Source organism: Apus apus, chromosome Z, assembly GCF_020740795.1.
Source record: "Apus apus isolate bApuApu2 chromosome Z, bApuApu2.pri.cur, whole genome shotgun sequence".
Classification (NCBI taxonomy): Eukaryota; Metazoa; Chordata; class Aves; order Apodiformes; family Apodidae; genus Apus; species Apus apus.
Window position 1 is genome coordinate 10,074,666 of NC_067312.1, and position 255,265 is coordinate 10,329,930.

At 50.8% G+C, this 255,265-nt stretch overlaps 1 protein-coding gene across 5 annotated transcripts; it reads left to right on the forward strand.

The window, feature by feature from the left end:
• Window positions 1-21,098: 21,098 nt before the first annotated feature.
• Window positions 21,099-231,835, forward strand: CNTFR (ciliary neurotrophic factor receptor). Of its 5 annotated transcripts, none has more exons than XM_051642018.1 (10): window positions 21,099-21,253; window positions 74,840-74,944; window positions 144,771-144,852; window positions 172,599-172,829; window positions 208,102-208,219; window positions 209,012-209,178; window positions 216,742-216,905; window positions 228,678-228,858; window positions 230,739-230,883; window positions 231,747-231,835. In XM_051642018.1, coding segments are annotated over exons 1-10 (1,293 nt in total). In that variant the 5' UTR covers window positions 21,099-21,154; the 3' UTR covers window positions 231,748-231,835. The 5 variants fall into 5 exon arrangements, with proteins under 5 accessions (XP_051497978.1, XP_051497982.1, XP_051497979.1 ...); XM_051642022.1 differs by lacking the exon at window positions 21,099-21,253 and adding an exon at window positions 23,592-23,613; XM_051642019.1 differs by lacking the exon at window positions 21,099-21,253 and adding an exon at window positions 24,230-24,248.
• The last annotated feature ends 23,430 nt before the right edge of the window (window positions 231,836-255,265 follow it).

Consider the following 255,265-nt stretch of genomic DNA (forward strand, 5'->3'; position numbering starts at 1 on the left):
CATGTCCTGGGGAATCTGGGTTTTGCTTTACCACAGGGAGCTACCCATGGTTCCACAAGCAATGCAGACAGGGTGCTCAGATGCACTTCCCAACCACAGGTAACCACATGGTGCTTCCTTCCCTCTCCAGGCACCCCTTCAGTCACAGAGGAGCCCCATCCCCACCCGAAAACCAGCCCTTTTCTCATCTTTGCCAGTATCCTCTAAACCTTTTCCACCTTTACCTTGCTGAAAGACACGGAACAGAGCCGCGCCCCATGCCCCAGGCAGAGGTGTACGTGGCTCTATCCTGCACCATAATGGCATTGGCAGATTTGCTCTCTGATCCTTCCTAATAATTCCTGCCTCTCACTTTGCAGTTTTCATCACCACAGTTCACCAAGCCAAAGTTTTGCAGAGCTGTCTGTGGCTCTCAGATTTTGTTCCTGTGCAGCAACGCCTTGATCAGAGCAAAGGAAATGCTTTGAAAACCTAAGGAAGCCTTTTAAATATTCTTCCAGTAGGCTGATGGGGCAGCGAGAGGGACTCCTGACTAACACCTGCTGTATAATAGACACAAGTACGTGCTGCAGAGCCTGCCCTCTCTCCATTTCCCACAGCCAAGTTTCATATGAGGAGCAGTGCTCTCTATAAACTCGTAACTGCTCCGGGCTGCATGCACAAACCTTCCCAGCAGGACAGAGTTTGAAATCAGCTGATGTTGCTCTGGTGTTTTTCCCTCTCTGAGTCCTCCACATGGGTCAGCGCACGTGTGTGGGTGTGCAGCAAGTCAGCAAAACGGGAATTCTGATGCTCACTGCAGGAAGGTGGCTTCCCAGCAGGGCTGCTTGGAGCAGAGTCTTCTAGGAAGCAAGAGCCTTACAGGGAAGAGGCACCACTCTCCTGCAAGGCAAAGATGGCACTCTTCCCTACAGGGAAGAGAGGGTAAATTCCCCTCACTGCTGTCTCAAATCATCCCTGTGATAGTGTCTCACCATATGTTGTCCAGAGCCTGATTCTGTACCCTTGCTTGCCTGGCTGTACATTGCAATGTTGTGTTTGAGAAGCAAAACTCCACACGTGACCCCTGAAGGGTGAAAGGCAGTGGGATGGTTTGAAACCATGATGCTTAAAAAAAATAAACCTCAATAGAATGGATGGGTGTGGAGGGTGGAGGCAGGGCTGTGGGAAGTGCAACACAACAGGGTAAGCTCAGGCATTTGGTTGCTGAAGGTCAGTGGGGAGCTGACTGTCCAGAAGACTTGTAGTGAAAGGAAGCAAGAGGGCTTGGAGATGAGAGCCAAGGAAGTTTGGATGTGCCCAATGAAGGAATGGCAACTAATAGGTTAATAAGGCAGAGACATAGTCCTGCCTAAATATAACCACTTGTAGAGGGTGGTTAGGCCATGTCCCCAGCAGGTCATTCTGGTCCTGGCCTGACCCAGTCACAGAGACATGAATCTGTGAGTTTTGGTGTGGAAAATATTACTAATTACCATTTTTAAAAAAGGAAAGTAAAACATCTGTACTCTGCAGCATCTGTCATTCTTGCTTCTTCAGGGCATCGTGCTTGGAAACTTTAAAATGAAAGGGTATTTTTAGTTTGAAAAAGAATTAAAAGCATAATTTTAAAATAAAAATAAAAAACCAAACCAAAACCAAACAACAAAACAAAAAACTCTTTTTTTTCCCCCACATTGCTGACTGTGCAGCCACAGAGAAGCTCTCTGAGTGCCTGCTGAGGAGCCAAGCATGGGGAGGGAGTGGGTGTGCGGGGGGAAGGGGTGGCAGTCTCATCTCTCCACATCCAGTCCTGGTTTGCTTGTCCAACAAGCAGGGATGGCTAAGTAGGGGATAATGTCTGGCTCTGAGGCTGCCTCCCCCCTTCCACCAGCTGGCGGTGTCATGTGCACAATGTTCCGTTAATTAGGACAGGGCTGTGTGGAGGCAAATTGGGCAACTTTAAGTAAAGTCTTCCCTGCTCACATATTGGAAGCAAATAAGTAACTAGATGTCCATGGCAAGCGAACGGGAGACAATGCTCATTTTCTTGGCTGAAAAAGAGCAGGGAAGGCAGAGAAGAAAGAGGCTGATGCCATAAGAGGGGCAGGAGTGTCCTGAGCTCCGCAGTGGTCACAGCCCTCATGGCCCCAGCTCAGTCCCTAGGAACTCCCCTCTGGTCTCTCGCTTTGTCTCCCCACCCCAGTGCCACCCCAAAGCCTGGTCCTCAGCAGCCACCCCATCTCAGAGGTACTATGCACTGCCTGCAACCTCCAGAGCTGCAGAAAACAGAAGCGAAGCCAAACTCTTGCCTAAACATCATCCATCCCCAAATGTGCGTGTGTCCTTGCACTCCCCTGTCTTGTGCTATAGTCCTCACTGCCTGCTGACAGAGACCACATCACAGCCAGCACATGCTTTGGGTATGGAGGGTCACCTGCCCCAAAGACAGCCCAGACCCATTCTGCAGATCAATTTAATTCCTGCAGCATCTGAGTTGAGCTAGTTGGGAAATGCTAAGGCTTTTCTAAAGGGCAGAATATTTGTTTTTGGCTTTTGTCATGAATATTTTCTAGGAATTTTTTTTTAGCAGATGGTAACATCACCCTAGGGCTTACGTGGTTGCCTGCTTTAATCTTGGGAATTTTGCAGTTTTTAATTGAGAACTTGAAAGATTATGAGTGAAGCAGAAATCTCTGTCTGGAGGGCTGGGTCTGTGGTAAATGCAGAAAACTTAAGGAGACAGGGCTGGCAGGGGGGTTTGAGTTGCTCAGTTAATACCACTGAGTGGTTCAGAATGCTGGTCAAGGAAGCATGTCTCTGCATTGTCCAGGCTCTCTAGTACCCCATGGATCACTCACTTGCAGGCATCTTATCCCTGGTGGTGGCACTGCCCTTTGAGAGCAGGCTCATTATTTCTTGACTGCTCCCAAGATGAAGGGCAGTTGTCCATCATCGCCACCCAAGGCAAACTAGACCTAAGGAGATCCAGGTGGGAAATGCCAGGTTTTATTCAATGGCCAGGCATGGCATAAGCTTTCCTTCACTCCTGGGCCTTTCTTTGTTAGGTAGGCTCAAAAGAAATAATTTTTAAGAACAACCTTCAAGGTACAACTGGTTTTCATACACGTTTAGGTGTGCACGTGTGTGTTGGAGTCTGACCACTCCTCTGAAGACCCAGAAGAAATGTTCTTTTCCCAGAAGCAGGTGCCTCCATCTGCTGAAGAAACATGGATATCATGGGGACCTGATCAGTTGTCTCCTACCTTGTTGCCCTCTCAGTGGCAGCATGCCTTCCCCGCACATTCTGCCCATCCCCTGTGCCACAGACATTTTTGTAACTGATGGGCAGAGGGGGGATCTGGTAGAGCAACGCGATGTCTTGGGAGTGAATAACTCAACCATTCTTACCCCAAGACATGAACAGAAAAGAGATGTCCCCCACCAGGGCTCTGGGGTGCGGTGCCATCCCTGCCCTGCTGCAAGATGCACTCTGACTTTCTGAATCAGAGGGAAAATGAAGACAATAATTTAAAGCACAGGTAATGGGGGGGGGAGGGGGAGCGTTGTGGGTAGAACACAGGGCAACCTGTGACTCCAGAAGTCTCTGTGCTTCCCAGACAGATGGCACTTGGCAGAGGCTGCTGCTGTCCTGCTCATGCTTGAAGCTTGCTTTTCTGGGGAAGGGTAACCAATGGAGGGGATAGCTGTAAACTCTCCCAGCCCCCAAGTCTCCATGAGACCAACCCAGACCTCTGCCCAGTTCTGGGCAATGCAGGAACCACACTGCATTTTGTGCAGTTACTGTGCAGTTTGTTATTGTAGGGTCACTTGGGAGCACATTGAGCAAAGGCAACGTTCGCAGGGACACAAGGTCCAGTGCCGGAGGGGAAGGGCACGAGTTGTGTTTCTCAACAACTCATGTGGAGGGGAGCTGCTGTTTAGAGAGTCTGGTAATTTTTTTATTATTTTCCAGAGGGTTTCCAGTTCTGCCCGGCCAAGAGGCCAGGATGTGCCAGGCAGGCGTTGGCACACAGGTGTGCCCAAGGAGAGCCCCAGTGCAGATGGAGCTGGGAAGTCTCTGCAGGGACAGGAGCATAGCCCCGCATTGCCTCAGCTGCAGCCCATTAGCTGACCATGCTCTCTGCTCCTAAATCATTTCCTGAAGAGCTTTTTTTTCCAAATAAAATAAATAATTAAATAAATAAAATAAAAAAAAAAATTAAATCCCCCTCAAAAGGGTGGGGTGAAAACAAAATAACGTGGTGAAAAGTTCAAACCCAGTCGGGTGTCCTGGAGCTGCTTTTGTGCCTGGTTCCATCTACCAGGAGCCCTGCCTGGGTGTGTGAAAGGTAACATTGAGCACCAGCAAACGCTCCCCTGCACGGAGGGGGGAGCCCAGAGACCCAGACTGACTGAAGCTTGCTTTTTTTTTTTTTTTTTTTTTTTTTTTTTTTTTTTTTTCCTGCTTGTGACTTTTTAGCAGTCCTTAGGGGACATTCCAAGTATGTGGCCAGGCATGGAGATAGTTTAAAACACATTAAGTTCACGGACAAGGTGTCATTAGGGCTTCTTTGGAGGGGGAGAGAGGGAGGAATTATTTGAAGTTCATTTGCCCAGAGGGAGTGCTCTCTGAAGAGGAATGGTTTCAGGGCACGGCAGGTCTGTTTCAGGGTTTTTGCTCTTCCTGCGACTTCGAGGAGCTGTTTCTTTTGAAGAAGTCAGTTGCTACAGTGCAGGATGGGACGGGGAACAGAAAGCATCAAGGGTGTTTCGCCTGGTCTGCCTTTAAAGCTGCTCTCCCCAGACTGTCTAGGAGTGCGGGTCAGAGCCCCAGTGTCCCATTTCATGGGAAATATTGACCTCTTTGTTGTTGTTGTTCCAAATAGGAATGAAAAATGTAAATTTCTGGTCAGGCAAACATTCCTTAGGGCTGTTCTGGAAAATTGAAGTGACACTTTCTCAGCATTTTTGTTATATTAAAATTCAGCATGCAAATTGGGTTTGTGATATGTATTACGTAATATATTGTGAGTTGCAATAGAATATAAGGTATAAATCTAAATTTCAAATTAAATGGTATCCCCTAACTATGTTACCAAAGTGATACCTTTCTGGTGAAAGGTTTGGATTGTACTGGAACAGCTTCTTCTTCTGTTTTGGAAAATGTGCCTGTTCAAAACAAATCTGCTCTGTCCTCAGGCATCATCCCAAGCCAGGCCAGCCCTGCCTCAGGGCCATCTTTCCATCAGAGCCATCTTGTCTGGGAGAAAAGGGCTCCTTACACTGCTCCCCATTCAGGTTTTGGAAGAGCATCCTTGGCTTAGGGACTGGATTTTTACCTAGTCTGCTGGGTGTTGGGTTCATCTTGATACTTGTTACCCACCTTCTGGAGAAGGCAGGAGAAACTGGCCTGACCTGGAAGAGTTTATCTTTTTTTTCCCTGCAATAAGTCTGCAATAAATCCTCTAATAGAGCTGGCTTTAGGGTCTGTTGGGGTTTTTTTGTTGTTATTGTTTGTTTGTTTGTTTTTCCTTTTCCTTTGGTGCTGTTGTCCATGTGAGGAATGATGCAAGGGAACTTCTAAGCCCTCCCACTAAAGTTAATTCTGGGTGCTGAGACAAGGAAGATGAAGAACGTGGGTAAGCCTGGGCCAGGAGTCACTGGTGGTGCAAGAAAGGCTGTTGGTAGCCTGGTGGACCTGGCAAGAGCTGATTCAGTTTGTTACATGGCCTCATGGCTGCTCTGCAAGCTGGAGGTGTGACCAGCCACACAGCCCTTGCTCTGCCCTGGGAGGCTGGGGCACAAGGCACCAACTCCACTATTTGCCTGGCGGGGGGGGGGGGGGGGGTGTCATTATTAAAATAAATAACAAAGGTTAAAATTGCCCTGCTTCCTTCAAGATGGGATATGGGCTTGTTTGGGCTGTAAGACACAGAGACTGATGAATCCACCTGCAAAAGACCTCACTGGTGCACCTCTCGGGCTGGAGCAATGTAACCCAGCTGCAGCTCGCCGTGCCTTGCCAGTGCTGGAGAGAGATTGTGTCTGGGTACAAGGAGATGGCCTGGAGGAGCTTTGCCAGCCTACCCGGGGAGGATTACACTGGGCTGACACCAGGCTGGGTGGTGTGGTCTTTGATGCACCTGGCTGGGTCTCAGCAGCTTTCTTTCTGTGCCACTGTGTCACAGCATGGCCTGTGGCAGGTCCTGTACCTGGGCCTGCCCTGCTTCTCTGCATCTGAGAGACAGTAGAGGAAAACATGGGCCTGCACACAGCCTCTGGAGAGCTACTGTTGCTAGAGCATCGCTGGAAATTGGTTTCTCCCCAGCCTTGCTCAGGAGTGACTCTGGATTAAGGAGGTCTACAAAGATGCAAGTCTGTATTCAAGTCAAGTTTGGATCAGCAGCGCATGAAAAGGAAAATGCAGGCATGAGGGACACCAATAAGTTATACACCCTCCTGTTTCTGGGCAGAGCTGGTGAGTGGCAGGCACAAGCCCCCAAGGCACAGATTCTGCTGGCCTGCAGCATCACCAGCACCCAGCCTGGCACAACTCTGAGCACAAGGCTGACACTCAACAGCCTGGTGGCACTTACAGATGTGGTCTTTCCCCCATAGCAATGTCCAGAGCTGCAAATAGCCCTGGCAGATGGGAAAATTCAGCAGGAAAAGACTGTTCTGCTTGGGAGATAATCACAAGCAAGAGACACCACACAGGTTTCCACACAGAAGTACTTTCTTCAGCACTTCAAGAAGAGAAAAAGCAGCTTTTGAAGAGATGGCTGACTTTGTATTCATGTTGCACATGAGATCAACCATAACTGCAGCAAATCTGCCCCAGGCTCAGGAGTTAAATAAACCTGAGCGTCCCAGGCTGGTACTGCGTTTCTCCCTGCATCCCTGTGAATATGGGGGGGATGTGGGCTTGGTGCAGTGTGGAGCTGAAGCCTCCTGGTATGGGGTGACTTCAGGGTTTGAGAGGTGCCCCAATGTGGGAAGGAGCCTTCCAGCTTGCCACAAACCTCTCCCCCCCAACCATTACCTCACTGGTGACCCAGACAGCATGTGAGACAGGGCTACAAGTGTTTCTAGCTTTTTTTGCATTCACAACAGAACTTTGGAAAGCAGGGTTACCTATGTGTGTAGTTGCAGGATCATTTGGGGAAGGACATTTTTTTTAACGACAGTCACTCCAGTGAAGATTGTAGGAGAAATTCTTTCCCTAGCCTGTTGGTTTTTTTTTGACCACTCTAAAGAAGCTATCAGATTGGCAGGGTAAATCTGGAACAGAATAAAATGTCCCTAAAAAACTGAAATTAGGTGGGGTGGGACCTAATCCCTGGCTCTGTGGGAAGGAGAGGTGTTCGCACCACTCCAGGAGGACAACAATTTAAAAATTAAAATTTGCAATTTTAAAAATGTTACTGTCTTTGTAACAGTAAAGAAGGAGGTCGGAGGAGTGTGGAGTTTGGGGTCAAACTGGCTATGATCAAAGCCCCATCTAGAAAGCCAATAGCTATGGGATTTTACTTTGATAATGTGCTGCCTGTACAGCAGCAGGCAGAGCTCCCCTGAAGCAGGCATCACCCCCAGTTCTGCAGCACCTGCACTGTAGCAGCATTGTTCTTGCCAGGGCAAACCATGCCATGGAAGAGACTGCTCAACTGCCAGGAGAGTGTCCACAGCGTAGAGACAGACACTGTGCAGCTCCATCAGGTCTCCCTCTCAATGTATCAGACAGACCTAGCAGCTGTGAAGGTACAGACCTCAAACAGGCTATAGGGAGCCCCTGCTAGTCTGCTCTGCTGCAGCCAGCCTAGCTGGAACACAGGCTGTAAGGAGAAATGGAATTGTTAATTAACTCTACCCCTTTGTTAAGAGGGAAGTTTAAAGTTGTTCTCCCCATCTTCACACAGAGCAGCCCAGGGAGGCCATCTGCTCTCAAAACATTGCAGTGAAAACATGGGGTGAAACACAGCAGGTGGAGGCAGAAGACCAACAGGTAGCCAGGAGATAAATGAGAATAATTTGGCTGGCAAATTACCTGCACACGTAGGACGAAGGTGGTGGTTTCATTGCTGTGACAAAGCATCTAGGCAAAACCAGAATTTAACATCTTCTATCAGACCAACTAGCATAGTTGGGAAAAAGCGACTGTTTCGAGGGCACGCCAGACCTTTTCCAGGTCTCAAATACAAGGAGCAAACTTCAAAGAGAAATGCAAATGGGAAGCATGGCTGGAAGTTTAATTGGACTTGTTAATCAGCTAGACTGTTAGAGTGAAGAAGTAGCTGGTACCTGCAGCTCAGGGAAGAGCCTGGCCCCTGCCTCACCAAGCAAATGATGCAGGAGCACGAGCAGCTCACAAGATTGGTTTTAAAAAACTGAATAAAATGAGGCAAGTTACACATTCAACTGCTCTGCTCAGGCAGCATGTCCTCTGGGGACAGGGTCTGCCTGGTTTTGTCAGTGCAGCTCTCATCCCCACTGGAGGCCGGGAACGTGGCTTGGGTTCAGATGAAATGGTTGCACCCCAAGGAGATGCAGAGCTGAGCTGGGCTGTGACGAGCACCCTGATAGGTGGCCTCACTGGGCTTCATGTATATATTGGAGGTGATCAGAGATGGGAGTCTTCCTTTCTACTGAAATCTCAAATTATTCTCCAGAGATCTCATTGCATTGTTGTTTTGGAGAAAATATATTGCAGGAAATCAGGAAAACACTGTATTTCTGCTCACTGAGATACCGTTTTGGTATCACAGCCCCAGGGCTTCTGCCTGGGGGCCAAAGAGAGATCTGTGCCTGGCATTACTGAACAGAAATAGGCATGTCTGCCCCCACGCTGGGAGAACAGGAAGAGGCAGCTGTAAATCCCGGCAACACCTGCTCCCAAGGGGGAATTATGTTCAAAAGCTCCAGTTCTAAAAGGTCTGACAGCCTCATTTTCACATTTTTGGTCACCACAGAAGAAAACTTTCAGCTTTCCCAGCCTGAAACATTCTGCTTTAACTTCCTGCATGCATCCCAAGTGATTTGAGCTGGGTTAACATCCTTGGGGCTAGGTATTACTTTGAAGGTGTTTCCCTTCAGGAACCCAATGCCTGTTGTTCTCACTGAGTCCTTCTCTTGGCTATGGGGCTGCAACTTCCAGTGTCTCCTAGGGTCATTGGGAAGCTTGTCTGGAGCAGTCTGTGCTGCATTGTGAAGAATGAGGCTTTGAGGGGTGGGAACTGTCATAGGAGGTGCTAATTCACCTGCTGTAGGAAATGCAATCCCTTGTTGGACCACACTAGTAGATTTACAATTCTCATCTCTCTTGCAAGAAAAGTTGCAAGCCAACACCTTGCCAACCTTGAGATGCAAATCTCTGGCATTTATGGAGGTAGCAGGGGGCAGAGCTTTGCTCTGGGACTGTGATAGCAGCAGTGGTGTGCGACTGGCAGGAACTGATTTGAATAATTGGGTGTCACGTCTCTATTTTTCTTTCAGTTTAGCTACATGTGCAATTAATTAAAATAATAACCTAAACGGTCTCCTGCTGGGGTTATGTTTGCTGCTCCGCTTCAGTCTGCCATCAGTGCTGCTGTAAGAGTTCTGTCAAGAGCTGTTTCTTGCTGAGAGGAGCTTGAGCAGAGAAAGGCTCTCCCAGCAGAAAGACCTTTCATGCTTGTGCTGCCTGCACTCTTCCCACCCATGTTGTCTGAGTGGATAGTCTATAAATAGGGCATTAATTTATCACCTCCCCCATCCTCTGCTCACCCTGCACTTTGCCTGGCATAAAGAATTGCCTCTCAGTGTCATGGGAAATGTGGCCACTGTCCTGCATCCAAGGCAGCCTGCAGGAGGGTTTGTTGAGGGTGTTTTGATATCAGGACCCCCTAGGTATAAGCACAGTATAGCCCTGCATATGTATGATGACAGAGGCAAGGTACAAAGACATGAGAGCTGTGCTGCTGAGAGGTGTTCCAGGACCACCCCAGAGAGTGTCAGCATGCCCCAGACTCCAGGCACTGAAGTTTTCCTGGAAATGACCTTGAATTACCTATTTTCACCAGCTCACTGCGTGTGCAATGGCCCTCAGACCCCATCTGTACCCTTTCACTTCCTATTTCCAGTTGCATTCCCTTCCTCACCTCTGCACTGCAGACTTAGTCCAGCAGACACCCTCACCAGCCTCTGCAAGACAAGAAAGCTCCAGTCCAGGAAACCATCTTCATTGATAGTCTGGCATTGATGATCATGGCATTGAGGTGAATGAATTATCTTCATTCATTCATAGACCTCCCTAAGCAAAGGCCAAGATTTTGGTGCACACTGTCTTGACCACATCCCTTGCAATGTCATGGTGCAGCTTGTGCTGGCTGCTCCTACACTGCAGATCCCTGTGGAAGAAATTAAATTACTTGGGGAATTGTGCTTCTTCCAAGCACCCTTTATCTTGCAAGCACATGCTGTTACAGCAGTAGCAGGAGCATACTTTAAAAGATCAGGATGCTTACATCCAAAGCCTTTTCCTCTTGCCATGTTCATTGCTGGTACAAGAAATATTGTTCCCCTGCAGCTGAGTGCATTCACATCTCGTCTTGTTCCTTTTTCCAGTTTTTTTCTTGCCTGGCTGATTCCCTGTCAGCAGCCAACACTAATCTATCTCTGGCAGTCCTTTCCCTCCCTGCTTTAGTTTTAAGGATCCTTAGGATACAGAGTATGGACCATGGTTGTGAGCATGGTGCCAACCATCCCTTCACCCCACGATGCCTGCCTGCTTCTGGCAGAGCTGACATAGGGTTTGGGGGCAAGCTGGCAGGTAGAGCTGCCTGCCCTGAAATGGCCCTTTTCATCTGGGTTTGCTTGGAAAAGGCTGAAACAGCCTGAACTAGATGGGCAACAGAAGACAATGTTAGAGATTAAAGCGCCTGGCTGGCAGCAGGAAGGTGATAAATTTGTCCAGAAGAAATTGGATGGGGATTTAGCTGAATGGGAAAGCAATCGAAATTCAAAGGTTTTTTGTTTTTTTCTTTTTTTTTTTTTTTTTCTTAAACCAACTGACTGAAGCAGAGCTCTCAAGCCCTTAAACAGCATTTATAAACTTTAAGGTCAGTGAGGACAATTCCAATCTTCTGGTCTGACTTCATACTTGGTGCAAACCTGGTCCCTCCTGACAGCCTGACAACGTTTTCATCAAGCCCAGGACTTTTGTATCTCTTTTAGTAAAACAGCTTATATTGATACAGAGAGGACAAGAGAGTGGCACATCTCCCATGCTTTTCTGTGGCCCACGAGAGGAGGTTAATCTAATTTCTCAAGTCTTTTAATACAAAGGATGCCTTGTGCTTGCCGCAGAGATAGTGAAGACCCACTTTTGCACCCAATTCTGGGCTCAGGGTACCCAGACCCTGAAGAATGTACTACGGTGAAAAACCAAAACACTGAGCCAGATGAGAAGGAATCCAAGAGCTTGATCTTCACTGCTTGGCAAAACACTCTCCCTGGTCTTCTCTCAGACCACTACCTGAAAATAAGAATTGATGTGCTTTTGTTTCAATCCCTGCTTAAATTAGCACTGTGGGGACAGCCGTTAGTACCCAGAAAAACCTTGTCTAGAGTCCTGACCTCCACAGAGGTCTCTAAGGAGAGCCCTGGTCTGCAGAGGAGGTCACTGCAATTACTTATCACTTGTTACTTACTACAGCAGTGCGTGACATGGCAGGAGGTATTGAACCCCATGTGTAACAGAGTTACAGCACACTCACACCATGGGCTTGAAAAGTTGTAATCAGTGGAGGGTGATGGGGGAGGCATCTTTCCTCTGGCCCCAACAGGATCTAGGTGCTTGGGTGGCACTGAGAGGCAGAGAAAGGCTAGGACCCAAACAGGGATTTGCTCCCTGGTCTGGTCAGCTGAAAGTGGCAGAAGCCGATGGAAGAAACCAGCCCACAGGATCCATGTGAGACATCACTGGCCTGAGCCACTGGTGGGGACAAGCTGGGATCTGGGACATCAAGATCTGGGCCATTCCATCCCCATGAAGAAAGCAGGTTGCTTCTCCATTCCCTGATGTCTTGTTCTCTTGCCTCTGCCTCACTTACATGATCAGTTGCAAATCTTTGTGGGAGCACTGGCCCTAGCAGCTGGCTGAGGAATATCTGATTCCCCACACTTTCTGCCTCCACAGATATCTATCCCAGGGCCGTGCCACATTGTCTTCTAATGTGAAGTGTTATCCCTGAGTATATCCTGCTGCAGCAGGCAGGGTAGATCTCACACAAGAGCCCTCACTCTCCTAAACTCATATACACACACCCAGAAGCAAAAATGGAGCTCAAAACCTGCTTGGAGGGGTGGAAACCGATTCTTGTCAACTCTTCTCCATATCACTGCTGCATTCACAGGAATGCCTGCAGAATCCATGGCCCTCTGCTTGGTACTTTGTAGACACTGGAGAAGGACAAGCCCTTGATTCTGCTGTTCAGCATGGAGAAGGCTTCAGGGTCACTTTATAGCACCTTCCAGTACCTGAAGGGACTACAGGAGAGCTGGGGAGGGATTTTTACAAAGCTACGAGGGCATGTAGAGATAGAAAGAGGGGAATGGCTTCAAACCGACAGAAGGTAGATTTAGATTAGGCATTAGGAATAAATTATTCCCTATGAGGGTGGTGAGCCAGACACTGGCACAGGTTGCCCAGGGGAATTGTGGATGCCTTCTCCCTGGAAGTTGCCAAGGCCCCATTGGATGGGGCTTGGAGCAACCTGATCTAGCGGGAGGAGTCCCTGCCCATGGCAGAGGGACTGGAACTTGATGGTCTCTAAGGTCCCTTCCAACCCAAACCACTCTGTGATTCCCCACATGGCTGCAAGAACCGGCAAAGGCCAAGAGAAGGATGTGGGGACATCCCACACCCACCCTGAGAGCTTGTCAGGGACCTTTACACTTACACCACTCTGCAATGCCCAGCATCACTCTTACCTTCCTGTCCAGGCACCAGATTAGCAAGGGCCTGTGTCACCCCACACTTCAGAGAAGGCTTGTCTCACTTAGACACCCCCGAGCAAGTCACCTCTTACATTAAGGCAGGGAAAGGTCTGGCAAAAGTGATTTTATTTTTTCCTCCCCCGGCAAGCTCAGCCCTTCGGTGCTCAGCCCAGCCCCTGGCAGGCTGGGGGGAACAGCCCAGGCTGAGCATCCCCCTCCCGGGAGAGCGCCCATCCCGGCCCCCGCAGCCGCTCCGCGAACCCAGCGCATCCCGGAGCGGTCCCCGAGCGGGCCCTGCCGGGAGATGGCACTGCAAGCAAGGAGAATTGTCCCGCGGAGCTCCGAGGGCGGCGGGAGGTGCCGAAGCAAGAGAGACGGTCCTTTAACTTGTATTTTCCCCTCTTTCCCCTGAGACCCTGCTGGAAAAATAATCCTCCTGTCACCTGCGGTGGCCGCATCCTGGCCGCTTTCGTGGCATTTCTTTCATGCCGAGAGAAATTTGCTGCTAACGAGGCAGCGGGTGAGCGAGGAATGGTTGGAAATAGCCGGCACGTCTCTATCAGCATCCCAGAAAAGGGGGATGGAGGGGAAAAAGTCTATGTCTGTCCTCAGGGAAGGAAGACGGCCCTGTCCATACAGGTGGTCTGCAGTCTCAGACCGTGCCTCGAACCCTCTGGAGCATCAATATTTCATCTGCAGCTTCCTCCAGCTCCAGAATCACCTCCAAACTTACATGGGAGCTTTTCTTTTTTCTATTTTCTTTTGTTTTGTTGTTTTCCTTTTTTTATTCCTCCCCCCCTCAGTTAAAACAAAGAAGCTGTGCAATTATAACGAATTTCCTCCTAAAATGGCTGTCAGGGAATCAAAATTTACAGCACCTGAACTTTTGCTAACTTGCTGTTTCTCATCGAGGTATCAGGGGAGATGCAGATCTTTTTGTTTCTCGTGAGAGCTTGGATCTCCACCTGGACGAAACTGAGAAATTTCGGCAGCCTTGTGGAATTCCGGCCCAATTTCCCCAGGAAATTTCATGGGCTTTTCCGCACCCTGCCAGATTTTTCAACACCTTTCATGAAGTCACAGCTGAAAAGTTTTGGTTGGGATGTATTTGCGTTTCAGGGAGAATATTTTGACCATTAGGTCTTCTCTGCAGATATTTGTTGAATGCTCCCAGGACCAGTGTTTCTGCTCACCAGTGGTGCATTGTCCCAGGCAGCAAGGTGTTCCCAAAACAGGTGATATCATGCAAACCCAGTGAGAAAACACCCATGGTCTCTCTTGTGAAAACAGATGTGTTTGGGCTCAGATAAAAGACTCTAAGCTGAGGCTGTCTGAGACTTTTTTATATATATGAAAAATATATATATATATATATATATATATTTCAACTGGAAATTCTCAAAACAAGTTTTGAGATCAGGACGTGCCCTTCTTGCTCTGAGGAAATGATAAAAAGCAATTATGCAGTTTTTCTTACTGTCCCATTCTAGCATTCTAAAAAAAAAAAAAAAAAAAAAAAAATAAAATTAAAAAAGGGGGTCTGCTTCTCCATTTTGAGCAGGAGCCAAATGAATTTATACTGAAAAAAAGAGAAGTGTGAAAGGGTCACAACTGAAACATTTCAATATGGAGTAAAAAGGCAGGTATGCTTAACACTCCATGGTTTTGACAGGTTGTGAGAGAGAACAGCAAACATTTGTCCAGTTTTGGTCTTGGCAGTGGTAAGGCTGAAGGAAGGGACGGCTGAGATGTGGATAATAAAGGAGAGGAGATGGAGGATGAGGAAGATGGTGGAGGATGCAGGAACATCAAGAAGAGCAGGTATTATTCTCCTATGCTATATAAAGGCTATATGGTGCATAGCTCTGTCCACATAATCCACCACAGGAGCCACCTGTCCTCATGGTATAGAGGACACAGAAGCACCAAGGAGATATGGGTCGAGGATGGGACTCAGCCCAGGAGGATTTCATTTGCTTGGTTGAGCTTTTGTGCTTACAGGAGTCATCCTCAAGGAGAAACTTAGTGTATCATTGCGAGAAATGCATCTCTGAAAGTCTAATACCCATTGAGAGCCAAATGGGGGAGGGGGAGGGAGGTGGGGCACAGGAATGGATGTGGTGGTGGTGGCATCTCTTTCCAGGCATTATATTTAGGATGGCCATTTTGCACTGTGACCCTTTCCTCCCAAATGCAGCACACAGGAGCTCTTGGGGACTGCCAGCAGTGATGGGGAGCTCTCCCTCCCCTCTTTCCCCTGCTCCCTGCACCCAGCACTGATGTTTCCCAGGTGTTTCTGACCTGCAGAGTATGAAACTGAGTCACGTTCAATTTCTCCTGACATTTCCCAGAATTTTTTAAACCGCAATATTATATTTACCCCAAATGTGTGTTTCTGGGGAAGTCGTGCTCTTTAACTACAGGCAAAAGGAGAGAAAGTGAAACAAAATTAATCTTTCCCCCTCAAAAAACCACAACAAACACACCTTTTGGAAATAGCAGTTTGCAGATTCCTCACCAAAAGACATTATAAAAGCAGCTCTTCCACTTTTTTTTTACTGTTAAACCCAGCCTTTGAATGCTAAAAACTTCAAACCACTATAATCCTTCTTCTCTTCTTTCTGTGTGAGGGAGATGATCAGTGATAGAAGCCAGGCCAGCAACCAGAGCAAGGAGCCATGCTGCAGCAGATGCTGGCCTACCTCAAGGTGTTAATCTGTGGGGAGATCATGGGGGATGAAACAGCTGTGCTGGGAGGGGCTTGGGACGTGCTCACACATGGCTGGCCACTGGCAGGATTTTGTGGCAGGGATTCCTAATCCAGGCAAGACCACAACCATCAGAACATCCTGGCATTCTCCATGGCAATGAGAGCACCTGTATAAAAGACTGCCGGACCTATGGTTGTTTGGGTGCAACCCTGTTACAGGAGGGGCTGGAGGAAAGATGCCTGGGTTCCCTCCCGAAGTTGTGCACAAGCCTGTGTGTGCCTTGTGCCAGCCACATTCCTCTGGTCACCTCTATGGCCTCCAACCCTGACAGTTGGATAGCACCATCCCACACTGTAAGATGTCCTGATCCATGGGAGGAAAACACCCTACCTGGCAAATATAGTGCTGATTTCCCAGCAGCATTGCAACACCTGTCCTGTAATTCAGGATATTAATGAAACAGTAATGGAAAACATGCTCCCTATAAGGTCTTGGTTCTTCCCTAAGAGTCCGTGGGGTTTTGCTTGTGGCACCAAGGGAAAAAAATGCTGGGTGAAACCTTTTCCGGACCTCTCTCTTGTTGTTCTTCACTCAGAAAGGCATATGCAAAAATGCATTTTAAATATGGCTTTGATTCCACGCTGAACCCCTTCTGAGCGAGGAGCTGGCAGCAGTGGGCCATGTGCTGAGTGGGTGATGGGATGGATGTTATTTATAACAGGTGTCAGGAGGTACTTTGTCATCGAAATCTTACCCGGCAGTAGCAGCGAGGGGTCTCGCCATATGCCAATCTCTGTTTTCCAGGAGCGGTTTGGTAACAGCATGCACTGAACCTGACATCCTTGCTGAACACTGAAACTTTACCCACATATTTCAGCTGACCAGTAGGACCTCATTCCCTCTGCAACCCCCTGCATCCCAACTCTTGTTAATCACTTGTGTCTGAGCCACTTGCTGCCCACGATCAGGGTTGCATCCAGGAACAGGATTTTCTCCCACCCAAATGTTTGCATACATATATGGCCATGTGACAACCTGTCCAGGTTCTGGGAAGTCGCCAGGGCCTGTCCTCACTCTCACCTTGCTGTGTGCACGCACACAGATGCTCACCACCATCAGCCTTCCCAGGCAAACAGGTAACAGGCTGGAAAGCTACAGCCAAGTCCTGTACTTACTATCTCCACCTTTGTCTTTCGTATGCACCTCCTGCCGTTCCCTGCTATCTACACAGGACGAAGTTTGGCAAATGTAATAAAGACAAGGTGAGGCTTTACATAAAATAATCTCCCCTGCCATGAGTTCTGAGGAATTTTAATCAGTCCAGGGGTATCGGCAGAATTCCTTTGCCTGCAATCTTTTCATGATCTTGCTTTCCCCTCTTGTTCCTCGTGGGGAGCATTTGCTGAGAAGATGATTAAATCGGGCTGGTAAAAAGCTTGTCGGCTCCGTAGTTCCCATCTTTTCCTGCTTCTTTGCAAGATCATTTGTACTTTTTTCTGGCCTGCAGCATGCCAGGTCAGCTTCTTTTCTTTGCCTACCCTGTCTGTTTCCTCACCATTGTTGTGGGGTTTTTTCCCCCTCCAGAGAAGCTCTTTTGTGCAAAGGCGAGAGACAAGGCTCCTAGCTCAGCCTGCTGTGTTGTTGTTCTCCTGAAGTCCAGCAGGAATTCAAGGAATGGTTCCCCACGTCTCCTATTCACCTTGCTCCTGCCAGTGGCAAGGGGTCAGGCAGGGGGCGGATATTTTGGGGAAGCTCTGAGTAAGGGGTACAGACATAGGGGCTGATGTGAACTCAGGGATTTTGGAGGACTGAAGCTCATCTAAGTTCTGCCTGCAAGTAGTTCAGTGTAGGAATTCGGGCATTTTCCTTTGAACAAATGATTCATCAGTAATCGTTCAATCAACTCTCCTGATGGTTGAATAATCTGTGAGTAATTTAGCCAGATGTTTGCCACAAAGTATCAAACAAATGGTTCAGAAAGATACTGCCTCAGACTCTAACTCTTCATGTACTCCATTCTGGGACACAACCAGGTAGATGCTGTCCCCTGAGGTTTGGCCCTGAGTGTCCAAAGGCTGTGTGTGGCTTTACAACTGGCCAGCCTAAAAGGTTCATGGCTCAGCTCTATCCTACTCTCGCTATGCAGTTTTGAAGCATCAGCCCTTCTGCTTGGGGTACCACCGCTGCTGGAGGGAGATGGGTTGGCACATAACGGGGTAGAGTGACATTTTTGGTGGTAGTCTCCCAGTTGAATATCAGTATACAGGCTTGTAATGAGGCCCTTGCTTTTTCTGAGTGGTTCCCATTGGGATACAGTAGATGGGAAAAGCAGGCCATGGTGATGGCCTGATGCTGGCTCACAAAATAGTGGAGAGTCATTTCCCTGGGTCCAGCTCTCTTAAAGGACCTATTGGTGCTGCAGCATCTTTCCATCCCTGTCATCATGAAACCACCTGCTCACCTGACACATTTCTCAGCAGCATCTGAGAGCTGCTGCCTCCACACAGCTTTTGCTCCTTCTTTTACAGTGCTGATCCTGGCTGACAGCAGCGATGGACAGACAAAGAGGGAGAAAAGGGGTTGGGATTTTCTTCTCTCTTCTATTTCATGACTACTTCAATTTGGTCCAGAGTCTCTGGGCAGGAGGGTCATTCTCCAGCTTCACTGCAACCTGCTGAGCAGCCTTGGACTAATTTCTTCTCTGCTTCTGGATTTCCCACCTGTTTTATCAGAACCTCCTATTACCTACGACAATTTTCCCAAGAGCCTAAACATGCTAGTTATTCTTCATTGATAAAACCAGCAACAACAAATAGATAATTTATTGTGGACCTTTGTCTGAGACAAAATGTAAGTTATTTCCATCCAACTAATAGTGGATTTTAGTAGCATCAGTGAATAACTGGACAAAAACATCTAGTTTTGTAGTGTTCAATGACAGGACAAGGGGCAATGGGCACAAGCTGGGGCACAGGAGGTTCAAGTCAAACATGAGGAAAAACTTCTTTACTGTGAGATTAACAGAGCACTGAAACAGACTGCTCAGAGAGCTTGTGGAGCCTCCTTTTCTGGAGAGTCATTTTCAAAATGCGCTTAGATGTGTTCTTTTGTGATCTACTGTAGGTGATCCTGCTCTAACAGGGAGGTTTGAATTAGACAAGTTTCAGAGGTCCCTTCAAACCCTCATGACTCTATGAAACCTGACTTTCACTCAGCCCTCTGCCTATGTGATGCTGTGTTAGACCAGGACTGCAGAGCAGGGTGGTATCTTTAATTTTATCGACATGTATTTATTCAGAACAAAACAGATCAGCTTTTATAGGTTTGCTCATAGATTACTTTTTCCTTTTCTTTTTTTTTTTTTCTTTTTTTTTTTTTTTCTTTTACAGGAAGATCAGGAAGACAGTTTGGTTGCTGGTGTTACTACTGTTGTTTTCTTCAGCCAAGGAGAAGTCCTGGGATGCCAGGGGAAGTGGGAAGATGCCAATGGGAGTATTTCTCCCAAGTTCTCTCTGCAAAGTTTTCTTGCATGCGTTGTTTCCTGAGTCATGGGGATTTGTGCTGGGAAGGCTCAGATATCTGGAAGCTGAAATGGCCCTTACTGCTGACCTGAATGCTGATGTCCAGGAAGCAGCTCCCCAGCCCTGCCACAGCCCCTGGGACGGGGCCCAGGGCACAGGACGCCCATAATGAGTTGTAGGGCTCTGCAGGGCTCCCCAGAAAGCCCCTGTCAGCACCAGTCTCTGCCCCTCGTAGCTCCTGGCAGTGAGCAGGCTGTTTCTCCATGGGCATTTTTCGTTTCCAGGCTGGGGAAACAGAGGTATTCATCCGCATGCTGGCTGCCAAGCAGGGGATGTGACTGGGAAGCACTACTCCCCCTGGACTCCCTGCCCCACGGCACCTCCCAGCCAGTGCCACCTCGGTGCCAATTAGCCTTTCCCAAACCCCCCTCCAGGTGTTTGCAATTGCCTCTGCGGGTGGCAGGAGTTTGGGGGGAGGTGGGAGCCCTGTCGGGGTGCCTTCTCTTCGGCCTCCTGCCCACCCTGCCCTTCCTTGCCCTGAAGCAGCTCGGCTGTCCTTGCTCACCCTTCCCTTTGGCTCCTGCTCGTTTGGCCTCGCTGCCGCTTTAATTTTAGCAATTCCTTGGAAAGAGTCATTTTCCATAACTCAGCTTGCAGCGAAGCCCTCTGCCTGCCAGCTCTTCCTTCTCACATGTGTTGCTGGCGTGCCCCAGCAGCACACGCCTGCACCTGCCCAGCCAGCCCTGCCTGTCCCAGCCTTTTTGCACACCAAATCCTCACACCCGGCTCCCGTCCCCTCTTGGCATGTTTCATCCTGGCACTCCCGAATTCCTATGTGGCATGGCTGGAGCAAGCACCCTGGTCTGGCAACCCTGGACTGGCTGTGTGGCCACCCCTGTGGCTTCTGCCTCATGGCAAGTCGTTGTGCAATAGCTCAGGAGGACATCTGTCCTCCTTGCCCTCCAGACTTTAGCTGGGCTAGTGGGGTGACCCCGCAAGCCATGGGGGACCCCACAAGCCATGGGAGTGAAATGGATAACCAGGGTGGGTTCCTTTGGCAGGCACCAGCAGGTTGCATTTGAGTGGGAAAGGTGGTGCACACGTGGGTGGGCGGCTGCCTCACTTGTACATCGGTTGTGCAACAGGGGGTGTGGGAGCACAGTCCTGCATGTGTTCAGCGTGCAGTGAGTGCTTGTGTGTGTGAGAGCGGGTGAGTGCAGCGCTGTCGTTTCAGTCTGCATTTGCTCCTGGTGCTTTCGATGTGCTCTCCGAGGGGGTGCTTGTGCAAGGAAGGGGGTGTGGCACTCACAAGTGAACTCTGTGTGAGGATGCGTGCACGGAAATGTTAGTGCAGTGCCTTCATTTGGGTTTGCATCTCTTGATTGGGGGTGGAGGGCTTGGAGTGTGAGGGTACATTGTGCAAGACAGAGTGTGTGTGGCTCCGTGTGTGCGGGGCAGGCGTGAGCGTGCATTTGCACAGAGGGAGGCTGCCAGTGTGCTGCCGTGGCTGGGGTCTGCATCTTTGGAAGGGGGAGGAAGGGTGGAAGGGTGGAACTTGCAGCGTGCCCCCTGCCCACACATGCAGGGGCTGTATTGTGTGGGTGCGGGTGCGTGCACGGTGCTTCCACGGGTGTGCATTTGCACGGCGGGGAGGGAGACGGGGACGGGGACGAGGGCTGAGTGTGTGTCGTACCTCGCTCCTGCTCAGCATCCCCGGGGGACGGTGGGGAGGGGGCGAGGCTGCTTGTCCGCAGGGGCGTGTGCCCGGGAGGGCGTGCAAACTCACGCGTGGGTGCGTGCGTGTGTGTCTGTGTGTAGACGTGTGTGTGTGCCTGTGTGTGCGGCGTGAGGCGGGTGCGCGCAGCGGGGCCGGGAGCGCGTCCCCGGCGCTGTGCCGGGGGGTGCGGGCTGAGCTCATCGCTGGCTCCCCGGCGCTCCTTACCAGTGGCTTCTGCGGTCACATGGGTTATGTGCTGGAGTTTAAAAGAGCTTATAGCCCCCGAGCCGGTGCAGAAGCAGCCGGTGGTTGCATGGGGTAGAGCCGGGAGCGGCGGCAAGGAAGACGCCGTGAGTACCGGGCGGCCGGGGACGGAGGGCGGTGCGGGGTGTCCCCCGCGCCCCGACCCGGGAGAAGGAGGAGGGGGCGGGCGCGGGGGTCAGCGGAGGCGAGACCCAGTGCCCACCGCCGAAGCCTCGCTGCCTTTCAAGGAGGCGAAAAGGCTGGCGGTGGGGGGGGTGGGGGGGTGAGGAAACAGCTTATTCCTCCCACCCCGGGGTGTTCTCTCCCGCACCTTTCTCCAAAGCGCCTACGCGTGTCCGCCCCCCCTCCCCTTCCCCCCCGCAAACCCGCCAGGAAACAATTCGGGCAACTTACTTTCCTGCTCCGCCGTGTCTGTGTGTCCGTCCTCCGGCCCCGTTCCCGGCGGGAGAGGGATGGGGGGCATGGGGTTCTGGGCGTCCCCGCACCCTCCGGGGCCGCGTGTGCGTGGCGGGGGAGGCACGGCAGGACCCCCACTTCCCAGCCGGGTGGGCATCGCTGCCGCTGGGAACGGCATCAGGTTGAACGCTGGGGAAGGGATGAGCCCTCCTGCCTGCTGCATTGCATGAGCAGGGCTGGAGCCGGGGTTGCGGGGTAGCTCTTTGTAAACCGGAGCCCGTGGATTTCCTGGGCGGGAGAGCAGACTTTTTCTTCGTTTCTCCAAAGGTGCAACCTTTCCAGCCCTTTCGTCAGCTGTGGCAGTGCGGATTTTTAAATTTATTTATTTATAATTTTATTTTTTTGAGCGGGGGGAGTGTGATTTTATAAGAAAAGAGCCTGCTTGGCACCTCTGTGGATCTGCCTTCCCGCGGCTAGGCAGTTCATCCCAAGCGCGAGTACGAAGGCTGCCTTCCAGAGTTGCATAATACACACCGATCCCTTTGCTACACAAACTCCCTGACATTTCCAGATCTTGGTGACTTCCCCCTCTGAAATCTTAAAACCGGATTGGGACTCCAAGCAGCGCATGAGCTAATTTGTGCTGCCCTCGCTGGGGACAGAACCTGGTTTGCATGTTTCAGCTTCCCTGGCTTCTCCGGCAGTTGTTTCTTAATCCACTAAACTTTTTTGGTGTGAAGATTGGCACTTCGTGTCTCTCTCTCAAAAAGCTTCTTTCTTCCCTATGCCTTGCCTCTAGACACGTGTAGGGTTTGTACACAGCACAAGTTGCAGACAGTGGATTGACTGCAAAGCCGTTTGATTTCTTTTTCATGTCTCTTTGTGTTCCAATTTATGGGATAGAGCAGGAGGATCCTTTCCTCAGATTGCTTTTTCCTCAGGAACTTGCTGACTTCTGCTAGGGTTTTGCTTATTTAACTCTGACCATGCCCTCTCCCAAGTGTATGCGCGTTGTTTAAATCCGTGAGGGACGGGACCTGCACACTTTGCTGCTGGTCCTGCCGGCTGTGAGTGCAGGCAGCGAGGCAGGGACACTGCCTGCTTCCTGCAAAACGTGCAAATATGCGGGAGCAGCCGTTCTTGCTCCTCTCTCCCTGCCCTGCCCCTCCATGAGAAGTTAGAGGTCTGCTGTGATGGCTGGAGATGTGCAAGGGATGCTCGTGTCTGACCAGGCATCTCAGTGGGATCAAATGCTGGAAATAGAGCTTGCAAGGGCTTTGCTGGGGAGGGTGGACTTTCCTGAGGCTGTGCTTTGGAAATGAGAGCCCCGTGCCTGGCAGACTTCTTTGCAACAGTGCTTTAGAATAACTTCATCAGAGCCTGTTGTCAGAGCAGGCCAAGCCATGATCTGATGATCGTGCACGATCTTTGGTCTGATTTACCCCGAGATGACCCGATTCTGCCAAGGTGCTGGGTCCTCATCCCTATGGAAGGTGCTCAGCACCTCCTGGACTTGGGAGGGAAAATCCTTGGTACCTCTCATAGCCGCAAAGCTTAAGATGCACATACACATACAAATAACTGTGCAGCCAAAGCTCAGCTTTCGGAAACGTGGCCGTCTCTCCGAAGCTGGCAGCAGGAGTTTTGTGGGTGCAAGCGCCTGGTCCCGGCCACTCTCAGTTAAATTCCCGGCAAGCTGGAGGAATGCATCCTGCTCCAGCTCAGGCTGGGGCTGGGTATGCGCCTGGGGAGTCTGTCTCTCGGCTCTGTCGTTTATTACTCCTGCCGCTGCCATTACGCCTGACAAATGGGAGTTGCTGAGTAATGTGCTGTTTGTGTGTAAATATCTGAGTGCTCACAGCTGAGCTCACTCCTGCGACTTCGCAGGCAGCAGTCTCAGCACCTTTTCCCGGTGAAGACCTGGGAGTGCAAAGGCATCCTTCTGTGGGGACCTTCCCACGCCTTCCCAGCAGCTCTGCGTTGCCTCCCTGCAAGCCTGAAGCCTCTGTCCTCTTGGGGTAATTGTGGAGGCCCTGCTGCTTTCCCAAGCGTGAGTCAGGGGTGGGAAAGGGTTCTGTGTGTGTCTGCATGTGTGTGTGTGCACTCACCTTCTTAGGCTCTAAGGCATGGTTGCTCCCAAGGGCCCTTGTGCCAGACAGGAAGAGTTTTGGGGACTTGGTGCGTTTTGATGCAGGCAGTCACACCCAGCTAGGAAAGAAGTTTCAGTTTGTGGGTTGTTTTGTGTTTTTTTTAATCTACCTACTCAGGCCTGAGTTCCCCATGATTTTATCCGTTACTGCTGAAGATGCTAAATTATTCCTTCCCATATTGTTTTCATCCCATTTGCAGATTAGCATCTGACTGCTTCTGTCAGTACTTGCTCAGCTCAGCTAGACTGATCGCAGCTCTTTTAATCTCTCCTTGTAAATCAATCCCTTCTGCCTCCTGATCATTTTTGTCGCTCGTTTTTCTGAAATCCCTCCAATTTGTCCATTTTGTGTTGGTGACGTATGCCTGGCCCTAAACATGATGTATACCAGGCATGGCAGCGTGAGGGAAGGACACCTCCTCCCCTCCCACCCCGCTGGGGCTTGTGATGCTTTGTCAGCACTGAACTGAGTTACTTCCCCATTATTCTAAGCTATAGTCCCTGCTCGGTGTTGCAGAAGAAAGCAGCATACTCAGGTCAGTGCCCTGGGGAGAATTCCTCCAAATTTTGGCGATGAGTTGCTGAGGTTTGCTTGCATGCTGCTAACACACACTGGAAGGGGCTGGTGCTCTAGGTGCTGTATGTGGGGTCCTGATGAGAGCTTAGAGTGGAATAAGGAGGGATGAGCAAGGTAGGAGAGGGCAAGCTGCATCAGGGCTGCTGGACAGATGGGGAAACTGAGGCGTGTGCGCAGGCTCGACACACACTTCCTGTGCTCCTTGTCCAGCACACATTTTGTTCTGGTGTTCCATGTGCAGGGTCCGGTCCCAGTTGCACCCTTTAGTGTTGCAGCCAGAGTGGATATTTTCCTGGGAGACGCTGGGCAGAGCAGGCTGGCAGGGCTAGGATGCTGAGCTGGCTTTGTGCACTGCTTCTCGTCCTAACGGCCGGAGCTCAATGCCACAGGTGCTCCCACAGGGAAGAAAAAGGGACTTTGTGCAAAGGTGGTGGTGTCTTGCCTTCATGTGCTTTGAGGTTTGTCATCCCTAACGCTGAGCTTCTGGCACTGAGCGTTTCCATTAGCTGGAAGGGCCGTGCCCTTCCACGGACCATCTATTTTTAGGAGGAGCTGGATTCTGGACAGTGTCCACCACAGATGCTCTCTGCCTCCTCCTCTTGGCCCCTGGCCAGGGACATCGCTCGGGCTATCTGCTGGTGGGGCAGATCTTGCTGAGGCTGTGCAGGAGTGTAAGGGAGGTGGCACCATGCCAGGCACAGGGACACTTGGTGAGGGCTGTTGCTCCCCCGGGGGGTGCTGGAGAGGGCCGGTGAGCACCTGAACTGTTGGAAATGGCATTTAATAGCGTTGTGGGTACCAGCAGGGCACGGTGCCTGCTTTCCTGTGGGTTAAGTGAGGGCACTGCCCGGGCCAGGTGGTACCCGGTGCCGGTGCCCGGTGCCGGTCCGTTCGCCAGGATGACACTAGGGGGCACGAGATCTGCTGAAATCACTTTGCCGGGGCTGGGGAAGAAGGATGCAAAGCCGCTCTTGACCCTTCAAGCCCGTACAAACACCCCTCTGCGCGTTTTGTAGGAATCCGAGTGTTAGACCCCAAGGGCTGCTCCGGGTTACTCGTCCTGCGGCGAGGGCAGGACGCGGCTCTCCAGATGCTGCTGCGCTGGATCCATGTGTCGACAGCCATGGAAGCAGCCGGAGTAAGGATGGGAGCACTCAGCCAGAAACATCTCCTAAGCAAGGAGGAGATGAATACAGCGGGAGTGCCAGGGAATCTCCGGGGAATTTGGGAAATCCAGGAAAACACCTAGCATGGTTTTAATGCCTCTCCGGAGGCATTGTCCAGAGCAGGGATTAAGTTAGATTTGGGCTTGGCTTTCAAGATGAAGTGTATTATGGGTTTCATTTTCTGCTGGATGTTAAGTTCACGCATGATGTCTCCTCAGGGTCATGTTTTCCCAAAGCAGCAGAAACTTTAGAGACTGATTAATGAATGGTTCTGATCGATCTGAAACGTGGTGGGGTTTTGTGTGTATACATACATTATATGTATGTGTCCAAGTGTATATCTGGGTAGGGTGCAAGGAGCGTGTTTTAGAAGGTATGTTTATGGATTTCTGCATACATTCAGCTGTAATATTGTGTTCTGTCCTTTAAATCTATTATTCCAGCTGTGAATGCATGTATGTATATTAAAACACTGTATACTGGAGTCTCTCCCTCTCTTGTTATAACAAACCTTGTGAAAAGCAAATAAAGAGACATTGTTCCCATACCAGGTTTGGAAGGGCTCAGTATTTATATCCTATGAATCTTGATAGTTTTTGTTCAGCGTGTTTGCAGTTATGATGGTGGTTTCTTTCTTTTTTTTTTTTTTTTCCTTTCTACTTAATATTTTGTGCTAGTGAGAAACTGAAAGCATTCAGATAGTTTCAGTTTATCCATTACTTAATGAAAACAGAGATCAAGTTTCTGAATTGAAATGTTGATGCTTGATAACGTTCTGGCATACTAATTTTTAAATGGTTAGTGTTTTCAATGCCTTCTGTTGCCAGATACCAGGCTCCTTTGCTGGAGCACCACTTCTCTCTCAAGCCCCCAGGCAATATTTTTAGTACGACACTGACGCATCGCGAAACACTCCCGTTCTCCTGGAAAAGGCTGTGCTGACTGTGGTTGAAAGTAGCGCTAGGCTGGTCAAAAACTGAGAGATCAGGGGAGGATGACACGGCTGCATCAGTATGTTTGCTTTGTGCTTTTGATGGAGGTTTTGTGTCCGGCCGTGCGGATGTGTGCCTGTGCAGATGTAATGGCACTTCCCCAACTGGTTTCTGAGCCAGAGCTGAGGACCAGGGGGGTTTGTTTATTCTGAAATGCCTTGTGATGTGGAATGAGGTCCGGGAAGAAGTGCCGAGTCTACTTTAAAGTCAATTATAATATCCGAAGGCGTGACGTGGTTTGAAGAGGGGAGGGTTCTTTGTCTGAAGGTGTTAACTAATTAGAGGGTATAGTCAGGGCTCTAATTAGCCGTGACACCCTAAAGAAGTCATTGAAGCCCTCTTGAGGCACCGCTGTTCCGGCACTGTGGCTGTGAGCTGTCTGGGCAGCATGGCCATGTGAGACTGGGGCTGCCACCCTCTGTCTGGGAGGCAGCCCGGATGCCGGTGCTGGAATAAGCCGTTTTGCTTCAGGTGACTTGCAATGCCTTCCAGGGCTGCTGCCAGCATCAAATGATGTTCATAAAGTCACAGAATGAAAGGAAAGCTGAAGCAGATGGAAGAATTAATACTAGTGCCCATTATGTGGGAAATATCTCTCTTTTCCCTGGGGGGATTGCTTTCTGCTGATCCCTGCTCGGGGGAGGCTGCAGGAGGAAGGCTGAAAGAGTTTGTAATAAATGATGCTGCACTGTAGTAGTGGATGTGCTTGCAGCAGCTGTAGGAAGGGTAGTGATGCCTGTCTTAGCATTGCTTTGCAGAGGGGACCTGGGATCAACTGAAATCTGGCTTGCCTGGACCTGGTTGCATTTAAATACTAGGCAACACACCCTGTGAAGGGGAGAACTGGTGGGGGAAGTGGCACAAAAAAAATGCTGGGTAACGGGGAAAGGCTGCTGGGGAAGCTTCGCCCCCAAGCTAGAACAGACTTGCAGCCTGGACCTCTGATGACCTAAACCTTGGTAGCTGGATGGCTGGTCCCACTCTAAGAGGAGGGACCGGGGCACTACTCCAGGGCTACTCTCATTCCCTGCTTTTTCTGCATCGAGTCAGTTGGTATTTATTGAGTCCTGCAAGGAGAAGACAGTATGAGTTGCCCATTCCCACCAGCAATGCTAAAGCCAGTGGAGCTGGGGAGTTGGCTGGTGGATGAGCATGGAGAGCAAGGCTGGCTATCACTCCCAGTATCAGTAAGCAAAAGCATTCTCTCCCTCTTGAGGGCTAAGGTCCCCACTGCTGTCAGAGTTCTCTGAATTGCCAGGAGGGTTTGACCTTCAGCATTCAAATGTCTCCTAAGTGAGAGGTTCAGCCCTGGGAGTAGCAATGAATGTCTCAAGACCTCCTTGGGAGGAAGGAGCTGCAGATATTCCTGTTTCGATGGGAAGAGCCATGTGGGGCTGACACAGCCAGCTATCCCTGCCCAAATCTTATGCAGGCACAGAAGGCAGTGGATGCTGCATAGGATCATCTGTGAGAGGTGTAAAGTTCCCTTTGCCAGAGCTTTGCAAGCAATGCAGAAGGAGGGATCTGCTGCTGCTGTCAGTTTGCTTGGGGGAGGCAGGCTGAGTCGAGTTCCTTGGGGCCAGGAACAAGTGTTCACTTGTGAAATTAAACAATATTACATATAATAAAGGAAGCTTGTGTCTGCTTGGAATATAGGTACACTCTCTGCACCATGGTCCTTTTGTCCGCGGCCTAAAAAATGCTGGTGATAAAGAGGACACATCCTCTCCTGTGGTTAGAGCGTGGTTTTGGAATGCAAAGGGCAGGCAGCCAATGCCAGACTTTGCCAATGTGTGATTTACCCTCCACTGTGCATCTGAGCTAAGGGCTTGAAAAATAAATACATTAAAAAGAAGGAGAAAGAACAAAACGCTGCTGCTGCTTTGAGATTTGATTAAAAAAAAGCTCAATCCAGTCCTCTGGACTTCTCACTTAGCAAAGAGTTCAAGAAATAACTGTGTTACAGCAAAGGTACACTCACAAATAACTATGGCTGTGGGGAGGGGATAGTTTTGTTCTGGATGAAATAAATTTTTTATTTTTTTGCTCCCCGAAAGGTGTGTGATTCTTGCTCCCTGAATATGAGGCCTTTCAAAGCTGCCTGGGATTGCTCAGCTTTGAAATCTTTGCCTATCCTGTTCTCTTTCCCCAGCACACTGAATGCCTGTTTGGTTTGGGAACCTGGGGAGGGGGAGGTGGGAGATTCACACCGAACAGCAGTCACTGTTTTCCACAGCTCTCCCGTGCAGCAGTTCCGAGCAGTTTCCTCTTGCCCTGTACCCCAGACATGTGCGGGGCGGACGACTCCCCACACGTGTTGCACAGACACATTTCCGCACTGGCTCTTTGTGCCTGCCCACCTATTTGCAGCTGGGGGAGCTGAAGCTGCTCTTTTTTGTGAGTCACCAAAAAAAAAGTGTCTCTCTCTCTCTCTCTCTCTCTCTCTCTCTCTCTCTGGATGGAGTTGTCTATGCTTTTATTGACCTGGTTCCGGGAACGACAGAGGCTTTTCTGTCTCCTGGATGCATGATTTCTACAAGGGCTCTGGAGCAGGGGACGGCTCTTGCTGCTGTGTGTTTCCAGTCCTCCTAACATGATTAGTTTGACAGGCCCATTGGGTATGTTGGCGAGTCTAGTTTTAATTTTGAGTGTGAAAGTAAGTACTGTGACAGGGCACAGAGCACTGGCTAATACTGAAATCTGTGCTGGAGGGAGCGTATTGGGTTGACAGCATCTTTTGGCCCTGCCACAGATGTGCTCTGCCCCCTGGAAGAAACCTCTTGCCCTTTTGATGGGACATTTCTGTACATTCCCACTCCCAGAACATTTTGGAGTCCCTTATTTTGGATACAGCTGGAGTTATTAGCTGCCGTTAACCGTTTCCCATCCACACTCCCTGCTTGCTGGTCTCTGGTTTGGTGCGTGTTGCCTTCTCTCAGCAATGCTGAGACACACCAAGTTCTTGGGGCATGTTTAGATGGGGTGAGGACTGAGAGGGGGATCGTTGACACTGCATAACCCCATTCTGCACAGTGCTTTTTGCCATACAGACACATCAGCTGCCCCCCAGCCCCATTTGCTTTGGATCAGCAACTTCAAATTCATCCTGGCTTGCTCTTCTGCAAAGGACGAAGTGTAACTTCTCCAACAGCCACAGTCGTTTCCAGGCTTCAAAGGCATGTGGTATTTGTGCTTCCCAGTTTTGGCACATCTTTATCTCCAGTCAGGCCAGAAATGCTGGCTTTTTTCCAAGAAGGGTTTCCTGAAGCACAGGGTAGAGCCAGCCATGAACTGACAGGCTTGCTATCTTCCTGGGGCTGGCAAAGGGAGAACATGATGTGAGTTGTCCAAATTGGAGGTGTCAGTGACAAAGGAAGTGCGCTGATTATTTTGACTTTTCCTCTCACAATAAGGAATTGGGATGGTCTGACCTGTGTTTGGAACTCAGACCCAAAGAAGAGGCTCAGGTTATTGCACATCTGCATTTAGGCTTGGAGGGCTCCTCAAGGCTGCTTGCTATTGTACATTACCAGGGTCAGCCTTTAACCTTGCTGTGACCTGGGGCTGCAGGAAAGCATCATTGCCTGCAAGGAGGGGAAACCAAAACCTGGAGTGGCTTTGGGATTTCCTGGAGGTCCCAGAGCAGAGCTGGTGGCAGAAAAACAGATTCCTTGAGTTGCTGACAGCTCATGCCAGCTGCGGGACACATTAGTAAATACTCTGCATAGACCAAAGCAGGGCACCCAGCTCCCTACGCAGTGCTGTGTGCTTGTCTGTCTGTCTGGCAGCCAAACCCCTGAGATGACATTTAAAGGCTTTACATTTATTCTTGCCAGTTCCAGATCAAATTTGCTGAGTTGTCAAGCTAAAGATGCTTTTCTCCTAAGTGCTGGCCCTGCCGCAGCCCACCCTGTTCCATCCTTGCCTTGGAGGAGACCAGCTGGGTTCCTCCTGCCTCTCTTATCACCAGTAGTGAAGTGGGGGTGGAGCAACAGCTCAGCTGGTGGGTGCCTGGAGTGAAACAGATTTCACCTGCCTTTCCCTGTTGCTTAGACCATGCAGGAATCAGCTGGAGGTGGGCTTGCACACCATGACTTGCACTGGAAAAGATGTGCTGGGATGTTCCTGCCCATTGCAGGGGGGTTGGATCTAGATGATCTTTAAGGTCCCTTCCAATGCAAACTATTCTAAGGAGAGGACAATGCAATCTCTCCCTCTTTCTCAAGCTTGCGTCTGACCTAGGTCTTAGTGGCAAGCACATATGCGATAAGCTGGTGGGTTCTGATCAGAGCCCCAGCAGGCTAGGTGTCTGCCTTGAGACAACCAGGAAGAGTGACACTAATCAGTGGTTTGCCTGCTGGTTTTCAGCAAGGAAGATGAGTACTTGTCCATGCATAGTGATGTCCCCAGAGGCTATCACTCTAACGTTTTGCCATGCTCTGCTAGCAGGGAGTGGCACCAGAGGATGCCACTACTGCTGCTGTCCGTCTTGGGGACAAGCACAGACACGTGTCTCCAGCTGCAACTCAGCTTGGGGAGCAGAAAAACCTCCCCAAAACATGCATTTGTAAGCTCTGGGGTGTCGCAGTCCTCCCAGGCAGCTGCAAACTTCTGCCATTGTGTGAGCTGGGAGGAGAGGCTGCTGGGCTCGGCATCTGTTTCCCAGCATGAGAAGGGGATGCTGTCACCTCTGCTCTGGAGCAGCTGGTGCAGAGACACGGGGTGGTGGTAGGTGCTGGAGCTAGAGATGTCCCTTGGTCACAGCACCCTTGGTCACAGCCAGCCCAGCTTTGGTCCTCAGGGTGTTTTTGAGGGCTTTGTGCGATAATGGTTTTAAATCCACTCTTTTCTCTTGTGCAAGCCTCTTCCCAGACCAGGCCTGATGATAAAGTCAGTTCTGAAACAGATGTATTTTAATGGCTTTTGCCAAGCTCTTATGGCTCACTTTATGCCCACCAGACTGTGGCCACCACCACACGGTCTCTTGGGAGCTGCCTGAGCAACATTTTCCAGGAGGGATGGCTGTTCAGAGTGTACCTCATAATTCAGTAGGGTGATACCAGTTTAACCCAGCTGATGGCCCCCTTGCAACCCTGGCACTTGCTGCTGAGCCCATGGAGGACACCAAGCATCTGCTTGACAGTAGAGACACAAACTGACCTGCACCTTGGCTTTTAAGGGCAGAGTCAGCACATGTGGATGGAGTAAGGCTGTGACACAAGCAATTACAACGTTGGCTTCAATGACCAGAAGCCCGAGGTTCCTTCTGTCACCCAGGCTAGGAGATAAAGGAGTTTCATTATCATTCAAACCTTTTTCCAGAAGTAGCTTTAATTGCTTCAGCAGCAGACAACTTTCTAAAACTCAAAGGAGGGAGAAAAACAAAGGACCCCTCCTCTGGCTGAGTCCTGGCCAGTTAACCCTTTAGCCGTACCATGCCCAGATGGTGTGACTGGGCTCCTTGGGGCTCAGGATCATCTCTCTGAAGACACCCTTGTGCAAAGCCGTGTCCACAGAGCAGCAGGGCAACACCTCCTCCCTTTTTCAGAGGTGGGACCTGCCCTACATAGAGCCTCTGCCATGGTGGTGCTTGTTTTCAAAGCCCTGCCTGCTCACGGTCCCCTCACAATTGCTGCTGTAGACATTAATTTTTCCCAGATTTCTTCTTCCCTTTGAATATCTTTGCTATGGATCATTTTTCTTGCATGTGTTAGCGGGTATTTTCCTAAAGCTGAATCTTGTGCTATTTCCTGCCTGTCTTCCTCTGATTTCTCATGCTCCCTCTTCTTTTATGCCTAAACCTACCTTGGCCTTTTTTTCTGCTCACTTTGGAGGAGACTGTTTGCCCCTCTTGTTCTAAAAGTTTGCAAAAGGGAAGGAATTGGCTATTTAGAAAATGAGAAGTCCTGCCCACTTGTGTCTTGCTTAGCATCTCCTGAGCTGAAGAAAAGGAACTCCAATCCCAGGATAGCCAAGATGGGAGGATAAATCAGGTGTTTTGGGGGTGGGGTGAGTTTTGTAGGAAGGAAAGGGCTGCAGGGCAGGTGCAGGCAGCTGGGGCTGGCAGGGTGAAGCTCCTGACTACAGCAGTGACCAGAGGTAAGCTGGGAGCTTCTGTACTGAGGAGGGTCTGAAGGACCAAGAGGCAGTGAGGGTATAAGGCCAGGCTGGATGAGAGGGGTTTCTTCTCTGTGGTGTTGCAACTGGGGTTTCATGTTAGGGAAGGGGGTGGGTGAGAGGCATAAAAGCTAGTCAGCTTGTTCTTTAGCTGTGTTTTTCCACAGTTGTCTATAGCTTCCCAAGTGGAAACTTATTTTAGGCTTGAAGTCACCCCTACGTGATTTATTCTTCTAGCTGTGTGTGCTACTCAAACTGAGGCTGCGTGGGGAGAGTGTGTGTTAACTTTTTTGTGGTTCCTCATTTAGGTCTTGCTTCCTTAATTGCTGGTTGAAGCTTTTATCTCTTCCTGCTGCTGCTCTTGCTGGTAGTCTGTTCTCAAGGAGAGCAGAATACCAATAAGTGGGCCAGGATTACTGCAGACCTCCTGGCCCCCACTGTGTGCCCTGAGCTGGGGACGGAGAATCCCCTGTTGGGTCCTCTTTTCTTTGCCCTAGTTCCCCTGCAGCTGGTTGTGCTGTGCACCTCCAGAGGGGGTGGGCAGCCTTATTTGCAGGAGGAGACAGAAATGGGGATTTCTGAAAAGACAGAGTGGAAGGGGTGACTTTTTCCATCTGGAGCAATGAGCCCCTTGGTACACTGTTTTTTTTTTTTAGACCTTACCTTCCTTGTGCCCTTCATGAAAGGACATGGACAATGCTTTTCTCAAAGCCCACTGCAAGGGGACCACCACCTCATGCTACAACCTCAGGAACCAGACAACAGCTTAAAGAGTAAATACATCTGCTGCTGCAGCTCTTGGCTTCCAGAAGAAGAAATCTTATGGAGCTAACTTTTTGCTGTATAGTTCTCAGGGCTGGCTCTGCTGGGCTTTCCACTGAGATAGCATTTGGCTAACATGAGTGGAGCAAGCCTGGAGCTGTATAGAAAGTGACAAGATAAGGCAAGGTTGTGATTTGCCTGTCTGATCGTGAAGCTGTGTGCATTATTTAGTGTGTGTAGCTGGAGGTCAGCAGCCTCTTGGTAATTTTCATTAGATTAGTTGAGCAGGATAATCACCTGCTTAGAAAAAAACAACTTGACACTGTTCAATAGTTGGGGTTTAACTGAAAATAAATAGTCTAGTAATTATAAGGACATTGTCAAGGTCAAGAGGATCAAAGATTCACTCTCTTTTCTTCCCCCGGTATGTTTACAGAGAACGTGCAACTCTTTGTGAGGGTTTTTGTTTGGCTTTTTTTTTTCTTCTTCTTTCTTTCTCTCTTAAATTCAAACCAAGAGCTTCAGAGCTCTTCAAGGAAATTCAACACTCCCACAGCAGTGGACGTGAGTGGTGTTGCAATATCCAAGTGGTGCTTGTGCCCTGCTGCAGCTGAGTGACCCCATGCTAATGAGGAGGACACTTCCTAGCAAGCTGGGAGTGTGTGCTGCCAGCCTGAGCAGACCTAACCTGGCAGAGATGCTTTTCCCTCCTCATCTGTGCTGATTGTGTGGTGGATCCAGCCCAGTAGATGAGGCTGGATCATCGTTGCTCTCTGCTAATGTGGCAGAGAGTATCCCTGCCTGGTCAGCCCAGCTTGAGTGCCACCCTGTAGAGATAAGAGTGTCTGTTAGCTCCTGGAGGTGACTTTGCTGCCGTGGTTAGCTGCTGCCTTCAGAGACCCTAGGAAGGAAGGAGGTGTGAGGGAAGCTGATGCCCTGAGAGTCCCATGGGCCCTGCAAAAGGGACTCTACTAAGGAAGTATGTAGCATATTAAAGCTGGGATTGGTGCTTGTGCCCTGCAAAAATGTCCACTCCCCCTAGAAGTGGCTGTGCCTGCTATTTATCTTAATCACATGCAAAGATAAAGCCTGGAGAAGTCTTTGTAACCTTCTAATCTGGCTGGCTGCAGGACTGTTACTTACTGGGTGAGATATGGTGGAGAGCTTGCTGTGTCCGTGCTGGGTGCTGTGGTTCCTTGGCAGTGCATTGCAAGGGCAGGTATCCTTGCTTTGAACCAAGCAGTAGTGTGGAATACACGGGGGAACCTCTCAGCTTGCTGTCCTGAGCTTAGCCAGAAGCCAGGGGAACTGCTGGCTGTGCAGGGAGTCTTCAAACCTGGTATGGCAGAAGGGGAAGCATTTGAATGCTTGTGCCAGCTGTGTGTGTAACCTGCCATGGAAAAAGTAAGCTGCTGATGTGGGCAGAAGAGCTAGTGCACTTGAGCCCCTGGGGCTCCTGTTTTTTCTCAGCCTAATGGCCTGTAAGTGTGGCATCTCATCAGGAGAGCTGATGGGGCTCACAGTCAGCCCACCCTCATCAGGAATCCGCTGCCCTGGTTCCGTGCCACCTGCTTTGACAGATGCCCGAGGGAATGCGAGGGCATGGCTAGTCCTGATGTGCCAAGTGACTGATGGTGTGCTCTGATGACTGATGCCACGCGTCCGTGGCAGGCGTGTGGGTGCTCCCTTGCTCTTCCTCTGTAGGAGATGGGAGGAGAAGGGGCTGTCTTGATAGCTTGTTTTGAAAGCAAAATGACTCCAGGGCTAGATTAGTCTTTTTATTTTTTTTCACCCCCTGCATCTTCTTCCCACAGCCCCCCCCCTTTTTCTCTTTTGCTTGACAGAAAAAGCATAACTCGTCTTCATTTAATTGGTGCTTTGTGCCTGTCTCCTGCCAGAACTCAGCAGAGAGGAGGCTGGCTGGCTCAAAAAGGCTCGAAGTTGGGAAGGTGTTACATGTCTGGTGTGCCTGTTTAAAACAAAACAAAACAAAAAAATCAACTTTTATTTTCACACGCCTTGCACCCTTCCTGCCCTCCTGCCTCCCCAGTTTTAAACCAGTTCCTGATGCATGATAAAAGCAAAGTGGTGTGGGTGCTGTTGTAAGCCCTCCTCAGAAGACACGCTGTCAGAGGAGCCTGATAGACACGGGGAGCCCTGGCAAGGCTGCCGCGCGCTTGACCTTCTGCTGAGCATGGGCTAGGGAGCATCTAATTGGCGTGTTCTTGTAAGGCTTCAGACCATTTCATGATCTTACAAATAAGACCTGCTGGTGCCTGAAACACAAAACAAATGCGTGGTAGATTGAGTGGGGCAGCTGTCTGCTCCACAGGCAACGCCGCAGCAGGGTGGGCAGATCTGGCTGTGCTGCCGGTTTGATGGTGCTTCCTACGTGACCAGGGCAAAAGCAGGGTTAGAGCAGTGCCCCCAGCACTCTGGAAGGGTCCCTTCAACCACCCTGACTTGGTTTCCCTCTCATTGAACATCCGTGATGAAATGAGACCAGGTGACTTTTCCTCAGTAGGATGGCATACTTAAGTGTGAGTCCATGCCCTTGGGCTGTCTTCAATCTCTAACTCTGGCAGAAAACAGCACAGGGTTTCCTATCCTATGTGACCTGCTGGAGCCTTTGCAGGCTGGGCTTGTCCTGGTCTTCACAGACCAAATACAGCCAGATAGTTTGCTGTAACCTGTGGCTCATGCCTAGCTGAATGCTCTTCCCTCCAAGGAACTCCAGCTGCTCTCCTGGAGTTCTGGAAGCGGCTGGGTGTCTCCTAGTGCTTCTTGTTCCAGCCCTACTTTTTAGGGTGGTTGGGCCAAGAGCTTTCCTGGGGAATAGGGATCCCCTTCAGGTCCCTTCTAGCTGGGTCTGTCCCTGTGCAAGGAGACAGCAAGAAAGTAAATTGCTCAGATATTTTTGTCACTGTTGTGGAGCTTGCAGGTTCTTCCCCAGGCGGAGGTAGTGGCAAGGCAGCAATTCACAGCTTGCTGTTTTAGGGGCATGGCCTATCCTTGCTGGGCTGTGCTTCTAGCTCTTGGCCTTGCACAAGCCTGTGTAGCTTTTGGTGGAGACCAGCCTTGGTGCATGTTGAGTGGAGAAAATGCAGGTGATTGGAAGTGGCTTCACAGCAGTTGCGTGATCACTTCTGAGGCATCAGAGCAAATCTAGTGGTGGGGTAATGCTTGGGATGATGGAAACAAAGCATAATGTGGTTTGTTTATGAACATTAGGCTGCCCTGTGAGCATCTTGGGGAGCCTTATTATATAGGTGGTGAGCAGTGTTTTCCTTTGGAGGAAGGAGCTTGGAGGAGAATGCAAGAGGGTAGTATTTACAGCTGGAGGTTGGTGGGATCTGAGCAGGGCCCAATTGCCTAAGGAAAGGCAGCTGCAGCAATAGGCATGTAAGAAACTGGGAGCCTGGAAAGCTGCTGTAGCTGGAGGGGTGGAATGGTGTTTTGGTTGATATTATTGTGCCAAAGAAGCACTGTGGTGAGCAGGTGATTTTAAGGATGGGAGTATATTTCTTGTGGAGGCATCTGAGGAGAGAACTGGGAAATTGGCTTGTGCTGGGCTGAACTGTGACAGCCAGGTTTCCATAAAGAGACATCAGAGTGATACCGGTAAGACTTTTTTTTTGCACAGCCAAAGTGCAGCAAGTGGGGTCCACTTAATGTTTGGCAGATGCTTGCTTACAGAGGAGAGGGGAAAGGGCTGGAACAGAGTCTTGGCTGGACTGATGGAAGTCCACAGTCCGTTTAATGTCAGCAGTGAAGGGTGCTGCTACAATGATCTTACCCCACTCTTGAGACAGATAAGGAGGTGAAACACCATATGTGGGAGACCAAAGCCCTGATGGGCTGCCTGCAAGTGTTGTGAGAGATGGGGATGCTTACATTGTGGACAGAGCTGGATGCCCAAAGGAAGAGGTATTTGAGGAAAGCAGACCCTTGGGGCTTGTTCCTTATTATGTTTTATATGGGAGCTTTGGACCCTCTTTATGGGACGGATTAAAAAAAAAACAAATAACATCTCCATCACAGGAAAATCCTAATTTGCCAAATCATCTTGTCCAAAACTTGTCTGCACTCTACATGTAGGTTTTTTCTTCACTTTTTTGGGGACTGCTCCAGACACCTTCCCTCAAGGGTGCTCGTGCCATCTGTCTCCCATCCACAGCCCTTCTTGCAGCCACCCAGAGCCCTTACCAGCTTGTTCTCTGTTCTGGCACAGCAAAGATTGGTACTCTGGATCTGTTTTGCTTCTGAATTTGCACAATTTATTTAGAAAATCAGTATTTCAGTCCCCCAGAATTGTCTGTATTGATTTGCAAGTGTGGGTGAAGCTGGCAGCCAGTTTCATGGGTCACTTTTAATTTTAGTTCCAGGTCTGCAGTCACAGGATTCCAACCCCACCATGCTGTAAGCTGTGGTTCCCCTTCTTGGTGATCTCCAGAAGAGAGCAGGGCAAGGTCCTCTAACCTAGTAGTTTAAGGGATAATGCAGAGTCTTCTCTGCTCTTCCTTCTGACCCCATTTCTGCACATGATTTAGTTACTGTGGTTCTCGCCAGTGGAAAATAATGGGTATATACCTATTCTTAAGTTCCTGAGGAGTCTTAAATGTTCTTTCCAGGTTGGAAGTACCATACTTGATAGGACAGAAATTGAGGGCTGCAGTAATTACACCATTATGCTGAAGCCTCTGGGGAGCAGTTGTCTGCTTGTCTGGGACAGAGGCTTTGCATATCCTTTTTCTTTCTGCAAGATGTTTAGTGGACAGTGGCTCGTCTGCCCTGCGTCTGGGGCTGTGGGAAGTGAGGAAAGTGGGAAGGAGCAGAGGATTCTTTAGGAGCTTTGTGCATGGTAACTTGCCTTGGGGGCCAACTTTCTGCTCCTTCAGGCTAATGATAGCTCAGCGTGCTATAGGCTCTTGCTGTTTGTGCCTTTCCAGGTGGAGAAGGTACAGGGAGCAGAGGAGCGGATGGCCCCTTCCTGCATCCCTCTTCCCCATCAGTGGGATTCTAAGCTGGGGTGGGCCTCCCTCTTGCGGAGGTGAGTGTGCAGCCCTAATTGCTCCTCTTCCCAAGGCTCCTGTGTGTGTTAACGACCTGTAATGGGATGGGTTGTGTTAGCTTATTAAGCCCCAATGGGGTTCCTTGTCGACTTAAAAGTGTGAGGAATTTCACTCAACCATGTTAAAACATTTCCACCCCCTTTAATAGCTTCATGCATTGATTTAACCCTATGGCAGCTGGGATTGGTTGCAGGGAAAAGCCATCTGGCTCTCCTCAGCCTCTTGTCCTGGCTTCATGCAGCTACTTTGGCCAAGATTTGCATTTCTGCAGGATCTTATTAGCAGGAGGGCTGCTCTAGCTCTTGCCTTTGCAGTCCTCCTGGTGGCTGACTCGAAAGAGCTGGTGTGGGAAGCAATTTTCCTTCCATTGGGCTGAGCATGGTCTTGCTTTGCTGCTTTTAATGAGACTAATTTTGCCCTGGCTTGTATCAGCCACAGCCCACCTGTGCTGCCAATTACACTCTTGGATTTGGTGTGACCTGCGGAGCTGGGATCAGGGTGTCCGAAGTTTAAGTGTTTCTGAGCTGCAAGGTGTGAAAAATCTCACCAGTGCTGAAACAGGAGTGGGGGAGAAGCTTTCTGGGTTGTGAAAGACTGAAGGACATGCAAGTATCAGGTGCTGCTGATCTCTGGGGAATTTAGAGCATCAAGGGCTTGCTAATTGCAAGGACGTTGCCAGCATGTTGGGAAATAAATTCCTTAATTACAGGCCCTAATATAATTTTTTTATTATTGAATTTGTTAAATGTGTACTGTAACACATAGGTGCCTGGGTAGGCTACCGTGCAGACCTGAAGTGTGTGCCTGTGTGCAAACACACTGACAGGGCTCTGCTGCAACAAGGTTCTGCTACATAAACATGATGCATCTGTCACACATTTCCCATTTCTGGAGAAGCTGGCATGCTCCTGCTGATCCAGACACCATCCAAGATGAGCTTTCAGTCATGTCCACAGAGCCTTGACTTCCTTCTGGTTGGTGGCTGATTCTCAGATTTGTTCCTGCGTCCTTGTAATAACTGTTGTTATTGTCTAGGTTTCAGTCATTGCAGGGCAGATTTGAAGGAGAATATTGGGTGGACTGGTGTTACCCTCTGTCCTTTGAGGTCCCAGTGGCAGGAGTGTGGAAATTGGGTTGGCTGTGTGATTGCAACACCAGGGAGCCCTATCTTACGGCTTAATGCCTCTGCTGATACCTGCACCAACGAGCAGCTCTGTGTGCAAATACACAGATACTGTTTGAGGCATGCATGTAAAGTTTTGGCTCATTTGAGTTGCTCTGCCAGGGTCAAGCATCTGAGGGTTGGGAGAGGACACAGCATTTTGGAGGCTGGGTGGGCACTGCAGTGACTTGGTGGGTGCTGCATTGATGCAGAGCAGGAGGAGCAGCCTGGGGGGAGAGGGGTCTCTGCCAGTATGGATGCGCACAGGGTAACTTACAGCAGTAACAACTTGTGTTAACTCTCATTTTTTCAAGGCTCTTCGTGTGGGGAGTAGCTTGTCACTAGCAAGCAGTGCTCAGAAGGCTGTGCACAAGGGTGCTTGGTAAATTTTTGGGGCAGAAGCTGTGCTGACTCTTGCCATGTGTAGGTCAGCTGTCTACGTGGCGTGTTGTTCAAAAGTGCTGTGCTTTGTATTAATGCCTCTGCAAGAAAGAGGACACCAAATTTTGAAGGTGGGGAAGCTGGATGGAGAGCTGTAAATGAATAAGGTGGTTTTTGTAGGCTTCATCCTCAAGGCAGCAGCAGAGGAATTGATGCAGTTTTCAGAAATGTGAAGATGCTGTTGACAGAATGAATCATAGAATCGTTAAGGCTGGAAGGGACCTTAAAGATCATCAAGTTCCAAACCCCCTGCCATGAGCAGGGAACCCTACTACTAGATCAGGTTGCACAAAACCTCATCCAACCTGGCCTTAAAAACCTCCAGGGATGAGGCATCAACAACATCCCTGGGCAACCCATTCCAGTTTCTCACCACCCTAAAAGTGAATAATTTCTTCCTAATACCTAACCTAAATCTCCCCTCTCAGTTTAAACCCATTACCCCTTGTATCTTCTCTGATGAAAAACCCCTCCCCAGCTTTCCTGTAGCCCCTTTAAAGTACTGGAAGGTGCTATAAGATCTCCCCGGAGCCTTCTCTTCTCTAGGCTGAACAGCGCCAGCTCTCCCAGCCTGTCTTCATAGCAGAGGTGCTCCAGGCCTTTGATCATCTTGGTTGTCCTTCTCTGGACCCTCTCCAACAGGTCTATATCTTTCTTGTGCTGAGGGCACCAGAGCTGTACACAGTATTCCAGCTGGGGTCTCACCAGAGCAGAGGGGCAGAATCACCTCCCTGGCCCCACTGGCCACACTTCTTTTGATGCAGCCCAGGATGTGTTGCTCTCTGGGCTCCAGCACACACTGGTGGCTCATGTTGAGCTTCTCATCTACTACCACCCCCAAGTCCTTCTCCTCAGGGCTGCTCTCCAGCCATTCTTCCCTCAGCCTGTATTTGTGCCTGGGGTTGCACTGACCCAGGTGCAGGACCTTGCACTTGGCCTTGTTGAACTTAATGAGGTTGGCATTGGCCCACGTCTCCAGCCTGTCAAGGTCCCTCTGGGTGGTGTCCCTTCCCTCTGGGGTGTCAACCACACACCACACACCTTGGTATCATCAGCCATGTTGGCTGTCACCAATCACCTCTTTATATTCTATGTGCCTTAGCAGACTTTCCAGGAGGATCTGCTCCATGATCTTGCCAGGCACAGAGGTGAGACTGACTGGCCTGTAGTTCCCTGGGTCTTCCTTTTTCTCCTTTTTAAAAACAGGGGCTACGTTTCCTTTTTTCCAATCAGCAGGAACCTCACCAGACTGCCATGATCTCTCAAATATGATGGACAGAGGCTTAGCAGTTGCATCCACCAGCTCCCTCAGGACCCGTGGGTGAATCCCATCAGGTCTCATACATCTGTGCACCTTCAGGTTCTTCAAATGGTCATGAACCTGCTCTACTCCTATGGTGTGGGGTAATTCACTCTCCCAGTCCCTGCTTTCACCTTCTGTGGCCTTTGTGTTGAGGCTGGAGCTCTTGCCAGAGAAGACTGGAGCAAAGAAGTCACTGAGGACCTCAGCCTTCCCAATATCCTGTGTTGCTACCTTTCCCGTTTCCTTCAGGAGAGGGCCTAGACTCTCCCTGGATGTCTTTTTCTCCCCAACATACCTAAGAAACTTTTCTTACTGTTCTTAACATCCCTGGCAAGATCTAATTCTAGCAGGGATTTGGCTCTCCTAACCTGATCCCTGGCTGCTCGGACAACCTCTCTGTAATCCTCCCAGGATACCTGCCCTAGCTTCCACTCCCTGTTTGCTTCCTTCTTAAGTTTGAGCTTTTCTAGGAGCTGCTTACTCATCCATGTTGACCTCCTGGAGTTTCTACTTGACTTTCCCTTAGCTGGGTTGCAATGCTTTTGGGCCTGGAGAAGGTGATCCTTAAATACCAGCCAGCTTCCATGGGCCCCTCTACCCTCCAGGATGTTATCCCAAGACACTCACTTGAGCAGATCCCTGAAGAGGCTGAAATCTGAAGTCAAGGGTAGTAAGGTTGCTGTGAGCCCTCCTTGCTGCCCTAAGGATCCTGAACTCCACCATTTCACGGTCACTACAACCTATGCTGCCCTTGAGTTTAACATCCCTCATCCTAGCTCCTGTTTCAAAGGCTTAGATCTTCTCTGGGCACCCTGGTATAGGCTGTCCTGGGTCTATTCTTTCTTGGCAAGGGTATTCTTGCAAATGGAAATGCTGGCCTGGATGACCTTCTGTGTCTGGCTGTTGGAGGAAATGTGCTGAGCCACAAGAAGTGTTTCCAGAGCTGAGCTCTCAGGCTTGGGGTCTGTTGATCTCCCTGCAAAGATGCTGGGATTGGCAGCCAGGCTGCAGTCCTTCTCGAGTGCCTGGGCTTGCTCCCAACCCGGGCCCATAACACCACTTGTGATACGAGCTTGCTTCTGACTCTGAAGGTCAAATGGCTTGCAGCAGGGTGACAAAGCAGCCCTTGATCTGAAAGCGAGATTGTTCTTGTGCCTCACCCCAGGAGGGGTCTTGTGGGCTGGGATGCATGCTGGGTGAAAGGAATGCTTAAAATGTTCTTTCTTTGCTCCCATCAAAAGCCCTTGCAAATGTGAATCAAAATATCTGCCCCAGTGCTTTCCTGCTGCGTGTTTCAGGCTGGCTTGTTCCCTGAGAATGCCTTGATTAGTACAGCCAAATGTCCCAGGGTCCTGTGCCTGACAGTGGACAGTAGTGGACATGCAAGGAAAGGTGTAAAAAGAGGGTGAGTATGTAGTGGTGTAGCTCCAACCTTTGACATCTTGTGGCTCAAATGTTTTTAGCTAGAAGAAAAGAGATTTCTTCTTTTTTTTTTTTTCCCTCTGCTGTGAATTTGTCCAAGTACAGAGGTTCGAGAAAGCAAATCTGGATCACCTGCAGCATCCTCCAGCTGATGGCCCTACAGCTCTGCTACACCTCTTGTGAGGAGCTGGTCCTTTCTGCATTAGGGACCTGCTGCTTGATGCTTTTTTCTGTATCCTGCTGTGGGGGCTTGGATGCTGTCCAGGGATGACTGGGAGACTCGTGTCTCACACTCCACCAGTGTAAAGCCTGTGTTTGTGTACCTCCAGCACTGCAGCTGCAAGGTGTGCTCCAGCGAGGCTTTGTGCTGTGAGGAGACTTTCATGACACTGTGCACCCCAGTCTCATGCTCCATCCCTTCTCTGGCTGGCCATGCCTTGTTGGGGGTCTCCAGGCAGATGTTTCATGCTGTACCACAGATACTTGGTTGCACAACTCGGGTGCTGCTGTGTGACAGCTGAGAGAGAGAAAGAGATCAGCTTGTTCCTGCAGGGAGGCAGTGCTTGCAGCTGGGTATAAATTGCTGCTGGGGTCCCATGTGCATGTGCTGGGCTGTTGTGCTGCAGCCATGAGGTACATCCTGGCCACATCTCATTGAGATTTTCCCCGATTCTTTATCTTCTTGGAGCTTTGTTCTGTTAAATGTTGGCAATAAATGAGCTGAAGGCTGTCATACTAGGCAAATAAAATGCCAGCATCTCAGCCTAAAAAAACCAAGCAAACAAAACTCGTAACTTTCTCTATTCTCTATAACTTTAAAAAACAAAAGATGCAAACTTGGCAGCACCCCTCTGGCTGAGCCTTTGTCAGCATCCTTAGGATGATGAGGAAAAGAGATTGAGATGAGTTCTGCATTACAAGTTGTGCTGTGGCTGAAGGGAGGCTGTGGTCACTGGATTGATTTCCAGTCTTAATCCATTGGTGATGGTGTGTTAATTACTGCCTTCATGTGTTAACATGACACACCAGGGGGACCTGTCATACCCTTAATTTCTTGTAAACTGACCTGATGGTGACTATCATTCCTGTCACATAAGCTGTAAGTAGAAGGCAGGGTGAAGGTCCCTTGCAGGCAATGAGTCTACTTAGGCAGGTCAGAGGGCTTGACAGCTGGAGCAGTGGGGCCATATTGCAATTGTAGCCTGGTTTGCAGGCTTCCTGCTCTGCTCCTGCTGCAACTGTGGCTTTCTACCATCTGCTTGCCCTTGAGCTGCAGGGCATGGCACTTGGCCCAAGCAGTGATGCACAAGGACGTTTGCAGAGCAGGGACGAGCTGTGCTGTGTCCAGGGGAGGAAACACCCTCAGGAGAGATGCTGGGAGCTCCCAGCTGCACCATGTGCCTGTTGTGCTTTGGGGGGAGTGATGATCGGGCAGATGGGAGTATTTTGGTCTTGTTCCCTACCTGCTCTAGGCCTGTACTGCTGAGTTGTAGGCATAATGCTGTTTGGAGTCTCTTGCTTCCTGTCTAGATCACAGCAGGCTTGCTTGGTGGTTTTGGGTTAGGATAATCCTCACCTGGGTCTAGCCTGCAGATGTGGTGTGTTGCAGCCCTGGTAGCAGTTTGCCTATATGCCTGGTTAATCAAAAGCTGAGTGGTTGTAGCTGTTTCCCTAGGAAAAAATCAAGTACCTGCTCTCTCATAAAATCAAGTACCTGCTCTCTCATGCTCCCCTGGGTGAGGCAGGGTCTGAGAAGCCAGACTTCATCTGGTGGAAAGCATGTTCTCTGCATGCCATTAAGTCTCACATGTTGCTATTACAGCTGGCTGTGAAGGGCTTGGGGGATTTCTCTGCTTTCTCCATGCAAGTGTAATGCAAAAATCTCATCTACTTAAGATGCAGGTCTGCATCGACTCCCTCCATCCTGCTGCTCTGGGTCATGGGTGGTCACTTAAAAAAAATCACAGCACTCTGTTTGCCTTGAACTGAAGGAGGCTGTGTGACCCAAAGCCTCTGACAAAGAGATGCTGCACTGGCAGGTGAGGGAGAGGAGACATTCTTTTTATCCTCTTATTCCTTGTACCCTCCTTTTGAAATGCTCTGAGGTATTTAGGGAGTGAATGATCAGGAAGCTGGCAAGGATGGGAAGGCGGGGATGAACTGTCACTTGGTGCTGGTCCAGAGTACTAGAGAGGAGCTTGTGCAGGGCTGTCCAGGTGTTCTTGCTGGTGGAAGGTGAAGTATTTAGGCTGTGAGCAGCTGAGGGACACCCCCGCTGTGTCCCTCTCTGTGAATCTGATGGACCAAGTGCTCTTCCCTGGGGGACAAGGGCTTGCCAAGTTGAAAGCAAAGTGTCCTGTTGTTCCAGAAAGGGCATTCAGATGCAAAGCTGCTAGGTTTCTCCAGCATCTTCCATCTCCTGGGGAACAGGCATGGCTAAGCCAACCCAGCACTACCTGCAGTCCAGCTGGTGGTCACTGGTGTCTCCCCCAAGTCCTGAGGAGCATAGGAAAGAAATAGCACAGATGCAAAGGAGCTGGCTGGTGTGTTTTCCTCTTCTCTTAAGCAGATCATGCAGCTGATCAGAAATACTGGCAGATTACCTGTGCCCAGGACTGAAAGTATGACAATGCAGGGAGCAGAGAATGGCAGGTCAGAAAGGGGAGGTCAAGGTTTGTGTCACCCCGGGCTCTCCCAGGTGACTTGCAGGAGGATATTGCTGTTGTGAGGGCTGTGCAGTGAGGGTTACTGTGGTCCCTTTAACAGGATACTTTCAGAGGCACTTAAGAATTAGGTCTCTGAACCCAGGTAACAGTGCTTAGTGTCCTGCTGTGTCTAGGTTGCCGCTGAAGACAGCAGGGCAAAAGGTTACCTTGTGGCAGAGCACAAGAAGGTTTCTCTGAAATGGTGTGGAAGGAAGGAAATCTGTTTGTTTCCAAATCCTTTTCTAATCGGATGGATTAGGCTGATTGTCAGCATGGCAGCGCTGTGACTGTCCAGACAATGTCAACTTTTTGTCTTGAGCAATGGGAAGTACCAGCAAAAACTCAGTTCACAAGAAATTATTTAAAATAAAAACAACAACAGTTGCCCGATTTTTCTCCAAATTGGGTTGTTTCTCATCTGACCATTGGATGTGCAAGAGCTTAGGCCATCACAGCCTTAGGTGGAACAAGCTCCTGTTTTGTTGTTCAAGTGCATAAGGACACCTTGTCCTGCTGTTAAGGCCAGACTGCATGTACATCATCTGCATTCCTTCTGCATCAGGGAAGCAGTGGGAGTTTGAAAGCCTCTTGGTTATAAGGCTTCTTTCTTTCTTGGTCATGCTGTGGCCATGAAGATCTGAGCTTTCAGGACAGCATTCCTTGACATTTAAGGACCATCTCACCTCTTTTGACAAACATTTGTGGTCTGTTTTGTGAAATGTTGCAACATTTCTCTGCTTGCAAACTCGCTCTCTTCTAGATCTGCTTCAGTGGTCAAGTGCTGCTGTATGGGTGTGATATGGGTGTAGCTGTCCTTGAGCTGCTCTCCGGTGCCTTCAAAGTCTCAGGTAGAGAAGTGCTGGTCTGGGGAGTTCCATGCTGGTGCATATGGTGAGGGAAGGGAAAGCAGCACCTGGAAAGCATCCCCTCTTGGCATGGGTGGCATCTCTTTCTTCTTGTGTCAGTGAGTAATGCCTGACTGAGCTTATCATACCTGAGACAAGTTTGTCCCTGCTTTGCTAGCTTTGAGCCTTTCTCATGTGCTTCCACAGTCATTTATTTCTCTGCTTTCTCCAGAGCTGTCACCAGCTTGGAGCACAAACCGACTTCAGGACTGAATGCTCTTGTGTTATCATTTGGAAATATATGAGGGGAAAAAAACTTTCCTGAGGGATGATAATAGCCTTGTATTTGAGCTGAACGAAACATCAAGCTGCCTCTTCTGGGGTGCCTATGGCTCACTGTGTGTGAAGCTGAAGCATTTATTCCAGGGAAGGATCTCTAGGTTGGTCACATCTTTTAGTGGTACCTGCAGACATCAGCCTCCTGTGATCGTTATCCATCCTGGGAGATTATTCTTTCCCTGATTCAGGCTTTATCATACTAGGGATATTTTCCTAGTAGGGGAAGCTGTGGAGAGAAGAAAAAAAGGACTTTCTTCTGCTCTTCACCTCAGACCCTCGGTGTTCAAGCATCCTGAAGTCTCTAACACCTTGGATGTGCTCATGCTGAGGGCTGCATGCAGTGGCATGGAGGGTCCATGCTTGCCCTCAGCTGCTTCTGGAAGCCAGGGTGTGCCAGAGTCCAACCTCAGACTGGTATCCCACTTGTCCTCTGAGGTGTGCTGCTGGCCAGGAGACACTAAAGCTGGTGGCCCATTAGGGTGCAGTGCAGGAGCTTCTTTTGGCACTTGCTCCCACACACTTGGCTGCGAGCCCTGTGGTGTCTGCCATCTCTGTTTGGAGGGGACAGGCATGCTGAGGGTTTGATCTTGCCAGCTGCTGGCAATAGCTCATTTTAATTTCCGTAATGGACCTGGTTCCTGCAGGGATGGTCCAGAGAGAGATAAATCACAAGACTTGCAGAAGAGCAGTGAGGGTACCAGGTGAAGGAAGAGCCCATCTAGTTCCCATCCAGTTTCTTCCTCTGACTCTTGTCTCTGCCAAGGCAGACCTGCTTCCTGCAGTGCTGGATGCTGTCCAGTATCTTACAGTTTACCAGGCTGGAGATGGCATAAATCACACTTGGAAGATGCTGATCCAGAGTTTCCTGACCCTGATGGGAGTAGGGAGGGAAGAAGAGAAGCAAAAAGGATGGAAGAGGGGAGGGAACTGAGGCTTGAGTGAGTGGGAAATGATTTCTGGGTAACGGTTAATATTAAGAAAACAGGAGTCAGGCTCTGCTTGTGGGGGTCTGTGTCAGAGGAAGGTGGTGTACTGCTATAACATGTTGCTACAGCTTCCTATTTCTTTTTTCCCACCTGTCCCAAATGCTCAGCATTTGGCACAGGGGCTGCAGGAGCTTGCTTGAAGGTGCGTGGTGGTTCCAGATGTGTGCATCCCACCTTCCAGCAGAAGATAACAGTGCTGCTGGGGGAAGTCCCATATGTAGCTACCCTGTGTCCAGGTTGACCAGACCTGCTGCTTTCTTGATTGAGGGTAAAGTTATAAAAAAGTGCTGTCTGGTTTTAGCACATGGGCTGTGTGCCCCAGCTCTTTTGAATCTTCAGGCTTTTCCTGGAAAAAGGGATCTAGAATATACTGCAAAACCAAAAGTTTTCCTGTTAAGTCTTCCTGGCTTTTCTGCATGTCTACAAATGCCTCCTTCTGTACCCAGCTTTCAGCACTGCTGAGCATGGGGACTTTTTGCAGCCAGCTGGTGATATATCTTGAATATCTTTTTGAAGATTCTCTAAGTGAGGGAAAGCTGCGAGATGCCAGGGGTGGGACAGTGAGCTAGCTGGCCACCACATGTCTATGTGGTCACCTCCTGGGGGGTTCTAGCCAGCCATGGCAGCAGGGTAGAACTAGCCAAAGCTTCACAGCAGAGAGGAGTTCCGTTGTGCTCACACAATGGCAAAAAAAGAACCCAAAGTTTAAGGAGGAAAAAAAAAAAATTACAAAAGAGGAAGAAAATCTTTTTCCGTCTTCCAAGTCCTCTTTTTCTCAGACTGATCAGCAATGTACTGTTGCTCAGGTGAGGAGGCATCCTGGAGGATGACAGGACAAAACCCACGCAAGTCAATGGACAGATGGGGATTGAACTCTGCATATACTGCTCCAGCACTGCCCAGGTGAATTCACTGTCCTTCATAAGCTCTAGGAGGCAACTTGAGCTACACACATGACCCTGGGCCTTTGATGTCCTAGCCTGCCTGTCTCTCTGGCTGCAGGTTCTCCAAGAGGAATGAAGTGGCTCAGTTCAGTTTGTAACATTCTCAGCAACTCTTCTGCCCCTGTCCCTGTGTCTTTCCTGTTTGCCTTGAGCTGGTGGAGACCAGAATAAGCCTCACAGCTTGTTATAAGCATGGATAATACACATCAGAAATGCTCTGGGAAATTGTTTTCCTTCAATTATCTGTGCTTGTTACTTATGGCAAGGAGAGGAAGTGCTCTTGAAGGTGAAAGGTGGGTAAAGTTCATGCAAAACCAAAACAGCCTTTTCTTGGCTGGTGCTTCATGTCTGATTTCCTCTGTTCCTACTCACACAGACATTTCTTTGCACTGATGCCTGAAAGCCAGGCTTGTGCAAAGATACTTGAACTGGGTTGCTCCAGCCTCCACTAGTCCTGCAGAAATGGTTGCACATCAGCCAGTGGAGATGGAGCCTGCAGCATGGTCTGCTCTGTGGCCTGCAGCTGGTTGCCTTCCTCTCTCCAGACCTTTTTTTTTCTCCACCTGCTGTGTCTGCATAGGCTGTAAATCTCTCCAGGCTGGACCTCTTGCTGTGCATGTGGTGTTGGAGCTGCTGTCTCAGCTGGAGGCTCTGGGCACACTGCAGAGACAAGAGCACAGGCGAATGGTGTGGACAAGATGGCTTGGCACTGTCCTGGCTGATGCAGCAAGCCTGGGAGGCTGCTGTTGAAAGGATGGCATTGCAAGCAGGCAGAGCTCTGGGAACCAAAGGGTTTCTGTCGGTTCTAGCTGCCTTCAGGAGCAGGCAGTGGGAAGGTTGTGGTCAAGCAGTGAAGAAAGACTGCTGGGGGTTAGAAATTCCCAAGGCAAGATTCTTGCTGGGAAGTTGTGGGCAGCTTCGTATCCCCAGAGTGCTTTTCCCAGCTGTATTTTTAGGACAGCAATTCAGTACCTGGGGAAACTGAAATAGAAAGTCAACTTAAAAGTTACAGGCTCTGGTAGTTGTAGAATGGCCCTGGCAAATTGCATTAGGGAAATAAGCAGGAAAGGAAGAAATTAAGGAGGCAAAATACAGCAGTGAGGGCTATATGTGGAGAAGAACAGAAGTGTACTTATACTTGAATTTCTGGCAGGACTGGAAAGAGTGGTCAAGCTATTTAAAACTTGTAATGTCTGCAGGGATGCTGCTGGTTGCCAGAGAGGAGTATGGAGGGTGGACATGGTTGAATGCAATGGGATGAAACTTTAAGTTATGGTGTGAAGGTGTATGAGGTGTATGATCTCAGCCCTTCCAGATGGCAATGGAAGGAGGAAGAAAGGCTTTTTGACAGTACTGCCAGGGAGAAGTAAATACAGGAGAGACAATAGATCTATTAAATAGAACTGGTTTCTCACCAGTTTCTTTTCCCTTCTCAAATGACTGAGATCCTCACCTCACCTGTTTTTAGCAAGATTAAAAAAGCCTAGAGAGGTGTGGGGGGGGATCAGAACAAAAGGTGACTGTACAAAAATAGCGATTAAGAAAAGCTTTAGGTTACTTTGCAGGCATCTCAAATGCTTGGCTAACCTCGACAAACAGTCTTCAGGACTATTAATGATTCAATGTAAATAACTGTTGTGTCCCTTGGCTTTAAGAACAGGAGGGAAGCTGGTGCCAGGGATGTTGCCAGTCCAGGGTGGGTACTAACCTGGGGGGCAAGATGGGCTCCCAGTCGGTTGTTCCTGTCCCTCCAGGAAACTGTGTGATGTCTCTGCTCTCTGTGCTCACAGCTTGCCTCTCCCGGATGCAGCTCAGTGATGGGATTACAGCCCCAGTCTGGCAGAGCTGATCTGTGCCATTTATTACTCAGCTCAAGTAGGCATCCAGGGCAGCCTTGCTGTAAAGGTGAAGAGAGGAGCACTGTAATTGGAAGGAGTGAAGAGCAGGTTTCAGCGTTGCAGCTGGATTTTAGGGCAGCGTTTGATGCAAAGCTTTCCTAGTGAAAATACTTTCAATATGGAAGAGGGAATGAAAGGACAGTGAGACTTCAAAGTGCTGCAGAAGCACATGGGATACCTGTTCTGACCTCTTAAGGTTGTGGGTCTATCCTAATTGATCCTCCTCTTGATCCTGCGAGGGCAGCTGACTGGCTTTTAAAAACAACATAATCTGCCTTCCCTTTTTCCACATGACCACTGGCCTCACTGTCTCCTTTGGTAAGTTTTGCATATGAAGTGAAGAGCTAAAGGAAGGTGTGGAGGGACATCTCAAGGTTGTTTGTCAGTAGATGCCCTTGGCATTGTTAACGTGGCTTGGCTGCTGGTTCACCTTTGTGGCTGGTCTGGAGGGAGGGGACCAGAGCATGTCCACTGCTCCTCTGCCCTCTGTTACACCTGGGAGTTTTAGAGTGGGGTGGCCTGCAGTGGGAGCTGAGAGTTGCAAATAACACTGCCCAGCCCAGGCTAGTTTGATTGCACTCTTACAATGGTCCACAAGTTCAGCTGTCACTATTGGCCTCTGTTGGGTAGGATCTGAGTCCATGGCCCTTTCTGATCTTGCTTTTTGCCTACCACATGCCCCATGCAGGAGTAGTTTCCCCTTATTCCATCTCAGGAAGTGTACTTAGTGGGAACCTGAGCATGGAGACGACATGACCTGTGCCCCTGAGGCAGCCCTGAAGGCAAGGTCCCTGCTGCCAGTGGATATCTTCTCCCTGCACTGGTACTTTTGCAGGGGGTGATTAAATCCTCTCCTGATCATCTCTTGGCTTAGTTGAACCAATTGAGTGCTTGAGCCTGTGGCTACACAGCAGGCTTTCCACTTCCCAAGTCATTCTCCTAGTTCTTCTTGGAAGCTGTTCTACTTCCACAATCTCTTTTTTTTTTTTTTTTTTTTTTTGCAAGCACAGACATGGGCGCTGAAGGCAGCAGCCAGGAATAGTCTCACTGTGCTCTAGTAAGAACTAATACTAGGCTCATGCTGTTCAGGATGCTCCCTGGTGTATGCAGGGTATTTTTTCCCCCTCAATTATACCACTGTCCTTGAACAATATGACTTGAGCGTAGGAGCCATGGAAGAGATTTGGAACAACATTTTAGGATATATGAGGCTCATTTAGAGCAGTAAGTGGGCTGTGGTACTTGACTATACTGACGTATATGGGGCTGAGACTGGGAGAGGAGCTTCAGCAAAGGGGACACAGCAAGGAGAGTCAGCTGCCCTTGTGACACTGGGCGTGGAGCTGATGCAGCAGAGCGGGGTTTTGCTTATGCCGTGGCCTTGCATCTAAGGGTAGGGATGAAATAGTGATGATTACTTGGGAGGATCAGCTTTCCGCTGAGGAAGTAGGTGGAAAGTCAGGCAACAAAATTAGCTGAATACACAAACAGTCTGGGCTGGAAGAGGTTCACTCCCCAGGGAGAGATTAAGGCATGTGGTGTCTTACGTCGCAGTGATGGCTCTCGCCGTTCCTTGGCACTCCGAGCTGACAGTTGCTGAGCTGTTGGCTTTGTGCTCTGTCCTCATCGCTCCCAGCTCCTTTCCGGTGACCAGCTGGGGCTGAATATCTTGTGACACATGCTCAGTCCTTCTTGCTGGTCTCTTCCCACAGGCAGTTGGGTGCTCTGCCCCAAGCTCTTCCTCCCTGGGACACTTGAGCTCAGCTTTGCATCTTGCCTGGATCCACATGAAACTCCCAAGGCATGCATGGTGCTGGGGGACAAGTCAGGACTCTGCAAGCCCTGGTTTGTGCCAGTTGAGTTTTTAACACCAGAGGCTGCACCCATAAGCATCATACAAGACTTCAGAAACAGTTTTGATTGCACTCAAACAACTGCCCTGAGCTTTTGGGTGCTAATGTCAGCATCTCGGGTCCTGAGCATGAAGCAGCTGGTATCTCCCTCAGCCTCTTCCCTGGCACATAGAATTGCAGAGCAGAGGAGATGGGTGCAGCAGAGCATAGCAATAAAAATCTGCAAGTCCTCAGTTGTTTGGCTCCTAAAAATGTAGAAATCAACATGATGCTGTTGGTGCTGGCAGCAGGCTGGTGTGCAGTGATTTTCCTTGGCTCAGAGTAGCCATGGTCTCTGTGGGAGGCTGTAGCTGGCCAGGGCCCTGCAGGCAGTAGCTGAGTTTCCTGTGCAAGTCTGGTAACATCCTACCTGAATTCCCTGAAAAGAAAAAGAAAATAATTTTCTGCATGTTTTTTCTGCAAGTAGGTTATATCTGCTGTTCAGTGTCAAAAGACCTTAGCAGGTGGAAACTATTTTGCAACCAACTTGATGCAGGAGCCAAAAGCTTTTAGCAAAGTCTCAAGATTGTTATTTCTGAGAAGGATAAGAGCTCTTCCCCCAAATCTACCAACAGGATGTAGATAAACACTTGTTAGGGTCCAGATGTCAAGTCCCTTGGTAGGTTAGCATTCGCAGTACATGGCAAGGTGTTAAGAGTCTTGAACATGTCTCAAGTGGTGTTGCAAATAATCTCTTTAATTCTGCTTTTAATTTGTGTCTCCTAATGAGCAGGGAGGAGCAGCAGAAGTCTTAAATTCAACTCATGTAACTTGAAAAAGAGAATGAAACTTGAAGATCTGCCAAAAAAAAAAAATAAAAAAAATAGCAAGGATGTGAAAAGAGTGCAAGGAAACTATAAGCTGAGAGGATGAGAAATGAAAACTGCAGGCTACTGCAGGAGGGAGGAATTCAGCCCTAAAGTGTAAAAACTTTCGATGTTTCCTGTGCTGAAAGCATCAGGCTTCAAGTGTTTTGCAAAGGAGTACAGAGGCCAGGCTTCCTTGCACAGAGCTTGGTGTGCCCCATGCCAGGTTCCCATCAACTGCCTGGCTCCAGATGTGCAGTTGTCCTGTTCAGGCAGGAGTGGGGATGGGAGGAGAGCTCTCTAGTGGTCTCCTTCTTTGGTATGCAAACCTGGGAACTCCCCCTGCCCTGCTCTGCGGCTGGTGCTGGCTACTTTGGGGGCAGAAGTTAATAGTGTGGATTTTCCAGGAGCTTGAAGAGAGCAGCTGGGCCTGGTTCTCCAGCTGTTTTTGAATAAAAGGGTCACCTAACTACTTGCTACTTACTTGGCAGCATTTAGCACAGGACCATTAATCTGATGCATCACAACACCTTTGCCATTGAGGTGTGGCCACAAAAAAGTAAGAAAGGAGCTAGAATGTGGGAGGAACAGGTCTCAGGTTTCTCTCTCCCTCTGTCCTGCCCCTAACTCAGTTTGGGAAGCTCTTAGGAGGTACCTTGAGGTGGAAATCACATGCTGCAGATAACTGGGACCATATCCTGCAAGGTCTGAAAGTGGCATGTGGCTCTGGCACTGAAGCCAAAAAAACCTGGTTTGTGCAAGTGGGGGGCTTTTGCCTTCCCTCCCCCAGACCCACGAACTGAGGCAGAGCTTTGCAGATGGCAACCTCAGACCAACAATTTGGTCTCTCGTTCCTCATAGCCAGTGATGGAAGAGACAGCTGCTGAGTTGCATCTTCTCACATTCACCTGGAGATCCCTGCATCCTGGGTTAGTAACTGACTACCTAAACTTCTCCATGGCAAACTTCAAGGTGAATAAATATTCTGTTTGAGAAACCACTTTCCCAGTTAAATTGACCCCCTTGGTACTTTCATGCATTTCCAGAAGTCAGAACAGTTCACAATTGAAAACAAGCAGTGTTTAGCTCCTGCTGTGAAGGGAAATAGTCAGGCACCAGAAAGACTGTCATTTTAGCCATGCTCTTACAAAAGAGGGTGTTACAGTAAAACTTGCTTATTTCACTGAAGGAGAATTCAGCAGGCTTGACAGAAACCGGATGAGACAGGCACGGTAAATGGATTTTGCTGGCCGAATTGAAAGCAAAGTGACATGCATGTGTGGTGGTTGGTGAACAATTGACTGTATCTTGCAGAAACTAGGAATTAATTAGGGACAGAGAATTAGCAAGCCCTGAAACAACATCTCTCTAGCTGTATTCAAGGTCCTGTTCACCTGTGGTATGCCTCCAATGGCACTCGAATGCAGCAAGCTCTGTTTAACTGTCTTGCTGCCTTTAGCTCTACAGGAATGCTGGAAGGGATAGTGGTGCCTGCCTGGGGTCAGCTTAAATGGTACTGTTGAGGTTCAGCAAGCTGAGATGCTGGATTATGTCTCAGGCAAGCTGAAGGGGGCCTCCTCTGGATGCAGCATCCCATGTGCTTGGCATCAGCTGCTGGAGGTGGCTAGAAGCCAGGGGGTACTGTTGGGGTAGAGCAAGGGAGAGAATAGATGTCTCCTGGTGATTGATCCCCCAGGGAAGAACTGGTACCCAGCCCTGCTTGGGGGAGTTTCTCCAGTGTTTCACCACACTTTATGGGAGTGGATTTAACTCTGCAATGAGCACGGTGTGGGGATCACAGTATTTCATCCTGTTCTGGCACGAAGTGTTTGCTCCCTGTTCTTGCTGCATCACTGACAAGGAGCCTCCTGATACAGTGGGACCTATCCTGCCTTGCTGACAGCTGTGTGGAGGGCCAGGGAGGTGGACAGGAGAGGTGTAGTTTGTTTTATCTGTGACCTCTTCAGCAACAGCTGGCTGCCAGTAATGCAAGAGCAAGGCTTCTATTTTGATCCTGCAGGCTTTTCTGTCTCTGTCTCTGTCTCTGCTTGTTTCACCATTATAGCTACCAAAAATGAGTGATGCTGCCTTCCCTCCTGGCCTGGAGGGACTCCTTTCCTCCTGGGGGACACAGACTGGACTCTGAGCTTCAGTCCCTGGTGGGGTGACTAGGTGGGAGCCCACAAGAGTGGTGGGCAGCACAGTTGGGTATGCTATGCTACCCCCAACCCAGTGAAGGAGCCTCTGAGCTGCTGGGGGCTCTGGTTAGTATGTGAGGACAGCTACAGCAAAACAGCATTTCTGGTGTTATCCTAAGGTAAACGAGCTTGGCGGGGAAAAATCCAAATGCCAGAATGAAATGTCCTCCTTAATCATACCCATCTAGCAGAGGTTCTTCTCCCAGAAGATGTCACTTTCAGAAGTGAAGTTGGCCAGGTCTAATGCATGAGAGCTTTTGTGTAGCAAATCTGACCCAAAGTATTAGGAGGGTGAACTTGGTTCTTCAGCATTGACTATCCTGCCTCCCTTGTAAGCACTGAGGCAGAAACATGCTCGTTAATAAAAAAAATGCTCTGCCTTTCAGTGGTGACTCTATTTACTTTTCTAAAGATAAGCTATATTCTCTACCAGTATTAATCAGGAATAGTTGCTAGTGCTGTGTCCCTTGGCAGGCTGCTGAACTTCAACTACAGCTGAAGAGCAGAGGGGCTTGAACAGGGGGCTGCAGTAACCAGGGAAAACCTAAAGAAAGAGGCAGGGGCTTTCAAGATCTGGGAGGCTGCTTTGGTACAGGTGGACTGTGAAGTGCTTGTGAAGTGCCTGTTTAACATTAGAGCAATGCATGCTACATGGTAACCTGTAGAGCATTTTGATCTGTGGGCTGATAACCCAGAAATGTCTCTTGGACAGTTGGTTTGCATTTTCTGTGCTTTTGAAGTCAAAACACCTGCAGTCCCTCTGGATCACTGATCTTCTATATGAGGTGCAAACTGGAGATGTGCTTGGAATCAAAGCCTTGGTTACCTGGATCTTACTTGCTGGATTGGAAATGACTGGATGTAGAAGCCTCTTTTTTCTCTGTGGACAGATGCTCACTGTCTTGGTGTGTTGGTTAATGGCACAGACCCATTTAGTGTCATGTCCAGTGCCTTGCTTTCCCCTTCCCTGCCTGGATGCTGTCTGCACACCCCTGCCTGGCAGCAAGCACTTAGTTGCTCTGTGAAGGGAAAGGGAACTTGCTGGCCTAGGGCTCATAGGGGACTTGGAGGCAGACAATGCTTTGGGGAGCTGCTGTCCTGTTGGCACCAGCTTGCCATGGAGCTCCAGCTGCTGTGGGACTGGGGAGAGGCAGAGGGTCTAGCTGGAGGGTTTTGTTTCCTCTCAGCAGCCTCCTCTGCTGGCCCTGGGTTAAAACCTGATGAGGTCTGGGGAAGCAGGACTCCCCTGGGAAGGGTATCTCTTAGCATTGGGCTGTGGCTGGTCATTACAGGGTAGGAGCAGGATTTTTACCTGGTAGCAGCGTGCCTGGGCTCAGCAGCCTGGCAGGAGGCTGCCTGCACCCAGGGCTGTGTTTATCCAGCTGCTCTGGTGGCTTTCACAGCATCTGCCAAGCGTTGTTCAGCTGCCAGTGCCAAGGAGTGCTGCGTGGGCTGGCAGAGCTACAGGTGTGGTGGCGTCTGGCTGACAGCTCCTGTCCTCTCTGAGCGTCTGGCTCCCGGTCTCTTCTCCTGTACCAGAAGAGGGGCAGGGATCTGCCTCCTCCAGACACTGCAGGAGTAGAGCATTTTCACTGCTCCCTCTGTGCCCTTCACTGGTGGAAGAAATGTCCTAATTTTTATGTTAATGCCTTCCACATGCTTCCCGGTTCTCTTCTAGCAGGGTTGAGGCCCTGCTGCCCCACAGCTCCTGATTTATCAGCTCTTTCTCACTGCTCCATCCCTTTTCTTAGATCCCCCACTCCAGCCTGGCTGTTCTGGAAGGAGAAGCATCCATCTGGGAGCAGGTACCAGACAGCAGCAGGGTTAACAGAGACATCACCTTGGTGCACCCCAGGCTGTATCCATACCACCTGCAGATGCCACTTCTCCTGGCAGCCAGATGTCCATGGGTGAGCAGAGGGAGCAGCAGGCATGGGGAAGCCATCAAATGCCTTTTAGCAGGAAGCCAAGGCTGCTTCTCGAAGCAGGGAGGACAATGAAGGTGCTGAAGCAGCCAGAGCACGGCTGGGGGCAGAGGGGGACAGGGAAGCAAGGGGAAGCCATGCAAATGGAGACTTTGATGTGGCTGTGAGGAACGGGGCTGGAGCATTGTTCCTATCACATCACATCAGTTTCACATTCCTCATGCAGGAGTGATCAACGCTTTCAGGGCCAGACAAAAGAGCGGGGAGATGAACAAAAGCGAGGGGGGGGGGGGGGGCTTTACCTACTGCAGAATAGAGGCAGAGGATGAATTGCTCTCTTGGCAAGCTCTAGAGATGAGCTGGCGGTTGATGTGCTTTAAAGCACCAGCTTAAAATTTTTGTCTTTTATTTAGAGGAGGAAGAAAAAGGTAGGAGAAAGGGTTTCCTGTGTGTAGAAGCAGGGATAAATAAGATAAAGTGACAAGTATCTGTGGTCATTTGCATTCCCTTGCCTGGTCTCCCCAAGTGCTGACTCTCAGCTTATGGCAGAGGTGCATTCTATCCTCTTGAGGAGCTGGCAAAAATGGGTTTGACCCAGATTTCATGGTGAGAGGGCTTTTAGGGGAACCTTCTCCCAAAATTAGCAATGTGAGTGGGCTTGAGGGGGGGCTGGTCACAGACAGCTGAAGACTGAGCTCTGCAGACCCATGGACGGTGTTGGCATAAGCCCTGATACAGGGAGAAAAGTTGTGTTGGAGGGAGCCAAGGGTTGTGCCCAGATCTCTTAAGCAGGGGTGTGAGGAGGAGGAGAGTGGGGCAGATGAGGAAGGGGTTCATATTTTCTTCTGGCTGTTCTGGGGATTCTGCCTGTTGCTGCAGGGAGTACGTGGTGATGTCTCTCTCAATGGATTGGGTTTTGCTGGGGCTGGAGAGCAGAGGGGGGGCACAAGGCAGAATATGGCATATGTCCACATGTCCCCATGTGTGTGCTTCCATGCTACCATTTTCAGCCTTTGCTGAAGCCTCAGTGACTGAACCCAGGGTCAAGCACTGGCTTTCCTCTCCTGCTTTTCCATCCCTAATCCCTCCTGCATCCTGCCTGTCACTGACCACTCTCCTCTCTCTGAGCCTGGGGTCCCCCTTCTGCCTTGTCCTCAGGTCCTTACATTCTCTGGTGTGTCCTGTCATCTGCTTACCTTGGGGAAAAAGTACATTAAACCAACACTTCCCCCCCCCCTTGTATGTGCTATCTGCAATTTGGCTTTTGCCAGTATTAAGTGAAACTCCACCTTTCAAGGATGCTCTAGCCTTTCACATCTTTCCCCAGAAACCTTTTTGCCATGGAAGCAGAAACCTTGAGCACTGACCCCACCTCACAGCCTTCCCCAGCTCATCCAGCCTGGTGCATGGCTCTGGCTGTGCCCCCCCACCCCCTTAGCCCTGACCCACTGCTCCCTCCTTCCTCCAAACTCGGGCCTCTCTGCCTGAAAGGCTGTCAATCAGGCTGAATTGTCTGGTGGTTTTGTGATGTGGAAAGACTCCCACCAAGGAGTCAAGGGCCAGGCTGAGACCTTTAAACTCGATCCCATTTGTGTCTTAAATCAAACAGGGATCCAGGTCCTGGGATGGAGGGGGAGGTTTAAGGGGATGCAGATGCTAAAAAGCCTCTGCTGCCCCCCACCCCGAGTTTTCTTGGAGCCCCTTCCCCACCTGCACTGTGTGGAGGGGGTGATGTGCCCTTGTTTCCCTCTGTAGCCCTTTGCTGGGAGCTACCCTGAGAGGGGTGTTGGCAGCAGTGCTTCTTTTAGTACTGGCCCTTTGAGCAAACCCTGCTGCCTGGGGCGCAGGGATTGTGCTCCACACTGAGCTGAAGGGAGGGTCGGGGCATATGCTGGGACATGGAGGATCTGCCCTGGGGAAGGAAGGGGAGGTTTCTGGGATCTGCTGTTGGGAGTAGGTGGGGCTGGGCAGGTGGGTAGAGCTGTGCTCCTGACATTTCTGATCTCACCAATTTCTGGTGGCTGCTGGTGCATGGAAGGGTGCACAGGACAGATCTGATGCCCTGCAGATGGTTGTAAGGTTAAAAGCAATGTTTTAGCTTCCTCCCAAAACAGTGCAAGCAAGCCTGACCTTTTTGGACTGTTTTCACTGCAAAGGTGAGTGTGCCCTGGTCCCTGTGTGATTGTGTCTTGGTGGCTTGACTCACAGTGCCTGGTGCAGCAGATCATTTACTGGTGCCTGGGAGAAGGGAGAGCAAAACAACAAGGCAGCATGTGAAGTATCACAAATTCCCCATCTGCTGCCAGAATAAGGCATCAGGGCAGGTGGGGAGGCTTAAACATTCTCTTGTTCCTGCTGTGTGCTGAGATGGGCTCAGTCTCCTGTCTGCAGAGGGAAGATGATCTTAAATGTCAGGTTGATATTTCTATTCTTTCCTCTATAGGAGGGTTTGACAGCAGCAAAGCTAAGTGCTGCCTAGTTTCTCCTTGGGTTGAGTCCCATCTCGTAGGGGCTGCTGGGAGCCCTTGACCCAGCACTGCTGGAGAAAGGAGGGAGAGCAGGGCTGCGTGGACAACTGGGTTTTGCAACTCAATCATAGTTTTCTCTGCCAGCCTGTGAGCTGAGTTTGGTTGTTTTTTTGTGGTGTTTTTTTTTCCTTTCCAAAGTCCATGTAGGTGAGAGATTTCATTTTGTCTTCCTGAGGGAAAAATTGCAAATCTCTATCCTCCCCTGACTGAGCTGTGTTTTTAGGAGAAGCCTCAAGCTACCTTAAGACAAGTACAAGCTCAGAAATGCAGTGGCTGTGTTTGTTTTTGTGTTCTGGGCAAAGCAAGGGCTGCTGCCAGTGCTAAGTAAATACAGAGCTGCCCTAATGAGTGACTGCAGTAGCCAGGGCCATGCTCGCTGCCTGTGTGAAGCCAGATGAATCTGTCTGGGGACTTGAACATCAGCCTTCCTGTGACTAGCAAAGGCAGAGCCACTGGCGTTTGGATTACCAGCTCTCCTGTGCTTTTAACAGAGTGCCAATGTTTGACAAAACCATTAAGTTAAATTAAGCCCTACACATTTCAAATGGATTTGGAGACTTCTGGCTGACTCACTATTAGCAGAGCTGTCTCTTCTCCCTTTCGTCTCTCTCCTTTTTTTTTCTTTTTTTTTTTTTTTTTTTTTTTTTTTCCCCTCCTCCTCCATTTAATTCCCTCTGATGTGTGGCTGGTTTTATTGCTGACATATAAAAGCAACATGCCGGGACTCAAGGAGAGGCCTGGCACTGGGGATGGCACTGCTGTGAACCCAGGCATGCCTGATCCTGCTGTGGTGGGCAGGGAAGGTGCTTGGGAGGTTTTTGCTCAGGGCAAGCCCTGTGTCCTGCAGAGCCTGGCAGTGGGTTAGCCAGGGATACTCATTTCCTGCAGAGCCCATGGCTGCTCTGCTCTTGCCCATTGCCAGTGTTATTTTTGCACAGGCTGCTGCTTTGCTGAGCCATTTCCAGAGAGTGGAGTAGGATGCTGTCTGCTCCAAGGGGCTGGCAGTGCAAGGGCAAGGGATAGCGGAGAACATCAGTGGGAGCAGGGTCTGCCCCAGTCGCCTTGACTTGCCTCAGGCAAAAGGGAAAGGCTTTAAAGAGAGGCAGGGTGATGACCTTGTAAATGGATGCATGACCCAGCTGCTTCCCTGTGGTGTTGTCTGCTTTGTGGCCCTGATACTGCTCTTCATGGCTGTGGGGAATCAGTGAGACTTTGAGGGGTTGGTGAGGTCTCATTTGCACAGCTGCATCTCAACTGTTTGAGCTCTGCTAGTTACCGTTGTGGGAACTGCTGTGAGCTTCCCCCTGCCCATCTGATAGAGCTTTTCTTCAGGCAGGAGAACCCCTGTGTGGACCTCACTGTGGCTGCTGGTGAAGCTGTTGTTGCCCTGGAGCATATTTGGAGTGGGCTGTGGAGCTGAAGAGTGTGAGCAGAAAGCACTAGGGGGTGGGGGTGGAGTACCAGCCCACCTATGCCACTGGGATGTGGAGGGGTGGATGACCTCTGCTTGGGAACCAGAGGCAGCTGTATTACTGCAGCTGTGCTAGAGTGTGAGTGGGGTCAGGAAACAGGGAAAATGGTGGTATGGATTGGGCTTAAAGGCCAGGGATAGAAAAGCACTGAATACTCCAATATAGGAATTAAGGTTTTCCAAGTAGTCAATGTACTGAGGGGGATCTGATGAAGCTGGTGGATTAGACAGAAGATACAGTAGCTGGATGGTGGACCAAAGCTGGAAATGACCTACTGGTGTCCAAGGCTTGCAGCACTCTGCTGCCCTGTAGTCCTGATATGTGGAAGCATGTTGTAGCAAGTGCTGTCCTGGCAGACAACATCTCATGTAGCAGTTCCTGGTGCTCTTTCTGCAAGCTTCAGACTATTGATTGCAGATGATGTGGAGGCTGCAAGGTTTGGAGAGAGCTGGGCTGCACTGCTGGGGGAGCCCTTCTGCTGAGCAGGTCACTGCTCCTTGCACTCAAATGCCCTCAAGCACCTCTTTTCCTCTGCACCTCTTCTCCTTGGTCTTTGCTGCCTCAGCCCCATGTTTATCAGGTTGCTCTGAGATGTGTTCTCTAGTTGCACATCTTGATGCAGCTCCTGTCTTGCTCTCCCTTGTCACAGCTTGACTGAAGTAGAGCCAGAAGCTGCTGGAGGAGAGACTTCAGCAGAGGATCAATATGGTTGATCTTGGGCACGCAAAGCTGGAGCATTAAACCATGGAAAGGACCTTTGGGTGAAGACCTGGAGGAAGCTCTGCACCATGAAGCCTGCTCCCATTGACACTCAGCACGCAGTGCCCACAGACATTTCTTCTTGCTGGGTGCAGCCCCCCCAGCCACCACTGTCTTGTTCCTCCGGGTGCTGTTGTTGTTTCCGTGTTCATTAATGCTGATATGCTCAATTGCACCAGCTCGTTTCCAGGGACCAACTGCAATCCTGCGCCTTCATTTGCATCCCTGCTGCTTAGCTGTTGCCCAGGCAATGCCAGGTGCTTTGACATCATTACCCAGCTGACTGGCATCCTCCCTGCCCCATGAACCTTGCTGTAATTGACTTCCAATTGAAGGAGCAGATGGGGGAAAGCTGTGTTGAAATGGGAACTGTTTGCATTGCCATTTTGTTTCTTGAAGGGAAAACTGTGACTAGATTTGGGAAGGGTTTCTTGCCCTCTAGGAGGCTGGGCATTCTGGCACTCTGTCTTAGCTTAAAATATTTCCCCACCATCATCTTCTGTGGGAATGTGATGTCTTAAACTCATCAGTGGTTGTCAGCAGGGAAGCTTGGAGGGTTTGTGGAGGAGAAGAATGGTCTTGCAGATGCTGAGAGCTGTGGTCTGGGTAGTCTGGGGAGGGGAAAGAGAAGAACAGCGTTGGGGATAGGTCTTATTGCTATTTTGAGCCTCTTGGTGGGTGAGAAGGGGCAGGAAATGAACTCATTTTTGGAAGCACCCAGGGACAGAGCAGCAGACAGTGGCCCAATTTGGAGCATCTGATTGCTTATCAGGCACTAAGAAGTGTCTTGTCTGCTTGAGTGTGGTGAAACACTGCAGGAGGAGTGAGAGGTGGGAAAGATTAAGCCCTCAAGATCACCAACTTTGACCTGCAGCACCCCCTGTGTGACCTGAGCTGGCTGGTCCTGCTACTCCTGCATAGTATTAGGTTGAGATCTGAGCCAGCCTATATTACTCTATAGGTCTGATCCTAAAACCATCCTGGTAACTAGTAATATTTTCTTTCTTCTTGGTCAAACTACATTTATTTATTTATTTATTTATTTATTTTGTTTGTAACTCAGGTGTAGAAAATAGCATAGACCATCACTGCAGTTTTTCCTATTTAAAAGTAGTTTGACTCCTTTCAGGCCAAAGTCACTCCAACAGATGCTTCGCTACAGGATCTCTATCATTAAATTGGCAACTTCTATTGAGGTTCACTGTGCAGTTTTCTGTCAATTTTATTTATCCACCTTCTGCTTGCACAGCACTGTGGTCGCCAATTCTTCCAGCATTTGCTCGTGACTTGTGCTGGATCTAATTTGTTAGGTTTAACTGAGCTTCCTGAGGAGAAGGGCAATGCAAGACTGGGATGGAGACATCAGCATCAGCTGCTTGATAGCCAAGCCCAGAAGAACTTGTTCTGCTCCAGCAGAACCCCTGCACTTGGCTTATTTGTCCAGCATGGACAATTGCTGTGCTTCCCTGTGCAAGAGAGAAGCTTCCCATGTGCTTTTAAGTTGTGACAAAGAGGTGCTTCAAGCTTTACTGTCCCTTATTAAGGATTTATTGCTCATTATTTATTAATATTACTGTTTAATTACTTAATACCTGTTATCTATTAAGAGAGGACGTAATTCTGCCCTTGTATTCTGAGCTTTCCAAAAGGGGAGCCCTGAGGCTATCACCCTCAGTTGCTGTGCTATAGAAGAAGCCTGGTGGAGGCAGTTGCTGGTGCTTTTGGGTGCTGACTATGGATTTGCATTTGAGTCTCACTGTTGGCTGGAACAGCACTGGAACCTTTAGTAATGACAGTGGTTGGAGGCAGGTCAGGGCTGGAAGAAGTGAAATATTAAGAGATCTCTGTCTGGTGTGTGCAGCTCGAGCTGGAAGCAGTGTGACTGTGTCCCCAGCAGCTTGCCTGGGGAGCTCAGGCTCCTCATATCACAGTTGCAATCAGTGAGCTGAGTTGTGAGGTGTATAGCTCTGCCTCTGTTACCCCTAGAGCTAAGAGATTAGTATCAATTAACAGCTTAATTTGTAATTAAGAATTTGCTCTAATTTTTTGACGTGCCTTACAGAGGCGGCTGACACAAGAGGCTCAGGCAGCATGCAGTGTGCTGTCAGCAACTGCTGGCGAGCAATCTGAGAGCTGGGGTGTGGGTTTGGACATGGAGGTGGTTGGAAAAGAGAGAAACGGCCCTGGCAAGGGCATGTGATGCAGGCTGTCCTGGAGATGGCTCTGGGGACTCAGAAGCCTAATGCTTTTCTGCCTCTGCATCTAGGAGTGCTGGGTGATCACCCTGGGACAATTCTTGTTTTATACTGTAGCATTACAAAGGAGGGATTCAGACTGGGAGGGTTTGGGCTTTGTTTGGATGTCCTGTTAAGCAGAGCATGGAGAGCATTCTGGATGCTCCACTGTCCTCCCACACCTGTGGTCCAGCCAGCCCAGCAGTGCTGGAAATTGTGTATGTGTCTCTCAGGTGCTGCGAGGGGCTGGCAGGGCCATCACTGCCCTCTGTGTGTGGGAGCTCCTCCAGCACCGCAGGTTACTTGGCTGAATGTGTCCTAGAGCTGCAGTCTAGCTCAGGATCTTCCTTTCTGGGGTCAACATATGTCATCTTCCTTCCAGCTTTTAGTGGGTTTCCCTTCTTCCATATGGCTCATTACTTTCCTGGCTGCACTAAGTCCCTTCCATGTGTGGGGACTCCAGCCTGCTGAGTGCCTTTGGAGAGAGAGCAAAGGTCCCTGCAGTGAAGAAACTGGGGCTACCTTGCTGATAAGAGGCAGTCCACAGATGTGACTAGCCCAGCACCAACCATCAGGGATGAACTTGGGCTTCCTCATACCCCAAGGCTATCTCTTAGCAATGCTGCTCTTGAAGTAGGCTGCCTCATGCCACTCTGCAAGGAAGATGTGATGATGATGCCACTTTTTTTTTTTTTTTTTCCCTACTCTCCATTCTGCTCCATTGTCCTCTAGCATGCCCACTCCATGTGAATGGTCCAGAGGACTCCTGCCCTTTGCATTCCTCCCATCACCTGCATGGTCTGTACCTCTCACTTTTCTCAGCACCTCTACTGGTTGTTGTAGGACAGAGAAGAACTGTTGTTCTTTTTCTTAACCTTTTTTTCCTGAGCCACTGGTTGCTGCTTCATTTTCTAGAGAACTGAAAAATGTGACCATGACATGTAGAGGGAGAAAATACTTCAAGGCTTCACCTTGCAAGGAGACAGCACAGAAAACACAAAGTGGATATGTGCAATTGTGGGAACTGTCAGAGAGCAGTGGCTGAATGCCAGTGCTGGAGGATACTGTGCATGTCCCAGGTTGTGTGGGACACGTGTCTTAGGGACAGCTGGTCTTAGGTCACTCCAGCCTTGTCTGCACTGTGTGAGTGATGTAGCTGGGTTTGAGTTGTTGGTTGGTTTGTGGTTTTTTTTCTATTTCAAGGCTTCTCAATTCTTAGCTGTTCAAGCCAAGTGTTCCCTTAGCATTTGGTGCTCTCTGTGCAGGAAGAGATTTGCATCTAAGTTGCTTGGCATTCATTTGCCATTCAATGGAGCTCATGTCTGGAAAGGTCTATACTTGGGGCAAAAGCTGAGTTAATTTGCACTGGAAGGCAGGCATGCTTTGTTTGCATGTTGGTTTCTTCTCTCAGAAATCCTATTTGAGGTATTTGTTCTCTTCTATTATTGAAGCCATGTTAGGGGGCATTGCAGCCTCCCTGCAAGGCTGGGAAAAGAGAGAGCTAGGCTGAAAGGTGCAAATTAAACCTGTGCTCTGCTATCAACAGTTATTGCACTGTTAATGTGGACCTTTCTTCAGAGTTTTTATGCTCTTAGTTTTCAACTGAGGGAGAAATGCTCACCAAGACAGTCCTGTGGGAAGTAACACAAGCTCCAGAGGTCAGTTTGCAGCTAGATTGGATGAAACATTTCTAAATTCAGGGAAGAAGTGCCAGAGGGTCTTTAACTCTCTTTTGAATTAGCTTATGAAATAATAAGCCAGGTCACAGTGTTTCAGTACATCTTGTCTAGGAAGAAAGATGCTTGGGAGGAGAGGCTGGGTGAGGGGTCCCCTGGCACTGCAGAGAGCAAGATGGGAGCATGGGGAGGCAGCTGCAAGCTAGAGGTGTTTTGTTTGGGAGCTCAATGACACAAAAAACTTTTTTCTACCTTATGTGGGTGCCAGGCTTGGAACCTATCCCTTTCCATAGTTGCTTCCTTCTGGGATTGCCCCAGAGCCTGCTGCCAGTTCCCAACAGTGTGCAATGCTACTGGTTCTGTGCATTCTGGGAATCTGTGGCCACTGGCATCCCTGTGACTGTGGGTGCAGCAGAAGGGCTCCCAATGGGCTGAGGCAGAGACACCCCAAAAAGCATCTCTGCAGGGAAGGTGGCTCTAGCTGCAGATCCAGAGGAGATGGAAACCAGGAGAAGCCATAAACCCTGTTTGGTGTTAAGAAGCTGTCAGTGACTCAGTGCTCTTCTGTGCTTTGGAGATGGTGTTCTCACAGTCCCTAAACCATCCCAGCCTGGGGCTACCTCCGAGACCCCAAATGCTCTATTTTCATGCCCTGCAGCAACATTGTCACCACTTTGACAGGCAGAAGGTGATCGCTGCAGACTGGAATCAGCACTTGAGCTTTCCTTCACCTCCTGGTGGTGTATCACGTCCAGCAGCGAGAGGCACCTGTCAGTGCTGCTGGGGCTGTACTGCCCGTGGAGGGGCTGGTGTGAGTGGGGAGCCAGCTGCGGGCTGCACAGGGTTAAGCAGACATTGACAGAAAACAGGAAGAGAGGACAAAAGCAAGTCTGCTGTAATTATGTAGCATTTATTATTAATATGCTGGAATTGCTGGAAGCAGCCTCTGTAATGTGAATACTGATACAGAGGTTCAGAAGACAATTTAGCTCTCATCTGTCTGTTTATTAGCTCCCTCAGCTCTGGCAGGCAACGAACTAAAGCCTCATTTTTTACTGCCTTGTTGCGCGTACACACACACACACACACCCCAAACTCCTTCTATTTCCATAAAGGAACATGTTCTTTGTTCACCCTCCTGCCGGGTGCTGCAGCGATGCACGGCGTGATCCGGGGTGGCAAAGCGAACTTCAGTCCTTGGCCTGAGCCTGCCTGATTGCAAGGCAGGGCCCAAAGCTGGGCTGGGCAGAGCTGTTTACTTTCCAAGAGCAGCACAGATGTGGCTGATGCTGGCTGGGTATGTTCCAGCTTCTGTGGCGCAGAGGTACTTGTCCTTGGGGCAGCAGCTTTAGCAAGATCATACTGCATGGGCTGGCATAGCTTGGGGTCTCCGTAATGGGGTTGTGATGAGTGGAGAGGCTACAAGTTGCTTTAGGAAGCTGGCTAGGAAATAATTAAAGGCTGCTGGGGTGGAGAGAGCAGGAAGTCAAACCAGCTGTCAGGGAGTGTGCAACAGGTTTCCTTTTTGTTCTGTGGCTTGGTAGGATCTGTCATTCTAGCTTCTAAGTTTCTGAGCTTCAGCCTGGATTTTTTTCTGCATATTGCAAGCATATAGGACCTCCTTTCCCTTATGTATTATACAGTAGTTTAAAGAGGATTAAGACAATAGCTAATCTAAATGATGAATGATGTAGATTGCTCAGCCACTGAGCCACTGGGGTTTTTCTTGCACACAGATTAGTCAGCTCAGTAGCTAAATATTGGGGCAAACAGTATAAATCCATGCAGATAAGCCTCTCCAGCTGAAATAGGATGGAGGGATTTTGAAATGGGCTTTGACATTGCTTTGTGTCTTGTCACAGTGTCTGAGGCTGTGTCGCTGACACGACGGATGCACCTGATGGCTGCTGGTGCACAGCTTGGGTGGCTGAGGAAATAAAGCATCCAGTGCTTCTCAGCCAATGTCATTATTGGATACGGATGGTGGCAAGAGAGGGAGGGGATCAATGCCGCTCACTTCTCTGTCACTAGAGCTGACTTTTTGCTTGTTGAGCCAGGGGCAGCCTGATCCAGCCTCAGAGACAGCAGCCTGCAGAGGGATAACACAGGCTGTTGATTTTTGTACTTGAATGAACAGGCTAGTGTGTCTGGTGCCTGCCCTCCCTCCTGGCATCAGCTCCAGGATAGTGCTGGCAGCCCCTGGGCAGCATGACCCGTAGGAGAGAGCTTGTCCTGGTGTGGGACTGGCAGCAGGTTTTCCTTAAGCTCTGAAGCAGAAGGTTTTAAATCTTTTATTTATATGTCTAGTCAGGTCTGTCAGAGTTTTGTCAACTCTTTTTGACAAGCAAAAATGCCATTTGCTTCAGCTTAATGAAAAACGATTTTTTTTTTTTTTTTTCCCCTGGGAACTGAAAGAATTGTAGTTTCAATTGCAAACACAAAAAACTCCTCAGGAAGAAAAACAAACACAAAACCCACCATAAAACAAAATCAGAAAACCTTCCCATAGTTGTGAGAGTTGGCTGTTAAAAGAAAGTCTGAGTTGGTGTTCTGGGTCTCTGTAAAATGAGGGTCTGGAGAGCATTCAATCGTATGGTATCTCCTTTTATGAAGCTTTCTGGGAGTATTATTCTAATTATGTTTAATGGCACTGATTTCTTCATCTTAACTGAGTGTGTCTTCTCCCAGTCTCACATAATTTTAATTCCTTCTTGTGAGAAGCACAGGAGCCAGGACTGGCTTGACTTAGTGCAGATGAAGAGCTGTCCTGCCAGGTGTCTTGTCCTTCCCAGTGGAGATGCAGTCCTCCCAGCATCTGGCTAAGTCTGGGGGTTGTGTTGGGGCTAAACTTGCATCAGGACCGGTATTTGTCAGAATACCTGTTCTCCTTTAATTTTCCCAGCTTCTCTTGAAACCATTTGTTTCCTGCTATTTAGCAAGGAGCTGTGTGGACATCATGGTTTGGCCAACACAGTTGGTCTAGCCTGAGGTCCTGTCTCCTCCTCCTTCTTTCCCCTCTTCCCAAACTGATAAGTCTTGGTGTTTTGTGCCCCTTCTCCTGGACCTCTTGCAGTCTCAGTTTCTGAGTTGTGAGGACCAGAGTAGTGTGTGGTGTCCAAGTGACAGTTGCTTAGTAGACTTGTATGATGACCACACAGTCTGGTTTGGGGCAGAGCGTTGCTGGACCCTGTCACATAGCTCATCTCCTCTGCAGGATACAGGTATACAAGCTCTGCCTAGAAATGCAGGGTGGATATGTGTCTGGATTTTATCTGGACACCTCACTGGGTGAGATTTGGGTTAAAATTAAGCCTGCTTCATGGTTGGCTCTATGGAGAAGGTCTGAGTGCTGCAGTTGGTACTGCACATTGAACCCTTCAGCTGTCTGAAGAGCATGGGGCTGGGACACGGGGTGCTTTTTTTTTTTTTCTTTTGCTTTTTTTTTTTGCTTTTGCTTTTTTTTTTCTTTTTTACTTATTAGATTTAAGCAAGGATGGCTTTACTTGAGCCCTCCTCTTTGGGGCTGGTCTCCTTTCTGCGTAACCTAATCCAGTGCTGAGCAAGCGAGGCCTGTGCTTGGGAGACGGGTAGGGCGGTGAGACAAGCCTGTGAACAGACACCACTCATCCTGCAGCTGAAAGGTTTGTCTGGTGCATCCTGAGTCAGGATCAGGCTGTGTCACAGCCCTGCGTTGTGTCCCCAGGGAGCTGTCAGGAGGCTGCCTGAGCCGTGCGGTAACACGGGTCTCGAGGATGTAAGCAAGGTCAGATGTCTGCTCAGAAATGAGATTGGCAATGATGCCACCAGTGCTGACAAATGGCCTGTCGTTAATCTCTGACTCACGGCAGCGGAGAGGGCAGTGTTGGAAGCAACCCATGAGGTCACCTGCAGCCTCTCTTTCCCAGGGGGCTACACACAGCTTCCACCCTAGACCTCTCTGGAAGGGGTGGGTGCCCATCCCCAGGGATGGTGTGTCTCCTCCTACATGCATGCTCTGGTGTGTTTCTGTGTGTGTGAAGGTGCACGATGTGACTCCAGTCTCACTCTTAGGCATGGTGCAGATGATGGGAGCCCTGCAGCCCCTGTTGGGGAGTGGATTCCTGCCTGTGGCATAGCTCCAGCTCAGCAGTAGTGAAAACAAAGCCCGTGTTTCCAATGTGTTGCAATACCCTTTCAATGCCAGAGGTGCTGCACTGCTGGGACACACTGTAGGGAGCTGGCAGTGACCAAGCCTGGGATGGTCAAAGCCTGGCTGTGCTCCCCCATGCTAGGGCATTGCCTGGGTCCAACAAAGTTGGGTGCTCAGCCCTCTCATGGAGCAGCCTTCCCCTCCTCTCTTGTTTTTTTGAGTCTCTTTCCATGCTTGTTATAGAAATTAGATCTTTCCTTAGTTGCAAAAGACTCCTCGGAGGTTATAGCCAAAAGAGCCAAGACCTCCCATGGTACTGGATGCTGGTGGAGGTGCTGCACTCACTGCTCAGCCATGCTGGCCAGCTGCATAGGGCTGAGCTGTGTTTTGGGGCTGTTGCTGTGTAAGCTTTGCGTGTGCAGGGAGCAGGTCACTTTCTCCTTTGAATTATTTGGGGTTTTGAAATCACTTTCAGGAGGAAAGGAGACACAGTAACAGTTTTTCTCCCTCTGACTCCCTCCAGCCACTTGGGCCTCTTGGCTGCCACTGAGAGGTGATGGACAGCCAGAGACAAGGGCATGTGGGATAGGGTTTCTTTCCTTGGAAGGCTGGAGGAGAAGGGTGTGCAGATGGGATTGAGGAGGTGGAGGAGAAGGGTGTGCAGATGGGGATGAGGAGGTGTTGGTTCCGGGAGTGCGAGGGCTGATGCCAGCCCAGGCTGCTGCTGTGGCACAGCCTGAGCTGTGCCTCCAGGATCCTTCCCCTGTGCCTGTGCTGAGCTACCATTTCATTTATTTCTTTTTTTTTTTTTTCACTTTTCCCCCATCCCCTCTTAACTGGAAGAAGTCCTAAATAAAGTTGCTGTCACTTTTATTTATGGGTGCAGGGGAAGAGCTGGACAAAAAGCCTGTGTGCTCCTGACAGCTTCAAAGCAGCCGGATGTTTTTTCTTTGCTCGCGTTGGTGAGGCGATCAATCGGGGCACAGGCAAGCATCCTCTGTAGATGCATGGGGCTCATGTGTTCCCCTTCTCGGGAGGCTTGGGAAAGATGGATGGGGTGGGCTCTGCATCCTGGCTCCTGGCCATGGGGCTGTTACAGGGCCAGGCTTCTCCAGGAACACCTGTCCTAAAATCCTGGACCTCCAAAAATACAGATGCGAACTTGTCTGCCTTAAAAATCCATCACAGGCTTCTTGTCTCCATCTTGATTGGTTCCAGTGAGGTCAACTTTTTTTAATAACTTCTGGACTTAGGCAGGGAAAACTATTTCCTTCAGGAAATAATATAATTAAGGTTGCCTGACACTTCTGATTATAAGCCCCTGTCTTCAGTTGCTTGAAACTATGCCAGCCTTTAACCATTTGGACTGAAACTTCACATGTCTCTGCCTCCGGCTGAATTTTTTTGGAAAATTTTAGCAAAGAGGGTTTTAAGCTGCTCTCAGAATGCTGTTTGGGGGAGAAAAAGACATTAGTTTATCCACAGCTTAAAAAAAAAAAAAAAGAAGAAAAAGAAAAAATTCTTGCAGTTGTGCTGAAGAAACTCTAGTACTTTTGCGCTGTGAGACCTGGGTCTGATAGTTATGGGGAAGGTTTTCAGCCAGGTGTCGGGGATCTGCTTGTTGCTGACACCATGAAAATCCCCTTTCCCTGTGCCAAGTTGTGAGCCTCAGAACAACGCTGCTGTGTGGGTGTATTAAATATAGTGTGTGTGGGGAGGCAGCGGCCGCGCTGCTCCCACAGCAGGAACCGCGCCGCTTTGAGCACATTTGAGTGCAAAACCTACACCCCAGCTCTAGCAGAGGTTGCCTTGCTGCTGGGAAACCGTGGGCCCCTTCTGTTGGCACAAGTCAAACTCATCGATCCCTGGTCTAAGTAGCACTGGGTTGTTCTGGGGAGAAAGTTCATTTTTGGTTTCTTTAGTTGCCATTTGTTGTTTTTTTTATGCAAATGCTGTGTGTTTGGCTTTTTTGGTTTTGTTGTTTGGTTGGTTTTGTTTTTTTTTTTGCAAGAAGTTGTTCAGTTACCCCTTCACCCTTGCTGTAGCATGCAGGTGGATCATGTGGGACATGCAGCATGCTATGGGTGCTGGGTTTCCTTTAGGGTTTTGCAGGGATCTCTTTAAACAGCGATTTTGCGTTGCAACACTGGCAGGTTCCTCCTAACTCACCCTGTTGATACCAAAATGGCCTAAGTTAGTATTACTGGGCAGCTGCAAAGCCAGGCCCTATAAAGCAGGTGTCTGCTGGGAACTCAAGTCCTGAGTGATGAGGTGAGCTTGGGACTGGTGCAAGCTCTTTGGCAGGGACCTGCCCCATGTGTCATCTCTGCTCTGTGACTGGTGGTATTTGCTCCTTACATGAGCCTGCCTGAGCTGTAGTTGTAGAATCACAGAATGGTTTAGGTTGGAAAGGACCTTAAAGTTAATTTAGTTCCCCTGCTACACCTTCCACTAGACCAGGCTGCTTCATGCCCATCCAACCTGGTGTTGAACACTTCCAGGGGTGTGGCAACCACAACTTCTCTGGGCAACCTGTGGCAGTGTCTCACCATCCCCAAAGGATCCCCAAAGGATAGAATTTCCTCCTAATATCTCATAAAAATCTACCCTGTTTCAGTTTGTAAGTATTCCCTCTCATCCTATTGCTTCATGCCGTTGTAAAAAGCCCTTCCCCAGCTTTCCTGTTGCCCCTTCAGGGACTGGAAGGTGCTATAAGGTCTCTCCAGAGCCTTCTCTTTTCCAGGCTGAACACTACCAACTCTCTCAGCCTGCCTTCACTGCCTTCAGTCAAGGCTGTCCCTGGTTTTGGGGAGTCTAGCTCCCAGATCTTTCCACTTGCTCAGTGGTAGCTCAAGCCCTGAGCCAGGTCCTTCAGCTGGCATCTGCTTTGGGCATGCTGAGCTCCTCCAAAAAAGCCCAATTCAACCTCAAGTTGGAGTTCTTAAAAAGCAAATCCATGCTTTGACTTCCATGGGGAATGCTGGGCTTGTGGCAGGTATGGCTCATCCCATCAGGACAGGACACAGACGTAGTAGGGGATGTCAGTCCTTTCCCTGTCAGCAGGTTCCAGGGACACCTTTCAGCCAAGGCACTAGGATTTTGCACTTTGTACCCAGCATAGTGCAAGGTCCCTGCAAGAGCCATATCCTTATGACTCAAGCAGAAGAGGCGGAAAAAAGCTTCCTGAGGGATGCTCAGTACTAAACCCATCTCTCTTGTCCCTACCCCTGCCAAGCTGGAGTGACAGCCCAGGCAGGTCCCTGCCAGATGGTGACAATCAAGCCTCACTGCTTTGCTGTAGCCTGATCGCCTCTGTTCATCTGCGGGTAAAAAAAGATATTCAGTACAGCTAAAAAGTTGCGTGGGTATTGCAGAGCAAGGTGGGGGGTAGGGCTTGGTGAGGAGGAGGCCTCTCCCCTCCTTGCCAGTCACTTGTCAGCTGGAAGGTGCCAGGCAGAGCGGGTTTTGAGTGATGGGGCGTTGCGGGTGTTGGGCTCGGGGCAGCTGGAGTTAAATTTCTCGGTGGCTGACACCTGACAAGCATGATAAATTGCAGCACACCATGTGCTGCCGGCATGACAAACAGCTTCCCTCCTTTTAAGCTCTGGGAAAACTTTTTAATTATTTCCCAGTGCTTTGCAAATGAAGTTTTTTCTCCACCAGGCACCCCGCAGAGTTTGGGGGGAAGGGGGGGGCAGGGGACGGGGACGGGGGACAGGGGGGGGTTGTTATTTATTTATTTAGGTTTTGTAGGTGAGTGGGGGGTGGGCTGGGGAATTGTACTGTGGGTTTCTGTAGCATACTCCTGCTGAGTCACCCAGGCTTTGGATGGGGACCTGGGGAGGGCTTTGGTGAAGCTCATTGGCTTGGAATCAGCTGCTAATTAAAGCACATGGTGTTCCAGGCTTGGAGTTGCTGTCACCCTTGGGAAAGGGTCTTTGCAAGAGCGACTCCCAGACTTTCCTCTTGCTGGTGGAGTTTGACTTCTATTTTTCATTTTTAATAATGCAGAACCATAAGACTTTTTTTTTTTTTTTTCCCTCTTGAAAGCATTTAGAAAAAAAATAGGGTGGGGGTGGGGCGGGGAAGACAAGCTCAGCCACAAGAGCTAGATAATGAGCGTAGATCTTGACTGATAATTTGTTTGTGTAACCCAAAAAGCTTATTTGCTGGTGAAACTGAAGGCACCACTGGTTACAGTAATGCTTCAGACTCCATCTACACTAGACAGCATGTCAGATGTAGCACAGGAAGTCTCTCTCTTGTTTCCAGTCCTCAGTGCCCGTGCTGCAAAGCTGTATGTGCGTGCTTTCCTCTTCGCACTCCCGGGTTCAGTCGGATTGGCCCCTCCCTGGGCAGTTTAGCACGTGCATGAGGCTTTGCAGGATTAGGGTCTAGGCAGTGCAAGACCTTGTGGGCAAATGCCTTGGTGCCTGCTGATGTTTTAGTGTTGCTATGCTGTTTTGGCTGGGGACCATTGCTGTCTGTCTTTAAAGAGGATCAGAGATGCCCCAAGCTGCTGTATATTTTCCCCCCCCCCTCTTGTCTTTCATGTCTCTAAATCGAAATAATTAAGCAAATGCTTGCTTTGAGGCTGCACTGTGATGCTTGTGAGGGAGGGCTCTTCATCTAAACTAGCTTCCTGTTTACACCAGTCACCCCCAGTTGTCGGGGCTGGGAAACAGATGTCCCCCTCCCTCTGTTGTTTTCTGTACCTAAATAAATGGCAGAGCTCCACCTGGTAACCTGACAGATTGCTTCTTCTGTTCTGTTGAAGAAAATCCTTGATCTGAGCTGCGAGGATTGGTCAAGCTGCCAGAAGAATCCCCCAGACGTTGATGAGAAATTGGGGACGCCCCAAGGACTCCAGACCAGTGGAGAGGTAAGAGGTGGATTAAAGAGGTGGATTACCTGGGTTATCCTCAGTTGGTGTGCTCTGAGCCACCTGGCTGTGGTGGAGCTGCAGCCCATGTGTCTTTTGGCTGAAGTGATGTTTATTGAAAGTGTGGCAAAAGGCTGCACCTCTGGCTTTGGTGTTTGAGCAGCTTCACAGCTGCTGTGCAAAGAAGGTGGATGCTGGCAGTGGTTATTTAGGTTGTAGAGGGCCATGTTTGGATAAACAGCTTGGAAAATGCATGTGTCAGGGACAGCACGTGAGAAGCTTCTCCATAAAGAGTCCACCCACTTGAAAGCACTTCTAGCAGCTTGGGTCTAAATGGGTTAGAAGTCCTGTGGTGGCTGAGATACTTTGGAGCAGGTAGGGGTCCCCCAGCATCACACAGTGATCCAGCATCACAAGAGTGATTAATTTATTTGGCATCTCCTCTGTGTAAAAAGCTGCATCCCCTTTGGAGACCACCACCATCACCAGCCATGGGCAAGGTATTGTCTCACCTCTGAGACTGTTGCTTGTGTGCTTTGTTGTCAGGGTGTGATAACCCCGCATTTCCTGAGGAGAGGTTTGGGGTCATCTTCTTGAAGCCATGGGGACCCTGGTGGAGTAGGGAAGGGGCCTGTGGATGGGGCTGCCCCATATGGTGACACAGACCCTGCCATCCTGGGGAGGCTGGTACTTGCTGGTGCTGTGCTTGAGAAATTAAAATGATGAATTAAAATTTAACAAGTCTCTAAATGCCAGGCAAGGACATCTTAAGTGGGAATTGTTATTGTTTTACTAGCGCAGCCTCCCACTTAGCTAAAACTGCATGGATTTAATTACGTTGATCTTGGAAAAGCCATAACTTACACTGAAGGGGAGAAACTTGGCCAAAATAGCAGAAAGTGTAATGAATTTTCCCTGTGCAGCTCCCTTGTGTTCTCCCCCAGCACTGTGCTTCACAGGGGTTATCTGCAGCCCCTCTCACCCTGAATTAGCAGAGTCCTCTGTCCTCTGAGCTGCAGGCAAGGACAGAAGTATTATCTCTGTGTGAGACTGAAAGAGGGCTCTGAGATTAAAATCTCAAGGTTAAGGGTGCAGGGGTGGAGAGCACCTGGTGGAGCAGTGGGGAGCAGGCTGGGGTCTGGACATGCAGGATGCTCTGCAAGCAGCAAGACCCTGCCCTTAGCAGTGTCTGGGGGTGGTATCTGTGGAGTGGCGTGGAGTAAGGACTCTCTCCCTCCCCATCCTCAGTGTGGACCAACCCACCCACGGGACTCCTTGCAGCTCTGCAAATAGAGCAGGTCGAAGAGGGTACGTCGCTAATAACACCAATTAGTGTTACACACTGGTTACAAGGTATGCTGGCAGTAATGGGATCTGGGGGGATGAAATGAAAGCAGTATAATATGGTGAGATAAATTAGCATTGTAAAATTAGCCATGGGTCTAGTCAGGGATCTGACAAATGTGTCACAGCTTCGGTACAAGCTCTGAGAGCTGCTGAATTGGATTTAGCGGCCCAGAGCAAGGGAGAAAGAGTTTATGAGGGGTCTCCGTACACACATGCTAATGGTTAATGCTGCTTGTTTCTTCCTTGGCTTTGCTGAATGGGGGGTAGCAGGCTTTGGTGCCTGCTTTTGTATGTGGCAGAAGAGGAATAAAACCCCAGTCCAGCTGATGTGCTGCTGGGGAACCTCAAGCATGTCAGAGGGCTGGGAATGGGGTGGAGAGGGGAGCAGCAGTAGGCTGTCCCACCTGCCAGCCTTGGTGACCCAGCTGCTGGTCCTTGCCCTCCGTCATGTCCGTGGGCTTCCTCACCTAGGTTTGCTCCCAGAGGGATCATGTGCTGTGTGTGGCAGGTGTTTGCACATATTTTAGCTTTGTAGGAAGGGCAGAAAGGCAGTTTCTACTTGCCCCATTGCAGCCTGACCTGTTCTGTGCCCAGATGGGCTTTGGGAAAGGAGGGTGGCTGGAGCTGGGAATTCTATATAGCACAGAGGTTTGCCTGCTCATCACAGTCCCATAGACAGCTCCTTCCAGTGCAGATATACATGTTACCCTTTCCCCTTTGAAGCAGAGGGTGGGAGTCAGGAGGTGCTTTTTGTGGGAAATGGATGTGGCAGGTTTCCGTGGGATCTGTTTCCTGGTGGCTTGTTAGTCTAGGCTCCAGTGGAGAGCGGCAAGTGGTCCTCTCTGTGAGCAATGGCTGGCTGGCAAGAGCCTCTGACAGATTTGTAAATGCAGGCTAATTGCATTTTTAATGGCTGACACATTACATGGGATCTAGGGAGGGGCAGACAGACATGATTTAGGTCTGATTTGATAAGGCATGTCATGTGGCTTACTTAGTAGTAATAAAAAAAGAGAGAAAAATTCTGAATATGCTTTGTAGTGCTCTGTGGTGGAGCTGAGAGGGCAGAGAGCTCAGGAGTGTGTCCCTGCCTAATGCTTCTCTGAATAATGCCACAATGGTGCAAGAGGTATGGTGGGTACATGGCAGACATGCTTGCAGGAGGGGAACTGCTTGTCACATCCCTGGGGATGAGTTTGCAGAAGGCAGGCTCCTGCCTTGTGGAGTTCTGCAGTGACACCAGGCTGAGCAATGAATCCCAACAGATTGTCTCAGTGTGGCCTGGAGCATCCCAGGAGACTTTAGTGGTCTTCTGTGCTGAGCCCACATGGATGGAGAGCTGAGGAAATGAGTTTCAGTTTGTGGGAGGTCATCCTGGCTACTGCTAGCAGTCCCTGTGTCCTCTTGCTGCAAGCAAGGCACGAGGTGCAGTGGTGACACTTTGAGGATATTTCAGACCCCAAGCAGGGGTAAGTTGTCCTGGCAAAACCAGTGGGCTGGTGAACTGCAGCAGTGGAAGGAACTCCTTCCCTTGATTTTGCTGCTGGAGAAGTAGGGATGTGGGACCACAGCAGAGAGCAGCAGTAAAATAAATGAACCTGTGGTCAGAGTGCTGGTAGCAGCATAAACAGAAATACAACTTCTTGGGTTCTTGTGCAGCAATGATATATCTTGTTTCTATTGACTTTCTTAAACCTCTAAAATACATTGTAGATTGATCTACAAATCTGCAAAAAGCACCTGATTTTTTTATTATTATTTTTTTTTAAGTCTAAAGCAATTTTCTGCCTGCTTCTCGTGGTTGGCTCTGAACAGGCACATGTTCTCTTGTCCGATTTCAGGCTGGCGTGCTGCCACGGTGGTAGGAAGTTCAGTAATACTTGAGCTGGATTGATCCAGGCCCATTATCTGAGCTGCCTGGGACTCGACAGCGAAGGGGGAAGAAAAATACTCTCCCCAAACGCATCAAAGCCCTGCGATAAGGACACACAGTTGATCTCTATTTATAGATGAACAACAGATGTCTTGCCAAAGCGCTGCTGCTGTCACCCGGTTATGCAGTTTTTGAGCGTTCCACAGTGGAACTGCTTCTAGGGGGGCTTTGTCTTTCCTCTGAGTAGGGACCTGCTTTTTAGATGGGAACACTGAAGTGGCTGATGGGCCTTGTAGGTGCCCACAGAGTCAGTCACCAAGACAAGGTCTGACCAGTGATCTATCATCTTGTTCTTATGTGTTCACAGACCCAGAGGTCTCCAGAACAGAACTGCCACCAACACTACATTAGATCAATGTGGCTTATTTAGCCGAGTGTTCACAGCTTAAGCATGGACAATCCCATCTCCTGGTGTACCTGCTGTACCACCTTCCAGCAAAGAAGTTTTTCCTGCTGTTCACCCTAAACTCTCCCAAGCAGCAAGCTGTGTCCACTGGCATGTTGAGCCTCATGTGCTTTCCTCCTTCATCAAATGCTATCAAGGACATGCAAACTGCATGTTGGAGTGGTTTCTCAGGCAAAGTTAGCACAGTTCTTGCTGTGTATGTGCACATGTATCTTCTGTGAGCATATGATTTTTGAGGGTAAGGTGTAAAGGGTAGGGTGAAGTAGGCAACCAACTTCAGGTTCAGTTCCTGGCGTGAAGGAGTGTCTGTGGTAGAGTTGTGCTGCTTCTCCTTCCGTGCATTGCTCTGTCACAACAGTCATGAAACTGAGAGCGGGAGAAGAGGATTCATTTTGCCTGACTTTGAGTATTGTTGCTAAAGGTGCTGTGCTGGTTTTCCCCCAGTTATGATCCTGGGAAGCAGTGGCCTGATTTAAGATTGCAGCCACAGTGTTTCACAACAGACTTGCAAACCTGTCCAGTTTGGAAGGGACCTTAGAGATGTCAAGTCCAGCAGAAACTCTACACTGAGCAGGAAACTGAAGACTGGATGTAGTTGTTCAGGGCTTTATCCAGCCTGCTCCTGAAAGCCCCTACATATGGAAAGAGCCTGGGCTGTTTGGGACACTGTTCCAGTGCCAGTGGGCTCTTGAGGTTGGGAAAAATTTCTCCTTGCTTCTAGTGGGAACCTTTTCTATCAAGTACTGTGCACTGTCACTCAGCTTCTTGCTATGTGTCCTGCAAAAAGCCTGGTTCAATCTCTTCAACAGCTCTCCTGGCCATCTCAATGGCCACCACTGCATTTTCTCCACACATCAATCACACACACATCTCACACATTAATCAACACACATCTCATATTTGGGCTCCCAAATTCAGGAGCTGTGTCTCCAGGTGGTCTAACAAGTGCTGGCTGTGCTGTTGCTTCTGCAGCCCAGTGTACTGTTGGTCCTTTTGCTGCTGTGGCAGTCAGCTGGCTTGTAAGGGGCTCATGCCTGCCAGGACCCATGCTGGGTGTCCCTGTGCCCAAGCCCTCCACTAAACCATGGCAGTGGGCTGGAGATTTCACAAGAAAGTGCTTTTTTTCCAAGTTTCTGTGGATTGCGGCTGCCAGGAGTAAAGGAGTTGTACATGGGCAGCTTTGGAAAACAAAACCTTACTTTTTAAGGTTTTTAACAGGTCTTCTTGATCAGGTGTAGGATAGTTTCCTGATGGCTTCTGGCTGTGTGCCATTCCAAGCCTGGGAGAAAGGTGATTTCTCTTCCCAAGGGTGTTGATAATGTGTTCATCTGCCTGGCTCCTGCAGAGTGTGCCGAGCATCCCTTGCTCTCCACTTGGCTTTAGTCTGTCTCCAGGGTGCTGCTTAGCTCTGCTCATATATTCCTCTGACGAGTGGGCAAGACAGGAAGCAAATACCTTTGTTACAAAACCACATATGGGCTTTCAGCGGGTGCTGACACTTCCCCAGGCTATCTGTCTAGTGAATGCACTTTCCCCCACTTGTTTATATTCACAGGAGTGTTGCTTAGCTGCTCAGGTGTGCCATAGATGTCAAGAAAGATGTCAGTGTCAGGAGAAAGCTTTAATGTGCAGCTTCCTGCTGTGCTGTGTGGTGGTTGAGACCCCAACGTGCTGCAGACTGTGGGTGTAGGAGACTGGACTTTCTGCTGGGAGCTGTGGCTTGGGAGAGTGGCAGCAGGAGTGCTGGAGGTAGCTTTATACAGCTGGCCTGGGATGCTGAACTGCAGTGTGACTGAGATGATAGTTCAGTAAATGAGGGCTCTAATGAAGGCATGCAGTGTATTCCAGTTAAAAGAAATAGCAGCAAGAGGGGACTGTACTCCTTCCAGAAACATTTTGGATGGGCCCATGGCTGCTGTGGGACTCCTGGCTTCTGGAGGACCACAGTGGTGGATGCCCAATCCTCTGTGCAGTGGAACTGGGGACTGAAGGGACATAAATGGAGTGTGTTTACCTGGGGTGGCAGCTGCTCCACTGGGTCCTGGCTCTGAGCCTGAGGGAACTGCTGTCAGCACAGAGGTGGGCAATATGGCTGTGTAAAGTGGGGACCCACTGGAACAGATGGAGCAGGGGAGAAGTGCAGATCTGCCTCTTTGTGGCTGCCCCTAACACCCAAAGGGTGGGGGTACTGGTGGGGAGCTACTGGAGGTGATGTTCAGCAGCAACTGAGAGGGGCAGGATCCTACATCTGGGTGGTAAGAGGAGTGAGAGGCCCAGCTGCACACACCTATATCACTTCCATGGTCATAGTGCTCCCAGGGTTGTGTTTGCTCAGCCATCAGTGAGGCTGTTCGTAGGGCAAGGAGACTGCAGCACTGATGGCATCACTTAGCAATGTCTGTTGTATTATTTTTCCTTTTAGGATGACTCTTTTTAAGCTCTGGATAGCACAAGGAAGCCTCCACTGAGGCACCATGTCTCTAGGGCAATTTGCAGCACACACCATTTGTTAAAGCCCCTAAGGAGGGTGACTCATCAGTAAGCTGTTTTTTCTTCCTCTGGCCCTAAATTGTTGCACTTTATATTGAAAAAGAGGGGCATGCACATAAGGGCCAGCACAATTAATGGATCAGAGATTTATATGTTGCTGCGATGCTGTATTTTTTCCCCACAGTGACACTTCATCGCCACAAATCACCAAATAGGCAAGGTTATGTGAGTGACAGCAGGCAGAGCTGTAAAAGACAGGAAAAGTACCCAGAGGAATATGACAGGCTGGACACCAGGCAGAAGTAGTAAAGTAAGGTGGGAGGTAGGATATATGTCGGAAATCAGCTTGCCTTCAGAGAGATGCATGGGTGCAAGCTAGGAAGCCATCTCTGCTGCATAGGTATGCTCTGGGGTCAGGAGAGCAACTGGTGGTCTGAGTTTGGATGCTGGAAATCCTTTTTTTTTTTTCTTTCGTCCCCACCTCACAAAGTTTCTAAGTGCTTCTGCAGGTTACCTTTTGTTGGGTAAATTGCAGGGATTTAATTGCTGAAGGTTTTTCCCTGTAGGCTGGGTGGTGTCAGCAGGGAGGAGCATCTTTAGAAAGTGAGGCTTTTTCTTACACTTAAGCACTCTTCATCCCTAGCTATGTTCAGTCCATGGTGGGGCTGTCTGGGGAGGTGGTGATGTCCTTGTGCTTGTCTCCACACTAGCAATCAGTGAAACCCTGAAGTGACCTGTACCATACAGAGCAAACAGATCCAGCTTTCCAGAGATGGGAAGCAGCAGACTCTTGGCTTGGGCTGGCTGAGGTCTTGTTGTCATCCCAACCACAGCACCACAGTGCTGGAGTCAGGGCCACTCTGAGCAAATCCCTGAAGCACCAGGACTCCCATGGGAAAGTTATTTGTAGTCTTGTTTTCTCAGCTTCATTTTGAGTGCTCTGCCTATGTGCTGTGGGGACAGTCAGGTCATCTCCTGGCTTCATTTGGACGTTAGTCTTGGATCTGGAGGCTGAAGGCTAGTGGTATCAATTTTTCTACCTCCTTGGTAGAGGGAGGGAGATGCTGGGGTGGGAGAGCAGCATTCATAGGGTTAATAAGAGGTTTTCTGCCTTGCAAATTGCTGCTGTATTTCCTTGCTTTATGGTTGTCGAGGGGGAGGAAGTGTCCCAGGCTTGTCCTTTGGGCTGACAGGGTGGTCATTTACGTCCATCTATGTTAATACATTCACTATAGATGGTGGTGGGTGAGGGACACACTCTGGTCCCTGAGTGCAGGAGCATCTGCTTCTCTGCCCGACGTCTGCAGCAGCCCAGCTGTGACATGCCTTGGCTTTGGTTGAGCGACTCCGTCTGCGCCCACTCACCCAAGCTGGATCAGCTTAACTTCAAACGAATGTAAAAACTGAAAGGCTCGAGATTGGCGGAGGTATTAAGGCTGCCTTTGAGCTGGGGATGCTACTCGATGCTGCCAGGGAGCTGTCACTCTATTGTTCTTGCAACAAAGCGCTACCAGAGGAGCTGAGAGCTGTGGAGGCTCTGGAGTCACAGCCAAAATTGCATTTAACTAGCAGAAATGTGCTAGAGCCGTGGGGCTTGCTACACTAGCCCAAGGGAGAATCAGCATGGCCATGTGCCACCTCCCCTGGCAGCAAGATGGAGGGGGTTCAGGTCACCCTTGCACCACGATGGACTGTTTCACAAGGCAATCTGACTTGTCTCTTCCTGTGCTTATGAAAGATAATTTCCCTTGAATCTCAATGCCATAAGCCAGGTATTTAATCTTGCTTGAAGGGAGCATATCTAACGCATGCAAGGCATCACAAACAATAGTAAGCAATCAATAGGCTAAATCCTGAGGTCTCTTACCCAGACTTTGCTGGAGTAAAGGTTGACAAAGTGCTGAGTAGTTACTTGAGACTTCAGCCTTATGCTGAGGGCAGAAGTGATTGACTGATTTATTGATGGTGCATTTCACTATGAATCTAGCCTGTCTGTTAGTCACAAATGCTCATATGAGCATAAATCCTGGGCTGCCATGAGCAGGTAGCTTCTCGTGCAGCAGGACTGGGCAAAAAGATTTCACATGAAGGGCTTATCGGGTGAAAAATAGTTCTGGATCAACGGGAATAGCTTGTGTTTCTGTGTTGTGCTTGGCAAATAGCCTCCGCAGAAGAGAGCGAAAGCCCACTTGTGAGAAAGATCAAGCACTGGGTTTTGACACGATGTTTAGATCTCCTTTCAAACCTGTTTTAGGTTTTCTTCCCAAATCAAAAAGCCAGATCCCTCTGAAACCCTTCTCCTCACCCTCTGTGCCTGGCTTCTGCAGTGGAGCAGCCAAATGTGGCACTTAAACCCGGCACTGACTGGCTGCAAACCTGTACTTCATTTATTTTTAGTTCACCCGGCATTGTGAAGGGTTGGCCACAGGTGAGGAGACCTTCCACACTGCTGAGATGAGGGCTGGGACATGTAAGGCTACAGAGGGGCAGCTTTCACACCTCTGTGTTTGTTGCCAGACCGTGAGACTGGGCTTATCCTGCCTTAAAGGACACATGCAAGGCTTGGGGGGAGGGCATTGTGGGCAACAACAGCTCATCCCCCCATGCAGGGTTTGCTAAAGCATTAGCTGTTTCTGCAGCAAAAGAGTGTGCAAGCCCTTTGGAGGTGTTCTATGGAGTAACTTTCTCTCCAAAGCTTCAGCAGCTGGGACATGGCCTGCTTGTCCCCCGTTCTTGAATAATCACCACTTTTTTGATCCCTTAAACTGAGCCACTTTGTAGTAATTCAGGAATAAAACCATGCTACTGTGTCACCTCCAAGGTTGGTTTGTTTGGTTTGGGGTTATTTTTTGGTTTGGGTTTTGTGTTTTTTTTCCTCTGTAGTATGGATTCTTCTTGGTTTTGAGCCTGGCTGCTGCTTGCTACCTCTGCTGTGGCTCCCAGAGCCTGCGCTCCCTGTTGCAGCACGTGGATATGACCATGGTAGATGTCATAGGAAACTGCTCAGACAGATTTGTGCCTGTGTATATTCCTCTCTAAGTATTTCCCATTAATTAGTGGACACTGGAGTTGTTTGTAACGAGCACTCACTGGTGGGTGATAAATTGCTTGTATGACAAGATGGCAGTGAAAGCTGGTCGAGCCACTGCTGTCTGTGCTGGGTTTGGGAGTGAGGGGTGAACATCAGTCAATATCTGGATGGGAAGAGGGGTGGTGAAAAGCCCAGCAGCCAAATGCAAGATCCCCAAGGTATCCTGCCTATTCACACTGAAGGAATCCTTACTGTGGCCTACAACACATGAGCACTGATCCTGGGCTGGATCCCATGATTGCCTAGCAAATCCCAGCCCCATTACTGCTTTTTTTGTGGGGGGCGAAGAGGAGGAAGGGGCTTCTGCCATCATGGTCACGTGTGCTCCGTGGGGCTGCTGGCTGAAACTTGAGTGGATGCACTCAAAACAAACCATCCCAACCCCGCTGGGTTTTGCTGCTTTCTGCATCCCAAAGAGAGGACTATGTGCCTGGACCAGGGATCTGAGCTCCAACAGTGCCACAGGGCAGAAAAGTCCCTTGCAGCATTGCCAGCATTGGACATCCCTGTTGTGCCTTGCCAGCTGACACCACCCTGCCAGCAGTGGCATGGGCACTTCTGTGCAAAACTAATCATTTTGGTAGCCCCGCTGTGCAGTATTCATGGAAGGAACTGGGTATTTACCGCCAACAACTGGGTCTCAAACCACCAGCAAATGGTGGTTGTTGAGGTGCCCTGTTGCAGAGAAATATGAGGCTGGACCTTAGGGATGTGCTGGAGCACAGGGCTGTGGGTGTTTGTAGCCTCTTCAGTCATAGTCCTGTACTGAGCCTGAAGTCTGTGCCCCCCATGCAGTGCAGATCCATCTCAGGGAAGCAATGCCAGCACAAAATCTGTAACTTCCAGGGGAGCAGGCATGGACTGAGACTGATCCCTGCTGCATCCCTCTGGAGCACACCATGCAAGCTGTGTGCTGCAGATCCATCTCCGTTTTGGCTGGCACTCTGAAGCTGCGGTTCAATCACCCGTTGTGCTCATTAGGACTCCAGCAGTCAGAGTAGGGATCCCACTTTGAAGGCCAGTGTGGGTGCTGGCATCCTGCAGGATCCCCTCCGTGTCTCTGCTTTCATCACTCTTGTCACCATGCAGGGGGAGCACTCTGTGTTTACTGGGGTACCAAATTATCTACTTCCTCGAGTTGGGGAAAATAATAATAAAAAAAGTGCCTTATACTAGGTCGTGAGCCATTACCTCGAGGGGCCCTTCATCAGCTGATGAATTCTACTTAATAAAATAAATACTGAGAGAAAATGTAATTGGATTTCATTTATTACCCAGTTCCGCCTAGCAGCCCCAGATTATACAAAAGCAATTAGAGAAAGCTCTCCATTAATAGCTATCTTCAAGCTGCCCAATGGGCTCATTCCATCAAACCTTCTGGCTCGTGTAATTTCCTTTCTTGGAGCTTGTTCCTGACTGGGGGAGGATGCAGGGTGCACAGCACCGCTGCCAGCGGCCTGTGAACAAAAGCAGCCCTGTTTCTAACACTTGCACAGGCCATCGTCTTCCCAAGTGTGTGGCTCTGCCAAAGGGTCTCCTGGCTTGGCGTGAGAAGCCAGAGCACCTGGGCAGTTTGGCTGCAGAATAGGGCTTGGTTGTGCCTTTTCTGGGCTGGGAGCATCCTTCCTCTGCTTGGCATCGTCATGCAGGGAATGTGTCTGTGCTGCTGGGCAGTGGGTATGTTCAGGCATCAGGTGTAATGCTGTCCCCCTCAGAAAGCAGCTGCACCTCTGCTGCTCTTTCCCCTGGTTTCATAGCAGCTTCTGTCTCTGCCAGCTTCCAGAGGCACAGCAGAATACTTCCACCTCCTTGCTTTTTACTAGGAGCTCGAGGAGGACCTGGGACAGCTTGCTAAGGTTGGGCAGAGGTTGTCTCATAGCATCTCTCTGAAAGTCTTACAGCAACACAGGAAGCATGCTTGAGGCCTGTTACTGGGCGAGGACAGATACCTGGCACTTGTGTTGTTACTGAGGGCCATCTGCAGTTTAATCTGCAGCGAAGGCTTAGCCTGGTATCTTTACTCCCATGTTACAGTGGTGGATGAGGGGGACAATTATGGTGAAGGTGGTTTGCCAGGGAGAGGTGATGATTGATCCTGGTGTATGGTCAGTGAGGAGTGGTCCAGCCTGGGGGGTGGGAATAGGAAGGGAGAGTGTGTGGTGGGGGGGGGTGCAGCCCTCTGCCTCTGTCTTCAAGCCTCTGCACTCGCAGCCCTGGAGGAAGCTTCTCCAGCCACGCTGCCTGCTTTTGGGTCAGTCTCATTTTTGGGGGGTGCCCTGTAAGGACTGTCTCAGCAGATGGATGGAGAGGAAGGGTCTTGAAGGTTGGTCCCTCTGCATGATGGACATGAAAGGAAAGGCTTTGGCAGCCCGGGGACTCTAGGTTTCTGTCCGGGGGTTGACTCTTCATTCCTATCCTAGTTGTTGTCACCTCAGGAAGAAGCCAGTGCTCTTTCTTGGCTCAGGCAACTGACTGTTCCAGCTGATAGTTTGATGGAGCCAGAGCAGCTCAGCAGGGATGCATCAGCCCCACTCCTGCATGGGAACCTGTGCTTGGCTCCAGTATCTTTGAACTCCCTGGCCATGAATGCACTCCCTCCACTGCTACCTCTTGCTGTCACCTTTCCTGGCTCATTTCTTGTGCCCTCCCTTTTGTGCTTCCACTGGCCTCTTTGTCCCTAGGGCAGCATCTGGGTGACGGGAACAGCACGGCTGGGAAGGATCTGATGTTTAGCTTCAGAGACCAGAAGCAACACAAGGCATAATGGAGCCGGAAAGGCGCGGGCAGATGGAGAGGGGTGGCAGGAATATGTGGCTCTTTATCTTCATTACAAGGCTTGTGTCTGTGGTGTTGTTTCTCTGCTGCTTGCCGGCAAGGGAGGGATGGCTAGTGAGCAGAAATGTGCAGGGATGGTTTTGTTTGCAGGCAGCAAAGGTTGTTTCTGCCAAGTGATGAGGCAGAGAAAAGCAAAAGGGAATTTCTCAGGGGAAGCAAGCATAGGAGCAGGGGAATACAGGAAGGTGATGTGATGGAGGACCCAAAATGTACAAAGACAGATGGTCTTCTTGATGGACCACTGGGAAGTGCATGCTGTCAGTTAACCCTGGGTGCTCTGGAGAAAGGAGAAGTGAAGTAGGGTGCTTGAGAGCATGAGAGTGAGCATGATTGATGCTGGTGTAGCTGAAGAGGCAGGGGATTTGTCTGGGCTGGTGATATGGAAGTCGGTGAGGGTCCACCTTGCTCAGAGAGGGAAGAAATAGAGCGTGAGATGGTGAAATGTGAGTCTGAGAAGAGGGCTTTGGTGTGGAAGAAGGTGGAGACCTTTTTAGGTGGAGTTAAGGATGTGGAAAGATTAAATACAGCTATTGGGCTGATACCAGCTTTCTCTGCCCCCCAAAGCAGCAGGTTGTCTTTAGTCCAGCAGAGAGGATGGTCTGGGGAGTAACCATGGGGTCAGCTCTGAGAGGACAGCACAAGTTTGGAAAGAAGTAAACCAGTCTTCCAAAAGAGAGAGAAGATCTCAAATATGTTTTTTTTCCAAGCCAGACAAATGCAGTGACCACATGAAATCTTCCTTTTTCATCTTCTGGATTATTTTTCACAGGGGGCTTCTATTTATACCCCCTTAACATCCATGCCGTTAAAGCAGCCTTATTGGGATGCTGCCCTTCACCAAGGAACTCTGCTCTTGAAAAAGAGCATTAAAGATTCAACAAATAGCTGAGAATTGGGATTGATCCTAACCTCCCATAAATGGGAGTACATTCCCCCATTAATCAGCCTTGGTTTTCACTTACAGGATGATGGCCTCAGTGCTACACTTCTTCAGGACTAAAAGCACGTTAAATATTTATCACAGCTGAGTATTCACTTCCCCCTCTATTGCCAGCTAAGATCCACTGCTTAGGCCCACATCAGCTTGACAGGTTGTGTAGTGAGGTGGTGTGCCATTAGGAAACCTCTTGTGCCAACGTGCTTCACTCATTTGCTGTGCTAAGCACAGAGAGGTGGTGGCATCTCTCATCTTGAAGCATGGTCAGCGTGGGACTGTATCATAAAGTCTCTCTGCTGGCATTTGCACTAGTAAATTAAACATGGTTGGGTTTGCTCTCTAGCAAGGCTGGAGCATCCACACTACTCCACATTTTCATTAATGTCCAAAAGAGGATAATTTCATCCAAACCATTCCATGGGAGCAGCCAGGGGTCTGTGCTTTGCCCCATGCCAGGGACTGTGTTAGCAGTTCCACGTGTGGCTGTTTGCATTGCAGCACCTAGAAACGTCCCCCTGATTACAGCCGTGCGTGTGGCTTTCCTGTCATCCTCCTGTGCAGAAAGGATGCTTGCAGTGCTCTGCATTTCCCTGGCGTGCTGTGAGAGAGCTTTTTTTTGCCTTACGAGGCTTGAAATGACTGTAGAGTGTTTAGTGGTCCAGTTGGTCTAAACATATGCAAGTACGTCCTTAATAATTGTGCCAGGTGTGCCGTAACATTTGGGAGCAACTATTTTAGGAGCACCTCGGAAAGCTGTCTTTCTTTTTTGCTCTCCGGTCATGTACCAGCATTTCTAAACAAATGGCATTGACTTTGAGAGTTGCTGTTAAACCTCAGGGGCTGGAAAAGGTGTGGGCTGCTCTACACCTGTGGTGCTGCTGTGAGCAAGCCGTGGTGCTCCTGCCCTGTTTAGCTGATAAGGAAAAGCTCCCGATGATGTTGGAGGGAATTTTGCTTGCAGATTCCACTTGGCCAACTGCAGCAGCTGAGATTGAGCTGTTGTTGCTGGATAAGTGCTCATTTTTAAAATGTATTTAACTCTTTGGCATCACAATGATGCATCTCCCTCTCTTTGTGTCCCCCTCACCACCCCCAGTTTGAGTTACTGATGTGCCATCCTTGTTACAGCGTTTACACGTACAGGCGCACAATGTGTTTCATTGTCCTTGTATCAAACTTGTTTTGCTGCTGTCACGCACCAGAAAAGTTAAACACGTCTGATCAAAGGCATGTAAACACAGCTTCAAAACAAATGCCCTCGAGTCCTGCCAAAAGCACAGAGCTGTCTCCCAGCAAACCCCATCTCGTATTCCCCCGCCTGCGCCTCCCTCTCCTTCTCTGAGCGGGTGTGCGATGCCGCCTGATCTCGGAGAGCCCTGTGGGCTGCCGTTTGCCATGGGGATGGGTTACCCACTGGCTGAGCAGACCAGTGGTTTTTGCACCAAGTGAGGAGGCTGGGGAGGAGGAGAGCAGAGCCTGGGCTGCAGGGCAGGAGAGAAAAAACTTGCTGCATCTTTGCATGTGCATGATGGCAAACCTGAATAGGCTGTGCTTTGCAATGTGCCACAGCTCCAAGTGGGTGAAGAGAGAGGAAAGCATGATGTGAGTTAGTTGGAAATAAAGGTGCTGAGTGTGTTTTTTCCAGATCTCCCTTGACACTTGGCTGGTGTGTTACCTTGATAGGGAAGCTGCAGGACCAGGAGCACGCTCCGAGGCTGCTGGTGCCTGCACTCCTGGGAGATTGCTCTGGGGCTGAGGCTTGGCTGGAAGAGAAGGCAGCTGGTTGCACCCTTTCACCCCATAGTAAGTGGGATGAGAGTGACTGGGAAGAGGGACTGAGGGTGGTCCTGGACCAGGAGCTGCTTCTGCTCCTCCCAGTTTCCATCTCTGGATGGGCAGGGAAAGGTGAGTGAGACTTGCATCCCTGGCTCAGGGGCCCTCAATGTCACTTGATCTCCCATGAGATTGCTAAGAAGGTGGGGGGGTGCCTTAGTAGCTGTAATTGCAGACAAAACTAGTTTTCATCTTATTCCCACCTCTGGGAGAACTAGATATGCATCTTAAACAGGAATGGAAATATACAGGCTTTTGCAGCCTCCGAAGGCAGGTGTTTTCGGAAAACACTAGCTCCTTTCAAATCGGCCAAAAACCTATTCACAGCTTGGCTACAGGCATGACCAGTGAATAGTTTGGGAATTCATGAGCTTGTGAACTGACCCAGACTCTGCAAATGAGTTGACCAAGGTCTTTGCCAAATGCCTTTGAATAATGGACATGTCAGAACCAGATGGGGTTGCAAACAGCAAGTTATTAATGCCTGTCTCCTGTGCCAAGCGGTGCTGTGCGTGTGTGCAGGCACATGGTGCCTACAGGGCTCATCCCAGAAGTGAGGGCGGGTGAAATGGCCAGGTGGCTGCAGGTAAGATGATCCAATGGATCTCCTTCAAAGCACCTAATTGTGCTAACAGGGGAGATAAAAACTCAATCATACGCACACACACATTTCTGCTGGACTGTCCCAGGCAGACTGTGAAATGCCCTGCAGGCAGTGGGGACATGGTCAGAGGTTAACCACGGTGTCAGCCTTCATAAATCATCCCTAATGAGACTTGGGAAAATGTTAGGTTGCAGCCTCTGACGCATGGCAGCACTGGGTTGTCTTCCCTTCAGTTTTCTCTTGGTTGTTTTGTTTGTTTGTTTCCCTTTTGGTTTTTAGGGTTATTTGGGTGAAACTGTTGCATGGCTTAAAGTGGTGGAGGCTCTCCGACTGCTTTGGGTGGTGAGGGGTCCTGGGCTCTGCCTGGCCCCCATTTTTGCAAGGGCTGGCTGATGTGCTTCAGACTGACTACATTTTCTCCCTGTTTTTTGTTTCCGAGGAAGTAGTTCATGCATCCCCAATTGCCAGAAATCGTAGGCTGGAGGGTATTGCCCAGGTCCTGGTGTGGAGGAGCAGCACACCACATGCTTGCTGGTATTGCTCGGTGATGCTGGGGTTGGGATGATCTGGATAGAGCCCGAGTCACAAAGCCTGGCTGAACCAGTGATGCCTGTGTCTTGCCCAGCCGCTGGACAGCCAAAGGGCTACAGGTGTTCTCCCCTGCCCTTCTCACCAGCATGGGAACCACATCATGGGGATGCCATCAAGCCTAAATTTCTGGAGGAGGCCCATCTGGGAAGCAGGACCCCAACTAAGAGGCTCGCAAGGTGGGAAGAAGCATCAGAAAGAATATTATTGAGGTCCCCACCAAAGGCCACCTCTGGGGCTGGTGGTGGTGGGCTGCTCTAGACCGTGTGTGGTCCTTGTGAAAGCTGCCAGCCACCAACCGGGACACTGGGAGGAGCGAAGTAGAGTACAGTGAATATTCACTCTGTCTTATTATTTATAAAGTACTGTCACAGCCCTGGAAGTGTTGGGACTCTCAGAAAAGCTGTAGGAATGTACTAATTAAAGAACACAATGGGAATGTAAATTGGGAAAGCTCCCCAGGGGAAGCAGCCCTGGGGGGAGCTAATTTGCCAGTCCCCACTCCTCCCCTGCAAGCTGGCTGAGACACTGGAGCAATTAAGGAGGAATTTGAGTGTTAAATATAATCTGGAATTGTGTTTTTGGTTTTTTCTTGTTATTGGTTTATTTTTCTCTTGGGTAACTGTGTTTCCAATTCTGTAATTGGGACTTTAACCCTCTGTTCTGCTACAATAAGGGATATTTTTTGTGCTTGTTTGGTGTTGAAAACAGATTCGGGTGACTTTGCTAGCCCCAAGATGGTGGGTCGCCTCCTTGGAAGTGGTAGAGCTGGATGGGGTGGTCCCAAGATGGCACTATGGGATATTTGTCCTGTGGGCTCAGGACAAATTTGGGAGGCTCCCAGAGGATTGCTTTGGGGGCTGCTATAGCTCAAACTGGTGCAATGCAATAGATGTGGCACCAGGGCAGGACTATCCCGAGCTGACTCGATAAGAGACAATCCTTGGCGTTGAAATAAAATATCAGTTGTCAAAGCCATCTCATGAAGCACATCCTAAGAGAATGGCTGTTTTGGTTGGTCTTTTTGTCTGCTCATTTCTCTTCTTCATGGTCTGACTTACACTTTTGTGCTGTTTTGACTCTTCTTGCCCTGCTCGGGAAAGATCTGTATTTGGCATAATTTGAACTGTGGTCAGTAGAGCAGGCTCAGGGTGGTGACTGTGATGTGTTTGTCTTTTTCTGTAAACTTCTTTTGTACAGTCCAGGGTGAGAAGACAAAGAGACTCCATCATGGCTGCAAGGTGAAGTAAAGACATGCTGAGTCTATAGTGTACAGTGAGCATGACCATCAGCTCATGTGTTGCTGTTTAGGTTTTGTGGGTCAGCTATGTCCTTCTGGCCAGGGTTTCAGTTGAGGAAAGGGTTTATATTCTTGGGTTGTTTGGTTTTTTTTTCTGTTGTTGTTTCCATCATCTTAAGCAGATCCTTTTGTGTGACTCTTATTGGAAGATGTGCTTAAGCCTTGCAGAATGACACTGAGAAGAGAAGCTGGTGTGGTGAACCACACCAGAAGCTGAGGAACTGGAATGGTTTGCCCAGGGAGGTTGTTGATGCCTATCCCTCAAGGTTTTTAAGACTAGGTTGGACGAGGTTTTGTGCAACCTCATCTAGTGGTGGGGATCCCTGCTCATGGCTGGGGGGTTGGAACTTGGTGATCTTTAAGGTCCAACCTGAATGATTCTATAATTCTATGGTTGCAGCTGGCGGTTTGTGTGATGGCTGGGCTATGTTGGATTGTTTTAAGATGGTGCTTCCAGTGGCAGAAAGGAGCTAGTGTGTTGCAGGGTCCTCCTACCACTCTCATTTTTATTTTTCTGATTAACTTCAATATTTACTCTGTTTTTTTGTTTGGCATTAGTTGCCTGAGATTCTCAGGCCCTACTAGCTCCTGCTAGCAGAGGTTAGAGGGCTCTCAAAGGTAACACATAGGAAAATATGACAGGCATACTTGCTTGGTAAGAGTACCCTCAGAGCAGCAGGATTTAGCATGGCTATAGGTGCGAACTTTTGCTGGATTAAGTAGTGCTTTGTCAACAGCATCTCTGGTGCTGACCCTGGTAAGCCTGAACTCAGCCTGGACTGTTGCTCAGCACAGCATCTCTCCCTGCTCCTAGGAATGTTGGGAAGGAAAGCCCATCTACCCAACCTGCTGCTGATGGTGGTTTCTGCTGCCACCAGATCAGGCTCCATCCCCAGTGTCAATCCATGATACCCTGTGGCCTTGTTGCTGCAGCTGCTCTACACCAGCCCAGCAGCTCTTCATCTCCTGTCCCTGATATAATAGCTGCATGTGCTGAAAAGTCACCCCAAGCCAGTGAGCTTGAGGAGAGCCCCTTCCTGGCTATAGCTGGGTGAGCTGTTCCCTGGCCAGGGCAGAAAGGTCACCAAACAGGGCTGCCAACACCTTCCACATCTCCCACCATAGTCCATGTCTCCTACCACAGTCCACATCTCCCACCACCATCTGTGTCTCCCATCACAATCTGCATCTCCCATTGGGGAGAAATGGGCTCTGGGGTTTCAGTGGTGTCAGAAGATCCCCACCAGGATCCAGAGCTCTCCCAGCAGTTTTCCTCTAAGCCTGCCTGTATTTATTGCCATTTGTTCTGGTTTATTTTTCCAAAAATAAAAATTTGAAGTAGCACAAAAGACTAGGAGGAAACAGGCTGACGGAGCCTGGGGAAACAAAGATTTAGAGATCGCACTGGGTGTCCCCTCCTCCTCCTCATCCCCATCTCTAGAAAATGCGTGCAATTAAAATCCCTTCTATCTTTATTTATTGTAGAGATAAAGACTTCATCTATTGCCTGGTGGGTAGTCTGGGTGGGCAAAATAGGAGAAAACTAGTATTTTCCCTATGTTTGGATGTGGGGAGCACTTTCACCCTTCCTGGGCTCTGCATCTCTGGAGTGAGTCTGGGAAGCTGCTGTGGAGCCAGGAACACGGCCTGGGCATCCTGAATCACTGGCTAATCCTTTCTCTTCCTCTCCTGCCTGCAGCACCAGAGGTAGTCTTTTGGGGAGCAGGTTGGGACCTGCCAACACCTGGGGCCGTGTCCAGGCTCCGACATGGCTTTTTCCCATGTAACATCCACCCAGCTCACCTCCAGGCATCCGATTCCCCCTGGATCTCCAGAGATCTTTCTCCTTTCCTCCCTCTCTCACCATTTGAAGTTAGTTTCCTATAGGTGACAGGGGTCAGGAGTACTCAAGTGCTGACGGAGCAGCATGTGCTTTCCTGGATCGGGGCCTCACATTCCTCCTCCCTGTCCAAACTAGATGCGGGATCCCTCCTGGGTAGCAGTGCTGGGGGGATGCTGTGGTGAGGGATGAGCCCCGAGCAGCACAGCAAGCCTCTTGCCTGCAGCCACTGTCATGGCTTTTCTGCTGGCAGAGAAACTCGCCTCAGTTGCAAAAATAAATTAAAACAGGGGAGCAACTGCTATTTGTTGGGCTGGGTCAGGCTGACAGAGGCTATCGGCGCTGGGTCCTAACCCAAGCCAGCTCGTTTAACGCCCCGTCCGTGAGACGGCAGCTTCCCGCTGGGAAACAGCCCTGGGCTTGCTCGTCCCGTCTTCGGGCAAGGGAAGAGGCTTCCTGGAGGCGGGAGGTCTGCGATCTCGGCCGGGGGCCAAGGTAAGTCACCTTCTCGGCAGGATTGTTTGCACAGCTGCGGGTGGCCGTGCCCGCTCCAAGAACTCCACATTCTTCCTTGCACCGAATATCCGGGACAGGCATCCCTCCGCGCTCAGCGCGCTTTCATTTCCGTCGGCGAGCTTGGGAAGCTCCGCCGAGCATCCGAGCAGCGGGGCTGACCCTCCGCATCCCACCGCTGCTGATGGCAGCGTGATTCCACCAGCTCCGGGCTGGGCGAGACCACCGGCGCTCCGTGCCTGCAGGAGAGCAGCCCCGCACGCTTCCGAGCCCACATGCAGTTGCTTCCCCTCCCGCTCGCACGCCCCGGCGGGGCTTGCTGGAGGCCGGGCTGTCAGAGCAGAAGGTTCCCCGCCACCTCCGGGCGCTGACAGCCTCCCCGCACGGAGCCTCTGCTGTCACCCGGCACATTGTTTTCTTTTCTCGCCAGCCCTCCCGCCGACCAGCAAGCCCTTTGCTGTGTGCAGATTTTATGGCAGTGCCTCCGAGACACTTGACAACCTGCTGACATCCGTGGGTTGTGGGTTTTTTCGGGGTTGGTTGTCAGGTTTTTTGTTTTGTTTTGTTTTTTTTCATTTGCTCGGCTGCCTCCATCACCCCAAAACCTCCGCGCTGAGCCCAGCTCCCTGCTGGTGGTTGCTGTGAGGTTTTAATGGCTTCTCCTGGTTTTTTTTCTTCTGCTTTGCCAAGAGTTTTAACACCGACCTATTTGTGCTGAGAGTCTGCAAAGTGGCAAGCCTTGCACAGGCAGCACGCTGGGGCAGCTGCCCATGCTGGCCCTGGGATTTACTACAGGCAGTTTCTTTTCCCAAGGAAGTTAGTTTCCAAGATAGCATCTGGTTTTTATGAGGTCTGATCAAATAAGGTGGTATGTGTATGAGCAGGGGGAGGTGGTGTTTTTATGTTTGTACATGTATTTTTAAAGTTTTATAAATAGCGGAGTAATGAGTTGCTTGCTTCTTCCAAAACTGCATCTCTTGTGACTGTGAAACGATTACTGAATCCAGAAAGCAAGTTGTTTTTTTCTGAAATGAGGAAAGGGCAGTGTAGATGCTTACACCTTGCAACACATAAATATTAGCAGTATGTGCTGTTATTTTCCACACCAGCGCAGAATTGTTCTTGAGGTACCTCATCCACAGCATGAAAGGCAGTCAGTCACAGAGGTTATGGGTGAAAACTTCTGCAAGCAACTTGCTAGCCCATTGAAGTTCTTCAGCAAATAGTAAGAGAGACATACTCCGTTCTAGGGCGCAAATAATTTGCCTGGAATAAAAAAGATTAGAGGTTCCAATGTGTTTTGGGGGCAGAGCAGGAGAGAGAATCTACACGTTTCCAAAGGGTATCTGGGCTCTCATCAGTGTGCAGCAGTTCCTTTGTGGAAAAGAACTAGATGGAAACTTGCTGTAGAGCTGCTTCTGCTTGTGTTTGTTTCTTTTAAAGCTTTGGTGGAAAGAAAGAAAAAGATAAATGAAAGTACAGCTCACCAGTGTTAGCTTTTGGAGGATTTTCTAGGAATAAAATTGGAGAGGGAAGGAGGAATGGCTGAAAAATATTGTAGTAGTAGAAGATGAGACTCTGCTATCTGCAGCCCTTTTATTAGTGGGTGATTAATAAGTGATGGGCTAATGGTGTGTGTGGACCTGGTTACTTGTGGCTTCCCATCTGGCTACGTTTAAAAGTACCTATGCTGCCATCTCGTCTCATTTATATTTTAATGCTATCATCTCACCTCTTCCTTTTCCCTCAACTCCTCCATGTGCATCCCTGTTGCTCTTCCTAGGCTGGCTGCACCAGACCAGGTGGGCATCACCCCACGGCACGATGTTGTGTCTTCCATGGGGAGCCTGGTCGGCAGAGTCCAGCCAGGGAGACCACCATCATCTCCAGCTCCTACCAGTGCTTTGGTCAACCACGTAACCCCTAGGGTAGAACCATACCAGTAAGACATGCTCTCCAGCTCTCAGAGCAGCTTCCTTTTCCCCCCTCTTCACGGAGGCATGTCCGCTCCACTGGATGTGAGCACTTAATCCCACCTCCTGCAGTGACTCCCGCGGAGCCCGCTCTGCCGACAGAGATAGCACAGCACCGCAGCCACCCTTCTGCACATCCCTGGCTCTGGGATTTGTTTTTCATTTCCTCTTTCTCTCCCCCTGTGAGACATAAGGGTTTGGCTGCAGATCCTGATGCCCTGTTTGCTTTCCTGCAGAGAGTAATTTCTTTTGGGTGTTGTGTTAGCGGCGACAGGGGTCTGAGCCAAAGCCACTGGATGTCTTCTCAGAGAAGACATGAAAAGCAAGTCTGTGCAGTGCAGCTTAACTTCCTACCTCTTCACCAGTCCCTTGAGGACCACCACCCAACTCCTTCCTTTTTTTCTTCTCTGTGCACTTCAGTTTTTCTTGAATAATTTTTAACCTATTCCTAGAAAAGGGAGACAAATGGTCACGCCTGTGAGACAGATTGGCAACACAGCTGGTATTTCCTGAACCTTAGAGCAAGCCACCATCAGCTGCAACCAAGACTCAAGATTTTCTTTCCAGTATCAGAAAAGCATTGCCTAGTTAAAAAAAAAAAGGCAAACAAACCCCACCCCACCTTTCTGCTGAGATGCTAGATATCAGAGTTCCAGCTGAGTTAGCATCTGCACCCAGGCTTTGTTGCTCAGCTAAACCTGTGTCCTGGTGTCACTGCAGTGATTTCCAGTTTGGTACCAGCTGTCCTGCAGCCATCTCTGAAACATTTCCCACGTTATGAGACTATGATGCTGCTTTCAGGCACTGGCTTTTATGAAGATCGGAGCTGTCGGTCAGGAGCAGCTGGTGTTTCATTTGATGAATTTCTCCCATTTCTGTGCCAGGAATTGCCAGCAAGCAGTTCATGTAGAGGGGAGGATTTTGAGGACCAGGAGCTCCTGCATATATATGTGTGCGTTTATAAGAGAGATGGTGTTTCCCACAGATGGGAAAGGTCAAGCCGGTTGATAGGTCAGTAACAGGCCTAAGAAAATACAACCCTGAGCTTTGATTGGAAGCCTAGGTGCTGCTTTACCAAGAAAATGCTACTTTGTTGTTTGCACTACTGCAAGTTATTTTACCCAGTGCCTTCTGCCTGGAAGCGTTTACATTGCTCAGGAGGAGCTCACCCAGAGTTTTCAGCAGCATGAGCCTGCCTTGCATTGCAGTTTCTGACTGCCAGCGAGGCACCTGGCCATGGCTTCTGAGGATGAGGATGCTGGGATGAAAGCACGGGGCTCCCTGCCATTTCAGGGAGGGCAGCTAATAAACTAGTGGCTCCTGCTTTAGCTTTTTCTGGGGGCACAGCATTCTCCCCAAAGCCCTTTCAAAATCCTTCTGGGGCACAGTGCAAGCAGGAGAAAAAGTCCTCCTCCTTTTTGTCCTTTTGCTCTGCCTCCACCTTGGATCACTCAGCTGTGGTCCTGCTCTTGGCAGAGAACAGCTCTGGTGTCATGGATGAGTAGCACTGGGGTGAGGACTGTCTGTCTGGACCCAATCTGCCAAATGTATGTTCATATCTGGGTTCAAAGCTGCCTTCTGTGAGCATTTTGTAAGCTGTGCTACTCCCATGCACATTTCTTACCTTTAGCTGAAGTATTTCTGGAAAACAGATGCAAACTTTTCATGGGAAATTATTGCAAGGCATTTGCTCCGTTCTGGCCATGCATTGCAGAGGAGCAAGCAGTGTGTCGCTTTGACCCAGGAGCCTCTGCTCAATCATCTGCCCATGCAGAGCCACAGAGCAGATAAGAGATAGCTGCCTTATGTTGCACACTTGTTTTTTTTCCCAGCCTCTCATTTGGGATGAGTTGAGCATAAGCAGGGATTAGTTTGTTAAGCTGTGGCAGTTCATTAAACTTCTTGGACTTTTTCTCTGCATTTCCTCTCCAGACACCACTGATGGTTGAGCTGGGGGCTGTGTGCAGATACTGTGGGACAAGACAGACAGTGGAAATTCTCATGATTTTAATTTCCAAATGTCTGTGTCTATTTGTGAAACCTGCTGAATGCCTGCAAGAACTGTTGCATTTCAGATACTTCTATTTTGAAAAGCCTGTGGAATCAAAGTTAATTTTTCTTGGCTATTTTTTGCCTTAAAGTGAGCCTTTTTTTTTTTTTTTTTTTTTTTTTTTTTTTTTTTTTTTTTGTCAGAAACTGATGGCTGAGGCTTAGATATGTAAAACTTGGTGAAATTAATGGGACCCATGCCCCAAATTTCCTGCACAGCTTTTAAATCCTCTGACTTGTAAACAAGGAGTCTAGTTTGCAGCTGTTTTTAAAGTCTACCAAGGAAAACCCATGGTCTTGAAGGTAAAATGAGAGGGATGCTCACAGGGAAGGGTGCAGAGCACTGTTCCTTGGTTAATGCCTCATTGCATTAATTGCTGCACAATGAACAGGGTCGGAGCTTGCAGGCTCCCTTGGGTGAGGTATGTCAGGACACAGCAGGGCTGTGCTAGTTGGTATCACTGTTACACCAGTCCCTCTTGGCTTTGAAACCTGTACAACCCTGTTGTTTGAGCTTTGCAAGGTGATCCCTGCTTGCAGAACTGGCCTGGGCTCTTGCAAAAGGTTTGGGTACTCCGTTGGGTAACTGTGCATGGGAACATGCTCCTGGTTGTGTTTTTGCCATTGCGAAAAAGTCATAATTGAAGAGAAGTTATTTGCATGCAAAGCTGTATCGCCTCATGGAGGGTTTCACCCTGCGAGGAGCACAGAAGGGGCAGCTGAGGGGAAGTTGTGTGAGCATCTCTGTGTAGCTACAGAAATCTCATTTGATCCTCAGTGGTGGGAAAGGAAATGGAGCAGTAACCCAGGACAGTTTAATGGAGTTTGGGTGAAATATGATTGTTTTTCTAAGCTGGTCGCTGTTCAGTGAGGGCTCTTTAGCCCGTTTGTTGTGCTTGGCTCTGCTCTGGATGTTGGCACCAGCTGCTCTGCAGGTGCACGTGTGTTTGGCAGGAAGGAGCTGGGATTTGGGGATTCGCCTTGGTTGGGGGGGTGGGTGGGAGGTGGGAAGATGAAAAAAGCCATGAGAGATGATGTTTGTGTCTTGCAAGTGAGGAAGACACATTAGGGAGGGGGAAGGACACAGCCCGGGCTTCAGTCCCATCTCAGAGAACTGGTTGGAGGGCATGGTCCTCTCCTGGTGGCTCCTTCCCAGGAACAAAGCAGGCTCTGGCTGCAGAGCCTAGACAAGGCCAAGCTCTTGTGAACAAAGTTTGCACCAGAGCTGAGAGCAATTGAAACAAGGAGCATTGCCTGTAATATCCACAAAATAATGAAAATTGGGGTGGGGGGCCATTTCCAGAGCTTAACCCGTAAGGTCTATGTAGAAAAAAAAAAATGTTGGGGGTGCTAGCCCTGCACGTCCCTGTCATTGTCACCACCACCTTTGCTTCCTCCTTCCCATCTTGTGTTGTGGCAGACCAGCACCCCGAAGGCACGGAGCCGAAAGCCCAGGTGCCATAGAGGAGGCAGTGATGCCAAGCAGTCTTGGCTGTTTCATCCTCCCAGCCAGCAGTGGTGCAGCATTCCTGGGGTAGTGTTCCAAGGGCAGCTGGTCCTGGTGGTCCTCCAGTGTGGTTTGTGGGCAGAATCGCTGCTCTGAGCACCCCTGTGCTTGCCCACCACTGGCCAGTTTTGGAGCAGAGGGACTGGTGAGAGTGGACTGGGATCCCTGCAGTCCTTGGGCAGGGGCTGTTTGGTCCAGCAGGCAGAGGAGGGGAAGAGGCCTATGTTTCCCCTAGAGAAGCCCTGTGGTTGAGCCAGAAGCAGCAGACCTCTGCACGCTGGCACGGGCCCAAGGCGTCCTTGCTTCCTGCCACCCTTTCAAATTAAGCAAACGATTCATTTTATTTCTTTAATTTTCCAAATGGAAGTGAATTGGCCACACTGGCAGGTGCCTGATTGACGTTCCAGAGAGGATAGGAGCTGAGGGCAAGAGGGGGGGGGCTCGTCACTCCACGCCTCCCACTACCCTCCTGGCAGCACTGGTGGGGACACAGCTCTGCTGCTTGGGGCATCAGGGCCACTTTGTCCTCCCAGGAATAGGCAAGAGATGCCCTGGTTTCAGGCAATGAATAAAATGATGGCAACACTGAGCTCGTCAGGATAGAGAAGCAAGCCATGGCAGCCGGTGCCCCGTGTTAACTCAGTGTTTTATGAGTGTGGCTTTTCCTCTTGCCTTTATTATGCTTTGCAGAGCATTTCTCATGCATCTGCATAGTCCCCTGCTTTCCTCAAGGGGACACTATCAATAAATTACACTGGCTTCACTGGTAAGAGGACCAAGCCCTCCCTTCCAGGGAGGCTTCAGGATGACATTCTCCTGCAATGGGACCCAAAGGGATGGCCAAGCACCCTGCCCAGCCCAGCTCCACCACAGTGCACCCTTGTAGCAGAGCTGAGCATCCATCTAGGTGCACCCATCTACTCCCCTAAATCCTCCCAGCTCTGCTCACAGGTGCAGAGCATTCTGCAGAGCTGGCTGCAACTCTCCGTGCAGCAAAATAAGTGCCAGGAGATGGCAAAGAGAAGATTATCCCCAGTACATGGCAGTGATTGTCAAATCTATACTCTGCATCGGTGAAATGAACAGCAGCCAGTGGCTCGCTGCCGGAGTACATGCCGTGTAATTAAGTCTAGCTCCCCAATCTCTGTTAAATCTCAAAGATCCCTTCCTAATCTTTGGCAATGCAGTCTCTCTTGTGGCTTGTTCCCTCTGCTGCTGTTTTTCTCAGTGCTGTCTTTCCCCTTTGTTCCTCTGTCTCCTGGTGCATGGCAGAATGGGGGAAATCATCACACCAAGCTGGGCCGGGGTGCTGGAAATGCAAAACCTCAGGATTTTCAGGCACTGTTGCCTGTTCTGGAGCAGAATCCCACTGCATTGTGCTACTGTGCATGCCCAGGTCTTTTTCACCTTCGCTCCATCTCCCCTTGGCTTTTCTGTGGTGGTCTGGGGGGCACAGGAGCCCTGCCTGAGCTTACAAGCCTCTGAACTAGTCTGCTGGGGATGCTGCCAGACCTTGTACAGGGAGCACAAGAGCATGGTTACACCATAGTGCCAATCCCAGCCTGGCTATTAAAAACAGCAGCTTAATTGGCCTCTTGAGGGGTAAAACAGCAATTTTCATACTCACTTCACCTGCTCTCAGGAAAGCAAGCCACCCCCCCACACTTGCAAACACACCATGTTCTTTGGGCCCATGCTGCTGTCTCTGCTTTGCAAAGGCATCACCAGCTCACAGCCTGTTTGTGGCAATGAGGAAACTGAGGCACAGCATGCTGATGTCATGCATTCAGGGCCACTCAATCTGTGTCCCAGGCCAGTGCAACTCCCAGCAGGGCAGGGATGGCACATGGGACAGGAGAACCCATGGCATATTTGTGCCAACCCCTCCGGGTGATTTGGTGCCACCAGCTGCTGCTCCCCCCTCTCTACAGCACTCCCCAGCAGCCAGGAATCAGCTCTGCAACAGCTAGAACATTTTCATCAGCAGGAGACAAGCCCCCCAGTATGAATCTTTGCTCCCCCAAGTGCCCTGCCCATGGAGAGCATGATGCCCCTGGCTACTGAGCAAAACCATCAGCAGTTTGGAAAAGAACAAGCAAAACATCAGGTGTCTGCAAGCTGCATGGTAGCCAAAGGTCTGCAGATATATCTTCTGCTGTCTACCACTAAAAAACTTTCATCTCTGGGGTAATGCAGACGTAAATAGGAAAGTCCCCAGCTAGATTTTGTAATCTTACGAAGGCAAGGTTTTCTGGGAGACACTGGGGCTGGGTCATTTTTATATGGGCATTAGGGATGTGACAACTTAATTGCAGAGATTTCTCCAGAGGGGGAGCAGGAATCAATAAGTGTTGGGTAAGGAGCTCGTTTTAAGATAAAGTCTATTTGTTAAATTATAGTAATTTGTCTCCTTGCAGCCTCAAAAGCAGTTAATTGGGAGCAGCCCAGAGGGATGCCGTGCTCTGCCCCAGCTTGAAGCCCAAACGCTGGCCGTGCCCTTTTGGATGCTTGGGATGGAGATGCCGGCGGTGCTGCCGGCTAGTGGTGCCGCTGCCGCAGTTCAGGCGCGAAGAACCCGAGCTCCAGGGGAGGCTGAAGGTTATGAATTCAAGCCCTTAAGCGTGTCTTGTAATCCTTTTTCTGGCCCGGAGGAGAGGCAGCCTCTTCAATTACCAGGGCATGGAGGGCTGCAGGGTATGTGTTTCCCAAAGGCCAGCCCAAGGCTGCATGGAGAGAAGCCAAAAATACTCAGCTTATTTGGGCGCTGTGGGGACTTGCCTTACAAGGCTGGAGACTAGTTTGTAAAACAAACAAAAAAAAACAACCCACCTCAGGATCAGAGGCTAAGTTTTGCATGCTGGGATGATGGGAAAGCCTCTGCAGGGTCCTCAGTGCTGGTTCTGCCCCAAATGTGGATGCTCATGTTCTGGTCCTGCTGGGATTGAGCTCTCCTGGAGCAGCTGCTATTAAGTCTTTGCTCCTGGATAGGTTTTGAGGGGCGGTGACACACTTTTCTGGTTGAACAGACAGTTTCCCTAGGCTGGTGCATGTTGCAGACTTGCTGTTTGCACACAGCAGTGCCTGGCTCCACAGGTCTTAGGGACACTTTGATAAGAAGTGGATTCAGTAGGCCACCCTGCAGAGCCATACAGGAAGCTGCCACAGGAAGATGGGACAGCTAGAGGGGATGGGGACCACCTGCAGGAACAGTGTCCACCAGCCCTGTATAAGCCTTTTCCCTCCCTGCCCCTGAAATACCTTCATTATGTGTTTGTTTTTGCAGGAGGTAGGAAGCTCTGGATCAGTGCTGTGTGTTTTCAACTCAACACTTTGCATCCTTTATTTTTGTTCATTCTCCCTGCCTTCTCCAGCCTTTCCTTTGCCCCCCAGCTGTGTCAGCACAACCTGCTGCAACTACACCTGCCTCATGCTGACCATGCCTCTGGGCTGGGAGACTTCCAAAGCTGCCTTCCTCCTTACCTGGCTTTGCCCTGCCTGCCTCCTCACAACTGTGTTCACACAGGCATCCTTAGCACTGGTACCTGCAAGCAGCAAGGGCCTGGGGGAGAACAACATCAAGATAAGGAAATTTAGCAGGAGAGGCTCTTCATGGAGCACAGGGTGGGATATTCTCCCCATCTTTCACTGGGGATATCTGCTGCATTGTGATCAGATGAATGGTGCTCAGGGCATCCTACAAAGCTCTTGGGAAGTAGCACATGAAGCTGGTTCAGTGCTTTGCCGTAGGTCCATGCTTTGATGATCTAGCTAGAGGGCAGAACCAGTTAGGTCCTGGACTTCCTTTTATATCCAAAATGGGGCTCAAAACCCCATGGAAAAAATCTCAAGGATGATTCTTCCTGCAGGTGAGCCCTTCAGTGCTGCACAGGGTGAGGGCATTACATCCATGGAGCACAGGCAAGCAGCAGCCTCTCAGGGATGCCTTGGGGAACAGGTTGTGTTTCTCCTGAGGCAAGGAGGCAGGGGCAAGGGGGGAGGCAAGGAGTTCTAATCCATGCAACCACACCAGCATCCTTCCCTCAGCACCTTGGAGATGGCTGAGAAGCTCTTTGGGGAGGGTAGTATACAGGGAAGGATGAGAGATGAGCTGCTGAAGCTTCCTGTCAGTAGGGAGTGAGGGTCTCCTCTCTGCAGGGGCCTCAAGGCAGTTTCCTTTGCAGGCCTGGCAGCTGGCAGACTAGCACTGCTCACCTGGGCTGCTGCACTGGCTGCACCGTACTCCCCTGTTTGCCTTCATGTTCCACTTACCTGCCCAAGCACTGGCCCCTGGATGTGATACTTGAAGGTTAATCATTAAAGTTTGCTTCTAGCAAACCAGCTGGGCTTTGGGGGCTGGTGCTGGCGGCATCAACATCAGGACTTCCCACTCCTGTGGTCTCACACCTGCTCTGTAACCATCAGCAATCCTGGCGAGAAGGGCTCAGCCACTGTTCCCAGCCTGGGAGCAGCATCCAGGCCTGCCTCAGGGCAGGCAGCTCTGGCAGAGCCAAGTGTGGAGCAAGGTGGGCGAGGAAAATGTGCTGTAGCCTTGGACATTTTTCAGGCAGGTCCAGCCAGTGCAGCCAGGAAAATTCCTTTGTGTGTGGGCTGGATGCAGTGGCTGAAGAAGAGAAGGCTCTGAGGAGAGCTTATAACAGCCTTCCAGTACCTGAAAGAGCTACAGGAAAAGTGGAGAGGGACTTTTTACAAGGGCATGGAGTGATAGGACAAGGGGGAACCCTTTCAAAGAAGGTAGATTTAGATGAGACGTTGGGAAGAAATTCTTTACTGTGAAGGTGGTGAGACACTGGAACAGATTACCCAGAGAAGCTGTGGATGCCCCATCCCTGGAAGTGTTCAAGGCCAGGTTGGTTGGATGTTGGAGCAACCTGGTCTAGTGGAAGGTGTCACTGCCCATTCAGTGACATTGGAGCCAGATGATCTTTAAGACTCTTTCCAAGCCAAACCCTTCTGTAATTCTATGGGGTGGGTGCCCACACCTGGCATATCTGGGGCAAGAAGGCTGTTGCCTCTGCACGCTGACTCCTTGGGGGCACAGAGGCTCACACATGATGGTCTCCATGGCTTGCATGCCGTCCACATTGATCTCATGTGCTGAGATTCTCACAAGCACCCAAAGGAGTCATCAAGCTGCACGCCAATCTCTGCGTGCTGCCAAAATCCTCTGGAATCTGCTCCCCTGTGTCGCCCCTTCCCAGGTCAGCGTCGGGCTTTGCGGCAGCAGGTGCTGAAACCCGTCCCTCCTCGCGACCTGCCTCCCTTGCTTTTCCAGCACATTTTCCAGAGGTCAGTCATCCCCTCCCTGCTGCTGGATTGCTTTCCTGCCCCTTCCCACCTGCTCTGTCCACCCAGCAGCTTTTTTGGAGCTCAAGAGCAGCTATGGAGGGGGATTGGTCTTAGGGGGCAGAACATGAGTCCAAAGGAGAAATCAATCCTATCCTGTCTGGGGCTGAAATCTTGGAAACACCATGCTCCGATCCAGCGGCTCTCGAAGAACCAGTGATAAACATGGCACTAGCTATTTCTGGCCACTGGCGGCTATTCCTGGCCCCAACCCCAAGGTCGATCCTTTTTCCTCTCCTCCTTCCCCCCACGCTGGGGTGAGCTCGGTGCAGCACGCACGCTCAGCAAGCTATAAATAACGGCCGTGTGGGCGGCCTCTGGGAAGGGCACTGAGGGGAACAGCATCTCCACCTCTGTGGGCAACCAGATTGCCCTGCCCCAGACAAGCTAAGGGCAATGGGGTGCTTCCTTCCCCCCGGGGGGCAGTGGGATGCTGAAAAGCCATCATGGTGCATTTTCCATGAGGTTTTTGTCCTAGAGCTTGGCTGTTCCCTGCAAGTGCCCAGCAGGGCTTTCAGGCTGAGGGGATTACTCTTGGGGGCAGGTTTATTTTTTTATATCCTTTGTGAGCAGCTCATGTAGGACTTGCTGCCCTGCAAGGTGCTTGGGCTGGGATATCTGTTTTCCTCCAGATCTTTCTTCTTTTCTGGGGAGAGCTGAGCACCCCAGTGGATGTGGCAGAAGGAGCATCCAGGCGGAGACAGCTGCACTGGAGCCTGTGGGCAAACCACAGCCTGAAGATTCCTGAGCACTTTGCTACTCCTCACTGGTCCCTCTTTCCTTCTCCACACTCTTGCTTTCTCCCTACTCTCTTTCCCACTTTCTTGAGCTCTCTCCTTCCCTCCCCCTGAAGTTCCCCTCTGTGTTTTTCATCCCTCTATCTTTTCCTCCATCACTCCCAAGCCCTCCCCTCCCTACTCCCACGATTTTTGCAGTCCTCCTACCCCATCCCCTTTCTCTCCTCCGTGCTCCCCCCACTCCCGGCCCCTCTTTGCAGCAGGGTACCATTTTGCTCTGCAAACACCAGCTGCCTTAGTTTTCTTGCGGTGCTGCAAATGTTTCCACAGCACTGCGGTGATCGACAGAGTCGCCGAAAAAAAGGACCTTTTCATTTTAGCCGTGGGATGGAGAGCGACTGCGCCGCTTGCCCAAGAGGTTGGCACTCAGGTGGCTCCCATGCCCACACTCAGCCACCTTGCAGGCAGGAGCACCATCCCCCCCCCCATTCCCAGCCAGGGAGTGGATGAGGAAGCCTGGAGGTCTCAGAGTCGCTCTGGGTTTATTTGGAAACACCTGGCTTGTTTTCTTTTGGTTCCCCCCCTCCTGCCTCTCCGGCTGCAAAACCGGTGTAATTGGAGCAGGAAATTAAACATTTGAAGCGTTAACGTGATAATCTGCTGGTTTAGGCTTTGAGGGGGGTGGAGGGAGCTGGGAGCTCAGCGTGCTGCTGCTGCCTGGTGTGCCTGGTGGGAGAGGAGACACAGTGCTGGCAGGGTCTTCCCTGGCACATCCCACCCTTTAGCCCCAGCTGGGAAAGCTCTAGGGAGGGCTCTCCTTCTACTCACTTTAGCCTTAGCTGGTCTTTAGGCTCTCAGTTAGGATGGTTTTGTTGTTCTTTTTGTCCTGATAGCCTCGCACCTTGTGGCCCTTGCTGGTGGGACCAAGACCAGTGCTGGTGTATGGCTGCACCCATCACCTGTGATGAGTTTCTCAGTGCTTTGCTGATGCTGGTGGTGGATGAACCAGCCAAGGACCTGAGCATGTCACACATCCCTAAGGCTGTGGTTTGGGAGCGTTGAGGCTGGGGAAGAGAAAACCCCAAAAAAGCTATGAGCTTTCAGAGATGCAAAAAGCTCACTGGGAAACCAGGTCTCTGTCTCTGGGGCAATAAACCCTGGGTGTAAAACACAGCATGGTTGGTTCAGGTTGGGTGCCAGGAGAGATTATTCCTATAGCAAAGGTAGGTGGATGTCCAAAATTACTGTCAGGCAAGCAGGTTGGTGTCTCCATCTCTAGAGGCACTGAAAGGCTGATTAGATCCCCATCAGGATGGCTGTGCCAGGCTGGTCTGGGTGTGGTGGAGGGTGCACTGCTCTGGGTGGGTTTGAGCACCGGGCAGTCAATGGAAAATGGGTGTCCCAATGCCTTCACCGAGCTCCTCAGTGGTTTATAAAGATGTCTGGCACGAATGTATTATGTTTTTTTAATTCTTTTTTTATGTCAGGCTTGGATTGTCTAATAGACGCTTGCATTGTAATTTTTTACTTTAATAGGAATCATTTGTAGAGAGATCTGCTGAGCTCAGCATCCTGGCTGGAGCTTTTGCATTATCGAGAGTTGCTGTCTTTGCAGATGGATGAGTTTCAAGGACTTCTAAATACACAGGCCTATCTGTCTAAACAAAAGTTCAAATGCTGTGCAGTTCACTGGTTTGGAGCAAATGTCAAAGAGGCAGGACTGGGCTGTCGCAGCTAAACAAACCTCTGTCCAGTTTTCCTTTGCACTTTCCACAAAATCCTGCACAGATTTGGCATGGTCAGTTTCTGTTTACGGGGTGAAGAACCAGCATGGATGGGAGCTGTGGGCCTTTTTGCTCCGCTTGGGGTTACAAGGGTTTTGGAGGGAGAAATAGTGCCATAATGGCTATTAACACCCACCCCCACCCCTTCCCAAAAAGCCTTTCAGGAAGGAGACTCAACTTTTCATGAGGTGCATTGGTCTCTGTTGGCCTGAGATGCTGGTCAGTGCCTTTTCCCAGGTATTCTGGATGAAGGTGAATGTGGTCTGCTGTGTCCCCTTCTCCCAGAGCAGGACCAGATATTCTCTCTGTCACCCCTATGGTTGCTTGTCTCGCTTTTTTCCTAAAGAGTACCCCAAATGGGGTCTCCAGAGCCACTGGCCACAGAAGCAGGGTGAGGTCATGGTGTGTCTCATGGGTTTTGACATGCTGCACGCTCTCTGAAAAAAATAAATTGAAAATGTACTTGTTTGCAAGAAGGGGTGTCACCAGGAGATGCCTTGGGGTAGTGTTTAACTCCTGACCTGACCCGATGCCTTTCTCCCTTTGATGCATCTCCAAGAGCAGGGAAAGGGGACTGTGCTTTCCCCAGTGATGCCTGGGATAAAAACGCCCCCAGTGATATTTTAGCTGAACAGTGAGATGATATCTTGGCAGAGGCTCATATGCACTGCTGTCCATGTCAGCATGGACATATTTGAAGCCCCTAAGGCTACATAACATCCCCAGACACTTTATGGTGCCGACAGGCATGGCTGGGCGTAACCTCCGCTGTTTTCTCTGCCTGGTCCAGGTTGCTCACAAGCCAGTGGAGGGAGAGGCTCCTCTCCAGGTCCAGGTATCAACCCCACACAGGGAGGCTTTGTGGGATGGAGATAGCAGCCTGGCGTGGGAGACAGGAGACCTTTTTCCCTGACACCTGCATATGGCGCGACTTCGGCACAGCCTCTCGCGTCCGGTGTTTTTTGTGTGCTTTCCGAGGCGTTTTGTGTTCGCTCCTTGGCCGGTGCTGGGAGGACTGGATTGGAAAGGAAAGGGATTTTCATACTTCATCTTTTTCTCGCCGGGGCCTGAAACGTGAGTGCCTCCGAGGCGTTGCCGAATGAGGTGGTAATGTGTTCATCAGCTGGGAAATCACCGGACCTCAGAATAATGGGGAGGGGAGAGATGGAGATACGCGTGAGGATTTGCGTCCGCCTGTCCACCCCTGGGCAACTGTGGTTTTAGGATGCAGGGGAGCTTGGTGTTGAGGAGCATCCCAATGATGTTGGGGAAAGTGGGGGCCCTGTCTCAGTTTCCCCATGCTGAGCAGCAGCTACCCTGGAGACCCATATGGAGATTGCTTTCATAGCGATGTGCTGGAGGCGGTGGTCCTCACCAAGGGGTGAGGGAGATCTTGTGAAGAGAGAGAACCCCGAAATATAGCTAAGAGACACAGGGGAGAGCCTGCCTGCTGCAGGGCATGGGTTGACCCTTGGTTCTGCCCAGCCAGGAGCAGCCTCCTGTATGGAACAGGTCATATATGGGGGGGTTGGACCAGATGATCTCTAGAGGTCCCTTCCAATGCAAATGATTCTGTGATTCTGTATTTTCCTGGCTGGATGCAGCTTTTGTCTGTAAGATCTCATGCTTTTTGTGGTGGCATTTCCCTTGACCTTGGCACCTTTTCCCTGGCACGGGCCTTGCTTCACCCACCACCCACGCACAGGAGAGTCTGCTTAGAAATCAAAGCATTTAGTTTGTCCTCTTAACTGACGCAGGTCATGGGCCTGTGGGGTGGTCAGAGGGGGCACAGCCCAGAAGCTGGTGTTGCACCGGGTGCTACGTGTGCGTAAATAAAGCAGCTTCAAGTTCCTTTTCAGTTTTGTGGACTTTTCTTCTACCCTTGCCGTATTCTTGGAGCATTTGCTGCCTTGTCTTCCATGGCTCCCTGCACCTCCTTCCTCTTCCTGTTTACTTGCCTTGTTTGTAAATTAAAGCCTCAGACTTTTCAGTCTCACGCTCCACTCTCTCTACATCTCTACATTGCCCATCTCTGCACCATTTTCCTCTGTCTTTTTTTTACGCAGGATATCCAGGATTGATCGGAGCCTTCCAGGTCAGGGCAAACTGCTGATTTACACCATCACGTATTGTATAATCCCAGGTCTTTAGGTATCACCTAACAGTTTGTTTGCCATTTTATCCCTGGCCACAGAGTGAAGGCTGACATCACTTTGCTGGCTCTTTTCAGCTAATTTAGACTGCAGCAACGTGTGTGATGAGTTCAGAATCTCCCTTGCAGCCGGGGGTGCCTTGCATTTGTCACCATACCAGGCTTCCTCACGGCCTGGCACTGCTGTTCACTTTGAAGGTCTCCCTTCTTGATCTTCTTGATTAGCCTAAATAATATTGTCATCTGCCAGTTTTTCCTTCTCCTTCATCCACCTTCTTCTAAGCATGAATAAACAGATTATAGCATGCTAAGCCTCATCCAAAACACCGAGGCAAAGAGCTGGCAGTGCCACCCTTGGTCTGAGTTGCTTTGGCAGCTTAATAAATTCAGGTTCTGAGACATGAAGAAGGCAATAGTGAAAGGAGGCAGACAAAATACCCTTGTTTTTATTACAAATAAAAGTGTTTCTATTTTCTGACATGCCTACCATTCACTTTAAGAATGGTTAATGCCGGTCTGAATAATCAAATATGCTCTTAGTGTTAATACTTTGAAACGCAACCTTTGTGCATTTTAATGGCAAGGGCCTTTTAAGGGAAACACTTAGGACTTTGGTTTCATGGGAACAGCACAGTTTAATATGAAAAAAGTGTAGAGAATTATTAATGTATGATATGGTAAAATTATGTATGTGGACATGTGCTTACAGTTAGATCAATAGATGTTATTAATGTGTAAAGATATCGTTTTTATGTTTCTTTTTTCCAAAGGGTTTTGTGGTTAGGTTATTTTTTTAGCTTATTGATGAAAGAATAGTATTTATTTTGAAAAGTCAATTATTCAAATCAGGGCAATTTTTAAAATGAGCTGTAATTTTTAAGCAGCATCATAAATTTTCTTTGTCATTTACAGAAGTATTTCCCTGTGAGTTCGAGATGAATGTGGCAGTCTTTAGGTCAATGGCTCTGGTTTCCCTGAGGTAAATTCTGAATGTGCTGGGCTAGCCTCGTCATGGTGGAAGCAGCTTGCAGTTAAAATGTCTTTTAAAATTTGCATTATTTGGGAAGGGAAACAAGGAAAGAGTGACCACAGCTGCAATCACAATTTTCCTACATATTGCCCACAATGAAATAAATATAATTCTTAAAGAGCGTAGCAAGCACAGTAGAGACAGCACATCTGTGCTCTGGTTTGTAGCCTCATGACTTCTTGACTCAGCATCAGCAGACCTGAGCCTCTTGAAGGTCCCTTCCCTTCAGCCATCATGGTGTTTTTTCACTCATACCTTATGCTGGATTTTTCTGTGTGAGACTGCTGCAAGAGCTGTGTCTTCTGTTTGCTTTAACCAACTGATTGATGGGTTGCACTGGGCAACCTGCAATTGCTGTGCTGGATGGAGGAGCAGCCTGTTGCTCCGTCTTCACTTCCTTGAGTTTTGTTTGTTTGGCTTCCAGCTTCATTATAGAGAGGTTGGGAAGTGCACTGCAGCTTGCTGGCCCCTGAAAAACATGCATACCCTGCTTTGACATGCTGGCTGGGATATAAGAGAAGAGCACCCACCTTAGGGTGGGTGCCCCAGGGGTGCTGTGCCCCCTCCGCCAGCTCCAGCTTTCATCTTAATTCAGGCAAGCTCTGCTCCTCTTCCTGAGCAAGAGCTGCTTGCTCAGTTTTTTTTGAATCTTTGCACCTTTGGGACCAAAATTCTCCTTTAACTCTGAATTCAGCTCTTGTCCCTGCTCTCCCAACTCCCACCTTACCTTGCAGCTGTTGGGATTGTTTGTTCCCTCAAAAACCTCTTGTTTCTCCTTTCAGAGGATGGTGGTAGCTGTCTTGTGCTCTTATTTTGCTCAGTAAATAGGATGAAAACAGATGAGGTCATTGGTGTCTATACAGGCAGATTTGGCCTCCATTTTCTGTTTACTAGGACTGCATTAGTTATGAATAATGGCGCGTCAAACTACTCGCTCCGAGCAATTTATTCATAGGATTTGGCCCTGCTTGCTGTCTGAGAGTTGCCTGCCAACAGGATCTGATTTTTACAATACACTTACAAACACGCAGCCGTTTGCCTGATCTGTTTGCAAACATATGTGGGCCTCTGGGTGCTCAGCAGATGCTCGGCTCTGGTGTTTGGGCTCCGAAAATCACCTCCCAGGGTTTTTGTCCATGAATGGGCAGCAGTGATGTCCGCTTTGAAGCAATTAGAAGAGATGGAAGACAAGAAGTTGTGAGGGGTTTTTAAATAGTCTTCCTTCTCTTTCTCCCCCTGGGGACATCTTTATGGGCAGCTGGAGGCACACATGCAATCCCAAACCTTTGAGATAGGAATCCTTCCCCAACCCAGGAGAGACTGCAACAATTTCGAGCTCATTTCTTGCTGTCTGGCAAATTTTACATGTAATTTTTTGCTCTGTCACATCCCCACAGAATAACCATTGATTTATACAGCAGCCAAGTCCAAAACAAATGCATTTACTGGATACCTGTATTCTCTCCAAGAAAGGGTTCCGCTCCCCAAACTTGGATAAAAAGGCCAGAGCCAAAAAAAGAAACCCCCACTTGCTGTGATGTTGATGGAGAAGGGAAGAGAACAGCCAGCATTTGATGGGAGGCAACCATGGGTCAGCTCTGCTCACCCACTGCCAATATAACATGCACCACGTGCTGCTGTTTTCCAGGGTATTGCTCGTTTGATTGAGTGCTTAATTTGCGCGCTTGTGCTGTAGCAACTGTCATGCAACGGCTCTTTTGTCGTATGAGACTGAAGGATTTTATTCTTGGGAGACAGTTTGGGCTCCAGGATGCTTCCCGAGAATGCCTGGGCTGATGTTCCCATGGGCCATATTTGGAAATCCCAACCGTTTCTGCTTGGCCAAAAGCACCAGTTGATTTTAAGGGATGTTTTGTTTGTGTTACAGTGCAAGTTTCTGGCCCCTGATGGTCTTGAAGGATAAAAAAATAAAAGTATTCCCAGCTCACAAGACATTTGTGCTAATTAAACAGCAGGGGATTTGCTTCTCTTCACCACTGGTTTGGTTTTTAGGCTTCTGTCAGGCTTTTTGCACACAGATTTCTGCAAACCTCATTAACATGGGTGGTGGCTGTCACCTGGGGTGAGGGATGTATTCCCACCATCCTGTTGCATTGCCTGAAGTTCCAGATCCCCTCCATCGCCTGTCCAGGAAAGAGACTCCTTGATTTATTTGGGAGTGATTTATGCCAGGAGCCTGTACTAGGTCCCTTGTGTCTTTCTCCCTGGCTATGGAGAGAGTCTGGGAGAACCACATCCCGCCAAGACATTGGGAATGATGTACACGCTCCCCTGGGTACCACACCACAACTGAAAGTCTTATTAATTTTTGGACTTTTCTAGTCTTTATGTCAGGAAGGAGCAGACCAGGCAAGGTTGTACTCTTTTCCCTTTCATGCCCGTGGTGCAGTCTTAAGAGTGTGTGCCGTCCCCACCTGGGAAGGCTGTAAATCTAAAGGCCTGTCTCCTTTCCCTCCTCCTTGAAGTTCTTTTGAGTGATTTGTCTGCAAAACCTGGAGATTTTGGAGCTGCCAGAAAACTCATTAATCCCCCCATAATCCCTGGAAAATTAAGCAGTTCCTGAAACACCATCCATGGACTGATCTTTGGCAGATAACCTCTGCTTAGAGCCTGCTGTCAGAGGAGCAGGCTGGGTGCCATGACAGGAGCCCTGCTCAAGCTCCCCACAGTCTGGGGGCTCATCCAGCCTCACTCTGGTGTGAAGGACCACAGGGACAGAGCTCCAGCTCCTCTCCATTTGCAGCAAAGGGCTAAATCCTGCAGCCCACAGCAGGGCAAGCACCCACTGCTTGCTCCATCAAGGTCTCCAGTTTCAACCACAAATTCCCTGCCTTCGTTCAAGACATTCACCCTAAAACACCTCCCTTCCAGGGACTCTGTGGGATTTACACACACATACATCCCCCCAACTCCCCCTCCTTCCCCGCCTCCCCTGAAAAATCATGCAGTGAATAAAATCTTTTCCAGAGCTAATGGTCAGCTGTGCAGGAGGACTCCTCTGGCCTCGGAGGTAGTAGGGAAGAGACAGATGTTCAACAGATAATTAGTGCAATTGTGCAGCACCTTCCTGCTCAAAACCTGGATGCCAAAGCCCCTGAGTAAGTCACTGCATTTCCATATGCATTGCCCTGTGCTGGGACACCTCTTTGGAAAGCTAGAGCTGATGGGACTTTCTGCCTTAGGAGAGAAGGCACTTCTGAGAAAAGTCTGCTCTTGCCCCTGTTTCTGGAGCTGTTTCTGCTCCGTTATCCATTTAAGTACTGCTGAGACTTTCTGAAGCCTTTCTCCTATGGTATATCCCTCAGAAAAGGCTTTTTTTTTTTTTTTTTTTTCCTGGATATTTTCTGAAGTTCAGTTTTGAGACAGAACCAGCTCTTTCCCAATGAGGATAGCAGCACTGAATGCAAAGGGAAATGATGACTTTGGCACAGGGCAGGAAAGCACTAAGTGTTTCTGGAGCTTTTTTTTCCTAATGACATTTTTGAGCAGTTTTTGGAAGCAACCAGAAATGGCATAGGATGGTTTTGGTTGAAAACCAGGGGAAAATGAGTCCTGGCTCCCACTCAACAAAAGACATGACACTGGGTTTCAAAAAGCAGCCTCTGTGCCGAGCAGGTGGCTCACTTTCACATTTTTCCACACTGGTCCTGAGGTGCATCATCAGCTTAGTTGTTTCGTAGTAATTGGATAGTGTGGCTATGATGACATATTTAAAAAATTTGGAGCATTTGCAGGATGCTGGGTGGTGTGATGCCAGCCCTGTGCTCCCAGTGGAACTCCTTGGCTTGGCCCTGTGGGGACATCAAAGCCTGCACACTCTGGACAGAGGTGCCCACACTGCTAGAAGCATTGGACCCTCCTGCAAAGACCTTGAGAGGTTTTTGTTGCTCATTTCTCACTGGCTGGAGATAGAGAATGCTATTCCAGTTTCACAGGGCAGCAGCATCACCCCAGTTCTGGGCCCCTCAGTTCAAGAAGGACAGGGAAGTGCTTGAAAGAGTCCAGCGCAGAGCCACAAAGATGATTAAGGGAGTGGAACATCTCCCTTATGAGGAAAGGCTGAGGGAGCTGGGTCTCTTTAGCTTGGAGAAAAGGAGACTGAGGGGTGATCTCATCAATGTTTACAAATACGTAAAGAGTGAGTGTCAAGAAGATGGAGTTAAGCTTTTTTCAGTGATGACCAGTGATAGGACAAGGAGTAATGGATACAAATTGGAGCATAGGAGGTTTAAGGTCAGTATCAGAAAAATTTTTTTTACTGTGAGAGTGACAGAGCACTGGAACAGGCTGCCCAGAGAGGTTGTGGAGTCTCCTTCACTGGAGACATTCAAAACCCGCCTGGACGCCTTCCTGTGTGATGCACTCTAGGTGACCCTGCTCTGGCAGGGGGGTTGGACTAGATGATCTTTCGAGGTCCCTTCCAACCCCTAGGATTCTATGATTCTATGATAAGAATTGGTACCTTGCATCCCACCTGGGGTCAAGAGCACCTGCCCAAATTGCCTCTGTGGCATTCCTTATTTGTCTCTCCCTCATGGACTCCATTTGTTTTCAGACTGGGATGGTTTGCAGAGCTCTTGCTTCCCAGTTTTGCCCTCCTCAGTACCCATTCCCCAGGAGGGGTAAGGTAGGGCTGTGCCTGGTGGCTCATCAGGGTTCTGATGGGAACTGGCAGCTCATTACACGTACATGAAGGCAGCCTGACCAGGGGAGACCTACACCAGCACACACTCCTTTAACACTCTGACCAGGAAATTTACTGTAATAGTTTAAAACCGGGTAATTTATTCAGGAGCAGAAGTACTTCTTGCTTTCTGTCTGCACAAGGGTGCAGATGACCTGAGAGGCAGCCAGCCAGTCTCAGCCCCAGTGGCTGAAAGAGTCTGCAGGCTGGCGAGTGGGATTGCAACTGAAGAGCCCAAAAATCAAACCAAATCACTTATCCTTTCTCTGTCCTCCTTTAGGCAGCTTTGTAGCTTGCTCAATATTCACTCTGCAGCACGAACTGACTCTATGCACACCACCTAGTGCTTTGAGAAAAATCTTTTGGGGTTTTTCTTTGTTTGAAAGGGAACCTTTACACAAAAAAGAGTGACTTTTGATGTGTATCATTCTTCCCCTCTTGCATATGTTCATTTTTTATTCAACCACGCTGTTGAAACCTTTCTTCCCTCACAGAGCAAGATCTCCTGGAATAGAGCAGAGACTGCTTGTGTGCATTTATTTTTACCAGATCTTGAAATAATTTGTGACTTAAAAGTAGAGGGGTGAGGGGAAAAAAGCCTGTTCCTGCTAGAGGCTGCTGAGCGTTACTGTGATAGAACCAAAAATAATAAGGTAACAAGTAGCTTTAACCTTAGCTTAATTAACACATCGTTAAGATCAAGTGCACAGAGAGGTAGCAGCTCTGTGCTGCTGTGCCTGGTGCTCCGCTCTTATGGCTGAACTGGGAGGCTTGGCGACCCAAGAAATGCATTGCAATTTATTTCTTATTTAAGTGTTTGTTCTCTAGCCTCAGCGAATAACCTAAGCAATTTCTCCAGGGGAGACCTGCGACGTGCTCATAACAATTTCAGGTATGAGTGGGAAGAAATAAGCAGTGTGAGAAAGAGCGGTGTGTGATCGAGGAAGGTTTGCTCCAAAGGATGCCTGTTGTGAGTAGGTCCAGAGCTGGATCCTCTGCTGCTGAGAGCAGTCAGGAAAATGGGAGATGACTGAAAGCTTTTAGTGCCAGAGCTATTTGTTGACGTCCGAGGCAGATCACTTTCTGATCTCATCTCCCCTTGCACTGAGCTTGGAACCAGAAGGAGAGGTAAATGGGTCAAGATTCCCAGAGGGATGGTGAGAAGGGCCAAAAAGCAGGCGTCCACAGGGGGAAAACAGTCGATTTGGCAGGTCTGGAGTTCATTGAGAAGTTATTGCTTTGGAAGGCACAGGAATATCTGTTGGGAGTCATAGAAGAGTTATTGGTGTTGGAAGTTATGATGTAGAATTATGGTGGAGGATATAGAGACCCTTATAGAAGCTCAGCGAACCTGTGAATCCATCTATCTAAGCACCCTCAATTCCCACTGAAATCCTCTTGGAACAATAATAATCATTTAACAAAGGAAATGGTTTTTGACCCAGACAACTAAATGCATTTCCGCTTAGTGCTTCCCAGCTCTCGCCTGATGCTCAGCCGTGTGTTGAGGTTGCCTGTTATTTTCCCAGACATCAAAGGCTTTGAAGGAAAAAAAGTGCAACTTGGGAAAAATTGATTGTTTGCCATGAAAATCTCCCCTGAAAAGAGCAATCTGAAGAAGAAGTTAGGCAGAGGCACGCGAGCAGATTGCAAAGTAAAAATACAACATTGGCACGAGCAAGGATTCCCCTGGGAGAGGTGGTGCAATGCCCTGCACGTGCAGGAGCAGTTAAGGAGGACAAGACGAAGGCATTGCAGACACATTAATTGTTTCCTTTCATCAGGTTTCATTACAGTGGTACTGAAGGGAGATCTGCTCCCAGGCGAGCGTTGGCAAGAGGGAATGGATGAAACCTGGAGATTTGCTCTGCCTCTGGCACACCAGATGCTCTCTAATATAACAAAAGCCCAAAGAATGTCCTGCCCTGGATCGAGGGACTGATCTGGTGTTGCCCTCTCTCCTTCAGTTGGGGAGCTGGATCTCTGAAACACTAGCTAAAGGTGATGGTACCCATCTGCCACTGCTGCTGGAGATCTCTAGCCTGGACATCTCTGTGGATGATCTGTCCTGCTACAAAGCCATGGATGGGTGATGAATATGTAAAGATAAATGGTAATTTTGGGTTGTGAAAGCTGACTTTCTGCCTGCAAGCCACAACATCGCTTTCTGGATGATGGAGGGGGGTGGAGAAATCCAAATTTGTACAGAAGACATCAGAAGACATGAACAAGCAGCTGAGAAGGACCTGAGTCCTGAGTCCCCCTGCAACATCAGTGCCATGGGGCCACAAGCAAGCACCGAGTTAATTTTGCCATCACTATCTCATTCGTCTGTTTTTTCTTTATTTTGGACCCAAAAGAATGATTGTGCTGAGAAGGGATCAATAGCACAGCTGAGTGTCCAAGTTATTAACTCACAAACAAACAGCGTTGGAGCTGATGGGAGGAGGAAGAATGTCAATTTTCTGTGCAAATGTTATTGCAGGGAGCCTTCAAGGAGTGTTTTATTTAGCAAATCACAGCTATCAGAGACAGCTATTCCCTTGCTGTCAGAAGGGGGAGAGCTGGGCAATTGAATTATGTATCTGGTAAAGTGTCTCAGGGGGGTAGACCTTCAAGCTGAGGGTCAATCTGAAGGGTCCAGATGGAGTGAGATGTCATGTGTGAGAAGGATTCCTCTTTCCCTACCCATCTGCCCATCTAGCTTCCTCCCACTGGTGGAAAAGGCATTCTGCTCAGTGTCCTCTCTCCTCTTAGCTCATTTTTGGGCTGTTTGCCTTCACAGGCAAAGGACATGAACCTACCCTGATTTTTCCATAAGGGGAAAAAAAAAAAAAAAAAAAAGAAGAGCTAGCCTTTTCAAACAATCCTCCCATGGAGACTGGAAGTAAAAATTCAGGAATCACCCACTCAGCCATGCTCATCTCTCCTAGGGCTACGTGTGGGGCACGTTGGAGGGCTGTGCTTTATCTTCATTCAAATCCTTATCCTCCTCTTGCCCAATCTGGCATAACAGGACTTTGTGTTGCCTTGGATCATTTAAGTCTTGCTGCCTTGTGCCCATAATGAAAAGTGGCAGAGGGCTGGAGGGCCAGGCTGACAGCTGGGGCTGTCCCAGTTCTTAGTGAATCCATCCATGCATTAAAATCTTTGAAATCTCAGCCCTTCTCCCCTGTTATTTCTAGTATTGGCAGTGACTCAATATGTAAAATATATTACCAAGGTCGGCACTTATGATTTGAAATCTCAGCTGCCACAGAGGAGATGGTTTTGCAACACATTAAATGTAGTTGGTATCTTGCCACATCCTAAACTTGTAGTGTACAGAATGATGTGCTCCCTCACCTGCCATTTAGGAAGTTGATGGAGAAGATCTCTATTTCTTACCCTTCTGCTCAGGTTTGCCCTGCTTTTAAACACTGGAACAAAATCTGGAGATTTTGGGTTGGATTTTTAAATTCTGCAGGATTGATCTCACTGACAGAACAAGAGGGAATGACTTCAAGCTGCAACCTGGGATGCAGCAAGGCACCTGGCTGATGATCACACACAAGTTCCTGTGCAGAGCAGACTTAAAAATTCATGGTAGGAAACATGGGGTAATTGACCTATGTGCTTGTCTCTTTTTTCCTCCAGATGAGGATCCCTGCTGTGTGGCACAGGGGAGGGCAGCTCAGGAGCTTGGGTCCCCACTGGTGTCTCCCAGCTTACACCCAGCCCTAGACTTGCTCCGTCCCAGCACCGTAGGGCACAGCCCTTTGGCTGATAAGAAAAAGGGTGTTGCTCCTCCTTGCTCCTGGAGGATTCTTCTGCTCTCCCACTGGACCTGTCCCTCCTCGGATGAGTTTCTCTTGTTTTCAACCAAAGTTGCTGGAGACTGGGTCTTGCTTTCATGGAGATTGAGCCCTGAATATTCAAGATACAGCACTGAATTCAGTCTGACCGTGGTTGACAGGTTCTGGCCCTTAATTAGCGTTGATTGTACTTCATTTCCAAGCATGGAGGAGGGAGCTGCAGCTCAGGGAAGCAGAGCAGTGTTGCAGTGTAATCGCTGTGGCCATTTTCACGCTGCCAGTTCACGCACTTCAAAAGTGACATAGATGCTACAATGGCAGCTTGGGAAACAGAGAAGAATATCTTGGGGGAAGAGCAATGACATGCAACTTCAGAAGATGTCCTTTAAAAGGAAACATTTTTGCAGGGTTGGGGTTTTTTAAGAAAAACTTCTGCTGGTTGTTGGTGTTGCCTTGTCTTGACTTAACCTCAGCAAAGGTGTTGTTCATGTCTCCTGTGTGGCAGCAGGGCCAGCACAGGTCCATCAGCCCACTAGGAGCTTTGTGCATCAGAGGGTGAGACCTCCATGCATTCTCTTTGCTCCCAGCTTCCCCATCCAAGCAGAGAGGCTACCTTGCAATCCCTGGGCCATGGAGAATAGCTCTTTTGGAGATGGAATGTGCCTTGTCCCCTAAGAAATGTTGAGGGGTTTGGATCAGTCAATTGAGAATGGAGATATCTACCCTATCCGAGCAAGGCAGCTTGTCTTTTCTTGCAAGGCAGCAAGACAGTGGTCAGCTTTTCTCTGTGTTGATGAACCATCCATCCCTTCACATGCAGTTTGTCTCACTGCAGTCTGGGCATGTCTTTTCCACTGAGTTCTGTGATCCTATGGGATTTTGTATCCCTTCTGCATTTCTTTCTTCCTATTTCTGCAACTTTGTTCCTGGCAGCTCCAGAGAGCTGGCTGTGGGGAAGAACGCTTGAAGGAGCTGGGAATGTTTAGTTTGAGGAAGAGGAGCCTGAGTCTCTACAACTACCTGAAAGGCCATTGCAGTTGGTGCTGGTTTGTTTTCACAGGTCATTAGCGACAGCACAAGAGGGAATGGCTTCAAGCTGCAACTGGGGAGGTTTAGACTGGACATTAGGAAAAAAATGTTCACAGAAAGAGTGGTTACACACTGGAATAGGCTGCCCAGGGAGGTGGTTGAGCCACCATCCCTGGATGTGTTTAAGGGTCATTTGGATGTGGTGTTGGTGGATATGGTTTAGGGGAGAACTTTGTGGAGTTGGGATGATGGTTGGACTTGGTGATCCCTAAGGTCTTTTCCAACCTGAATAGTTCTATGATTCTATGATTATTTAAGTTGTTGCAGGCTGTGTGCTTCAGCTTTATACCACAAGGGTATTACACTGGCACCAGAAGCACTGTGCAGGCCATGGTGGGGTAGTGTTAGAGATGCGCGTTCAGGGTTAATTGCAGGGTGCTCTACACAGCAGCATTGCCTGCCATGTAGAGCAAAACCTGATGTTAGTGTCAGGGAGTCTTGGCTGCAGTCACCAGTACTCCTTTCTGCATGGGAGGGTGGTTGCTGCCTTTCAGGGGACATGATGCACCGCTCTGTCCTGGCGCTGGTGCAAGGGGAGGGAGGGCTCATTACAGCAATACCTGCCCTGTGCAGCCCCCTCCCTCAGCACAGCTGAGCACACCTTCCTCTTGTTTCCACTGGTAGAACCTGATGGATTGCAGGTCCTTAGGAAAATGGAGCCTGACACTTCCAGGCAGGGTGCAGCCACGTCGCCTTCGCAAGCCTGTGGAAGTAGAGCAGAAAAGCACTCTTCTACTGCCTTACAGCCATCTGACATTTAAGAAAATGGTGTGTGATTAAGGCAAACATCTGCCAGGGGTGGATTAGCTTTGTCAGGTTTAGCTCTTGCAATTCCTCTGTTTCCATGGCCCCATCAGCAAAGGGGTCCATCAGCATCAGGGTAGCACGACCTGAGGGCTTCCTTATTCAGAGCATCCCCAAGCCAGGTAGCCTGTTCTAGGAGGTCAGGGTTATGCAGTCCTGATGCTTTTTGGGTGACTAACGCAGAAGGACCCCATGCCTTTGAGCCCAACCATTGCTTTTATGCTTGCTGAAGCAGTTTCACACCTGATATTTAGGGCCTGATGTCCCCGGTTGCTGAAAGCAATAGATGCTTTTTTTAAGGGCATGTAATGATATGATAAGGGAGAACGGTTTTAGCTAAAAGAGGGTAGATTTAGATAAGATATTACAGATAAATTCTTTATAATTAGAGTGGTGAGACTGTCACAGGTTGCCCAGAGAAGCTGTGGATGCTCCTTCCCTGGAAGTGTTCAAGACCAGGTTGGATGGGGCTTGGAGCAGCCTGGTGTAGTGGAAGATGTCCCTGACCATGCAGGGAGGTTGGAGCAAGATGATCTTTAAAGTCCCTTGCAACCCAAACCGTTCTGTGATTCTGTGTCATGTTGTCCCCATGTCCATGTCCTGGGCATGCTCCTGAGAGCACTGTAGTGTCTTATCTACTGATTAAAAGTATTTTCCTCAGCTAAAAGGTAAAAATATAGCGAAGGATGGCATTGGCTTCACATCGAGCAGACTTCTTCCGGTGCCAGTGTACAGTACAGCATCATGCTGAGCTTCTCTGAGGAAGGGTCTGAGGCAGGTGATGCCTTGCTGAGCAGCACCTGTGTCCCAGAAAGTTGTTGTCTGCAGTTTTGTGTCACATTTCTCTCCCTGAAAATTGTTTCTTTTCAAACACAAGCTGGTAGCAACTTGCTGCCACACACATCATGCCCTGGCTCTTGCCAGAAGAGTTCTGGTGGATTTTTCAGGGCAAAAGAAGCTATGTCTAGCAGGCAAGCCAGCAAAAATTTTGAAACAAGAATATCTGACCATAAAGCCCAAGATTCTTTTCCACATGGAGCAATTCCTTAAAAAAACCCCACAAAACACCAAAATCCCCAAAAAACTAAGCCCTTCATATTTTTGCAGAGCTCTGGTCCCAATCAAATATCTGGACTGGGAGAAAAGCATTAGAAAATGGGGGAACAATCTCAAGTTAGTCCATTGGGAAAGTTAATAGACCTTTTCTATCCCAAGTTTGCAGGATTCTGGGCTTTTTGCAATAGCTGCTCTGCTTAAACCGCAGCTCTGTGCATTGCCTCGCTCAAACTGACGGCTCCTTCCCCTTCAGCGGCCCCGCTTGTCTCATTAAAGCTCCCACCTTTCCGCTGCCGCACTGAAAATCAACAAAGGGAAATTTAGGCTGGATATCAGGAATGATTTCCTCAAGTTGACTGTGAAAGTGCCTCCAGGGAGGAGCAGCAGAGGCTTTGTTGCCTGCAGCGTTTAATGGGTTTCCCATCTCAGTGTGGGAGGGAGGGCAGCCTGGGCTCGGAGCCGTCTGGATGGTGCTGGGCATCCCTGGCTGCGGGCAACGGTCTTGCTCTTTTTTTAATCATTTCCCTTGGGAGGAGAAGAGCTGCTGTTGCTACTTCTCCTTTCTCTCTGCTCTTGCCATGATGCTGCTGAGCTGGAGCCTGAGAGCATGTCGGTTTGGTGGCTTATGCCATCAATAAACCTTGAGATAACTCCCTGCCTGCTACAGTCACCTGGGTATGTTTGGCTTGAAACAGCATGTGCTCTCTAGCTCTCCAAAAACTGATTTCAGGTGAAAATAACTCCACATGTGTGCTGGAAAAAGCAGATGCCTTCATTCAATGACTCATGTCCTTTCTGCATCTTGTCGTCTGCCCCATCTTTGCTGGAGGGGGGCTTCTTTCCCAATTTTGCTGTCTCAGGTTGTCTTGGCTTGGCTCTTCCCTGTGTCAGGGTGAGCCTGCGGCTACACCACTGGATATTGCTGCTGTAGTGTTTACTGCACGGCTCTGAAAGTGTTTTTCCAAATGGAGTGTGGGGTCCTGCTCGGTGGCCCGGCTCGGCAAGTGCATTGAGCACAGCATCTGCTGGATCCTGGCACCACGCTGCACCTGCTCTGCAGTCCCTCAAGGACAAACACTGGCAAAGCTCCCAAAAGATTCTCTCTGGGGAGGCTGGTTGTGGCAGATCACTGGGTTGAACCTTTAATTTCAAACTGGACTTTTAAGCTAATTGTTTTCAATTGGAATTGCAATGTCTCGTGTCAATTCCTCTGATTCAAATGAAGGGGAGAGAAGGAATGGAGAAGCTGCCATTCTGCTGAGGTCAATTTGAGCAGGGGCAACTCTGTTCTCCTGGAGGAAATATTTGCTGCAAGATAATTGTGGATGATACTTTGGGGTCGAGGAGCCCAGGGAAGGAGCAAATGTAGGCAGGGCTCACTGGTCACTCCTGGTTGGCTACATAGACATTCAGGGCTCACAGTCTGTGAATTAAGGTGAAGTGAGTCACCCAGAGAACCAGGCTGAGAGAGCAGCCTGCAACCCAGGCAGCGTGAGAGATGGGGAGGAGAGGCAGCAAGGAAGAAACAAAGCCCAAGGGGGAAATAAACCCTCGCCCTGCAGCATGTTGGAGGTGTCCTTGGAGACCAGTGGTGTTGAGGAACAGGGTTGATCAACATCTGGTAAGAATATTTGATTTCACCTTTGGTGACTTTTAGCTCAAAAGCCTGATATGTGGAAAGGGGTGGAGAAAGACTTTAGTTTGGCATCCCATGAAAGTATAGTTGCTGTTGCAGGAGCTTTGAAAGGAGAAGAAAACACAATCGCATTATGAGTGGGAGATGAATGCTTTTGTGGTCCCTGTTCTTCATGGTACCACATGAGCATCTGACGGGTGCTTGTGGGCTTTGCCCTTACAGTGACCTTGTGAGGCCATAAATATGATGGAGAGAGAAACCCCAGGGTTTCTGGGGATCATCATTTCGGGATGTTGGCATGTAATATCCCACAGTGATTTCTTTGGGTTGCATGTCCTTCCCTTCCCACCCTGCCTCCACAGCTGGCGTTGAATGAACACAGAGGAGGACGTTTAATCCTTTCCTTGAATAATTTCATAACTTAAGGTGAAAGGCTACAGATGAGCATGGCCTGTGGGGGACAGGAGACAATTGAACGTCCTGGTCAGCATGACAGGCGGTGGTGTCACTGCAGCAGCTGCCAGGCTGTTTTAAAGCAGAGCCCTCTCTAGATAGCTTTTAAAAATGTACGTGATATCTTACAAAAACATGGTGGGGGTGTGGATTCCAGCTGTGCACTTCAGAGATTTCCGATCTTTTGTTTCCCGTGCATGAACCCAACGCACTAATCTGCAATTTGGGGTCTGACTCTGCTCTTTGCTCCAGCCGGTGGAGCTGTGCCGGGAAGTGGGACGCCACGTGTGACCCACAGAGAGCAAGCCAGGAGGGGTGAGGGGGAAGGGGAGCAGGTTGGGCTTTATTTGTATGGCTCAGCTTGCAAAATGCTGTCCTGCTGCACAGGATGCTGCTGGGAGATGGGAGACCCATTGGATGATCTTCCAAAGGCTGAGGATCATTGCAGCAAGCTGCTGCCCTTGCCGATGTGGTAGAAATGCAGCATCTGTGCTTCCCCACACCCCAGCTGTGTGAGGAAGCATTGCTTGGAGCCTGACCTGTGGTACAAAGACATGTCCTGATGCCTCAAGCCTTGGGCAACATACCACGAGGAGAAAGCTGCCACCAGCATGGGTGCAAGCTGGCTTTGAGGTGGTGTCCCATCTGCCCCATGCGTCATGGTGGGCCAGCATAGTGCACGTGCCTTTCTCCAGGCTTTTTTGTCTTGGAAAAAGAGGAATTCTTGGAACCACCGATATGGGCCCTGGGTGTCTGCACTGTCCTTGGCATGGGGGTTGCTGGTGAACTTCCCAAGGCATCTCTGGCGAAACCCATGGAGGAGGATTGGGTGAACACATGCAGACAACCACAGGAGCCAGCCCTGGCAGCAGCTGGGTCAGGCATTTCAGAGGTGTTTAGAGCCAGGGTGTATGAACCATGCAGGCAGCAGGGTGCACAAGCTTGAAGGACTTCACTGAACGATGAAGCTGAGGCAGTGTCGTGCAAGCACAGCCACTCCTGTAGCATGATGTGAGCTGGGAGCAATTCCCTTTGGGGAGGCCAGAAACAACTCTGCAGCCTTTCCCTGAGCTTTCTTAATTCCATTGGTTTTCTTTAGCCGAGCCAGGGTTCCCGTTGTCCCCACTGTTACCAACGCACCTCTTGTGATGGAAGTGACATTTGTTTTCTGAAATGGTGATGCTTTGCCCTCTCAGAGCCAGCTGAATTCCCGCTAATCCTCCCCTCCCTCATTTCACACGTTTTTTCTTCATTCTGCTCCTAGACCACGGTGCTGTGCTAAGCGTCGCAGTCAGCAGCAGGTAATTTAAGCACACATCTGCTTGCAATCTGGGAGGAAGGAGAGAGGCAGTTTGTCTTTGTTAGAAGCTTGGCGGTCATGGTTCTTTGCTTACCTGGTGGCATTAAGGCTTTTTTGTGGCGCTACGGGGGCCAGGTGGGAACCAGGGTTAGATAGGATGGCGTGAAGGTTCCCAGGTCTGGTCCCCTGCCCAGGGGTATTGTTGGGAATGTTTGAGCAGAGCTGATGAGCTTGCACCGCCCAACTTGAGTGCTGATACCTGCTGGGTTTGGCTGTCCCCATCTTTCCCTTGCTTTTGGTCCCTTTCTTGTGGTCTGCTGGGCTGTCAGCCTTCCCTGGCAAAGGTCTACCATCCTACTGGCTGGGTGTGATAGGCAGAGAAAGCCACTAGAGTCAGTGGCTAAGTTCATGCCCTCATTTCAGGAAAACCCTTGGTTTTCTGTTCCCTGTCTGTGGATGAGGCAGGAGGCATAGGATGAGCAGCAGGAGGTTGAAACTGCTGCTGGGGGCAGAGGAGGATTAAATGGCACAAGCCTGTAGGAGACCAAGGCGTTTCTCCTTGCAGTGCTTCAGGGCAAACTTTTTTCAGCAAATCCTCCATATCCTGTTGCTTTTCTCTCTGTTGGATTTCCTCTTAATGCACCAATCTGCTTGGGGTTTTTTTGGAGGTGCCCACTCCTCACCAGCAGCAGAGACACGCCAGGGCATCCATGTGTCAGAAAGGTTAAATGTGAGTAAACTGGGAGATGCTGCTGATTTTCTCGGGGAAATGAGGACACATCCCTGCATTTTTCCAAGGAGCCAGAGAAATGGAGCAATGCTGCCATGTTCCCTCTGCTACCAAGAGAGTGTGAGGCTGTGAAAAGATGCTGGCACCCTGAAATCCTCCTCTTTACATGCACTCCTTGCAGATTTCTCCTTTGCCTTTTGGAACTAGTTTTTAAATGCATAGAAGCCTTTCATTGTGTTTTGCTAAGTTTAGACTGCTTGGCTTTTCCCTTGGTGTCCCAAAACAGCTGCTGAATGAAAGGCAATAGTTTTCTGATATTCAATACCATAAGCAGGAGTGATTTGAAAATGTGTTGATTCCTTAGACTGTGGGAAAAAGACCTGTACTGCTGGCAAAACCAGGCTGAGAAGTAATGTGGGGTTTTTCAGGTTGTTGGGTTTTTTCTTTTTCTTTTTTTTTTTTTTCAGTGGGTTCATGGAAAAATAACTCGTATTTCTTCATTGCTTTGGATTTTCCCTGGAGGTTTCCAAGGGTCTGAAGTCTTATATTTCTATACACTTGTTTGCAGCAACAGCAAAACACAGTGGATTCACACAAAAGCTTTTCCAATACCTTCCTGGATTTGGCAGTACTGGAAAAAGGAGATCTGCGTAATGCCCCAAAGCATCATTCCTACAGCCCACAAAAGCCAGACATCCCAAGGGGAACCCAAGGCCAAAATTAGCTAAACTTGCAGCCGCACCAGTGGGGTGAAGGGGCTGTCCTGCGGCCGTGCTTCCCACCCCTTGCTTTGACACAGATGTTTTGTGTCACACTGTGGTCTGCTGGCAGGAGTGCAAGGGCTTTCTTCTCACCGTGGCTCCAGGGCATCAGCAAGGGAATTGCTCCCACACTCAGCCTTGACCCTCCCGAGCAGGCACAGGGTGAGATGCCAATACCCAGGCTTGGCCTGGATGCTGCACTGCCAGCTCTGTGTGGACTTTCCTCCATCCACACAGCAGCCTCAGGTCCTCTAAAGATTGCATGTTTGAGATATGTGTCATAGTCTTAAGTAAATCACACCAAGCCTATGGCTTCCAGTGCTGCTGGCTTGGATTCTTGCAGACTAGTTCTCTGTCACTCAGCCGCAGGCTGTCTAGGTTAGCTTAATGAGGAAGCCAGACTAAGATGAAATAATTAATGCAGCTGTAGAGTGGAGATGTAGGAGTCTTTGGGGGATAAGGGAACTGGCCCAAATATTCCTCCCCAGCCGGAGCGCTCCAGGACTTTGTGAAAGTTCGGAAATACTCCATTTCCACTGGGTGCTGAAGGTGGGTCTATGGTCCTTCCAGCGTGGGATGCTCCTGGGAGTTCTCTGAATCAGCTGTGTAGGCATGGGAGTCTGGACTAGGTTCAGGGCAGCATCTGGGCTGGGGCTGAGAGCTGGGAGCATCATGGGGGGCCATAGATGTTTCAGGAGGGGAAAAACCCCCGTGCTGGGGAAGAGGAGAGTGGTGCCAGGCTCTGGAGGATGCTCTGGTTTTGGGATACTCTTCTTGGCCCCTAGAGCGGGCAGATGGGCCAGAGCCCTTTTGCTCAGGGCTGGCCACTCTCCTCTGCTGTGAACAGGCACCCACTCCCTCTGCAAGCTCCTGCCACGCAGCATGAGCCTGAATTAAAGTGGGTTTATTTAGTAAGCCCGTTACAGGATAAAGCTTTTGATTTATAGGCGCCCCAATAGCGCTCCAAGGAGGACTTGTACAACTTTAACTGCATTTTCTCAGCATCACACCAGCCCAATAAAAGAGAGTTCATATGCGCTGCACAAATTCTCACTTCCAATATAAAAAAGGTTTTATGAGACTGGAAGTCTTGCTGGCTCTGCAGGGCCGGGTGTATTGGTGGATACTCTGCATGACAGACCCTCGATTCCTCTTCTAGTTGTCAGACTCCAGTAGCATTTACAGCTATTTAGCTATCAAATTTTATGTGCAGCTCTGAGAGAAATGTGTCTTTTAAATACTGCTCTGTCTCATAAACAGCAGTCTGTTAAACCATGTCAATGGTACAAGAGGTTCATGAAGCCCTCCGATGCAATCGCGTACAGCTCCGCTTGTTACCTGAGCAGCAAAGTGCTGAACAGCACACCAAGCTAATTTTCCAAGCCAGTCGTCTTGGCTGAGGATCAGCTTGCCAAGTGAAAGCTGATAATAACTGCACTCCAGCAGCCCATATTTGGGTCCTGTTTTTACCCTGCTGTTTTTACCCCCTATTAACCTCCCTAAAGCCCCGCTTGCTCAGTGCCCACTCAGCACACGCTCAGGCAAGGAGCTAGGGTTTGTCGTCTCTGCTGTCATTAGAGGCCACTGGCAAGATCACACCCACAATTTTCTCACCCAAGGCTTTGAAGCTCAAGATTCTCTCCTGCCTATGGGAAGTCTGTTTGGTCTTCCCTTTAGTCCTCCTTCTTGGAGGAGGACCTGGAGACAGAAGTTTCTAGAGTGCTAGCCTTGACCTTGGCCATAAGAAAATCCCTTTGCTGTTCCTTCAAATCTCCTCCTAGGGTATCCCCATTCCCTTGTCTTCTGTGTTTTTCCCAGCAGCAGTGCAGGGGAACTGCATGTACCGCTTTGGATCTCCATGCTACATGTGGTGACCAAAGCTGAGCCCATTCATGCTGGATGAGGAGCCAAAGCTGCTCGTCCTCTTTATTGGTGGTGCAGTCATACCAGCTCTGATACTTGGAATATGATTTACAGGCTCTGAGCAAGGTTTCAGAGATGAGCCAGGCTTGAGCTTTCAGCCTCTTTTATTTTCACAGAATTACAGAATCACAGCATGGCTTGGGTTGGAAGGAACCTTAAAGATCATCAAACCCCCCTGCCATGGGCAGGCACACTTTCCACTAGACCAGGTTGCTCCAAGGCCCATCCAACCTGGCCTGGAACACTTCCAGGAAGGGGGCAACTACAGCTCCTCAGCGCAGCCCTCTCAGAAAGTATTTCTTCCTAATAGCTCATCAAAATCTCCCCTCTTTCAGCTTAAAACCATTACTCCTCTCCCCATGACTACTATATAATTGTTTTAATCTTTTTTTTCTTCTTATGATTTTAGTGCAAAACGGTTTATGTGTGTTTTGAAGCCTGCACCACTTGGAAGCTGCAGGTGGTGTGGAGAGCCCAGGCTGTGGGCGCCTTCGCCCAGAGGCACAGGGTAATGAGCACTTGGATGTTAAATTGCTGCTACCCACCACAGACCGGGAGGTTCGCTCTCCCATCGCTGCCATTTCCAAGTGAAATGAGACAGGGGCTGGGGAGAGGGGGAGGGAAAAAAAAAAAAAGAAAAGAAAAAAGAAAAAATATACATGTGTGTGCAGCATGGTTATTTTCAAATATGAAATTGCACCTGCAAAAAGAGAAGCCAGGAAGGGACTGGCAAGTGGATGAGAGCTGGGAGGTGCGATGCTTGCCGAGCCGGGGTGGGGACAGCATCTCCAAGCTTCTTTCCCATGGTCATGCCTCCTGATAGTTTTTGCGGACGTTATACTTTTCCTCCCCCCTTGCATTTCAATTAATCATCTGCTTGTCAGCACTCTTCCCCCCAGCCCCCCTCCCCGCTGGGTCTGGAGGAGCGGCGCACACACGCAAGCACCCCTGCACGCAGCCTGCGTGCTGACGGGCTTGGCCGCTCGTTAATCACTTGCTGGTGTCGTGCGAGTCGGTCCCCACAGAAAGAGGTTGGGAAGAGGGGAAGACAGACGTCTCCTCCGCCTCCACTTCATCCGTGGGGATGGGCTGAGCACAGGACCTAGCCCTGGTGGGTTGCAGCTCGTGGTCTCTGTCCCGCTCCGAGTGAAAAGCTGGTCAGATTTGTTCAAACAGTTTTCGCTTTCCGATGTGTTTGAAGGGCATTCTGGGCTGAGCTGTTCCCCAACCCTGAATTTGTGGGGAACTTCTTCTATATTTAATTTTTCCTGGCAGCATAGTGCTCGTAGATGCATCCAGGTGAGAAGTCACCTTGGGAGCTCTCAAGTCCAGCCTCCTGCCCCAAGCAGGGTGAATACTGAGTGCAGACCAGTTTAGTTTGCCCATCTGGGACTTGAAAACCTCCACGACTGAAGTTCCTGCAACCTACCTTGATTGGTGATTCTTGTGGGAAGACATCTTCCTTATGACAAGCCTGAACCTCTTTTGTTGCAGCTCATGCCTGTTGTCTCACATCTTCCTACCATGGAGGAAAAGGTTCTCCATCATCTCAGTAACCTCTCACAGGACACTGTCAGGGTGTTGGCCCTAAAACTATCCCTCCTCCAGGCAGGACAAACCCTGTCTTCTTCACCTATCCTCATCCCCATGTGCTTCAACCTCATTACCATCTTGATGGCCTTTCACTGAACTTGCTGGAGGTCAGCAATGCCCACCTTGTACCAAACCCCCAAAACTTGGTGTAATGCTCCAGTTATGATTTAAGTACTTTTTTTTGTTGTAATTGATTTTTTTTTTTTTTTCCCCACAGTGGATCTTGCAGGCCTTGCCTATGCATGTCCCTGGCATTTCCCCTCTGGCTGTGAAAGGTTGCAAAAAAACCCTCCAAATTAATAATGTGTGCATATGTGTATGTCCATGTTTGTGTGTTATTTAGGAAATTATTTCTGTTTTGAAGATTCAATACATTTTTTTTATTAATACTGTCCGTGGGGGTGTTGGTTTGAACCCTGCACAAACGCGCTGCTCCTCTTAGGCTCCTTGGCAATCCCGGCAGGAGCTGGGCCCTCTCCCCAGGCTGCCATTGGCTTCACTTCAGCCACAGAGACAGTGAACTCAGGTAATTTCTTTTCCTACCCTTTCTCCTTGGCCAGAGCTTCTCTTAATTAATCCTCTGAATTTTCATCTGCCAGGAGGAAGGTTTTTTGGGGCCAGGCGGGACCTGCTCAGTTGAGAGCTGTTGCATACTGTGCTGAGAGATGCTGGACCTGCACAGGGATGCTTGGAGGGATGATGGGAAGGAGGGGTACAGCCAGAGCTGGGGACCAGGAGGACAAATCCTTTGGGAAAGGTTAAAGAAGATTAGGCAGCCTCAGCAGGCTGCAGGACAGAAGGCAGAGCTCCTCAGGGGTGGGCAGTCCCGGGGAGGAAGGCGGCGTTTGCTGGAGGTGAGCATCCCTGGGAGGGGGTGAAGACGATGCTTGGTGTGAGTTTGATTGGTTCCAAAACAGCTCTTCGGCTTGTAGCAGAAAAGCCCTCATCCCAGATGCTGCTGAGCCAAAAGCCAAAGATTCTGGCAGCACCAGTGGGAGATGGAGGCATTGACCCCTTCCCTGGGACAGGCTCAGCTCTGCAGCCATGGTGGATCATTTTCCCCAAGTGTTAGAGAAGGGTATTATCTTAAGGGTATACACAGCAGCAGGTCCAGGATGAGCCATCTCCACATCCCCAGGCTGGAGAGCAGGATTTTGAACTGAAAGTTCATGCTGTGTCAGGGAGTTGGACGTTTGGCTCCTGTTTTCCATCCAGGCAGGATTGCAGCAGGCTCAGGAAACCAGAAAGGAGCAACAGCAAGGGCAGAAATCTGTTTCCTCGTGTTTGCTGCTAATCCATGGCTTTACCCTGCAGTGAGCACAGCGAGCTGATGAGTATGAGCAGACTTGGTTCTGGCTCAGCTCTTTCTTTGTTCTGCCATTGAGGAATATTTGGGAATTGAAAGTGAAATATAGCGCTTTCCTTTTCCAAAGAGGAAAAAAAAAAAAAAAGGAAAGAGAAGGGAAGGAGCCCCTCTAGCATGCTGCACCGACAAACCCTCATCATCCTGTAGCAGGAGGCCAGCACACATGAATATTCCTGTGCAATATGCGCGAGTGATGAGCCCCATATGCAGGCCTTGGGAGAAATTAAATATTTTCTACAGTGTTTTCCAAAGAGCCTTTCTATCAAAGTGCTCGGTCAGGAGCCAAAACGCCCCAGCTTTTGCGGCCCCAGCTGGTTGACACTTTTTTTATTATTTTATTTTTAAACGCTGATTAATATTTTCTAATTAAAAAACAAGCCTTCCCCTAAACTGAGTCTTGCCCCAGTGGATGGAGTTGAGCCAGAGTTTGGGAGGGAGCTGGAGGCCACCAGGGACTCCACGACTGCTCTTGGCTGCTGTTTTTTCTTCTTCTTCAGCACTGGAGCTTGCAGGAAAGGGTCCTGAGATTAAAGCACACACGTGGTCCACATCTGCCCAGCCGTGCATGGTGGAAGGCAGCTGGTCAGTCAGGGGTTGGCAGCCTGATCCCTGTCTACTGACTGGTCTCCAGGAGATGGGAGGCATGAACGCAGGCTCCAGGCAGGCAATCTGAGGAGCACCAGCCTCCCAAGGTGGGGATCATTGGCATACAGCTGGGTAAGAGGACTTCCAGGCAAGTCAGCTGGTGTTGCAAAGGCTGCTTTTTATATGCCAGCTGGTTTGCCTGCTAAAGTGAGAAGGAGGAAAGACTTGGCATGGTTTTGAGAGCGGAAGAGACAGGACAGTCACTGGAGGGAAAGGAGCCTGAGGAGGGGCAGATATGCAGGATGACACCTGATACTGGCTTTCTTAGGGAGCACAGGGACAAAACCCCTTGCATAGTTTTAAGGTGAGTAAATACAGCATAGAGTTGGAGAGCAGCTGACTGACTGGGGATACAGGAATGGGAAGTGCTGTGGACTGGTAGGAAAGTAGAGCCCAGAGAGGGGCAGGGTGGTGGGCAGCAGCATGATGTGCGCTAGCAGTGGCGAGGAGTGTGGGGCCAGGCAGAAGGAGCATCAGGCACTCCCCTGCTTGCTCCTGGGATCTGGGCAGCATGGCCACCTCTTAAACCATAACCCCTAGAATTGCCCCAGGATTAATTTAGACCCAGATCCATCCTCCTGGTATGCTAGTTCTTGTGCCAAGCCACAGAGGCCACTTGCCTACATCTTTAGCACTTGGTCTTGATGGTATACTGGGGGAACAAGTATCTTAGAGGAGCAATGCTGGCAGCAGGTGTCCTTGCTTCCAGCCTCCTCTACATCAGCCTTGGGGCTCAAGAGCCATGTGGACATCACAGAGCAGTGCTCAGGTGGTGGAGAAAAAAGCTGTCAGGGTCTTGTAAAGTTGAAGCTCTCCCAACTTAGTTGTTTTTCTTCTAAATAGCTGAATTGGCTTCTGCGTGTCTTCTGCTGGCTGCAGCCAATGTTGGTTGGTTGGTTGGGTGGTTGGAAAGAAGGAATGAAGGAAGGAAGGGAGGGAGCGAGGGAGGGAGAAGTATTCATTTTATTTTGTTACAACTTGCTGGCTCTTTCTTTTTTGTGCTGTGATTCACCTGCCAGTGGCAGCACACAGCAATGCTGGGCTTGCGTGAGCTCATCACTGCTAGCCAGGGCAGTGCTCAGAGGGGATCCTTGTTTCCACAGGGATGTTTCTCCCCCATTACTGCCGAGCTCACTGCTCCACCTCGGCACTTCTTTGGGTATAGAGCTGCTCCATCCTCCTCCTTGCCCCACGGGAACTGCTGCCCTGATGTCAGACAGCTAATACCCCCTAACAAACATGCTAATTTAAGAGCTGTTAAAGCTAGGGGCCAGAGGGAGGTCACAGTCCACACAAACAGATGGTGTTTTGTCCTTGATAATTAAATTTTCCTGTAGTTTTGGGTGAGAGACTTTTTTGCCTTTTATTTCAGCACAGCTGCCTCGGGCCAACTCCATTCCTGCCTCCTCATCCTCTGCTTGCTCTCAGCAAACACCATCTGTGGGGCTGGGGCAGGACTCCAGGGAGGGCAAGGGTCCCCAGGGGCTTCAAGGTGCCCTTGGTGCTTTGCTGGCTCTGGGCTGCAGCAGTGGGAGCCCCAGAGAGGCACCAGTTGGAGGCCAGGTGAGCAGCACCAGCCTGGGGCTTGTGGGTGACCCCAGCCCATTTCAGCAATGCTGGAGTGGGAGAGACCCCATGCTTCAGCCTCTCGCAGCTGCTTTTTCCCCTTCCCCCAGCTCCATCCTGGCAATGCCAGGCTGCAGGGGGATGGGGGCAGCTGGGGTCAGTGAGGTCCTGCTGCAAACTGAGGTGGCGGTGATGGCAAGACAGCTGCAGGCATGTGGCAAGGCTTGCTGTGCCCATGGGGCCATCTGGGGGGTTGTAGAGGAAAGGGATCCTTTCCCCCCTATGCCCCCTCTATCCCAGAAGGTTGTTTGCAAGCAGGAATGGTCAGGTGCATCACCCTAGCCCCACTGCCAGCCTTGGTCCCATCACTGTCTCCAGTCCTGTCGCTGTCCCTGGGGTCTGTGGAACATCTCCATGTCACTCAAGGGGGCTGCTGCCAGCAGAAAAGCCCCTCCTGCATCACTGGGTCCAACACAGGCTGCACTCTCTGAAGGGAAGGATTAGTCCCTCCCTACAGTGGCACTCTCCTTACTTGTCCTTGGTGTGTCACAGGGAAGCCCCATGCTTCAGTTTCCCCCAGCTCATCATGTTGCAGCGTGCTTGGTTCCCTGCTACAAAAAACAGGTGCTGTTGTGGCATTCAGGGACAATCTGGGGGTGCCTGTGGGATGGCACAGGATGAGCAAGGTGGAGAAACTGAATGGAACTGGGGGAAAACATCAAGCACCAAACCCCATCTGGCTGTGGGGTGGGCTGTGTTTCTCTCCAGCCTGTGGTTTTCCCTGCAAAGGCTTTGGGCAGCACTCTTGCTGGAGTAAGGCAAGGGCAGCCAACATGCAGGTGCAGGACAGATGTTCCCACCATCACACCTGTCCTGGCTGCCTGAAGTGGCCCTTCTTGTGGTCTGGTGACCCCAGGCTGGTTGGTGGTGTGAAGGCATTGCAGGGACCACTGACCAGTACACCATCCCATTTCATTCATTGCAAATTCTTCCCCCACATGCTCAAAGGGTGTTTAGAGCTGGAGGAATGCATGATGCTCATGCAAACCAATGAGCACAGGGCTATCAGGTGTGACCCACCATGGCAATCTCCCCTGCAAAACCTGCTGGTTAGTTGTGGGGAGCCTGGGGCCACACAGATAGGGTGGGTCAGGGTGTGGAATGGGGGAGGGGGCCTCATGAAGGGCAGGGTGATGGGGGGCTGTGGTAGAGCTCCATGCAGTTCTTGAACAGATACGTTCAGAGCAGCTTGCAGAGCATGTAAGCTGGTGATGGAGTGACTTTAGTCCAGCTCACCCACTTGCAATGACACTCCTTCTTCTGGGCGCCACATCTGGTGAAGGTCCAGAGGACCTCCTGCACCTCATGGGGTGGTGGGTTAGAGCAGTGGGCTGGGGTAGGCTCACAGCCTGGCCAGAGCTGAGGTCCTTGGACCATCATGATGCTCTCCCATGCCATGTGCTGGCCCTCATGGTCCATTCTGTCAGGAAGGAGACTCACATGGGATGGAGGGAGCTCCTGGGGAGGGTGGATGGGTTGCACAGTGGAGAGCCCAGCATCTTCTTCATCTTCTGGATGAGGAAGGACAGCAAGCAGAGACCAGTGGGGAGCATGTGGTTCCATGTCCTGATCCCTCCCCTACCTCTAGCAGTGCTCAGTGTTGTCCCTGGGCCCCAGAGGGTGCCTGGCCCCTGCCCACCCCTTCCTCCTGCCAGCTGGTACTGCAGGCATGGAGAAGAAACAAAGCAAAGCAAAACAAATCATCCTGAGGCATCTCTGGGGGAGTGGAGTCAGAGTTATTGGAGTGGCTTCTTCTGTGCCAAACACTTAAAAGGAAAAAAGCCCAAACAAATAAACAAGCCAAAATTAAAATGCCCAGCAAGCTCTGTACAACTGGATGCTCCCTCCTTTACACTCCCAGCTGCTAAGCCACCATCTTATTCTCTCCCTGGACAAGATGGGCTGCCAAAGTCTCTTCCAGCACTTGTCACTTGAATCCTGCTTGTGTCCCAGAGCCCCTGCAACATGGTCTTCAGGCTCTCATCTGCCTCCAGCTCTGTCTTAGCATGTTGGCAAAAAGCAAACCTGCTCTGCTTTCTGAGCAGCAATGCCATAGACTCAGTCCTTGGCTGTGTTTGTTGATTTAGGACTGAGCTGCAGCTCTTCATGGCCTAAGGACATCACCACCAGGTTTCCTGTGGCCATGCCAGCATGGTCCTGCCTGTGTTTGGGGGAAGGGGTCCTACAAGCAGCAGGGTGCCAGCAGTTATGTTGGGGCAACAGTCAGCAGTTGCACACCACATGCCCCTGTGCCGTGCTGTGCTCTTCATCTCCTTGGTGTGGAGTCATTTGGGTTACCCCAGCACCAGTGAACTCAGACCCACACCCACAGTGGTGTCCAGCCCCTTGTATGGGCACTGCAGAAAACAGACCTTCAGAGGAGCAAGATTGGTCTACTAGGAGATGCAGTCTTTATATTTTAAGCCAAACCCCTTTGTCACCAGGTGCCATTGAGGGGGATGTTAAAGCTCCTCTGGCAAACTTCCCCTCAAAATCCCCACTGGCAGTGACCAAGCTCCTGATACTTCAAAAGGCTTGGAAACACCGTGCTGCCCAATACCATGCCCATTGTGCCATGGGTATCCAGCTGATGGAGGAAGTCTGGACAATCAGCTCTCTCTGTCCTCCTTTTCCTCTTTGTTTTGCTCAGGATGGTGCTTGACTATGGCCCAGTTCAGATTTTAATACTAGGATGCTTTTCTCTGACCTCGAGGTTTGCAGCTTAAAGAGCCTTGAGGGGTTCATAAAGCAGCCTGGCCACAGACTCTCCTCAAGGCAAAAAGCATGTTTGTGAGAAAAATCCTGGAGGGTTTGAAGGGCAATGCAGTCCTGCAGACAGAAATAAGAAATGTAGCAAGCGTTTGCTTAGAAATCACAAGCTCTAATTGGTGTGAGGCAGCAGGACCTTCCTAAAACATTGGGGACTGTTTGCTGGCACATGGGAATTTGGTTTTGCTTTTGGGCTTTGTTTTGGGTTTTGTTCTCCACCATTAGTATTCTACTTTTGTGAGTGGAGACTGGGAATTGAAGTGCCAAAATTCAGTGTGACTTCAAGAGCTCCTTCCTGCAGTAATCACAGCATGGAGAGGTGGACTGAATAGGATCTGCCCCAAAATGCACCCATCTTTGTTGATTTCTCCAGCTTCCAGAGCACTGGCAGTCACCTGGACCATGGGCATCTCATCTCCTGTCTCACTCCCTCCTTTGTCTCATCTCCTCTGTTCATTGTGTGGTGCCATCAGCCCCGTGTCACTGGGGAAAGATTCTGTGGAAAAAAAAACAACCTGAGACCCCACTTGAATGTAAGCTCAAGAGCGAAAGAAGTATAATCTTGGGCAGTTCTTTAATAGAAGACAACCTTCAATTGATTCCTGCAGTCTCACTCTGCAGGGAGTGGGAAAATGCTCAGTGCAGGGGAAAGCTGAGTAAAAAGGGGATGAAAGTGGCATATCCTATAATAGGTCCAGGCTTTCCTCCGTCTCAGGGGGTGTGGATGTGGGGTGTGGACGAGTGGGGTTCAGGTACAGTGGTCCAGCTGAATTGCTGCCCAGGTGGCACCAGCATTCTTTGAGGAATAGGCTTAGGGCAGTGTTTCTCTGCAACCTCCACCATGGGGGTTCAGTCCCCTTCCTGCCCTGCTGTGCCTTCTCCCAACGCCAGTTTCCAGGACGTGTGATGCTTATTAGTATTCTGTGCTTTGCATTGGCTTTTATCACCGCTGGAGCAGATGGCTGGGCTTGGACTGCTGCCTTCTGCTTGCAGAAAGGCTGGTTAATGTGATGATAGTTGTGAGGACAGGTACGGGCTGTGGGAAATGTCCCCCTGCAAGGCTCTGAGGGGGCAGAGCGGATGGGCAGCAGCAGTACTGCCCCAAGATGGCCATGGCATCCCAGGCCGTGGTAGGCAGGATTTTTGGAGAGGTTCCCAGCGGTGTACCTGAGCGATGCTCTCCTGACATTGCCCATGGAGGCAGGATGGCAAGGACCATTCCCCTGCCTGTCCTCAGGCCACAGAGGAGGCAGGCCATAGCACCCCTGCATGTGTTCCTTGTCCTGCCAGGGACATGGTGTGGGCTGCAGTGTCCCAGTGCATTAAGGCTCACTTGGTCCCTTTGGATGAGCTGCAAGGTGTGGCTTGAGAGGAAAGGAGCCCACCTTGCTCCTGAAGAAGAAATCTTCCAGACCCTGCAGCTGCAGAGTGAGGATCTTGCTCCTGGGGGTCTCGGGGTCCTGCTGGTCTTTCCACAGCTCCCTGCCCCTAGCAGGAGCACATTGCTGTTATCCACATAAGCAAGAGATTACCTGTCCTGGGAGCAAATACACCAGTCAGGCAGGCTCTCAGACAGCCTCAGATGTTTCATGGGTTGGTTGTTCCTCCCCAAACCATCCCATCTCCCCCTGGAGTCCCTAGCCTCTGCAGTATGCCCTGGAAAGAAGCCCCAGTTTTAGCTGGGCTGGTGCTCCCTCCAGTAGAGCCTCCTACTTCATCTCCACGGGCAGCAGCTTTGGTTGCTGCCTTTGTCACTGAGACATCCTACTGGCAACACTCATGGAAGATGGAGCAACTCCAGACTTCAGCACGTGTCTTGGAGCCAAGAGGGCTGCAAGCCTGTGTCTACCTTCAGGGGCATGCCTTCAACCAAAGCAGCTGGGAAATTTTTTGAAGGCCATCCTTCCACCTTCTGTCCATCTGTCTTAGACCACGAGAGCAGAAGGGTCTGCGCAGCCACCCAAGGGTCCCGCAGCACTCCCTGGGCCAGCAGAGGCACAGTGATGGAGGGACTCTGCCATGGCAGGCTCCTTCCTCCAGCACATCCTCTCACTTGGCATCTCTGGAAAGGGAGGAGGGAAGTTGCAGTCTTCAAGAGCTGTGAGTGAATTAATTTCGTCTGGCCCCAGACATCCCTGTGGCGCTAGTGGTCCAGGGGGGCAGTGCTAATTGTGCTGTTGACAGCAGGGGGTTAAATTAGATTTAAGAAGGCTTTTCAAGCAGCAGGGGCTCTGGCTCTGCAGGTAGGGCTTTCTGGTAGCACATCTTAAGGCGATGATAAAGCCCCTCTTTTCTCTCCTCCTCGTAAGCAGCAAAGTGGAGTTTAGTGCTGATGGGGCATTGCAAGGCCAGGAGGTTTTATGGCACTTAGCAAATGTATGACATTAAGCAACAACTGTTTTTAGTTCTCCTTCCCCTCACATTGCTGCCAGGGAGGAGATGACACTCAGTGTTTTTGGGCGCCCAAATGCTGCTCCCAGGGCTGCCTCACTGCCCAAAGGGCTACCCACAAGCAGTGTGATCCCTGAGGGAAGTGGGGCTGGAGGGCATCCTGCCCACTGCAGTGCTTCCCTGCTCATCCCAGCAGTCTCACCTTGCCTGCCAGGTAGAAGAGCATCTTGCTGCAGGGCACCCCAGGTCCCTGAGGCTGGGCTGTGGCAGGGTTTCTGCTAGTTAACAGCTGGGTTGAGCATTTGAGGGTGGCTTTGGTAAGGGTGTTGCTGTGGGGCTGGGGACCAGGAGACGTCTGCTGTGACTGTGTCCCGTGCAGGTACACTGTAATGAATACAGATGGTGTCTGCACTACAGGCGTAGCATCACACCTGAGGGACAGGCAGATTGTGACCTCTCCTGCAGGATGGTTGTGCTGTGGTGTCTACAGTCTGCATCTGTGGTACAGGTGTACGGTACCATTTACAGTCAGGCTCTGCAGCTCAGCTGTACTGCAGTGTCTGCATTCAGGGCCTGCAGTACAGGTGTATCATAGCATCTACAGCCACTGTCTGCAGTACAGGTGTATCTTTGCATCTACAGTCAGTTCCTGCAGTACAGGCACTGCAGAGCTCCTTTGGAAGGCTCTTGGCAAAGCTGCTGGAGGGGCACATGGGAAGGAAACAACTTAATGGAGTATTTTTCTCCCCACAGTCACCACGTCAGGTGCTATAACAGCAGCTAGCAGGTAATTGCCCAACAGAAAACTCTGTTGTGGAAACACTGGGTTTTGAAAGTAGCTTCTTTTTATTTTTTAATTTTTTTTTTCTTTTTTTAATTTTTTTTCCCATGGCAGGGGGGTTCCAACTAGATGATCTGTAAGGTCCCTTCCAACCCAAACCATTCTATGATTCTGTGGCTCTGTGATTCCAGAAAGGGGTCTTATTTATTTATTGTGGCTGGAAGAGAGCTGTGGAAGGTGTTGGAGGGGGAGGTTGGGGTGCAGCCCATGTCCCTCACCAGCCAGGGACAGCGCTGCCCTGAGATGCCATTTCTAGCTGGCTGTCACCTGTTAATACCCCAATGCCAGCAGGCATCCCCCTGTCCTTCTAAGAGGGGGCTGGAAAAGAACCATCTCCCTAAGTACTCAGAAGAGGATACTGAGACTGTTCAGCAGATGGTGGCATGCTACCTTCTGCCTGGATACACGATCCTCTTTGGTCTTGCTGCCCACCTCCGCGCTGTCCTCACCCCATCATGCCACAGCAGTTAATGTCACATCACTGTGCCCCTTCAGTCCTGTTTGCAGGGACAGCCTGTGTGCTTGCCTTTGTGTGGGTCTGGCCACATCTTACTTATATGTAGCCTGATCCGTCTCAGGAAAGACAGGGCTAGAAATGCATTCGCTAAAAACCAAAACCTGCCAGAGAAGATCATGTTCACGTGTACGTTGAGTTGTCTAATTCTAAGAGTGACCACATCCCATTTCCCTTTTGTGCAAAAGACAAGACAGGGAAGCATTGACAAGACAGGGAAGCATTGACAAGTCAATCTCTCTCAAAACAAGAAGCTGGGAACAGTGGGGAAGGCTACCAGAGGTGGCTCCAGCTCCAGAGCTGCTCAGCCACCATATCTCATGTGCTCCCCTCACCTTCCCCTGCTCCTGCCCAGGTTCCTCTTTCCTCTCCGCCGCCAGTAAGTGATTGAGAACAGGGCCAAAAGCAAATATTCTCCAACCTTATTTTCTGTGGAAGATTGAGTTTCCCTCTGCTGGGTTTGCTGTGTAATAAATGCAGTTCCCCACTGTCACCTCTCAGCTTGGTCCCTGGTGGAGCAGGGTTGCAGCCTGCAGAGCTGGACACCTGGCGAGCTGCCGCTCGCTGGCCCATGCGCCCACATGCCGGGGTGCTGGCTTTCACTAGAGAAACCTTTAAATGAGCAAATAAAGCAAATGGAAATTTGCATCAGAAGCATCTGCAGAAATTGTGATGGTTTTGTTATGTGCTTGGGAAAAAAAAAAAAAAAAAAAAAAAGATCAACATGGCTTTGGGCAAAACAGGAAAGAAAGCAAATATGGTGTGGGAAATTGCAATTCAAGTGAGAAAAAGTTGGGTTTCTGGGTAAATACTTCACACTAAAATATCTCTGGCTCCTGCCTGGTGGCCGAGCTCGTCTCCGAGAAGAAACGTGGTTTTGCAGTGCACAAGCAGCCAAGCAGTGAGGTCCCTGTACCAGCACTTGGAGTTTCTGCCTCTGTCCTGGCCACGCCGTGGACATGTCCAGGTACCTTGGCTAGGTCCCTCCTCTCTCATTTTCCACCTCTAACCAAACAGCATGTCCCTCGAGACTGCCAGTGCTTCAGGGGCAGGAATCATACCTTGCCATGTAACTCTGGTGTTTGTCTCTTCATGGATCTGGCCTCAGGTGAGGCAGGTGAGCAGGAGCAGCAACAATTATTTTAACGGCTGATGAGACAAGGAGGAGCAGGAAGGAGTGAGTGGCTTTGCTCCCTGGTAGGACCAAGATGTAGAGCATGGTGGTTGGTGATTATATTTGCCCTGGTGCAAGCCACACTGAAGGCTATGGCCAGCAGATCTCATGCTTTTCAAAGAGCTGGTTGATTGCTGGGGGCACTGGATGGGTTCCTGTCCTGCGTCCCATCATTGCCACTGTTCACAGAGATGGGATGCCTGTGCTGCACAGGGGTATCTGAGCTGCAGTGCAGGGTTTCTCATGCAATTCCTCATCTGCTTCAATTCCTGCTGCCACTCACCAACTTCAAGACTGTAGGGTGGGAATATTCAGGGGCAGGTGAATTTGGGATTGGTAGGGAGTGTTGGCTCCTGGTTTGCAGGCAGCTCCCAAGCTGCCTGGGGTCTTGCATACCAGTGCTGCTCTGAGATTTGGCATTGTCATCTGCCTTGGGTCCTGGCCATTACCTAATCCCCAGGCAGCCCCTTGCAATGGCAGCTAGCACACAGGCAGGGTGGCTGCAAGGGAGCTGTTCTGCAGGCATGGGAACAGTGGGGATAGATGGAGGATGTGGAGGAGAGAGCAGGCATAAGAAAAAGAGGAACAAGAGAGAAGAGGCAGAGTGAATTATAAGGATGCTGTAATTAGCTCTTAGTTCTCCTAGGCCAGAGCTTTCAAGGGAGGGTCACCTTCATTACCTCTGTTTTACAGGCAAGGAAACTGAGGCATGGGGAGGTGGTGGAAGCAATTTGCTGAAGGTGACCTGGGATGGCTGAGCTGGGAACAGAGTTTGGGGCTGGGGTGTCTATGCTCTGCCAGCACAGCTATGCCACAGCCAGCTCTCAGTGCCAGCTTTCACTGCCCAAAGCCAATGCTGCAAATTCAGCAGCGAAGCCATGAGTCTCTTCTGTCTCTGTCTCCTAGCTCCCCATTTTCAGAGCCCCTGTCCTACCACCACCATCTCTGACCCTGAGCAGCATTTGAGACTAGGCTGCACCCCAAAATCTGCTCATGACATCCCTCTCAGCCACGCTTGCCTTCCCCTCCAGCCATGCAAAGGCTTGTGTCCTGCTGCAAACCTAAGGCCATCTGGGCTCCTGCAACAGCCATATTGGGTAATGGAATATGTTTTGCTGGGTTTTTTCCTGTCTGGTACCGCTCCCCCTTTATTTAAGTTTAAATGGATGCCATCTGGCTAATGAGCCCATACTCATGTTCTAGATTAAAAGGCAATCCTTTGTGTGTTACCGATACAGCACTGGAGATTAGAGAGGTTTAAACGGTTTTGAAGGTGTAATTTCCTTTTCATGCATGGAGGTATTTACCTCCTGGTAGGTGGGCCAGCATCCTCATTGTTGTCTCCTCCTGGCTCCGGTCTTCTCTGCCAGTCCTGGCTGCAAGAAGAGGAGCACTTGGGCATCTCCAAGCCTGGCAGGGCTGTACAGGGCTTCCTTGCAGTTTTTTCTGCCATTTTTTCCAGTTCTGGGGAGGTTTGTTGTTGCAGGGAGGATGTTCCCTGCTGGTTCCTAAAGCTCAGCGTGCCTCCATCCCTCTGCCTTCTTAGTTGTCTTTCCCCCCCACCTCTCTGCCCCCCATTGTCCCCTGGGATGTGACATGGTTCACTGGGATGGAGCAGCCTCGGCTCCTCTCCCAGCTCAAAGATGGAGACCAACCATGGCCCATTGGGATGTTGGTGGCAGGTGGCTGAGGAAGCATGCAGCACCTTTCAGTCACTGCAAAGACACCAGTGAGGTCTACAGTGTCCTCAGCCTGCCCAGAAATGCTGCTGCTGTATCACTGGTCTGGAAGACAGCACAGTGCTCCATGCTAGAGCCAGAAGCAGCAACACAGGAGGCTGCAGGAGCAGCTGACCATGCTGTGATGGGCATTTTGTACATCCTAAGGAGCACTGGCTGCTGCTGTGAAGTGCCTGGGTGTGCTTCCATCTCCTCAAGAATACTCTGCAAACCACTTGCAAGCAATGTCTGCTCCTAGGGTGGTGCTGCAGCTGTCAAGGAGAGCCTAGCACTAGGGTTTGACTTTCTTAAGGGGAAGGCTGGAAATGAGATGAGGAAAACACAGTGTTTGTGCAAGTTGCATCATTGCCTCGGGGTACCTGGTTGTGCTGGCAGCTCCCATGGAAAGTGCCACAGGCCACTGAGCAGGGAAGCGTGCACCAGCAAAATGCCTCATTTAGCGGCAAGTTCCCCCGTAGCTGAGATGAAGTCCTGCTCTGTGGCAGTTTCCTCGTGGTCCCATCACACCCTTTGGCTGCCTGGGAGGGACTGGCTCTGAACACACCACCTGCGAGTTCTCCTGGTGGCAAACCCTGACTGCTTCTGCCTGTGTTTGCTTCCACAGATGGCTAACCCTGTCCCATCAGCCTGCTGCGTGGTGCTCGCTGCAGTGGTCGTGGTGTACGCACAGAGACACAGCCAGCAGGGTAAGTGTCTTCCCATCTCCTCCACCTTGGGCATCCCAAAAAATGTGGGTGACACTCCTCCGACCTCTCCCCTGGGGCAAGCTGAGTGCGCTCTCCAGGCTTACCTGATACTACATTTTTTGATGTTTTCCCCCTTGCCCTGTCCTGATCCTGTGTGTCCCGGGGTGCCCCTGCCACCAGGGCACTGCTTCCCATCTCTTCACCCCTCGTTGCTGCGTGCTGCTCTCTGCAACCATGAAAATATGAAGCGATGGGTGGGTGGGAAGAAGCAGCAGCTCGACAGACCCAAGCTCCAACACCCTGCCCCCATGACCATGATGGGTGCCTCATCCTTCTTTAACCTCCTTGGGGGTAATTTCACCCCTGTTGCCTCCACCCACCTGTAGCCATGACTAGCTTCTGCCTCTCCAGGATAGCAGAGGATTTGGGGCTTACCTTAGCAATAGCTTTAGAGATAGGAAGTTTTAGAGACACCAGTCATCCTGCGTTCTGGCAGGAGTAGGAAGGTTATAGAGTGGTGGCTTGAGTTCCACTGTGGAGTCACCTATAGCAGCCCTGCAAAAATGGGACAAAATGGAGGACCTCCAAAATTGACTGGCTTTCCTGGCAGTCGACCTGTCTGTAGTTGCTTTTGGTTGATTACGGAGGAGAATTTTTCTGATTATGTCCAGTAAGGACATCTGTGCATCTATAGGCTCTGAGGGACTGCAGAACACAGGCAGAGCACACCACTGAGCTCACCTAAATCCAGCTGGGTGGATACACATTGCTGGAAGCTGACAGCCTTGCTTGCTTGGACACAAAGCAGCTGGGGTTCAGTGGCATGTCTCCATCAGGTGGGAACAGCTACCCTCAAGACACAGAGAGAACTTGCTGAGAGGCATTGCAGGAGTGTTGTCAGTACCTTCCCAACGTGCCTGCTTGGAGCATTTGGGTGCTGAGCTCTGTGCTGCTTGTGATGGTGTGATGCTTTCTGCAAAGAAGCAATGCTGACTGGTCCTGCAATGCCTGCAGCACCACTGGCTGGAAAGCTTTGAAGGACCCAGTGTCAAGGCTGCCAAAGCTTCCCTTGGATGCACTGTGCTGCTTCCCTCCATGCTATGGGACAGCAGAAGTGACAGCTAATTCAGGGTTAAACACACTTGAAATGTGTTGTCTAGACAGAGAAACAAATGCTGCCCTGCCACACATTTTGCTGCTGGCAGCAGCTTTCTGGCATAGAGAGCACAGCCCTGGGAAAGCTCCCTGGCCAGGCAACAGTCACCTACTTCTCCATGATCCATCAGGATGGCCTCCCTGTCCTTTTGTCCCTTCCACTTTCCCTTGCCTGTCTGCATCCAAGAGGGAGCTGTCTGGGGTATCAAAACTGAAGCTGGTGAGACCCGAGTGCTTCAACAGACACCTGGAGGGAGCCAGAGAGGCTGCTCTGTGCTAAAGGTTGTAAAAAGGAGAGCTGGGGGTGGAACTGGGTATAAGAGTGGGAGAAAGGCTAGTAGGGCAGTTCCAGAACCATCCTCAATCTGTTTCCCAGAGGCACGATGCATCTCTTTTGGGCACTTCCCTGAAACACAGAGGTGATGCTTTGGGCAGGGGCTTTGGAGCAGCAGGTCTCCTGCCCAAGCTGTCATGCCCATCTCGGAGAGCCTGCACATACACAGGTGGAGTCGGGAAGCGTCTGCCCCATGTTGTAGACCTGGGAAGTGAGATTCATCCCTCCATTTCCCAGAGCTCACCCCCTTACCCTTTGCAGCCTTCCCCCCAGACCAGCTGGGCGCTTGGTCTGGGAAAGCACAGCGGGAATGTGGTGGGAGGACGGATTAATCCCGCTGATGGCAGGGACAGGGTGGAGCAGGGGGGAAGACGCTGGCAGAGAGTCCATTTATCATGCACTTGAGGCACGCTCGACTGTAATAGCTCATGAAGCACTTTAAGAGATGCATTAGCACTGAATACTTGAGTGAGGAGGATGTGACAAGCTGTTAAGTGAGCATGAGCACAGCGCAGCGAGGCCGGCCACCCGATCCTGGCTCTCACGTGCACCCTGGTGATTGCTGAAGCGTCCTCCCAAGTGCCACATGAATTAATAAAAGCGGTGTCGGGCTTGGCGGAGGTGAGGCTGCTCGTGTGTTAACCCCTCTGCTCCTCATCTTTGGACCATCTCCTTGGAGACAGGAGAGCTAAGGGTGTGTTTGTCTGGGATGCTGGAGCTTCCCATGGCTGGGCGGGGAACGGAAGGGCTCAGAGGTCATTGGATTTGGGGGCTGTCCCTCCCTCTGGTGGCACAGGCCCCTTGCCTTGCATCCCCGGCAGGTTGCTAATGTGGCACCCACACCATGCCACTGGGCAACACCACATCCAGCTACCCATGGGGGTGGACAGTGTGTGGTGGGAGACTGGAGACATGGCTCAGGGCAGCCCCGAGGGTGCCTCAGAGGGTGGCAGTGATGTGCTGGCTTGTGCCCTGGGTTTTGTGTGTCATGCTACAGGGAAGGGCAAAGGGGCCACAAACACAAAGGTGTTTGTGGGGCAGTCTCCCATGGCACTCCCCCTTGTGCCACCCCGACTGGGAGACATGGGAATAGGGTAGGACATCTGGCTGCAGACAGGGGATGCCAGCCCTCAGGAGAAATATCCCTGGTTTCTTGGGTTGTATCATCACCCCTAGAATAGCTCAAGCCATCAAATGGGGATTGCTCCCATCCCACCTCACCATGGAGTCTTTGGTTTTGGGGCAGCCAGGTGGGACCATAGATACTTCTGAAGCCACCAGCACTGCTGCCAGCTGGGAGTTGCACCATGCACTCACAGCTAATCCCACTGCTGCTAAACCCACCACCCTGTGTCACCCAGCCCCTAATGCTGGGTGGCTCTGGCAGCCTCTGGAAGGACCCTTAGCATGGGTGGGATCACTGCTGCTCACTGCCGCTGTGTTGAAGGCACATCCTTCCCTAGACTGGCCAGGGCAGCCATGCAAGGTAGTTTACAATGGCCACTGAGTTTAGCAAAGGAAAAGGGGGTGCACTAGGTAAAATTGGAAGGGGGAAAGGCTGGCAGAGGTTAGCTGCCAGGGTATGTTGGTGTAAGGCGATATTTGGCCTTTCTGCTGGACTCGCTGAGCAAGTGATCCAGGGCTGTCCCTCCAGTGTGTGGGTAAGCACTGAAAGCAAATCAGCTTCAGACAGGGCTACTGGAAGGGAGGCAGCCTGCCTCCAGAGTTGGGCATGGTCCCAGGCAGCTGTGGGCTGTTCCCACCCACAGAGGTTCCAGCCAGTGCACAGGGATGGACAGCAGCTGCAAGAAGAAACAGGAGGGGACAGAGGAGGCAAAACTGACTGGAGACCATGGAGCCCTCTCCCTAGCAGGGCTAAGGCACCCTCAAAGGAAAGGGAGAGGCCACAGCATGAGCCCTGGGACTTTGCCAAAGCACCTTAGTGAGAAGTGTGTACATAGTAGAGGTGCCTAACCATGTGTAAGGCCATAAAGCATATGTGCATGGGTGATTTCAGCTCTTTCTATTCATTGTCATGACTGCCCATAGATGTTCTTAGCTGTTCCCAGTAGACCAAGGGCTACAGCAGTCCTGGGAAGAGGGTACTTTCCTTCCTCTGGCTCCTGCCATGACCAAAGCATCTTCCCTATCCATCAGCTCTGCCAGACTTATGTCCATATCTGTCCCAGACTGATATTTCTCTGCTTTTAAAAGAGGAGTAATTCTGCTTTATTGATCCTCACCTTGCTGAATTAACTCATGTTTAAACAATAGTTATGTTTTCACCCAGGAGAGGAGACAAAGAGATAAATGTCTCTGGAAAATGAATGCATTTCAGATGCCACATGCTGGAGTTAATTTATTGATGGGCACAGAAGCTGCTATCTCCTCTCTTTCACACCAGCAACAAGCAATTAGCCCCCATCATTCCTCAGCTGAGGAAAAGAAAGAGATTTTGTTTCATTACTTTCCCTTCTCTCTTTCTCTCTTAAGCCCTGCCGCTAATCTTTTGCAATCGGTTCTGCTGCAAAGCCTCCCGGGAGTTCCAGTTTGCATATCCCTTGTTAGAAATGCTGCCTACATTTCAGCTAAGACAAAGCCCAGGCTGGTAAACAGCCTTCAAAATGCACAGCAAAGCCATGCAAATTGGCTTTTTTGAAGAGAAACCAACTGTAGATATGTCCCTCTCTCCCCTCCCTGTATTGTACAACCTTCTATGTGTGGCTTTTGTTGGCTGACAGGGTTGCAACCATCTCTTTCCTCCTCCTGCACCTGTCAGCTCATGCAAGTCCCCAAGGCATCTGCCTGGCACTATTAAACTAGTTCCTTTTCTTTTGGAAGTGTTCTTTGGGTTTTCTGTGTAGGAGCTGGTTTGCAGATTCCGGCAGGAACATGTAGTTTGTTTGTAGACATCTGAGTGGTTTTTGGTTGTTCGTGTTTTTTGTTGTTTGGTTAAGGGATTCAAATGATATGATGGACTACTTGGGTCATGAGGATTGCTCTCGTGCCCATGGGTGCTCAGGGGAGATACGCATCTGACCCAAGGCAGCATTGCAGGAGTAGTCTCTTAAATATACATACAGAAGGTCTCTCCTCTCTCCTCTCCTCTCCTCTCCTCTCCTCTCCTCTCCTCTCCTCTCCTCTCCTCTCCTCTCCTCTCCTCTCCTCTCCTCTCCTCTCCTCTCCTCTCCTCTCCTCTCCTCTCCTCTCCTCTCCTCTCCTCTCCTCTCCCCTCCTCTCCTCTCCTCTCCTCTCCTCTCCTCTCCCCTCCTCTCCTCTCCTCTCCTCTCCTCTCCTCTCACCACACTATTGGAAGGTCTTTCAGTCATGCATTAAGCAACATGACTAGCATCTGTCATGTGTTGTTTGTTTTTCCACCCGTTTCCCAAGGCAAGATATGTGTACAACGCAGTTTTGATATTTTTGTAATTGCCTGGGTGCAGGCACTTGTTGGGGAAGGTGTGGGAAACTGTTCACTGGCTTGCAACAGAAGGCAAGGTCAAAGGAACCCTGTATGTGTGCCAAGGGGGAGGCTGGAGATGGTAAGAGCTACCCACAGAGGCTTTTTTCACGCTCGGGCTGGGGCTAGTTCAGGAGAAAGCTTTTCATAGAATCATAGAATGCCAGGTTGGAAGGGACCTCAAGGATCATCTGGTCCAACCTTTCTAGGTAATATGAGATGGCTCAGCACCCTGTGAAACTGAGACTTAAAACTGTCCAATGTGGACGAATCTACCACTTCACTTGGGAGTCTAGTCTAATGTTTGATTGTCCTCATGGTGAAAAATTTACCTGTTGTGTCCAATCAGAAACTCCTCAGGATCAACTGGTGCCCATTACCCCTTGTCTTTTCCATGTGACTCCTTGTAAATAGGGAGTCACCATGTTCTTGATAACCCCCCTTTAAGTACTGGAACATTGTCATACGGTCTCTCCAGAGCCTTCTTTTTTCAAGACTGAACAAACCCAGTTCTCCTCCTCATACAACAGGTCCTCCAGTCCTCTGATCATCCTTGTGGCCCTTCTCGGGACCCTCTCCAGCCTGTCTGCATCCTTTTTGTAGAGCAGGGATCAAAACTGAATGCAGTACTCCAGGTGTGGCCTGACAAGACTGGATGAAGGATAATGACTTCTTTGTCTCTGTTGGTGATGCCCTTGTTGGTACAGCCCATCATCCTGTTGGCTTTCTGTGCCCCTGCAGTACAGTGATCACTTACGTTGAGCGTGTTATCCACCAAGACCTCCAGGTCCCTTTCCACAGGGTTGCTCTCCAGCCTTGTCAAGGCTGTAACGAGTCAGTTTCTCCAAGAGGAGGCTGTGGGGGACGGTATCAAAAGCCTTGGAAAAGTCCAGGTAGGCTTTGTCCACCCCTCACCCTGCATTGACTGAGTGGGTCACTTAGTCATAGAAGGTGATCCAGTTTGTGAAGCATGATTTGCCCCTGGGAAATCCATGTTGGCTTTTCCCAATTAGGTGATTCAGTTGAGCCCCTTTCCCCTCCAAGGAAACTTCCCACACGATTCCTTCCAACTGAGCCCTGAGGGAGCTGGAGTTTGCTCTTCTAAAATCTAAAACCTTTGTTCTTGAATTAGCCTTGATCGTGTTCAGCAGTATTCCAGACTCCACAATGCTCCTCATTACATAGCACCTTCCCACCACCCATGACACTGCCTTGCCTCTTGGGCCAGGTTTTGTTGTCACCTCAGCACACTGGCACTTCATCTGCATGTGGCTCCTGCCAAGGCACTGTCAGCATGGTCCTCCTCGAGATGCAGCCCTGCTTTCTGCAAGTCTGAGCTGCATTCCTCTACTGGAGATGAACAGGCTTATGTTTGGCTGCATAAAACACATGAGCTTGCTGAGGGAAGGCCAGTATATTAACTACTCCAGAACTCTGCATGTGATGGGCTCATCCTTTCCATTATATACATCAGCCTTCATGTTGCTAGCAAACTTTGCCAGCAACAGTTTTATGTTGCTTTCAAGATAATTGATAAAACAAGTGATTAGCAACGAGCCAAGAACAGATCCCTGAGGGGCTACATGGAACACACTCCTGCAATGATGATTCCCCATTAACAATTAATTACCCATTAGCAATTACATGTTTTAATCCTTTCTGGTCTAAGTCTGGACGCTCTCATTATCCAGCTGGCTGAAATACCAGCCTTGCTCCATACTGCAAAGCCTTGTTCGATGTGTGAGCTGGTTTTGGAACATTTCCAGGACATCTCAGGTTGGGAAGCAAGGTTTGTTGTACCTGTCCCTGCATCCCTTTCTCTTTGCAAGCCTTATTGAAGGCTTCATGGAGAACTTGGAGAGCCAGAAGCAAGGCACAGTGCTGGATCAATAAAAGGACGTGTCTTGGCACTGGAAAGATGTCATCAGGGTTTGCTCAGTGCAGTCAAAGTCATGGGGCTTAGCTCAGCCTGTCCTTGGGCTGACTGGACTCAGCTCATGCTGGTGTTCACATAATCTGCTGAAGGAGCCATCCCTACATGGAAAACCTCGTTCCCAGGGCATGTCATGAGTAGATGCTCCTGCCTTGGAGGTGCAAGAGGGAAAAGACACAAGCACTAGGTATTGCTGAAGGTGTGGACACCCCAGGATGGCAGCACCTCTGTCACCTCTGTAGGCAACTTGTGTACCTGAGAGATGAGTCAGCCTGACTCACTGGGGACACCTTACCCCTCCTTGAAGGCACCAGCACCACTGGCTTATGTGCAGCAATTAGGATTGGAGCTTCTTCACCAGACAGAGCCTGCTTGAATAATTCTTAATGCTGCCATGCAAGGGCAGATGTCCACGGTTTGCCTCCTTTGCCTCACCAATTGCTTTCTAGGCCTAAGCTAGCCACCCCATGCTGGCCTAACCTGGCTGTCGCTCAAGTAGCAGAATCCTTGTGTTACTCTGATGCCTTTGTAAGGAAGGTACATCACTACCTTCAGCACAAGATACATCTCCTGAAAGGTTCCCTGTCTGCAAAGTAAAAGAAAACAGAAAAAATAGCCCCAGGTCCTGGAACATCTTTTTCTATTACTGGACATCCCTCTGAGCTCAAGTAGATTTCCTGCCCAGACACAAGAGTGAATTATGGCAGAGCTCTTGGAGGCTGACCTTGTGGTCAGCCAGAGCATGGGCTTGCTAATAAATGTGGTCAGCCTCTACCGCAGACAGCCTATTTTTAGTGCCTGTGTTTCCTTGCCCACTGCCTCATCCCCCTGCAGGTCCCAGAGCTGAGCACTTTCTGGGGGGCTGGCTGGTGATCCAGGATAGCCCCGCAGGGCTCACGTTCTGGGCTCACTCTTCCTGCCTGGGCACTGGGAAATGGAGCAGGTTTACTTCCATTTGGTATCTGTTAATTTTGCTCCACAGAAAGCTAGAGGTGCACACAGTGGTGTGACCTGTCTTTCTGGGGAGCACTGTTAAAGGACAGCTCAACTTGTGCCCATCAGACAGGGAACACAGAGCTTGCAGCACTCACCCAGGGTCTGTGCTTGGAAAATAGCTGCAGGGTAGCTTGAGATTGGTGTCCTGTTGTGCAAAGTGCTGCTGGATGCATGAGGAGGGATATTCTTGAAGTGAGGGAGAGAATAAAAGGAAGAAGAATAGAGGGACTGGCACTTAGGGGAGGAGGAGCATGGCTTTGTGGATCCAGGGCTTTGAAAACCTGCTCTTTGCGAGTTACTGAAATTTGGAGACACACAAAGGACATTGCAAAGAAGCTATCTGCTTTTTCTGTGCAAGTCTGTCTGGAGGCACTTGAACTGAATTTACTCCTTTCTGGGAATGGAAAAATTTATTTGAAATTGAGCCAATGGAGATGAGGTTCTGGGGCAAAGTGAGGATTTGTCCTCTGGCCCACATGAACATAGAATCATAGAATCATCAAGGCTGGAAAAGACCTTTGAGATCATCAGGTCCAACTGTCCACCTTACAACCCCTAACCACTAAACCATCTCCTGAAACACCATGTCCACCTGTGTTTTGAACACGTCTAGGGATGGTGCCACCACCTCCCTGAGCAGCCTGTTCCAATGCCTCACCACTCTTTCTGGGAAGAAGTTTTTCCTAATATCCAATCTGATCCTCCCCTGACACAAAATGACCCCATTTCCTCTTCTCCTATAACTAGACACCAGGGAGAAGAAGCCAACATGCACCTCTCTGCAACCTCCTTTCAGATCCAAGACCTTGGAAGGAAATCTAGTAGAAAACTAGAAAATATCTGGCATGCTAACAAAAATAGGAATCCTTCCATCAGCTGCAGATGTGATGTGTTGAAGAAGATCACAAAGCTGTAAAAGATATTTTAAAAAATAAATTGGCTCAAGACTAAGAGTCAGGGTCTGACAAGTTTTGGTCAAGTCAGTCTGTGTTTCCACAAAACAGGTGAAAATTATTCACACTTGTGGTGAGAAGAAGAAACTGCCAGGAAGATCACAGTCTGACAGGTTTCATTACTTCTCCCAGTGGCAAGGAAAACTGTGTCTCAGTGGTCTCTTAGACTTCATTGAACATATTGACGAGAAATGGAGGAGAAGGAATGGGGTTTATCATCCACTCAGGCACTCACAGAAGCTTTGGATGAGGAGCCTTCAGCCCTGGATGAAGCTCTGGGAATTACTGCTGGCAGAAGCAAAGCTGCTGTGATGCATGGATAGGAAAAGGACTTGCTGGTGTGATGAGCAGGTGGACAACGTGGGGCAGGTAGCAGTGCTTAGTTTATGGGGTATCTGTGTAAGCCAGCTGGGTCCTTGCTGACAAATCCTTGCTGAAACCCGCTGGACAAGCCCATATCATGGGGAGAGGCTGGAGGGCCGGGTTTGGATAAAGGTCATCTTTTCAAGGTGTCTTCATCCCATTGTGTGAAGCAGGATCATTGCTTCCTCTGCCAACATTTTGTTGTAAATCAAAGCATTGCCATAGTGGCTGGCAACCCCCAATACTGGTGGAACCCAGAATCTCCTTTCCATTGATTTTCAGGCCCAGAGAGCTGAGGCACAGCCCAGCACATGGGGAATAGCTGTGAGCTTTGTTCTTTGTGTGAGCTCTGGTTGGTGCAGAAGAGTCATATCCTGTTCTGGCACTGAGCTCCCCTTGGGGAGAGAGGAAGCAATCCTCACCCATGGGGTACATCTCATGTTCTTTTATGCCCATTGTTGCATTTTCAAAGGCTTCCAGAAATGGAAGAGCTCATAAAACACTGACAGTTGGAGTGGAAATCTTTAGTGCTTCAGGGGTTTATCTTCAATTAGCCTCAAAAGTTCAGAAGGATCTCACCTTAGAAGTCACACGTGGCCATCCATGGCTGGAGGGAACCAGCCATCTCACATTGACAAAGCAGCCTGTTACTCACCAGGATGGTGGTGCCACTCGTTATTTATTCCCTTTGAAGGGCTTCCAGTATCTGAAGTCCTGCATCGTAGGCTCCCTTGGGACTGCAAAGTTGGTCTCTGGTCAGGCTAAAAGAGCAACGTGCTGCTGCTCCAGGCACCACTTGCAGGAGCCCACGACCTTAGAACAGGGTTCTACAAATCATCCTCAGAGCATGTCAGCAGGGCTTTGTGTGGCTAACCCTGGGACCAAAAGGGCAGGCGAGGCTGGGGCTGAGATGCTGAGGTCCTGCATATCCTTCAGTAGTGTTGGAAACAGAGTGAGTCACTTGCTGCTGTCTTCAGATCACCTGTGACACATCTGTGACCAAGCAAAGCCCTGAATAATGAGAGCACAGCCACAGCAAGACATTGAGACCCAACATCATCATCTCTGGTTCCTGGGGAGAGGATTTTACTAGAGTGAAAACAGAGCAAAGGAACCATGAGGCATGCGCAGGAGAGCAGATGCTGGGATATGACAGGCAAAAAGTCTTTGGGGGGCTTCTGTGCATAGAGAAATACCTAATATTCAGATTACTCATCTGCGTGGGACATGATGGAGAGTAAAAAATAAACAGAATAACAACTTGCTAGGTGTGCAGTCTGTCCTGCAGGTGAAGAGAGCATCTTTCAGGATAAGCAGTCTCAGGCAGCACTAAATGGAATGGATCCATGCAGAGAAGCAAATATAATTTTGGTGTATTAAAAGGAAGAGGAGAAGAAGGATTGAGGAGGGTCTGTGGCAGACTCATTACAGAGGGAAAAAGCAATGCATATCAGCTTGTAAGGAGTGCTCCTGGAGGCCAATCAGGTGGATAAGTTAAGAGAAACCGTACAGCAATCAACAGTGGTGGAGACAGGAGGGATTACAGCAGTATCAGTCCAGCATATGGACCCCTGATCTCTTGGTGTTGGATTTGCTGGCCAAGATTGTTATCTAGGTTCAGCTGCCACCAGGTGTTAATTGAATGGGAGGAGTCTGAAGCCTCATTGCACTGCATTCCTTTGCTGGAACCATACTGGGGAAGCTGGTGTTGGGAAAGGGCCTTTGTGTATGTGATTCACACATGGGGATGAGACAGCCTTCATGTCTGCTCAGGAGTCAAGGGAAAGGGGCTAAAAACATTTCCTCACACAGTTGTTTTGCACCTGAGTATAGAGTGAGTCCCTGTCCTACAGCCCTGGGCTACACACATCCACCTCCTAGTGCAAAATCCCCATGGATGAGGAAGAGCCTTGCCACAGAATGCACATGGCTGGCAGGAACAAGTGCTGCCCTTCACCCCAGGTTAGACACACTTCTTTGTCTTGCAAAGCCTGAAGCATTTCAGGTGGTGCAGATCCCTGTTAGCAGATTTAAAGCACCAGGCAGTCAATGGACTCTACTTAGTTATCTATTCTGGAGTGTTGCAAAGCAGCCAGAGGTCTGCAGAACTGATGCTGAAAAACATTGACTTGCAGGGCTGGAAGCCTGGAGGACCTCTGCCAGCCAAGATCTGTGTGCTTTGCTGGCAGAAGAGATCCAGCCCCATCACCTCACGGAGCTGAGCGGGACGCACGAGCTGCAGTGCATGGCATGTCTGATTCCCGCTGGATTTGCTACGGTGTAATGAGGTGTGCCAGCTGCCTGGAAAACTGGAGAGGCTTGGAGCAAAGCATGAGGATTCAGTGACATTTCTCAGGAGTGGGAAGGGACTGCTGAGCCCTGCAGGACTCCTGTGGTTGGGAGGGGATGTAGCATTACTAGGAACACAGCAAGGCACCTGACTGATGATCACACACAAGTTCCTGTGCAGAGCAGACTTGAAAATTAGTTTTACCTTCATGGTAGGAAACATTGACCTATGTGCTTGTCTCTTTTTTCCTCCAGATGAGGATCCCTGCTGTGTGGCACAGGGGAGGGCAGCTCAGGAGCTTGGGTCCCCACTGGTGCCTCCCAGCTTACACCCAGCCCTAGACTTGCTCCGTCCCAGCACCGTAGGGCACAGCCTTTTGGGTGATAAGAAAAAGGGTGTTGCTCTTCCTTACTCCTGGAGGATTCTTCTGCTCTCCCACTGGACCTGTCCCTCCTGGGATGAGTTTCTCTTGTTTTCAACCAAAGTTGCTGGAGACTGGGTCTTGCTTTCATGGAGATTGAGCCCTGAATATTCAAGATACAGCACTGAATTCAGTCTGACCGTGGTTGACAGGTTCTGGCCCTTAATTAGCGTTGATTGTACTTCATTTCCAAGCGTGGAGGAGGGAGCTGCAGCTCAGGGAAGCAGAGCAGTGTTGCAGTGTAATCGCTGTGGCCATTTTCACGCTGCCGGTTCACGCACTTCAAAAGTGACATAGATGCTACAATGGCAGCTTGGGAAACAGAGAAGAATATCTTGGGGGAAGAGCAATGACATGCAACTTCAGAAGATGTCCTTTAAAAGGCAACATTTTTGCAGGGTTGGGATTTTTTAAGAAAAACTTCTGCTGGTTGTTGGTGTTGCCTTGTCTTGACTTAACCTCAGCAAAGGTGCTGTTCATGTCTCCTGTGTGGCAGCAGGGCCAGCACAGGTCCATCAGCCCACTAGGAGCTTTGTGCATCAGAGGGTGAGACCTCCATGCATTCTCTTTGCTCCCAGCTTCCCCATCCAAGCAGAGAGGCTACCTTGCGATCCCTGGGCCATGGAGAATAGCTCTTTTGGAGATGGAATGTGCCTTGTCCCCTAAGAAATGTTGAGGGGTTTGGATCAGTCAATTGAGAAAGGAGATATCTACCCTATCCGAGCAAGGCAGCTTGTCTTTTCTTGCAAGGCAGCAAGACAGTGGTCAGCTTTTCTCTGTGTTGATGAACCATCCGTCCCTTCACATGCAGTTTGTCTCACTGCAGTCTGGGCATGTCTTTTCCACTGAGTTCTGTGATCCCATGGGATTTTGTATCCCTTCTGCATTTCTTTCTTCCTATTTCTGCAATTTTGTTCCTGGCAGCTCTAGAGAGCTGGCTGTGGGGAAGAATGCTTGAAGGAGCTGGGAATGTTTAGTTTGAGGAAGAGGAGCCTGAAAGGAGACCTCATCAGTCTCTACAACTACCTGAAAGGCCATTGCAGAGAGGTTGGTGCTGGTTTGTTTTCACAGGTCATTAGCGACAGCACAAGAGGGAATGGCTTCAAGCTGCAACTGGGGAGGTTTAGACTGGACATTAGGAAAAAAATGTTCACAGAAAGAGTGGTTACACACTGGAATAGGCTGCCCAGGGAGGTGGTTGAGTCACCATCCCTGGATGTGTTTAAGGGTCATTTGGATGTGGTGTTGGTGGATATGGTTTAAGGGAGTTTTGGGATGATGGTTGGACTTGGTCATCCCAAGGGTCTTTTCCAACCTGAATAGTTCTATGATTCTATGATCTTTCTGTTGATCCATGAGTAGGGCTTCGGGATAAATCCAGAAGTAAACTGTCAGGATTTAGGCAGGCAGATTTAATCCAGTTACATTTTTCATCCTGAGTGAAGACCATGCAGTGAGAATTACTGACAGCCAAGTCCAGCCCAGAGCACATCACAGCTTTTTGAATGTGTTGTGTGATGTTGCAAACATGTCTCCCAGCCTGGTGAATTCTGAACCCTCCTGCAAATGCTGGATGTCTTTAATTCATACCATGGCCTCGGTCAGCAGCTTCTAAGCTTTTCCATGCACACCCCATTGCCAGGAGGTCCCAGTTGGGCTGTGACTGAGTGCTGGGAGCCCTGGGTTCAGGTGGGCTTCCTCTGCTGCATATCACACATGAATGGCTGGCTGCCTTGCCAGGGTGATGGGAAAAGCAGTGCCGGGGCTGGAAGAGGGGTGGGAGGTAGTTGTTAGCAGGCAGAGACATTCAAGTCAAGCACAGTAGCATGAGGGATTAGTGGATATGGGCTGTTAGGTGATTTAGTTGTGTTTTTCTTCCTCCCATCAGTTTGGGCCATTTTTCTTAACTTGCATAGCCCTGAGGAGTTTTTTAGTGTAACTGGTATTTATGGAAGGCTTTTTGCTTTGCTGTCTCAAGGGGGGGTTATGCCACAGCAGCCACCTCATAGCCCAACAAGCCACCAGTACAGCATCCAAGTGCTGACGTCCTGTGGTGTTGCACAGTGGTTCAAGATGGATAAAGAGACAACCAGCCCAAATGAATTCTGCACAGTGGATGTTTGCGTTTCAGTAGGGTCAGGAGAGCCCAGGCAAACCTCATGTCAATATACCAGGTGCCACAGGCTTACAAGGGAGGAGGAAAATCAGATCCTAGCTCTGATGCAAACAACTTGCACACCCGTGGGTCAGTCTTTTAATCTGCTTTAGGGACTTCAGCTCCATCTGTAAAATGGCAAGAGTGATGCTCCCCGCATTTGTCTCATCTGTTTGAGTTGTCAGCTCGTTAAGGTGGGAACTGCCTCTTGCTGGGTGCCTGCTCAGAGCAGTGGTGACAGAGTCCCTGTCCCTGGGGGACTGACAGCAGTGTAGCAGTGTGAATGATGGGGAAGAGCTGCCTCCATCCCCTGTGCCCAGATCCTGCGCTTCCCCTGAGGGGCATCTCCATTGGGAAGCAAAGCACTCGCTGCCAATCCATCCCAAGCAGAGCTCACGGGAAAAATCCTCCATTTTCTGTTGGAATATAAAGTCCCATCAACACCCAGATGTTTTACAAAATCATATTTCTTTGTCAGAGTAGAAAAAAATAAACAGGTTGCGGGACAAGGAGAAGGGCTGTAGTGTGTCTTTTTGGTATTTTTCAGAAATAGGCTTTGTAATTGACACCCCCTCCACCCCCAAAAAAGGGTTGCAAAGCCTTTTGTACAACACAGTGGGGTGATTTTGAAAAAAAAAAAACCTCTAGAAAACATGAAACCCTTTGGTTGCCTTCTGAAATAGCTTATTTTATTTTAATTTTTATTTTAATTATTTATTTTAATTTAACTTTAAAGAAGAATTTGTGGAAGAACTTCATGTCATCTTGAGCCTACCCTGGCTGTGCCAGAGCAGCAGGGGGCTGTGGAGAAGCCCAGAGGAGCTGGAACATCTCCTCCCACTCATTCTGATGCAGGCAGATGCTCTCTCTGTCTCCCATGGGCCAGTGACCACTCTCCCTGGGTGGGCTGCTGAGCATCCTCTTCTTGCTCTGCTTCAATTTGCTTTCTATTCGTGGCCTCAAGCTGGAGGTAGGGGAAGAATTGCTTGCTGCTTGTAGCTGCTTTCCATGTGTCTGTGCATAGATTTGCACTGATTTTCTCTTATTATGGGCTGTCTCGTATTCCCTCTCCTGCAGGCAGTGTGTTCGGTTGCTTGTGGGCTCCTGCCTGCGGGCAATTTCCTCCTCCTCCTTTCTGCCATTCACTCCCTCATCCCTTCTCTTCCTCCCTCCCAATGGAGACAGCCTCTCACAGCCGACTCATTTCAGAGAAGTTTTTTCACTGCTGAAGCCAAGATTTTTCTCTCTCCCATCGCACTTAGTCTGGAAGTTTTGGGGTTTTTTTCTATTTTTCAGCAATAAAGAATTTCAGCATGCTGAAGAGGCAGGAGAGTGGAGCTGGCGTTAGGCTACATTGAAATACTCCATTTGTTCTGGGAATCTTTCTTTCCCCTCCAGAAATCTTCCTCTAGTGCTTAATTTTATGGCACTATTATTTTTTTGTTTTCTTACTTCCCAGAAGAGATTCCCGTATTATTTTGACTTGCCTGGAGATTTCCATGCACACCAGAACTTTTTTCCTTTAGCTTTTCTTTCTGCTTTTCTTTCTTTTTTTGCCAGGGTTAAAAGCCCCAAGTCAGCAAGGTACTTAAACACATGCTGAAAGTTAAGGGCTTGCCTAAGTGCTTTGCTGACTTGGAGCCAAAGATATTTTCTCAAGTCCTTTAAATGCTTCAGAACCTAAAATCAAAATGTTTTACAGAAATTCCAGAATTCAAGTATCTCTTGTGCTAATAATAGTTGTAACTCAGTAGTGCCTTCAGATAACTGGAGCTCTGGATGTAGTGAGCTTCTGTATAGTCTTACTTTGAGAAAATAAGCTTCCCTAAAATCTTCTGCTTCAATCCCAAGAGCTCTCCAGAGAGCTCGGCACGTTTGTTTGTATTTCAGTCAATGAACATAACTGGCCTTTTAGCTGTTGTTTTGCAATAAGACACTCGACACTTTTAAGTGTTGAAATTTAGGAAATAATGAGCAATTAGTTCAAATCATAATGAATGTCTTCTCCTGAACTAACATTTGCTCATCATTCCCAACACAGGAAAGGAAAAAAAAAAACCCACCAACTTGAGAGCTCTCTGAAACAGCAGCATCAGTAATTTGAGGTTAGGAGGTGCTCTCAAAGTCAGGCTGAGCTCCTGTTTTGCAGAGCCTGGAAAAAGCACTGCTCTCTGCTGTGAGAGTTTAGTCAGAGAATGACAATAAAAACGGTACAGAGAGGGAACAGAAGTGGGTAGATGAGCAGGAAAAGGCTCAGCAGAGGAGGAGATGTTTCCAGAAATGGAAAGGAAGGCAGCATTGAATAAAAATCACAGCCTGGTTGTTTCGGGCTCTGCATGATGAACACGGGGGTCTTGCCCACCAGCCAGCTGATGGGGCTGCTTGGTAAGGCTCAGCTGCTTAATGAAAGTTCTCTTCTTCAGAGGTTTTGGAAAGGATGCTGGACACCAGTGCTTCAGGGCACCAACAAGCGAGCAGACTTAGCTCATGACCCTCTTGAGGAGTTGTGGGCACCCTCCTCTGAAAGCACTCTGCTGCTGCTGGGAATGGAAAACCCAGCTGAAAGTTCCCAGCTTACCATCCTCGTCTTAGGGCTTTCTTTTCAAAGGTGGCATGATCACTGCAGGAGCTCCTGCATTGTGCTTTGTAGTGATACGTGTGTGCTTCTGCACAACACATGCAGAGCCTCTGCCCATATGCCCTAAAACATCGTGTGCTTGCAGTCTTCTGCTGTCTTGTAGATGTGCTCTGTGAGATGCTCAGAAACCATTTGGGGACCACAATCCTGCCATCATGTTATCCATGGCCCAGATAGACCTTCCAGCTCAATACCAGAAGAAACCTAGTTTCATTCATCCCCTGGCTGGAGCCTTCTTCCTAGCTCTGCTTGAGATCCAGAAGCTCTGACCTGGGGTTCTGCTGTGGTCTGCAATGCTTCACTAGCTACACTCAGGGATTTATGTTGATGTCTCTCACAGAAGTAACACTCTTTCCAATGTGCCATGGGTCTGATATGTTGCCATCTTTCACCCCAGGGGTGCTTGCACCCAGCAGATGCTCTGTGTCACTGTCAGGCTGCAGCTCCACAGCTGTGCCATGGTGCAGCAAGTGCCGGTGATTGTTTCCAGGCTTGGCTTTGCTTGAGGATCCTTCATAGTGAAAGGCATAAAATGCAAATGTAATATCTCGTTATTACTGAGGCAAATCCTGAGGGCTTGGCTTAGTTGTTAATACAGCCCCTGATGGGCAGAGTAGATAGTTGCCTTAATATTGCTTGGAAATCATCATCAGGCTCCACAAGTGCAAGTGTTACTTGGACAAATGGGTGATGGTGACAGATTAAAATAAATAAATAAATAAAGAATTACTTGCCAAAATGCTTTCCATTTTATCAGCATCTGTTCTTCCCACCCCCTTGTTTGGGATGCCATGCTCACAGCAGCTCAGTTCCTCTGTTACCCTGTAGCCACATGCATCAGTAAAAGTCTTGGTGCAAGGAAGAGAAATCCCTGTCTTTGGAAGAAACAAGTCCTGGAGTCTAACTCTGGTGGATGTAGGGATGGAGGAAAAAGGACTGTTGTTTCTGTTGGGAGTTCCTGGGCACACAACATCACTGGGAATACTTTGGTGCTGCCGGTTGCACCCCTGCTGTGATTTCTAAATCTAGCCAGGGGGAATTCTGGCCCTGCATGCAGTGTGCCCTGTACCTCTTCCTTGCCTGGGCTGGGTGAGTGTGAACCTCGTGTACCTGTAGCTGAGAAAGTAGAAGAGATTTTCTGTCCTCAGGCTGCAGAAGTTCATGTGTTTAGTTGCAGTGGTCCCAGCTTCAAGCCCAGCTGCTGCTGATCCACCCAGGGGTGTGAGCATTACATCTGTAAACGACAAGCCACTGGCCTACAGCAGGCAAAACCCAAGCCAGCAGATAGACTGAAAGAGCCTGAGGGGTTGAATTTTAGAGCTATTAAATGATTAAATGCAAGGGGAAAAAAAGTTAATTTAACATTGCGGTTGTGATTTTACACACCCAAGAGCCTGGAAATTGAGAGCTCTGCTTCTCACACAGGGATCGTAACTTGGCACTGCACAGATTGTACAGTATGTAAAATTAGACTGGAGAAAAAGTAAATATGCTGCAGGGACCAATACTGTCTTGGCAGACGGAGGGTGGACTGAGTAGGACCCAACAGGTCTTTTATGCCTCTGACTTCCATAATTCTGTGCTAATAAAAAATAAAATAAAATAATAATAGTGCATGATGCCGGATGTTAATCCGCAGCCCTGAGCAGGGCAAAGCAGGAGCTGGGTTGTTATGTGAACAAATAGCATGGGGGAAGGCGTTTATTTGAGGGCAGGCACGTGGGCATTGGCAAACAGCAATGTGTGGGTTGCACACTCTGTACTGGCCTTCAAAGGCAGGTTGTGGTCACTGGGGTGACAGGCACCCCGACATCTCTGCCCAGCACTACCTCCCCCCCCTCCCTGCAAAGCTCGGTAATTACAGGTGTCTTCATTCCCCTGCTGGACCACAATGAACTTTTTGTGTGTTTATGGCTGTGATTTGAGCACCTAATTCTGGATTGTATTGATTTCCCCTTAAATGGCATTGAAAAGCCTGATCTAAGCACTCTTTTGTGGCCTAGAGTTATTTGTCCTGTCTTTATGGAAAAGCAGGACCAAAAAACAAAGCTTTAATTCATCCATGGTCCTAACACCAGTCACCTGGCAGCCAAGGGCAAAGGCTCAGGTGAGCCCAGCTTGGAGGATGTCAGTGGGATCTTTCTGTTGTGTGCTGGTTCCGTTCATCTGCTTCTGGTTCTGCAGAACCTCCCCCTCTGTATCACCACCCCACAAGCTGGGACAGCCACGATGTAAATGCAGGGGGTTGGAGGAGTTGCAGCTTCCCCAGGCAACTGCTATTCCTCAGGACAAGTCATCTTAAGTTGACTTTGCAATGAAGCTGAGTGAACAAGGTTCCATCCAACCTCCCCTTTGCCTTAGGATGAAAATGGTGTAATAGCTAAGCCTGTCCTGGCAAGGAGAGCTCTTGGAGTTCCAGGACACAGGCATTTTTGAACCAGAAAAGCTAAGACATTCAAGTGAAGGTTTTACCAAGACATCCAGATGGAAAATGGATCAGCACATGAACTCAGGTCTTCCATGTGAGACCAAATTCCCCTGGGAAAAAGAAACAAAGAAGACATGGAGCTCTTGAATCGAGTCCAGAGGAGGCCACAAATATGATCAGAGGGCTGGAGCAGCTCTGCTATGGAGGCAGGCTGAGAGAGTTGGGGCTGTTCAGCCTGGAGAAGAGAAGGCTCTGGGAAGACTTTCTAGCAGCCTTCCAGTATCTGAAGGGGCTACAGGGAAGCTGGGGAGGGACTTTTTACAAGGGCAGGGTGTGATAGGATGAGAGGTAACGGCTTTAAACTGAAAGAGGGTAGATTTTTAGGAGACAGTAGGAAGAAATTCTTTCCTGTAAGGGTGATGAGACACTGTCACAGGTTGCCCAGAGAAGCTGCGGATGCTCTATCCCTGGAAGTGTTGAAGGCCAGGTTGGATGGGGCTTGGAGCAACCTGATCTAGTGGGAGGTGACCCTGCCCTTGTTAGGGGGGTTTGAACTACATGGTCTTTAAGGTTCCTTCCAACCCAAACGACTCTGTGATTTTATTATAAGATGACCAGCCCAAAAGCAACTGGAGCTCTTTGCTGCAGAGCAGCTGAGATAGAATAGCAGAAGTAGCAGCAGTGGCCCATCTTCTGGTTCTGTGTATGGCAACAGAAGACGAGATGTGAAGCCACTGCAGGTGGGTGCACACCAGCGTTAGCACCCTCAGTTCTGCCACAAAGCCATGGGAAAGGGTAACTTCTTTGGGGTGTCCAATCCATGCATGGCTGGAGAGACCATGTTACTGAGGCAGGATGGACTTGGTTGCTGTTCCCAGGTATGCTTGTCCCCTGTGGCCAGGCACAAGTTGGTGCTGGGGTAACATGCTGCTGTACAGCCCCTGCTACTCCCAGCAAGAGCTCGGTGTGATGGCACAGGGGAAACAAGGCTGCCTCTGATGTGGAGCCCTTTTGGCTGGCAGCACAGAGCACTGCCAGCATGATGCTCTGGGCTGATGGTGTTTGGCAGTTCTAAAGAGCTTCAAGAGAGGCTTTGTCACAACAGGGGACTGCCAGAAGTGTGCCAAGGCCAGTACAAGTACAGTGCTGTCCTGGCACAGGGAGGGCACCAGTGAGATCCCACTCAGGGCCAATGCTGTTGGTTCAGCCAGTCTGATGGTGTGACACAAGCAGAAAAATGAACCTGAAGTTACTTTTCTGCTAAGGCAGCTTCCCCCATCCTGGTACCATGTCTCCCAGCCAGGGTTCAGTGTGGGACCACAGCTCACAAGCCACCGGGAGCTGCTGCATCCCTTGGGGCTGAGCCAGTGCTGCAGCAGGGACTTGGCCCTCACTTCTGCTGCAAGTTTTTTTTTGCTTCTGCTTCCCGCAGTGGGTCTCTGTTCTGTGGTTTTCCACTGGGCTTAGCGCTGCATTTTCTCCCCAGAAAGGTGCTTATACCCTGCACACTGTCATAGCCTTGGTGGCCCCCATGCAAGTGCCACCATCCTGACCGTGCCACCATCCCAGCTATGCCACCTAGAGCTCGGTTCTGGGGGTGGCAAGCCAAGCTGGTGACGGAGCAGGCATCACACCTCCCCACTGCTGGACCATCAGATCCAGGAGAGAGCCTGTGGTGAGGATTCTCGTTAGTGACAATGGTATATTTGATTGCAAAAGTGCTCTTCATCCTCAAAAAGTCCAAGTAGATACTGCAGTAAATTCCATAGAAGAAGCATCAGCCTCTTGCAGCTGAGGGGCTAGAAAGTCCACAAAGGTCTGTGTACCCTGCAATGGACATCCCTGGCTGTGTTTGGTGTTTAGCTGCAGGGGAAAGGGGAGGCTACTGCAAAGCTGGAGGAGAGCTTCTTCAGGGGCAGCAGGGCCTTGCTGAGCCTCACAGGAGGCCATTTTGTGGTCACATCCAGGCTGAAAGAAGAGGCCCTCCTTCCCCGGAGCTTGTCCTGAGCCAAACATGCTGGAGAGGGAAGGTGCCTCCTTTACAACACCCTGAGGTAAACTCAGGCAATTGTGGAGTGATTGAGTGGGAGTCCTTTAGCACCCATTTGTTATCTCTTAATTAAACTTTCTTGCTAATTATTTTTCTTGTCAAGAGAGCAAAGCTGCTGACTCTGGGGATTTACTGAAGTAGTGCAAACAAACGTGGGCTCTGCTTGCTGCAATTCTTCATTAATGGACAAAACTAACTTGGAACAGTCCGTATCTTTGGCTGCATCAATGACACTTAATTATGCCTGTTTCCTTACAAAGATGTATCTAGTTTTACATCACTCATGGAAGAGCTGCTTTCTTAACCATGAAATTCTTTCCCCTTGAAGGGAAGGTTTCTGCTGGCAACAGGAGCTGTGTGAAGACCAAGTGGTACCGGAGGGGATGGATGTGAGGAGATCAAGGATGGGGTGAGATTCAGGAAGCTGATGTGGGGAAACCGTCTCCAGTGCCAGAAGCTGTTTCATCTGAAGACAGGCAAACCTCAGGGCTGTGAAGCTGCAGATGAGGGCAGAGCCACCAGCATCCCTTGGGCATGGTTGGTGATGCATTTGCCAGCCAGCACATGTGCAGGGGAAGGAAAGAAGCCACAGGGTTGTGCCACCACTCTGTGAGACACAGACCCAATGGCCACAAGCATCCTCATCCATGCAGGAAGGATGATGGAGTTGGCCAAGCCACCTCCTCTCCAGGCACCAGCACATGAGACATCACTGCTAGGAGACAGGGCAGCCTGGGACAGAGCTGAGCAGAGGATCCTGCAGCAGTGGCCAGCCAAGGTGGGCATCAGTGCTCTCCTTGTCCCTCACCCACCCTCTTTTCCCTCACCTTTCCCACCCTCGGGGGCTCACTGCTTGTCTCCTGTGAACATATTAATTTCATTTACCATGGGAAGTTGCAAGGGGCAAGACCTCACTGGTTTATCTGCCTGGAGAGCTCTCGGCACAGCCCAATCACTGTGTAAATATTAAATGTATAATTTATTAATACATACTCAGAGAGCTCATTAGCTGCCAAGATTACTATTTGTGGCTAGTTGCTTAGCTCTAGGAGGGGGGTATGGAGGCTAACAGGGGTGATGTGAAAGTCCCTCTGTCTGTGTTTAATTCTCCATCCCACTGCAGAAGTGCTCCATATCCTGTTGGGGGAAGTGGGGACGTGGCCCTTCTTGCTGCCTCAGTTTCCAGATCTGCAAAACAGAGACAGAGGCTGTGCATCCTGCAGAGGAGAGCAGTGCTGTTGTCTGTCCTCAAAAATGCTAAAGTGCCTTCCTTTGTCTCTTGCTCTGCTTCTTCCAGCCACAGCCCCACGGTGCACTTGGGCAGAGGGCTCCAAGGGGAGCAATTGGCCTCATCTCCCTGCAAATCTCTGTCCAGGGAGGATGGTTTTGGCCCCTGCAAGTGTGTACTGGGGGTTGACTGGCAGCAGGCTCTGGTATGAAGAGCCCCATTGAGGGTCTGTGGTGAGCACTGGTGCTGGGAATGCAGATCATCTCTGCTTCCTCCACTCACTCTTCCAAAGACCCTTCAGGCATCTGGGCACAGATTCCACATCCGTGGCATGGTTCCGTGCTTACTACGTAGGGCAGTGCCCAGCAGCATGCTTGTCCTGGCAGCTGCCCATACTGGCAGGGTGGGAGCCTTGGTGGGAACAGAGGAAGAGCAACCAGTGGGGATGGAGGGTCCCAAGAGGAGTTTTGCTACTCCCCAGCATGGCTGTTGGGTTTGCAGGATTTCCCTGTGAAGTTGCTCTCACAGTCTTGATGCAAGTCACAATTCATTAAGAAGGAAAATACCATTTCTGTTGAGGAGCTCCATCTGAGCAGTGTGGGTTTGAGAAGCATTAAACATGTTCCTGTGGGCCCTGTGCCTCGGCTGCTTTGTCTCATCTTCCCCCCATCTCTCCCCACTGGAATGCTGTCCTGTTGGTCCCTGTTGTGTGGCAGTTTCACAGATTGCCCCATCAGATTTTCACTCATCATCACTTAGGAGGACAGCAAAGCAGCTCACAACTTATTTCACCAACCTGCCTCAGGTCTGGGAACTGTATGTGTCTGTCCCACGGGTGGCTCCCATCTTTCCTCCCCTGTAGCTTTGCAAAGCTATGGATAAAGCTGTGATTTCTGGTAGTCTTCACCACAGCTCCTCCCCAGCTCTGGGACTTCATGTTGTAAGCCATGCTGTGACTGGCTGGTGTGCTGTGGCAGAGGATGTTGCCCTTGGTGGTGTTGAATACTCAGAGGCATGTTGCTGTTTGGGGTGAAATGTCACAACCTCTCCATTGTTTGTGCTTCCCCCTTGTGCTGTCACCCAACCTAAAAAGCAGCATCCTTTGGAGAAGAAGGGTGGTGTGGGGGCAGGACAGCATCTCTAAGTGTCACCTCTAGCCAGTGATTTAGCCAGTGTTGCTGGAAAGTGGTCTTTGGAGGTGTCTAGTCCAATGCCCCACTCAGAAAAGGACTGTCCTCAACACTGGACCAGATCATCCACAGCTTTCTCAACAGAGTCCTGACAACCTCCAAGGTTAGAGATCTGCCCTCTCTGTGGGTACCTGCCCCGTTGCTGCACTATCCTCCTGGAGAATATATTTTCCTCCATGTCGAGCTTGAACTTCGTTAGCTGCCGCCCCAAGCAGTTGACCCAGTCAGTGTCCAGCACAGGTGCCATCTTCATCATCAATCCCATCTGTTACCAGTGACGTGAAGGTGGACAGACCTCTGTCCCCTCCCTACCCAAGGTAGCCATGAGGCTCTGGGTGGGCTGGGGGAGGTCCTGCCCATACCCAGCCTGTGGGAAGTGGAGGCTCCCAGTAAAAGCTCTGGTTGCCCTTGCCCATTCCTGTCCTAAAGCAGAACTGGTGTCCACAGCACAAGACAGGGCTACTCCAGTGTTGGGGGGGCTGGGACTGTCCCCATGGTGCCCCTTCCCTAGGGATCTGCCACGCGCTTGCAGGGCAGTGTTGATGGGTGGGACTTCTATGCCTGGCATTGGGCAGGAGGGACATGGGGACCTGGCTTGGCTCCAGTAAGAGCCTCAGCAAACCCGGCTGGGAGAAATGCCTCCTCCACCATTCTACTTCGGGTTTTTCCTTCGTCAGGGGCCTTAAATCATTGCCTTGGAAAGGAGCATTGCTTTCAAAGACCCGTCTTCCAGGAATGGCTCCCTCAGCCTGTCTGAATGAGTGCCAATGTGTTTGCAACTGTGTTTAAGGACAAATAGGAAATAATTCAAGGTGCCTTTTTCCTCTTCCAAGCTTAGTCCTGCTGGCAGCAGCTACTGACGAGCTCTCAGCCACAGTGTTGAGAAGCAGAGCTGGGCACCCAGGAGCTTTCCCCTTCTCTCACACCTCTGCTGGAGCTAGGGAACAGGCAAGCAGGAGCCAGGCAAGATGGGCAGGTCTGTGGGTTCATTGTTGCACTGAGCCTTTCTCCACAAAAGGCTCGTGGTTCATGCAGCGTCTCCAGTGTCTCTGCTGAGCAGATCCTTAAAAAGCGGGAAAGTCAAAAGCTTTTTGGGACCCAACAGGAAAGGGGAAAAGAAATTGTCTGTAGCTTATACAATACAAGAAATTATAGTAATTAGAGTAAGGTGCTGGGACTTAGCTCTGTGTCTGCATCTGTCCACCTACCCATCTACCTAGTCATCTGTCGGTCCATCCATCCATCCATCCATCCATCCATCCATCCATCCATCCATCCATCCACCTTAACATCTGTTTGAACAGCCAGCCATCCACCCAACACCACTGCCATTCATTGGTACTTCCAACCCTCCCTCCCTTGACCCATTCACCCATCTGACCACCCATCTCTCCATCTACCTATGCAGCCTGCCAGCCAGCTTTTTATACATTTATCCCTCCATCTTCTTACACATCTCTGCCTCCCCATATCTGTCTAGCCGTCCACCCATCCGTCCATCCATCTATCCATCCATCCATCCATCCATCCATCCATCCATCCATCCATCCACTTGCATAGTCATCCATCCTTTCATTTCCATACAGTTCTCTCCATCCCATCTGTGCCCATCTAGCCATCTGTCTGTCTATCTGCTACCACAGTCTCATCTATTCATTCATCCATCTCCTGCCACACTTTTGTTTAGCTGCCCGTTTATCTGGGTCCTTTTCAGCTACCTCTGCTCACACAGATGCTTGAGTTTAGATGTTCTCTTCCTGCCTGCTAGTATGTGCACTAAGCTGTTTTGAGACACTTGAAAAGTACTTGTCTGATCCGTGCAGTCTCTCAAAGGTCCCCACCCTTGGCTAGTGTCTAAGATGATCCTGCAGCATCTCACCAGCATCTTACTAAAATGCAGGTTTTTCTCCATCTGTTCTTAACACTGCCTTTTCTAGCAGTGATAGCATCCCCAGAGATGCTGTTTCCCTGTCTGAAGCAGGTGTCCTGACAGACTGTCTGCAGAACTCAGACCTACCACAGAGTCCTTCAGGGCCAAGCTTCACCCTGAGACTCTCTCCTTTGCAGATGCGCTTAGGCTGTGGACTTTCACACATGGAATGGCTGAATCATGCCTATCTGGTATCAACAGGATATCAACAGGACCCAGGAGATGATGTCTACAGAGGGAGAAAAGAGCAGGACAAGCATGAGGGTGCTTCTTCCACCCCTCCCCACCACCAACTGCCTGCAGCCTCCCTGTGCTCACTGGGCAGATCAGTGCTTTACAGTCCTGGGCCTGGGTGGTGTCTTGTTCTATTGATTCATTTAATCACTATTTTCCTCCACAGCATCTGATAGACATGGGTTTTTATCATTTAATCATGCTTTGTGGAGGGGGGGAGGGGTGGGGTGGGGGAAAAGCACCCTCTTTTTTGCTTGTTTTCATTTGCTGCCCCTTAATAGGAGAAAGAGGAAGAAGTCCTTATCTATTTATCCTCTCCAGGTCACTCATCATTATGTAGGTGTCCATCGCCTCTACACTCAGTTTATCCTTTGACAAATAAAGGGACGGAGTCTGCTAAGCCCTCCTTACATGGGGGCTGTTTCCAGCCTTTGTTATTCCCTTTTCTGTTCTCTGTTTCCAGCTATGGCATGGGGACAGATTTGTGCATGGCTTTTAGGGTACAGCACTTACCATTTTGTCCTCAATCCCTTTCTGAGTACTTTCTAGTGTTGAGTTTGCATTTTTGGTCACCACTGAGCTGATGTTTTTCAGGTAAGTGAGTGTGGTGACTCCAAGATGTATTTCCATGGAAGCTGCAGCTCATTTGGAGCCATACGGACAGCAAGGCTTCATTTTCCCTGTGTGCATCCCTGTGTGATTATTGACACGGTGTTACTTCCTGGTGGGTCTGTACTGTGATACCCTTGTGCAACACTTTTGCACCCAGCTGCAATCTGGCTGCCCTGACAGCCTCAGCAGCTTGCTGTCTCCTCTCACTGCCTCAACCCACTTTTCCTTGTGAGTTACGAGGGTGTTGGGCAGCTCTGATCCAGCTCTGACCTCTGTTGAATTTCACCAGTGACGTCTTCTGCTGCCATGTCTGATGGCTTGTTCTCACCTTTGGTCTCCTGACCTTTAGCTGCTATAAATCCTAGCAAGGAGTTTCCTCATGTGTCAGGGCTGCTTGGTTTCCTTGGGAGGCACCTTGTCAAATGTGTTTTTGAAACCCGGGAGTATTCTGGGAACTGAACCACCTTTGTCTGTGCACAAGAGCCTGATGAAGCCTTGAAGGAACCTCATCCTCTGCTGTTCCACCTGTCCTGCTTCACCCTGTGTCATGCACACACACACAGAGTTTTGTCCTTGCTGCATGCAGCTCAGCACATCCAGTGTAGCAACATGGGAAAAATTCAATTGCTAAGGATCATTAATGACTGTCAGCTCGAGCTCCTGTCCAGAAACCTAAGAAAATTCAATTAGGCAGCTGGTGCCCAATGAGCTGTATTGCCCCACTCTTAAGATGCTGAATCAAAAAGCTCAGCAAGGCATCATGTTATTGTAGAGTGAGAAGAAAAGCCAGCCAGGGGGACAAAAACAACACAGAATGCACCAAGCATCTGCCCCTTTCCAAAGCACAGTTAGGTTGCAATCCTCCCCCCTGATTTCCTGGCCAGGGAATTGCAGGGACAGCTGCCTGTTACCCACCTCTGCTAGTAAATAACTTGAGTTTGCTGGTGACTGGGCGTGGGGCTCTGTCACCTCTCCATAGGGAGTTTCTGATGTGTGCATTTGGTTTGCACCCTGCAATGAGCCAGAAAGGTACAAGAGTGGCAATGACTGGCTGGTGTGAGTACTTGTCTGTGCTGTGGGGCACCGGGCTGGTGCAGTCATGACATGTGTCATCTAAGGTAAAGGTCGAAAGAAAGCATCTTGTGAGATTAAGATGGTCCTTGAGTCTTGATCTCCTGCTGTTTTCCCACTAATTCACTCAGGTCTAAGTTAAAATAAATTATTATCAGAGCCAAGAGGAGAACTTAGGCTTCCATGGCCACCAACACAGTGTCAGCCCATGCCCCAGTCCTTCCCTCGCTTCCTGTACAAGTGATGGTAAGATCCTGCGCCTGGGGCTCTGACCTCATCTGCCTTTCTCCTCTTCCTCCCTACAGACAGCCACATCCAGTATGAACAGGTAGGAGCAGATGTGACCATGAAGTGTGGCTCCATGGACTGGGACGCAGCTGTGACCTGGACGGCCAATGGCACCGACATTGATGAGTCCCACCTGAACGGGTCCTACCTGATCCTGAAGAATGTCAACTTGACGCAGAGCGGGCAGTACTCCTGCTACGAGGGCTCCTCCTGGCACCTCAAGTACCAGACCTACCTAAGGGTGGGAAGTGAGTACCCTGTTGTGTGACACTGATGGGGACAGAAGCATGCTCTCTGCTCCCACGTTGACCTCTCACAGCCCTCCCCTAACCATGCTCACACATGTACTGTCCAAATGTATGGTTGCCTCTTCCATCCCACCATACCAGCTCCCCACAGTGATGTTAGAATCAGCCCCTCCTGCCCCAAACTTTGCATTAAAGCCAGTAGATTAAAAATGCCCCAGGAATAATTAGGGAAGGGATGTTTTTTTCTCCATCCAGGCTAGTGCCACAACCACCATCTCTGCAGGTGGAAAGCACTGGGCCCAAGCTGTCAGAAGGGTTTGTAGCTGGGAAGGAGTACTGGCCAGGGTTACTGCAACATGCATGGCTGCTTCAGAGGAGCTGGCAAAAAGTGGTGGCAGTTGCCATGTGTGTGCAGAGCCCCTGTGTACAGGCATGTTGGAGAGACAGCTGCAGGTTTCCGAGGATTTTGCATATCTTAAGCGCACGATGCACTGGTCTCAGTGCAGGAGTTGATAAAAGTTGTGCTGTGTTTCACATGATGCTGAGAACTGATAGCAACTGTGTGTTGGGTGGGCTGCTGTGTTTGTACAGCTGATGTAACAACTGTGTGTTTCACAGCATGGTGTCTGCAACTGGCAGTGGTGGGTGTCTAGGAGCACCAGCCAGTTTCACAGGCTGTGGGATGGTAACTGCTGTGGATGCTGGGAGGCACCATGAGCCCCACCAGCTGAGGATGCATGGTGTAGGTGGCCATATGCTCCCAGGTTTGGAGGACATGAAAGAGCCTTTCTCTTCTGTTTGTCTCACCTTCTGTCCTTGCATGAGAGCTTGGGGGACATTTCCATCCTAGACCATGGTCCAGGGGCAGAGGGTTGCAGGAGGACCACCTGTGTGGCCTGTGTAATCCCTGCAAATCTGGCAGGAGGGTATCACTGCACCTCTAGATCAGACTGAAGAAATTCAAGTTTCAGGGATGCTGCTTGATGTCGAGCTTATGGTTTCGGATCTGCTGGGAAGGATGATCCTGGCACATGGGTCAAGGGGATGGAGTGAAAGAAGCTAAAAGGTAACATGAGATGCAGACAAGAGGGGAGCAGTCAGCATAGGAGGAGATATGGCAGCAAGTACATGTCAGGGCTGGGAACACAGCAGACAAAAGGGCAGTAGCAGAGTCAGGGGCCTCTCAGCTGCACCGTCAGGGTGAGGAGATGCTCATGGGTTGTCCAAGGGAGGGAAGGCAGGAGCTTGGTGCAGAGCAGGCAGCAGCAGGAAGAGGCTGTACAGCTTCTCTCCTTGGGCATGTGCTCACCACATCCCATCTGAGGAGAGGTCCCAGGCCATGCCAGTGGACAGAGGGCTGCAGCCCCCTTCCCAGTCCCCTCGTTTTCTCCAGAGCTGGGCTCTGGCTCCGTCCTCCTCCTCAGTCCTCCTCCTCTGCAGCTGTGGCATCGCTGTGACTTTGCAATGGTTCTTCCATCTGCTAAGCACCTCGCTAATAGTAATCCCTGTCAATCCGCTCAGGGACCCGTGGGAATTGCTCAGCGTTAGAGCCCAAATCCTGCTGTTTCCTGTTACCACGTGTTCCCATTTGCTGGCAGCTCACAGCCCCCCTGAGCACTGGGCAGCTGAGGAACCTGGTCGAACACTGCAGGGGCCTCCAGCCTTGGGAGAGAGGGTGAGAAATAAATAAGTGAATGCCCAGTGTTGTTGATGCAATTAAGTATGCAAGGAACTAATCAGGTGAGACGCTTTTAGTGGCAATTAGTTTAATTGCCTGGATTTTAATTTAATGTTCTCCATGAGGTTTCTTTTCCCAGGGCTGCCACCCCCAGCCCCTGCCTGCACCACCACCCCAACTTTCCTGCCTCTGTGGGGCATGATCGACTCCCTGGAGGTGCACGGGCTGCCGTGGAGGAGCATCCCAGAGGGAACAGAGATGGAGGTCCGCATGGGCATGGGGGTGGTCATGGAGATGGAGATGGAGAGGGAGATGGGGTTGGAGGTGGAGATAGAGATAGGTGGCTCACAGGAGGTTTGCAGTATGGCCTTGTGGTAGCAGCCCTGCTACAGCTGAACACACTGGGAGCCCAAACCTGGGATTTGAGGGATCTTGGACTCATTTCATTTCAATTGCAAGGGAAGTTAAATAAAAACAGGCCTGTGCCTGCACTTTCCCCTCTGTCTGGGGCAACAAGAAGGATGACGGCAGCTGGGGTGAGGGGCTGGGGCCATGTGCAACAAACTGCTGGGGATCTCATTAAATAAATGATGGTAGGTGGAATGTGCCCCCCAGGTGAGGCAGGGGCATTCCTGGGCAGACAACACTGCAGGAAAGGTGTGGGGAGGGAGCGGAGAAGCGGCGAGGAACAGGAAAGAGTGTCAATTAGCAAAGTGAGCTCTGTCATGGGGGTCAGCAAGTGCAGGGATAAAGGGAGACCTGCCAGGAGTCAAGCTGAGTGAGACCTTGCAGAGGAAATGAAAAGGGGGGTTAGCCATATAAATATGGAGCAAATGAGGAGAGAAGAGCAGAGCTGGCTCTGCAGCCAGGTTTCAGGGGACATTAAAGGTAAACTCAGCAGAGCCCAGTACCAAATGAACTGAGCAGTGATGCTGAGAGCAAGGGCAGCACAGGCTAGAGTAGAGGAGGAAGGACAAAACCTGGAGAAAGTCCTCCTCAGTGTAGGCACCTTCAAAGGAAACAATGCAATGAAGGCTTGGGGAACACCTCATCCACAGGTGAGGATTTGTCCTGTTCATTAGCAAGGCTCATTAGCCACTGAAAGGTCATTGGTAGTACCCAGTGCTGCAGAGCAAGGCAATGTGTCTCCTGTGCTTGAGAGGAGGAGGAATCCTGATCAGACAGCCTGACCCCACAGCACAGCATGTCTGCAGGGTGTGCTTGGAAGGGGAAGCAGTATAAAGACATGGAGACAAATGGAAACTGGGAGAAGAATATAATGGGGACTTGCCAAGGATATATCGCACCAGATTAACCTGATAGCTCTCTTTGATAAGGGAACTGGTTTCCTAAGCCCAGAAATGTGGCCAGTGTAATCTGTCTTGACTTCAGTGAAGTATTTGCTATGATGCCACATGGGAAATTATGAGTTAAAGCAGAGAAAATGTGGATTAGTAGAAGAGTTGGAACACGGCTTAGGAAATGGCTAAAGGGGATCAGATTGTGCTGAAAGGGGAGCTGCTGGGAGGGATGGAGGAGCTTCAGTATTGGCCTTCAGACCACTCTTGGTAGTGTTTCCCATAATGGCTCTGGCACAGAAGGAGCAGAGAGCTCTAGTGGGACATGCCAGTGGTTGCAGAGGGACCCCAGGATTTCTGGAGTGGTAATTTCACTCCACAGGGGCCAGGATGCTGCATAAAGAAGCATAAAGAAGTTGTCTTATCAACGCACTCCAGTAAGCAGGCAGGAGGACATGGGTAGCCCAGGTGGTCCTTGTGTTGGGGTTTGACACCCAGGTCCACATCATGGAGTATGTGTCCAGGAGCCTAGTAGCTCCCAGGGGAGTGCATGTGGCTGGGGGTAACCAAGTTGTCTTGTCCCCTGCAGAGATGGGGACACGAGTGTGCCTGCAGTGGGGACGGTGTGCATCCTGGGGTGGGGTGACCAGGGATGGAAAACCCACCTAGGAGAGGAGGAAAGGCCCACAGGCTTGTGTGTCCCTAAAGGTCTGAGATCACCCATCTCTGTGTGTGAAGCATCTGAAGCACAAACCACCCCAGGGAAAGGTGGTACTTCTCCAGGGCAGCTTTTTCTAGGAAACTTCAAGCAGCAACGTGTTGCTCTGCCTCCCATTTTTCAGGCATCTGAGCAAGGGATGAAGCACAGGAGAGCAACCAGGATGCTCCATGTTCATCTCCAATGGATCATCTGCCCTGCAGCCTGGAGAGCGAGGGATGCCGGAGCAAGGCCAGAAGCAGCAAACAAAGGGGCCAGGGCTTTTGCTCACCAGGAATTCCTGGACTGAGCCTGGTGATGAGCACCAGGAGCAGGCAGGGGAAGGCTGTGGGTATCAGGAGTGTAGTGCTGGGCTCCCGGCTGCCCCCGCGAGCTGCAGCTCTGCATTTGGAAACGCGCAGCCAGAGGGCCCGGGGATGGATATAACAAAGACATTGGGAAATAATGCGCTCTTGAGGTTTGGCACACAGCTCTGTACATTACAGAATGTTATAAAAATACTGCTAATGGGCCAGAGAGGAGTGGAAATGCGCGGCAGAAAGGCTGCCAGAAGCCGGAGAGCGCACATGGGAGCAGGGAGGCCTGGTGTGCAAAGAGGGGAGGGAGGGAGCTGGGGCGGGCGCCTGTCCTTCTTCTCCCATCCTTCTGTCCCTTTCTGTCCTGCTTGTCTTCATCTTGACCTGGTGGCTCTGCCCTTTTGCACCTCTCCTTTTCCCCACCTGCCCATCCTTGGGGGTGCCCGAGCACTGCTGGTTGTGCTGCTGCCTGCTGGGCTAGGATGCAGGCAAGGATGGGGTCTGCGTGGGAGAGAAGATTCGGCAAAATCCCCCCAGCAGCAGGGACACAGGTCAGGGTGTAGGCAGCACCTTCCCATCACACTGGTGGCACAGGGGCTTATAGCTGGGTGCAAACCCCAGCTCTGCCCCGTGGGTGTTGTTGCCTGGCAGAGGGTGAGCTGCTCGGGGCTGGCCTCCTTCCTCCATGTCTGTCACTGCAGCGGCTGGAGAGAGAAAGGGGAAAAAACATGCGGTTTGACGGAAAACGACATGGAAAAACAACCAAATTAACAGAAAAACAAACAAAGCAAAACCAGAGAGGGGGAGGGGGGAAGGGGCAAAACAACAGGAACCACATGTGAGCAGGGAGGCCAGGAGAGCCCAAGTGTGTTCTCTGGCCTGATTAGCAAACGATCAAACATCGGCCACTAATAAATAATCAGAGCCTCCCTCTTCTCTGCCTTAGAAGTCCCTTTCCTCCCAGCTGGGTTCCAGCTGCAACTGCAGGGTTGGACTGCAGTTTGCATCTTCTTTTTTGTTGCTTTTATAACTTTTTCTCTTTTTCACCCATCCAAAATAAAGGAGAAACAAAGAAGGTAACCACCTCTCCGTGTGAGACGTTCACCTCGGGCTCCCCAGGGGAGGGATGAAGCACTAGGGCAGGCATGAGCATCCCATGATGGGCACAGGCTAAATAGTGGAATGCAGCAGTGCTGGTGACTGGTGTCTGCCTGCCTGACACTGTAGGTTGGTTTGGAGGAAATAACTTCAGGAGGGCACTGCCAACATGCTCTCTTGGGAGACTGGAGGTTTCACTGGCTCAGCAGTGAGGGATTCCTCTGCCTGGGAGCGGGGTGCTGCCAGTCAGGCCAGTGCTCCTACTGCTGGTGCAGATGCTGGTGGAGAAGCCTGGTCTCGAGGTCAGCATGTGCAGATACTTCCCTGCTCATGTCCAGCAATCTGTGATGCAGGGCTTGTTTTTTGTGTTTTTTTAAAATAAAGCCCTTTTGATGGATTTTTCCCCTATGAACTTATCCAATCCCTTCCCACAGCCATGTAAACTGAGGCTATTTCGAGAGCAGCAAGTTAAACACGGCTGCGACTGTTCCCTGGCACCAGGTCCAGCTGGCAGAGAGCAGCACCCGCCCCTGTGATCCATCCCTCTAATCCTTCAAATGTCTTTCTGCCCCTCAGGGACAGCCCCATGCAAGGTCAGCCCCAAGGCTGTGTCTGAGCAGTGCTTGGGGCAGGACTACGGTAACTTGGACCAAACCTATGGCAGGGAAGGAGCTAATAAATTTAAGCATGTGGCTGCTGATGTTACAGCATCAGGACACGTGCCCCAAAGCTGTTGGTTTTGTTGCTGTGGAGTTGGTTGATTTTTCCCTGTGTGCTTGTGGCACTGGGGACTGGGTAGGGGCAATGGATCTGAGGGACTTCACAGCCAAGCATGACCCCCCAGTTCCTGAAAGACACCATTGCAAACAGGGCCAACCAGATTATGAGAGTGCCTCATTCATCGAAGTTCAGCTTTGTTGCTTTGTTTCACAAGGCATGCATGCTCTCCAGTCGTTGCCTTTCTGTGCTGAGCTGTTTGTTCACGGCTGGGAAAACTCAACGGACAAACTTTGCTGCCTGTGCCCAGATTTTGGGTCTTGGCACAACTGGGAGCTGGAAAGGCATGCTGGGTAATGATATGCAAATTACCCTTTCTGCTTTTTAAGGAGAAGGAAAAAAAACAACAACAACAACAAAACTAAACACCAAAAAAACCCTCAAAACCACCCACCCAAAAAACCCCCACCACGCTCCCAAATGGACCTAATTAACCCTAATTGAATTAGGAGTCGAACTAGGAAAACAAACACGTTTGCAGGCAGTGGATGACGTTTCTGCCCTGTCCAGTGGGATGCATGCTGCCGTGCTCCTGTGGGAAGGGCCGTATGGAGCCGTGCCCCGTGCCCTGCCTGTGCACACTCTTGCACACCCACACCCGCCCGTGCACGCACCCACACCCCGCTGCCTCCCTCCCGTCTTTCCCCTTGCCGGGCTGGGCAGCCTGCCCAGCTGCAGCATAGCAGAGTGATGCTTCTTTGGCTCGCTACGTAAAATATGATAATCTGGGGCAGCCGGTGTCAGAAACAATAAAAATATCCCTTCTCCCATCCTAGCAGCTCCCCCCTCCCCGCCTTCGCACGAGGAGCTGGGAGCAGCGGGGAGCGCGTGGCGAGCAGAGCGGCACGTGGCATTTATTAGGTGCCGCAGCACGGGACCACAGCCCGGGTGGCTCTGCCCTGCCCTTGCCGATGCTGTGGCCCCTGGAGCCTCTGCCCAAGGGCAGAGCAGCCCCCTGAGGTGGCCGAGGTGTGCAGGGTCCCTTGTCCCATGATGGGTCGTCACTGGTGGCTGAAGGGATGTGGCCTCACGCTTCACCCCGCTGACCGATGGGGTCATGCCGGGTTGGGTGCCATGGAGAGCTCATAGCTTCCCTTGAGCTGTGGCAAGGCTCAAGGCAAGAGGGCACTGAAAAGAGGAGAAGACGGTCACCCCCTTGACAGCTTATTCTCCAGGGCAGAGGTAGGGGAGCTTTGGGGCTGCTGCTGACCAGTCAGCGCCAGGGGTGGAGTGTCCATCAGAGAGAGGGTGCTCCCAGGTGCAAGGACCCCCTTTGGCAAGTACCTAGAGGGGTCCCGAGCTTTGGATCTAGGTGTGCAGTGAGCCCAAAAGCTGCCTGTGCATCTCCTTTGGCAGCGGGGCTGGGGATGAGATCATGGGACATTGCAAGGGAGCAAAGTAGCTCCGACCCCCTGCTCCATCCCAGCAGCTGCTGGGAGAAGAGAGAAAAGGGCTTTGGGTCTTGCCAGCTTGACTGGGAAACCCTCCCTGTCTTTGCTAGTCGAGGGCTGCGTGCAGCACTGGCATCCCATGTCCCAGACGAGTGGCAGCACAGCCTCCTCCCTCTCCCCTGAGGTTTGTTTATCCTCCTTAACATGACAAAAACAGCCCCTTAATTAAAGAAGCCCAAATCCAGTCTAAACAGCTTCCCACAACCCCTGCTTCCCAGTGCGGGGAATTAGGAATGCCTGGAGCTGGCAGGACAAAGCCTCCTTTGGCTGCAGGCTGGGACAGTGGATGCCGGGGGTGCGGGGAGGAGCGGAGGGGACACGGGCTGGTGGCATGGCTCTCCGTTTGCACTGGCCTCTGCGCCAGGAAGCGTTTCGTCTCGGCTGCTCCTAAGTGCCCCTTGTCAAAATATTTGGCGCAAGCTTCCTGCCACCCGCCCGCCGGCGGCGGGTCCTCGGCTTCCCGGGCGCTGGGAGGGAGCAGGGATGGGATGCGGCTGCCTCCTGTCACCGCAGCCGTGGGGCAGGGAGCAAAGGCATCGATGCTCCGCGTGTGAGTGCTGCTGTTCCCTCTCCACCCACAGCTCGACGTGGCTGTGACACTTAAAAAAAAGTCTCTCTAGCTTCCCAGATGATGCCGGAGGAAGAAACCACAACACTGCCACCAGCACGGGGTGCGACTGTCACCAGCCACATGTGCCCATGTTTGCAGGGACCCAGGACACATAGCCTCCCCAGGGGTGAGAAAACCCTATGGTGGGGACCCTCTGCAGCCCCATCCCTTCTGCCTGGAAGGAGATGGCAGGCAGTAACAAATCCTCATCTTTTCTCATCTCTCAGTGCTTCTCTGTTCCTCTTCAAAATCACTGGTGTAATAGGGGAATGGCAGAGGGACCTGGGCAGGTGGTGAGGTCCCAGCCGAGGGCTCAGCAGGGTCAGGGCAGGATCCAGTGTGCTTCAGCATGAAAGACATTGTCATTAGCTCTGGTTTCCCGAGCCAGGGTGTCTGCTGTAAATAATTTAGCAGAGTGAATGTGTGCTAACAGCAGGTCAGGGCGGGGAGGGGACGAGGAGAGTCATGGGTTTGGAAAGAAGGGAGGGGCACTAGGAATGAAGTGAGATTATTTTCCTCCCGTTCGGAGGATGAGGTGGTGTATGCCTTGAAGAAAAGGAGTCAGAGGGTTCCCATGCCCAGTAGATCTCTTTTCTCCCCAGTCCCTTCCTGAGCTGTCAGCATCGGTACCAGCGGCAACTGCAGGACAATTTCCAGTTGCTCTTGCTCCAAGCGCTTTAATGCTGTTTAAACAATTATGCAGTTGATAAATTTTGACAAGAAGAGATAGAAATAGCCTGGGAGAGCCACGCAGTAGAAATGCTCTAAACAGATGTCCCTTTTCTCCCCCTCTCTGGCTCCCTGGGGGTCTTTATCGCTTGCTGCCAACTAAACAAGACATGAGCTGGGATGGTGGGGAGGGGGAGCAAAATGCATTATTTAAGTGGTTTATGATACCATCCCTAGAGTTATGGCCGCTTGTTTTCTCTCCAGGATGGTCTTCCCTACACCAATAGGTGTTATGCACAGCCTGCTGAGCATGGATACGGCTAAGGGCAGGTTGTTTGTCCCTCTCACCACCAGCTCACTGGGTGCCAGACTGGGCAGCCTGATTGTTGGTTGCTGGAGGGGAGAGAGAGGGGTGTAGGGTGTTTGCCCAAAGCAAGTGAGCAATGACAATCTGCCGTGCTAAGCAGCAGGGGGAAATTCAGTCTTGCTCTGGGGATGTGAAGAGCTGGAGCCCAACGTGCAGAACTTCATGCAGCAGGGACCAATGGTGGCTCCTGGCTGCTGCTGTTTCCCAGAGAGACGTACAGGAGAGTGGAACCATTAAACCAGGGCTGGACCAGAGTCAGGCCCACAGGGGAAGCTTGATATCCTGTGTGGCTGAGCTCAGACATGGAGGGAACGGAGACTGATGCTGCTGTCCACCTTTAGTGTCCAGAAGATAACTCAATTTCTGCTAGGAAATCATGGTGAGGTCATGAGCCAAAGCTCAGATCTTGGTGCTGTGTTTTTGTTCATGTTGAGCTCTCCTGTGAGCAGTGCTCCCAACCCTGTATGTTTTCCTCACCACAGCCTCACAGTGTGTGTGTCTTTGTGCTGAGCATACCCCAGTCCAGTGCATGCTCCACAGTGAGCAGCCTTCTCAGGTGTTGCAGGTGGATGTGCTCTACCCTCTCTGTCAGGGAAGGAGAAAGAGGGCTGTGAGCAGCTTTCTGCCTTTTGGCTGCTTTCTGGATGCTGTGCAACCTGTGTTGGTCTGAGCCAGTGCCTGGGGACTTAAGCTGGCTAGATCTGAGGATCTGTGAGACATGTATATAGTAAATGGGCTAAAACTCATCATCTCTTATGGTCTTTGGAGATGACATGGTGCTGTTCACTTTTTTGAGGAGCAGCTGCCTTGCTGAGTTGTCTGCCTCTGCTGGTGGAAAACATACTAATGGCTCCCAGAGAAATGAGCAAGGCAATTTGTGCTCCCAAAGCCATCCCTGCAGCAAGGCAAAAACCCAAAGCATGTGATGCTGGATGGGCATTTTCCTGAGCAGGGAGCAGAGGATGCTGGGCAGAAAGGTCCCATGCAGGTGTGTCCATGTGGGTGTTGGTGCTCTGGGGCACCATGACCTGCTTCTGCCGTACCTGTGCATTGCTGCCTGCTCACAGCAACATCCCTATGTGTAGCATGGTGTGGTTGCATGGCCCAGTGGGCAGCTCTGGTGCTTGAAAGTTGGTGTGCAACTGGTCTGAATGTGCTTTTGCAAAGAGGGGATCCTGGCATGAAGGGTCTCTGGCTGCTGTAGACACATTTCTGGCTCCAGATTACTTTCCTAATGCTCAGTCCTCCGATGCTGGCTTCATCTCTGCTCTCTGCCTTTGGACCCAAATGGGAGACCCTTCCCTCAATGCCTCACTTCCCTGAGTCACCAGCCAGGTACAGCTGCCTTCTGCAAATGCTTCTTCCTCCCTTGCCACCACTGAAACCCAGGGACTCAAATTCCAGTTCTGTGCTGGGGACACAGGGCAGCCCCTGCCACCTCCCAGTCCCCTCCCTGCCAGGGACAAGAGCCCAGCTCAGTGGGAAGTAGAGGGTCAGAGCCTAAATGAAAAGTCAGAAGGAGAAACTGTGGCACAGACTGGGGAGTGATTTTCCAAAGCCACATAACTGGGCTTAGGAACCAGACTGGTGATTCAGCGTCCTCCTCACCATACCTGGCTTTCCAACAGGGCTGTGCAAGGCTGGGTTCCTCCACTCAGGGCTCCCTCCACTGCAGCCCACCCTGGGGCAGCAGCAAACTCTGGTCATACAGGCATGGGTGCCTGGGTGCATCTCACCATGGAGCAGGACAGCTTGTGCGCAGCCAGCACAGAGGCATTGCTGGTGGCAACCTCCACACATGCCACAGCCTCTATCATCCAGCCCATCCTCCTGTCCCTCCTCCTTCTCCTCCCCCCACTGCCCAACCAAGCAAGCTGGAGCTGGCTTAGCATGGCTGGCTGCTGTGTGGGTTTACTCTGCTTCCCTTCTGCTCTCTGCAGCATCTCCTGTGGGGTCTGCAACAGGGAGACAGACCCATGATGCTTAGGCAGGGGGCAGTTGTTATACTCACCACTTTGGCCCTAAGTGGTGAAATAAGTTCCAAACCTTCTTGAGAAGTTTCTCTTCCTGGAGGAAGAGAGTGTGGAGTTGCTGGTCCCATGGCTACCCATGCTATTCACATTAATGTAAGTGGGAAAATGCTGCTGCATTGGGGATTATGTGAGAGGACCAGGCTTTTCCTTGCTGCAAGTGCTGGTGGTGACAAGTGGCTTTTGCAAACAAGGCTTGCCTTGCTGGAGCAGTATAAGCACACCAAAAAAGCTCCCATCACTTCTGGAGATTCAGGAGACGAAACACGTCTCACTTTTTATCCACCACCGTAGCTTTCTTAGGTGTAAGTTTTGCCATGGTAGCACAGCATTGCGTTAGCAGTGGCATGGGGGCTGCTGCATCAGCCTGTGGAGGATGCTGAGGGTTTTGTTCAGAAGTGAAAAAGAGCATTGAGCTTTTTCATGGGCATTAAAAAGCTCACAAAGCTGCAGTGACACAAAGTCAGTGCAGGCACCGTTTTGCTGCATTCCCTTCCCTTGCTTCCCCATCTCCCAGCAACTGGTGGATCAGAGCAAACTTCAGGGATGAGTCTCACTTGGGGTGAGCATGAGCAGCTGCCTGGGGCTGGCTATGGTGTGAGGTCTGTGCTGCCATGCACCTCCAGGGCTTAATAATTGTGAGGAAAAAAAAAAAAAAAAAAAAAAAAAAGGCAAAATTGGAGAGAACACAGGAGATCCCTCCTGCAGGAGGGTGCCAGGATGGAGCCAGCTCAAACTGTGAGTTTGTATTGGGACAAGCTGGCCAAAACTACTATTCTGGGGCCTTTGGAGCCAAGACTGAGCCAGCTCTGTGAAATGCTGTGTATGTCTGCTGAGGAGGCAATTTTACCTCTTTGCAGATCAGTCCCAAGACTTCATGGGAGGACTAATTTGAGAAAGACTTTGGAAAAGCAGGGGAAGTACAGAAGGATGCAAAGGGAGTGGAGGGGGCTGCCATAAGGAGAAAGATGTAAAATAGTGACTTCAAAGGAGCTGGAAAGGTGCCCTGATTCCCGTTGGTAATTACCTCAAAGTAGAGAAGATACTGGGTACTAAACCAGCAAGCAAAGCCATAACCAGAGCCAATATCTGGAAGCTGAGTACAGCCACGTACAAATTAGAAATGAGGCTCATATTTTTAATAGAAAATATGATTAAGCATTGGAACAAACTGCCAAAAGCAGCGGCAGCTCCTCTGTCGCTTGTTATCTGCAGAGCAAGGCTGGCTGCCTCTCTGAAAGATGATTCAGTCAAACAGGAGTTATTGGGCTCAATAGAGGGGTAACAGAGGGATGTAATGGCCTGTGCGACCCAGGAGGTCAGGTGAGATGAACTAATTTTCTCCTCTGGCCTTCAAGTCATTGAGTTAGGGAAGGTGCATATCCCTGTCTTGCAGATTTAGCTTTGTGATGGCTGTGTCTTTCTCTGGTTAATGTGATTCAGGTGTCTGGTGGTGCAGAGCAGGGCTGCAGGGACAAACCTGCAGCACAGCAGGTTGTGGGGCATTTGGAGGTTGCTGCATGTCCCCAGTTAGAATGGGGCTGAGACTGTGCCCGTTGTCTCCTGCATCTTTTGAGATACCAGGTTCTCATACCTGGCTTGAAAGATAGTGGTAGAGTGGGGTTTGTAAGAAGCAAAATTGAGGGACATTAGGAGGGGCAGAGTGGCCCTCACTGGATCTAAACTAAGTTAGGCCAACCCTGTGCAGGGATGCCATGGGACAGTGATGGGATGGGATGGTGACTTTCCAGGTGTCTCAGCCAGCTATCCTCCCTGCAGCACAGAGCTGCTCCAGCCAGTGCAAGGAGGTTAAGCAAGGTGTTGGGGGCAGCTGCAAATGAGCATCCTGGAGCAAGGATCCTGGGAAGGAGAGGATGGGCAGCAGTCCTGCAGAGCTCAGGAGGAGCACAGCTCCTCACCCTGCTCTATCCCAGCTCCCTGATGCCTTGACTTTGAGTGCACCCTGCTCCTGGCCAGGAGAAGCTGAGCAGTGGCTCAGCACTGGGGTGTCTGCAAGGCATGGGGAAGGCAGAAAAGCAAAACAGATCACAAAGGGATGAGATGGCTCAGGGCTGAGAAGGGGAAGGAAAACAGATAGGAGAGACTCATATGAGACATTAGTCTGAAACAGAAAGCTCCTGCTGCTCTCCACTGAAGAAGGGATTGACAGAGAAGCTGAATGGAGAAAACATGCCATGAAACAGTGGTGGGGAGCTCCCTGCAAACCTCTGCCTCCAGTGTGCAGACAGGAGCTTGGCAGAGTGTATCCAGAAGCACTTACCTCCCTTAATGGCCAGGCAGAACCTCCCATGCTACCCCATTAGGAGCTGCCTCCCCAGGCGAGCTGGCACAAAATGCTGGCCCAGCCTGAGAGGCCACGTCACGGAGCCAGCAATGCCATCTCCAGCCCCTCTGACCAAGTGTAAGAGAGGCCCTGACAGTGCAGCAGGACAGCACACTGATCTGGGGTGAGAATGAGTTAGTTTATCTTGTTTTGAAGCCATCAGACTCATCCAGGAGCAAGAAGAGTCATGCATCACTCGGGGGATGCCAATGCGTCCTGCGGGTCATGGTACCACATCCTTGTCTGGAGGTGCTGACATTGCACACAGAGGAACAGCCCAGGAAGAACTAGTGGTCTAGGGTAGCAAACAGGCCATGGTGGGCTTGCAGCTGAGCTGGAGGTGTGGGGTTTCAGGCTGGTATTGCTTGTGGGCAAAGCAGCACCCGCTACCCTGGATACTCCACCAGCACCCTGCTTACTTACAGCAGGCGTGGGTGAGCTTGTACATATGGGGCAACCCAGCAAGTGGGGCACAGCCCCAGTGCAGGGCTCTTGGCAGGCAGCTTTTCCCCACAAAAGGAAGCTAACCCTGTCTGCATGCCAGTGGCTGCTGCCAGATGCAATCCAGGGTGCGTATCGACGGGAGGAGCTGGCTCCCTTCGAGCTTGGAGGGGGCCAAGTCCTGTCCACCTACTGCTCCAGCAGCAGCACTCCCTGCTTTGCATGAAAGAGGCGCTTTGATTGCTGACATCTGTAGACAATCAGATAAGAATTAGAGTTATTCCTCTCGGCATAAATGGTATTTCTAATCTCATAATCCCTTAATATTGTTCTCACCAGGATGTGGCCAGCGCTAATCCCTGCAAGTTGGTTCTTGGGCAAATTTCAGGGAAGCCAGGAATGTGTGGGAGGAGGGGTTGGCCGCCTTTCCTCCCCTCACCCCCAGGATCCTTCCTGGGTATGTAGCAGGCATGGAAGAGCTGGTCAGGGAGCAGCCCCTTCTGCTAGCTGGAGGACGCTCACGCTGGGATGGAGGTGTTTGCAGATCCTTTTCACCACTGCAGCAAAGAGCCCCCGTGGGCCTCCCTCTCTGTGTCCCTGCCCTGGGATTGTCTCTTGCCTGGGCAGCTCCATGGCACTGACAGCAGGCTCCAGCCTGGTTTTGCCATTTGGCTGCTTTCTGAAAGCAGAGACTGAGGAACAGCCTGGAGCCCCTATTTATGTGCTGGGTAGGTGCAGGGGTTGCAAAAGCCAAGGTCCCCAGGCACATGAGGGTTGTAGGTGCTTTGTCAGGACCCTAGGCTGTATTTGGCCCTAATTTTGGAGCCTGCTTAGGCTAGAGTGGGGAGAACCACTTGGGTTGCTTGACAGCGGTGCACTGGATACTGATGTGCCTCAGTCCAGCAACCCACCGTGGCCTTCCTCCTGACCACCTTGAAGGTATGTTCAAGGTATGAAGTGGGCTTGAAACCTCCTGCTGTCTACGCAGAGATGGCAGGAATTGCCATTTCTCTTGTCCCTGCTGCATCTTTCTATGCCCAGCTCACTCTTGCTTCACTGTGCCAGCCCCACCAGCTGATACCAAACCACAGCAGGGGTTTGCACGTGAGCTGCCAGTGGCAGCTGGTATGAAATCCAGCTTGGGTGGTATTGGGACCCCTCTGCCTGTGAGCCATGTGCATCATGCCATGGTGCAGGGACAGAAAACCTGCCCCAGATCCTGTCCTATCCCGATGCACAGGGGCCACATTAGGAGTAGCTTGCAATATGGATGTGAGCAGAGGAGCTGGGTGTCCTGGTCTCTGGAGACAAGGCTCTGTGCCTTTCCTGTCTACTGGCTTCCTTCTTTTTTACAGCACCTGTTGCTTCTCCTGCCACTTCAGGTCCTTCTCTGTTTTTATTACCCAGGCAGGTTGGAAAAGCTGCCCAGCTGTGTCAGCCTGGGCATGTTCTTTATCTCAGCAAGGTGAATGTGTCAGAGATGGCTTGGTAGTGATAAATACCCAATAAGTCTGCTTCTGTCTGTGAAGTTCAGAGAAACCCATGCTGTACAACATGGCCACAGCATGATCACACAGCAGGCAGAGGATGCAGGAAGAGGCTACTTCCCCTGGGAAGTGTGTCCATCACCATCCCCTCCGTGCTGTTCTCACCAGCATCCTACCCCCTCAGGGTACCAGTATCCCTCCCATGCAGAGACCTCTCCATCACTGCCTTGCAGCCATGAGCTATTTGTTACTATAGCTACATTTTTCCATACAGGGAGAGCTCAGATCTCTGCCAGGCTGAGGTCTCCTTCTTATTTCTGCATAGCTGGAAGAAAAAGAGAGGGCTTGGCCTCCAGGCCAGGCATTACAGGCCATGCCACAGGGATGTCATGGTGGCAGAACTCAGGACACAGTGGTGCAATGGTGCAACTTTCTCATGAGTCCTGTAATATATTGTGAACAGTGAGACTCTGCAAGCTCGTGGGAAAAGAGGGGTGGATGGTGTTGACTTGTAATAAGCCAGCTTAATGCTACAGTGCCTTTCCCTCCTGCACTCAGAAGGCTGGCAATTGGAGAAGAAGCTAGCGGGTGCCCCTGTTGCACTGGGAGATGCTAGTTTTCAGATTTCTAAGGGTTTTTCCCAGAAAAGGGAAATGAATGGGATTTGCTATTCACTGGCAACTTTGGAAAAATGCCCTGGAAGTCAGAGCCAGCTGAAATTTTTTTTGTTGAATCAGGAAGTTAGAGAATTAAGAGCTTGGGTTTGAGATTTTGCTCATTTCATTTTAGTTTGGTGAGGTTTTAATGAAATTAGAGGCACCTCCAAAAGGAAAAAGCGCTGGAAACACAACCTTTCATTTAAAATAACCAGAAGCAGAAAAACTGCTGTTGTTGTCCTGTTTCCACTGGAAGTGAACAAGCTGCAAAGCCACCATAAATGTGTGAAACCCTTTGGCAGGACCAGATCCCTGATGTTCAGTGGGGCGAGGTGTGGGGAGGACTGTTTCTCCATCTTCATAAGGGTGGCCCCTTGCCTGCAGATAGGTGCTGCCTCCAGGGGTGCCTGCATCAGCAGGGGAGGGGATGGATCCATGACTGTGGGTGGGTGAGCAAACACCTTCCTGGGCATCTTGAGGCTATCGTGGGTGTCAACCTGGGGCTTACTAAGCCCTGAGACATGAAGGTTGGGATGGAGATGGATAAATGTGTCTAGTGGCACTGAGATCAGGTGCCTCCGCTCCCCATATCTGGGATGTCCCTCCCTGCAGGACCACCACTCCTCTGCTTCAAATTTAGCCTTGTCCTGTGCCAAGTCCTGGGCAGAGAGCCTGTGAGGGCACCTGGACTTCCCAACCTGGCCTGGGGGAAAGCTTCAGCTCCAAGCTTTGCCAGCATATTGCAAGATGCTGTAGGGCATCGTATCTGTGGCAGGAAGACAGCAACAGCATCTCCTGGACTCTGATGGGCTCCAGAACTGGACTGTGCCTTTGTTATGTCCATCCCTGTGTACAGCCCAGTCTCTGTCTCTGAAAGCTTGTTCAGACCAGCCCTTTTTCTCCTCAGGGCTGGGATAACATCTCCATACACAGCGGAAGGCCCTCCTGGCTCCACGGTAATCACCCAGAGCTGCACCAGGAAAAACAGATAATTAAATTCAGGCCTGCGCTTCTCCCCCAGGAAGCAGATGCAGCAAGACAACAGTCCTGCAGAGACTTTATTTGGGGTAGGGGGCAGAAATTTCAGTCTTGATCTTCCCTGTAGCAGCTGCCGGTATGTGGCTGCTGAGCCAGGGACCCACTCCCCCCATCCGACCATGCCTTGCTGGCTTATCATTTCCAATCCTATCAGAAACAAAACTGCTGCTGCTTAATGCTTCATTACAGGCTGTTATGTGTCTCCTGCACTGCCCAAGAGAGCAGCAAGGAGGGCTCTGACTCTATTTAATAACTGTTCCATGGTTCCTAATTGACAGATAAAAACGCTACTAACTTGGTTTCATCGAACATAATCCATGGGCAGGAGCGGCCGTGCCCTTCTGGAGCCCGGGCAGCAGCAGGAGTTTTGATCCATTATTTTGACGTGGGAAATCCGTAACGCGCCCATCTGCCGTTGCCGTGATGTGTTGACGCCTCACTTCTTTTCCTCTGTTGGTTTTGGCTTTTACAGCCTCGGGGGGAAATCACAGGGGGAGGCGTTTGGGAAAGGTAGCCAGGGCAGGTGGAGAAAGTGAGATGGTGGCTGGGGGGCTGTTCCCGCGTGGGTCTGCAGCACCCCCAGCACTGTTCTTTGCAGTGCAGGCCGGCTTTGCAGCACATGCCCACGGGGCTCCATCTTTGGCTGAGCCAGGGCCATGCCTCATGATGGCAGATCCCCAGCCCTGGGACTGACACCCTGTAGCTGTCAAGCTGAGCCACGCTTGTACCCAGGAAAGACCCAGCAATCCTTTTGGCTCTGACAGGAAAGCACCCATATTTGCTCAGATAGAACAAGATAGGATTTATTCCTGTAGATTTGGAGATGTCAGGGAACCAAGGCATTTCTTTGTGCACTGAGTGCTTAGAAGGATCCCGTAATGATTGGGGGTTTCCCCTGCCCCTTTTTCCTGGTGCAGGTGACGAGGTGACCCAGACTTCTTACATGCTCAGCATTGAGAAACACTAGACAGACTGGTGCCTACTTTTGCAGAGGTACAGATGATTAGGGGACTAGAACATCTCTCTTATGAGGAAAGGCTGAAGACTTTGGTCTTTGTAGTCAGAAGAGAAGACTGAGAGGGGGTCTTATCAATGCTTATAAAAACTTAAAGAGTGGGTGCCAGGAGGATGGGGCCAGTCTTTTCTCAGTGGTGCCTTGTGACAGCACAAGAGATAACAGGCACAAATTTGAACATAGGAAGTTCCATCTATACATGAGGAGGAACTTCTTTACTTTGAGGGTGACAGAGCATTGAAGCAGGCTGCCCAGAGTCATGGTGGAGTCTCCATCTCTGAAGGTACTCAAAACCTGCCTGAATGCCATCCTGTGCAACCTGCTCTAGGTGAACCTGCTCTAGCAGAGGTCTTGGATTAGGTGATCTCCAGAGATCTCTGCCAACCTCTAATATTCTGTGGTTCTGTGATTCCCTGGGGAAGCACACATAATTGCAGGGCCAGAGAGTGCAAGCAGGATCGAGGAGTGTTGTGAGGGTGGGATTCAGAAGCCACATGCTGGACCTGAAACCTGCTGTTCAACCCAAATACTTGGGGATTTGCTTTATCATGTCCCACCTGGGGAATGGCACTTGAAAAAAGTATTTGGAAATGAGATTTTTCAGAGCTTTCTCCACCCATCACAGTGGCTGAAAACTTAAATACCAGCTAGGAGTCTTGTAGGTGTTGGTGACCAGCAGAGGGGTTGGGTTGCACCCAGGGTAGGAGTGGTGTCATGATGTGGGCAGAGGTGGAGTTGCAAAGGAGAGAACATGTTGAGTGTGACAGGAAGCAAATCTGAGCACTGCTGAAGGCATCTTGGGAGGATGAGAGGTGATTAGTAGCGAGCACTTCAGGGATAACACTGATTTAAATGAAGATCACCACAACGGCAGCTCCAACAGGACCCTATGTGTCACTTGGAGGAGAGTCAGAGGCAGCTCTAGCACACTTGGAGCATTTCCTAGCTGTAAATACCATGCTGGAGAGAGCCAGGACCACTGCCTGTGCTCCTGAGCAGTCAGGAACAGGAACAAGGCACAGGGGCTGTGCCAGGGATGCCTGAAAAGCATCACTGCAGTGAGGTTAGAGGCTCAACCTGCTGTGACCCTCAAGATCAAGCCAGACTGTTTGCAGCACTGCTGGGAGCTGTAGTGCCAGGAGATGGATATCCATGATCTCAGCCAGTTGCAGGGCCACGGCAGAGGTCAGATTCCCATGGTGTGAGTCAGCTGCATTCCTCCCCAGGGTCGGTGAACTGCGCCAGGCGTCAGGGCCTTGGCTGTCTCTGGCCTCAACGCTTGGGGTGATTAACTGCACTGAGGATGCTCAATTTGGGTAGACAGAGTGAAGGCTAAGGGTCTCCTGCAACTGAGAACAGCTTCAGCTGGTCATCCATGGGCGAGAAGAGCGGTCTCTTGGCCACACCAAGAGCGCCTTTTCCAGTGGGGTGTGAAGGGGTGATACAATACTGCCAGGTGTCTCCACAGACAGCCCATCCATAGCTACGGATTTGTTATTAGGGAATCCAGCAGACCTGAATGTGCAGTTCCCTGTAGCCAGCTGTAACTCTTGTGCCGGGGTACAGCCACCTGCAATGCCAACTGCTGTTATCTTGATAAGGTGTCATGCCATGCCATCAGCAAATGGAGACATGATGCGAGATAATAGCCGAGCCATCCGAATAAAATGAGTCCCAGAATGTAACAGAAGGGTTTCTCCTCTGCAGGGATTTTTCTGCATGAAAGTCTTGGTTTGTGCTTTTCTCTAAATGGGTTTTTCTTCCCTACCACCGTGATTCCATGGGAATCAGGCATTTTGCAGAAGACAAGGGGTAATGGATTAGAACTTGAAAAGGGGATATTTGGATTGGACGCTCGGAGGAAGTTCTTTAGTGTGAGGGTGGTGAGACACTGGCACACCTTGCCCAGCGGGGCTGTGGCTGCCCCAGCCCTGGAGGTGTTCAAGGCCAGGTTGGATGGGGCTCTGCACAGTCATTTAGATTTAACATTCTCATAAATGATGTACGTGAGGGATTTTTACCCAATGACCTTCTTGCAGGCTTGGAGCTCCTGATGCAGTACTGCCAGTGCTGCACAGCCTTCCAGCAGTGCCCCAGTGCTCTGCAGCCCCTTCAATGTGCACATTTAGACATGGAAAATGCCTAGTGGGGCAAAATTAACAGAGATGCTGTAGGAGCAGCCACAATCCAACTATCTCGGGCTGTGTAAGCCCTGCTGTCAGTGAGTCCCAGCTGGTGGTACCATGAACCTGGGGTCAGGCAGCCTCCTCAGCAGGGATATGGGTATTTCCAGCTCTCTTATAGGCCCATTTTCAGTGCTGGAATACTCTCCAGCCACACCACGTGGGTTTGGATTTCTGCTAATGCACCTAATTTCTTCATTTATTTCAATATCCCAGCAAACAAATTAAATCATTAGGTGCTTTGACCAGCTCCTTGCTTGGAATTAAATGACTCACTCCTAACCACTAGTGGTCTTCGCTGGCTTGTCCTAGAGAGGAGGTAACAGACAGTAACATTGCAGCCATGGAGCTGTGACTGAACAAGCAGCCTTGTCCCCAGACACTCTGAGGTGACTGACCCCAGTGTCCTCGTGCCACAGGCAGAGTTAGATGTGTGCATCCTATGCAGCATCCCTCTGACATGGGATATGAGGAACATGGGGACTGCTGCCACCACTTGCCCTGCTGCATGGCCCCTGCCAGCACACTGCCCTGAATTAACCCCTCTTTGAAGGACAGCAAAGCTGCTAGGAAAGCATTCAGCCTCAATTTAAACACTTCCACAGGGAGCGAATCCACTGGAACCTTTGGTAGACTCTCCCAGGGTTTAATTACCTGAGTCAAAAATATTCACCTTTTGTATTGGTTGGATCTGTGGGGCTTTGGCTGCACCTGCCTGGGTTCATGCTGGCAGATGAAGGACTGGGATGATTGGGTTGAGTACACCATCCACACCTCTGAGCCTCAGCCACCATGACATTGCACATCATGCCCATCCTGAGGGATGATGGCATTTAATAGGCATCATGTTTACAAAATTAGTGCATCTTCTAACACAAGGGCATTGGCTACACTCCCTGTAGAGCCTTGCAACAGTCATATATTCCGTGCAGAAGAAAGGCTTGAATACCAGCAGGTGATTTGCCCTCCCTATGTGCCTGTCTATCCCCATCAACCACAGCAAGAGTGTGAAGACAGCCTCCTTGGACCAGCTACCTCCCTTACAGGTGTTTAAAGATGGATAAAGGCAACCCTGAGAGCATCAGCCCAGCCCTTTGAAGAGGTGAATCCACGCAGGTTTCCATGGCTTTCCTGCGTGGAAAGCCACCTTCCCCAGGCGTGGCTCCTATTGGGCTGTCCTGATCCCACTGGCATCCCTCTCAACTGCCAGGAGGGCAGGATCTGCCCTGCAGTCCTCCATCATTGGGGAAAGGCACCTGAAAGGGATAGCTGGGTTGAACAAGCATAAGCTTCTGCATGATTGAGCAGAAACAGGTTCAGAGCCAAAGTGGTCAGGGTAGGGGCATTTCAGGAAAGCCACATAGGGAAAGGTCTCTTCAGGCACAGGAGCTGCAGACAGGTCCTGGTTATTTCCCAGGCATGATCCCCATGGGAACACCATTAGCATCCCCCTGTATAACACCACTGTCACTAACACCTCTGGACTGTGAGCAGTGCAGGGTCTCTAGTGGCTTTGTTATCCCAGCAGCCACTCCAGCACTGTGCACAGCCTTGTCCCCATGTGTCAGTGCACAGGAGCTAAGCCTACACCTTGAGTTTTCTAAATCCTGCCTTTTTTCACGCCTTGAGAGTCATCCTGCATCTCAGGAGGTTTTTTGCTGTGCTGGAGCCAACATCCCCATTTGGGTACAAAGCCCTACCCAGTTCAGGCCAGTTTCTCCCATCTCTAGTTCTTTGGGATTTCAGGTGGCTTTTCTTCCCAAAATCTATTGGTAGAGTTGCTTTTTAATAGCATGTATGTGATGTGGAGTGGGATAGACCACTCTGGCTCTGGCTGGCACGTTATAAATCTCAGCAGAAAAAAAAATATTGCAGAGTGCCAGTAGGGTGGGGGGTGAAAAAAAGCAGAAGGAAGAGACCATTTTCCCAGAGCCCAAAGCAGGCAGGGGTGGGGAGCGGGAAAGGCAGGGTCATACGACTTGCCGGGGCAGAGTGTGCAGTTGTTTATACTGGAAATGAGTTTCTGTTTATTGCAAGCTATGGTGGGGAGACCACAAAGTGAATGTAAAATGAAAATGGGAAGGGTGTGGGGAAAGTCAGGGGAGGGGGAGAGGGTGCCTTTGACAAACTCCAGAAGTCACGTCCAGTAATAAATCAAGCCGGGATCCGTCCCGGGATACAGGACCCAGAACATCTGCTTGGGCTGCAGGGAAGCCAGGCGAGTGAGGAGGGCTCTCCAACCCTGCCTGGGGCTGGCCTGGGGGCCAGGGGCTTGGGCAGCTGAGCCAGCCTTGGGTGCTGGGCCTGGCAATGCTCACATGCAGGCAGAGGTGCATTGAGCACCTGGGTTCGCAGGACGTATGGGGAGATGCCTGCAGGGCCGAGAAATTTAGGAGGGATCATCCATCAGCCTCTTCATCCTCAGTGGCCATCCCTTGGCTGCTCCATCTCTCTATTTCTTTGGCTATAAGGCAGCACAGGATGGTTTTCTCCCATTTGTCACTTCTCCCAAGCTTTGCAGCAAATACCACATTGGAAATCAATGCCTGCAACATCTCAGAGCTGGAGCATGGCATAGGTGCCACTGGGCAGGGTGGCAGGGAGGTCCCTTGCCCTCTCACGGGGCAGCAGGAATTACTGTGTTAATTGAGCTGTTGGTGAAAGCAGGGACAAATCTCCTGATAACCCCACTGGGGCCAGCATTGCATCCTTTCTTGGTACAGGCTTTAAAGGTATTAAGTGTTAAGGATTTTGGTTTGACATCTGAATCCAGCTGTGTTGTTGTGAGAAGCCCTTGCAGACTCTAGACCAACCTCTCGTAGATAATCTATTGCCATGGCCTTTGTGCTTCAGAAGGGGTGACAGATGTTTGTTTTGCAGATTTAAGCATCCCCCTCCTCTTCCTCCTTTTCTTTTCCCCTTCCTTGGAAAATGGATCCTATTAACTGCTGCAGATGACACAACACGTGCCAATACATTTGCAACCCATTTGGCTCACAGAAAGCACTGAGTTCAAGCTACAAACTTCCCCAAGGGCCCAAGTAAAATATTGGGATGGGGAGGAGAAACAAAGACCATGCATCTGCCCTCCAGGTCCTTGCCCATTTCTTGTCTTTACACCCCATATTTGTGCAGAAAGCAGAGGAGACAGTAACTGAGATGCAAGTGTGAGCTATGACCTCAGAAGTAGTTTGTATTTCATTATGCCAGGCCGTGGGTGAGCTCCTCTGCCATAATGCCATGGGTGCTGCTATGGGAACTGCTCTCCAAAAATGCCTGTGAACAACTTTCTGGTCACGGGGCAGGTACCGAGCTGTGCCTCCAGGATCTCCCTATTGTAGACAAAACTCCAAATCCTCCTATACTAGATCATGGGCAAGTTCATCCCCATGTCACTGCTGGAAAGGTCAGAAACTTTGGCAGCATCATGGCACTTCGCCACTTACACCAGGCATGTTTCCGTTTCCCTGATAGCACATGTACCATAGGACAAACCTGGATGCAATGGCATCAACCCAGCCAGAGCTGCTTTCTCTGCACCAGGAGAGGATGTAAAGGTATCCAAGTAGCACAAGACTGCCTGCCGTCTGTTCTTCTGCATCATATTCTTGCAGCTCTCATCTTCAGCTAAGCCTCTGCTCTCAAACCTGTCCCCACTGTCACCTCAGAATGATGCTAAGCTGTCTGCATGTATTGATGGGAAAGGTGTCCCTGTTGCAGAAGGCATTTGCAGTGCAGGCAGCAGCAGTGTGCTCACAGTCCATGGCAGGGCAGTGAGGATCATCTGAGCCAGGACAGCACAGCATCCTTCTGCTGCTGGCAAGGTTCAGACCATGGGGCTTGCTCTTCTACAATTTTCTGTGCAACACTTCAGAGAGCACAACAAATCCTTCATTTACTCTAAAAACATTTACCTCTAAAGCTGTAGCGTGTTTTTCCCCCTGTCGCTGTGAAGTCATGCTTCAGGTCTGCTGAAATCCTGTAAATTACCTCCTGAAATCCCCTGGAGCCCCTGTGACAGTTTATTGAAAGTCAAGGATGGTTTGGCCTTGGAGGGAGTGAGGAAGGCAGGGGAAGGAAGCAACCCTGGGCTTCCCTGCCAAACTCCTGGATCTTGGGTTGAGCTTCTTGCAGAGACCACAGTGCAGCCAGGAATCAGTCCCAGCCTACTGGTGGGCTGTCTGGGCACTGGGCTCTCCTCTCTCCTCTGTCCCAGATCTCTTGAGGGTCTCTGCTATGTTGGGCAGTATCTCTGCATGCACAGTGTGGTGCCTCCCCTAAAGAAGAAGCAGTGACACAGTCACCTGGGCCCAGTGCCTGCCCTGGCATCATGCCCCTCTCTCCCTGCCCACAAGAGTTTTGGGGACCTCTGGGTGACAGCTCATCCCCCAGCCATGGTGCTTGGCATTTGCAGGAGGGCTGCCCCCCCTGGGGAGCTCTGTGCTGGGGGTTCCCACCAGCCCTTGGGAAACAGTTAAAATATTTATAACAATATTTTTAAAATAACAACTGCTTGTTATTTGTGCTTTGTTGGAAGCAAATCAGAGGATGTGTGAGAAACTGTTGTCCTCCTCGAGGAGGCACAGGCTGTGCCTGGTTGTTGCTGCTGGGGCAGGGCAATGCTGCTCTCACCACTGCTCTGGTGCCAATGCACTCAGGAAAAGTGTGCTTGCTTCTGGGGGTTTTGTTATTAAAAGGCCATCAAGAAATTACAGGGAGTCCAGAAGAAAATTGATTAAAGGATTAGAAGATAGCATATGACCTAAAGGGGAGATTAAGGGAATTTAGTGAGGTGCTCACTGCAGAGCGAAGCAAAGAGGAGCAGGGAGGGCAGAAAATGAAAACAACCTTGCAAAGATTTTACAGGTGATGATCAGAGTGGGTGAAAACAGCCACTGTGAGTAATAGAGTCAGTTTGTACTTCACGCTTCGTTTTCCAGATTGTGGGATCCCACATGAGTGGGAAGGGGCTGCCTGAGCCACCCAGGCTGTTTGATCTGCCCTGGCCCTGCATGCCAGGAGCATCCCGAGGAGTTTCTTCACTGCCACTTGTGGGGACTTAAGTGTTGAGCCAGGATTTGAAGAAGATGAGCATTGTTTTCATGAAGCAAAGGGCCTTGTTTTAGTTCCATTTTTTTACAGGTGGGCTCCCCAGTTGAAGAAGCACAGGAATATACTGGAAAGAGTCCAACGGAGGGCTACAAGGATAATTAAGGGACTGGAATGTCTGTCATATGAGGAAAGGCTGAGAGACCAGGGGCTCTTCAGTCTGGAGAAGAGAATACTAAGAGGGAACCTTATTAGTATCTATAAATATCTGAAGGGTGGATGTCAGGAATGGGCCAGTCTTTTTTCAGTGGTGCCCTGTAATAGGATATGGGGAAACAGCCCCAAGCTACAACACAGGAAGTTCCGCCTCAACATGAGGAAAAACTTGTTTACTGTGAGGGTAATGGAGCAATGGGACAGGCTGCCCAGAGAGGTCGTGGAGTCTCCTTCTCTGGAGACTTTAAAGACCCACCGGGACACATTCCTGTGTGGTCTTCCCTAGGTGTTCCTGCTACAGCAGGGGGTTGGACTTGATGATCTTCAGAGGTCCCTTCCAACCCCTATGATTTTATGATTCTATGAATAATGGGACCTCCCATCAAGTCAGCTGAGTTAAGTATGCAGCTACTACTTCCAAGTGCAGTGAAGTCTGGAGTTGTGTGATTTATCCCAAGGACCTCAGTGCCCTAAGAACAGAACGAGGCCAGGGCCTGATTCAAGCCTGAAGATAAAAAAGACACTTGTAAAGACAGCAGTGGTGTCAACTAGTGTTGTTAGCCAAGCTGGTATCTCAGCCCACCTTTTCCAGAAATGCCAAACTCCTCTGGGTTTCATCCCTTTGCGTGAGCTGCAGAGACTGATGCTCTGAAGAAGGGCTCCCTCCTCCTTCCTGCTTCCACCCCAGGGTACCAGCAGCACAGGCGAGGATTTAGGCTTGAGCTGGGCACCTCCTGCTGTTAGTGACTTGCCTAAATGTTATTTTCTCAAAGCTAGAGAGTAGGCAGGTAAGGACTGGTGTGGAGACATCTTTTCCTGGGACAAATTAAGCATCTTCCCTCATACGTGTCATTAATGAGCTAGCAGCATCCCTGAGCAATCTGAAGTGTACCAGCAACCAGAGCCATCCCCTGGGGTGTCGTTTCAACCCCGTCCCCACCGGAGTCCAGTGCTGTGATTTTCCAGGGTATATTATGGAGAAGCACATGTGGGATGGGCCAGGTGACTTCACATGGATTCAGTGTGGGAACAGCATGGAAAGAAGCCCTATGAGGCTCCTTCTGGTCCTTTGTCAGCTCTCTACAGCCAACTCTGGTATCTCTCAGAGGACCTCTGGGTCTAGCTCACCCATTTTCATAAGATGTCTGCAGCTTTTTTCCCTGCAGGACTGTGCCAGTGACACAAAGGTGGGCAAAGCCACCAGCATTGCAAGGACAAAGGCTCTTGCACATAAAGGCCCGCGTGATCCCTGGGGGTGAAGAGCAGGCACAAGCTGCAGAAAAGCCCCATGGGGCAGCGTGGCATTGACCGGGAGAGCAGTGGTGTGCGACAGAAAGGTAGAAGGTGTGAGTTGGTGGCCAGAGGATGCAGAGTCTGCACGAGCAAACCTGGATGCAATCCGCATGTTGGAACACTCAAGGATGAGGAAATGGCTCCACTGCCTGTGCAGGCAACCCATGTATAGGTAGGGTACCTGCACACAGGTGCCCACTTTCACTGTCCCCACTGAATCCAAAGCGGAGTAGCCAGTGTAGGCTTGAGGACACTATGGACTCTGCTTTGTGAGAGGGTGGGAGCATGGCCTGCAGCATTTCCTCTGTTGAAATGTAGGAGAAAAGAGGAGGCAGTGGTTTCTCATAAATGCTGGAGGAAAGCAGCTTTCCTTGCTAAAGCTGGCACTGGTGGAACAAGAACATGGGTGGGAGCTATGTCCGGTTAGTAACTACTCCTATCAGCTCCTCTTCCTGCCCAGGCAGGAGCAGAGAAGCCCAGAAGTAATGCTTTGTCTTATCTGGAGAGTCAGAAATCTCTTACTCCTTCCTCTCCCTTCTACATGGAGTGAGAGACTCTGCTGCCCACAGCTGCTCCCTTGCCAGAGTGGTGCAGAGGGCACCCTGGGGAAGAGCAGAGCAGAGCAGAGCAGAGCAGGTAAGGTATCCTGGCTACATCTCAAGAGGGATGAGGAGAGAAAAGGCATTTTTTGAGAGCTGCTGGCTATTAGAAACAGCCCACACTCCCCCGGTGGGAGTGATGGCTGGTAATATTCGTGGCTAGCTTGTTGCTCAGTACATGACAAAGAGCTTGTAGCTTCCCCCCAGAGGCTCCTCCTGGATAAATATACAATTTCCAGGAGTTCTGGTGGGACAGCTTTACTGAGGATACACGGCTGCTGATGGTCCCAGTTGTGTCTGAGTGCACCTGGTATTTTCCCTGTCTTCTCTATCTGGAGAGGCTGGGAGAGTGAATTGTTTTCTTGCAGCCTTTAAGTAAGGTGATGGAGGGGGCAGGGGCATTGTGTGGGGTAGATTGTGCAAGGGGTTTTGTGCCTGGACCTGGGAAAAGAGGAACGGGATGCCAGGTGCCCTTCTGCAAGGTCCACAAGCACTGAGGCATGGGGCTGCCATGGCAGAGACCCTCAGGTTCCCCAGTACCTTCCAGGGAACCCTTGGCAGCACCCCAGGTACCCCTGGACAGCTGAGCTGAGGAAGGCACTGCCCTCCTGGACAGTAGACAAGGGATGTTCCCTCTTTCTGGCTGGCTGCTTTTCCAGCTGAGTTCCTGGAGGTGATTTCCAGGGCTCTGCACATATTTGGGCTCCAGGGCTGTGTGTCCCTCACAGCTGGTGTGGCCTGATACCATGCATGGCAGAAAATAACTCTATGGAGCAGTTTTGGTCTGTTCTGATGAAGCTTTTTATTGAGGAGAGCCAAGGGAGGCAGCTTCTCCTCTCTGGAGATTGGGGCTGTGATGTGCTCCTGTATGTACTGACCTGCTTGTTGGGGTCAGGAGCAGATGCTGGGGGACCTATGTGAGAAGCATTTTCCCCCTGTATTGCCTTGACATGATGCATCCAGCGCCATGTTGAGGAGAGGGATCCCCATGAAGCAGTAACTATTTTGTCAGGGACTGGAAAACCCCATGCAATTCATGCCCTACATCCTTCCTGGCTGTTTTAAGACAGGTTAGGCTCCGCGTTTGGGTGGGAGCTGTGGGGGGCATCAAGCTCTGCTCCCCACACCCCAGTGCTGGAAATCCCCCTGTCTGTGCTGAGAAAGCAAAGAGGGTATTAGCCCCCTGCTATCCCCACAGAGCCTGCAGACCCTTCCCTGCTGGCTGGGCACGGCAGCCTGGGACCCCAGGATGCTCCAGCCCCAAGCTGCAGGCAGGGATGCACTCTGCATCCCCAGAGCCTCCCTTAGCTCCGTCTGCCAGCAACTTCCCCTGGGAGCCACACCTTCCCTCACCCCAAACTGCTCTTCAGGTCTCCAGGAGCTGGACGGGGGCCCGGCACTCTCAATCCCAGAGCAGCCAGTAACGAGGTTTGGTCATTACTGCCCGGGGCTATGTGCGAACCAGTGACCTGGCTCTGAAATGGTTTATGTTACATGCAAATCCCCTCGCAGAGGTGTTGGGGGAGGAAAGCCGGCCTCGCCGTGAACTCCCCGTGCTGGAGAGCAAACCCCAGCCTTGCCAAGGGTTTCCCGTGCCCGGGGCGCTGGCCGAGCCGCCGCATCCCGCCTGCAGGGTGTACCCCTACCCCGGGATGCAGCCCCCGGCACCGCGGGGCCAGCATCGCTCCGGGCCCGGCCCTGCTACCGTCATACACAAAACAATAATCAGCTGCCGTAACGACGGACGTGGAGTAGCTGAGCTGGCTTCCCTGCTGTTGTGCCGGCTCCAAGTAGAAACAGCTGCATTTGGTTTGGTTGAATGTTTTATTTACTCCCAATTATCCCAGATAACGGTTTTGCTTTCTTTTGTTCAATATTTAATACTGTTTTGGAGCAAAGCTGCTCTTCGGCTTGTGATGGAGGATGGGGAGGTTAAGAGGGATTCTCTGCCACGATGGGGTCCCGAGTGAAGGCTGGAGGCACCCAACATCCCTGCTGTGTGGTGGTCCCTACAGTGCTCAGCCCAGCATCTCAGCCCATGGGGACAATGTCACCTGCAGGAGCACGGCTGGGTTTGGGATGCGGCTGTGCTGGTGGGAGGGGATCTCCAAGGACCTGTGTGGGCATTGCTCTGGGGCAGCAGTGCAGCAGGGAACCTGGTGTGCAGCTGGGAGCAAGGGGTTCTGGCAGGACTGCAGGACGCCTCATGGCTTCACCTGCCTAAATCACCTTCCTACAGCATCCTGCACCTCAGGGAGCATCTCCGGAGAGGGCTGCCATGCCAGCCACCCACCCCACCCCATGCCAGAGTTCCCAGATCCCCTCTCCTCTTCATCTTTCCTCTCACTGCTTAAGCAGGCTTGCTTGATAATTTTTTGAAGGGTTGAGAGCTGTCAGGTTTGAAGACCACCTCTGCTGTGCCACGAATAGCACAGCCTTGAGCTGTGCAGGATGAAGCAAACTCAGGTGAGCCTGTTATCACACTGCCCTGCTGCGAGGCAGCTTTTAGGGCTAGGAGCTTGCACCATGGGGCTCTGAGCTCTCTCTGCTCTTTGAGTAATGCCTTACCCAAAAATTTACAGCCCTGCCTCTTAACACACACACACACTGAATTTTCTGCAAAGGAAATGAGAAAATCCATAGCTTGGTTTATGAGCCCTAATCAGTGTAAAACAGGGCCTTTCAGAAATTTATCTTTTGCTGAGTCCACCTTTTTCTCCGGCACCTTCTGAGGAATAAATGCTTGCTCTTGGAGACCAGACAACTTTGGTTATAGCTGCAGGTGCCCCTGGCCCTTTTCAAAAGTTCCTGGTGAGGTGCTGGAATGTGAAGGTGTTAGAGCTGGGCTAGACTCTGGCTTGAATGTGGGCATCTCTGTGTTTAGCTGGGATGGCTCACACTCTAGAGGGGTGCATCTTCAGGATCTAATATCAAGGGGGAGGAATGTCCCCCTGAAAATGTCTGTTGCTAAGGTTGGTGTGGCTTAGGTGACTGGAAGAGACCTAAACTCTGGCTGCCATCACTTGCCTCAGGTTGGCCAGTAGGTTAGTGAAGAACGAGACCATATTGCCTTAAGATTCTGCATCCCTGGGCTCTTTAATTCTCTCTCACATAAAATTTTCTCTCTATTTTTTTTTTTAAAAAAAAACAACCCTCACTTAATCCTTTTTGAATAAGTGGCAGTTTATAAATATGGTGTTCCCAGAGTGCAGCAGCACAACAGAGGAGAGCATCACCTGCCCCCAAATTGACCCTCTGCTATCCTCTGCATTCCTTCTCATCCTCCCCTTATCCAAGAGCAGCCTGGACAAGGGATAACAGCAAAATTGAAGCTTCACCTCCTTCACTTTATCTGTCAACAAAACACAGCTGTATCCAAATATCTGGGGCAGTGGAAGGGACTATCTCCAGCCACAGCCATGTTGCACTCCAGCACAGCAGGTGGGTGCTCCCCTGGTCTTCTGGGCAGTATAAATATGACTTATTCATCAATTGTGTTCTTTGTTGTGTCTTACCAGCCTGCTGTAAACAGACAATTTTAGAAAAACTGTGTTAGATAAATAATACATTGTGCTTGCAGCCAGTGTGTGCTTCACAAAAGGACCTAGTTAGGTGTGTGCACAGACATGTGGGGTGTGCTGCTCTAGTGCACATGAGCCCACATGCTTGGGACTGGCATCTTATGCCTAGGTGGATCCCTCCTGTGCCCTCCAACCTCTGCAGCTTTGCTTTCAATCACCTTTCAGTTACAGTACCTTTTTACTTACTGACACATACCCACCACTTGCAAGGTCATGGCTGTGGTGCAAAAAAAAAAAAAGTCAGTGGGTAAGGATGTGGAGGGCATGTCAGGCACAGGCAAGAAAGAGATGGGGCAGCAATCCTGCCATGGACACTGGGGAGAGGCAGGGACACTAACAGTGACCGTCAGGTGGCCAAACAACATCAGTGCTGGGGTGGTTGTCCAGCATGAGAGTAGCATGGGGGTTCTACACCACGGCTGTAGCTCTGGCACAAGTACATACTCCTGTCATGGACCTTGCAGGCTTTGCTGGCCAGAGACCAGGATGATGAGTTATACAAGTGACCCTACAAGCATGCTGTAGGGTTGGTGACCCCATGAGCATGCTCTAGGGCTGGTAACCCCCAGCAGTCTGGCACCTGGATGTGTCCTGAGTGCACCAGAAGAAATACCTCCTACAAAAGTGTTTGAGAGGCTTCCTAAAACTTTAATTGGTACTATTTTTTGTATCCCTCCACCTGCGGAGCAAGACATCTTTAGTACATTCAGCCCTCAACAGGAGAGGAAAATTACAACTGGTCCATTTCAGAAACCTCTAAAAATGACCTAAAATAACTATTCTATATATAAAAGTGCCACAATTTTAACATCCATTATCTCATGACCTAGCAGGGCTAGAAAAAGCTAGTGTAGATCATTTTTAGTGGTTTCTAAAATGGATTGGTCACACTTCACCCCTGCACAGTGGGACTCATGGTACAAGGACAACTAGGCTTTGAGATGGGGAGAGACTCAAAAATACATGTCTGTGCTGATGCATCCAGAGCTGTTTCATCCCTGAGGACCACTTGTCGTGCCCTCCTCATCTGAGCAGAGATGCTGGAGCTGATCAAGCGGCAGCTATTTCCAACAAGCTAGAGAGACAGAGGTCAAGTGGATGCAAATCTTGGGGAACCGTGTGGTGGGAAGGCCCACCTGGTCCCTGCCACCAGTCCTCTGTGGAGTCTGCAGAGAAGATGAGCCTGGCACCAGCTGCCACAGCTTGGAATTTTGCTGAAGCATCACACACCTTGCAAGCAGCCTGTCCAGGAGGGTTGTGCCGGGCCCTGGCTCATCCTTTCATCCCCTTGCCGCAGGCTCTCGTAGCAAGGCTGGTCGCAGCCCAAACCATTAGGGAGTCACCACAGCTGGGCATTAAACACACTGGGTTTGAAGAGAGGCCATCAGCAGAGCGCGTGGGAGAAGTGGCTTCCTTCCATCTGAGAGGTTAATAGACAGATTAGAGAGGGCAGGCGCTGTTTGCAGAGAAAGGAGAGGAGCTCTGCCTTTTACGCAGTTCAGCAGCTGCATGAGGCGATGGGGAAGCAAATATTTGCCAGAATTAGGGAGGCTGCTTGCAGGCTCGTGAGGAGAAGTGCCAGTGGAGGGGCAACATGTTGCTCGGGCTGTTTTCAGAATTGGGTAGGGGCTTAGAGCTGGTCATTGGCTGAGGAAGATGGGGGAGGGTGGACAGGACACCCCGCACCCAGAGGCACTGCTCAAAGCCTCAGGGCAGAAAAAGCCTTTAATGCTCCCTTGATGGCTTTGTTTTCCTCTGCTGCCTCTCTTGCTCTCTCCATCGGCCTGACGGGCTGGCCCATCTCCAAAGACAGCATTACGGAGCGCCGGATCGATTGGAGCCTGCAATTTTATTTGCTCTCTTTAAGAGCCTTTGATGGGCAGGATGAGCTGTGCTGGCGAGCGCCTTTCCTGGGAGAGGAGGGGAGAGGAACAAGGTTGCAAGCCACCATCTCCCACAGGAAGATGGGGACTCTGCCACCAGCTTGGAGAGGACACTGTGGCAGGGTGGGCAAAGACAGACCTCCCCAGACACCATGGCAGCTGAGAAGGGGCTTGCAGCCCTCTCCTCTGTGGTGTCTGGTAATCATGGTCACAGTCACCCTCATGGGTGTCATGGTCACAGCCCTGAGTGGCACATCACAGTGGTACTGTGATCTGCTATGGGGTGGATTTTCTGCCCGCCAAGGTGGAAAGTGGAGCAATTGTGTAGCATCCCTTCCCTGTGGCTCTGAAACTGGTGGCTCTTTGAAGAGATGGAGGTGGCAGAAGTGACCCCATGAAACAGCTTTTCCCTTGCTGGGGCAGGACAGGCTTCATGCAGCAGCTTCCCTTCAGCTGCAGCGAATTGAGGATGCTGCATGGGCACCAAGGTGGCAGAGCTATGAGGGTCATTTTGTCCGCCTTCCACAGGCTCTCCTTACACCTCTGGCTTGCTAAAAGGCACCAGAAGATGAAAGGTGGAGGATGCTGTGGGCCAGAGGCTAGCTGTTACTTTTGGGTCCCCAGTAATGGAGCAGAGGACATCTTCAAGACATTCTAAGTTGCAAAAATGTGGCATCTTCAAAGGCTGCTGCAGAGTGAGGATGGAAGCAGGAGGCAGTTCAGGCAGCCCTCTTCTCCCAGCAAAACAGACCTGGAGGCATGAGCCCACTCCAGCCTCCTCCGTGGAGGAACTAGCACAGATCACCAAGAACCAGATCCGGTGTAATACTGGAGACAACAGAGATGTCTCAGTTCCTCGGATGGACTAATTGCGACTCAGTAGCAGCACAGTGTCTGGGACCGTGGAGGTAGGGCAGAGCCTCCTGGTCCGGCAGGGCCCCTGGAGGACCTTTGGGAGGCTCATTGAAGCCCCGGGTGGCTCCTGGTGTCTTGCAGCTGAGCGCAAGGGACCCTCGGCAGCATTTCCCATTATCCTCCCACTTCCACGCCGTATTTCCAGCCCCAGCCCGGTTCGCGGGGGGCCAGGCGGGTGTTGTTAAGCCCACACTGCCACCACGCGGTCGCTCGCACCCTAAAGGCTGTCTCTAAATACCCTGCATTCTTTCGCCCCTCCCGAACACCTCCCGGGAGTCCCCAGCCGCCCCCTGCCCCTTCTTTTCCCCCCTCCGAAGGATGATGCTGCCCGGCGTTCGCTCCCGCCTCACCTCGGAGCAGCTGCGCGGCAGGGAAGGGGTTAAGGAGCCGGGGAGGAGGAGGATAAGGATGGAGCTGTAGCAGGGATCAGGCCTTTGCCTCTGGCCTTGCGATTAGCTGCTCTGTTTTGCTTCGCAGGGTCTGCTTGAATAATTTAGCTGGGAGGCTCATTAACCAGGTTCTGGCCTTCGTCTGCCGGCTAAAGGCTGAAATAGCCATTAGGAGGAGCACACGCTGGGGACCAGCACAGCCTCCCCTCCCTGCCGGCACCCTCCTCTCCCTCTCCCTCTCCCTCTCCCTCTCCCTCTCCCTCTCCCTCTCCCTCTCCCTCTCCCTCTCCCTCTCCCTCTCCTGCTCTCTTTCCCTCTCGCCCTCCCTCTCCCTCTCCCTCCTCTCCTGCTGCCTGCTCCCACTGCTCTTGGCTCTCTTGCCATCTGCCTGCTCTGTCTCCAGCCCTGCTCCAGAGCTGCTGGAACACATGCAAGCCCCGAGTCTCAGTTTCCCCTCTGTGGACTGCAGCAAGGTGCTGCAGCTGAAGCTCATGGCACAGCCCCTACCCCCCTCCCCGAAAGTTTTTCCAGCAAAACCCATTGTTATTTTCTTCCCATGGGCTCAATGGTGCAGCATCAGGCCAGGATCCCAGCCACCCACCCTGGCAGTCCATGCTCATGGCAAATGGGCTGAGTTGTCCCTGTCTGGAGTGCACAGTCTGGCTGTGGTTTCCCACCAGGGCCCTGCTGTGCCCCTGGATGCCCACAGCTGCACAGAGGAAAGTCATGCCCAAGTGTGTTACATACTCAAGGCATGGGCTGTACATGAGCAGACAGACCTCCAAGAGGCCAGCATCTCTGCAGGGCTGCACATCACACAGGGGATTTGCACAGACCTGGCTGGTTGGGGTGTCCTGTTTTGCACTGATGTCTTGACATCCTCCTGGTGCTGCCAGCTTCCCTGGTGCAGTGAGCACACCCTTAGCCATCTCGCTGCAGCCTTTCCTTCTCTGTCATGGCATGCAGAGGAGTGTTAGGTTGGTTAGGTCTCATGGAGGACCCCAGCACCAGACATAGGACCAAAGCCTTCAGAGGTTTTGATCAGCTGATAAACACAGACCAGGCTATCACAGCAAACTGTGTCACTCTACCTGAGCTGGCAACAGTTGAGGGTGGAGGGACATCCCTTTGTACAGGACCCGGTGCTAGCCTCACCTCAATGGGTAATTGCTCTTTCTCTTTCCCTGGCAGCCCCCCCCAAGGAGCCACTGCTGATGTGCAGGTCCAACAACTACCCAAAGGGTTTCTACTGCAGCTGGCACCTGCCCACCCCCACCTACATCCCCAACTCCTTCAACATCTCTGTCATGTAAGTGCCCAGCAGGGAATGGTGCAGCAAGACTTTTTGTCCCTGCCTCCTGGAGCAGGTCCCAAGCAGTGCCCTGAAGTGTCTGGGCAACAGGTCTGACCTGTGCTGAGCATATGGGATAAGTGGCCCAAAAATGGTCCTGGGGACAATGCACCAGGTAGATACAAACTGGATGCTTGGCGCTGGGGCTTTGTCCCAAGAAAGTTCCAGTTTTCCCAGAGGGGAGCGGGAAATTCCCCAATTCCCTGGCCCCTTTTCCAAGCCCCCCAGGTCTATCCTCTCTGCACCACTTGTCCACTGTGGAGGTTGTGCCTGCTGTTTTTTGGTGCATTTGGCACAGCCATGGTCCCTTCTACTGTATGCTGGCTGTGTCCCTCACCTAGAACTAGCCATGGCAGGGCATCGTCTCCCACCCTGTGCCCAATACTTGGCACAGCCCTTATACAGGCTGATGCCATGCATTAGCTTCTGGGGTCCCTGTCACCAGGAGAAAGGAGAAACAGTTCCTGTTTCAGAAGGCACAGAGTTCAACGCCAAGCCCAGCAGGGTGTCATGCTCTCTTTGGGACCAATGTTAGGATATTCACTCGTGTCTCTGTGTGGGATTAGGATAAGATGTCACACACATCAGCCTGCAAAATTCCCCAGTGGGAGGAAATTATCCCTTTGGCTGTGGAAGGGGCAGGTGCACAGGGGGATATAGCACTGCTCCTTCTGCCTCCAGTGGCATGGGTGCATCCCCACCCCAAGCACTGCCCTGTAAGTAACAGCTCTTTTTGCCCCTGCTTTCCAGACACGGCACGAGAGAGATGGTCTGCGAGAAGGATATCTTTCCCAAAAACAGATGTCACATCAGATACCTCCAGCTCTTCTCGACGGTGAAGTACAAGGTGACTCTGACAGTCACGAATGCTCTGGGCAAAAACTCCACCACTCTCACCTTTGACGAGTTCGCCATAGGTAACTTCCGCGGCACCAACTGGCCTCTCCAAGAGGGTGTTGGGGTTGGCGTGCTCTGCTTGGGCCAGGGAAGGGGCAGGCTCTCCAAGTGGAGCCTCTGCCTATCCATGCATGAGATGGAACCAGGGTCTGAGCCACACTGTCATGGTTCTCGTGCCTGTCCTGATTCTTCTGGCCCTGCTGTAAGTGGTGCCAGCACCTGAGCATCCTTAGGCAACTAGACAGGATGCCCACAGGCAGCCTTTGTGCCGGTCCCATCAGTGGCCTAGTGCCATGTCTGGGCCCAACACCAGTGGTCCAGGTCTCCCCTGTTTGCTGAGCTCTGTACTTGGCAGCTGAGGAAGTGGCTGCATGAACCCAGGAGGAAGGGTGCAGAAGCACAGGGATCAGGATCAAAGGCAGATGAATGGACGTAATCCTCCCAGCATGTCAGCCATGGACTTCACAGAGGGCTGTAAAGCTGGTGTGGTCCAAAGGGCATTGCCCTTCTTGGTCCTCTGAGTATGCCTAAAAGAGAAGCTTGCTGCTTGTGCTGGAAACAAAGTGGTGTGAGATAGGATTGGAAGATAAATTAAAATGTCCCACCCTCTTGCCCTCATCCCTAGGCAGGATAAAGCCCTCCTGAAATCATCCTCCACCAGCCCTTACCTAACATGCTCCTAAAATCACTGTTCCTCCTTCTGCACCTCTTCAGTGCCCCATTCAGGCAGTGGATACTGTACAATGTGGGACAGGGAGCAGTGAGCCCTGGGGGCCAAGGTGTCCCTGCTGCAGAGATGCTCCCCAGCCATGTCCAGACCCATGGTGTGGATGCTTCTCCAACTGTGAAGGACAAGCATGGACCAGGCAATTCAGTGCCAGGCATGGCAAAGCATGGAGCTGGGCACAGTGCTTTTGCCACCAGCCAAAGACAGATTACAGATGGTGCAGAGACAAAACTATCCATCCTAAAAGAACAGGAAAGATGGGAGAGAACCGAGTTCAGGAACACTTCAAAATACAATTTGCTGGTTACATGTGGCAATTACTGGACCAGAAAAACAAATAAATGAATCATTGCAGTGCAGCCAGCAGTTAGTCTTTGCCTTCAATGTGCTGCATGTGCCAGTCCCAAGCAGCTGAAAGTGCCAGCATACAAGAAGAGGAGCTCCACTGCTATCTCAGATTTTCTCTTTCTACCCCAAATCCTGGAAAACATCAAGCAAGAAACAAGGTGCCAGCTTTGAGAAGAGTGAGAAAATTATTTTGGACCAGGGACTGTCCTGCTTTGTCCCTGTAGCCACCATCCATATCCAAAGCTTGTATTTGTGGATTCATTGTGAACGTTGATAGCAAGGCAAGGAGCTTAGCAGGGAAGCAGTGGAGTTTCAGTTGCTCTAGTGCCTTTAAATGGAAATTACTGTGTTTATGGAAGATACACTCCTTAAAAATGAAGGTAACCTCCAGCCTAGGGGGCCCAGGGCAGCAATTAAGCTGCATTTTCTGAGTTCCTTGCGTTCCCTCCTGCAGGAGTTCAGGGCATTGTCCTGTAACATCTGCATCCCACCCCATGACCTGCCTGGATTCCCAAACATCTGGTCCTCCATCCAGCACACAAGGGTAACACCCCTGGGAAGCACACCCAGCTGCAAGTCCCGGGCACCTCAGCACCAGCAGAAGCCAGATCCAGCCTAGAGATTTGAACTCTGCCTGAGTTGGAGGAGCAGTGAACAGAGGCCAGCATTGCCCTGCCATTAGCAGATCTGTGCAGGGTGCTAACCACATCCTGGTGGTTTTGATGGGAGGTGAGACCCCTGGCATCAATAGGCAGACACACTACAACCCTCTGGGATTACACTTGAGGAAGGTATGATGGGCTGGTGCAGATGAGAAGGGCTGTGTCCTGCACCCCAGAGCCAACCCACTCCCATAAACACTTCACTATCTTGTGACCTTGAAATCTCCACGTTCCATAGAGCTGTGGAATTCTCCTCCTCAGGATTTGGTACAGCCACTGTGCAAAAGAAACATAGGCATGTTGGTGATTGAGTGCTCAAGCGCTCGACAGGCTTAGCAGAGTCATTACAGCATGAACTCAGCTGCCACCCATCAACAACCTACCCTGAATGGAGCTTCTCCTTGCACTGTCACTGTGTTTCCAATTAAAACAAGTGCACTGTGTTAGTGTATTGGGCCAGGCAATTTGGTTGCCAGCTCTCCTTGCAAAAGCTTCTGCATTTCAGTGTATGTTCTGGCTGTCTTCTCTGTGCCTGCAAGCCTAGGGCCATGTCCCAGCAAGGTGGGTGCTGGCAGTGCTGGATCTAGCACCCACTAGGTTCCCTGCAGATCTCTACCAGTGTCAGCTGGCCCGAGACTCATCTTGGAAGTTGTGCTGGGTTTTGCTCTTCTAGATGGCAGGGTGAAAAACCCATGGCTGAGGATAAAGCCATTGCATCTGCTCATTGGAAAATGCTGCGTGGGAGCATTGCCACAAGTGCACACATCCTGCTAATATGGAGAGATGGTGTCAGCCAGTGACTGCAAGGTGCTTCTTGTAAAATCCCAGAGATGGGGATGTCAGACCCTGTCTTGTGTTTTCCACTTAGCCTAGAGAAACCCATCACACCTTCTGCATAAAGGTTAAACCCCAGGCGTGAAGCCCTGACCTTATGCTCTGCTGGGGATGGAGCAGCCTGGAGCCAGTGCAAGAGCCAGCAGCATTCCCTGATGGTGCCAGCTGAGCCGGGAGCAGATCCACTGCTGAGTCAGATCCTCCCACCCAGCTTGGGCAAGCACAAAAAAGCCCCTGGGAAGGAGTGACGTCCTTTGGTTTTGATTCCTTTTTTCGTTGTCCCTTTCTGGAGCCCTAAGCAGAAAATCCCTTCCTCAGCCTCTCAGAAGATGGCTCTAATCAAGTGGAAAATGACTGGTACCTTCTTTTGCTGTCCCAAGCCCATGCCTTGCTGGCGGTCGTGCCGTGTGTGTTATTAGCAGCCAGATGTCAGGGATCTCTCTGCATTTCCATTTTCTATGATGGCTGGGAGAGGTTTTCCAGCTCTCTGGCCCCCATCTCTCATCAGTAGGAGATCCAGGCTGCCTTCCTCCTTGTCTCACTCCTGGAGATTGTTTTCATAATTGCATCATCTGCAAAGGTATCAGTGTTAATAAAAGTGAGGGTGGGGAGGGCAAGGCTCTGCAAAGCCCTGCAAATGTCAAGGCCCCAGCCCAAGGCAAGAGGAGGTGGGAAAGGAGGTGGAGAAGCTGGAGAGGAGAGGGCTTGAGGGCAGAGAAAGGTGCCAGGGAGGAGTGAGGTAGTGTGTCAGGAGCTGTGCACCTCCCTCGTGGTGACTGGTACAGAGTGGGGACATTTATGTCCCTCCAGGACACAAGCCACCTTCCTCACTTATGTTTCAGCCCAAGAGCCAGGTGGCCAGCATATGCATCCTCTAGGAAAGCACAGATGTCACTGCCTCACAGCAGCACCTGCATCGCGCCCCGGCGCCTTTCTCCTTGTGTGGGCCTGGGGCAAATTAGTATCATAGAATCATAGAATCCTAGGGGTTGGAAGGGACCTCGAAAGATCATCTAGTCCAACCCCCCCCCCTGCCAGAGCAGGGTCACCTAGAGTACATCACACAGGAAGGCGTCCAGGCGGGTTTTGAATGTCTCCAGAGAAGGAGACTCCACAACCTCTCTGGGCAGCCTGTTCCAGTGCTCTGTCACTCTCACAGTAAAAAAATTTTAGTAGGAGAAGGTGCACAGCTTTAAAAGGATGCAAAACAGCCTTGGACAGGGCCTTGCAGGCATAGGTGCATTCCCCAAACTCACCACCCATCCCTTGTGTGAGCTTGGGAAGACTGTGATCCTCCCAGATCCGCCCTGGGGTGGTGAATCCGTGGAGCATCTCGGATGGGCTGCGTGAGGACAAACATGGATGAATCCATACAAAACTCAGAATCTCTGAACATGGGTATACAGTTCCCTAGGCAGAAGGTCAGTTCAATTCATACTACTTAGGGAGGCAGAATTAAATTACCTAGACTGACATTTGGCTAAGACATGGAGTTTAATATCCCTCTGCTTGTGGAAAATGCCAGGGGATATTTAACAGCCGCAAGGGATCCATTTTAGCACTCGTTGGAGAGACAAGATGGGTGACAAGCCCCTCCATGCTGCCAGATCTCAGCTGCCTTTCTGAACCACAGGCTTTGTTTCAGGATGTGTCCAACAGCAGCCAGGGATGATGGACAGTCAGAGACTCGTCGTTAAGCACGAGTGTGCAGGTCTATTAGGAAAAGCTTCTCACCACAAGTCTCCTTGCACGCCAAGCCCTCGCTTGGATGCACCAGCCGAAAACCAAGTGGGAAGAGCTGTGAGCTGCTTCCTGGCCACGTCCCCTTCCCAAGGAATGTCTGGAGATGCTCCCTTAGCTCATGGGATAATATTACATCTGGTTTTGTAGCCGCTTAACCAGTACTCAGCCTAATGCCCATTGTTCATTATTATTATTACTATTATTGTTTTTATTATGTTACTGCCTGCTGGCCCTTGCTGAAGACAGGGCTCTATTATGCTGACTGATGTATACAGCCTGACAGCCCCTGCCTCACCATGTGCAGGCTAAATGGAGGCAGACAAAGGCTGAGGAAGGAGGAGCTCTCTTCCCCATGTGTAGAGCAGGGACCCAGGAGCCTGCAGAGGATAAAGGATTCCTTCAAGGTCACATAGAAATCAGGGAGCTGGACACAGCCCATCTTTCCTCACTCCTCAGCTGGCTCCTGTGGGACTTGTCCTGATATTTCCCATGATGAGCACAGTGAAATGAGGTCTGTCATAAGACACATAGGTCTGTCCTTGCAGGACCAGTTGCTGGAGTTGCCATCCCCTCTCTTGGGTCTTGCATCCCTGCTGCCTTGGAGAGATGTGGCAGGAACAGCTTTGGCTTTGTTTTTTCGGAGAGGCAGGCACTGCTGCTCTCTCTAGCCTCGGCAGGAGCCCCACCGACAGGAGGACACATGGGGAGATAGCAATTTCTACCAGTTTTCCCATTAACCTGCAGTGCCGTTTGAAGGCTCACTGCAGCCGGGAGCACATTCCCTTTCAATGGCTGGGCTCTGCCATGCTCTGTCAGAGCCAGAGAAGCCCTCCCCTGCGAGCCAAGGACTGTCCCAATCTGCAGGAGTGGGACTGAAGGTCACATCCCCACCAAACGAGGAGGTAACTCCCACCTCAGCATCAAGGCACCATTTTGGTTTTACTTTCTTCTAACCCACCACAGAGGCATCTCTCAGTGCCACTCAAGCACAACTGCTCTGCCCCAGCACAACTGCATTTAAGCATCCCTGTGCCATGGCTCCAGGCTGGCATGCCAAAAAGCCAGGCCAGGCTCCCTTGTGTTACCCCAGGGAATATCCCATCACATCCATCCCCAGCCTGGAGCTTTTCTTCCCATTTCCTCACTGCAGAACCACAGTTTGGAGTCATCTGCATTCGTTCAACCAGACTTTTGTTTCGCAAACCAAGCCTGCCGAGCCAGCACTGGATTTATACTTTTCCGGATGCGTTTGGACTCCAAGTCCCTGTCGATGGAAGCTGATGTCCAGCCACAGCCCAGGGATTCAAAGGGGGGAGTGGAGAAATTGCGCAGCCATCTGGAGTAGCTCAGCACGGCACAGCCCCAGAAAGTCATCCCTGCTGCTGAGGATAAAGCTGCAAATGGAAAATGGTGTCCCGTCCTGCCACAGAGAGGGTCAATGGAAGCCAGGTGGTCACACAAGGCACCCGTGGTCAGACCCATGAGTGCTTGCTCACTAGCTGCTTCCCAAGCCTCCAGGAGCATCCTCTGGGCATCAGGTGCTGTGGGCATGGAGGAAGCTGTCCAGACCACCTTATGTCCACCATGGCAGAGGGAAGGTGATGGGATGCAGGAGAGGCTGTGAGGGTGGTGATGAAGGTGATGGTGAAGGAGGACTGCAGCAGCGTGTGTGCCAGGGTGCTCAGTGGAAGGGCTGGGGAGACAGAGGTGGTGATGGGTACGTCTCGTGGGGAGTGGGGCCAGTTCTAGGTTCCATCAAGGTGGCTGGGCTGTGGCTTCATTTCAGTGCCCCCCTTTACTTCATCCGCAGCCAAAAAGCAGATTTTGAAAGCATCACAGCCAATTTTTCCTAAGAAGAGCAAACAGTGGAGGTGCAGGGAGGGTCACTTCCTGGGGACAGTCACTGTGATGCCACTATAATCCTAGAGCAGAGATGGCAGTGAATGGCAGAGACACAAAACTCCACTTGCAGCAGACTTGCCCCACATCAGTGCCTGGTCCCATACAGCTTCAAGAAGAGGGAGAGATAGCCTCCATGCATAGGGCAGAACTGCAGGCAACAGGCAAGGCTAGCGAGGGAGCAAATCACTCACCACCATCACCTCCTTCCTCCTCCAGGAAAGGCAAAGCCTCTGTGTGGACTTCACTGTCCACCCATAGCAGGTGAACCACTGGTGTTAGCATGGAGAAGAAGATCTCTGAGTGCTGGGCAGGAGCTCTGCCAGTCAGAGAGGGGCTCCCCACAGCCCCAGAATCCCTTCTTCATGCTTGAGAGTGGAGTCTCATGATGCCACCTTCACAAGCTGCTGTTCAAGGTAGCCAGAGTCAGGGGACCATTACTCAATCCAGAGGTTTTTTAGGCCAGGAGGGACCCATTGGCCTGCATGTGGACTTTGGAGGAGGTTAAAAGCCCTCCCAGGACATGAGGACTTGTCCATTGCTCTTCTTAGAGTGCATTGAGAGCCCTTGTTCAGCCCGTGCACAGCTGTGCACCCACCTCCTTCCTGGTCATGAGAAAAGGAGAAGCATGGAGGTACCCACATCTCAGTCTTTTTGTAGCTATGCTATTGCAAATTGGGAGTTTGAGCTGTCAGGAGCTCAGCGAACTCTGGGTGAGGAGCAACACTGGCTCTACAGTGGGCAATGCTGTTCATCACAGCCTGACTATGCTTTGCTCCCCCCACTCTAAAAGTAGCTGCAACTTCAAAGCACCTTGCATAACTCACAGCCAATTAATATTCAGTTGAAATACTTGTCAAGTAGCAAGAAAATATCCCTGTATGCCAAAAGCAGAGCAAGACTGAGAGACAGATAGCTGGGATAAAGGTGACCACCGCAATCCTTTGCCCTTGGCAAACAGGAGGTCCTAAAGCCAAGGGCTTTACTGCGACATTACTGTGAGGTGAGAGGGTATGAATGTGGGTCAGATTGCCAGAAATCAGAAGATGCAAAGAAAGTGCAGGATTTAGTGTGCTCCTCAGCCTGACCTAAGTAGCTCTGGGAAGGAGGGATGCTCTCTGCCTTAGCCAGGTTGTTTCCATATGTCTCCAGCACTGACACCTCCCTGGCAACGTTCATTTTGAGTCAGGACAGCCATACCACTGACCTGGATGAGAAAAGATGATTTCCATCTAATTAATTTGGGAACAGTATGCTGTGCCTCAGGCTGCTCCCCTTGGAAAACACATGGCACAAAGCCCAGCCAGTTGTGCTGAGGGGTGTAAAGATGGCACACGCAAAGTTTTACCAGCCACCCTCTTCTCTTCCAGTAAAACCAGACCCTCCGGAGAGTGTGGTGGCCAAACCTGTGCCAAATAACCCTCGGAGGCTGGAGGTGTCCTGGCAAAACCCCTCATCCTGGCCGGACCCTGAGTCTTTCCCACTCAAGTTCTTCCTGCGGTATCGGCCCCTCATCCTGGACCAGTGGCAACACGTAAGCAATGCTGAGCTGGCTGGGAGGGGAGGGAGTGGGTTGAGCTGGTGGCTGAGAACAAGCAGCACTGGGAACGAGTGGTCAGGATCCCCAAAAACTGTCTGTTTACTGCCCAGGCAACCCAGGCCCTTTTCCTCTCCTTCTCTTTCTCCCCTCCCTTCTCTCTCCCTCTGCTTTCAACTCGCATTCTGCCTACAAATGGATCTGCAGGCTCTCCCCACTCCGCATTTTCATCCATGGCCCCTATCTACTTTCCATACATATGTTCTATATAAAACCTGCCAACGAGATGTAAAAGGCATTTAAAGTATAAATGTCACCACATTTAAATGTGCCTCTGCCACATTTAGATTTTGAACTGAAGATAAAATACCGCTCGCCGTAACTCAGAGCGCAGTCACAGAGCGATTGCTGAGATGTTATCGTATTTCCTAGTTTTATTTCTTGTTTCTTTAAAAAAAAAAAAAACAAACAGCCAGTGAAATCCTTGGCAGCCCCGAGGACAGATTTCATTTGTTAGCTGCAGGAAGATAACAAAAGGGTTTGTGCTTTTTTTTTTTTTTTTTGATGGTTTTTTTTTCCCCCCCTCTGTGTGCTGCCTGCATGCTCCGCTTGTGCAGGAAAGCGATCTGCTGCTTGAGGAGAGGTGCTGTGGCACTGGCATTGCTCATCTAGCATCCTCTCTGCACTGAGCTGAGCCAGGTGAAAGATAATTAGGTGCTTTCCTCACTAAAACCTTTTACACCACCTCCCCATCCCCCTGCCCCCCTCCCCCCCCCCCCCCCCCCCCAAATGAAAATCAATCAATAAAATAGGATGCAGCACCCAGTCCCTAGGGAGCTCCCCTGCATCGTGGAGCTGAGCAGTGTTTTCTGCCAACCAGCTCTTCTTGGGAAGAGAAATGGCTGAGACTTTGCTTGTATCTCTGCAAGATTTCAGTGTCTTGGTGACTTTTTGTGCTGGTTGGGTTTTTTGACATGTCAGCCCTGCAGGTCGTGTTTCAGATGGAAACATTTGCTGATGGCTTTGAAAATCAGAGGAGGGCTGGGAAACAGTTTTGATGTTTGTTGCTCTGCCCATTGCTTCCCTGCTTGGGGTGGGAAAGCATCCACTGGGCATCTTGAGGTATAAGACAGCACTCGGTATTAGTTTGATCTAGTTTGTTGGTTTTTTTTTTCACGCTCGGGAGAAATGCTCAAATTGTAGAAGCTGTGAAAAAAAAGGGGAAGAATTAATGAGAAAAAAACTAACACAAGGTCAGTTTTTTCAAGGTGTGAAATTGTTGTGGAAAAAGCTAATGTTTTTTACCCAGCCACAGCCTGATCCAGCCAGGCACCCTGCAGATGCAGAGATTTGCACCCAGAAATGGTGGAAGACCCAGTAAGCTGCCTCCTACCTGAACACCCTCAGGATGGCCAGTCCCTCCATCGCTGGGTGTTAGGTATCATATTGGTGGGCTCAAACTGTGCCAGTCCCCTCACTGCAGTGCCTCCAAAGGGATGCTGTGGCCTCTCCATCAGCATTTTTGGGCAGCCAGCAATGGTGGGAAGTACATGTAGGTGTTGATGACATTGGTGGCAACATCACCATAGCTGGAAAAGGTTAATTCTATGGCAGTGATAGCTTGATTTCACCTTTTTGAAGATACCCTGAACTGCTGAGAGAGCTTAAGGTAACAGCCCTGGTGGTGGGTGCTAGGATGGCCAGGAAGGGCTCGTATCCCAGCACCCCAGGAGGGTGCAGCAGTCTTGGGTAGAGTTTTTAAGCAATAACCCCTTACAAGAGATGTGTCCCTCATCACCGGCAGGTGGAGAAGTGTGTTTGGAGAACGATTTGCTGGTGAGCAAGTGCAAGCATTCAGTGAGTGTGGTACCTGCCTTGTTTTCTGACTCTCTGCCCCGCTGGCTGGGTAATGAAAAATCTGATTTGTGGATGATTTGAGGAAAACTGCCACTATTCATCAGATGAATTATTTGCAAAGCCTAATTCAATCAGCTCCCAAACACCAGGGGATGGCAGCGCTGCAGCAGCCAGAGCTGCTCTGACCCCGGACCCCTGTTGGCAAGCTCAGCCTGCTTAGCCCAGCTGGGCATGATGCAAAGGCAGGAATTTGCACCTGAAAATGAACCCCCATTGAAACCATCGTGCTGGGAAGATGCCCAAGCCATGCTGAGCTCTGCTTTGCTTGAACTATTCTTGTTGGCATCTTGAGGGGTATGCCCATTTCCCCAGATCCAGCCAGGAGAGGGAAGGACATAGTTTGGTAGGCCAAAGCCTAGCTCAGCCATCCAGTTACTCTTGTGGGAGTGGTGTTGGGTCTCTCCTCGAAGAGACAAGTGCCCTGAGAAGGGCTGCAGCAGTCATGCATACCACACTTGCATAGGGGTGTCAAGTATTACCAATTTGAAGGTCTCCTGCCACAATCTGCCCCCTGTCTTGGCTCTTGCTGTCCCCACTGGCTGCTGTCATGGAAAAGCCATTGCACACAGCCTGCTTGCTGACAACAGGGCACCTTGGGAGCCCAGCAAGGAGAGGAGAAGCCTCCACCATCAACTAGGAGGAGCTGGATAACCTCATGCTCTGGCACATCACTGTGTGCCCAAGGTCCCCACACTAAGCCCCATCCCTGCCTTCTCATGGCAGCCCACCCATGCACCAGCAGTGGGTTTTAAGCATCTCCTGCCGCTTCCCTGGCAGCCCATGGGCAGCCCAACATGTGTGATGGAACAAACCCACACAGGAGCACCAGGGTCTGCCCAGGGCCAGGGATATCCGTGGAGGCCCTGCTTACATGCTGCATTTCTTGGCGAAAGCAGCAGCTCCTCTCTCCCCTCCACCCCATGTTATCTTTGCAGGGTCTGATTTATGCACAGTACCTCAGCAGGCAGGACCGAATGAGCACTAATAGGATCAGATGGATGTCAGGCTGTCGAATACCGTAGAGCCTGATTCAATCAGAGTCTGCTTTCTCCCAGGCTCTTCCTTTCAGGATTTTGATAATGCCAGGGCTTGGCACCAGAATATGAAGCTGTCTGGGGCAGGAAAGGTGGATCTTACCGAGGCTGTCGCTGCATGAGCTAGCCATAAATGCAGGTTTCCCCCAGAGGGAGCTGGGTGATGCTGTACCCAGGCATCCCTCCAGCATCAAGCAGCATCCAGGGCTGACCCAAAGCTGAGGGGATGCCCGCATCCCTTTCCCAGCATTGGCAAAGGTGGGTCTGAGCCCCAGAGTGCCGTTTGCACAGTCTTGCCCCTGCTCGGTAGTGCCTTTCATCTGCTCAGGCTGCTTAGCAGCTCTCGTGTTGCAGTTTGCCCTGGGAATTATGCTGATGCGCTCTGGGAACTATTATCATGGAGAGAGGATGATGATGAATTTCCACGTCAGCATGCAGCAGGGCATGTCCCGGATGCTCCTTGGTCCTTCACAGTGCCTTGCAGCAACTTCCTGGAACTTGGGCATGAATATTTCCTGGCTGTTGGGGATGCAGCCCTGTCACATCAGGTGGCCACTGACTCCCCTCCAGCACTGAGCTCACTCTGAAACTCAAGCAACTTTAGAGTCACACTCCTCCCTTTCTGGAAGAGGGGCTGGTGGCTCCTCTGCTGCCAGAAGAGACATGGGATATTTGTAGCCTAAACAGAATTTTTTATTCTCTCATTTTGGCAGAATCTCCCCTTCTGTCTCCTAAATATAAAACATTAAATGTTTAGGGTATCCTTTATTTTTTTCCTGCTTTTAAGTTTGTAATTCAAGCCAGATTAGCGTGGTTTCCTCTTCTGTTTTATAGCCCCATCCTGGCCCCAAGCGAGCTCTCCTAATGCTCTCAGATGTTCCTCTAATGGCTTACCTAGGCTGGAACTGGATACCCTTTCCTAATGGATTGCTAATAGCCTGTTTCTGGTTTTACAGGCTCCTTCAGTTAACTTGCAACAGCAGCAGTCGCCACACTCACACATGCGATCTCCCAGCAAGCACATCTGCACACTCACCCCTAGATGCAGGCGAGTGTCCAGGCACCATCCCAAGCATCTCTGGGGAGCCCAGGGCAGGTCTTGCACCCCGTTTGCTCCCAAGCCATAGCATTTCCTGGAGCGGGATCTCCCCTTTTGTCAGTTTTTGGGAGGGGATCTCGTGTGCTCTGAGCACTAACCAGCTCAGTGCACATCTGGGAACGTGGCAAAGGCTCAGAAGGTATTTCTGAGGCAGCGTCAGAGCTGGCGGCCAGACCGAGGGAGGATTTCCTCCAGTGGGTTGCCAGCAATTTGCAGATGCCGTCGCGAAGTCTAATTGAACCCATTGGCCGCACTGACAACATGAAATGTTAACGAACCGTGAGGCGGGCTGCGCTTCAGATCTTGAGATTTGCAGTAAAAGGTCATGAGATATTTAAAGCTAATAATGTGGTTGGGTTCTCTCCTTCCTCTTCTGTTTTGGAAGCATTAGAGCCACGTCCGTGAGCATTTGCAAAGGCTGGAAACATCCTCCTTTGGAAAAGCAAGCAGAGGTGCTCCCATCATCCTGGGATTTTAGGAGCTGGGGCCACAGAGCCCTTGATGTAGGTGTCTGTGCCAGCTCTGCTGCTGAGCAGGTCTGATCTGGGAAAATTATGGGGATCTGGGGACAGATGGACAATTTGAGGGTGTTGCCAAATATTCAGTAGTTGGTCTTGCTGATGTGAGGAGGGTGTGGTCCTTTGGGATGGGCACTGTCACTCCTATAGTCAGGGATGGCTGCCAGGGTGGGCTCAGGCTCATCTCCCACCCCAAAGCAACATTTTTCGGTGAGACAGGTAAATCTCACAGGCTGTTTCTGGAAGCTCCTGCCTTGGGCTAGCTTGAAATAACCTGAAAGTGTGTGCTAATGTTTAACCTGCCTGCGACAGGCAGTGCCACTGCCTGCCACAGCTATCTCCCCACCAGCACGGGTGGCAATGTCACTTTGCAGCAGATGCACTTCTTTGCACCCCTCCCCCCCCTCCCCCACCCTGTGCCTCTGCAGCTTTGCCTGTGCTCCCCTTCTTTGCAAAGCAACCTTGGCAGGGAGGTCACCCTGAGTGAGCTGGGTTACAGCTTCACGCCTGGTAGTTTTTATTGCTGCACTTCTCTCCCTTTCACTCCCTGCTGCAAAGTCAGTGATTAAAAAGAAAGGGAAAAAAAAATATTAATAGGTGGGAGTAAAATGTTGAGGCTGTAATAGTGTCATTTGCAGCTTGGCATGGGACAGGCAGGGCTGGAGCAGAGGGTGTCTCAGAGGAGGAGAGAGGTGGGAAATGCTCAGAAATCATCTCTTCCACCCCCTCTCCAGCTCCAGGGATGGAACCAGGCTTGGGCCCCTTGGCTGGCGCTGTCTGGGTGTTCTCATCCCCCTTGGGAACTGCTAGTGAGTTAAAAGTACTGAGTACCTGGCAGGATCTCCAAAGGCAGCCCTGAAGGTTCCACCGAGCAGCAGAGCACTCATGCATGCAGATCTGTGCCTATGCTCACCTGCACCCCTCCACACCCACACGCAGGTAGGATGTGCTGGCAAGCTTAGCTTTCCCTGCCTGCATGCAGAGGCAGGTGCCTGTGCCCTGCAGTGCCCACACACAAGCTACACCTGTCTGCTTTCACCACCAACCCACAGAATCAGTGTGGGAAATGATTCTGCCAGCAGAAAATACCAGTGTCCAGCAGGGCTAGAGCTGGTGCTGAGCGCTCTGAGCATCCCCCATCCCATCCTCCCTGCAGCCCCAAGTGAAAGTGAGCTCTGTCAATTGTCACTTGGCAGGAGGGAACAGGGCATCCGGAGAAAGAGTCTCATTATTAATGAGCTTACAGCTCTGCATTCAAAGATGCTCTTAATTTTAAGCCAGGAGGGAGCCATTCAGCTGTGGCTGGTGTGACACAGCCCAGGCTGCAGAGAAGCCCTGCGACGTCCCAAACCAACAGCAGGGCTGAGCTATGTGCAGCAGTGCCACAGCAGCCTTCTTGTCGAGGATGACAGCAGGGACCACAGCTCAGACCCTGCTGGGCTCCTCCGCTGCCCAGATGGCCAAGAATAAGGGGGTGTGTAGGGTGGGGTCATTCACTTTTCCCAAGTTTTTAGTTTTTCTGGAGTCTGGACAGAAAGTTTTGTCTGGGGTTAGCCCAAGTGATTCCTGTGGTGCTGCAGAAGGAGGAGGCGTTTGGGGGCTCTTTTATTAGTAATGAATGTCAGACCTGTGTGCTCTCCAGACATGGCTTTGAAAGGGAGAAAGCAAAACATTTATTTTTCCGCCTGGCGACATCTTTTCGCAGGCTGCAGTGGCTCCTTGCAGTGACATTCCTACGCTTCCCAGTGCCGGGGTTACCCCTGCTTTTAGTTTAGCCAATTCCCCAGGGCAGATGGGAACCTACTGGGATCCCTCTGCAGTCACAGGGCCTGAAGGCACCCGAAACAGCAGCTAACTTGTGGAGCATGAATCCCTGCAATATTCCCTGCAGCCCAGTGGCAGGATCCGGCCAGTTGCTGCAGGTAAAAGAGGCTGCGAAACTGAGCCCCCTGGGGTGCCCTGTACCCCTCCCAGTTCCCGTTTTCCCCGCTAAAACCCGGGGAGCATCCAGCGGTGGAGCTCCAAGCGGTGAGGACGGGAGATGCAGCGCAGGTCCGGGATGTGCTTTTACGAGGGGTTCCCCCACTTGCTGTGGCTGGCACAGGCCGTGTGAGCAGACCGGCTTCCCCCCGGCAATAGCCGAGGTGATCCTTTAATTTTGGGGAAGGCAGACTGACCCGGACTCGACACAACACCGGGCACAGGCTCTTGGTCCCTGCTGTGAGATTGAGGGGTGCCAGCCCCCCCATCCCTGCATTGCCAGCTTCCAGGCAGCAAAGCACCCCCTTCCCACAGCAGGAGCCGCGCTGGGGAGCGGGAGGTGTCAAGGAATGGAAAGCAGAGCCAGTGCCGCCGCAGGGGAGCCGGCAAACACATTTTCATGTGGGATGCAGAGACGGAGGCATCTGATCCCCCCTTTTCCCCCTGCGCCTCCTTCTAATACACACCAGCCCCCAGCCCAGCTGCTGGGGCACGGAAGGTTAGGGTTTTCTTCACACACACACCACGCCCCCCGCCCCGCCAATCCCCTTCCAAAAGCCATCTGGGCTTCAGACCTGCCTGTGTCACCCTGTTGGCAAGTAATTGCTACCTGGTCAGACGACCAGGAGCAGAGCCCAAGCGGGAACAGAGCACAGTGACCTTTTTTTTATTGCTGGGGCACTCTGGCAGGGTGGGCTGGGGGCAGCAGGAGGCGGGGGAGCTGGGAAGGGCCGGGAACTGGCTTCTTTAACTCCTGCTGTGCCAAGCACTGAAAGGCAGTACCACCCCTCTGCAGGCAGAGGCTGGGACGAGGGCACACATGGATGTCCCCCGTTGGGGTGAATGCCCCTGGTGGCTGCCCCCAGGCCTCCAGCACACGTGCAGGGGAGACCAGCATGGACAGGGGGAAAGCCGAGCTCTGGAAAATCTTCCCCTCCACTGTCTGTTCCCAAACTGATGAATTTGACACTAGTCTCTGGGCTCATCCTGGTGCTCAGGGCTGTGGGTGGGCACTGGCAGTCCCTGGCAACCCCAGTTATCTTCCCAAGCAGGCTGATGAGGGTATGTGGCCACAGCAGGGAATGAGATCCCAGCCCACGCTGTCCTCAGCAAGCTGTCAGTTGAATTGCTGGGTTCAAGGGCTTTTTTTTCATTTCTCTCTCTCTCGGTTTTTTGTTGGTTTTGTTTGGGTTTTTTTCTTTGTGTTTTGTTGTTGTTTATTGTTTGTTTGTTTGATCAGTTTTGTTTTGTTTGTTTTGGGGGTTTTTTTGTTGGTTTTGTGGGGTTTTTTTTGCGATGCTAATAGCTCTGCATTGCACTGTCTACTGATCCCTCATTAATCTGGGCAGCACTTCACAGCCAGCCAGAGTGACTTTTGGCAGGTGCACAAAGGCAGCCCATGAGACACAGACCCCCCAGGCCAAAAAAATTACCATGTTCAGTCTTCCTCCAACTTTTGTCTTTGTGCGGTGGGGACGCGGATTAAGGAATTTCTCCTTCTGCCTTTGATGCTGTGTGTCCATCCATCCCCCCATGACCTCCCCAGTGTCCCCCCCACAGGCTCTCCCTGTCTCTGTCTGGTTGGACCCAGTCCCTGTTTGCTTTCCCATCTGCTGCTGCACTTCTGTATGGAGTTGTGGACACCCACCCAGGGACTTTCTCACACACCATGGCCAATGTTGGGTAGCTCAGAAGTGCTACAAGCAGACATAGTCTGTGTGGAGAGAGATGGATGCTGTCATCTGTGCCTTCTCTTTTTGTCTGCTGCCTAAAAAGGGACTTAGGGCACCATCTTGCTAGGTCCTACAAGGTCTTCCAGGTCCTCTAGGCTGTGTCCTCGGAGAACATCCCTCCCCTTAACAGTGTTGTGCCTATGATGCCCCATCTGAAAATACTCATCTGCAAACTGGCTGTGTTTGGGAGGGAATTGCTCCCAAGGGAGAGTGCTCAGCTGGGAGGGTTCTTTGAGCTGAAGAAAATGCTCCAGATAGAGCAGCAGCCTGACCAGGCCAGAGGGATCTCAGTGGGGCTGGCTAACTGCAGCCTGCTTGCTGCAGGGCTCAGGGAGCAGGCAGAAGGTCTCAGAGGATGCTGAAAGACCTAAAGAGACCCACACACCAGCCACATAACCCTCTGCATCTTTCCGAGCCTTGTGCTCGTTCCCTGCTTGCAAAGTACCATCAGCACAGGGCTTGCAGGAAGCTGGCAGCTCACCCAGCAATTTTTCATTTAATTTGGTTTTCATTAGGAATTAATTGACCTTGATCACCATTGTTGTCCAAATTGGTGGATGCCACCAAGGAGCTCTGGGCTGACCCTATCCAGTCAGGTCTCCTCTCTGTGGTGCCCTGTATCCTGTCCTGTGTGCCCTCTGCCCTGTGAGCAGTGACCAGAGCTGGTGGCAGAGGTGTGAATCCCAGGGTCTGGGTGGCAGGGTCAGCCTCACTGTGCCACAAGGCTGCAGAGGGTTGCCCTGCCAAGTGCAGTGCTTTGCAGAGGCAGGGTGATTCACAGCCTGGTGGGTATTCTGTCCTGCCTACCCATCCCCGACTGCCTTGGACAAAAAGGTTTGTCCCTGTGAGAAGAGGGTGCATATGTTGTCTCCTTAGCTCTGGTGCAGCCATGAGTACAAAGAGCTCATTACCTCTGAGGACCCTCATCCAGCTTAGGTTTTGGTCCTGGGCTAAGGAGGGCTTGAGCTTGGTGGGATTGGTGGGATGGTTCTCAGCTAAGGGACTTCACAGATTGGAGGATGCAAAGCCATGTCCTGCAGTAGGGGCTGACATCTTCCTCATCTTCTTTTCCCTATCCTCCCTTCTGCCCAGACCTCACAGCATTTCAATTTTCACCTATCCCATAAGTGAAATGGTCCAAAAACCTTTTTCCTGCAGGATGGGCTGTTCTCAGACCCAGGAAGGGAGCAGGTATCTCCTTGGCATAGACTGTGCCAGGTACCTATGAGCTGCTAAGCATCACTGCTTTAGGCATGACCCTGTTATCTGGACAAAGGACTCCAGGACTAGCTGTCAGCCTCTCTGATGTGCTGAAAACTCAGGGAGTCCCTGCATGGAACCCCACTAGGATCACTGGGCCCATCTGCCCCTCATTGCAGGCTCTGGCCTCGGACCCCCTTGGCATGCACCCCAAGTAGCTGCTCCTGTGCCAGCAGGTCAGACCTGATGGTGTGACCCACGGCACTGTGGGAAGGTGTTTCCCAGATGTTAGGGATGGACTCCGTCACCCATTGTCCCAGTGCTTTAATTTATGGTGGTGTAGGGCTTAGGCACATCTCAGTTTGGCACAAGCCCTGCAGTGAAACCACCAGCATCCCCTGTTTGCATCCCACTGGCACCATGGGTGTCAGCCCCAAGGTGGTGCTGTGAGGAGAAGCAGGACTCAGCCTCCCCCCATCAAGCCCCAAAATCTGCAGCAGCACCTTTCTCCACACTGCTCCTCTCTTTCTCTTTGGTAGCAGCTTCACGCCTTGCGGGCGGCAGGAAGACCTTTGCTCCCTTAACAGCTGGGGGGGCACCAGCCAGGCGTGCCTCCAGATGTGCTCCAGATGTGAGGCTCCAGTGGGCCAGGGCTGGGCAACATGAGCAGCTGGGATTGCAGAGCAGAGCCTGAGCTGGGCAGCAGGTTGGATGCATCCCTGGGAGAGGGAATCGGGAAGGAAAGGATCTCACCTGGAGCAAAGATGCCTTGTCCTGGGGTCATTGGCCCACGTCCCTTGTGCACCCTGAAGAGGAAGCTTTTCTATCTTTGGGCTTCAGGATGTAATCAAGGACAGGCAGAAGTTTTAGACTCTGTCCTTCTTCTGTCATTGAATTGAATTCTTAATAAAACTCAGCTGTTGGTACTACCAGGGGAAGTGGGATCCTGTACCTGCCCTTTTCCTGGGTTGCTGGGGAGACATGGAGCACACTACATGTATTATGCCATGAAGTTTCCCCCACTCATTAAGTGCTGCTTATTCTGCTGGAGCATGGTGGCTGGGCACCAATGCTCACAGATGGGCTACATCAGACCTGCACCATCCCTCATCTCCCCAGCACCTTTATTATCAACATGTGCCTGGAGACAAGGTGGTTTTTGTCAACCAGGGCACAGGGGAAGGATGAGGGGTGCCCCGTGTGTCCCCCGTGCACAGGCAACTCAGCATGGGAATGAAGTTGGCAGTGTTTAGTCCTCAGCCTCAAAGACTGGTTGGAGAGCAATCTCCCACACAGCCTCTGTGGGATGCTTCTGCCCTGGTCCCCTCCATGCCCTCAGGACACCAATGCCAAGCCTGCCTCCATCCCTGGAAGGTCATTTGGGTCCTGAGCCCTCCTCCTCTGTCAGCCATGCGTCTTTGCTCACTGGTGGCTGTGTGGTGGGGATGCATTTGTGTTGAACACCTGCATCCCTCTACCCATGAGCCAAGCTCCAAGTGGATCAGAGATCCCTGGAATGTGTGGACACTCTCTGGGGCTAAACCATTGTACCAGCAGCAGCATCCCCTGGAGGGCGGGAGGATCTTCTGTGACCCATGCAGTGGTGACAACAGGACAGAGGGAATTTTTCTAGGAAAGATGGATGGGTATGGCTTGATCCTTGTATAAGGGATGCAAGCCAAGCGGATGCAATGCCAGCAGGCACAGGAGCAGGGTGGCCAGAGGCATACTGGTGGACAAATCCTCCTCAGCCATTGCCCTGGATATCTGGTTCCCAGCCACCCTGACATAGAATCATATAATCATTTTGGCTGGAAAAGACCTTTAAGATCATCAAGTCCAACCGTTAACCCAGCACTGCCAAGTCCACCACTAAACCAAGTGCCTCAGCACCACATCTACATGTTGCTTAAGTACCTCCAGGGATGGTGACTCCTCCACTTCCCTGGCAGCCTGTTCCAGAGCCTGTGCACACATCTGCTAGCTTCTGGTGACCTCTAGAGGAAGCCACTCCATTCCAGCACCGTGAGATTGGGAACAGGGTGGGATTGGACCTTAACTAGACTTTAGGCTTAGCTGCAGCTGGAACATTTTCCCTCTGCATCCCTGTCCTGGGCTCATGTCTCTGCCCAAAACCCCATAGCCCAGACTTCCCAAATTGTACAAGACTTCCCAAAGTGCTGCAAAATTTTATTATCATCCTTGACCTGATATAAACAAGCCGATTGTCTTACACCTCCCTATGCTGAGGGATCCTCTGACCCTCCCCTTCCCACTGCCACCCTCAGGTTGAGCTGTCAGATGGGACATCACACACCATCACAGACGCCTATGCTGGCAAGGAGTACATCATCCAGGTGGCAGCCAAGGACAATGACATTGGCACATGGAGTGATTGGAGCGTGGCTGTACATGCCACCCCCTGGACAGAGGAGCCCAAACATCTCACCACGGAGGCCCAGGTCACAGGTGAGACGTCTCCTTCCTCCCCATACAAACAGGCTGTGCTCGCAGCAAGGGGGAACTCAGCAGTCCTGGGTGAGGATTTCCCCTGTCTAGCTCCATGCAAGTTTCATCCCCAGCTGAGGATATTCCCTCAGCACCCAGGTGGGCTGCAGCCCCTCACCCTACACCTTCCTCCCACCGATGGCACTGGCAGCAGGTGCAGCCATGGCCTGAGGGGTGCTCTGCCATCCTTCTCACCAGGATGCTTGGGATCTGACAGCAAAGCTGGGAGGGTGTTTGGTTTTTTTCTTGGTGTTTTTTGTTGTTTGTTTTGTTGTTGTTTGGGGTTTTTTACTACTACTACATGGACCAGTGCCCCCTTCCAGCCCCCCCTCTCCAGACCCACCCCCTCGACACCTCTGACCCTGCACAATGGCTCGGAGGGATGCCAATTCAAAGTAAAAGCCACAAAGTTAACAAGCCTCTGTTTCTAGGAAAGAGCTGGGACTGTGTCCAAATGGGCATTATCAGCCCTCTGTTTCCCAGAAGGGCTGGAGAGGACCCTGCTATGGTTCCCCTGGCTGGCACCAGCAGTGGGGCAGGGGGAAGCACTGGTGTGCAGGCAGACAGGGAGCAGGCATCTAGTTGGCGTCACTCATGCCAGCTGAGCAGATGTGTGTGTGGGGAGGGGGGATGCTCAGTGTTCCCACCTTCCAAGCTCTATCCCAGCTATATGTGCAGAACCCAGCTTGTGCATGCAAGCCATGCACTCCCAGAGCTGTGCACAAACCTCTGTAGGCCCTGGCCGTGCTCCCCGTGTGGGAATGCAGTAGGAATCCACCCTGCTGCTGGTAGGAGACACCTCCCCCCCACACCCCTTTGCAGAAACAGTACCCAGTACAGCACCTGGGGGTTTGGGCAGCAGCAGGGATTTGAAGCCCCCCATTCGTGAAGGTGTAGACCCTGCAAGGAGTGCAAACCCAGGGGTTTGGGTTTATTTCTTTACCTGCCTGCATTGCTCTAAAGGCAAATCCCATTTCCAACAGCACCATGTGCAGACACACGCATGTCCCTCACACACACATGTCCCTCACACACACATGTCCCTCACATACACATGTCTCTCACACACACATACCCCTGACACACACGTCCCTCACACACACACACATGTCCCTCACACATACATGTCCCTCACACACACATGTCCCTGTACAAGCTGGCTGCAGCCATGCAGGGCTGATGTGGGACACTCCTGCTCCGGGGCTGAGCCTTGTCATGACACTTCAGTGGAGTCTGAAAGATGTCGAGACAGACCCTTGTGTTCCCTGTCATCTCCCCAGATTGTCTGGCCAGGGGTACTCTGGGACCCTCTGGATGTGATGGAAGCTGCCCCAGCCTGGCTGCCCATCCAAGCCCTTCCTGCCATCCTGCCCTTGATGGGGACAGACAACCCATCTGGTCCTGTACAGGGGAGGACAAGCCCTGAGAGCCAGCCCAGCAGTGACGGCAGTGTCTAGGACATTCCCTCTGCAGGGGATTATCTCTGCTGAGGATTTATGCCCGTGTCATCATGACTTCTTCGCCAAAATCTCCACAGGGCTGATTCACAGAGCAGCCTGGCTGGGCAGGATGGGGCCACGAGGGATGCCCAACTCTACCTGGTGGAGCAGGCATCCCCAAGCAGTAGGTCCAATGTCAGAGCAGGGAAAGTCTCATGGACCACACCATGCCTTGGTTCATCATCTCAGCCCCCCCAGCTCAGCCCTAGTGTGGCAGTGAAAGGAGCGATTTGGGGACAGGATAGTGCCATGTCCCCACCAGTGGGGGAGTGGGGCTGCCCCTACAGGATGCGTTCCAGGGCACCTTGACACACCCCTCACCATCCATCTCGCTCCCTGCAGAGACAACAAGTGCTAGCACCTCCTCTTTCATGCCACCCCCCACCACCAAGATCTGTGACAAGGGGGCGGTGGTGCACAGTGGAGCCGTGGCAGTGTGTTGGACAGCTGGACTGGTCTTGGCTGCCTATGGTGTCTTCTTTATTTAGTGAGTATCTCTCAAACCAGGGGTGTTAGAGGCACTATGTGAGTGCTGGGAGGGGGCAGGGATATGGAGACCACAGGGGCTCCAATGTGGTTGGTCAGGCAGTGTTCCAACCAGGCTATGGGTGAAGAGTATTTCAAATGGTTTTCAAGTTGGGGTTTTTCTTGCAGATTTTTTGTAAATACACCAAAACTGGCTGCTTTCCCAGTTTGGGTGTTCTGGTGGAGAACTCAAAAATGGCTTTTTAAAGATCCTCCACAGACCCTGCAAAAGGGTTGGTCTTTGATGCCTCCTTCTCAGCAGCCCTCCCCCCTCCCCACTGCTGATATTTTAAGAGGCAAAGAAACCACATGGAAATCTAAGGCCTTTGCAGAAGAAAAATTATCTGAGATCAGAAAATTCAAAAATGCATCTCAAAAATGTCCATGGTTTGGCTTAGAATGGACCTGTCAGCTTGGAGAGCCCCCAAACCCCCTGTTCCTCTCTGGGCCAGGGCTACTGTCTCATAGGTATTTGCACCCATGCCCTTTCTGCCCAGGGCTACTGTCTCAGGGGTATTTCCACCCATGCTGCCCAAAGACTGGGGGTGTCGATCCTGGCAGCAGCCACACGTTTCTCTTCGGGGGATAAAGGATGTGCCACCTGTCCTTTGTTGCCCAAGGAGGAGCCCTGGCAAGGCAGTTCCCATTGGGCGCAGAGTCCTGGATGGGCAGGGTCCAGCCCCGGGGGCGGGGGGGGGGGGGCGTGTGGAGGAGGTGGAGGTGATGGGTTTGGGCACCTGGGTTCTGGGAAAAGGTGAATATATCCCTCCTGCTTGGTGTGTTCCCTCAGTGACTGGTGACCCTTCTCCTCCTCCCTGCCTGCAGATCCCCATCTGTCCGTCCGTCACAGCCCAGCGCAGACGCCTTCCCACCGCTGCCACCGCCCCCTCCCACCCCCCACCCCCCACCCCCGCCCCGCCACACCCCCCTCCCGGGTTGAGTCTCTTTATCTCTTCGATTTTGCACACGTTGAGGACGTATCGCGCTTCTCGCCAATGCTTCGGAGGAGGACAGAGCCGCCAGCGTCCCATGCGAGCTGTGAAATCCTCTCCCAGCCCGGAGCGAGGAGACACACTTGTGTCACACACACACAGACACACAGACACACACACACACGCACACAAACCGCGCCCCCTCCCTCCCCAGATTCCAACCCCGTCCCCCTTTTCCCAGCGAGGCGAAGCGAGCCCGGGCACCACGCCGCAGCTGAGGACCCCGCTCATACAGCTAACCCCCCCCCCAGGCCAAAGACGTGCCCGCCGCCCCGTCCCCCCCAGCTGGGTGACAGGGAGCACGACGGAGCACCGACAAAGGGGATAGGAAAATTGGGGGGGGGTGGGGGTGGTGAGGGGAATGATGCTCCCAGCTGTGTGACACACACCCCCCCCCCCTTTCGGCAGAAGGGGGTCTCCGAAGGACTGGACTCGCTGGAAGGGGTTGGACGGGTTTGAGGGGTGAGGGGGGGGTGGGTGGTCTTGGTCGCCTCAGAGGGGGCGGTGGAGGAAAGAACTGTTGGGTGTTGTAAGTGTGGTGGGAGCTGGCAGGGTTTTAGGGGGGGGGGGGGTGGGGGGGGAAAGCAGCTCCGATAAAACTCCCCTGCCCCTTGCCGAGCACTTGGGAGGGCTGCCCTTCTGGCTTTCCCCTCCCCCCCCGCAGCACCCCACGGGAGCCTCCGCCACCCCAGCCCTGTCCCCACATCACCCTCAAAGTTTTAACCATATTGGATACAGGGAATCGACCCCATTGACGTCTTTGTCTCACTCTCCCAACAAAAGCAGAATAGCTCTGCTGTTGCCTTTAGAGCTGGAACCCTGCAGACCTGCCTCGCTGTGTCCCCTGCTGTCCCCTGCTGTCCCCTGCTGTCCCCTATGCCTGCTTTGCTGTCCTCTCCCTCCTGCCCCAAGCCCTGTTTTGTAAAGACGCCTCCTCTTCTCCCTGCCCAGACCCAAGCATAGTATTTAATACTGTACGTCCTAGTATTCCAACTGTTGACATGCTGTATTTGAATTTTTTATAGATGTATATATATAAAAAAAAAAAAAGGAAAAAAAAAAAAAGGAAGAAACAAAACAACAAAAAAAGAACAATTAATAGAGGGGATAAAAACAAGCTCACACAGAGACAATGCACACACGCACGCACACACACACCAGGAGAGACCTTCTTCATTAAATGATCATTTCATGATGACTGGCAGCTCTGGGTGTTCTTTCCCCTCAGGCTGGAGTGGGTGGGTTCAGCTGCCCCCTCCCACAAATGGTGCTGGCTGTGATGGGGAGGACATGGGTGTGTCAGTGAGGGGACACAGGCAGCCTGGAGCCTACTCCATGGCTTGAGGCCACAGCCTCATCTCCCCAGGAGGTGGGAGGGAGCACCCAAAAACTGGCCTCTGGGACATCCTGAGAAGGTGCAAAGGGGGTGCCCACCCCTGGAAGCCCCCGGTGATGCAAAAGAGATGGTGACAATCACCACCCCATCTCACACCCACACCGTGATGGGAAAGTGCTGCATGTTCCTGCTCCCAGGCCCTTGGGGTTTCCATGCCCTGCTGCAGCCTGGAGGCTGGAGATGACATATAGTCCCAATAAATGCATTTTCCATGTCTGATAAATAATTTCACATTAGGAAAATGCCACTGGCCCAGATGCTCTGAATTAAACTTCCATTGGGGCAGGGCTCACATGGATCCGGTGGTGTGGCAAAGCAGCCCTGGGTCTCCTCATGCACCTTGCTTGTGGGCACCAACTGGAGCAGAGACCTCAATGAATGGCATTTTAGCCCAGGGAAAAAAAGCTTGGGTTTTTTTTTTAGGGAAATTGCCTTCCTGGTGCCCCAGCAGCATCTCTCCAGTTGGGAGATGGATCATGGGTGGGTAGGTGGATGGATGGATGGATGGATGGATGGATGGATGGATGGATGGATGGATGGATAGAATAATGTGTGGATGGTTGGAAGGATGGATGGATGAATGGATGCAAAGGTGAGTGGGTAGGCAGATGGATGGTTGGGTGGATAGATGGTTAGAGGTGAAGTCAGCTGGGGCATCCCACACCATGGCTCTGCAAAGCCTGAAGTCAGCATGAAGCTGGCCACTAGAACCCACTAGGCACTTTGCTTCATTTTCTCCATGCTGAGGAGAGCTAAGTCCCACACGGCCCTGCCTCCAGCCCGGCCATGCCAGCAGCATCACTGCCCCATGTGCTGGCTTGGTTCACTGGTTAATGTTCCATTACCAGACAACATGCCTCCATCATTTATTAATGTTTCATTAGTGTTAAAAACATCTGGTAATTAATTATGCACTAATTATGGATTCACAGCACTAAAAGCCAGGGTAATCTACTATAGCAGATGGCTCTTCAGGGCAGGGGGAAGGGACAGCTCTTAGCAGAGACGAAAACATCAGGCCCAGCCCTTGCCTGGGGGAAGCATCCCAGACAGACAGATTGCCTTCATCTCCACCCAGGATCTCCACGCCTGGTCCGGAGGTACACTGTCTCAGGTCATTAAGCAGAGGAAACTGGTCCCCCTCAAGCTGTTCCAGGGATGAAGGGAACAGTGCTTCTGCTGCACAGGGCAGTTGTATGAGAAGCCATCTGAGAGTAATGGCTTTCACACATATCCCTGAGCACCATCCAGCACCTGGAGTTGGCATACAGCTTGCCACCAACTCCGAGATGCTGTTTGTCAGCCCCTCCATGGAGCCTGACCGGATGAAGCAGAAGTCCAAAACGCAAACGCAAGGGGTGTCCTAAAAGCCCACTCTTGAAGTGCCCCAGGAATATTATGTACAGATGTGCAGAGATGTTTCGAACTGGGGAAGGTCCCAGGGGAGCATCCCTGCCAAGCAGAAAATCCATCCACTTAGCAGTATAAATCCATACAGGAAGAAAGAGGGAATTACAGTGCTCAGAGAGACCTGTGCATCACATAACCTGAAATCCAATACATCAGCCAGGCACAGCGGGTCCCTGCATCTTCTCAGCACATATGTGGCAGTAAATCCCACCTTAGGTGTTGTTTTCGGCTGTTGCTGATGCGAGAGCAGCCTTGCACTGAGATCCCCAGGCTCTGCAAGAAGGATCAGAAGTGCTGCTGGAAAGCAGGAGCTGTTTCCTGGCCATAGGGTCTCATAGGAAGCAGAAAGCTTGAGCGATGGGCTGAACAGCGGTGCGGGCCCGAATCACTGCACCTCCTGCATCCTTCCATGTGGCAGGTGCCAGGAGAGATCTCATCCTTCCTGACCCAATGGACTTCTCCTCTAAAGAAGGTCCCTGCTCCCACACAGGAGCCTGGAGCCCCCAGGTGACAACAAGCAGCTTATTAGGCTGACAGCACTAAGCTGTATGGCTTTAATGGTGCACCACACCATGGTGGGGCAGCAGGCATGGTGCTGCCTGTTGCAGCTCTGGCAGAGTGTTAGACAGTCCCAGGTGAGAGAAGGGAGGCAGAGGAGTGAGAAGGCAGGCTTGTCTACTGATTTGGCAAACCAATAGCTGCACAGTCAAACCCAAGAGCGAGAGTATCCTGTAGAGCCAGGTGGAAATGCCAGGTGGATTCTCTCCAGCCAGCTGGCAGAGGAGAACTGCTGCTTGTTTACACAGGGATAGACCTGGTCCCCAAGGGACAGATGTCCTCCTCCATCACAACAACAGGGAGAAGTGGGAGGTGGAGGCAAGAGCAGCAAGAGCAGCTAGAAAGGTGATCCCCAGGGTGAGATCATGAAGAGCAGCACCTATAAGTGGGTATGCAAATGGAGTAAGCTTTACTCAGAGGAGCCCAGACTCTCCCAGTCCTCCACTTGAAATGGTGTCAAGTCCAGCAAAACGCAAGAGCCCACCCTGAACCACGGGGTATTGGTTCAGAAAATACCTGGATCTCCTGTACAGAGATGTACCTGCCCTTGGCAGGTTGTAGCCTTCCTCCAGAACTTCCTTCCCCAGTGGCAGGAAGGATGGCTCAGATATCAGGGTTCCACCATGAGGAAAGGCTTCTACCTCCTATCAGTGGTGCAGGAATTAGCCCAGAAGCTTTGATTGATTCACCCACCACCATACAGAGAAGCAGATGGAGCTGCAGGTGGGATCCCTGGGGGTAACAACAGCCCAGGACATCCCCACAGTGCTGTAGGGCAGAGACTTATAGCAGCAAGAGGTAACAGATGCTCACAACAGACTGCAAAGCCTTGAACCATCTTATTCTTTGGTGGCTCCAGATCAAGACTCAAGGCCTTTCCAGAAGAGGCCCTCTATTGTTCGAAAAGCCTCAAAGCAGTGACTCTCCTATTCCTCATGTGAATCCTGAAGGTCTCAGTCTCTACCTTGGCCCTGTGTCCTGGTCCTCAGACACCTCATGCCCTCCCTTCCCACCAGACCAGCTCTTACACCTCCTCACCCCCCCAGTCACACTATGGCCAGATAGGCAGCACCCACCATCACCTTCCCAGCTCCCCATCACCTCCACACTGCTGTGGCCTCCCTCTCTACTTCTATTCTGCCCCAGTCCCCTGCCTGCTCTGGCCAGAGTGACCCACACAGACCATCTGCTCACAGCATCCCAAAATTCCCTGCAGGCAGACACAGCAGCCAAGTGCAGCCCACCCAGCTCAGCTGCAGCACACAGACCAGACCACACCAGGGTCCCCTAATAAGCAATTGACTCTTTTTTCCCTCCCTTTCAAGAAAAAGCCAAGCAGTAATTTGGCTTCTGCCACTCTGTTTATCTAATAGCACCGTTGATTGATTGTCTTATTTATAACCCAGATCCGGTGTCTGGGCTGCTCGTGGAGACGGGGTGATTGATGGAAAGAAGACAGCCAGGGAGGGACTTAATGGAGCCATGTGGCTGAACAGCAGAGTAGTGGCTTAGGCATGAAATGAAAGCGTCTCCCAGAAGTCTGGGCTTCTCTTCTTCTTGCCTGCACCATTCCCAGGGAAGCTGCTAAGTGCTGGGAGAGAGCAGCGTGCTTCCCACGCCCTGCCAGGAGTGATAAAGGACTGACCTCAGGTCTCCTCCAACAGCCCGGAGGAGGACAGGCCAAGGGGATACAGCCAACAGGGACTTGGACTGCTTCCCAAGAAGGCGTCATATAGTCTCTGGGAAGGTTCCACCTTCCAGGGTGGAAGGGCTCAAAGGCAGTAGTAGACAGCCCATGCCTGCCCAGCCACCAGCCTGCTGTCAGGACGCATGGTCCTTGCAAAACCAGGTGATGCAGAGAGGAGCCTTTCCCATGGATGACCAAGTGCCACTGGCTTGGGGTCTTGCCCTCCTGCAGGCTGGCAGCATCTTCCAGATGTCTCAGTTTTGACCAAGGCTGAACTGGGACATTCCCATATCCCTGGGGGAGGTTTCCCTGTTCCTCACACCTGGTGGACACCAACCTCAGCAGGGTCACCAATTCGTGTCTGAATCACCCCATGGAGATAGTCACCACCATGAAGCACCAGAAGACAGGGAAGGAGCCACAGTCCCAGGAGGTGGCATGCCATTATTCAGGGTTACGTTGTGGATGTGTGACAGCCTGGACATGTCCCAGACCTCCAGCCTGCAAGGTCACCCAGAGAAGCCTGTCCCCCAGCCACAGGGACAAGTCGTGGTCGGGAGATTGCTGACAACTCTAAGTCACCAAGAAGGCGTTCAGCTTTGATCTGAGCCAGAACTAAACCCTCATCTTGTCCATAAAGATCAGTTTGGGAAGGAAAAAACAACATATTGGTTTAGTCAAAACATTTCATAGCTGTTTAATGGTCTTTATTTCATGTCTGATTGTAACAGATAATCTAATACAAGCCTAAAGCAAAGCCAAACACAGTTGTCTCATTATGAGGAACACCATCAGCCAGTTTTGACATGGCCAGACCTCAGTCCCTTCCTTGTTTTTTGTTTTTCTTCCTTTTTTTCACCCCCACATCTGAAATTGGAGCAAAACCAAAGCAGCTTCATGAACACTGCCATTCAAACAGACCAGATGAAACCAGCCTGGGGACACGTCTCCTGCCCACCAGCCGTTGCCTGCTAAACTCTATCCAGTGCCTCATGGTAGAGTTTTATTACTTCCAGGAGAACCCCCCCCCTGGAAAGTTCCTCTGGACCATTGGACATGAGCAGGCTGATGCACGTTTCCCTTCGTCCGGTGTGTCCCCAGACACCATAGTCCCCCCATGGGAGCCAGTGGGTGATGCTGCTGTCACCTCACCATGCGGCCAGGGCTGGTTGGGGGAGGAGGGCACCAAGATGCATGTGGGGGGGTGATCCTTGCAGAATGTCAGAAGATGGAGGGGCCCCTGAGCAGTGGGAGAGGAAACGGCCTTTGATGTGGAAGTTCTCCTTTTGCAAACACAATGAGTTGCAGAGGAGTTTTATAAACATGGCTATTGTTGTTCCATCCCTTTGGTGGGAACAGATGGTCCGAGAGCTCTGTTTGGCCCCCTCCCCTTCCCTCACCCCCAACCCCCATTAATAAAGCCCCAGCAAGTCCAGCACCGCTAAGGTTTTCCCAAGGGGGATCAATAAATAAATGTAATAACAACAAAGGGGCCCATGCAGACGAGATTGGGTTACAAAGAGGCCTCAGCCCCCTCCTTCTTTCCGGGCGAGAGTCATTGCACGCAGGCACTCCGGCTGGTTCGGGGAGAGGTTGCTCCTTCCTCACTGTCCGTGGAAAGCAGGGACAGGATCTTCCCACCAAAGGAGCCAGGCACCACCTCGAAATCCCCATCACATGGTCAAGGATGGTGACATGTGATCTCAGTGGCCACCTCGCAGCCTTGTCCATGGGATATTGGCAGAACGTGGCTCCCACTCCCCACAGGCATCTCCTACACTTTCAGAAGTAACTTGGTGCTGACATGGCCCTGAAAACAGGCTGAGTATCTGGCCCTGGATGTGAGGCAGGCAAGTGCCTTCTTCTTCCAAGATTTCCTGGCCTACTGGTTGCTTCAGGTCTTTCCCAGTAGGGTCCTACCTAGCACAGGGCACCCAGGAACAGTTGAGGCTCCTTGGCTCACTTTCTGCCTTGCACTTGTCTTATACTGGACCAGTGAATTTTCCAGACAGCTGAAAAACATTGGTGAGTCCAATCTGCTCCTTAGTGGCATGATGAGATTTTATGCAGGTCTAAGAGCTAAGGTTTGATGGTTTAGATTGAAGCAGGGCAGAGCAGTCTGCAAACAAGGTACTTATGTGTCAACCACCATCATGGATGGCCCCACTAAACACTGCCCATGAGGCTGCAGGTCAAGCGAGCAGGTTCTCCAGGAAGATTGGTGGGGCTTGAACTTGTCCATGGCACCTCACCAGGCTCTGAGAGCTGCAAAAGTCATGCTCAGGCACCCCCATGAAGCAGATTTACTTTGGGAAAGGAGGAGACCAGCTCAACAGAGCTTTCCAGAGATTTATCTGCTGAGAGGTCTAGACCAATCCAGAGGAGAGTGAACAGAGGAGACTTGGGTGATATGAGGAGGAGAGATGGAGGAGCAGAGGGTTTGGTCTGGAAAACCAGCTCCAAGATCTGCTGCTGCATCCATGCTCCAGCTATTGTCCCATCTCCTCCCCAGCTGCTCCCCACCACTCAGAGGTGATGAGATGCCATTTTTATCTGTACAGGACTCCTGCAGCTGGGGGTCAATGGGACAAAATGTGTCTCACACACGCATGTGCAGGCACCGCCGCCTCCCCTCTGAGCCACCCTGGGAACCTTCTCCTCCCCCCTAACCCCTTGTTCATAAAAAAAAAAAAATAACTCTCGATATCATCTCACTTAAACGTGGATTTGAGGCCCCGTCAGTCACCAGACACGTCCCACAATCTGCGCTGGCTCTGGACAGCTGGAGGGGTTTGCTGGAGGACCAGAATGACTTCACTCCACCTCCCACAGACCGGGGTTACCCGGAGTGCTTGGTGCGGGGAGGGGAGCCAGGGAACTGGGAGCACGCAGACTTATCCACCCCACCCTGCCACTATGCCACGTCCTGGACCCACCAGTATGGGTCATGGTCCAGAGAACAGACCCAGGCATCAACAGCAAATTGTGCCTGGGATGCAAAGGCTGTCCCTGTGGGCAAGAGAGGCAGCTGGCCCGGGCTCCGGTGCCGGAGAGGTTTATGAGCGCTGACCCCTTGCACCGAGCGCCTGGGGCAGGATAAATCCCACTCCGACTTGGAGCGCAGGTGCGTGGGGCTGATGGAGAGGGGAAGGGACTACAGATGGATGGGGGATGCAGCAAGGGGGAGCTGGGGCCAGCCTCAAGCTGTATGCTGGTCCCGGTCCATCCCTGCGGTGGGAACGGTCCCCTCCATCTGCTCCAGAGCCCACTGTATGGCCTTACGGAAGTTCTTGGCAGGCCTGCCTGCATGCAGCCTTCCATGGTGATGTCCAGGGACACAGAAAGACCTACACCATACCAGCAGATGTGCCACAGAGTGTCCAGAGGACATTCATGACATTCTGGGTGCAGGTGACTTTTGGCATCCCCTGGGTGCCACAGCGTTTGGGTTCCCAGATCCATAGCTGGGTGACTCCTATTGAATTCACCCTTGGTTTAAGTCATACCAATGATGTCCCAGACTCTGTAAAGAAGGAACAGACAGAATCTGGAGAGATCATCTAGTCTCTCATCTGCCTGCCATCTCAGCCAGGTGGCACAGGAGAAACTGTGCCAACAGCCTCAGGACAGGGTGCTGGTCAGGTGTCTAGCCACGGGTGCTCCTGCTCTTCCTCCAATGCTGGGAGCCAGTTGAGTCCTGCACTGGGAAAGAAATTAAGAATCAGACACAGGTCACCATCCTGGGCAGTGGGGCTGATTGTGGCTGGGACATGGGTAGCATCTTGTGCAAGGCTTGCAGGGAGCTTTGCAAGAGCAACTGGGATTTCAGCTCATAGCCCACCTCCCCCATCTCATGTGGCACTGAACTGAATCCTTACCTCAGGAGCCCAGCAGGGGTTTGGGAGCCTTTCTCTAAGTGAATTATAATCATATTAAAACAAAACAAAACAAAACAACCAAACAACCTAACACAAAGCAGGCAGCTGAGCTTGAAGGTGGATAAATGTCCAGCACAGAGCAGCTGGCTGAGGCCAAGTACAAGCCTGGGGCTTTAGACTCCTTGAATTTGGAGCACCTTTGTGCTCTCAGTGGGTTTGGGGCTCAAACCCTCTGTGCGTGCCTTCTACCAATGCTCTGATAATTTATAGATGTGTGAGGCTATCCAGAAAGCTCCTCTGTGAACCTACAGCATTGACCCAGTCCAGCTGGCTGGGTCATGTTTGAGTCCCATGAACAGCTCAGTAGGAGCACTGCACAGCACAAATCACCCACAAAAGAAAATGCTACCACTTGGTGTCCAAATCACATTCCCCCCTCAGGCATGCCATCCCCTGGTTGTACCCTGCCTACTCCACCTGATGGGCAACCCATTGACTAACAATTGTACGCACCCTTTAATTACAGCAGGGTGAATCCACTTAGTGATGTTTTGTTAGATGGCTGTCTATTGAAGGAGCTGGATCAGTTACTTGCTCAGCTCAGCAGCCAAAGTATCCGGATTTGCAGGTCTTTAATATTCACTCTGATATGTTCATAAGTTATTCATAGGGAGTGGGAAATGCCTCACAAGAGAATCCGCTGCAAATTGCCAGTGCTTCTGAGGCATCTTGCAATCTGCTTGCACAGAGAGAGGAGAGGAAAGCAATAAATAAATTATTGTTTACAAATTATTTACTTGTCTCCACTAATTTCCATGCTGTTTACCTGGCAGCAGTCTGAAGTCAGGAACAATTAGAGAAGACTTTATCCTGGCATACCACTGGCTGGAAGTTGTGCAGCATGGGAGGTAGAAAGCCAATGCAGTGGAAGAGCAAGAAGCAGTTCAGTTTGGCTGCTAGAATTGGCCATCAAGTGCAGTCTCGCTTGGTCTTCACACTCCAGAAGGGATCATCATGGATAAAGCGCCTCCTCCAGCTACCTCTGTTCAGCCAGCTGGCTCTATTTCTTCATAGCAGATGATAATGACCTGCCTCCAGAGTGTGCCCCCTTTGTATCACATCTCAGCAGTCCCCATGCTGCAGTGCATGTCTCCAAAAGCTGGCAGTGAGCAGCAGCAACAGCAGTGCAGGGCTGCTCTTACTGTCCCAGCTCACAAAGACCTATGGAGTCAAGTCCAGGATCATCAGGGCTTGCTAAGGGTCATAAAGTCCTCAGAGACACTGCGGTCTGCAGAAGGTGCCTAGGCCTTGCTAGGAGTCCCTTCTCTGCTCCCAAGAAGCCAGGGCCTTGTGGAGACTAGGAGAAGGTCTCTGCTGTGAGCTATGCCACAGAGTGAGATGGGTCAGGGAGGCTGACCTGTTTTGGCATCAGTGATGTCTGGTGTTTGGTCTGCAAGTGTGGGGAAGGTAGCACACAGAGCCCATGGTGAACTTCACAGCCCCAAAAAGTGAACTCTGTCCTGTGGCAAAGTCACCACAGCAAACAATGGCTACCTGAGGCAGGCAGCAGAATGAGCCTGTCCTCCTATTTAGGGCCGTTTCAGATTTCTTAGTCCAATCTCAAGCTGATCTCCCACAATAAATCAGAGACAGAAGATCACAGTGAAGAGGGATGGGAAGCAGGAAAACTAATGTGTAGATGTGCTTTGGGGAAGGAACAGACAATCCGGCAATGTCAGGAGAGCAGAACAGACTGGGAATTGGTCAGTTCCAGCTGGGCTGAAGTGTCTTGCAGACCTCCTCGTGCTTCATTCACCTCCTGTTGCTTAAGGGTTTGTGAATTCCCTCTACCGAGCATTTAAATCCTGCATACTTCCAGGCTGATCCTAGAGCATCCTGGGAAATTCAGCTTAGGAAGGAGACACTAGAAGCCTGTAGGTTGGAGGGGGATGCACAGACTGGGAAATGTCTGCTGAAGCTTGAACTTGGACTGCCACAAACTGCTGACAAAGCTCATGTGAGAGCTCAGGGCTTGGGTAATGCAGTTAACCTGTGTGGGACAAACCCACCTTGCAGGATAGTGACCCACAGGAGGCAGAGTGACATGGTGCATAAGGGACTGACTAGGTGCACAGAAAGAGCAGGTGGATGTCAGATTGTCTGGCCACAGACTGCTGGACAGAGAGACACTGTTAGCCAGCATGCAAAAGAAAATATACAAGGTGGATAGACTTGTGCCAGCAAGACCCATAAGCAGCCTGTCCCCAGTGCTCACACCTGCCTGTGCCATGACCATACCCTGGGGACAGGCAGCAGTGCCCAGATTCTCAGGCTGCAAGAGGCTGAGCAGGGCTGCAGGTATGCCAGGGATGCAGGGGAAACTTGGGATGCTGGATTCACATCCACGCTCTCATCTGTAACATGGCAAGAGAAAGTTGTCTGCAGGCTGTGGGACTCCTTTGGGGCCCCATCTCCTCCATTCCCCTCCCTGGTCCCAGCCACTCCTCACTCCCTCACACCCTCCCTCACTCCTCCATGCCCCAAACTGCTTGCCCCTGTTCCCTGCTGCCTTCCAGCTCATTGCTCCCTGCAAGTGGCCTGTAAATCATCCTTATAAACACATCTCCTTTGGCCTTGGGGAGAGGGAATTTATCCCCCTGGCCCAGCTGTCAGAGAGACCTCCAGCTACCAGGGGTGATCAGCCTGCTCTTAATTCATGGGAGGGGTGCAGGGCCTCCAGTGAAGGCTCCTGTGACTGCTTCCTTACCAAACCTTGCAAGCACAGTCTTTGGTACATGTTTGCATCCAGGACAAAGAAACTGCCTAGGGAAAACTATCTAGCATGGCTTAATTGCTGTGGTCCTTGGTGAGGACACCCATTACAGTTGTGTGTTCTGGTCAGAAAGCAGAGAGGCAGGAAGGGACTGAGGGAAGGAGCTGCAGATTGGGAGCCCCATGCATGCTCCAGATGGTGGACACCTACATAAGGGGGTCTTTCCCAGCTCCTTGGAAAGTCCTGCAGCATGCAGACCAACAGACATCAGGCCAACTATCCAGGATTGCCCTCAGCAGTCATTTGGCAAGTCCATCACAGATGTTGATAGAAACATGGGCAACACATCCAGATGCAAACATTTGGATGTGCAACCCCTCTTGTCGTTGGCCTGAGGAAATGGTGCAGCCAAGGAGGTAAGAGGAGAGAAAGACATGGAAATGCCAGTAGGACCCTTGGCTAGCACATGAATTCAACAGGGAGGGATTCACAGCTGAGGGAGCTGGTTGGGAGCTGGCAGCAGTTCACTGGCCTACACCAGCCTGTGGATCTCCCTCCACAGCCCCTCAGACCTCTCTGGTGTGAGATGAACACTGAGCAAATATCCCTTTTTCCCTGCCACAACAACCCTTTTTTAACTTCTCAGTTTATCACCTACACAGAGGTTTATACCATTTTCAAGCTAATGGCATCTCCAGTGATGATACTGCAGATGTACAAGCTGCATCCTGGGATGAATAAATTATAGGAGGCAGAGTAAATTGCAATGGGAAGGACAGCAGCTGCAGGATGGAAACAGATGTCTTTGCCATGTGCCACAGCTTGGTCTCAGCGAGGGGTATGTTCCCAGGGCCAGCCCTTTCATGGTGGCCCTGAAGACCACCTGGGCACACCTGAGGCTGCAGATTCCCAGAGCAGCACCAGTGGGGCTCCACAGGTGGTGATTGTGGAGCTGGGCAGCTTGTTCATGGGTCAGTGCGGGAAACCTGTCTTCCTCCTGCTGCTCACTGGGGTTTTATGAAAAAGGACACTCGCAACCTCCAGGAGCTGACAGCACATTTGGTGGCTTTCTTGAGTGGGGCTGAGGTAGCAGTTTCATTTGCTGCTGAATCTCTCCCAGCAACCCCTCTCCTGCCTTTCTCCATCCCCACGCACCTGCAGAGGCAGCTCGCAGAGCAGGGTGTCTCATTCTCCACCCCTGCCCCATGGCATGAGGCATTCAGGTGTGGGATGAGGATGCATGTGGTGCTGCACGTCAGGTGCATGCTCATGTCCTGGCAATGCGAGCCCAAGGTGACCACAGCTCAGTGCTTGGGCTCCTTCATACCCAAGGGCAGCACAGCCCAGGCTGACATCCAGTGGTGCCATGTTCGTCCAGCTCTGGCTCTGGCAAAGCTGGCAGCACACTTGTCACCTTCAACAGGTTGATGGGGCAGGGCTGGACTTACTCTGTCACAGGCAGGGGACAGGGTGACAGAGCAGCTGTGATCCCCAGCTGTGAAGCTGCGCATCCCCTGGCCACACTCTCTTGTACCTCTGCTGACTTCTTCAGTGCCCACCTTCCACATTCTGGATTATCTGGGTTCATGTCCAAGATAAACGCATCCTGAGACAGATAACTCCTTCCAGGGCATGTTCAGGGCTCCTCAGACACCGCTGCTATCATGGCCTCAAATATTAACTAGCCTGGGCTGACCCTCCCTGCAGGACTGGGATCTCAGCCACCTGCCTGGATCCTGCTGCTACCTCTGAGCTTGTTGCTGAAGCAGCTCAGCCGCGGTGACATTGGAGAAATGCAGGTGACATTGAAGGGATGCAGAGAAGCCAGGGACACACAGAGAGGCAGCCCCTAAGTCTCTCTGTTCCCTATATCTGCCTGTGAGTAACATGGTCCTCTGGCCCAGGGCACTCACCGTGGAGGCCACCTCCACTGTGGGGACTCCAGTGAGGCTGATGAATGCCAGGCACTTTGCTCCCAGACCTCTCAATGTCACCAGAGGCTCTGACAGAAATACAGCTCCTTAATATACAGCCAGACAGCATGGCTCTGCCTCTGAGGGATTCATGTCTCATGCCAAACTACACCATGCATGTGCTGTTGGTACTCACAGAGTCCAACCAGCCTCAACTGCACTGCGTGGTGGATGTACCATGCATCTCCATCTCATTCCTCACCAGTGTCACTGGCCCACTCTGGCACCATGCAGGGGGAATGTACCCTCCTCTGCTCCTGCTACATGAGTGGCTGGTGCACAAGAAGGTTGTGCTGCCATCCCAATGGACCTCAACAGGCTGGAGAAATGGGTCAAAAAGAACTATATGAAGTTCAAGAAGGACACATGCAAAGTCATGCTCATGGGAAAGGAACAACCCCATGCACCAGTATATGCTGGGGGCCACCCAAATGGAAACCAGCTTGACAGACAAGGACCTGAAGACCCTAGTGGACACCAAGTTGAACATGAGCCAGCAATGTGCCCTTCTTGTAAAGATGGTATCCTGGGCTGCATTATAGAAAGTATAACCAGCAGGTTGAGGGAGGAGATCTTTCCCCTCTACTCAGCACTGGTGAGGCCACAGCTGGAGTCTTGTGTCCAGTTCTGGGCTCCTCAGCAAGAGAGAGACATGGACACACAGGTGAGAGTCCAATGAAGGACCACAAGGATGTTGAAGGGATTGGAGCTTTTCTTATGAGGAAAGGCTGTGAGAGCTGAGACAGCTCTCCCTGGAGAAGACTGAGAGAGGATGTCAAGAGTGTATATAAATACCTGAAGGGAGAACAGAGCCAAGCTGTTTTCAGTGGTGCCCAATGACAGGATGTTGCCCACACAGGACCAGAGACGACGGGCATAAACTGGAGCGCAGGAGGTTCCATCTGAGTACCAGAAAAAACTTCTACTGTGAGGGTGACCAGGCACTCCAGCCTGTGGAGTCTCTGTCCTTGGAGATACTCAAAAGCTGGTCATGGTCTTGAGCAATGGCTTTAGGTGGCCCTGCATGGGCTGGGAGGTTGGACAAGACTATCTCCAGAGGTCCCCGTCAACCTGACATCCACACCCCACCACGTCTACTGGTGATTCTGTGAACAATTTTGTATGCATTACAGTTTTTGCATGACATTTTTCTGCATGTTTCCAGGGTGGAGGCTGGTATGGCTATGCTCAGATACCCAGCAAGCAGGGAGCTGAGCACTCCTGGAGATACAGCCAGACCCTAGCAGAAGGGAAACATTTTCTCAAAACCCATTCACCTACACAGGCTAAGGAAGCCCAGCCAAAGTGTGGTGGAGACATGTCTCTGGGCAGAGGGGAGCAATCCCAGTCCAGATAGAACCATGCTTGGCTGGACCTGCATGCAGCCCTGCCCAGGAAAGAGACCTCCTGTCCACAAGGCCTTTGGCTGGACTCAGACACCAAGCCCAGACCAGGGCTGTGCATGAAGTTCCTCTGGGACTGCAGGAACCCAGCAGGAGCAGCACCCAGCACCTGTGTTCGTGGGGTTCAGTCCTTTGAGAGCAGCCCCAAATGCTGCCCGAGCTTGAGGTCCTTGGAGCACCAGGGATGCAGGATTCCCAGGGCTGTGGCACGAGCAGCACTGGGAGGGGCAGGGCTGCTGTTCCCTTTGTCTGGAGAAAGTTTTACTGCCCTGGGTGACACCATCTAACTCCACTTTCTTGCACGGTTTCATTGCCTCGTTCCACAGCGATTGCGCAGGCGAACGTGTCCAAAAGCAGATGGATCCGCTAAATGTTTCTTAGCTGCACATTATCTCATACAGTTTGGGTGCAATAAAACTTCCAGGCAGAACAAATCTTCAAGCTTGTGCCGTGCCTTATTTTTAGCTGCAAAGTATGTCTGTTTTAGTGCTCCTAATCCCTGGCTTGGTAGTAATTTATGGAGCAAGCTCTTTGTGCACTTGGGCCAGAAGATTTGTAGTAAAACTTTTATAAGTTGCAGAGATAAATCCCATGGACGCTTACAGTCTCGGGGGACTCTTCTCCAGAAGTGTGTTTTGCTGAGCACTCCCTCAGCGTGGGAGCACGTTCGAGCGAGAAAGCATCAGATGGCTGAGAATAAACTGTCCTGGGTGTCGTCACAATCTGCAAATTGACTGGAAGGAGAAATCAGGGCAGGTTACAGCTTCTCAGCCTCAGACATGCTGGAGTTATGAGAGTCCTGGCTCAGCAGGAGCGGTTAGCCTCAGGTTGATGTCCTTTAGATGGTGTCTGACAAGCCCTCGGGATGAACCACGTTATCGGTCAATGCCAGGCAGTTAGATGCCTGAATTGGAGTGTGATGGTTCTGGCTTTAATGGGATTACTGGGATGACTGACCATCCACTTGTGCAGGAAATCCTGCATGCACATTGTCCTGGGGTGTTTTACATGGACAGGCTGTGGTTTAAGGGCAGGGATAATAGCAAAAGTCTTCTTCATCTCCTTGGGCTTCCTCAGGAGAGATATTTGCAGGGTGGAGCGCTACTTTATGCTTCAGTGGAGCTTGAGAAAAGTCAAGAAGCAGAGGATGGAAAGGGCCTGGGGACATGGGACCCACCAGCAACCCCTTCCAGATCCCAGTGGAAACATGGGCCCAGACCTGTGCTGCCAGCTCACCATCTGAGGGCAGTCTGTAGCATCAGACCTGGCTCGCTGGGGCTCCTGATGCTTTCTAAAGCTGGCAGCTCCCAGAGACACCCCATGCCCCATCCCTGAGCCTCCTGCCTCTGGCGAGGAGGAGACGCTCGCATTTGGTCCAACAGCTGGGGTGGGAGCTGCTGTGTAATTGCTGCAGCACATCCCAGCAGGGAGGCTGGTGATTCACCATCTGCACGTTGCCCCATGATGGGGTGATAGTCACTTTGCCACCATGCTTAAATCCACAGACCCATATCCTCCTGTACTTCAAATTCCCAAGAGCGCTTTTTCTGAAGAGAGGGAATGTTTCCAGGAACAATAAAAGAAGGAAGGTCAAATACGGAAAGGAGACTTGCAGTTCTACAGAACTTTATAACCCAGGCAGGTATCAAGGTTAGCTGCAGCTGATGGGTAGATGCTTTCCCTGTGGGCTAGCTCCTCCAAAGAAGGAACAACCCTCTCTGTTCTTGGCATAGGTGTACCTCTTGGATAGGACAACCTGCTGCTGCCATTGCATGCTCTTACAATCGGAGGGGTCTTTCCTAAATGTTTCCAGGTAATTTAGTCAAGGAAAAAGTCAACCAATGTCCAGATTTAGTCTCTTCACATTTTTTTAATGTCCTTTGGAAAGGTCAGATGCAAAGGCCAGAATCTATCCAATCACAGCCCCTTGGGAGCTGATTGCACTGGGCTAGGCAAAGGAATGGCCCTGGGAAGTACCCTTCTCCTTTAGTCGTGGCTCTTCCCTCCCAGAAATGCAATTAGCTCAGTCACAGCATCCATCAGGGATCTTCTCCCTGGAGGAAAGTCCTCTGGACACTGTGTGGAGAAGGGAAATGTTGGAAACACCCCCTGTGCCTTTCTGTGTCTAACAAATAGTGTCTGCAACAATTAGCAGCAGGTTCACACACAACGCATGCCCTGTTCACTCACCCTCTCAACTTCCTCTGGCCCCTCTGGCAGCTTGCACCTCACAGCCCACACACCTCCTGCTCTCCACCTTCCCCAGCCCCAGCCTTTATCCCAATCCCTTGCAGGAGCAATGCCAGTCTCCCACCACACCAGTGAGGCTCCTGTCACCGTGGTCATCCTCCCCTCTCCCCCCATGGGGCTCTGCATGGGCAGCAGACTGGACAGACTCCCCTCCCAGACACTGCAACGTGTTGCTGGCATGGACACACTTCCAGTCTCTGTCCCCAGCTTTGTACAGGGAGGTGGCCTGTTGGGATCAGGGCAAATTCTGGCTGAGAAGAACTCCCCATACAGGTCCCAAAAAGTTTAATTTCTTTCACCTTTTTCATGTCTTTTCCCATTCTCAGCCTGGTCTTCCCAAGGAATGAGTAGGACTCCCAAAGTCTGAGGCAGGTGATGTATAGCTGGAGACACGCACATCCAGCCAGCCTGCTCACTGCATCTCACCTATCATGGGGTTTCCTGAGCAGCAGGCATTGCAACAGCTCCACTCAACCAAAGCAAGCAACGGTCTGCTGCAGGGGAAAGCTGGGCAAGGGTCCCTGAGACAACCTGGGCAGCAGATCCTTATCAAGCAGGATCACTGCAGTGCAACCCCAAGGCAGGGCACGTGCCTGGGAGTGCAGCCCATTACTGGGGACCTGAGGCAAAGATGATGAGGTAGCTCTGACTGGGCTTCCACCTTCTCTGTCCTCCCCAGCCCATCCTCTTCATCCTGCATAGGATGCTGCACCTTAGCAGAGCAGGGGCAGGAAGGGATGGATGCGGAGGACAGAAGTGAGCCCAGACTGAGCCACCTCCTGCACCTGCTGCTGGAGGCATAACACTAGGGTGGGAGCTGTTGGCCCCAGCTTTTACTTAGTGGTGCTTTCTCCTGCCCATCTGCCTTGGACGTGGAAGAGGCTCTAAGGATGCTGTAACAGTTTGAGCATGGCACACCAGGTCCAGCTGGGACACTGCCCTGGGACCCTCATTCTCCTGGGTACAGGAACCTAGAGGCTTGCTTTGCATCCACAAAGGTATCCCTCTGTGCCACCAAAGCTCGAACTGCCCTGGTCCATGTCTCCTATCCAGAGAGCCCAGGCTAACTCAGAAAATATGGAGGGCTCCTGCCTGCTCTCCCTTGATGCAGAGCAGTTGGCAGGAGCCGGGGTTGGCTGTGATGTGCAGTCTCTGGTCTGCTCCTGCTTCTGCTACTGCTGCTTCTGCTCCTGCTCCTGCTCCTCCTGCTGTGCCCCAGACCTTCCTGTTCCTACTTCTGCTCTGCTCCTCCAGCTCCTCCTCGTCCTGCCCTGCTCCTTCTGCTCCTGCTGTGCTCTTGCTCCTCCAGCTCCTGCTCTGGTGCTGGCAGGCAGCGGTCTGTGCTGCCCTCGCACGGCTGCGCTGCAGGCTGTGCACGCTGCGTGGGTCCTGGCCGTGCAGTAGGACTATGGCAAAGCCCGCAGGACACCAGAAACTGCTGTTGATTTACTCACAGATGCCACCCCATTGGTGACACATCTCGCAGGGACCCCTCGCTCGCTTCGGTGATGCTGCCTGGTAGCTGCCACAGGTGTTCTCCTCCACTGGGCAGTTCACGGATCCCCTTGATCAGACACAGACATGCTGTTAAGGAGGGTATTTTCCCCTCTCCCACACCACTCTCTCATCCTGACCTCAAGGAAGAGGCCCAGACCAGCTTCCAGCACTGAGCTATAACCCATCCAGATGGCAAAACCCAAGGACTTACTGGAAGTACTGGTTTTATGTCACAATGCTACATCCCTCTTTTCTGGACACAGAATCATAGAACTATTCAGGCTTAGATCATAGAACTATTATTAATCATATTTATCTATTAATTTATTTATCTATTAATCATAGAACTATTCAGACTTCTCCATCTTCACTACCATTCCACAGGATCACACAGAGTGGTCAGGGTTGGAAGGGACCTCTTAAGTTCAGCTAGTCAAATCCCCCTGCTAGAACAGGATGACCTACAGTAGATCACACAGGAACACATCCAGACAGGTTTTGGAAGTCTCTGTAGAAGGAGACAACACAAACTCTCTGAGCAGCCTGTTACAGTGCTTTGTTACCCTCATACTAAAGTTTTCCCTTATATTTAGCCTGAACTTCCTATGCTCCAGTTTGTGCCCATTGCTCCTTGTTGTGCCATTGGACACTGTGGCAAAGAGTCTGGTGCAATCCCCCTGACACCACCCTTTAGATATTTATAAGCATTGATGAGATTCCCCCTCACTCTCCTCCTCTCCAGGCTGAACAAACCCAGCTCTTTCAGCCTTTCCTCACAGGGCAGATATTTTGTTCTTCTAATCATCTTTGTGGCCCTGCACTTCCAGTAGTTCCTTATCATTCATAAACTGGGGAGCCCAGAACTGCACACAGTATTCCAGATGTGGCCTCACCAGGACAAAGTAGAGGGGGAGGAGAACCTCCTTTGACCTGCTGGCCACACCCTTCTTCATGCACCTGAGGATGCCTCTTGGCCCTCTTGTGCAAGGGCACATTGTTGGCTCATGGTCAGCCTGTTGTCCATCAGGAACTCCAGGGCCTTTTCCCCAGAGGTGCTCTCCAGCAGGTCAGCTCCCAAACGTGTATTGACACATAGGGTTGTTCCTCCTCAGATCCAGTACTCTACACTTGCCCTTGTTGAATTTCATTAAGTTTCTCCCTGCCCAGCTATCCAGTCTCTTCTCTCCTTCCCATGCACACACCCCCCAGGCTGCTGGATTGCCCACGAATGGCAGCAGCTGCTCTGCAGGTGTCATTTCTCATGGGATGTTAACAAAACCAGCCATGGTCAGGGAAAAATCAGCTTTTCCTGATGTCTCACCTAAATCTGCACCTCACAGCATCACCTCTTGGTGCAGGCATGGCTGATGCTCCCTCCCATCCTATATCAGTGGGCTGCTCTCTATCCAGACCTGCCCCTCTTCGAGGGCTGCTTGGTATTAATCATCAGGTTTTCATTTTCTCTGGTGCGTCTTAGGTTAAGCTCCATCTTCTCATGACCTATGCCACAGATTCAGATGTCCAGGATCACATTTCTCATTTTCTCCTAGATGCCCCACTATGTTTGGAGCAGCACTGGCTTAGAAACACTAGCCAAACTGGATGCTTTTGCCTTTTTCCACATTGGAAAGCTGTTGCCCAAAAGGACCATCCTTGGAGGATGCACCTGCAAAATTCAAAACCCTGCTGGAGTTTTGAATGGGGATGAGGTGTGGCTTGGCCCCTATGAGGAAATCTCTGTCTCACAGAGGCAACCTCCATGATGACCACCACTCTCTGGATCCTGGCATGTCCATGTCCTGCCCACGACAAGGGCTGTTGCCTGCCACAGTCCACAAGGAACCTTCCTGCAACAGTTTTTCTGACCTTTTTCCTTCCAAAATTTGGATTTTCTGAGTATTTTTTTTCTCAGAGGAAACCACTCCTAACAGATATCCCCAGACCTTTGACTGGTTCAGGGTCCCACTGCAGTGAGCAAAGGCCCAGAGCACCAGGGACTCAGGAGACCTGGTACACAGAGGAGAGATGTTTCTTGTCATCTGCTGCAGAAAGGGCCACTGCAACACAGTGCTTGTTACTTGTCACTAAATGGGAAGGAGCTGCTTTTGGGGATCAGAAGCCTGATGCTGTCCTCACCCCAGCAGTGACTTTCTCAGCAGTAAAAGGAGGGCTGACACATTGCCCGGGGAAGCTCCAAATTGATGAGCTGGAGTTACTTACTGGGAGTTGCTGGTCCTGTGGAGGGGGGAAAGGGGACAGAGAGATCCGAGGCGCTGGTCTTACGCTATCCAGGGCCCGGAGGAGGCAGGTACCGCCCGGGAAGCGAAACTCATCCCCGCTCGGCAGCCGGGAGAGGGCAGCCGAAGCCCGAGCAGCAGAGCCGGGCAAGCTGCCTGCTGCCTGGGCCTCGGCGGGGAATCCTCCCGCCGCCCCTCCGCAGCCTCCCAGCCCTTGCGGAGCATCCCCGCTCCAGCCCGGGGGCTGCTGCTGGCCCCAGGGCTGTGTCCAAACCGGGTCCGTGTCCGTCCCCGGGGCAAACACCCCTCCACACACACACACACACACACACACACACACACACAAATACACACCCATGACTAAGCCAGGGGTAGAACAGAATCACAGAATCGCGGAATTATTTTGTTTGGAAAAGACCTTTAAGATCATCGAGCCCAACCATTAGCCCAGCACTGCCAAGTCCACCACTAAACCATGTCCCTCAGCACCACATCTACACGTCTTTTAAATACCTCCAGAGATGTTGACTCCACTGCTTCCCAGGGCAGCCTATTGCAGTGCCTGACAACCCTTTCAGGGAAGAAATTGTTCCTAATATCTGATCTAAGCCTGCCTTGATTCAATGAGAGGCCATTTCCTCTTGTTCTAACACTTGTTATTTGGGAGAAGACACTGACCGCCACCTGGCTACACCCTCTTTTCAGGAAGTTGCACAGAGCAATATGGTCTCCCCTCAGCCTCCTTTTCTCCAGGCTAGACAATCTCAGTTCCTTGAGCTGCTCCTCATTAGACTTGTTCTCCAGACCCTTCACTAGCTTTGTCGCCCTTCTCTGGACTCACTCCAGTCCATCAATGTCCTTCTTGTTGTGAGGGGCACAAAACTGAACACAGGATTCAAGGTACAGCCTCACCAGTGCTGAGCACAGGGGGAAAATCCCTGCCCTGGTCCTGCTGGCCACGCTATTCCTGACACAAGCCAGGATGCTGTTGGCCTTCTTGGCCACCTGGGCACACGCTGGCTCATGTTAAGCTGCCTGTTCACCAGCACCCCCAGGTCCTTTTCCTCTGGGCAGCTTTCCAGCCACTCTTCCCCAAGCCTGTAGTGCTGCCTGGGGTGGCTGTGACCCCAGTGCAGGACCCGGCACTTGGCCTTGTTGAACCTCATACAATTGGCCTTGGCCCATCGACCCAGCCTGTCCAGGTCCCTCTGCAGAGCCTTCCTACCCTCAGGTACATCAACAGTCCTGCCCAGCTTGGTATCATCTGCAACCTGACTGACAGTGCACTCAGTCCCCTCATCTAGATCATTAATAAAGATATTAAAGATATATCAAGGCGGAGGAGTTTAAGCACAGGACTCTGACTCTGCCTGTCTTGTTCATATTTCCCAGATCCTGCTGGTAACAAGTCCTAGGGATGGCTCCCCTCTGATTTAACAGCAGCCTGGGAGGGCCAAGGAGGTCTCTCTGGACATAGCCTGCCAACAGCCAGAGCCAGGCCACGATATTAGTGGAGCTGGTCTGGAAGGCACAGTAGAAAAATCTCCAGCAGAAGGCAGCGGTTGTCCAGGAATAATAGCATCACTTCAGCTCTGCAGAGATTTGCTGGGAGGGAGAGTTATTTTGCTGAGCAACTGAGTAGCAGGTATGTGGGTGATACATCTCTGGGTCTGAACAACCGAAAGCCAATCTGTAGTCACTGGTGGCTTTGGGAAGCTGCCGAGCCTTGTTCTTGGGCATGGTGTTCTTGTGTAGGACTTAGGAGGTGGATCTGTGGGCAGCATTCAGCTGCTGAGGGCCAGCAGTGGGGAGACACTGCTGGGAGTCAGGAGACAAGTACACCCTCCACCACAGCAGGGGGGAGAGGTGGAGTCCAGCCATGTCCAGATGTTACAGCCAGCCTTTCTGGAAGGATATATTCCATTTTTTCCTTTGGAAATAACTTCTCATGTTCCACTTCTCTGTTGCTTTTTTGCTCACTATCTCACGCCATAAATTTCACATCTTCAGAAAGTCAGACAAATATTGTCATGGCCCTTCAGTGAATCCTTGCCTGAACTTCCTTTTAGTAGAAAAAACAGAGCCTTGAAAAGCCTAAACACAGCAAAACTAATATAGAGCTCTAAAAGTCCTCCCTTCAGGCAGCTCTCTGTGACCTTCCCAGATTTAACTCTCTGAGGCTCAAACCAGCCTGTTGATGATTTCACACTGAGTGCTTAGTCCCACATGGTGGGCACTGGCATTCAGCTGCCTGCTTGGGGAGGAGGGCTGCCAAATCATGCTGGCTTTC

Bases quoted from the DNA above. Each gene is read 5' to 3' on its own strand.
- CNTFR (XM_051642018.1), top strand. From the start codon at position 21,155: ATGTGCTGGAGTTTAAAAGAGCTTATAGCCCCCGAGCCGGTGCAGAAG. The intron at 172,830-208,101 runs GTGAGTACCCTG...TTTCCCTGGCAG, and splicing joins GACCTACCTAAGGGTGGGAA to CCCCCCCCAAGGAGCCACTG. The intron at 228,859-230,738 runs GTGAGACGTCTC...CGCTCCCTGCAG, and splicing joins CACGGAGGCCCAGGTCACAG to AGACAACAAGTGCTAGCACC.